Raw genomic sequence first — 288,358 nt, 5'->3', positions numbered from 1 at the left:
CTGATGCCCTTTCTCGGATGGGAGTGGAAGAACACTTGATCAACCCTAAACCTGTACCAATCATTCCCGAACAAAGAATTCTGGGTGTAATCGCCACCGAATCCATAGAGGAAGTTAAGGATAAAGCCAGGCAACTTGTAACTCCAGCAGACATACAGAATTGGCATCTGCAGGGAAAGGACTTTGCAGTAAAGGACAACTTATTGTATTTCCAAGAACGATTATACCTACCCAGCACAGATTTACAGAAAAAAGTAATCTCTTGTTATCACGACTCTTTAATGGAAGGTCATCCCGGTATGGCCAAGACCTCAGAAAAGATCAAGCGCTACTTCTGGTGGCCGTCTTGGAAGAAAGATATCAGAGACTTTATAATGTCCTGTGGAGTATGCGCCCAAAACAAGAGTCAAAAGAAAAGACCAGCAGGCCTCTTACGCCCTATTGACATCCCACCTCGCCCTTGGCATACGCTTTCTATGGACTTCATCACCGATCTACCTCCATGCTCCGGATACGATACGATTCTAGTAATCGTGGACTTATTCTCCAAGATGGCGCATTTCATTCCGCTCAAAGGCTTGCCAACAGCAGCAACTCTGGCCCGAGAATTTCTCGAAAACATCGTCCGACTGCACGGTTTTCCTTCGGTTCTAATTTCGGATCGAGGTAGTCAATTTATTTCTCATTTTTGGCGAAGTTGCTGTCGGTCGGCTCAAATTGATGTGAGACTATCGACCAGTCACCACCCTCAGACCGACGGACAAACCGAGAGGACCAATCAAACTCTGGAACAGTATTTACGCTGCATGCTGCAACAAACTGAAAAAACTTGGAAAGATATCCTTTGGATAGCCGAATATGCCTACAATAACTCTGTCCATTCGGGAACTGGGAAAACCCCGTTTTTTCTTTTGTACGGCAGTCACCCTCGAACCTCGGAGTTGGATCCCCTCCAAGATCTTGAAACACCAGCAGTAGACTACCTGCATTCTACAATCACCCAAGCCTTTAAGGAAGCTGTTTCTCACCTTCAAAGGGCTAAAGAACAATATAAGAAAGGAGCAGATCAACATCGGAAGGAAGCCCCTCACTATCAAGTAGGGGATCAAGTCTGGTTATCCACCAAATATCTATCTCTAAAAGGGCCACGCACATTCAACCCAAGATACCTTGGTCCCTATTCCATCACTACCATAGTAAACCCAGTAGCGGTCAAGTTGGACTTGCCCCCGCACATGAAGATACATCCGGTCTTTCACGTCTCTCTATTAAAACCCGTGCAACCTCAAACCCGACTAACCAAATCTCCAAAACCTATCCTAGTTGATGGAGAACTCGAGTTTGAAGTCAAAAGCATTCTGGACTCCAAGATCTCCAAATCTAAACTATTCTACCTAATTGACTGGAAAGGCTACGGCCCCCAAGAGAGATCCTGGGAACCTGCTGAATATGTCCACGCTCCTCGCCCAATCAAAAGATTTCACCGAACATTTCCTGACAAGCCAAAACCCCCGGAGAAGCCCGGTTTGGGAGGGGCCTTGAGGGGGGGTACTGTCATGATCTCTGCTTCCAAAAGGTCAGGGTTTTCCCAACTCCCTTGGAAGCAGATCCATAACCCAGGTTCCGAGTGCCAACCAGTCCCAATTGGGACCTTTTGGACCCAGTCCTGGCGCCAGTGGCACCAGGCTTATAAATATGCCCAGTCCCAGCGCTGGAAGCGCCGGGCTCATAATGCTTGGGTGGACTTACCTGCAGCAGACCATGCTGCTTACTTGCCTGCCAGTTGAGCCTCTGATCCCCTTCTGTTTGGAACTACTTTTCCTGTTGGGTGGGGCTGGAGCCACTCCCTAGATTCAGAACACTGGAACTCTTCTGGAAAGCAGGAACTCTTTTCTTACCTAGGCGTGGCTGTGGAAGGAGACACCGAAGCACTACAGGAGGCTATTTAAACCACACCCGGTGGATGAATCTTGCTTTGCGTTATTCTGCAACCTCTGCAGCAGAACGCTCATCGTGTCTTCTGCATCCGGTCCTGGGCCTAAGGAAAAAGGCTTACCATCCTGAATCCAGTCTTCAGCAACACCTATAAAGACAAGAAAGAACAGGTTAGCATTCCGGCATCTGAAAGGCAAAGGCTTACCATCCTGAATCCAGTCTTCAGCAACACCTATAAAGACAAGAAAGAACAGGTTAGCATTCCGGCATCTGAAAGGCAAAGGCTTACCATCCTGAATCCAGTCTTCAGCAACACCTATAAAGACAAGGAAGAACAGGTTAGCATTCCGGCATCTGAAAGGCAAAGGCTTACCTACTCTTTGTGCGCTCCGGAGGTCTTCACACTGCATTCCGGCATCTGAAAGACAAAAGCTTACCAACTCTTCGCACGCTCCGGAGGCCTTCGGCGCTGCATCCCGCATCTGAAAGACAAAACAAGGTGCGTTTAAGACATTGGGGAACTTTAATACTCACGTGCCATTACTCCTTTCCACATCTAATCCAGTGGGTATTCCGGCACCCTGCAGCCGCTCCGAACTCTTACCTGCAAAATAAAAAGACAGTTAGAGCGCATCGTGAAGCAGGCAACAAGCGCTTACTTACGTGCTTCCAGGCGCTTCTATTCATCACACGGGCTCCATCTTCAACTCACTTCAGCCCGTCATCCGCCATCGCCGGAACCCTGCAAAACAAGAGACATCATTACTAAAGACTTTACAGACATTTGAATGACTCGAAACTTACCGTTCGTGCAGTAAACGACGGACAGCAGACTTCTGAAGTCAAGAGGCCTGCGCTACCTATCCAGTGAAGAAACTGGTTACAGCACCCTGCCCCGAGGCAGATGGAGAGCTCGGCATTCACTTACCTAAGACATCTTACTCTACACGTCAGGCATACAGTGCACAGAGGTCCAGCCCAAAGAGCCAACCGGGTGCTACACATCACCTTTGAAGATACGGTAGTCGCCCAGTCAAGACCGGCGCCTCTGCGAGAATCAGGTGAGCGTTACAGGTTTGAAAAGTTGTAACAGAGACATGTAATATAGTTATTTCTGTTGAGGAGTTTTTAATGACGATTTCACATGATTAATTAAGCTTTGTTTGTTAAGTTTCACTAAGCTCCCTTCACAATCGGTCACTCTATATCTACGTTTGCTTCATTGGGTTTTACATTATTTTTGTATGCAAAGTTTTGAGCTACGTGGTATAGACACATGCTTTCCAGAGTGGTACTCCTGTTCAGATAGAATGTGTCCAGTACATTTGTAGAATGTCTTGGCTGTTGGGATAATTTCTGGCAATTGTTTCTATGTGCTCATATGATTTTAGCACTCTTATTCTAGATTTTGCAGGACCAAGACTGAGCCATACTATGTTGTCTGATTTTCCATACAAAGCAGTGCCGGTTAAACGGTCTGCTGCTTCATAGGCCCGACATTCTCTATGAGAGAGCATTTTTATGCCTAGGCTGTACAATTTCTGTGATAATGTTTTGTCTGATGCTAGGTCATCCCAGAGGTCTTGAAGCTCTGTTTTTTCTGCTTTTGTTAAGTAGGCTGTAACATATCATGCAACAGCAGTTGAATTGTCTGCAATGTACTGCACATCTAGTTTGCATTCCATAATAGGGCAATGATTGCATTGTAATCCTTGATATATTTTGATTCTTCCCTTCTTTTTATGTAATACGTGTTTTTAGGTGATTTACCTTTAACACTATGTCGAACTGAAGACATGAAGTTGTTTATTTCACCTGTTTCTGTAAATGGTCTAGGGAAACCAAAGCGGCATTTGGTGTAGTATTTATCTTTGTTTTTGTATTTATGGCAACAATATTTGCCACATTTGTGTCTTTGAAATTGTAAAATCTGCCCATGCAGCTCACTATGTGTCTGTTGTGAAGGGATTTCACATGTGACATATTTTTGGATAAACTGCAAAACAGTGCTATCACTGTCGTGCCCACATTTCGGTGCACCTTTGATCCATAGCAGCATGTGAATATGTGGTGCTCCTCTCGCTTGATATTCTTTTCTCCAAAAGAAGTGTTGCACTTCTCCAAGGGGAGAAACTGTTTTATTGCAAATAAAGTGTAGCATTGTAATGAAACAATGATGGAAATATCTTGAGACATTAACTGGATCTAGAGAGCAAAGTTCTCCAGGTGTTAATATATCTATGTTGTTTTTGTTGCTGTTTGCTATGCGTAGGAACTCATGTAAATCTTCCCATGCATATTCTGCACAACTTAGCATAACAAACCAAGTTGGTGGTCCAAGGTTTCTGATCATGCAACACACGTCTCTGTGCCGTCTAAACCAGTATTCCTTTGTACCACACATGTTTGCAAACAAATGTGTTATACTTGATTGTAAAACCTCATCTTTATCTTGTGCTTCTTGTATTAACTGCGTAGCTGACATATTTTGAAAGTGTGTTCCAGAGTTAAGAATGTGTGCAACTCCATAACATAGTGTTGCTAATTCACTTTCATAGAGTAGGTGGAATATGTATTCCACATTTTGTCGAAATCTGGGATCTACGAATACATTCGTAATGAGCGGTATTTTGATGCCCCAATCTGAGTGGATCTATCATTGTATCTCCCACCTTTGCCAGTAGGAAATAGCAGTGGAAAAGCATGTGCTTCTATACTTTTTTCTCAAATACTCATTGGTGACCCTTTGGTTTGTCACATTTGGTAAGTTTCTAGTGCATCATCTATGCTTTCATTAGAATGCAATGGATGATTTGTGTAATGGTCTAAAAGAGTGGATACTGGAGCTGGATCCAGAAGTTCAAATTGTCCAGTTTCTGATGGCTCTTGAATTATTTCAGTTGTTTGCCTTAAGTTTTCATAAATATTTATTTCCTTGTAGTACTCATTGTTGTCTTTTAGATATTGCAATGCTTGTGTAACTTTGTGTAAGTTTACTAATTGTTGCCACATTTTTTTGTCCTTTGTTGGTACTCCATTTACCAAGACTTTTAAAGAATGCTCTAGTGAATGTTCCACTCCTAGAGTGTGCACATTTTCCATTAGATCTAATGGCAAGTAAACTACTTTGCCACAAATGCCTTTCACCAATTCAGAAGAATGTAAATTTGCTGTTTTTGGATGAAGGCGTATAATTGCTTGAAATGGGTGAACTGTTTGAATTATTATGCTCTCATACAAATTGAGCTGTTGCAGGATTTTTGGTAATGGAAACAATTCCAAATTATTTGTAATTGCACGTGAAGGAGTGGGGTTGTTGTCTAATTTTGCAGTACAGTAACTGCAACATATTAGGCGTTCAGTTATTTCATATTTGCTTTCAGCTAAAAGGTACAAAGCTAATTCAAACCATTCAGAGTCTTCATTGTTTTCTATTTTGTATGCTATGTCCACATTTTTTGTGTTCCTTTTGTAAAACGTTCTGCGGCAACATACACACACACATGGTTTGGTACTTCAGCCGATGACCTTTTTAGCATTTCTTTTCTGTTGTGTGTAATAGAAGGTTGCTATGTGCAGAATTGTCGCTACTATGCTCTAAAACTGTTGCATTTTCTACGTGGCTTTCACTTCCAAAATACTTTTTCTGAATACGGGCCATTTCTTCTTGTAAGTATTTGGATGTACCAGGCAGAAGAGTGGTATTTAAATTGCCTAATTCTGAAGCTGGACTTTTTGCACAGTATATTTTATACACTAAATTTCTTACTTGGAATGATGTACTGATATTCTTTTGATATCATGGAAAGTACTTTTGCAATTAGGCCCAGAAATGCAGGCTAATGAATGTCCTTTTATCCCTGTGTCTTTCCGCACTACACAAATATCCATATTTTGCAGCACTTTCATTTTACTTTTGTCTTTACCTTTTACATATTGATTGAGGAATTGAAGTAAAGATTTGAAAGCTCTGTTTGAAATGGCACACATTGATGTGCACGGCCATTTGTATACTGGACAGTGTGCTTCTGCTGAATCGAGAGGTAATTCTGAGTTTTCAGAAGATAGTTTTGTAAGCAGTGTTTCTTGTTCCATGATGGTAGTATTGATTTTCTCATACCCTCGTCCACTGCTATGGATGGCAATTGTGTTTTTTTTTATTTTGTTTGTATGCTTCTTCATTAAAATATGGCTCTGTGGTTGTTGTGTGACTCCATTCACCACCACAAACATGCAAAAAATTATTTTTGTTCACATTTGTTTATTGCTGAGTTTCATTTGTAGTTTGGTACTTAGTTTTGTTAGTGCTTTCATCCTTTTCAACACTAATATGAACAACTTCCTTATGAGAAGGATTGCACTGTCCACGAGTGCTTGTAGAATTAACTTTCTACGGTACGTTTTAAGGGGTGAGGATGATTTTGGTCCTCTTCTTAGAAGATTCTGAAGGACTCTGTGACGAAACATTTTTTCTAAAATATTTTATTTTACTATGGGTTCTTCTTACACTATCAGGATTATTAGGACCATTGTTAGCTGTACTGGCAGCCGTTTTTTGACAACATTTCTGTGTTTTGTGACACTTTTTGATGGAGGAGGTACAGTTTCGGTAGTTGAGACTTCTTTTATTATGTTACCCAACTGCATTAGGTGGTTTGTACCAAGATTCTCCACTAACTCTACAACAGGTGGATGCTTACATTGGGCACTTTTATTTTTATTTGCTCTAATTCTGTGTTCCTTTCTAGGGAGCTGCTTTTTGGTAGGCATTCTTTGGTGTCTGTTGAGAAAATAAAGTATACTTTGGTCTGTTGTCCAATGTATGTGTGCTGTGTGCAAGTGTGCATAAATGTGATGGGGAAGCTCTTTGGCATGGTGTGTCAACGCACAGTGACCTCTAACTATCATTTGGTAAGGCTACTTTACTGTTTGTATACTAGTACAATGTGCTTTAGATGAGAGTACAAAGTGCCCTACTTGTGACGAGAACCATTATTAATAACCGAAATGGCAAAAACTTGCCACCGCAACTTATTTTCACAATGTAACCTTCTAAGGATTTTCTATGTTATTTCAGTACCAAACACCCAGCGATTTGTCAGCCATTCCACCTGTTATACTTTGTTCAATAAATGAATATTTGTAGGTATAATGGTTTACAAATGAATGCTTGCTTTGGTGCCCAAAATAAACAAATAACCCATGCAGCCTCTTTAAGGAGTACTTACAATATGAAGGTTGTACTGTACTTACTTTTTTGTGCAAGATGACCAGGTTTCTTCGGATATATCGTCTGCAGTGTAGATGCTGTTGATTCTCAGGAGAGCAGTCTTCACTGTGAATAAAAAAAACAATATCAATTACTTTGTGTGTTTGCAGCGGTCATGATACTGCAGACTTTACTTGTACTTCTTTCGTCAGAGGATTCAACTTTTGTATGTGAACCCAGTCCATGTGCACATTTCACTTCTCTCTGTGCAGTCTTTGCATACTACTTTCAATATGGTACTTGAAAGTCCTTCAAAATAACTACATTCTTTAAGGGTTTGCAAATGCCTTGTTCTTTACAAAGTGTAGTATGCATAGGAGAGAGGTTTGTAAGCGATAGGGCAATGTACTAGATGGGCAAACATTTTGTACTTATGAAAAGCATTATGTCCAAAAATGGGGAGACCCTCCGAAGGACATGTCAGCACCACAATCGGGAGCGCTTACTATTCTCATACAATCACATTGCAAGTAGCATTACTGTAGGCAGTACAGAGTACAGAACTCCGACATTTTCACATACAAAATTGAGGTCTGCCCTAAATTATACTTCTCAACTCACACGCTTTTGGCGGGTGTCACCCGCCTTGTAAAGGGCAGACTCACCCGCCAGGCCTCCTGCACGGCCATTCATTCCAATGGGCATCTCACCCACCAAAAACAAAATCGGCTGATTTCACCCACCTTTAAGACAAAAATGGTTGAGAGCTGTGCCTAAATAGGCATGCTTGCAACATATGTACAGGTTATGCAGAAGACAGTATGCAGTCGTTCGATTTGTTAATGACAAATCGGCAATCTTGCACTTTAAAAGGGGGAGCGTTGTTATGTGTTCTCTATGGAAATTTACCGGCATCATTTTGTCTATTTTAAATCATAAGGCTTCCACGTGTACTCTGAATAAAATGTACATACCTGTACTCTATAATGATGCATGTGGACATGCATGGAGCTGTGCGTAGAAATTCGCAATCCTTGCACAGTAGCTTGTGAAGTAGGTGCATTGCAATGTCATCTCTGATGTCCTGGGTTTTAGTTTTAGCAGTGCACGGTAGTGGCAGGAGTTATGGTTGCTGAGCTTACCATAACTAGCAAATTTCAGAGGTTTTTCGGTTTTCCTTGTAACCATAACGTCCCTTTAACAAAGTGTTTTCATTGAATTTTATAGGTTTTTATTATTGCAACTTGACCATAATGTCCCTTTAATATATATAGTGAACATATCTACCAAGCATAAGTCAAAAATGAAAAGAAAATGGAAAGTCAAGACAAATAGTCCAGATCACAAAAATAAAGAATGATAAAACACATTTGAATGAACAGCCCTAAAGTAATACAAAACATGTAAACATGCACAACATATGCATCTGCAAAATATGTGTGCAAAATGTGCTTAAACAATGGAACTAAATTTTTCCCAGATATGTAGAAGATAAGAAAGGTGCGATGGCACAATAAACCATGTATAGACCCTGGAGATGTCAGCATTTTAAGTTGAATGCGCTCCTAGTCCGTACGCTGTGAATACAACAATAAGACCTGAATTAATATTCGGATGCAGTGTGGTGAAGTTTAATAGTCTGACGCCTGGAGGGCTCTTGAAAAACGTACTTGATGCGGAACATTGTCAGCTGCAATGCAGGCTAGCAGAACCATGTGGTGAGCAGAACCAGAGAGTGATTCTCAGGTTAGGCACCCAAAGGCCTCTGTGATATAGGCATGGCTACACAGAGTGGCTATCTTGGAACGGTCATATATGGTGGGCTTGGGCATAGTGCACATGTACGTGAGACACCATAGGCTGTACATTTATCCGCCACTGGATCTTGCATAATAATGCTAGTAAAAAATCACCTAAAAAAATAAAAATAAAAATATCAGGATCCACTTGAATAATGTTACAAGAACAGGGTGCAGAATTATACTACCCACCACGGGGAATACAAATGTACTGTGATCGGAAAACAAACACAAATCAAACAAATACAAACTAGGAAGATGTAAATGCAGACTAGTGTCAAATCACACCAAATAACGTGACATTACCCAAAGTTAAATAAAGTTTATGGCAGTGTCCACTGGATGTTCTCATTCAGGCCAGACACATGACTCTGCACTATCATGATCCATTGTTGTTGCAGTTTTATCAGCCGGCCTTGTGCCTGCCAGCATCTGTCATTCACACTGCATGTTTGCAGAATCACCCATGATATGCCGTGATCAGAATGACCCAATTCCAACATGTGAGAGACCAGTGGTGCATTCAATGTTTTTAATTGAATAAGGTAGCAGCGCTCTCCTATCCTCCTAGTGATTTTGCAGCTGGTCGTCCCAACGTTGATCTTGTTACAGGGGCACTTAATCATGTAACATTCTCGATTTGCCAAGTGAGGTTGTCAAATGTGATCTCAGCTTCTTTCTTAATGTATGCACATGAGGAACATATGCCAAAGGGGTATGTCCAATTACTGGGGGCAAGCCCCATAATGCTGTTATGCTTGTCAATGCTCTTGGTTCAGTATGAAGTGCATGGACTAAAGAGTCCTTGATGATTGAACCCTGTTTGAAGGCCTGCAATGGTCTCTCCCATTCTGGGAATTTAATTTGAACAATTTAACGGATGTTCTACTGTGCCGGCAATATGTAGCGACGCACACCCTCCATGTATTGACTTCCTCATTTGTATTAGAGTATTCAAGTAACGTGGACCTGTCATAGTACCTGGCACGCTTTCTGGGTCGATTGATCAGTTTAGATGGATATCCCTGGCCTTTGAGGCATGTGGTTTGCCCCAATGCTGCCTGATCATAATCACCAATATTCAAGCAGTTCCTGCGCAATCTCAAAAACTGCTCGAACAGGAGGCTATCCCTAAATTTCTGTGGATGTTAGCTGTGGTACATCAAAAGTGTATTGCGAACTGTGGTTTTGTGGTACAGGGAGGTAGTAAGTGTACTCACCTCATTTTGGCTATATATAAGATGTAAAGGTCAGGTTTGGGTTGCAGGTATTGATCCACCTAACACATTCTGCGGGTTTAGTGGACGACCCTCTCCAAATGTAAAAAACATCACCTATATATATCCGCCAATGGCGGACAGATGATGAAAAAGGGTTATTGTTAAAGATGTGTAGTGGTACAAATTTACAAAAAAATCTGTAAAAGACATAAAAGACAGAAAGAAAACTTTTTGGCCACAGGCTTGTGATGCTTAAAGATAAAGAAGTGCATAGGTAAATAAGTGTTTGTCTTTAGCACTTGTTTTTATTTATTTATGGAGACTAAAGCAGTTAATATACTTGCCATTGCCATTTCCATTTAGACACACTATTCTGGAATACAAAAAATGTAAGAATCACACCTAACAGAAACTCTGTGGAACAACAAAGCTCTCCAGTTTGAATTGGGAAGCTATTGTTGATTAATAATAAGGTACATACGGCCTCGAAATAGGCGGGATGGGTTACATATGTAGATTGATGCTATGCTATATCGTTGTGCTCATGATTTGGGTAGATTACCTGTTTACTTGCCGTATTGAATTAGAATGTATCTAATATTTTTTTCTTGAACATGTGGTGGTGTTGGTTATACGCCTAGGTGCTCAAGGGTCCTGATTGATTAATGTCTTTCTATACACACAACTTTGAAAATAAAGTCAAAGATAATGTTATTCTTAGAGTTTTTACCCATAAGAATCCCGGTAGGCACAGTAAACTAAGATACTGTTCTTTGTAGGAATAAAGTAAGAGGTTTATTGGAGAAGAGATATGTAACTGCATTGTTTTTACTGTGTTTTAATTTTTATTTTTGTTTCAGTATGAAAATTATCTGAATGTAAATTAGCTTAATGTTCACTAATGGTATAGAAGATGCAGACTACATCTAATTAAGGGAAGTCCTATGAGACAGTATTAAAAAGTTAGGACACCTATAGTTGATGATTATTGTGTGTGAACCTAGACCAAGAGTAACACTCATATTAAGGAAATTGTAAATTAGGAAATTGGAAAGATTTTCTGTAAACTGATTTACATAGACCTTTATTCTTTATTTGCAGGAATATGGGTCTCATTGAGGAATTTTATTGGTGATTTGTACTTTGAAATATATTATGACGAATGAAATTATATTATATTGTATTTTATGGAATATTTTTCTAAAGAATGTTTTATGTGTAAAAATAATAAAATTGAATAATGATTAATTGAAGAATGTGGTTCCAGTCTCTCCTCCTATCCCTTACTTTTCTATAAGAAACACAAGATTAAGGTGGTTTCTTCTTCTCAAGACATCTCACCTGTTTAATATAGTGATACAAATTTAGACACATTGAGGTTTGCTAGATTATGAGCAAATGGTTCCCCCATGGCCACTCCCTTTACTTGTTCATAAATCAGTCCTTTGAAGATAAAGTAATTCTGTGTCAAAAAAATTGCTAAATGCTCTACAACAAAATCAATCGGGACTTCAGGAAAAAAAGCTAGCATTCGTAATGCTTCCCTTGCGACTAATTGCTTCAACACAGGATTAAAGTTGATGCCTTCCACCATATTGATCACATCTCGTGTGTCCACTATGTAAGCTGGAGTTTTGAGTGCAAGTGGTTGAAGGAACCTATCAAAATATTGTCCAGTGGGCTCTAATACTGAGTCATTTGCTGAAACAATTGGCCTACCAGTAAGATTATCAGGGTCTTTATGAATTTTAGGCAATGCGTATATTTCTGGTATTCTGTGGCAACTGGGATTGAGAAATGTACGTTCATTTGTGCTCAAAAAGTCTTGTCACAGTCCAATATCTGTCAATGATGTAAGCATTTTTTGGATATTCTTAGTGGGATCATGGTCTAGCACTGTTTAATGTTCTATATCAGATTGAAGCAGGTTAACCATGTAGTCATATCTCACAGTGCTCATTACCACGATTACATCACCTTTGTTGGCTGGCTTTATTACAATGGAGGAACCATTTTTAAGTGCATGAAATGCCTGCCTGTCTCCTTTTGTAAGGTTATCCGGCCAGTATCTGGATGACAAATACATTGTGTTAACCTGCTTAAGTACAGCATTTTCAAAAGCCACAGTTTTTTAGGTGGGGTGTCTTTATCTGTAGGACAAAAAGATGAGGCTGGTCTCAGTCTGGTGGTGGAATATATAGATTGGAAAAATAAGATCTGAAAAGCATTTTCCTAAAAAAACTGTCAAAGTTCTATTTCAGTTCGTGTATTAGAACTGCATTGTGTCCAGACAAAGGATAATCCCTTGTATAACAATTCAAGGGATTCTTTGTCTAGAATCTTATTAGACACGTTAAATACAGATATGCTCATCTCCTGTATGCACGCTGCCGGGTACTCAATAAACCTGGGGCGCCCTTGCTTGGGGATTGGCTGTCTGAGCCTCTGTTTTTCCTTCACCCTTTTGACTGTCCCCTGCCTTAAAAAAGGGATCCATACTCTGTCTGTCCTGGTTTGTTATCTGCGCTAGAGTCAGAAGATTCATTCTTGTTTGCTGTTTTTAATTATAATTTTTATATCAGATTTCTCTATATGAGCCTGAATTGCATCTGTATGAGCCCCTTAGCTATTGATATACCTTTTCTTTAGAGAACAGACATATGTCTTTCTTTAGTTTGTCTGATTTCCGTTCCAAAAGAATATTCTGGAAATCCACTATCTCCTTATTGCTGACAGTTAGTTTATCGTTAGCCTCACTGATGGCAATATTCGATAGAAAATCTTTTTCTGTGTCTTTGATCTCTTTTTTAATCCTGTCACTATGTTTAATCGCTGTTGTAATAATAACTAAAATTAAATCCCTACTACATTTTGTTGAGATAAAGTTAAAATGGATCCTATCTTGTTAGGCCATATGTTTCACCTTTACCCTCTCAACATCATGAGGCAGCTCTGTCATTTGTCATTTGTCATTCCAATCCTACGCCACACCGCAAATTACATTTAAAATCATGTATTTTCTAAGAGTGCAATGCATGAAGTGTGGCCTTTCTTGACCCAGCTACACCAGTACCTTTCTCTGCCACGCATGAAGGCAACTGTTCTCTCTGGCCCTGAAACTTCAAAGAAATTGTCTTTCATAAAGATAGCAGAGCATGTATTGGGGGAAGGTAGCTTTGCCTGGGCCTTCAAATTTCATGAGAAATGAGTTCTGGGCTAAACAGTTTTTTCGCCATGCACAAAATGTGCACTTTAAATATTCCATTTAAATCACACATGAGGTCTTTGACTATGCCACATCATGAGATCAATGTCCCCTTTATCTTATATTCAGGTCAAGGAGTTTCATTGGTAAAGAGTTCCTTTCCGTCTAAACTGTGGAATGCCCACTTTATCCCATACTGTGAAATGCACACATTTCTCCACGACATCTTTCTTGTGGGAAATGTGAATTTGTAGGCCGTTGTCACTAATATTCAAACAGTAGTCCTTTAGTTTGGACTTTATCAATCACAGGCAGGGCCCATTTGAATATGTGTATTTCTCTTTATTTGAACACAGCATCGTAATTTGCGGCAGAATGCAAGCAAAATACTGGCTGTCATTTTTCTTCACCTGGTAATGAAGGGTGGACCTTTGGTTTTAAGTTCTTTGGAAACAGATTTTTGATATGGCAGTTAAAAATGAAATGCTGCCTTTTTGTCTGTCAGCTCACAGTATATGTTCTAGATCATGCATTTGTTTTTCTAGTATCTATCAGCCAGCAGTTTATTTCCCAGGTTCAGGACTTTTCAGGAACAAAATAGCCAAATGCATTTTCTTTTGTCTTAGGCTACATTATCCCACAAGAGAAGGTGGGCAAAAGTAATGGCCGTGTTTTCAGCTCTATGAGTATCCACTGGCTTTTTCAACATTGAAGGAAAGATATTACAGGTAACTACCAGAGCTAATATAATTATTTCAAAGCTGTATTATCAATGAGTCTTCGGCATTGCATCAGTCAACCTACTTGAAAACGATATTCCCCAAATTGGGTCTCAACTTGCTGTGCCTAAAGTCCAATGCTACACATCAACGATGACATCCAATCGGGTGGAAACAAGTATGTAGCTACTTGTTGTCCCTTGCTTTTGGACTAGACTTCTACTTTTGTGGTAGCTCCAAGCCTGATGTGCGTATGGGTCATCCCCTATTGAAATGGGCAGCAGGGTGAAAAAAGAAAGTTTTAGAAGAGTGTTCTTTGCGATTGGCAGTAGTTATGACTAATTCTAAGCTCTTCCATCAATTCATCTTCTATGTTATGTCCTGTGCTGCTTTACTCTTGTGGTTTAGTGGTATGACTGTGGTCAATTAACAGTTCAAACCACAATAGTGAACAGATAGTTTATATCTTGTATTGGTAGTGTGTGTGCAAATCTTTAATTATTGCTGATCATTATTGTCACATTTGCTATACTTATAGCCCCATTTGTTACAATGAACAGATTTGGGGCCTCATCAGGAGTTCGGCAGTAAGCGGGCGCTATTTCTGCCGAGTATTACTGCTGTGACCAATGGCACAAATAGCACCAAATGACAACATAGCGAGTGCACGCATCAGAACCCGGCGGAAGCACCGAAAAACACAGGCTACTGCCGAAAAACACAGCGCAAATAGCGTTATCGCGATTGCCTATGCTATTAGCGCTGGTTGGAAATGCATCACCGCTGGGATGGGAAGCACTGTGGTCGCCATTTTGAAAATCCCAATCCATTAAATATCAGAGTCTCCTGTAGCTATCCAGACCAGCAAACCAGACAAAATGTTGCAAGAGAGGGTCAGGGGCAAGGCTGCCCAAGATCGGATCCGAAAACCTAAATTTACTGAGGGGGAGCTGGCGGCGCTTGCCAATGTGTTGGTAGCACACCACAATGAGCTACATTGGTCTCGGCAGCATAAAACATCTTCACAGCTACGGACTGCCATCCGGCACATGATCAGTGATAAGGTGTCATCTGTGTCTATTGTCCCCCAGGATGGCAAAGAATGCTGCAAATGCTGGAATGATCTTCAGGTCAGGGACCGGGGACAGCTGTCCCAGCACCGGCAGGAGTATGTGGCCACTGGAGAAGGGACTGTGGCGCCACTCACACTAACCACATGGGAGGAGAAGTGCAGTTCTGTGCTGGACATGGAGGCCATCGAGGGAGTCGGAAGTGTGGAGGTGGATGCTGGCAGACAGGAGGCAGAAGGTGAGTGAACCCCCCAACACATGGCCATGTAACAATGACAGCCTAGCACAGGATGCCGCAGTGGTGAGACCCATGATCCAGGCAGTGTGACAGGGTGCAGTGGGAGGGTGCCACATCAGCAACTACTAAAACAACCATGTACTAGTGCGCGAATGCCACCCATGTGAGTCAGAGCAGTGGGGAGGGCAGCCAAGGCACCCAATCAAGTGCCATGCACCACACGCCCATGACCAGAGCACACCAGTGCCCCATAAGTACCTGCCAGTGCCATGTACCTTGCCACCTCCAATGTAAACCGCACCCATGGAGGTGGCGTGGGTGCATGGGGATCAGAAGCATGCATACATGACAGCATCTGCCCCAGCACCTCCATCTTGCCATCCCCACACTGGCCAAATGCAAGCACCCTATGTGACTCCCTCAATTTTGCGCCCATCTCTATCATTCTCTCTCACTATGTCGGTGACAGCATGGCCAGACACCCTGCAGGCCCACCATGGTGGTGTGAACCATATACCACAGTGGTAAACAACTACAATAAGCATGCTGATGCAGAGGCTGGGGGACATGGAAGAATGCCAAAGGGATATGGAGGCCATCGGCCACACCCACACCGGTCATTTTCATGCTATTAGTGATGCAATGCAGGGGGCAACATGCTGGATGGCGCGTGACGATGCGAGGACCCAGAGGGTCACAACAGCCAGTATGATTGGTGAGGGAAATGAAAGAGGGCATCTCAGCCCTTGCAGAGGCCAACCGTAAGAGCAATGAGCTGCAACGACAACAGCTCCAGGAGGCTGGCTCTACCTTTCCCATTCCACTACACCAACCGAGGAATCCAAGGAGAGCACTCCTAGACGCCAGGCCTTGTGCCAGCTGTGCACAAGATCAACGGCTGATGGGATTCTGGGGAAGAGGCCACGGCCACAGTAATGGACATGCCAACAATTGGCCTGAGTGGCCATGGCATGGACTCATTGGAGGGTGAGGGAAGGGGGGACTGTATGCTGTAGTGTTGGTGGTGGGCAGGAGGAGGGGGACTTCTTTCTGGGGTGTTGGTGGTGGGCATGGGACGGGGGACTGCATTCTGGGGTGTTGGTGGTGGGTGGGGTTTAGGTGACTGTATGTTTAGGTGTTGGTGGGTTGGGGTCAGGGGGACTGTGTGCTGGGGTGTTGGTGGTGGGCGAGGTAAGGCGGGATAGTTGGTGCACAAAATTAGACAAACGTTTGTTGAACATCATTCATGCATGGATATTCCAGGGTGTATTTATGTGCAGTTTATTCACAGTGCTGGAAGTGGACAGAGGAAGGGTATTGTACTAGAAGAAATTGTCTATTAGTGCCTGCGGGCCAGTCTCCCTTCCCTCACATCATCCCTGGGAGTGGCTGCTCTGGCTCCTGCCTCATGCTGTTAATCTGCATCTTCCTCTGGCTACCAAGGCTTACAATATAGGAGCCAGGTTGGAAGATATCATGAGATTGATCGAATGAGTCAACATGTAAGACATTTTATTTCAAACCGATGAAGAATATGGCAGCGTTGGTGGTAAGTAAGCTTTGAACAAGTATAATCCGAGCCTCTGGTCTTGACATAGAATTCAGATTTTCAACACATTTGTTCCGGAAAGTCATAATTCTATTAAAGACACAGAGCCGAAGGATTATTCCACCCTTGCAATCGTGTTATGATATGTTATGATAGGCTATTTATAACACGCTTAATATCCAGAGGTTTCTAAGCGCGGACCCAGGAATCGAACCTGTGTTGCTTCGTGTCACCTTGCTCCCAAGGCAAGCACGTTGCTGCTGAGCTATCCTCCCGAGACGATCAATGAATGTACATGTTAAGTATATTGGAATGATTATCGTACTGATACTGTTATGATGTCATGACACGATTTCCCCACCCTTTGGTTCTGTTCACTGCAATATTATTTTTTTAATTTTAGGTACCGTTGTGGATAACAAGACAGCTGGGAACCAAGAGACGCAGTTATGTCTTCATCGGAGATTGCGTTTACCGGTTGGGCACATTTTCGGATCAGCAAAGTAAAGAGGGCGTTTCATGGGAGTTACAGTGTTTACGGGACTGTACAGTTGTGGATTGGTCAAGTTGATCACATGGATTTTCTTTATTGACCATTATACCTTGTTCTTGCAAAGACTTTACCTACAGTGGAACTTGTAGTTTTTGTCCTTGTCAGTTTTTAATATTGGTTTGGTTAAAGCTGCTCGAGAAGTAAAGTTAAAGAGAAAGCATAACCCATTGCCTCTGTGTCTTTAAAAGAATTATGACTTTCTGGAACGAATGTGTTGAAAATCTGAATTACACTGCATGATCCTAGGGTACAGCAGTCCTTTCAACGACTTCTTTCATATCAATGCGTCTTGTTAATAAATGCACTTCAATAAATCTGAATAAATCTGAATTAGACTGCATGATACCAGGGTACAGCAGTCCTTTGAGAGACTAATTTCATAGCAATGCGTCTTGTTAATAAATGCACTTCAAAAACGTTTTTGTTTCTTTTTTTCTCATAAATAAGAAGTGTTAGTGCTGCAAATAGCCACTACCCATTTCTGATGTGGCTCGTGTTTAATTGAACTACAATTCAATGACGAATGAAAAGGCCTCTTGCCTGTAGTGTAATTTCAAAAATTGTTTGCCACAGTTTTAGATCGAGGCAGAGCATATTATCTGGTGCTATGGCAGACAGACTTGGCAGAAAAATGCTCATGGATTTTTGCAAACACTTTCCAAAGAGGCAGTCATGAACTGCTACAGACAACCCTATAGAAACAAGGCACATCTGTCTAGGCAACGTTTTAAGAACAACCACCAATTAGGAACTCATATCCATTTCACAGTCAAGGATGTAAGGCTGCGAAATTGTATAAGTGGATAACTAGCAAAAGTGTATAATAAGCATGCAAATATAGCTTTCATGCCCTGGCTGAGGGGAGTACTTGGGCTTTTATGGCCTGATGGGAGAGCCTCAGCTCGGGCTGTGGGCCGTTCAAACCCATGTCCACCCCCTAGCTGGGGCGTGAAAGCTATTCGCACCCCAGGATTTATTTGAGTGCCAAAAGTTTTCTTTTATTTTCATCCGACAGGAGATCAGCTCTGCACGAGCCCATCCCTCATCAGAGAAACATTTTAAAATGTCTGCCACCATTGAAATGGAAAAGGGACTAGTTCCCTTTTCAGATGAGGGCAGCCATGGAAAACATGTTCTATAACGGCTGCCATCATCCGAAAAGGGACCTAGTCCCTTTTCTCTTTCAATGGCGGCCAGTCGGGAGGAGATCGACGACCGGAGCGCACGGCTCCGGTCCTGCTGGTAAGTTGGGGTGGGGGAAGGGGAATTGGGTGATTGGGGGGTGGTGGGGAGGCAACAGGGAGCGGTTCCCTGTTGCCTCCCCACGTTAGAAAAACTAAAAAACAAAGAAAGCCGCCACCGGGGAGGGACTTGGTTGGCTGTGAAGGTGGTCATTCCCCAAAAAAGATAATTATAAACTCATAGAAAAAGGACACACCCCAGTAGGGAATAAGACCATGAGAAAGTTTGTGAGTAAAACAAAGGTTTATAGAAATAAAGCATACAGAGGACTCTGCTGCCTTGAGAGCGCTCTGCCAAACAATACAAAAACAGTACATTACAAGCTTTAGAAACGTCACTAATGACGGCTCCATATAAGTACATCAAGTTACATTGAGATTGGTGAAAGACATGGACACATTATAGTAGTGTAGGGACCCGCTCCACAGGATTGGGTGGCAGCTTGGAGGCCCGGTAGGCATCATGTGGGTTAGTGGGCTCATCCTGGTGAGGTGAAGGTCAGGCCGGGCCCACGAGATAATGTTCTGTCTGAACTAAGCTACAAAATATCTCCTGACATGTAGTGAAAAATGCAAAACATAAACCATATACTAGAATGTGGGGATACCTATAAATTGTAGACACTTATTTACACATTCCCGCCTCAGGCATTTGTAGAAGTAAAGGGTACAAAGGTCTTGCCCTTCAGGTGGTTTATCAGAGGGCTTGATCTAGGATTGATTTGCCATGGCGCCCCAGAGCTTGAGGGAATGGATTGATGGGTGTTGGTTTTAGGCGGGATATATGATGACATGAAACCAGTTATATTGGGGGAACTCTGGGGTGGTCGGTGGAGAAGGGTCACACTTCGGTTACATCAAAGGAAGAATGGAGGGGCAAAAAGTTGTAGAGGCAATAATTTCCAAAGGTGGGGGTGAGGTGAGAGGCGCAGGAGCAGGTTTGTGGAGACGGATGGGCCACAAGTCAAGATTCACCCCAATCACACACAGGGCAGTGATCTCAGAGGAAGGAAAAGAATACACTTTTTACTTGTAACAATTCGCGCCAGGGCATCTGTGAGAAATGAGCTTGGGTGGCACAGACATGGAAGGAGGAGGTGGGGGCAGTCAGTGTTTGTTGTGTGCGGCGCTGCAAAGGGGGGAGAAGGCTTCTCAGTTATCAGGATGTGGCCTAGTCCCAAAAATGTAGTCTGCAGGTGCACAAAATGGAGTCCGGACGTCTCCCCACTACTGCATGAGCATTAGGTTTCTTTTGTACCGGATGTACCGGGGGTGTGCAAAGCAACCCTTCCTCCCTTACACCTGGAACAGCAACATACCTGCCTAACTTCTGGGTTTAGTCGGGAGACTCAGGAGTTTTACACTCTTTTCCGGGTCTCTGGGGAAGAGCGTGGAGTCTCCGAAGCATTTTACTTGGTTTATCTTTTAAATGAGCCTTAGGCCATAACTTTTATGTGTGGAATTATAGCGCACATTCCAAGCTAGATCCCCTCCAGGAGCTTCTGTGTTTGGGTAGCCCGGAACAGGGATGGGTTGTGTACAAATCAAGGATGGACATTTGTACACAGCTAAACCCTTCACCTGCCAGCCTGTCCCATCATTCACTGTGTGGAGCCTGGTTTTGGTAAGAGTGCTTTGGAGGGGGCAAGAAGGTGTTTTTTCTTTTATAATTTCCAGAGATTACCCTACTGCATAGTATTAGCAACAAATCAGTAAATAAATCCCAGCATGCATCAGTATGCCCTTACTAAACTAAAAAGGGCACTATTCTACTGTTACAGCCATAGTGGGCAACCAACCATAGCAGTTGTGGGCCCCAGAAAACTGATTTATTTTTCCAACCTTGCATATTCCTTTCTTGCCCCACTAACCTCACCCACCTGTCTCCTCTCTCTCTTTCAAATATGCTGAATGCCGGGAGACCAGGCAAACCGCGCAGTATATCATGGTATAAATCACAATAATAAGACCTAACAGAATCATCCAAAGGAGAGGGGGGCATAACAAAAGTCTAAGGTCCCTAAACTGTCTGTACTTTCGGTTTCTTCTGTTAGCAGCTGGCGCAGGCTGATTGTTACAATTTGATATCAAAGGCATTGAACACAAAGCAAGTGCAATTTGAATACAGTAAGAACTCTTTCATAGTATTACTGCCATGTGAGGAGTAGATAAACGCCTGAGCAGAGATGAGCGGAAACAAGTCCCATTTTCACTTTATGATTTTGGCGCACATGTTGGGGTTAGGGCCACTTATGTGGTGAAACATTGCAAACATAAGAAAGAAGCATGGGTGTTCAGAAGCAGGATCGGGTTGACATGGTAACTGTTAATGCTGTGGTATGAACATGCTGAATCAGAAAAGGCTATTGTGTGTGTGTCCCTGTGGCATTTAGACCAATGCATGGGTGTTTTACAATGCTTCTCCCAGTCAGGTGTCTTGTTTTGAAATCACATGCTTTCATGTACTGGCGTAGTGATCCTTCCTTTGCCTGCTCGCCCACTGGTGTAACTAGGGCCCTAGAGCCCCCATATGGTGGAGGAGCCCCGGGGCAACTGGAGGCCCCTGATTCTGGCCAGTAACACAGTAGGGACTGCAGGAGCCCATGCTTCTGATAACAGCCCTACAATTCACACAGTTCTCATCAACACTATTTTAACATGCACTTTTGTGCCTTTTTCTTAAAAGGAATGTTGACTTGCTTCCATAAAATTTAATTAAGTCTGAATTCCCTTAGAAAAGGCCACAAAACACATGTAAATCTACAATAAAGATGGGATGGGGCAGTATGAGCATCGGTTGTTTTTATCAGTGTTTTGGGGCCTTTTCCTTCAGGGAATACAGGCTTCCTTCCATAAAATTGTAAGTAAGCCAACATTCTTTTAAAAAGAGGCCGAAAAACAAATTCAAACGCACAACAAGGGTAAGAGAGAGTTACAATTCAACACCAGGACTGTGATCCTCAAAGCAACAGCCTGTGAAGGTAAGTAAAATAAGTGTTTGTATGAATGCATGTTGTAAGTAAAATAATAATGTCTATGCATTCATGTTAGAACGTATTTCAAGCTGTGTTTGTATCCGTGAGTGAATCTCTGATTGTGAGACTGACTGGCTGTTTGTGTTTGTGGGTGTGTAATTGTGAGTGAGTGTCTGTGTGTGAGACTGACCGGTTTTGTCTGCAGCATCAACATGTGAACGTAAGTAAAATTAAAGTCTATGCATGCATGCATGTTGTCTGTAAAATAACAAAGTGTTTGTATGTGTATGCATGCATGTTAGAATCTATTCCATGCTGTGTGTGTATGTGTGAGAGCCACTGTGTGAGAGATTGGGTGGCTCTGTGTGTTTGTATATGTGTGTATGTGTGGCGAGTCTCTGTGTGCGTTCCCTGTCTCTCTCTCTTCTTGCCTTGTGACATCCTCCCACACACTCTACTTGCAAAGTCACACTCTTCCACACTTTCTCCTTGTGCTATCACACACTATCCCTGTGCTGTCCCACTCTTCTTGCGCAATCTCATTCTCCTTCACCCTGCACTCACATTCTCCCTGCACTATTGCACTTTGTCATATTCTATCTTTGCACTGTAACTCTCTCCCACACTCCAACTCTCCCTCCTTGCACTGCCACACTCTCCTATTCTCTCTCCTTGCTCTATCAAACTCTCCCACTCTCCTTGTACTGTTTCTCCTTCTCTTCGTTCTCTCTTTGAACGGTCACTCTCTCCATTTGCACTGTAACTCTTTTTTCACTCCTTGCACTCTTTCTCTCTCACTCGCCCTCTTTGCAATTATTCTCTCTTCTTGTACTCGTTCTCTTGTTCCTGGCATTCTCAATCTCTCACTTCTGACTCACTCTCTGCTTCCACTTTCTAGGTCTCTGTTAGCACTGTATATCTTTCTCCTTGCACTCTCTCTCTAACCCTCTCTCTGTACATAGTCTCTCTCTCCCCTTGCACTGTCTCTCGTTCTCTCTCCTTAGACTGTAACTTACCCGCTCTTGCTCCTTGCACTGTCACACTCTACTAATCTCTCTCCTTGCACTGTCACCCTCTACTGCACTCTCTCCTTGCACTGTCTCATTCTTCTACTCTCTAGTTGCACTGTCACACTGTACTACACTTTCTCCTAGCACTGTCACACTCTCACCTTGAGTCTTCACATTCTTTCACACTCTCTCCTAGCACAGTCAAATTGTGCCACATGTTCTACTTATGATGAAACACACTCTCTGTGTGATGTTATACTCTTCCACACTCACTCTCTGTACACTGTCACACTCACTATCTCTCCATGAAAAGTCACACACTGAGTGCTGTCATACACTCTTTGTGTGCTGTCACACTTTCTCTCTGTGTGCTGTCACATTCTCTGTTAATGTGAATGTTAAATATCTGTTATAGGGCGCAACTCGCGCATAGGCCTCAGTGAGCAGCATGTAAGAGGAGAAACAGGAATTCTAGAAAACCAAAGGAAGATGGGAAGAAGTAAGGAGCTTAGTAATTGGAATAAAAGAGATAGGTTTTTAGAGATCTCTTAAATGAGGAACGTTCAGGGCAAAGACGAAGATCGGTGGAGAGCGTATCCCACATGCAATGTGTAATAGAATCAAAGGAGGTGCTGCCAAATCGAGCCAGTCTATAGCAAGGATGCTCGAGTCTATTAGAATTGTTAGATCAGAGAGGGCAGGAGATACAGGGTCACCTAATCCTTTTCTTCAGATAAGGAGGTGCTCTGGCACTGAGAGACTTGTAAAGGGAAGACTTTTATAGGTGACCCAGTGTTTTTATCTGGAAGTCAATTCAGGGATCTATGAGCCTCAGTGACATAATTCCTTCTCGCCAAACCATAAACAACTTGAACAGCATTATTCTGAGCCACCTGTAATGAGGCCAGGTTGGATGCAGAAGTGCCTGCCAATAGATTATTTCCATAGTCCAGTTCAGAGTTGACCAGAGCAACAGCAAGGTTAGCAGTATTAGTTGTAGAGAAGAAGAGCTTGATTTGCCTAATGAGGCAAGTAGTGTAGTCACCTGATCTCTTCATCTGGCTAAGGTGCTTATAAATGCGAAGAGAGGCATCAAAATAGACAGACACCAAGAGTCTCGACCCAGGGGCTGTTTTTAATAGAGGTGTCAGAATGGGATCTGGTTTACCAAGGCGTTGGGTAGGGCGAACCATCAAAAGTTCAGTTTTGTTCCCATTATGGGCCAGTGAGTTGTTAATAATCCACTCCTCAATCAAAGTATAGATAGAGGTCAATCTGGACCGATCCTTCTAATAGTTGGCAGTCAGCTCGATCAATATCTGGGTATAATCGGTGTAGTTAGTGTAACCCACGCTGAAGCTATCCAGAAGATCAAAGAAATGACTGATATAAAGATTAAAGAGGGTGGCAGAAAGGTAAACATGCTGCGGGACACCGCAAGTGACTTAAAAGTACAGGAGGCCACACAGGCAGAGCAGGGTCCCAAAAAGGTGGGAAGCCATCCCAAGGCGCTACTGGAACAGTTAGCGATGCTCCCCAACTTCTCCAAGAGCAGAAAATGGTCAACAAGGTCCACGCTGCGGGAGTTCGAGGAGCATCAACATAGCAACCTGACCAGAGTCAACTACACGGCACAGGTGGGTCTTAAGGTCCAATAGATCAGTCTCAGTGCTGTGAAGGGCTCTGAAACCAGATTGCAAATAGTCCAAAAGCCAATTTTCCTCAATATGTTTCTGAAGCTGCAAGTAAGCAACCCTGTCCAGAATCTTCAACAAGAAAGTAGCGTTGGTGATAGGACGGTAGTTCTCTATGGCAGCTGGATGAAGAGAAACCTTCTTGATAACAGAGGAAATCCAGACATTTTTGAGCGACGCTGGTACTGTAGAGGTGACAAAGGAGGAATTAACTAATTTAGTGACAAAAGGGGCTAGACAGTCAGAAGATGAATTAAATTTAGACGGTGGAGACGGACAGAGATCAACATTGTCATAAGATGGCTTCAAATTGCAGCCAATATTAGGGTGTTCAGCTCCCGTTATTTCTTTAAAGTTAAAAAAAGTGATAGCGCAATTAAATGTTTCACTGCACTCAAGTTCCTTGGAATGGACATTGGTCAAGATGGCATGACCAGCATGTAGCAGAGTGATCTTATTCTGATGGACATTACGTTTCTTACTTTCTCATTTACATGTTCGAAGGTGAAGAATCATATCAGAGAACCATGATTTACCAAGGGTTTTGGTCTTCATGGTGCTCTTATCAGACGGGAAATTTCACAAAAACTACATGCCTCAACCCTTGTAGAATATTACAAATCTCAGAGGATTCCCAGAGGACTCAGAGTATACCTAAGACCTACCATGTGCAGTGAGAATAAGGCATTTGTGGCCAAATGGGACCACATCCTCAATAAGTGTTCCCAAGACTTAATTTTGCTGACTATTGAGGAACTATATAAATCTTTAACATCAATAGATAGATACCGAGATATACTCCTTGAACACCCAACTATCTGAATTTAAATCATCACAAGAGCTAACTGAATTCCTAGAAGACATCAATCATAAACTGATTGGATACAAATCTGACATCGAACAAAGAAAGTTGAGAAAATTCAAACGTGATACGTTTGACTACTTGAATGATATTGTCTATAGTTGGCAAGAGTATTATCAACATCGGAACCAGAATAGGAATAGACCCTGCAATCCAAATACATCTGACTCTGGCAGTGACAGTAGTAGTGGAAGCACAGGTGAACCCATTAGACCGGAAAGAACACAGCCACATCCCTCTAACCAAGGTGAGGCATCTGAGAAGTCCGGTCCAGACCAGCTGAACCCCGCCCGTGGTGATCAACTGACACCAGAGGTGTTTTTTTAGGTCTGCGGGACAGACAAAAAGAAAAACCAGGAGAGGGAGAAAAGCCCAAAAAGGAAGTAACAAGTAATTGAGAACCTCGTGGTCAATATCTTGAGTAAAACATTCACAAGTAGGTAACTCAACATATTAAATCGTGGTCTCTCCTTCGTGCCAACAAGCAATACCTCACTCCTCGAAGAGAACATTTGCCTTCGTAGACTTTTGAGAAAATTAAGATTGAACATTTTCTTTGAAACTGATATGGACGAACAAGTCATGATGCAAATGGATGACAATCTGGAGATGCGTCCCAAATGCTCTTTTGATCCACGCATCCATCCAAAATTCAGTCCTAGACCTATTTGAAAAGAATGTCTTGAATGACTTCAAAGGACCAACTATCAAAGAAATACACCTACTAATATCACGAATAGTCAACTTGAGCATGTGGAACTACTGGCGAAAGACGAGGACTTGACAATTAAACCTGCTGATAAAGGAGCCGCCATTGTAGTAATGGATTCATCATATTACACTGAGAAATGTTTGGAACTCCTTAGAGATGAGACTACATACACCAAGTTGGTTCATGACCCTCTACAGAAAATAAAAACCATCATTGAAAGATCCATTGACAACGCGACAGAGAACAGATGGATTAGTGAAAAAACAAGTCAATTCCTAATAAACAAACGCCCAATCACACCTGTTTTCTATGGTTTGCCTAAACTCCACAAGAACCCTTTGACCCCGCAATTGAGACCCATTATTGCTGGGACGGACAGTGTGTTTGACACACTGGCCATATATTTGGATCGACTGTTGCAACCACTAGTACAGGCGATTCCTACATATTTGAAAGACACAACAGATTTTTTGAACTGCCTGCAAGAGATAAGAGCCCTCAGCGATGAGTGCATTATATTTAGCATGGATGTCTGCAGTCTTTATATGTCTATCCCGCATGGAGAAGGCATCCAAGCTGTCTTATGGCTACTTTCCAATTCATCTGAGATCAAAGGGTATCCTGTGTTTGCTGTAGAATTGCTTGACTTGATCCTGAATAACAGCTATTTCCGCTTCCAAGGTAAATATTCTGGTCAAATTTCAGGGACATCCATGGGGTCAGAAATGGCGCCAGTGTATGCCAACACCTAGATTTATTACTTTGAGCATACATTTGTATTTGACCACCATCACTGGTCTCCTCAGCTGCTTACCTGGAAATGTTACATCAAATACATTTTTGGCATCTGGTGTGGAACAAGAACCGAACTAGACTTATTCTTTGATTACCTAAACAAAGTACACCAAAAAATTAAATTTACAATGGAAGACGGATCACCATCTCTACACTTCCTTGATGTGGAACTAAGAATTCAGGAAAGACTGATTGCCACCACGGTTTACCACAAACCAACCGATGCAAAAAACGTGTTAAATTATACAAGTTTTCATCCAAAGTCTATCTTAAGAAGTTTGCCTTATAGCCAGCGGGTTTAGATTCAGAATGTTCTAAACTAATAGACCACTTTGAATCAAGGGGATATCTGCAAGACACATTGGAAGATGCAATTGAAAGATCCACCAACCTGAGTAGAGACCATCTCCTAACACCTAAGGTGAAAAATAAATCTACACCTCTGCTTTCTATCTCTAAATTCTCATGGCAAAGCTTTCAAATATGTAGAGTCATCAGAAAAAAGTGCGCCGTGCTGCACAACGATCCTGTGCTGTTGAAGCTATTCCCGAAAGTGCCCATGATGGCCTTCAAAAGAGGTTGTAACCTGAAAGATAGGCTGGTCATAACCGAGCGACCTGCAAAGACGGTCTGCAAAATAAGCTGCATATTATTCGATCAATAATGCTTGAAAAAAGGAGCAGAACTGTTTGTCTGTGGATATTGACCTCTTAAGGCCTTTAAAAGGAAATTAGATATTCCTATTTTTAACTTTCACCCAATAAGTGTATCAGAATTAGAAAAAAACATTCAACAGATGAAACCATCACAATGCAGAGAGATATCTGTGCTTCAATGATAATTAAATCATGTGCTCCGTCTTTTGTAAAAGCAGTTTGCACATTTGTTAATGCCTCACTTATTGAGGGGAAAGTGCCAATGGAACTAAAACAAACCATGGTTACTCCAATTATCAAGAAATTGGGGTTGCCAAGCGACAATCCATTGATTTTTTGCCTTATTTGAAATACCCATTTCTTCTTGAAAATACTGGACCGGGTGGCGAATTATCAAATTGCTGAACATCTGAATCAGTACCCTATCCTGTACTTACACCAATAAGGATTTAGAAAACTATTCGGAACTGAGACTTCTCTCCTGGAGCTTAACTCTAGGTTACTAACAAAGATGGATAAGAGTGAGCTCTCATTGATTATATCTTTGGATCAATCTGCAGCCTTTGATTTAATAGAGCAATCTATTCTGAATACGAGGCTCAAGGAAGTAGCCAATTTCTCCGATCAGGCCGCATCTTGGGACGCTTCCTTCTTAGAACATAGACACAGCAGTGTTTGCTCGGATAGTGCGGAAGCAGACCCAATCTTGGTACTTTACGGAATCCCACAGGGAGCTAGCACTTCACCCTGCATCTATAATCTCTTCATGGCTCCTTTTTTCTACATGTTGGAGCAGGAGGGCATCGTTTTCTCAAACTACGCAGATAATACTCAATGTGTAGTTCCCCTAACAGGCTCCCATGTACAGGATGAACTCGAAGTCAACAGAGTCTTTAGCCTGATTGAAAATTGGATGCTGGATAACTCTCTAGCTCTAAATAGGAGCAAGACAGAGCTTATGATTGTTGGTAGTCCACACGCTCTGAAGACTCAAAATCCCTCATATAGCTCCTTCAAGTTAGGGGACAACACTATAAGTCCATTACCAAAAACTAAAATATTGGGAGTTATTTTACACCAATCTCTTAATATGAAAGCGCAAGTGACCTTGGTGGTGTCCTCCTCAGTTTATTATGTTAAACTACTGTCACACCTGGGGCCACTCAGCTCACAGAAGAGTGCAGAAACCATTGCAAGAGTGATTATAAGGGGCCAAGCTGGATTACTGCTGCAGCCTTCTGCTAGGCAACGGCAAGCAGGTCCTACAGAGACTGCAAGTGGTACAGAACTGGGCAGTTAGAGTGGTAATGGGGCTTTCAAGGCACGAACATGTATCCAAAGCTAGACGAGCGCTTCACTGGTTACCAGTGGAGTCAAGAATTAAGTTCAGATCTCTGGTGATAACCTTTAAGTGTAGAACCCCAATGCTGCCGCCGTATCTTCAGTGCTACATTAAAGCCCATAGGGTTCTATATAAATAACATGTAATGTAATGTAATGTAATGTAAAAGACAAGCAACTGCAGCAAAAGACGAAAAGGAAGGGTACCTTACCTTGCCTTAATTGGAAATATTGTAATAACGTAACTAAGGATGACACCATCTCTCATCCCCACACAGGGAAGAAATTCAAAATATATAACTTTGCGACTTGTCTCTCAACAGGAGTGATATACTCGATCAAGTGCCCATGTGGCAAATTACACATTGGGCAAACAACAAGAACAGTAAAGGACAGGTGGACGTAGAATAAATCCACAATTAGATGCAAGAACATGAGGTCACCATTAGCACAAAACTTCCTTGAACAACATCACACGATTGCCCAAATGAAATTTCAGGTCATAGAGGTTGTGAAAAAACTACAAAGAGGAGGTGACTATCAAGCTCGCCTCTCGAGAAGAGAAACATTTTGGATTAATCAACTGGATACTCTGCAACCGAAGGGACTGAATGATGAGTTCTCATTGAGTTGCTTTATTTTATAATGTTCTATGTGGACCTATTTTTTAGCCCAAACAGGGGCTCCAGAGACATTGGGTCCCTGGGCTATTTGTGCAGTGCACAAACGATATATAATACTCACCCATATACAGATTTGTATGGAAACCAATGATGTAATGTGATGCGTTACCCTTAACGTTTCATGCTTTTGAATTTGTTAAAACATTGATGTTGAATATTAATGCCAAAAGTATTGAAAATACTTTAAAAAATTGGACCTCATTATTATATTTTTGTGTTTGAACCATTGTTAACAAAGGAATCTGTGGACATACAAACATTTGTTATATACTGTTTAGTAACTTTACAATACTAGGAGGATGAAATATATGTATATTCCAACTTGTCTCTATGTTCTAAAACCCTTCCTAGATGAAGTACTTCTTGTTCCGTTTCCAAGCCCTCATTTATCTGAGCCATTCCTGGCTAATCTTAACATTCATATCAAATAATTACTTTTTGCCTGGTTGGGCCACGCCAGCCTGATACATATAAGGCAACTTGACATTAAGATTATGTAAGTGAGCGGCCTGAGCGTCGGTGTAATCTTCTATCAATTTCTTTGAAATCTTTGACTGTTCTGGTGATCTCAGTCCAGACACCACAGGAGAAGTCATGGAACATACATACAATATTGGATACTGTGAAAACAAAGAAATTGATATGAGGCTGGGAAGCCCAAAGGAAACACACCAACACAGGTTACAAAGGACATACAAAGTGCTTTATTTAAAAGCTACAGCAGTTACCAAAAAATCAATTGACAAACGGATAGCTATTCGGCTCTCAGAGTAACGTAACGAACTTCAAGGAAGGTTTGATGCATTAGTAGAGAGACCGTACATTGGAATATTTGTGCTTTTATACTCTTTATCCAGCTCTGGCCAACCCCCTCGCGGGTTAACCATTCTTAAAACCAGGCCTAGGGTTCCTTGCCAGCTCAATCCCATAATGTATGCATTTTTGATCAGTTCCGCTGATACAGTTGTTCATTTACACATAGGTCAGGGATAGGACAAGGTCTCAGTTCGCGACCCTGACAAGTGGCCTGCAGGCATATTACTTATTCATGTGTGCAGAGGTCACAACGGCCAGAATCTCACTCAGAATGTCATTCGGCCTCCATTTTGATGTTCAGGGTGACTTCCACATTACAAGAGAACCTAAAATGGCGGCTAAATCCAAGATGGCGACTTACACAGTTTTCGTTAAGGTCAAGACCTTACCGCGGAATCTATTTACATGATATTTTAGACAACTTGGCGTAGGCCAACACACATTCAAATACTGCGATAGGAGGCATAATATTATTTCAATTCCAACAGACCCTCCTTTTGGTCTATGCCAAGTGCTAACATCATTTCTAATACTTTTGAAAATAACTCCATGTGTTGTCATCCATAGATCCCGAATCATTGTCTGTAATATCTATAGCCATTAGGTTCTTCATCAAAACCTCTTGTAACACGAATTCTTTAGATGCTGCATCTGAGGCATATATTTTATGCCCTATTGTGCTCACTGCTTGGGCACAACATCCCCCTAGCATTCCACATATACTCGGAAGACATTGAAAACAGCAACAAAGGAATAGCAGGATGCCCAAAATAACCAGAATAACAGAAAGCACCTTCCAACCCCAAGATCGTAAAGAATCTCAGAACCAAGTGCTAAGATTCCAATCTCCTACAGGGATATGCACTTGAGAACTAAGAGTATGCAAGTTCTGTATTGCTTTAAAAATTGTTGGCGAGGAATCTGGAACGAAAACACAGCAAGCGGACCCCACTAATTTGCATACTCCACCTCGTTCTGCCAAAATAACATCTAATACCATCCGATTTTGTAGTGCTATCAATCTTATTGCTTTTTGCTCTAAGGTCATATTGTAGAGTATGTCTGTGGTCCGGTTGATCATTCTCTCCAGTACCCTTGCTAATCCCCTAATGTTCTCAGAGTTTGTTATTTGTCCCCAAAAGGGTACAACTGATTTGGCTATATCTCCTAATACTTGCCCAGGGGTATCTCCGTTCTTGTCCCGCCTTGGGCGAGCTTTAGAAACCTCCAGTGTACTAGCTACAAATACCCCAGGTAATAATATTCCTAAATAACAGGTTCCCTGCCAATCCTTGGGCAACCAGGGAAATGCTAAACTACCACAAACAAAATAAACAGGCCCCCCTACATACAGAGGCCTGTTTTCTCCAGTCAAATTTACAATGTTCTTACAACCTTCAAAATCTCCCATTGGCCTAGTGCCATTTCTTTGTACACAAAAGGGGACCGAGTCAGGGCTATGATTTATAGAATAAGAAGGAGGTACGGCGTCCTTATTGCCTATCGGAGCCATTTTAAAGGAAATTAGAGTTTGAAAAGGAAGAGATAGTTTATCAGACGGCCTAATAGAAGCGACATTAGGTTTACTTCTATTTGCAAAAAGCGAGCATCCCAGGGGAGTCAATTCACGTTTCTCGAAATCATTCAGATTAGTTCCATCGAAATTCCCTGAGATGCTATCATTCCATCGGCCAAAGAATAGTGCTCTAAGGGAGGCATAGCAAGCAGTCCTTAAAGGTAAAGGATGTATATACCATCCCAGTCCCTTGTTCCCATGTTGCGGCAAATGAGTACAAATCCAACAATTACTCTTATTAAAAATGGCATGAGTTGCATTCATTACTATCATTAGAGTGTTATTATGATACTTTTGTCTATGTTGGGAGTCTCTAGGGGACAGAGTGTGAAGGTGTACAGAGGGAGTCAAAACAGTTGGTACAATCTCGGTCGGTAGTAAAGGTTTCAGAGGATACATTTCTTCAAAATACCAAAGTCCTACAGCAGCAGTTGCAAAAATAACAATTATCATTATCAAAACATAGCAGTACGTTTTCGGGGCCCAGGCACATTGTTCATTGTCCAAGTTGGTCACCCCCTTATTCACAAGTCCAATGCGGGGAGCAGCAGCAGAGGTGGCAGGCATTGTAGTTCCTCAATCGACGACCCCAATGTTCGTTGCTGGCAACGCTACGGGCGCGCGATTTCTTAGTCCTTCCCAACACTAGCCAGCAGAATCCCTTTTGTTCAACAGAACTTTCTTATAAAAAGGAAAACTTCCAATCACTTCCTTTTCCCAGATGCACGGAAAAACCCGTGCCGTAGTTCTATTTCCTTCGTCGAAGGTTGTACCTGGTGGTACCCAAAATTGTCTGATCCGGAAATAAGGTGTCGTCACTTCCTGAGGGAAGCGACGTATCGGAGGCGACGGAAGTCGCAGAGCTTGAAACAGTGTTTTCCGGAAGTGATTTTTCAGGAGAGTGCGGAGACGAAATGGACTGTTCCCCAAGCTCCTCGGGCTCAGAGAAATTCTCTGACGCACTCACAGCGCTGTTTGCTACTCCAAGATCAGAGACTGTAGCATCAGCGAGGGGTTCTGCTTTTTCTGTAACGTGTGGCGTCGGGTGAGGAAGTTTCTTGACATGCGTCGCGTGGATCCAGTTCTTCTTTCCAGCCACCCGCACTGCTGTCCTGGTGACCAGTAACACCTGGTAGGGTCCCCGCCAGCTGGGCGCGAGACAGGAAGACCTCTCGTAGGCCTTCACTAGGACCCAATTTCCAGGCTGTATATTGTGTCCTGGGCCCGTGAACCGTACAGGTAAAGCTGAGTGCACCTGGTGATAAATAAAATACAGGTTTTTAGTTAACTGGTTACAGTAGTCTACAAGCAATACATTTTCCCCCTCTCTCAGGACTTTAGGCTTTGGGAGACCCCAAATGTTAGAAGGTCTCCCCATCACTACCTCAAATGGAGAAAGCCCGGTTTTAGTCTGAGGTGTGGTACGCATAGCTAATAATACAATAGGTAAGGCATCTGGCCATTTCAGTTTGGTATCAGCACATGTTTTCGCAAGCTTATTCTTTAAGATACCATTGTGTCTTTCCACCAACCCAGCACTTTGAGGATGTCTAGCTGAGTGAAATTGTTTTTCAATACATAAAGCTCTGCATATCTGCAAAATTACTGCTGCAATAAAGTGGGGACCATTATCCGACCAAATTACCCTCGGGAGCCCAAATCGAGGAAAGAATTCTTTTACCATAATCTTTGCAGTGGTCATGGCGGTAGCATCTTTAACGGTGAAAGCCTCGACCCATTTACTGAAGGCACAAATAATTACAAGAACGTATTTCAGATTATTACATTGTTCCATCTCAATAAAATCAAAGTGAATGACCTTGAAGGGAACAGAAGGGGGCCCAAAGCTTCCCCTTGGAGTTACTGTCCCCTTACCCACATTGTGCTGTAAGCAGATCATACAGTTCTGGACATGCCTCTTCGCAGTCTCCAGAATCTTGTTATTCACCCAAACTCGTTCTAACATTTTCGTGATTTGCTGGGCACACACATGTGTAGGACCGTGTGCCATCGTAACCATTGCCAATACATATGAATCAGGGAGCAACCATTTTCCTTCGGATGTATCCACCCAACACCCTTCATCATCCAATTTCCCCATTCCTTCAGCCCACCTTTTAGATTCTTCTATTGTGGCATCAGTTTGAATATCTCGCACAGACCCAATATCTTCATCCATTATGTAAGCATCTCTCATTTCCCTCAAGGCATAGATGTCGGTGCTAAGGTCTGTGGCCTTTTGTCTGGCTATCAGGTCCGCAAAGGCGTTCCCTTTGCCCACATCATCTATGACCTTACGATGTGCTGCACATTTCATGATCGCTAACTGTTTAGGGAGTGAGAGTGCCGAGAGTAATTGCACTATCAAGGAGCCATGCTGGATCTTGGTCCCATGTGAGGTCAGGAACCCTCTTTCCGACCAGAGCCTTCCAAAGTTGTGAGCCACCCCAAATGCGTACTGACTATCAGTATATATATTTACTATACGCCCTTGGGAGAGTTCACAAGCTCGGGTCAACGCTATAATCTCTGCGGCCTGCGTGGAGTTATGTGAAATTCTCTTAGTTTCAACAACTTTGCTCAATGTAGTAACTGCATAAGCAGCTGTAGATGTACCATTCGAAAGTTTGAAGCAGGAGCCATTGCAAAACAGCTCCCCTTCTGCATTATCCAAAGGAGTATCTATGAGATCTATCCTGCCCTTCGTTTCTTGTTCAGTGGTATACAGGCAGTCATGTAATTCTTTGTCACCGCAAACAGTGTTTTGTGGGAAAGGTAAGAGCCGGATTAAGAACACAACACCTCTTAATTTGGATGTGAGGGGCAAACAAAATTAGTTCATAACCTGTTAACCGCGCAGAGGTGAGGTGTTGCGTTTGGGTTTTATTCAATATAATATCAACAGAGTGAGGTAACACAAAGGCCTTGTCATAATTTGGAGTACCCAGAACCGGTGCAGAGCATAATGCGGTTTTGAGAAGCTCAAATGATCGTTGATGTTCCGATTTCCATGGCAGTGGCAGAGAAATGCCCTTCTTCGTCAAAGCCAACATCGGTTTTATCACTAGCGAAAAGTTTGGGATCCACAACCTGCAGTAAGAAGCCATACCTATTAAGGCTCTGACTTCCTTCTGTGTATTTGGAACAGACATGCCAGAAATGTGTTTTATCCTTTCAGGTGTCAATCTTCTCCCCTCCTTTGACAGGAGGTCGCCTAAATAGGCGACCTCCTGACAACAATATTGAAATTTTTCAAGCAAAGCTTTATGACCATTTTTGGCTAAATGAACAAGCAACAGTACAGTGCCTTCTTTACAAGCACTCTCAGAGTCTGCAGCCAAAAGCAAATCATCAACATATTGAAGCAGCGTACAAGTAGGTGGCAATTCAAGGGTGTCGAGCTGCTCTTTCAAAGCTCTACTATAAATGCTAGGACTTTCAGTATACCCTTGAGGTGCCCGGGTAAATGTAAATGAGCGTCCCCCCAAGGTGAACGCAAACAGATATCAACTTTCCTCATGTATAGGAATGCTAAAGAAAGCGTTTTTTAAATCCACAACGCTGAAGTGATCATTGTCAATATCGTCGTCACATCGGGCACAATTGGAAATTGTGGGGCGACCACTCTGTTAATAGCACGAAGATCAATTATGATCCGGTATGGAATTGCATTGTCGCCTTTCTTATATACAGGCAAGATCGGACTGTTACACAAACTACCTGTAATCTCTTCGATCACCCCACGATGCACAAAATCGGAGACAATGCATTTCAAAGAACGTTCGCCCTCAACTGATATTTTATACTGCGGAATGCGTGGTAGTTTCACTCCATGTTTCAGAACTATTTTAACGGGCTCAATCTGTAATACCCCGACATCATTGTTTGTCTACCGCCCATAAACATTCCGGGACAATGCTAAACTCAGAGGTAAAGGTCGAATCAAGAATTGAGAATTAGGAAGTTGCTGTGGTGAAACCGTCAGCCGTACTCCATCAGAAGAACAATGAATTACTGCGTTCAATTTCTTTAACAAATTCAACCCCAGCAAATTCTCTCCACAGTTTGAAGTGAGAAGAAAAGGGAAATGGTCCGTAAAGGGACCCAAAGAAACAGACACCGGTGCAGAAACCGGACAGACAGTTGGTATACCAGAAAACCCTATGGAAACATTTGTTTGCCCTGACAGTGGAATGTTTGGAACCCGAAAATGATCAATGGAGCACTTCTGCGCTGCAGTGTCTATCAAAAACTGGTGTTTCCTATTCCCTACTAATAATTCAACGTACGGGCCTTTCTGATTAACGGGAATAGGTGAAGGTTCCAAACCCTGCTTCGGGCAATCCTAATGAAATAGAGTATCATTGGAAGGAAGCTCTTCAGAAAGGTAGGCAGCAGAAGGGTGATCAAATATGTTCCTCGAATCCCCACTCAAGGTCTTATTTTCCCGTGAAAAAGGTTGCTGAGGATCTTGTAAAAACTGACCTCTATCAGGGCCCCCTGCTCCAGGGCGGCCCCTAGGTCGTCTACCCATACCCCCAAACGCACTGTTTGACCTTTGGCGAAGGACAGGGCACTGTGCTCGCCAATGACCTTCCTGGTGGCAATAAGCACATTGATTAATATTCACAGGACCCAAAGGAGCATTTCCTTTTGGGACATACTGACCTCTAGTCTGTGTCGTGCCTCCTCTGGGGTTTCTAACAATTTGCTGTAATAATACTTTGGTTTTCAAATCTCCTTTCCGCTTTTCAATTTTGTCCTTCTCATTGTTAACACGGTTCTCATAATACTGAGCCATGTGCAAAACCTGAGATTGAGATTTTGCCTGCCAAGCGCTCTCAGAGGACATAATCTGTGACTGGATGTCAGGCAACAGTCCACGTACAAATTTGTCCACGAACAACCTTTTCCCAGAATCTGTACCTAAATCCTGTCCACTGAAGTCAGAAAATACCTGCTCGAATCTATTAAAAAATTCGGTGGCGCCTTCAGTTTTTCCTTGGACACAGGCCGTAAGCTTGTCCCAAATAATTCTTTTCTCTGGAATTATAGTTTTTAATTTTGCAACAATTCTATCAGGCAAAGTAAGTATTACCTGTGGGGGTTTCTCACCAGCTGGCCTTTCACCATCAATCCTAATCATATTAGCCCACGTATCTCCCAACCCTGGCACATCGTCTACTGTCCAAACCTGTTTCCATACATCTACGGGCAGGAGTACAGGAAATAGTAAGTCAATATCACTCAAGGTGAACACAGAGGACTGCAAGGCAGACTCTATTTCTTTGTAAAACCCCGTCGGGTTTTTCCTGATATCGGGAACTGATTGTCTAATAGTGTTCACTTTCTGTCGTGAAAACGGGACGTGAACAAATTGTGATACATAATGTGCAGGGACATCCACAGCGGGGGCACCAGTCCCATCGTTGGCGGGGATCTCAACTTTTGGGACAAAGGTCGGAGGAACCTCTCTCATAGGCAACTGAGATATAGTTACCTCTGGCCGCTTACTAAGCAATAGAGCCAGGTCGAGCGCTAAGGCAGCTGAAGAAGTATCGGGTGAAAAAACCCTTTTACAAATCCCCAATAATTCTATGGGGCAACTAACCTTCTCTCTTACACATTCTTCTTGCAGGTACTGTACCATTACCTGAATTACCTTTCTTTGCATTTCTACTGTATACTGACTATACGTGTCATATACTTCATCTGGCGGAATCGATGAATCCGAGATCCATCGAACTGCATCTTTAGTACAAATTCGTATTTCCTCAGGTGCCGATCTACGACACGGAAGGAATCGTTTCTGTACATATATTCTATCGTCTTCGTCGTCCTCATCTCGTGACTTTTCAAAGTCTTTCCTAAACTCAAACAATTTTTCAACATGCCCGTATACTTTCTGTTCTGTGTCCCTCAAAAGTGCCAAAGCATTCAGATCTCTCACCCCTTTTGGAAGATCCAAATTTTGTAATCTACCCCACATTACACATAAATGAGTCCCCAAACCTTCGATAAAAACATTTTTCTCGGGAAAACTATTCAAATTAGATAATGTGGAAAAAACATTAACTTGATCACCTTTCTCCATACAATGCTTAGCCCATGCAAACAATTCCTGTTTCTTATCTGCAGAAACAGTATTACGAGTGACGATCTTCGATCCTGCACCTGGATCAACTTCAGTCAATACGGGGCCATTCGGGAGCAGAGGTGTAGGTAAATTTAATAAAGGTGCATCTATCGGTGCAGAAGGAAGGGGCGGTGCGATAGGTGGAGGAACAACAACTAGAGGACTAGGAACAATAGGCTGTACAGGGGGAACAGAAATAACAGCAGGAACAACAGCAGGAATGGGCAGAGCGCCCAAAATAGGAAGATACGGAGGTGGCGCAGAGGCATCAGGCCTGCGTTCGTTTAACAATTTCTCAATAAATTCCTCGGAAACATGGAAATCTTTAGAGGGGTACATTTTCTGGATTCCAAGTGAAAAAGTCCTATCCATATTTTTAACTGATTCTGAACGTTTTTCTTTATCATATAACAACCCTTTTTCGGCGTTTGTTTTATGACGGCGTGCATGTTTGTCCCTACTTTTAAGCTGCTGTAACACTTCTTTTTTCCAATTCTGTAAAACATCAAAGGCTGCAGGTCTAGCCTTCTTTTTCAGCAAGACTGATTCTAGGTATTCAATACGGGGGATCTCAAAACTACCGTTGATTGGCCACTGAAATTCGGAGGCATGTCTGGTCTGTCTGTGCCAAATATCATTAAATACTATACTACCAATGCCATACTTACAGTACATAGTACATGCCGGCGACCCCTCCTGTGGTGCCGGGTGGCTAAATTCCAAGGATTGTCGATCGCTGCGGAACAGAGCCCTAAAGCAGCTAGACAATTTCCCAGGCATTTCACAAAGAATTGGTGTTACCTGGTCAATAATTGTGTCTGCAGATACAATACGCCAAATTCAAATTGTCAGGGTTAAATTAAGAGCCGGGTCACGACTGCACCTGACCAAACCTAAGGAGGACCGTACGTTTATCAAAGAACTTACCTAACAAATTTTACCTTGTGTTTGGTGGTTTCGACAAATCTGCCCGCCTCAAAAATGGACCCTCATCAAGATGCGTGTCATACCACACGACTATCGTCCAAGGATCGGATTGTGCAGTGCTGCCGAGGTATCGCGTCTCGATCGGTCGGGCTCCGCAGAATCACACCGTCCGATCCCGGTTCGATAGTCTGTGTCAACCTTCAATGATCCGGCATCAATCTTGAGGGTCCCTATTCGGGCGCCAACTGTGAAAACAAAGAAATTGATATGAGGCTGGGAAGCCCAAAGGAAACACACCAACACAGGTTACAAAGGACATACAAAGTGCTTTATTTAAAAGCTACAGCAGTTACCAAAAAGTCAATTGACAAACGGATAGCTATTCGGCTCTCAGAGTAACGTAACGAACTTCAACGAAGGTTCGATGCATTAGTAGAGAGACCGTACATTGGAATATTTGTGCTTTTATACTCTTTATCCAGCTCTGGCCAACCCCCTCGCGGGTTAACCATTCTTAAAACCAGGCCTAGGGTTTCTTGCCAGGTCAATCCCATAATGTATGCATTTTTAATCAGTTCCTCTGATACAGTTGTTCGTTTACACATAGGTCAGGGATAGGACAAGGTCTCAGTTTGCGACCCCGACAAGTGGCCTGCAAGCATATTACTTATTCATGTGTGCGGAGGTCACAACGGCCAGAATCTCACTCAGAATGTCATTCGGCCTCCATTTTGATGTTCAGGGTGACTTCCACATTACAAGAGAACCTAAAATGGCGGCTAAATCCAAGATGGCGACTTACACAGTTTTCGTTAAGGTCAAGACCTTACCGCGGAATCTATTTACACGATATTTTAGACAACTTGGCGTAGGCCAACACACATTCAAATACTGCGATAGGAGGCATAATATTATTTCAATTCCAACAGACCCTCCTTTTGGTCTATGCCAAGTGCTAACATCATTTCTAATACTTTTGAAAATAACTCCATGTGTTGTCATCCATAGATCCCGAATCATTGTCTGTAATATCTATAGCCATTAGGTCGTTCATCAAAACCTCTTGTAACACGAATTCTTTAGATGCTGCATCTGGGGCATATATTTTATGCCCTATTGTGCTCACTGCTTGGGCACAACATCCCCCTAGCATTCCTAAAATGGCGGCTAAATCCAAGATGGCGACTTACACAGTTTTCGTTAAGGTCAAGACCTTGCCACAGAATCTATTTACACGATATTTTAGACAATTTGGCGTAGGCCAACACACATTCAAATACTGCGATAGGAGGCATAATATTATTTTAATTCCAACAATACCATATCGTGGTATATGTTTTACTGCCATATCCTCTTTTTAACCTTTGTGACCGCCAATACATTTGAGTGGCGCTGCCGCTCATTTTTTTAATACAGTTCTTGCAAAGAGTTACTTGCTATTTAGCTTATTTCTACAGTACTGAGTGTAACCAATACATATGGGTTCATCTGTCCATTTCAATCAATGCTCCAAGATGGCTGACCCTGTTACCATTGTGACTTTTGTAGTCCTCTCTCTATTTCCTAACTGTCTTCAGACTCTCTTTGAATCTGTATACGTGGCACAATCCGTATCCATGGTAACTAAAGCAATGGACGCTTCTGATGCTGTGCGACTGCTGCTGACCGCATCAATCTTCCACAGGTATGCCAAGCAGGCCGTCTGACCACCCCTTCTTTTTTAAATTTAGGTTATATACAGAATGCCAGCAAAAACTTTGTCATTTATGCTTAAATTGCAGTCTTCCTGTGATTAAGAATTACGCGCTTTGGCGGCTCCTTCTTTGAATACTAACCGCCACATATGGTGTTTATTATAACACTTCCCACTGATCATGCTGGACAGTCCCCATGACAGTGCTGTCCACACCTTTTGATTTAGATCGTTCTACTCACCTGCAGAATTTCACCTGCAGGTAAGAGTGTCCTAACTAGTTTCCTACGTTACACAGAAACCGTTGTGCTTGATTTTCTATATACGCATTTCGTTTCACGTGAGTGACCCCGACCTTTCTTTTCTTTTTCCTCTGTTTTTCAACAGTATTTGTAAAGCACATACGTCACTTTAAACATGTTTCTGGCTTAGGCGACGGTCCTGGGTGTTCCAAGCTATTGCTTCGAGGCTTCTTTAGACAAATCCATACAAGTTTAAGAAATTGATCTATAGCCTCTTTAAGGTATAGTTATTGACATCATGTGTAAGCCCTGAGAAGGTCTCACAGACTATACGCTCCTTGCTATATTTTCCCTTCTTCTTTCCCAATAGCGATCTGTACTTGAGTCAGCTGCCCGTCCCGACATGCTGTGAGACCACATGTACCGACTTTGGTCATCCTTTATAGCCATATGAGTATTTTCTCATATATAGGTGAGTAACCTTGGATACCATTTCTACATGCACTATAAACTTTACTTTGGCTTGCTCCATGGCCCATTCACGGGAACCTTGTCTTTGTTCCTACATGTAAGACCTTGGCTTATCAGAATTACTAGACTCCATTGTACATCCAGTTCCCAAATCATTTGACTAGGTACATGTGTAACACAACAATACTATTTGGAGATCTCACACTGATATCGAACCTTTTTGGGCACTATTTGGTATACCACCTAACTACACTATTAAGGTGCATCTCCCAATCAAAGTGAACATTATGGGCATTTACTTGTTGGACTCACTTGAAAAGTTGAACCAATGTGTTCTACTCTCCCGTTGGATTTACTAGAAAAGGCTGATGTAATGTTTCTGTATCTATTTATTTGTACGTCTTTCTTGAACATTATGAAATTAATTCTACAAGTAGTTAGAAATATTCCACCAACATATGTGCACACCATTGAATCTTTGCTGGCTGTAATTCTTTAATAGAACGCAGACGTTTGTGCCTGTATATTGAATACATCAACATGGAATTAACTGTTTAGGAGTCACTCTGTTAGACACCCCTTGTTAATCTAAAATCTCTGGTTCTCTTGTTCTTTTTCCTTCTCAATGTTACCTACTATCAACTACCAACAGTTTAATATAGGCTTCTGATGAAGAGGAACTTTCCTTAAAACACGTAAAACCACAGTTTATTGAACCTGAGAAATGTGTTTTTGCTCCGCTATCACATTTGATTTATATGCGATTAAAAATATGTGTTGCTTTTACACAGTCTGTGCTCCGAGCATATCTTTTTGAATCTATATTCTTGTAACAGTTCTCAGTGAATTCAGATATATATCTTTATGAATCTATATTTATGACTAATTACCACCTATTTGGTGGATTATAGAGTGTGCAAGGCACGGGAGGGTTCCTACTTTGGATCCTCTTCTTCTTGTCATTCATGGTGCTCTGTCACACTCTCTGTTCACTTTGACACTATGTGAGCGCTTTCACACACCCTCTCTCTTTGTACTTTCACATTCCTTTGGTGCGCTTTCACACTCGATGCACTGCCACTCTCTCTCTCTCTCTCTCTGTCTCTCTCTCTCTCTCTCTCTCTCTCTCTCTCTCTCACACTGTGCTGCCACACTTGCTCTCTCTCTGTTTGCTGCCATACTCTGTCTTTCCATGCACTGCCACATTCTCTCCATGCACTGTCACTCACGCCCCATGTGTTGTCTCCCTCTGTATCTCCATTTGTTTTCACTTTCTTTCTCCTTGTACTTTCACTCTCTTCTTTTCTTTATACTTTCACTCTCAGTTTCCCCTTGCACTTTCACTCTCATTCACTTTGTGCTTACACTCTCTCTCTGTGTTGTCTCTCTCTCCCAACTTATGATGTCACTCACTCCTTTGGAATATCCTCCCTCTCCCCCTGTGCCTTGAGCAGGATCTTCTCAAATTCCAGAAGTTCCTTAAAACTTCTCCTCTGCTAATTTCACAGTTGATGAATCAGTGTCTTTGGCCATTATGCATTCTCTGGGCCTTGACCTCCCACATCACTTCGTCCAAGCCTCTGTCCTTCCACAGCACTTTACATCTGCACACCCTCTGCTCCGGAGACTTGCACTTAAACCTCCCGTGGCCCAGCCCGTGTAGTGCTCAACATTCTAGCACTTCATCCATGGCTCAACCACAGGCTCGGACTCAGCACTTACCCCCTCTTCCCTCTTCCTTTCAGCACTTGCATGTTCTGAATACTCACAAATAGTAGGTTTGTCCCCCCTCTTTTCCCCCTCTGCTCTTAAATATTGTGTTGTAATGTTGTAATGTTTTTCCCACTCTCCCTCCCTCCCTTGTGGGCGCTTTGAAACAGTATATTCTTATTGTATAAGCGCCTAACAAGCAAACAATGAATATAAACATAAATAAATAAATAAACTCTCTTTTCATACCCTTCCTCTCTACATCACTATTCTATATCTCATTGTGGCATCCTTGAAGTTATCCCCTATTGCACTGTTACTCCATCTTCTCCAACTCTCACCTTTGCTCACAGCCCCTGCCTTTTCTCTGATACTTCCTCTCACAACCTTGCTTTATTTACCCTCTCACTCACCCTTTTCTTCTCTTATCTCTCCTTGCTCAGCATAAATGGCATCCTCTCTCAATGGCTTCTTCACCTGCGCTTCTCTTTCTCTTGCATACCTTCATCCCTTCTCGTATACTCCCTTGAAACGTTGCACTCTTCTCCTTACACACTAGTGCCTAAAAAGGCAAAATACAAAGAAGGGCTGTAAACTACAAAACTATTGGCTTTGTCAATACTTGTTTTAGAGTGGAAAGAGAGTCACAACCCAGATATTTTAAAACAAAGGCAAACTCAGAGCTAGCAAGCAACACACAGTATAGGGGAAGATGGACAGGGAACAGGGCAAATCAGAGAAATGGTAAGGGATTGGGCCAAATTCGAATGACAAGCTGGACTTATCAATACCAGAGAATATTGTCTGGAAGTCTACCATTTTGAAAGGCTGGCAAACACTTGTACATTCCACTGTGGGGATAATAACATTGGAATGTTGTGGGCCATGGTAAACAATGAGTTATAAAATGGCCTTAATGTAGAATCATTGCAGTGCATTACTGATACTGAGGCGATATAACCCGTGGCTGTGGGTCGGCATTGCCTATAATGATACTCCACTCAAGTTAATTAGTGAGGGTCCCTTAAAGTGGGTAGCAGTGCCTGTGGCTGCTGGTTATACCACCATTAGCTCCCACTAATTACAAACACATGTGCTAAAGCCTTCCCTTAAACAAAATTTAAATAAAACTTACCATCCGCATAAGGAATACTGCTACTCTTGAGTGTAGTCCGTTTTCAAGGTTGATTATGCTGACAAAAACAGCATAGGAAATGGATTGCTTCCAAGTGGAGTGGTATTCTGCATGCCAAAGATATGCTTTTTTATTTTTCTATGGGATAATTAAAGCTTTAACACCTGCATATGGAATTCCCAGGTGAAGTTGAGGCATTGGTGTAAAGGAGGCAAAGGGTAGGGACATGCAACACTCAGGCTGCTTAGAATGAGGGCTTGTTCTATAAACACAGCCCAATCTTCAAGAATCCTAATTGGCTGCGCGCCCAGTGTTGTAATCCCTGCCCAGTGTGGTAAATGTCATTATTGCACTGTCACTATGGCTTATACAGGTGGGTACTACCTTTACAACCTTTCTCCCACTGAGGTTACCATGTTATGTTTAATACATGGAAAGACAAAGCAGAAATGTTGGAATGATGGGAGAGAAGACTGTTGGGGTGCACTAACTGCATCCCAGCCAGGCAAAAAGGCTCAGGCATAGACAAACCTATCAGCACATACGACAGTGTGAGCAGGGTACATTTCATGTTGAAGAAGGCACATGTATCACTTTTAGTTCGTTTTGGCTCATATTAGGTACCTACCTATAGCAATACGGAAGGAGCAACAGATATATTAATGTTGTGGTTGTAGAGGACGTTATCGATAGGCCACTGTTATAGGCCATGTTGTATACAAAGTTATGTTCTTCAGTGAGGTGCGAGGCAAGAGCTGAAGTCGGTGGAAGATGGAGTCATAAAGGTACTGTGGTAAGAGTGCGGTCAGCATGTTAACATGGCAGGGGTGCCGCCATATTGGATTTTAAGGCCTAGTACACAATGTGCAGAATGTAGGCCCTGATGTGGAGCTGCAGCTCTGTTTAGCTCAGTCCCAAGCCTAATACCTCTTCTGTCTCCCAAGAGAGAAGCCGAGGTCACAGGCACCCACGGTGCACAGATAACTGCTTATTGTATGCAGTTGCAGGGCCTGAAAATGATGGGAATGCAATGTTAGCTGTGGGAGGGCAGGTAGGGATTCACCCTTTGAAGGACAAGGACAAATTCATGAGAATAGTTAAAAAGGTGTTGCAATGCCAATAGGCCACGCAAAGATTTAGAGCACTATTGCCCCCACCCAAGGAGCGGTCATCCCATTTGAATTACAAGTACATGCATAACCAGAAGCAAATAAATCCCTGAAATTCAGATTCAAGAGTTGTGCCCTGATCGCGTCATTACTGGGCACCTGTGGGGGTGAAGGAGATAAGCGGGAGCCGTGTCTGGAACGTTCAGTGACTGGAGATAGGAGGAGCAGAGGTGATAGCAATACATTTAGTACAAGGTCAGGGGTGCAGCTTGTGTGAGCACAAATGTTGTATTTGGAAAGCTGAAATAGGGCAGCCAGCCTGCCACCAAAGTTAATCATCAATAAGGTTTTTGGGCATTTACCACTCAATATGGCCAACCTACTAAACTAGTATGGATACAAGCACCCCATCCAATCATCCGTTTGCTATTGACCACTATTTTTATGGGGAAATCTGTGTTTTCATTAAAACACTGCAACAATTATGCCCACCATAGAAACAAGCAGAGGATGAGATGCCGATGGCTCATATGGGAGTTGGCATACGTTTTTAGAAATTGTGCAGATGAATTGCCTGACAGCGATGAAGGGTCAACGGAGCAGAGGTGCTGAAAGCGAGGGCAGAGAAAGGCAGCTGAAGCAGCCCGTCAGTCACTCTGAATGCAACATGTACCAGTAGGTTATGACAGAGACCCGAGGATCCTGATTGGCCGAATGCCAGGCACTAATTACACAAAAATACCTGTGTGTGTGGGACATGCCAGATGGCATTGGCCTGAATGATGTGACCACAGTTAATAAGCACCTGTGCTCCATTTATAGCCAGGATGGCACTCTTAACTATATATTTTCAACTGTTGCATCCAGGGTTAACATTTGCAACCCGCAATTCGAAAACAAACACAAATCTATCGATTAAGAGCTTAAAATGACTAGTATGAGAAGAGGATGCAATGACCAAGAGATTGTACGGTCGATACAGCCTATATTCAGATAAACTTGATTGGCTGCTTAACCCTGCCATGGCCCTAATGTCTTTTATGATGTCTGTTGCTACTTCCCGTTATTTTTCATAAATGCTCAATGCCTCATTTCCACCGTGAGAATGCTCACTCCATGCTTCCATGCACCTTCCTCAACTGTGATACAAATTATTTTTAGCCTAATCATTCTGTAACTATGTACAGTGGTGGCTCCTTAGTCAAGATGGAAGGGCACTGCCTTGCTTTAGGTGGAGATATGTACATGCATATATTACATTTCTAATGTAATATTTGAATGTTACTCTAAAGGTACATCTCTCACCCAAAGAACAGTGCCAGGCAACACAGTCCAACTGAGTGTTTAGTGCTGATGGGGGATTGTGCTGTCTGCCTCTAAGCAGCAGGGGCGGGTGCCCCTCTACCTATTTTTAGTAAGACATACCGCTAAATAATGTGAGGCTAGTGAAGCATAGAATGTCTGGCCCCACGTCCTCTCATTATTGTCCCAACATCATATGCTCCACCCTAGCTGACAGAAGAGGAGGCATTTCCTGTCATTCAGTCTGCACAGAGGATACAGGGGAGCAGGACATGCTTCATGTGTGTGGCAGCGGCGGTTTCCCTAGGGTGTGAGTAGGTTAGAGAAGTAGTTATTAATGTGTGTGTAATTTGTTTGATTGTTTGCATGCAAGTGAAAAAGCAATTTTGGCTTGTCTGAGTGTGTTTATAATAATTTGTCTGTGTGAATGTGTGTATGTTTTTGTGTTTGGTTTTATGTATGCGTGAAGTCAATGGCTGTTGTATGAATGTGGTAAATGAGAGGGAGTATGTTGTATGTACGTGTGTGAATTAGAGTTTATATGCTGTATGAATGCATGAATGTATGAATGTGTATACTTGCATGTGTAAGTGGCCAGGTAGCAGGTCGCTCATATTTAGGGGAAGAGATTGTACTGGGTAAAGCAAACATGATATGTGTTAATAGGTGGCTAGACTGTTCTTAATTAATTCAACTAGTCTCTGTGTATTTTCTTAGAGGGGGATTGCATGTATGTTTTTACTGGTCATCTAGGTACAGTATAGGTGTTCTTACTGTCCTACATTGGTGCAGGCAGTCTGGATATATTTTGTTAATGTGGCATGATATTTAGTACTGAGCATCAAGGGGAACATACGCAAGATAAGTCTTCCAAAATGTCCTAGCATGGTGTAGTCATCTGTATATAATTTCTCATTGGGCAATGTCATTGATTTGTACTCAGCATCAACAGTAAAGCAAAGATGATACGTTTTCTTACCTAGCTAAACTGCCCTAAATTCGTGGAACCATTCTGCCTATAGTTCCTTACCGTTGGTGCCAATTATCCAGGCATTTAAGATAAATCCAAGATGATAGGAGTCATTGCATGGTTGTACTGGCCTACATTGGTTCAGCAAGTCTGGATATGTAGTCTTACTATGGCATACCATGTTGTCGTGCATTTAGGGTAAGGCAAACGTATACAACTGAGTTGCATATGAGTGTGAGCTGCCGAGGCTGATGTCATGCTCCTTGGATCATTGGCATAGTTAAATAATCTTGTGATCTTTATGTAATTGATCTAATAGTCTATATACCATATTACGAAGTCCTGGATGTCCAGGTGTAGCACACATGGGCTGCACCATGGACAGGCATTGATTTTGCCATCCAATGCCAAAGAAACATGTCTTTCTTTTATGCATTTGCATCACTCCAGACCATTGTGTAACTGCACTTTAAATGGTTGTCCATGTTCTTTCTTTCCTGCATCGAAAGGATGTTTTTTTCTGTTATATTCAGCATCTACACCACAACCGGCGTAATACAAAGTGTGCTAAAAACAATTATATCCCCTCGTTTGCATGGCACATTTCCCAACTGTCAGACAATCTAAAGAAATTAAATAGATTTGATTTAAACAAAATTAAAAAACGGCCTAAACTCTGGGATAAAACCTTGCCATGAATGTATGAGTAACCTCTTTGCATATAGGATGCAATATCTGCATTTTGCGTTGAGTATTCACACACTACTTGCCTGATTTTCCACAGTCACTATCAGTGGTGGTTCCTCTTCATTAATTAATCGCTGGTAGTACACCCACCAAATGACATGGCCAAGGGTTAGCCAATGAGGCTTTGAGGCATTTGGGTTCAATGTGCACATTACGTGCATTACTGTCATCGTCTTCTATCCCACAGAGCAGAGGCCCTAACAGCAGTGGTCGAAGTGAGCGGGAGCGGTCGGGAGCGGTGCTCCTATACTTTTTTAAATGACCTTTTACAGCTCCTATACTTTTATTTTAAAAAGAAACCGTTCCGGAATGATTTTGTTTTAAAATAAATGTGTAGACACAAGTGGAAACTTGCACTTTCAGTGCACTGCACTGAACGTTCCCTTAAAAAGCAGGTATAAGTGCTTGGGAGTGTGTATTATTTGTGAGAGGGGGCGTGGTGATGGGGTTTGTGGGGGGATACATAGTTCCACTACTTCTTTTCGTACACTTCGACCACTGCCTAACAGTAGCCTGTGCTGATGTATAACCGTTGCAAGGGCAGCCATTTTGCACTACCTGCTCCCTCCTAGGCTGAACCATTACCTAATAAAAAAAAACCGATATCAGAAATACCTGAAAAAATGAATTATGACAAAGTAATCCTAGAACAATATCAACAGCACTTAGTTTGGGAGTCTTTGGGAAGAAAAGTAATAAACATGAGTTATAGGAATCTCTCCCTTGTCCAGATGGAAACACAGTTTAATTCTGAATATTTTTCATTTATGTATTAGAGGTAATGAAAGCCATGTGACATTGTTAACAGATCCCATCTGTGCCAAAGGAGAGAGGGAAGTTCTTAACTCCTCCATAAAGATTCCTAGTATATTTTGATGTCAACCTTTAACAATGGAGTTTGAATGTATTATCTCCAAGCCTCTCTTACTTTTTTTCTGATCGGTTTAAACAATACCAGAAGCAACCTCTAAAAAATGGGTGTAATGCATTGTGGAAATACTGTCAAAATCAGGTCTCTATCTCGCAACACCATATCACAGCATTCGAATAAAGAAAACGGCGAAACAATCAATAGAATGCATTATCAGTTTACCGTGAAACCAACAAAAAGAGCACACAGCACATTTTAAACTGAAGTGATAAAAAATTATGAATTAGTCCAAATAACCTAGACACGTATCAAACACTGGCAAACGTTACATCCATGTGTTGGCATGGCGAATTTCATCTGTACTAGTCAAATAAATCAATGATCTAATGTCAATGTTTTGTGTCATCGCCCCTACTTGTGGATTGTAATTAGAAAAATCATGTCAGTGTGTGTACCATTCATGTTGTTATGAGTGAGCATGGCAGCAGAACAGACACCACCATTTTGTGGTCAGCCTAATCCACAGTCTTTTGGTGCAATGGCCACTGAAGAGGTCACTGAGCAACCTTCGGGTCCTTAATAAGGAAATCGTGAAAGAGGAGGTAAACATTTCTGGATTCCTCTTGCCCATAAACACACGCGCAAGTATTTCAGTGCAGGATCAATACAGTTTTCATCATAGCGCTGACATTGAAGAACTGCAAAAAGGGCTGGCAGAGTGTCATGTGGTAAATTAGAGCACTTGTGGCACCACAACGCCAGCATGTTGGGTAGAACATAGCTGGTACCCCACACTAGTCGAAACACACATTTGCTTTCTGGGCATGGGCAGAGTCCAGGCCTTCAGGGATGGTAAAGCTGTGACTTTGGCCGGGTTGGACCTAATCTGTATTCAGCATCTGGGGAATCAGATAGTCACGAGCACAGTATGGTCCCTACAACGCTCGAGAACATAACAGGTGGCAGTAAAGGTGGCGTGGCACGAAACACATCGGAATTTCATCCTACAAGGGTCGACCATGATGGCATCACTACCTATGGCCATGAGACAGAATGCGTGTGTGCATCTGGAAGACATTATAGGTGTGGACGGGCTGCTCCATAGACATATGCACAGAAGGCGCACCACCATTGGCTGAAAAAGCTATCAAAGAAGCAGATGTATTATAGTGGCTGCTGCCAAGAGACCTGCGCATGGACAAGTACCATTATGGCGCATTATCAGCTTGCCCACAGCAGATGGCTGACGCAAATGAGCAACAGCACCCCACCTCCATACACACAGTTTCTGGAGCACGGACTGGACTTTTCTTATGCGCATGGTAGTGTATCTTATCCTCCTGTCAGCAGTCCTGCACACAGCAGGCATGTATTCATCATGTTCTGTGGGCACCGTGGGCAGCAAAGGAAACTCACCCGGAGTTCTTTCAAAATGAGGACACGACAGGGAATACATTGGCACATGGTGCTCACCCTGAAGCTGTTTTGGTAGGGTGATGGGGGGGGGTCAATGCACAATGGTTTATTGGATATTGACCTGGTTGATTTAAAAATCCAACTTTAAAGTATGTTCTAACATCAGTGTTCCATTCCCTATATCAGCCTGTCCACGTGGTGGCACTAGTGCTCTGCCTTTATTGTCTCGTCCTTATCCGTCTTTGGTGACTTTGGTACTCTTCAGTGTAAAGCAATGTTGCACAACATGTAGCACAAGGAGACAATCTGTCTCATTTGTGCAGTTTATACTGATGGACATCACATGCATCATGCAGGGAGTAGAACTGGCCATTGAGTAGCCCAAACATATGCTCCACAAGGTTTCAAGGCCTAATGTGTCCTACATGGTATCCCTCCATCCTGCCATACAGGGGTAGAAAGAATCGACAGTGCGAGGAAAGTGGATTATGGCTGATGTCTGGCTTGCAGGAGAATGCTTTCAAACACACATGCTCAGTTGTGACTGGTACTGCATGTGAACACAGCACCTTATCTGAAGTCATGACACAGGTCTAATAATCTGATTCTATTTTCCACAGACGTGTGTAGTACATTGCTATTGTTTCCTCATTGATATTGCTTGCTCCTTATGTGTATTCCTATATTTTTGTGAAGGGGACATCTTGTTCTATGATGCATGACTAAACACTGACACATATTTGGTGATGTGGGCTTTCTGGTGTGTATGGGAAAGCCAGCATTTGAATCTATGTGCCCTTGTGGGGTACTGTGCAACAAGGAATCAAAACTTGGTGTACATGATTGCACTATTACCACCTTTAATATGCAATTTTGCGAAGTTAGGCATCAACATTGGGTGAAGAAGGTTCTAGAACCTTAGGATATTATTTATTTATTTATTTATAGCAAGCTTTCACCAAAACTATGTACACGATTAAATAAACTGTTACAAAAGAAATTGAGTATTTATAATGTGATCTTTCATGTGGGACAGGTTTATTTACGATGAAATGAGAAGATTGTTTGTAAAGGAAGAATGAACAAGAGAAAGCTTTGGAGAAGATAATACAGAAAAAAAAGGAGAACATTTCAAAGTTCAGGGGCCCGGCCTTGCGAACAATGAGATTGCACGTAAGGATGGCAAGGACCTGGAGGGAGAACTCAAGGAGAAGAGCAAAATGTCCTAGAAGAAACATTGACTGATACCAGAGAAGAGACAACTTGAAAAGGGAAAGTAATGAAGTGTTACTAGGGAAGGGACACCATGTGAGCGGGAGGAATTATAATGCGTATGCAGGTAGCATCATTGAAGATAAAGGGATATGTGAGAGCACATGCAGGCGACCTGACAAGAAGCGATTAACAGAAATTAAGGTGTGATAACCACATACTCAAAGTAAGGGTCCCAGCAGATGAAAAAGTAAGATATGATCTGGTGTTAATGAGATTGTAGAGCTGATAACAGCAGGACTGAAAAAGATGTGATGAAAAATATAAAGTGCAGGGACAACGATAATATCTGAATGCTGTGTAAAAGACAAAGACAGCGAATTAGGATACTCATATGTAGAAAATGTGGGAGAGCAGTCATGAAGGGAATGGGCAGGAGAGAAGAGACCCTTTATCTTGGAGGCATTAAAATGATGAGAGTGAGCGAGCAGCAGAAAGACAGCGTGAGATAGATGAATGCAGTAAATCAGAAAAGGAGGAAAGCTCAAAAGAGATCTCAGAATCGGCAGCAGAGAATGAAAGATGCATCCACACGACTGAGCTTTGTGTAACACTGTTGTGAAGATTTAAAAACAGTAATATAAGCAGTTAGAAAAGTCATAGGAAATCCAGGACACAACAATTCCTCAAATACTATAAGAAGAATGAGAGTAAAGGAATAAGGTGGCCCACCATATCAAAGTGATTGGTAGGTCAAGAAGAATTAGGGGAGAAGATTTCTTCTCTTGGCAAGAGGAAGTAAGACAATGAGTGAGATGTAGAAGTACTGTCTCTGTAGAGTGAGTAAGATGAACCCCAAATTGAAAAGTAGGAACATGGCTGTCAATTTGAGATCTCCAGAGTTGCTATCTGCTGGCCCTGACCCTGACAATCCCCTTTGTACCCATGGCACTACCTACTGAACCTCACAGTTACGTGACTTATAGTGATTAAAGGACAGTGTTGGCTTAAAATAACTTTGGTTTTACCTCTTTTAAGTGTTGTCGGTCCCACTCACCTTTTCAAAGTTATCACTGCTTCAATAGCAGGAGCCACCACCATAAGTAATCCCTGAAAAGGTGCATGCTTTGTCCATTTGCATAAGGAAACATGATTTTTGACAATTGCACTTGCCATGGCATTTTCCCAATTATAACTGTGTTGAGATCTCCATTCCATTCCACCTCATACATTTTTGTTAGCATTTGTGAGATTTGTTTGCAATTTGCTTAAGTGTGACATTGTATGTCTTCTGTTTGACAGTCCATTGTCTAACTGGCAAATCACATATCTCTATGTAATTTTGAATAATTAGGAAATCACCTTTTATGCAATTCTTTTAAATGGATGTTGATAATGAATGATGTGCTTGCCACAAGAAAGTGTGTTCATCCTGCATCCCATTACAATAAACCATATATGTTTTGCATGGTTTTGTTAAAGATATATATATTTTTTTAAGATTAATTTAGAATCTACGTTAGTGATTGGCGATTAGAATATACTTATTTTAAACATAATCAACTGTGCTTGATTATGCACAGGATGCAGATTTCTTATTATGCTGTTGTAAAACTACAGATATAATGGGATGGATGGTAAGAAATGTGGTCTAAAACCATGAATACTCACCATAGACAGGTTACAGATTAACAAGCCAAAGTAGCAAGATCATATACCAAGTGCAGCCTCAATCACACCTGTGCTGTCATGTGACAGCAGGTAGAGCCTGATATTCTAGATATATTACTGTTCGATTTTATATAGAACAAAGTGCACTGAATGACCGTAAAGTTATTTCAATTAAGAGTTATGGGAATGTAGGGTGTTTTCCAGGTGCACTGGTTTAATCAAAGAAAAATGGAATATGTCGATCAACAGTGTTTATTGTAATTGCTGTGCTGATAAGGCCTTGCCAGGCTTAACAATTAGAGGTTTCAGTGAGCAGTATAGATAGCCACTGCAGGAGGTGAGGAAATGCAGCAATTATTTACCCATTACTGAGGAATTCAACTCTGGTGGGCTACGTCTTCTAGACCGAAAAAGCTACCAGTTGTAGATTCTCAGTTTCAGGATTGCATTGTGATAAAAAAATAACTCGTATTGCAATGTGCAAAGCATTGGTTTCGACAACAAATGGTAATTCCACGTTTTGAGGCTGCAGGATTGTGGCTGGGGTGAAACAACATTTGAGTGCCTGGAAAGATAATTCAGCTTCTAGACTCCCAACAGAGTTGTTTCCTCATGCAGTAAACGAATGATTTGAAGTACAATGTGAGATCATTCTGATATAAAACACTGATAAAGGTTAGAGGAGTCAAGAAAGATGTGTACTTCCTTAAATGCTGTTTGGAGAAGGTCATTGAAACATTGCTCTCACCTTCCAGTTGCCTTTTACAATTCTTTTGGGGGGTTAGCATCAATCCCAGGAATTTGATGCACTGTGCCTAAAGGGGGCATTGTTTGAGTTTCGTGAAAAAAACAATATAACAGTTGTGTCAGTGCTCCCCTATACATTCGATATATTCAGTGACATAGTTTAAATATATTAAGAAATCAATGTAAACCATAGGACATGTGTTCTAGGAGCACTAGTTATATCACATTTGATGGCTACAAGTGCATTACAAAGCCCAAAGGGCATAACTTGATAGTCAAATAATCCATATTTGGTCCTGGCCACGATTCTTTACTCATCACTCTCTTTTACTCTGCCTAAGTGATATGCTCCTCTGAGATCTAGCTTAGTGTAGATGACACCTCTGTTACCTGACATAACAGTGCCAGTGTCAGGAGAAGAGCTTGTCAGTCCTTAACAGTTGCCCTGTAGAAGGTCCAGTATTCCATTCAGGTGTCAAGTCCATTTCCTTGCTATGGACAAAGATGAGTGGGGAGGTGGCTTGAGATTGAAATGGTCATATGAAACTGTTTTCTAGGCATCGGTTTAGATATTTATTTAAATGCTTATTTTCAGGATCTGTCAGAGCATATATACAGCTTGAAGATATTTGGCATTTGTAATTATGTCTATCAGCTGTACAACCGGTGAGGTGGGAGGGGGTTTGCTCTTAACTTTGAAATGTGTTTGAAAAGTCATGGTATTATTTTGATAATTTTTGTCAATTGCCTCAGTTTAGTGGGCCATCCTTAGTGAGTGGATTTTCTAAGAGGCAGCATGACTGGGATTTCTTCATGATAACAAGTCTTACGGTGTAAAGTTTATGATGGCGTAATGCTTTGCTGGCCAAGACCTGCCAGGGATTAACTGAAATTGTGGGCCATAGACCCGATTCGTCTGGATTCTTTCTCAGTGACTATCAGGTGTTTGAATAATTGTTCTCTCGTGCAGGAGATGGCTAGGCCAGAAGTGAGCTTGTATCCATTAACCACTCTGACATTCTTTGCACTCGCCTGTAACCTAGTAGGCAGCACCAATTGCTTTGCATAGGAGTTGGCAGTGTAACTTCCAATAGCCCCACAGTCAGTGTACTCTATGACACCTGGTATTCAATCCTTTCAGATCACCAGGGTTATGGGTAGTGGCAGTTTGTGAGGACTGTGGTTGCCTTACACTCAGCAAGCCACCCTCTAGGCATCATCAGTATCTGAGGGTTTTTCCATAGCTGACTGCTCCTTGATCCCACCTGCGTGTCACAGTTTGAGAATGGCAATGTCATATAAAGTAGCCTGCATTACCCCCTTAGTGATTGGTTCCTATATGCCCCCTATTTCCTTTGTCCCCACCCAGGGGTTATTGGATTGGGATAGAGGTGCCCCTTGTTGTTAGATATAAAGAAGTTGTTGATATTTGCATCTTCAATTGGATTTACATTCAGCAAGACAATGGTTTTATTAAACCACAAAGATACCAAACACTAAACAATTCTCTGTAGGGTTCACTGCTTATTCTCGGGAGGATAGCTCAGTGGAAATATGGTTGCCTTGGAAGCAAGACGACACAAAGCCACACAGGTTCGATCCCCGGGTCCGTGCTTAGAAACCTCTGGGTATGAAGCGTGTTATAAATAACATATCATATCATATCCAGTATGTCCTTTAGATTACTTATAAGTCAATGACAGAGCAGTGAGGTGAGGTTTTCCTCTGTAAAGTTTGTTTCTACTACCAGGCAGTTAAATGCTTAGATGCACGTTAGAAAACACTGCCAGTCCTCACTATGAACAGCCTCACATGAACGTCATTGAATACACAACGTCCCATTGGCTACACAAACTATAGGGCTCTTTACTATGTGGCCCTCTATAATTGGTTGGCACCCTTACATCTGTCAGTCCTTTTCCACATACGGCAGCCGCACGCAGGCTAGCCTCCATGTGCTGGTGGGTTGGTCTTGACCATAGCTTCCCACCAATTAGCATATCATCTATCATCACCTCTGTGGTCTGCACATCAATTAAGGCTTTGAATTCGGCCTTGGAAATGTTCCTTGCTCTGGACAATATGAGGGAGTATCGCATGCTCTGTCTCTTTCTGTAGGCGTGGTTCATCACGATTGCCCAGCCATTTAAGTGACTGAAGGTCATGATTTTGAGCTCTGGTGTATTTAAAATACTACTATTTAATGAACCTCTGACGTCTTCATTGTTTTTCGTGCCCATCTTCTGAACAGGGTTTGTTCTTTCACATGGTTGTAGCTACTGTCTGATCATTCCAGCCTAGAGCGGCCTTGGCTTCTTGGTGCTGATCCAGCCTCCCCCTTCTTGATTCACCTCTGTAATTCAGTTTCTTTTCAACTGCAACACACTGGAAAAAGCCTTCCTTTTTCTGGTCCAGCTCTGCTAAAATGCATAGTGGAATCATCCATAGTTCACTCAATCTTATATATATATATTTTTAAACTGCTACTTGTTTAATAAAGTTTTTTACTGTATGCAATTTTTGTGAAGCAGTTTTGTTGTTGGTTCCGAACAATTGAAGTTTTTTTGGCAATTTACGCCGTATTTGGGTGGATTGCAATGCAGATGGGGGTGCAGCTTTAAGGAACCAAGGTTTTGCGGTCTTTTCTTTTTTCAAATATATATATATATATATATATATATATATATATATATATATATATATATATATATATATATATACACACACACGTTGCGCATGCCACAATCTATTCACTACATAGCTAGCCTTAAGAATACTTTGACTGCTTGCGTTTCTTCTGTGCACTTGTAAAATGACTTAATGTCTTCCTCTTTTCTGTAGCATAAGTGTCTTCATCTCAATCCCGAAATGTTGCTTATCTTTGATACTTTCTTGACACCCATAGAATGTCTTTATTGTCTTGTCGCTGCATATCTTCTGGGTGCATCAGCCTTGCTTAGTATGACGTCACCAATCTGCTCTTTTGCTCATTTTTCACACTCCTTCTGGTAACTCATTCAAATATTGTCATGTATGCAGGTATGGTTTTCTCAATGGTAACCTTGCTTCCAGGATTCGCCTTGGTATTGGTATCTTCACTGGTACTGCACCTGTTTCACATTCAGGTTTTATTTATTTGTATTGCGCCAAAGCCAGCAGGCATCAGGGCACACAACATGAACACATAACGTGAAGCATACAGGCTACGAGTTAACAATTAACATATATGTTGTAGTTGAAATGTGGTCTAGGATTGGTCTGTGTGTCATTTATCCGAATAGTAGTGTTTTGACCTTATTTCGGAAGGAGCAATAGGATGTCTTGAGTCTGATGATCAATGGGAGGTCGCTCCGTATGGTGCCCACTATCGCGTGGAATGCTGAGCCGAGCCCATTTGTTTTCGTATACTTGGCAGTTTCTAGCTGACCCTGTGTTTGGAATCTGAGGGACCACCTTGGTACATACATGGTCAGTTTGGATTTGAGGTAGGTGGGGGCTGTGCTGTAAATACAGTGGTGGGACAGAGTCAGTGCTTTAAATTGAATTCTGTCTTCGATCGCTAACCAGTGGAGGTTTCTCCTATCCTCGCTGATGTGGTCTGATTTCCTTTTCCCCTTTATGATTCTCACTGCGTGATTTTGTATGTTCTGGCATTTTGCTTTATGGCCCTTGTTAGCTCCCAGGAGGAGAGCATTGTCATACTCTAGCCTGTACAAAATGGTTGCTCTCACAACTGTAGCACAGTTCACTTCGTTAAGGTAAGGTTGGATTTAATGTAGCAGTCTTAGGTAGTAAGAACAGTTTTTATTTAGCTGCATGACATATGCCTCTGTTCTTAGAGAAGCCTCCATGTAAATCCCTAGCCTCTTAACTTTATTTACAACTTTTATTTGAGCGTTGTTTATCTGCAAGAGCTCATATTGTTGGCTTAATTTGGCTCTGGTTTGGTTGGTCCCAATAATCATCAGTTCTGTTTTCTTTGCGTTAAGACACAACCAGTTGTTGGTCATCCATGTTTCAATGGTTTTGTATAGATCTTGGACCTTGGCGTTGTCTTGAGCATAATCACTGTTTAACTTGATGATCAGCTGTGTATCATCAGTGTAAATTGTCAAAAATACACAGATCTTTTCGAGAAACAAGCAGATAACAGCGATAAGCTTGCCCTCTGTGGTATGCCACAACTTAATATTTCTTCAAATGAAAAGGTGTCCCCCCCCAATGGACCTTAGATTTTCTATTAGAGAGGAAGGATGTTAACGAGTATGTTTTTCTGGGGAGCAATTTGCTCCCTTCCTGAGTGTTTGCGTTAGTTGTTCATGATACAGCAATTCGAAGGCTGTGCTGAGATCAAGTAAGATAAGTAGACCTGCTTTCCCATCTTCAACAATGCCCCGCATGTGAGACTGGAGGTTGATCATAGCCTGTGGCTGACTCGAGACATCTTGGCACAGCGGAAACAAATAAAAATGATAGATAACTTTTGTAGGTTCTGTCAAAAACTAGATCAAAAAGAAACCTTAGAGCACATTATAGTAGAATGCCCTGCTTTGTGTGCAACAAGGTTTAATGCTTACAGAAAACATATGTCTGTGGTGGCCAACATACAGCCGAGCTTGAGATGGGCCTATTTGTTAAATTCTGCTAATATGAGCATATTTATTGCATCTATAGAGTTTTTGAACTGTCTGAGCTTGCGCTCTACATGCGATGCTTGAATTTCGATTGCATTTTTAAAATAATGAAATATAAAATGGTCTCTATGAATTTTAAAATCATGTACTTTACAATCAATTCACATGTTTGTAAGCAAAAAAGTATTCTAAATCATATTTTTGTATTATTCTTGTAAAAATCATTTCTGATTAAAAACAAGAAATAAATAAAAAATAAAAAATTGATCATAGCCGTATCTGTGCTATGTGCTGCACGGAAGCCTGATTGTTCATTGTAGAGTATCTCATTGGCTTCTTGTGTATGCCTGGAGTTGTTTGGTGGCGATCTTGTCTAATTTCTACAATATAAAATTACAGTTTGTGATATACAGGCAACTGGGCGCGATGCTTGAGGTGGGGGTACCTGACTAGTTCTCTACAATAGGATTACTTGTATAGCCACAATTTCCCAACCTAACCCATTACGGATAGCTATAAGTAGGTCTGATTTTGGTCTTTCAATAGGGTCCTTAATAACTGGATTTAGGAGGACTGAATAGTCATCCATGCTAGGCATGAAACATAACCACGTTTCTTGGAAGCAAATCAAGTCATATGCCCTTAGGTTCGCCTCCACTCTTACAAATAGGTTGGAATGACCCTGTGTGTTTGAGGAGGCCAGAGAGAAGAGTTTCTACCCCCCCCCCCTTAGCCATCCATTAATATATAGGCTTACCCAACAAGGCCGATGGGAGCCAAGCCCAAGAAACCAGATCACCCAAGGCTCAGGAGGATAGCTCAGGAGCAATGTGCTCGCCTTGGAAGCAAGACGACACGGAGCAACACGGGTTCGATCCCCGGGTCCACGCTTAGAAAACTCTGGGTATTAAGCACCTTATAAATAAGCAATCATATCATATCATACTTCATTCCCCTCTGTAAAAGCCCCTTTCCTCACGATGACATGCATATCTTTAAGCCTTATGGTTATGCATAAAGAGGGCATAGTAGGGCTTGCCTTTTCTTCTGCTTTACTGTAATAGGCGCCTACCCACACTCCACCTTTGGGGTTGGTAGACGAGGGGCTCTACTAGACATCTTGGACGTGGTTTCAGTGGTGTAAACCTAATTTCTAATGGAGAAGGCCCTTGATTAGCCCACAATGGCATCCTTTCCTTTTCCTTGTACTGATGATCTTGTATTGGGCTTTGAATAGGTTAATTCAAAGCCCAAAAGCCTTGAGCTCATACTTTCATCCATAAGTACGTGTTTTACTATCGGGGAGTGAATGTGTAGCTACACTGTGTCCAACCAAACTTCATCGACAAATTCTATTATTGCTGGATCATCTGAGCATATTTGTCAAAGTTTGGGGACACAATGTAATAGGGCCAAAACATTACATCTTTTTAATGTTAATGGTTTTTCTGCATCAAACATTCTCTCCAGTTTCAGGGACCTGGTAGCTGTTTTCTTGAAAGGCTGCACTACAAACCCCCCCCCTCCCAACCCACAACACCCTTCGTTTTTGTTGACCCAGTGTGCCTTTAGGTAATTCCTGTACGGGAGATGTTTTTGACTGTGTATAGTTGTCTTCTTTCTGGGCAGTGTCGGTGGTACTTGGGCGTTCTAAAACCCTCTGTGTGCATAGCCAGGTCTGGTTCAGGATATATCTCTTATCACCGTCCACTCTTTTCTATACTAGATTCGGAAATATATCTGCCATAGCAGTCCTGCAGTCCTATTCTTATCCAGCTCAGCTGTTTGAGCAGAAGAGCCAGCCAAGTTTATGGTGTGGCATCTATGGCAGTGTTTAGGGCCTTTTTGGGTATTGGTCCTGATCTGATTAAAATTAAATCTCTTGTCTACTTCCTCTCTTTTCTCTGCCAGTGTCTGAAATATGTCTTCCACTGCAGCCAAGATTTTATTCAAATATACTGTTTGATCAGGCAGACCCATTAGGTGTGGGTTTTAAGCCACAGGCATGGAGTCTAAGACAAGGCAATTCTCCTCAATTGGGTATTCTGAAATATTGAGCAAGGAGGTTAGTGCCTCCAAGGTGTACTGGGGGTTCGCCTCAGTTCACCTGCTATTACTCTGTTTGTTTTCCTTGTGAACTTGCCATTCTTCACCCTTGCGAGCGGTAGATTCCTAAGATATTTTTGGGGATCATTGGATCTCACTAGAGAATACGATTTTTGATTCTTCATTTTGGGCCGTTGTATCGGTCTTCTCACTCGTTTCCTCCTTTCCTGAGTGAAAATTGGGTAAGTTCTTGGAGACTATGAGCTCAGGACGCCGGAGGTGATTTTAACCCCATTTTGTCCGCATGCTGATGATCATTTCGATCACAGTCTTTTCCCGATTGTTCTATTACAGCCAGAGACAGAGGGGATACTTCTTCGACGTAGGTGATTTTAGACGATTTTGCCTCTTCTGTGAGATCAGAGTGCCCGCTCATTATAGTACGATCTTCACCCTCTATGTCTGCCCTCTCTGGGTGATGTTCTTGGAGGGCCTGCTCAGTTTTTAAGGTACAGGTCAACTCATTCTGTAGGGTCGGATTAAAATGCCTTGAGCAGCCAGGAACTTCTGAGTTTTTTTATTGTGGTATGGCCTCTGCTGTTCCACTTTCTTTATGGTCATTATATAACTCTCGATGAACAGCACTTTTGAGTGCATCTTTGCTATCAGGGTGGCTTGATCCTTCATCGTATCATTTATAGATTCATACAGTGTAAAGAAGGGGGCTAACACAATGGTTAACATGGACATCATGTTTTGTGATTCTACCATCTAAAGTCCTTCTACAGGATGAATGCGTTTTCTGAGAACCTGGGCCTCCCTCCGTGCATAGGGCTCATAGAAGCAGTCGGAGATAACTTCTGATGAATCTGACTCCAGTGGAGAGAATCTGCCCTCTCCCTCCTCCCCTCCTACTTGAGCTTCAATGCTAGGGACTTTAGTGTTATAAACCAAGAGGGTTTTCCCAGAGCCCAAGGGCCACATGACTAGGCAGGTGGTCGTTCACTGGCCTGCCTTCCACCCCCCACTGTCTCAAGTATGAGTGCTCTTGGGCAAGCTGGTTCCATCACCCTGATCATTTTCCCAATTTTAGCAACATCCATTCTCAATGATGTCTCCAGAGATCAGATATTGTTTTTATTCTTCACCAAGCCTTCATCACTCGGGGTGCTGGTACAATGTAGACATTGTCTTTCTCTACCTTCCTGGAGTGCCATTGTGAGAATACTAGTTAGGACCCTTCTTCATTACAGTATTCTCACCTATGGATAAGGTTGGGGGGCATGAGTTTAGGGAGGGCTCTGGTAAAAGGTTTTCTGTTTGTGATGAGATGCAAAGTGCAGCAACAGTCGCCTCCTCCAAGCTCAACAACCCATCCCCTCTTCAATTAATTCTGTGTAGGTAACATCAGCTAGAGGTTTTTGCTGGTTACATGGTAGTTCAGCTCGGGTTGTTGTCTGGGTTTTTCGAGGACATAATTTTCCCATTGGTTGAGGGCAACCAACGCAGAGTGATGCTTGTGTGCAGCAAGTTATCCAAATTGCTTCCGTCGGGCTGAAAATTGGACTTGTTCATAGTTGGAGTCAAAAGAGCAGAGGGGGTCTGTGAAAACATGGCTAGGAAGTCCACCCTTCCAACAACAGACCACCCTGCATACAACTGCCCATTGTTGTCTTTAGTCACGACCCTGTCTGTGCTTCCAGGGATGGTCCGTCTTAGACAGCCATCCTCCGTCAAGCAGGGACCCAAAGTCGGACTACGTGAGCTCACCTCCGTCATTGTGGTGGTATCAAAGAGAACAGTTGAGGGGGAGGGTGAAGCCAACGTTTTTTCCACGCCTGGTACCTCCACCGTCCCCTTACCTCCATCAGTCTCAGCAGGAGTAATAAACTGAGGACATGGCTGAGGAAGGTGGGCCATGGCATACACCTACTCTGGGTCTAGCCCTTGAACAAAAACAATGCTCTTAGCAGTCCTTAACCACCCTTCATAACCAACAAATGTTCATTTTTGTTTTTTAGCACATTATCAAACATGCCTCCCTCACTTGGCATACAGGGGAGGGGAGGATAGTCCAGCTCTTGGGCTGTAACCTCTCTAGTCTGTTTTCAGGTAGCAGTTCAAAACAAGGATCAAGAGGGGGCATTGAAAAAGGCTTAGCTCTCTTTTCTTGCGTTCCAGTCACACTTGTGTTATCGGTAGTGCTTGGCGCTGCTGCTGAGTGTATATCTGAACATCTATTGTCGTTGGCCACATGCCTCACTCAACCACTTTGCAGGTTGCCCCCCTCAGTCATCACAGCTCCCTTGGGGGAATAAGGTGCACTAGAGCTGCAACCAGCAACCCAGCAACTTCTGGCTGATTGGCGAGTGACTGGAATCGCTTGCCTTACTCCTGTACTGGCGCTCCACACCCCGACAGGGCTTTTATCTTAAAGAGATACTTCCAGCCACACTCTCTCTTGTAGGTCTTGTAGTTCAAGGCAGTAAACATCTGTACATTGAAGAAAGGTGCTGTGAGGAATTTGACCATCTGCATGGTGGGTGTGCGTTCGCGGGTTTTTTTTTTAAATTTTGAAATAAACGGATGATGGAAGACTGACCTCAGGAAAATGTGTGGGGCTAATCCACATGTATTTGTCTATGCTCTCATAACAAGAAAAGCATAGACCTGTATACTTCGAGCTGGACACCGGCTACAGGTACCGTCCGCCCCTGTCATATTTAGTTGGAATATGACAGCAAAGAAGGGCACAATGTCATCCAAAGAAAGGGGGAGGACCAAATTCACCCATCTGTGGTCAACCTAATGAACTGACAAAGGATCCATGGGACCCCCCGCCCTTTTGTTACACCCTGCATCTTGTGGCAGTGATTAAAATACCAATATAGCGTACTTTAAATAGGCTGCCATGGGGCCTGGATGCAGATGATAGAAAAGGAGACAGGAAACCCTACAACCTTTCAAATGTAACTGTGTCAACCTGAAGCCAGTTCCAACCCTCAGTATCAATGACAGTGTACTGGCAGGTCCTGGCCTTTTTTTGCAGTATGCCACCCCCGCTAGGGGGCCCCATTCATAAGATACCAGAATGTGGTTTTTGGAAGCCACAGAGTCTGGTCTCTCAGCATCTTCAAGGGAGACATGTCACTTTAAACAGGGGCCACACAGGGAGATCCATTAACCAGAGAGACTCCTTGATCATAACAGACAGGAAGATGAGTGGGACCTAATATCACAAGGGAGTGAGCCCAGAGCTCTTTCAGTTGAGAGAAGGTTTCTGCCATATTGGTTTTGGGACACCCCTTGTTCCTGTTTCACCCATTTAACTGTTCCTGTTGCAAAGCACTCTGGTTATGACCCAAAATATTTGGAAGGGACCCAGGATTGGTTCACTAAGGGAGGCTTAGTCTACACCAATCACTGTGGCCCACTTGGCTTTAAAAGAGGGCCGGAGACCCTCTTTAGGGAAACCATCTGAAGAATCAGCAAGAGGCAGCAAGAATAACTCATCCTTGGATGCTGGCTGATGGTACATTCTGCCTTACAGCTTCCACCATTGAAGGAAGGCCAGGAACATCCAAAGAGGGAAGCATGTTTCCTCCCCTAACCTCTCCCAGGGAACAGAGGGAGAAAAGTACTCAGAGGACTTTCCAGCCACTTCAGTGCCATTTCACAACCAGCACACAATGTGCCCTGCTAGGCTCTGCAGCAAGCTCCCTGGACATGGAGTGTCAGAAGGTCTTTGAACCCAAAACCAAGGATAAGGCAGCTGCCTGCAACACACTCCCAAGCATTGAGGCGTCCGCCTTAAAGGACGATGCACGCTCACTGAAGAAGATGGGAGAAGTTCAATAACAAGCATCTACTGCCATCCACCTCAAAGGACATTTCGAGCCGGTTGAGATACTTGATCCGAAACAGAGTGCATCGCTGACCACTGTCAAGCATTGAGCTACCACCATAAAACCGCAGTCATTGAAAGAAACCTGAGACGTCACAACCAGTGCTTCTGAATTACTGACAATGAATCCTGACCCTGAGTCGCAGTAAAGGCCCTGTAGAGCACCAAGAACAACTACAGCAAAAGGTACATTATGGACTTGTCCCCCTGGTCCTCCCCCGAAAGCCCCTAGAGACACTTTATGACCCTTTCTCACTTTTTGCTGAAGCCAGGAAACCTTTCAAAAACTATTGTGGGGTAAGATTAAAAAAAACAATAATAAAAATAGTCCAAATGAGTGCAAAGGAGCAAGGAAAACAAAGGTTTATTACATTCAAACAGCGGCCTGGAAAAATTGAAAAATCATTCAACGAACAATACAAAATGTTGGTGTGTTATAGTAGAAAGTGGAGTGTCACGTAAAACATTGTTAAAGAATACTTTAAGAATGCTGTTCGCTGATTGGCCAATCATGGTTGCTCTATAGGGGAATTTATACAATGCCTAGTCCTATTCGCCTATCCTATCCCACGTGGTCCTTCTGTTAGTTACCTCATAATAATGACTTCATGGTCATATCATCTAGTTTCTCAGATTTGTGATTGGATAATCAACATTTTCTAAAGTTTCATTTTTTCCTTGGTGTTTCATTAGTGGAGCTCCTTTGGCTTCCTGTGTTGGGACACTTCGGTCATTGTTGACCAATAAAATTGTGAGTTGTGAACAGTGTGATCAGTGTGAACAGTGTGACAACAAATGTATTTTTCACATCCTATTCTCATGAGAATTAAACACTGGCCCCATTTTACCATTCCCACCCTTCAAGCTGGGTCAACTGGCATCAAATTATTGCGACTTCTGATTGGAAACATGTAACTTCTCTCCTTCCTTTCTCATGGTTTGTGTGCATGACCTCATGTGCTCCTGGACCTGTGGCTCTGGGACTGTGCACTTGTCAGGATTATATGTGCTTTACCTCTATATGGAAGTGTGGCATGGAAGTTAACATCATTCCTATAGTTCATTGATGTATCCTAATCATTGTAAAACCTTTATTGCATCTTCTATGTTGAGCTAAGGCATTTGAACCTTCCTTAGTTTTGTATACTGATTCTCCCGGGGTTGGGAGTGTATGTTTTCCATTGTAAGTGTCTCGACTCTTGAGCGGATGTGCTTGTTCAGTTTGAATGACTCTATTCTGTGCTTATCTCTGCACGTAGTCTTGTTCTTACCAGGGCGGTGAGCTTGTGCTTGTTAGTTTTAGGAACATGGGCCCAACTTCTATTAGTTATATGTTTCACTTGCTGAATGTGTAGGATTGTATTGAGCATTTTAGTTTGTGACCAATCCCTATGCTGTGTTTTTACCCGTTCCCCCCACGGAACCTGCTTCTGGTAGCAACAGTTTCACCTCCAATTTCTTCACCAATCGCTGCACGACTTTAGTCCATACTCAAGGCTACTGCCTTACCTACACATTCCTTAAATTCTGACTTGAGCTGACTGCCTTTTGCTGTGTAAAACTATCTCTAATGTTTTGAGGCCTTCTATTCAAATGGCCTATGCATTGCCCTTGAGGCCTACTATGGTTAGCTATGAAGCATTAATATATATATATATATTCAGTGAAAAAACTTTGTTTAAGGGACGTTATGGTTAAGTTGCGCTACTAAAACCTATGAAATTCAGTGAAAAAACTTAGTTAAAGGGACGTTATGGTTCAAAGTAAAACCGAAAAACCCCTGAAATTCGGCAGTTATGGTAAGATAAGCAACCATAACTCGCGCCACCGTGCACTGCTAACACTAACACCCAGGACATCAAAGATGACATCACAAATGTCATTGATGACATCACTGATGACATCACATGTGTATGTACTTTTCATGAAAACTCTGTACAAGGGATTCTTATAATGCTGACCAAAAACTTTCAAGGATCAATGGGATAAATATCATGAGCTAATTAGTGCATTAAGCAATGCATTGATATAAATAGCATTCTATTATGAAGTTCTATCCAGTATAGTAAGCTACTCATACAGAAACATAGGCAGTGTGTGCAGCATACATGATGAAGGTGCAATATTCATAATCTTGCCATGTTGAATAGTGAAAAGATAACTGCTTTCTTATTAGAGTTTTGCGTACTGTGAAGGTACCGTAATTAGCACCAAGGTCTCTTTGCGGGTCCAATCCTTTACGGCTGGTAAAACCAGCCGTTAAGGTGGGAACCCGCAAAAGGACCTTGTAATCAGGCGCTAAGGGATTACCGGTACCGGTACCCTTACCGGTACCGGTAATCCCTTAGCGCCAGGGTCGTAATGAGGCCCCTTGACTGTTACTGAGCAAAACCATGTGGCCTAGATATGTCAATAAAGGAAAAAAGGGGGAGCCAGACATGTGATGTCATCAGTGATGTCATCAATGACATTTGTGATGTCATCTTTGATGTCCTGGGTGTTAGTGTTAGCAGTGCACGGTGGTGCGAGTTATGGTTGCTTATCTTACCATAACTGCCGAATTTCAGGGGTTTTTCGGTTTTACTTTGAACCATAACGTCCCTTTAACTAGGTTTTTTCACTGAATTTCATAGGTTTTTAATAGCGCAACTTAACCATAATGTCCCTTTAACAAAGTTTTTTCACTGAATTTCATAGGTTTTTAGTAGCACAACTTAACCATAATATCCCTGACTTCATATACATGTAACATAGAACATACTAACCCCCTCTTAGTGATTTTCATGTCCGCGGACTACTGCCATGTCCGCGGACATATCGAAAATCTGAGCGTGGTGAATGTAAATTTAAATATTGTGCCCCATTTCCCCTTTGAAGTTGGCTCTGAAAAGAGCTGTTTTTTTGTTTTTTTTACAGATGCTTGACAGACACCTGTTATTTTGTATTTTTTTTCTTGTTTTTTTTCTTACTTTACTCCTAAAATCTTTACATAACCTTCTCCAAAGCAACCCTTATATTCCAAAATAGAAAGGCATTTCCCGTAAAAGATAAAGAAATGCCATCTTCTTTAAAATAAACAGCATTACTGGCATCAATATTCTCATTGTTACAGAAGAACATACCAGCTCTAAGCATGAAGGCACACATGCCTCGGTTGATGACACACCTAGCAATGTTTTGCTGAGGACAAAAAACTGAACTATTGTCCCATATTCCCCTAGGTAGTAATCCAGAAAAAATTACTTTCGCATTTGGAAGGATCGTCATTACGGCTTGAACCAAGCGTTCCAAATCAGCCAACAAAGTAGGGGCACTGACGTTGCCCAAATGGAAAGCACCATAGTGCAAAACTACCACATGCGGACTGTTCATCGTGGCCATATCCTCACAAACTTGTACAATTCCCTGTACATTGCAATCAGGCACAGTGCTCCACACCACCTCCACTCCTTTCACATCAAAGTTCTTTGCAACATGCCTGCATTCAGCGTACTGCTGTAAACCATGCACAAACATATCTCCGAGCACCAACACCCTGACTTTCTCCACTTCTGCCATCTTCACCACACACAGTCTCTTTCAACACAAATCCACAACCTCGACATCTGATTGGCTGATCTGTACAGTCTTCTTTCCATGCTGGATTTCCTGGAAAAACCCGGATGTAGCACGCCCTGTCCACGAACAGCCGCAGTGTCCGCGGACGGCGTCCACTTTACTCTCTGTGCCATTCCCTCATTGCATACAGCTAAGCAATCACACAATATGAATACCATCCTCAGAACACCCCCATTTTGTGAATTTTCGAACATTTCAGGACAATTATCATTTCATTATTCAACATATTAACATTACAAATATTATACTTTCATCTTGTACTCTGCACACAATGCTATGTTTCTCCATTAGTAGCTCAGTATACTAGATAGAATCCCATAATACAATGCTATTTATATCAATGCATCGTTCAAAGCACTAATAACGGTATGATATTTATTGCAATATCCTTGACACTTTTTTCGCAACATTATAATAAAAATCCCTAGTACACAAATTCCATGAAAAGTACATACACATGTGTTGTCATCAGTGATTTCATCAATGACATTTGCGATGTCATCTTTGATGTCCTCGGTGTTAGTCTTAGCAGTGCACGGTGGTGGCGCGAGTTATTTTTCATAGCTTACCATAACTTGAGATTTTCAGGGGTCTTTCGGCTGTACTTAAAACCATAATGTCCTTTAAACAAACTTTTTTTAATATCACGCAAAAAATATACAAACATGGCGTGCAAAAACCAACTTCTACACATGGCTTTACACAGAATGTTGCAAAGTAAGAATTTATACTCGTTCACAGTGAAGGTCAGCTGCTTCCATTTTTTTCTCGGGCGCGGGGAAGCGCACGAAGCGGACTATAAGGTTGTATTGTGTTTTGACCTTGACAGACAGAGATTGTGATGAAAGACTTCTCTTGAAGCAGTGTTGCTAAAACGTAAGAGAAGATAAGGATGAAATTTATGAAACGAAACCACTTTTATATATTATATCACTATGCGAAACATCGTTGGCACACGCAGAGTCGTATTTTGGGACTGCACCACTCGTAGACAATGGAAATTGCAATTGTACTGTAAGTAACCCTTTAGATTATTTTATACCAAATATAATTACAATAGCGTAGCATTAAAGACCACTCAAGTTGAACTTGTTCGTTGAAAGTGGCATAATGTTTTCTACCGCGCACTATCACCGCCGAATTGATCCCCTGTTGTTTAGAGGGCTCTGAAAAAGGCAGACCACACTGGGTGGGTTAATACAAATAATTTAACCAGTCTATAGGCGGTCAAGCGCTCTACTCGCTGTGTCACTTCACTGTAGCCTGTCAAATGGCACAGCGAGTACAACGCTCGCTTTGACATCCGTGCACAGCTTGCTAACGCAAGTTCGAATCCCGGCAAGGCCAAACTCAGCCTTTCATCCTTCCGTGGTCGATAAATGAGCACCACACACCGTGTTTAATAATAAGCACTGCTTAGATACCTCACGGTTCTTAGAGCTATATGAATGGGAAAATATTATTATTTTACTATTAACATACTCCGTTGCACTATCTTCGATAGCAAATAGTTTCACGCCCTAATAAATAAAATGATGATTTTTAATGAAGATCGGCTGGTGAGACTAATTTATGTTTTTTAAAACAGGTATTTGGCCCCATTTTGCCTATGTCACGATTTACAGACTCCAGCGGATGGGGTCTTCAACTGCCAGGTGCAGGTCCAAATATGCAACTTCATGACCCTCACCATTTTATGGGACAATCGCCAAGGACCAATATGCCCTTACGCAGTACTAGCGGCTACAAACAACATACCAACCAATAGGGTGGTCTAATGGCTCGTTTTTGGAGCAACCTTCCGATTATCAGAGCGACCATTTACTGCTTTTATCATAAACCAACAGCCTATCTACCGCAAAGGAACAACGCGTGGCTCCAAATAAACTTTTGCTGATCGACAGCAGAGACAATAGCAAATCGCTGAATATTCACTAAACATTTCATGTGAAATAAATGTACTTTAACAAATGTACAATCCTGCTGTTTACTTTTAAACCACAGTTTCATATTCCGAATTGTGGCGCACTGAGTTGTAAGCTGATCTAACACCCTCTGTACCGCAAAGGAACATCGCGTGCCTCAACATGAACTTTTGCGGACCGACAACAAAGACAAATGCAAATTGCTGAATATTCTCTAAACATTTGATGTCAAATAAATGTACTTTACAAAATTTACAATCTTGCTGTTTGCTTTTAAATCACTGTTTCATATTCCGAATTGTGGCACGCTGTGTTGTGACATAATAAGTGTTGTCTTCCGGGTTCTGTGTAAAGTCACTTAGGACTGGAGAGGACTGGGCGTGTTTGATGACGCACCCTGTAACGTCACGGAGAGAGGCGGGGAATATGAATGCTTTGATAATATCAGGCTTAGGGGCGGGAGATATGATTTAGTGTCGCAAAAGCAAGTCAGCCAGGTCAATAGCGCCAGTCATAGGATTATCACATAATGTCGGCGCATACCAGGTGGATTTATCGTTTCTTTAGTGGACAAAAAGTTGTTTGACGCCCATAGGAAATTGTACTATTAGCGGACAAAAGGAGTGGTCTTAAAACACTTTCACCCTGACAACGAACAATACAAACAATGTTCTCAGAACACCCCCATTTTGTGTATTTGCAACCATTTCGGGACACCGCAAGTGTTCTTAGCTCATTTTTACCTTCCTTGCGAACAAAAATGAAACATACTCCGTCCTCTAAACACCCCACCATTTAGTTTATTTACAAAATGTCAGAACAGCCGTGTTCTCCGCGGACAAATCGAACGCAACAAAAACGTCTAGCACATTAAAAAAAAACATTGAACCTATCTCATACTCCCCCACCCTCCCCAAACACTCTTACACACAAACACAGGGCACTAAATACAATTTTTTATCCACGTTTCACCGCGCTGTACGCGGTCGACGGCGAATACAAGATGCGGGCGCCACAGAAAATCTGACGCGCTCCACGCCCCTCACCGTCCAATCAGCGAACACGTCACATGTCCGCGGACATGACGCAAGGCCATGGGCCAATCGGGGTGCTGTCCGCGGACCGAACAGGGAAGTCCGTCCGCGAAGCGAACACAGATATCACTAATTTTTTTGCCTTACATTTTGGTCATTTTTTAAAAAACTACTGGACGGATTTACACCAAATTTGCAAAAGCAGGCTTTCGGGACCAGGCCGCCGCTCCTGCCGCACATTTGGTGTAAATCCGTCCAGCGGTTCAGGCTGTAGCCGTGCACAAAGTTTTTTCCCATTCAGTCTATGGGAAAAAAAAAAGTTTTGGGACCCCCCTATAACTTTCCCCCCCCTGGACGAATCCTCACCAAACTTTGCAAAATAATTCAGAGTGGGCCATATACTTTTTTTGCAAAGTTTGGTGAGGATTCGTCCAGGGGGAGCAAAGTTATAAGCCGCCCAAAAAGTGCTCTTCCTATGGAAACACCAATTTAACCATAACTACATGGCCACTACCGTGGCCATGTAATATATATATATATATATATATATATATATATATATATATATATATATATATATATATATATATATTCAAAACAAAAGGAAAAAGTAATTCCACTTTTCCAGCGAGGATGGCACTCAAAGCTGTCAGGACGTCAAAGATGGTCTTCAAAATAAGTCCAACATTCGCCAACAAGGTTTCTTATGCCATATCCAGTTTTATTAAAGGCATAACAGAACTGACGCGTTTCGCAACGATCCGTATAAAGGTGAGTGATTTGCACAGCGTTTAAATACAGTCAAAGAAGAAAGTTTCAATCTCTATGGTTTTGCCCAATACAATTAGTCCCTTTTCTCTTTCGACTTTTCCACAATCCATGTGGATTCTCTCCTGTGTAACTGCAGGCGACCATTTTGGAGTGTATTTGAAATCATTCTCGTTATGTTTGATGTTAATAACAAATAACAGATTTTTTGGTAAACCAGCAGTTTTTGTTAATAATATTACCAAAAATATTGTGACACTAGTGGTCAAAGCAAGAAATACTGCGTGCTCGGTATCAATATACCTTATTAACTCGCTTGCCAGTAAACCGACTAGATTTCCCCATCTGTAATGAACGATAAAATGAATAAGCTGCTGTAACAAATTCAATGAGAGATCTCCTTTTCTTTAAGCATTTGTCCCGTAGATATAAGAAAACAGAGAGGAAACATGATACTTAAAAGTGCATAGTGCTGTAAACATTGGTTTTGAGTAAAACCAGAAATTTCTAAAGTGCATAGTGCTCATCACTATTCCTCATTTCCGGGCAATAGCTTGGTTGTCAATAAACTCATTAATTGTACAAGCAGGAGATATTCTCAATAAAGTGCATAGTGCTGTAAACATCCATTGCCACTGTCAATCAGTGTACAATATGGGTTATGATAAAACCAGAATTTGGGGAAATACATGCCGGATTTTAAACGAAAGGGGAAGGAAAAAAAATATGCAAGGGGAAAAAGTATAGAGACACAAGGGCTAAGAAGAGCTGTGCAATTTTCACTAAAAAAGTCAATACACACACAAAAAAGTTTATACAATTTACAAAATATTAGAAAATATTAAAATGAGCTCAGGTATCAACAAATTAAGCAAGACATTGCCGTTAGTGGTGAGCTACAGAAAACTTGTCAGAGTTCAAATGGGAAAGGTGCATTATGTCCCAAGGAAAGTATACAATTCTTCATCCAGGTTGTGTCCTCCTGGTTCTTTGGTTTGAAAGTCTAAAATACAGCGTGTTTCCATCTGTCGCAGTGCAAGCTCCCGGTTACCACCACGTGGGTTGAGTTTAATATGATACACACCAAAAAAATCTGAAACTGTCCAACTTGCTCTGATGTTGATCTCTAAAATGTACTGCCATAGGGTATGAGGCATCTACGTTTTTTATGGCACGCATATGCTGCAAGATCCTTAATTTTAACTTGCCAATGGTGCTGCCTACATACCAAAGATTGCATGACCATACTAAAACATATACCACAAATTCGGTGTTGCATGTGATTTTAGTTTTAATTTGAACATCATACCCCAGTATCGGATGTGTATAGCTGGTTTTGTTTAGGGCAAATTGGCAGGCTTTGCATTTGGTGCATTTCAGAAAACCAGTATTTCTCTTATTCAGCCATGTGGGTTCCGCTTGCATTGCATTTTTCTGTGCCATGAAACTTGTTACTAATGTATCTTTGATGGAAATTGACTTTCTGTAGGTTATATTGGCACGTTGCCCCATGAAAGGAGATAGAGCTTCATCGGTTTTCAGGACATGCCAATGTTTTTGTAATATTTGCCTTATTGTTTTAGCATGTGAACCATAGGTGAGTATCAGTCTTACATCATCGGTTTCGGGGGGTTGTTCAGGTATTCGATTAATATATATATATATTCAATGAAAAAACTTTGTAAAGGGATGTTATGGTTAAGTTGCGCTAAGTTGCGCTATTAAAAACCTATCAAATTCAGTGAAAAAACTTTGTTACAGGGACGTTATGGTTACAAGTAAAACCGAAAAAGCCCTGAAATTCGCCAGTTAAGGTAAGCTAAGCAACCATAACTCGCGCCACCACCGTGCACTGCTAAGAATAACACCCACGACATCAAAGATGACATCACAAATATGATTGCCCCAGACCACCTCCCTCCCTACAGTTCCACCACTGCACTGGCTTTCTGCCAACCCTCGCACTTGGGGACTGTTTTCTAAAACCCTAACAGTCCAGTCACCACTTGATGTCTACACTTAGCCTGGAACTTGCCAGCACCGCGCATAGTTGAATTTCTTTCTATTTTTTTATTTTTCCCATGTACTGCACTTTGCACTCCCCTTTCCCATTCACTTGCACACTCTTAATGTCAGCTGGCCTAGAGGAATCAATGTCTCTGTGTGGCCTCCGTTCCGCCTCCCTTTCCTCTCGCCCCTTCACACACTTATATGGTGGCGCGATACAAATGGCACAACTACCATAGCACATTATATCATATGATGCACACAATGCCCTCATAGCAACATGATGCTTGCCACGTACTTTGTACATTTCACAAATATCGGAAAAGGGATCCCACAAAAGCGGCAGGGAATGTGTATTAGCAACGTTAAGCAAGTACGTGCAGTGCATGCATACAAACAGGATGCATGCCCCTTACCTTGCACACTTTCACCATAGCCTCCTACATTTATCTGTATAAACAGACCTTCTGTCACAGTGTTTGTGTACACACCACAACCAGCAACCGCATTGCCCAATGGCTTACCCTCCACAGTGCCAAAGCTATAGGTGCCATCCTAAAAACAGCCTGATCTGCCACATCTAATCCGCAAAGTCCAGCGGAATTTCCTGGCATTACCGTGCTAGAAACTGGAGGGGGAGGGGATTCAGGGTGTGTTGGGGGGGGAATGTAAGGCAGGGGTGGGAATTATGCAATTAGGATTGTCCCTAAAAACACATATTTATTTTTGCCGTGTGTGTTTTTGGTACATGCATTCAAACATGTTTTTCTTGTTCTTCTCTCTATTGCTCACTGTCTGTTTGCTTCACCTCCTAACATTTTTGTCAACTGAAAATGAACAGTTATCTGACATTGCCACAGGATTCTCTGCAAAGCTTCATGCAGAGTGGCAAACACAACAGCATTGCCATTTCCTTGGAACCACTGGAAATCTTGCTGGTTATTAATGCTTTCATAGTCGCTGCAGAACATCCCAGCACTGCACATAAAGACGCACATGCTCCAGTTTATCCAACGTCACCGAACCTCTGTCTGTGGACAAATTAAGCCAGCATGCTCCCAATGTCCTCTTGGTGTCAGCGATGAGAAAATCACCTTTGCAATAGGAAATATCTGCATCACACAGCTGTCATCAACTTTTTTAAGTAAGCAAACAAACGCGAGCATGACATGCGCCCCAACTATAGTCCTCCAAAATGCACGACCACCACATCTACAGTGCCAACAGAGACCTAACATTTGCAAAGGAGATCCATGCACCCAAAACCCCACTCATAAAGTGTTGCGCAAAAATCCTTCGCTCCTTCCAACTGAAAGTCAGTATCAAAGCCTCTTTCCACGGCATACTTGTGCAGAACAAAGGTATCACCGACCATAAGCACTCGCCGTCTGTCCATGCCAATTTCACTGCATCGAACTTTGGGTAAATATGTCACTGCCCCTTCCGGTGAACCACACCCTCAAATCCCCATTGGAGAATCCCCACAGTTCCATTTGCGAAGGCTCCATCCTCATAAGGCCATGATGTGGCACGTGCGCTTTCCCAGCTACAGCTAGGGCCACGCCCAGTAAAGCAGACACAATTCTTCTTCCCTTTGCACTCAAATTTTCCACCAATTCCTTACTGGTGGCTATTGGCGACTATGACATTGACAATGACATTTGCAAAAATGCCTTCACCAATTACTTACCGAACCTCGGCATTGCACACTATAATTTCTGTACACACCTCCATATTTCCTGTTAAGCACTCTAAGAACACGTTCCCTTTGCTTCCAAAGCCCCTCCACCAGAAACCTTTCCTACAGGATGCCCTATTTCAACATTCACATGAGCCTGCAGTTTACCCAGCACACCCTTCGCCATGCACACAATAGTCCACCCTTGCCCACACCCAGAACAACACTATGGGCCTCATTATGACCCAGGCGCTAAGTGGTTAACGGCGCCGTAAAAGGCTGCAGCGCCGTTAACCACTTAGCGCCTTACTACGAGGTCCCTTTGCGGGACCCGACCCGAACGGCTGGTCTGGACCAGCCGTTAAAGTAGGGACCCGCAAAGGGACCTCGCAGGCAATTACGGTACTGCAATTTGCGGTACCGTAATTGCTGCCTTCCCCATTCCCATTGAGCCCTATGGGGCAAAAATGGGAATGGGGAAGGGCCATGGGGAAATGGGGAAATACCGCCCGCCAACCTTGGAATGGGGCGGTATTTCCCCATTTCAACATGGCGGACTCGTTACAACACCGGCACCAACCATGGTGCTAATAGCGCCATGGTTTAGCGCCGGTGTTGTAATGAGGGCCAATTAATCCATGCATGCGACCATGTGGGCAGCTAACACTCCTGCACAAATGTAACATATGTAGCGGCACTTCAACCCAACTCCCGCACACCAGAAAGCACCCATTCATGAAAACGGGTCGCACTTAGCAGCATTCACAAACATACCACAGCCTTCATCACCCCTATCCACTGCCATTCACAAAGTATTGTGTCACTAGCAACCTACCCACAACCTTTTCACAACATTGGCCTTACTTCAACAAATCAGCACATTGAATAGTAACCAAGCACATTTAAGGTGCACTTCTACCATATCCTCTTCCATACTGACAGTATGCAAACCCAGCACCCAGTGCCCACACTGCATGACTTTTCACACCACCATCGCCAAGTACACATCAAAAACTTTACCATGTTGTGACAGTGTCCTCACTTGCAAAACCAAACATGCTGCACACATGGCACCTCACTTCTCCTGCTGTATTATGTCTCAAATGTGCTCCACACCCATTATTTAGAGCTCACCACCCTCCAACTGCTGCAGAATCCAAAATGCATTACTGCCGTGTGTGTCCTACCCACAACCTATTCACAACATTGGCCCTACTTCTAGTAATCAACACACAGCATAGTAACCAAGCACATGTAATGTGCACTTCTACCATATCCTCTTCCATACTCACAGAATGCAAACCCAGCACCCAGTACCCACAATGCATGCCTTTTGACACTATCATCACCAAGTACACATCAAACTCTTTACCATGTTGTAACAGTGTCCTCACCTGAAAAAGCAAACATGCACGCATGGCACCTCACTTCTCCTGCTCTAGTGTGTCAGGGCACCACCCTCTAACTGCTGTAAAATCCAAAATGCATTACTCCTGTGTGTTTCCTAAAGTCCTAGCCTCTTGAGTGCATGGCCTATATGGCCTACGGCCTTCGGCCATGCACCCAACAGTCTAGGCCTTCAACACTCTCACTGCTATATAATGGCACCATCCATTTCACCAAGTCACCAACTACGACAATGCACATACACAGCACTGCCAAAGGCACTCCTACCCAACCTGCTAACTGCCACACAGCTATACAGGAAAAAGTTGCTACGCTTACCACAATATAGAAACACAACACTGACTCCTGCACCCCTGTGCACTTTCATTCACATAGTACGTACGTACCCACTTCCATTCACAAAGTAATGTGTCACTGTAAACCTACCCACATACTGTTCACATCATTGCTCCTACTCCAACCAATCTGCACACACCACACTATGCAAGCAACCCCCTCTACCGGATGCAGACTCGCACATGCATTGCTGCGGTGTGTGAGCTGAAGCCCTAGGCTCTTGAAAAAATGGCCTCCGGCCTACGGCCTTTGGCCATGCACCCAATAGTGTAATCCTTCACCAAACCCACCCCAAGTATATGCATGCCACCATGTCCCCATCCACCGCTTCCATCCGCATAGCACAGGCACCCATGCTTCCACCCACCCTGTGCCATGACCAAATCACTCCCCTTCTGAAAGTCACCTGCCACCACTCACCACGGAAAGAATTTTCCGCAGACATGTTACCAATATAGAACCAAAACACTGTCTCCTGCACGCCTGTGCACTTTCATTCACATACTACGAATGTACCCACTTCCATTCACAAAGTATGGTATCACTGCCAACATACCCAAATAGTGTTCGCTACAGTAGCCCTACTCCAACCAATCTGCACACACCACACTATGCAAGCACCCCCCCTCTACCGGATACAGAGTAACACATGCATAGTAGCGGTGGGTGAGCTGAAGCCCTAGGCTCTTCAGAGCATGGACTATGGCCTATGGCCTTTGCCCATGCACCCAATAGTCTAATCTTTCAACAGACCCACCGCAACTACCTGCACCCATGCATGCCACCATGTCCCCAACTAATGCAATACATCCGCATAGTTGAGGCACCCGCGCTCTCACCAACCATATGCAATGTGCAAATCACTCCCCTTCTTAAAATCACCTGCCACCACTCACTGCGGAAGGAGGTTGCTGCAAACCGCTCTCGGCAGAAGCTAGCGTGCCTTTACGACAGCTGCCTGAAATCACCACACAAAGGTCATGCTACATGCTCCAATACTGCAGCCACTCCTCCGTCTTCTTCCATATACTTATATATGTCACATTACCCACTTGTCACTCCTCCACCCTTTCCCATCCTTGCTGCGGCCAACACATGGCAAACGGTACATTTTGCAGACACTTTCGCCAGCGCACTGTCCTCTGAGACACCATGGCAGCATTTTGCAAACATTGTTGACGCACAGCACGTTTCCCTCCACCCAGCCACCGGCCATGTCCAAAGTTCTCTGACAGCGTGCCTTACCGCAAGCCAATGACACTTTGGTCCACGGAGTTAACAGGGAAATGGGTCAGCACAAAAAACACAAAAGCACGCTTTCTGACCCAAACCCCCGCTCCTGCTGCAAATCTGGTGAAAATTGGTCCAGCCGTTCGGGCTGTAGCCGTGTGCAAAGATTTCCCCATTCAGTCTATGAAAAAAAGAAAATAATTATGAAATAACTATAAACCTCCTTTAACAAACATATTTTTGCAACGCATACTTATGTGAGTCGTTATCAGCAGCACATACCCCAAAAGGCAAATCAGAGTATACATCTGTCCTTGTCGAAGGCCAGGCCCCTGTAGTTACGTTTCAACAATTTCAAAAAAGTAAAAGACAGTACAGATTTCCAAATGCATCCTTTCAGGTCCTTGCTGATGCCCCTTGCCTAACTTTGCTGCAATCCCGTCCAGCACTCTGTGCTGCAGCCGTAAGCAGATTTTTCTTTCCCCATTTAAATGTAAATCTTCGGCCATGCTTCATTCCCCAATAAGTAGATCAGAATAGGCATTTGTACTTGCCGAGGGTCAGGCCTATTGTCCATGCACCAAACTTATATCACCTTGATGATGTTCCTCGCGCAGGCTTGTTGTAATTCAGTACAGCACTTCAGGCTGTAGCCGCATACAGAATATTTTTTCCCATTCAAACCTAGGGTTCGGCCTTGCTGCATGGCTCAATAATCAGTCAAAGTGCACGATTATCAAATAATTGCAGGACTGAGCTTCATCTAGTACTTTAAACAGATTACCCAGATCCTGGTAATGGGGATCTTTTGTGAAGATGCCCTTCCTTCTTCAAGTGTTAGGTTTCAAAAAGGAGAGTGACCCCTGTTTACTTCAGCACTGGGTTATTCAATAAGTAACTGTTGTCATAATGAAACAGTCTTCAAAACCATTCTTGATGCTATATTTATTGTTAGAAGTCAGCCAACACGTGATTCGACTCTCTAGGGTCTTTCACAGGGCATGCGAATTGTGGGCCAGTCATTGCTGCGAGGTTGTGGAAATGAGTCCGGATACCAATTCCAATATCTTGTTCCACTATGGTCACAAATCAGGGTGGTTAATTATTTCAAGGGGTAGCCTGGTGACCACGCGGGCACCTGGTTCAGTGTGCTTGGTAATTATCTGCTGATTAGCATTGTCTCTGATTGTTTGCAGCAATTGGCGATCTGTTGATGCAATCCTGTGAAGCACTTCTGGCTGTAGCCATAAACAGAATTTTAGCCACGGGCAGAATTTCTTTTCCTATTGAAACCTATTCCAATTTTGAAAAACGTCACCACATAGCCAGTCCCTGATGGCCATGCTCACTTTAACCCCCTTAGTACCTCATGGTCATGGCCAGCAGCCAGATCTTACGAGTCATGGCCTTTGGCTATACCTCAATCACCAATGGTATATCACTATTTTTTGTATCTACATTACAACACTTTTCAAAAAATAAAACACAGACACGTTTGCAAAACCAGGCTTTCAAGTCCCTGCCAGTGCTCCTTGTACAACTTTCCTGCAAATCCATACATGTTTTATTTTTTGAAAAGTGTCAAAATGTACGTACATTAAATAGTCATATAAGTTTGCTCCCAGCTGACAAAATTCATTCAGACTTTGCAGAAAAATTAAAGGTTCGGTCTATAATCTTTTGTGCATATTTGTCAAACGGCAACAAAGTTAAAACCCATCTAAAAACTTTGAAACCCCCCTCTAATTTTGCCCCCTCTTCACAAAATCTCACCAAACTTTGCAAAAACATTCATATATGGGTCTTAAATCGTTTTGCAAACTTTTCTGCAGATTAGTGAAGCGGCACCAAATTTATAAACCTTTCAAATATTTTGGGACACCCCCTCTGCTTTTGTACCCTCTTGGCAAAACAGCACCAAACTTCGTAGAACCATTCAAGGTCATGTCTAGAATAATATCACAAACATCCATACAGTTTCATTGAGTGGCGCCAAAGCTATACACCATCCAAAGACTGCTTTTCACCAACCCTGTAATGCAAAAATATGATGCCCCCGAAAAGCCAAGATGTCCGTGAACATTGCAGGGATGTACCAAACTGTCTGCAAAATTCAAAGGTGGAAAAGGCCCGTTTTGGAGCTTTTTATGGCCATATCCCATCCCATCCTAATCACTCCTCAAATCCCTACAGATTGTTCATTAGTTTGACAAGTGCAATGTTGTATTTTTCAAAATGTTTTTACTGCAATGTACACTGTCCGCAAATCCAACATAGCAGTCGTTTCCCAAAAATATGACGCCCTTCACACTTTTCACCATCTAATCAACAGGAGCGTCTGATGTTCACGGACATCACACTGCTCTCTGTGCCAATCGGAGGCCTGTCCGCGGACCGAACAGGCAAGTGAATCCACGTACCAAACCCAGATATCACACATTTTTTAACCTACTTTTTGGCCATTTTAAAAAGAAATACTGGACGGGTTTACACCAAATTTGGGCTGTAGGCATGAGCACATTTATTTTCACATTGCGTCTATTGGAAAACCCACACATTTTGGGTCCCCCCATACACCTTTGCCTCCCCTGCATAAAACCTCACCAAACTTCGCAGAATCAATCTGACTGGGCCATATACTTTTTTTAAAGTTTTGTGAGGATTCGTCCATGGCGGCTAAAGCTATTTAAAACCGCTGTGAAAGTGCTCTTCCTATGAGTTGAGCAACTTTACCATAACTACAGGGCTGCTAATGCAGGTCCTGCAATACACATACTACTATTGTGTTGGCTCTGGCCACTGGCCACAACAACTACACTGAAATTAAACCACATAACAAGCATGTACAATACACCGTCAAATCACAAAACTCGCACTGAACCCCCTGCAATTGAAATGATGTTCACAGACAATAATATTTACCGCAGACTGGGCAGCATCTGCAAATCCTTTTTTCGCCTATAAAAACAGCTCCATATCATCTTGATTGCACTTCCCTACCCTTTAAATGCCCTCTTTCAACCATCAAATAACCCACTTTGTGTTTCACTGCTGAAGCCCGCCTCTGGCTCCAGCGTGTTTGGCAGGGTAAGAAGTGAGGGAGGTGCCCGAAACTCCCTGTGCTTAATCCCCTTGGTTACAGAAATGTACCCAAAGGTGATTGGCTCTCTGGCTATCCTTGGAGGACAGCCACCTTGCTGTGTGATTAACAGCACGGCTGCAAATGAATGGGAGAAACCTGTATAAAAGGTGAGGTCTTCTGCTTGGAAGGCAGAGTCGACCACTGGACAAAGGAGTCCGAAGAGGAAATTGGAAGAGACGCCTGCAGCAACTCCTGGACCGTTGGTTTGTCCGGTGAAGCCCTGCTGCAATGTCGAAGCTCCGAATTTGCCTCGACTAGAGAAGCCCTGCAAATGACAACTTTTCCCCTTTGGACCAATCAACCCCAAGACGAACTCATATGGACATCCTCTCGGACCTGCTTGTACTTCCATTGCTGCTGCAGGAACCGATTGCCAGGGAGAGGAACACCAGAATCGAGTGTCTCGTCTTTAAGTCAGACCTGAGCTACAGGAAGATCCTCCAGACTCCCATGAAGCAGGACTGACAGAGCCTGAGCCCCCTCCACAGAGTGCTGGACCCCAGATGCGAGGACAGGTTTAATCAAGAAACCTTGACAGTAAGTGTTTATTTGAATACCTGTGACTGTGAACCTCTATGAGATAACCCTAATTGACTACCTCTTGTGAACAGCCTGGCTGTTGTAAGATAGTGTGTGCTGGGTCTAGAAATTTAAAAATATAAGTGAAGTAATTTTCACTTCACTGCTCTTGGAACCAGTAGTTTATCCAAGAGAAGGTATTTAAACCTTTGGGAAATCTGAAAGACATCCCTGTGACACTGCACTGAAGATGATGTGTGTCACAATGTAAAAATATGATTTCTATGCAGTGGTCGAAGTGGGTGGGAGTGGTCGGGAGTGGTGCTCCTCTACTTCTTTTAATTAAGTAGAACGGTTTAGTTTTAAAATAAAAGTCTAGGAAGAAGTTGACACTTTCACTTTCAGTGCACTGCACAAGACGTTTCCTTAAAGGGCAGGCACATGTGTTTTGGGGTTTTTATTGTGCATGAGAGGGGGTGCAGTGATGGTGTCTGTGGGGAGGATTGCAAGCCAGTAGGGAACATAGTTCCACTACTTCTTTTGTACACTTCGACCACTGTTCCTATGGAGTTTTTCAGAGTCCAAAACCAAAAGAAACACTGTTTTCAAATTAAAGAAAAATACATTAGAGAGTGGGAAGAGGTCTCACTCTCTCGAGGATAAAAATGTCCTTAAATCCAGCAAAAAGAGCTGGGGGTCTCCAAGGTAGAAGGGAATTAGCACATTCCTGAGAATTCTCCCTAACAAGGTGTATCAATCAATGCGCTGGCACCTCATAATTTAGACATTTGTAGGGTGTGATTAGGTGGTTTCAAAACTAGACGCACAGTGGTAAAAGACAGACTGACTGGCTGACTAATGGAGACAAGAAGGCAAGAAGGAAGGTGGAACAAAAATCTGGAAAGAACCAGGAGAAGGGCAGGGGCCATCCATAATATGAGCCAGAGGGTGGATTAAGGCTGGGGGCCATCCATAACCAGAGACAGGAGGGCTTTTGGAGTACCAGCCATGACCAGGTCCTATTGCTTCCCATTTGATGGCCCAGGAATACTGCAGACTTCTCCTGGCACACACCCAGGGAGATTCAACGTGAGTACATGTGTCCAACAAAATAAACCAATGTGAGGTTCTATTTAAATCAATGTCTTCTCTTATGTAGGCATGCAAAGGGTTAGGCGCCCAGGGTAGATCCCTAGTCTCTTCTTATTATTTCATAATTTAATTAATTCCCACAATGTCAACAGATAATGGGGCAATCTTGGGAAAATTTGAAATACTCAACATCTTTCCAAGTGTGAATAATGATATAGTCATTAAAGTAATTGCAGATCACCTATTACCCTTTTACCTACCCCAACAATCCCTTAACCTGAGCCCTACACTCAAGCAGAGGGGGTCCACATGGTATAGTGAATCTCTCAGTCTGTGCTTTGCAGAAAGGTTTCTCAAGGGTTAAGTAAAGGGAACATAACTGATCTACAGAGAGTGAGTAAGGAACTCCAAACTGAAGGGGGGACATTTTGGCATAGTGCATAGTGGCAAAGGAAAGTGTGACATCATCTTTTGAGAAGAGTCCCTTATTAAATGTTTGTTTTTCTAGAACAGTGCTAGAAATGAAAAGTGTGCATGGAGGTCAGAAAGAAAGAGCGCTGTGCATGTTTATTTCTTTTGCCCAACAGAAAAGCGCTACATGTATTTAAGTTAAGCCATCTACAAATTACACAGTCAAATACAATGGTCATGTCATGTTCTAGGGTGCTGCATTGATTATCCATACATTAGGGGTATTCTGATGAGTGACCCAAATCATCTATTCATTAGACCTGTGTTTCTCTTTACAAGTGACCAGGGGGGACTAGAGATCTGAATGAAATCTGTGCATGTTGTTGTGTTAGAGATTCAGTGATCTTTTGTTACCAAAGACGAACTGTGTTTTCAACTGTGGTTTACAATTTGTGTGTAATGTGAAGTTTTGACAGGAAGGAAAGGTGGTTTTGTACCACGGAGTAAGATGGCATGCCTCTTGATAATCAGCATGTATATTTGGCTTTTGTCTAGTCATTAAAGGAAAATAAATGATATTCTTTCTGCACACCGGCCTGGTTCTTGGCTGGCCTATTGCAAAAAGGGATGAGGGAGCACCGGGGTGTTATATGAGTCAAAAACAGAGTTTTCTGGTGCTCTTAATCAGGGGCGGGAGGCCCTTCCTGCATTAATTGTTGCGCCATAACTATACTCTACAGAAGGAAGCAATGCTTGGGTCAGCAGATTTGACCACAGTGGCTTGATGAATTCTTGAAAAAATCACACGTAAGCAGCTAAAATATAGCCTTCAGGCCTAAGTTCACTTCTGAAAGCATTAGAAAGGTACTGCATGTGATATAGTGGCTTGTGAGCTGGCAGATATTTCCAGTATGAATCATGTGACTCGCCCGCAGTTGGGATGCAGCGATTTAAGGCGATGGAGAGAATGTCATGTGCCTAGATGGTTAGATCGAATGGTATGAGTGAGAGTCACGATACTGCGGCAATCCTCCTAGAATATGATGTACTGATGTGCAATCCCAAAAATATAGCGAGTAACTATTGTGAAGGTGAAAACACCATAAAGGTGTGTTGAATCTTGGTTGGGGGAGCCACTTTCTTGTACAGGGTTACTATGTCCGTTTTGTTTCCTGGACATTGCAATGAAATAAATCTGACCCTGTTGCTATCACATTTGAGATCTATAGGACACAGTCCTCCTCAATCCTTGGGCAGCATCATATGAAATCTGGATCCACAAGCCCAGTAGTTATCTATTATCACTGGTGTTCCGATGCTCATTCCTGGCACGTCCAAGATTGGACCAGAATTCCTGTTTTCTCCAAGTTTTCTTGTGCCATTATTTCTGAAACACATCTTTGCACTTTCCAGATGCACTATCTACAAGGACCCTCCTTTGTCTTCGACCCAGGTTAATAGTTTAGCACATTTTGGCCATAAAGGTTTGCACCCATTCTGTACAATGTCAATGGTTGGTTTGAAGAAACTAATGACTATCAATGCTCTGCAGATGACCACACCTTCCTCCCATCCATCTGGTGAAAGTACTGATCTCCAAATCTGCATCTGGCCTCTATTCTTCCATCTTCAAATGTCTTCTGCAGATTTTCCTGGACTCTCAAGTCTTTTTTTTTTTACTTCCCATCTAATTCCAGCCCCTTTCACTCCAGGCTGTTCATATCTTATCACATGATTCTTCGTGTGGGCTCTTGCTCTTGTCTTTGGCCCTCATTACGACCCTGGCGGAGATCCATGGTGCAATTTGCACCATGGTCCATGGCGCAGAGCTGCCAACTCCGCCATGGGGGTTGGCGGACTCACCGCCCCATTCCGACCTTGGCGGGGCGGTTAGTCCCCAATCCCCATTTACCCTTCCCCATTCCCATTTTTGCCCCATAGGGTATAATGGGAGTGGGGAAGGCGTTAATTACGCCACCGTAAATTACGGTGGCGTAATTAACAAGAGGTCCCGTAGCGCCATGGATTTTTCCGCCCGGAAAATCCGGGCGTAAAAATCACCATGGCGCTACGGAAAGTCGTAATCTGGCGGAGAGGTACGCCATGCATTACGCTGGCGTATACCCCTCTCCGCCAGGGTCGTAATGAGGGCCTTTGTGTCTTGCACATAGTCGTTTTCATCTGGATCTGTCTATTCCGTTGTCCATGCCAAATAAGCTGTTCGGCCCATGAATTAACCTCTTGTTTGGCATAGAGCAATGTGAGATAGGCAGTGTGCTGTCTGAACATCTATTTCAATGGCTACGAATATCTTAGACTTCCCCATACAATAAGGCAGGAGAGCACATACATAGCATTCCTCCTTTTTGGTTCTTTTGCCTACCTTTTTCATGTGCTGATAACACATGTTGTTCCCAAATGTGCCCGGCTGTCTAGATAATCATTCAAGTCATGATCATCTTCCCTTGTACTTAGGTCTCCTTCTTGCCTCATGAGCTCTCATAATCATCTCATGAAGTATGTCTGCATAGTTCCTTCTTTCTGAGGGAATCATAGAAACATTTGTCAGTAGAACTGGTGTTTTTACATGTGATTCTGGTGTAGGAACAATCACATAAGGTCTCAGTGGTCTTGCACTTTTGTACCCGCCTGCTGCATATGAAGACACACAGGAAATACTGCCTTATTTGGATCTACATAATAGACAGTACGTACTGTGAGAGAAAGTAGAATAATAAACATACTGCATGTATATATGATATTCAGTGAAAAAACCTTCTTAAAAGGGACGTTATGGTTACGTTGCGCTACTAAAAACCTATCAAATTCAGTAAAAAAACTTTGTTAAAGGGACATTATGGTTCAAAGTAAAACCGAAAAACCCCTGAAATTCGGCAGTTATGGTAAGATAAGCAACCATAACTCGCGCCACCGTGCACTGCTAACACTAACACCCAGGACATCAAAGATTACATCACAAATGTCATTGATGACATCACTGATGACATCACATGTGCATTTACTTTTCATGAAAACTCTGTAGGAGGGATACTTATAATGTTGACCAAAAAGTGTCAAAGATCATTTGAATAAATATCATGAGCTAATTAGTGCATTAAGCAATGCATAGATATAAATAGCATTCTATTATGAAGTTCTATCCAGTATACTAAGCAATTCATGCAGAAACCTAGGCAGTGTGTGCAGTATCCATGATGAAGGTGCAATATTCATAATCTTGCCCTGTAGAATAATGAAATGATAACTGCTTTCTTATTAGAGATATGCGTACTGTGAAACATGTAATAAGTAGCTAATAAAACCCACTTAATACATAATTACACTTAATCCAGACAAAACACAAAGAGACAACAACACATACAAATATGAGTATATAAAGGGACAGAGAAGTAAGCAAAAAAGCAGAAGTAGTAGCAGAAAGAGTTCATAACCTAACCGATTATCTTTATGCAGAGAAATGATTGCTCTGTTTCAAAGCTGCTACTTACTGCATGTATGTGTATCAAATGATGTCAGTGAACCCTAAGGAAAGGAGTGTGAGTACAATGTATACAAATATGAGCATATACAGGGAAGGTGTAGTAATAAAAATAAAACTATGAGAAAGTGCTGATAACTCTAATGATTATCTTCATGCACAGAAAGGATTGCTCTCTTTCAAGCCTGTGTCTTCCGCTATATATATGTTTCATATGATATGACTTGACCCTAAGTCTACAAATAGAGTACCTTTTCAATTTTTACTTCCTGACTGTTACTGAAGAAAACTATGTGGCTTAGATATGTCAGTAAAGGAAAAAAAGGGAGAGCCAGCCATGTGATGTCATCAGTGATGTCATCAATGACATGTGTGATGTCATCTTTGATGTCCTGGGTGTTAGTGTTAGCAGTGCACGGTGGCGCGAATTATGGTTGCTTATCTTACCATAACTGCCGAATTTCAGGGGTTTTTCGGTTTTACTTTAACCATAACGTCCCTTTAACAAAGTTTTTTTACTGAATTTGATAGGTTTTAGTATCGCAACTTAACCATAACGTCCCTTTTAACAAAGTTTTTTCACTGAATTTCATAGGTTTTTAGTAGCGCAACTTAACCATAACGTCCCTTTAGCAAAGTTTTTTTACTGAATTTCATATGTTTTTAGTAGCACAACTTAACCATAATATCCCTGACTTTATATACATGTAACATAGAACATACTGAACCCCTAGCTAGTGATTTAGATGTCCGCGGACTACCGCCATTTCCGCGGACATATCGAAAATCTGAGAGTGGTGAATGTAAATTTAAATAGTGTGCCCCATTTCCCTTTGAGGTTGGCTCTGAAAAGAGCCGTTTTTTGGGGGGTTTTTTGCAGATGCTTGACAGACACCTGTTATTTTGTATTTTTTTTTAATTTTTCTTACTTTACTCCTAAGATCTTCACATAAGCTTCTCCAAAGCAACCCTTACATTCCAAAACAGAATGGCATTTCCCATAAAAGATAAGGAAATGACATCTTCTTTAAAATAAACAGCATTACTGGAATCAATATTCTCATTATTACAGAAGAACATAACAGCTCTCAGCATGAAGGCACACATGCCTCGGTTGATTGCACACCTAGCATTGTTTTGCTGTGAAAAAAAAAACGGAACTATTGTCCCATATTGCCCTAGGTACTAATCCAGAAGAAATTACTTTGGCATTTGGAAGGATGTTCATTACTGCTTGAACCAAGTGTTCCAAATCTGCCAACAAAGTAGGGGCACTGACATAGCCCAAATGGAAAGCACCATAGTGCAAAACTACCACATGGGGACTGTTGATCCTGCCCATATCTTCACAAACTTGTACAATTCCCTGTACATTGCAATCAGGCACAGTGCTCCACACCACCTCCACTCCTTTAACATCAACATTCTTTGCAACATGCCTGCATTGAGCATACTGTTGTAAACCATGTACAAACATATCTCCGAGCACCAACACCCTGACTTTCTCCACTTCTGCCATCTTCACTACACACAGGGGTCGATTCATGGAATTAATGTGCGCCGAAAATTCCCACGCACAGGTGCCAAAACGTGCGAATCGCAGTGCAAGTGCGAAAATCGCAGTGCAAGTGCGAAAATCGCAGGAAAACCAGCGCACAGCGATTCATGGAAGTCCGTGCGCGAGAAAAACATAGGATGTGCGCTAAAAATGTGCGCCGCGCACGCCGGCGCACAGGTCATCCAACAGCGTGCGCCACGGCCACTGCGAAATCGCACATAGCGCGGCGCACATCACAAAAGTAGGCGGAACACGGGGCATAACACTCGGAATGGGGAACAACGCTTGAAAATATGGGCGTCACGGGGGAATTACAGGAGGCAAGTGCGCGGAACGCCCACACGCTCGCCTACAACCCGTATTCATGGAATTGAATAGTGCAAACCAGCGCACGGTCAAAGACGCGCACAGGGCCAAACAAGTACGCCACAAGAAAGCAGGCGGTAGCGCCCCTGCGACTGAAAAAAATGTGCGCCAAAATGTGCGCTAACAAAAAGCAACCATATACAGCCATGAAGAATGGCCCATACAGTGGCCCTCTAGGACAAATGAGGTGCAAAGGGGCCCCGACAAACACGGACACCCGCTGTGTGAAAAATAGTGTGTGCGCGTGTTCCTGGGTGCGCGGGAAGTTCCGCACGCGATTAGCCTGGGTACGTGTACATCGGGGTGCGCGGGAAGTTCCACATGCGATTGTCCTGGGTAGGTGGGGGTGCGTGGGAAGTTCCACACGCGATTGGCCTGGGTACGTGTACTAAGGGGTGCGCGGGAAGTTCCACACGCGACTGGCCTGGCTAGGTGGGGGTGCGCGGGAAGTTCCACACGCGATTGGCCTGGGTACGTGTATTCCGATGTGCGCGGAAGATTCACATGCGATTTCTGCAGGGTAGGTGTATTTCGGTGGTGCCGGGGAATGCTACACGTGATTTGGCCATGTGGGTCCCCCCAGGTGTTCCCTCTACCACCTTCACGGCCCCTGCAGGCAGCCCACACCAAAGGGTACTACCCTGCACCCCTGCTCATGTCCCACAGGCAACCCATCCACCATGGCCATGCCCACCAGCCAACCCACATGTCACCTTGCACTACTGATCACCAACACATGTCTCCCACCACCCCCAACCCCCAGCCACCAGGGGCAGCCTCCACCAGGCCCCCACTCATGTCTACCACCGCTCCCACCCCCCAGCCACCAGGGGCAGCCTCCAGCAGGCCCCCACTCATGTCTCCCACCACCCCCACCCCCCAGCAGTGCAGGGGCAGCCTCCACCAGGCCCCCACTCATGTCTACCACCACCCCCACCCCCCAGCCACCAGGGGCAGCCTTCACCAGGCCCCCACTCATGTCTCCCACCACCCCCACCCCCCAGCAGTGCAGGGGCAGCCTCCACCAGGCCCCCACTCATGTCCCCTATTACCCCCACCCCCCCGCAGTGAAGGGGCAGCCTCCACCAGGCCCCCACTCATGTCCCCTATTACCCCCACCCCCCAGCAGTGCAGGGGCAGCTTCCACCAGGCCCCCACCCATGTCTACCACCACCCCCACCCCCCAGCCACCAGGGGCAGCCTCCACCAGGCCCCTACTCATGTCCAACTCATGTCTCTCACCACCCTCACCCCCCAGCCACCAGGGGCAGCCTCCACCAGGCCCCCACTCATGTCTCCCACCCCCCACCCCCCTGCACTGTGGGGCACCTGCCAGCAGGCCCCAACCCATGTCTCCCACCACCCCCACCCCCCAGCAGTGCAGGGGCAGCCTCCACCAGGCCCCCACTCATGTCTACTACCACCCCCACCCCCCAGCCACCAGGGGCAGCCTCCCCCAGGCCCCCACTCATGTCTCCCACCACCCCCACCCCCCAGCAGTGCAGGGTCACCCTCCACCAGGCCCCCACTCATGTCTCCCACCACCCCCACCCCCCAGCAGTGCAGGGGCAGCCTCCACCAGGCCCCCACCCATGTCTACCACCAACCCCACCCCCCAGCCACCAGGGGCAGCCTCCACCAGGCCCCCACTCATGTCTCCCACCACCCCCACCCCCCAGCCACCAGGGGCACCCTCCACCAGGCCCCCACTCATGTCCAACTCATGTCTCCCACCACCTTCACCCCCCAGCCACCAGGGGCAGCCTCCACCAGGCCCCCACTCATGTCCCCTATTACCCCCACCCCCAGCCACCAGGGGCAGCCTCCACCAGGCCCCCACTCATGTCTCCCACCACCCCCACCCCCCAGCCACCAGGGGCACCCTCCACCAGGCCCCCACTCATGTCCAACTCATGTCTCCCACCACCCTCACCCCCCCAGCCACCAGGGGCAGCCTCCACCAGGCCCCCACTCATGTCCCCTATTACCCCCACCCCCCAGCAGTGCAGGGGCAGCCTCCACCAGGCCCCCACTCATGTCCCCTATTACCCCCACCCCCTAGCAGTGCAGGGGCAGCCTCCACCAGGCCCCCACCCATGTCTACCACCACCCCCATCCCACAGCCACCAGGGGCAGCCTCCAACAGGCCCCTACTCATGTCCCCTATTATCCCCACCCCCCAGCAGTGCAGGGGCAGCCTCCACCAGGCCCCCACTCATGTCCCCTATTACCCCCACCCCCCGCAGTGCAGGGTCACCCTCCACCAGGCCCCCACCCATGTCTCCCACCCTCCCACCCCCCAGCACTGTGGGGCACCTGCCAGCAGGCTCCCACCCATGTCTCGCACCACCCCCACCCCCCGGCAGTGCAGGGTCACCCTCCACCAGGCCCCCACCCATGTCTACCACCCGCCCACCCCCCAGCACTGTGGGGCACCTGCCAGCAGGCCCTCACCCATGTCTCCCACCCCCCCCACCCCCCAGCAGTGCAGGGACAGCCTCCACCAGGCCCCCACTCATGTCTACCACCACCCCCACCCCCCAGCCACCAGGGGCAGCCTCCACCAGGCCCCCACTCATGTCTCCCACCACCCAAACCCCCCAGCAGTGCAGGGGCAGCCTCCACCAGGCCCCCGCTCATGTCTCCCACCACCCTCACCCCCCAGCAGTGCAGGGGCAGCCTCCACCAGGCCCCCACTCATGTCCAACTCATGTCTCCCACCACCCTCACCCCCCAGCAGTGCAGGGTCACCCTCCACCAGGCCTCCACCCATGTCTCCCACCACCCCCACCCCCCAGCAGTGCAGGGTCACCCTCCAGCAGGCCCCCACCCATGTCTCCCACACCCCCACCCCCAGCACTGTGGGGCACCTGCCAGCAGGCCCCCACCCATGTCCAACTCATGTTCCCCAGCCAACATGTCATCACAATCTAGATCCCTAGTCCCTATGGTCAGCCTCCAAATGCAAAACACCCACCGAGTATTGCATCCACCCACTCATAATTGGCAATTACATGACAGAACACCAATTGCAAGTTCCGAAACAAACACATTTCCCTCACATACACCCAATGGGTGTCAGTGAATCTCAAAACCCATATCATGATATGCATGAAACCAATGAGATGATACTACACATTGAAGTTTGATAAAAAAAATATGTATTAAAGGAAACATAAATAGAATCAAAAATAAAGAAACAGAAATGGTGGAACAACGTGGTGGGAGCCATGAAGGCTCGGGGCCTTCAACATCGGAGGGGCAGGCATCGGCAGGAGGGCAGGAGGACCCAGGACAGAGAGTGTCTTCCGTGTGGCAGCGGTTGGGCCACGCCATAGATGCGGAGCGGCAGCGGGCGGAAGAGGCACGGTTCACAATGGTCAGGGCGGAGAACTCCATGCGGAGGGCCCTGAGGCGGGCCGAGTGCCTCGAGGCAATCCGCAGGTGTTTGGAGGTGGACACGTCGACGGCCCTGCGGACCCTCGGGGGCCATGGAAGAGGACCGCCTCCGGGACATTAAGCAGGAGTTCGATGATGCCCTGGCCCGGGACATCCACAAGTGAGCCGTCAAACTAGCCCGCTGCCCTTGTACATAGTTATGTAGGTAGTGTTAGGTTTCATTTTTTTTTGGATTTATTTTGGACCTTTCGGACATTGGCCACATTTTTCTATATAGTTTATTTTACTAGTTAGTGTAATTAGATAGGTTTCCTTTCTTTTGTTGGGATAATGGACCCTGGCTTGTTCGTATGTACATAGTTCACTGTTGGATTGTATTTTTCTTTCACATTTTAACCATGGAGCAATGGCTTTCAATTTTATTTCCCATTGGATTTTGTTTGCTGGACAGTCACTTTGGAAACCATTACTTTGGATTTTGATTTTTGGTTTTGCTTTTTTTCACGGACATGCTTCTTTTCATTTATTTACATTCCCATTTCTGTGCAACCTGCACACTACTGAAAAATCACCACACGCACAGCTCACAATCAGGATGCATGTACACTTACCGCTCGACTCCAGACGGGTCTGCCTCTCAAGGACCTGGACGTGGAGCGCTGGGGATATGCGTTCCAGGACCCTCATCTGTTCTTCCGACAAGTGGCCCCGGCGCCCCTTGGCATCCGCTGCCTTCAAGAGGCGCCGGGCCTTGTTCAGGGTCCTGGACCTGAAGTCCTCCCAGCGCTTCTTGACATGTTGGAAGTCGCGGACTGCCACCCCCTCCGCGTTGATGGCAGTCACAATGTCAGTCCAGATCCGAGTCCGTCCTTCCTTGTCGGCGCGGGAAATTCCGAAGAGGGCATCATACTGCCCCAGGACTTGCTCCACCAGGACACCAACTTCGGTGGCACTGAAGCTGGTGCCCCTCTGCCTCTCTGGCCGGGGTTTTTCAGTGGTCTCAGATGGTGTTTGCCCCGACATGACAACCCCAGAGGCAGGAGTGGGTGGGCAACTGGGTCCTGGGGCTGGGCTGTGGAGCGATGGAATCCCAGTCTGGAGTCTTCGGTTCCAGCAGGGGTGGTCACAGCAACAGCACCCCTGGCTGATGTGCAGGCAGCAAATGGCAGGGCACGTGGGCAGCAGGCAGTCAGGCAGCAGCAGATGGCAGCGGATGCCAAGGGGCGCCGGGGCCACTTGTCGGAAGAACAGATGAGGGTCCTGGAACGCATATCCCCAGCGCTCCACGTCCAGGTCCTTGAGAGGCAGACCCGTCGGAGTCGAGCGGTAAGTGTACATGCATCCTGATTGTGAGCTGTGCGTGTGGTGATTTTTCAGTAGTGTGCAGGTTGCACATCTGTTTGTATGGGGTCGAGTATGGGTGGGGGTGTACAGGGCCGTGGGGCTAACACATGCGAGGGCTGGAATGTGTGAGACATGGATGGTGCTTGTGTGTGTAGGCTTGCATGCCAAATGCAGTTGTGTGGGCACACATGTTTGGATGAATGTGTATGTAAGTAGACATGTCCATGATGTCACGCATGTATGTTGTTTTCAGCTGCATGTATCAGCACTGTGTACATGTGCATCTGTGTTTATTTGACAAGGGTGCAACAGTGATGCAACATGGATTCATGTGACAGCGGTATGTGAAAGCCTGATGGGCAGATGTGACATGGATGCCCATCTGAACACTGCGACACTTGGCAGAGGTGTACACATGCATGCAAGTGTGGTTGTGTGTGTACATGTGTGGTGCACTTCCTGTGTTGCATGTGATGTCTGGCTCACCTTTGCCTGCTCATGCTTTTGTATGTGTATGGATGGTGCTGGCAGTTGTGGTATGGCTGTGGTATGGCTCATGTGTGCGAGTTGAAATGACATGTGTGTTGGGGATTGTGATGACATGTCTGAGGTTTGCCAATGCCACTCATGTTCAACTGTCATGTGTGTATGTGTCCATTGTACAGTGCCCTGATGCCTGTGTTTTATTTCTCCCTGTCTGCAGCGTCAACTGATGAAGAGGGTGGCAAAGGTGCTGTGGAGCACAGCGGCGGGGATCCCACCGCCAGCTGGAGACGCAAGGCCCGGCTCCCCTCCCATGTTGTCATCTCGTCGGGGAGTGAGGAGTCCGGTGCCGCGTCCCAGGCCGCAGCTGCCGGGGGGAGGTCCAAGAGGCGGAGGTTGGAGCTGGACTCCTCGGCAGCAGAAGGGGCAGCTGGGACCCCACAGGGCCCAACGGGGGAAGATGGCACGGAGTCATCCAGGTTGGTGGGGGGTTTGGTGGAGGAGGAGGCTGTGCAAGCAACAGAGACGGGGTCTGGAGGTGGGGATCCCACTGGTGCTAGTGGTGCAGTGCAGGAGCAGGGACAGGAGGTAGCACAGGCCGCCGCGGAGGTGCCTGTGTGCAATCCTGTCCCTGATCCTGTCCCTCCATCATCTTGCACCAGCAGGGATGCCTACGTCCAGACCCGTTTTCAGGCAGGGGATGAGCTCACGACAACTGGCCTTCCTCTGCCTGCGGACGTGGCTATCCGGGTCCGGGTTGAGCCTGTTCTGAGTGGTGTGGCGTTGCGTCAACGGGCCATGCGAGGTGACCTGCAGTCTTTTCATGAGGAGACTGCACATCATCTCGAATGGCTCGTTGACCAGGTCAGCCTGCTGGGACAGGTCACCCAGGACGGATTCCTCCGTATGATGGGGCTTGCTACGACCCCCTCCTCAACTGAACCCCCTACGCGCCAGTCGTCCTCCGTGCCATCTTCCCACCCATCAGTCACCTGGGTGCCCTGTGGAGCTGCCTCTGACGGTGCGGCCAGGCTGAAGGAGGAGGCATCCCTGCCACAGTCGGGAGTCGGACGTCCAGCAGGGGTGGCCACATCAACGACTGCACCCCAGCAGGCGGAGGATGTGCAGGCAGCAGGAGGCAGTGCACGGGCAGAGGCACAGCAGCAGCAGCAACGTGGTGGGAGCCATGAAGGCTCGGGGCCTTCAACATCGGAGGGGCAGGCATCGGCAGGAGGGCAGGAGGACCCAGGACAGAGAGTGTCTTCCGTGTGGCAGCGGTTGGGCCACGCCATAGATGCGGAGCGGCAGCGGGCGGAAGAGGCACGGCTCACAATGGTCAGGGCGGAGAACTCCATGCGGAGGGCCCTGAGGCGGGCCGAGTGCCTCGAGGCAATCCGCAGGTGTTTGGAGGTGGACACGTCGACGGCCCTGCGGACCCTCGGGGGCCATGGAAGAGGACCGCCTCCGGGACATTAAGCAGGAGTTCGATGATGCCTTGGCCCGGGACATCCACAAGTGAGCCGTCAAACTAGCCCGCTGCCCTTGTACATAGTTATGTAGGTAGTGTTAGGTTTCATTTTTTTTTGGATTTATTTTGGACCTTTCGGACATTGGCCACATTTTTCTATATAGTTTATTTTATTAGTTAGTGTAATTAGATAGGTTTCCTTTCTTTTGTTGGGATAATGGACCCTGGCTTGTTCGTATGTACATAGTTCACTGTTGGATTGTATTTTTCTTTCACATTTTAACCATGGAGCAATGGCTTTCAATTTTATTTCCCATTGGATTTTGTTTTCTGGACAGTCACTTTGGAAAACATTACTTTGGATTTTGATTTTTGGTTTTGCTTTTTTTCACGGACATGCTTCTTTTCATTTATTTACATTCCCATTTCTGTTTCTTTATTTTTGATTCTATTTATGTTTCCTTTAATACATATTTTTTTTATCAAACTTCAATGTGTAGTATCATCTCCTTGGTTTCATGCATATCATGATATGGGTTTTGAGATTCACTGACACCCATTGGGTGTATGTGAGGGAAATGTGTTTGTTACGGAACTTGCAATTGGTGTTCTGTCATGTAATTGCCAATTATGAGTGGGTGGATGCAATACTCGGGTGGGTGTTTTGCATTTGGAGGCTGACCATAGGGACCAGGGATCTAGATTGTGATGACATGTTGGCTGGGGAACATGAGTTGGACATGGGTGGGGGCCTGCTGGCAGGTGCCCCACAGTGCTGGGGGGTGGAGGGGCGGGAGACATGGGTGGGGGCCTGGTGGAGGGTGACCCTGCACTGTGGGGGGTGGGGGTAATAGGGGACATGAGTGGGGGCCTGGTGGAGGCTGCCCCTGCACTGCTGGGGGGTGGGGGTAATAGGGGACATGAGTGGGGGCCTGGTGGAGGCTGCCCCTGGTGGCTGTGGGGTGGTGGTAGACATGGGTGGGGGCCTGTTGGAGGCTGCCCCTGCACTGCTGGGGGGTGGGGGTAATAGGGGACATGAGTGGGGGCCTGGTGGAGGCTGCCCCTGCACTGCTGGGGGGTGGGGGTAATAGGGGACATGAGTGGGGGCCTGGTGGAGGCTGCCCCTGCACTACTGGGGGGTGGGGGTAATAGGGGACATGAGTGGGGGCCTGGTGGAGGGTGACCCTGCACTGCTGGGGGGTGAGGGGGTGGGAGACATGAGTTGGACATGAGTGGGGGCCTGGTGGAGGCTGCCCCTGCACTGCTGGGGGGTGGGGGTGGTGGGAGACTTGAGTGGGGGCCTGGTGGAGGCTGCCCCTGCACTGCTGGGGGGTGGGGGTAATAGGGGACATGTGTGGGGGCCTGGTGGAGGCTGCCCCTGCACTGCTGGGGGGTGGGGGTAATAGGGGACATGAGTGGGGGCCTGGTGGAGGGTGACCATGCACTGCTGGGGGGTGAGGGTGGTGGGAGACATGAGTTGGACATGAGTGGGGGCCTGGTGGAGGCTGCCCCTGCACTGCTGGGGGGTGGGGGTGGTGGGAGACATGAGTGGGGGTCTGGTGGAGGCTGCCCCTGCACTGCTGGGGGGTGGGGGTGGTGGGAGACATGAGTGGGGGCCTGTTGGAGGCTGCCCCTGGTGGCTGGGGGGTGGGGGTGGTGGTAGACATGAGTGGGGGCCTGGTGGAGGCTGCCCCTGCACTGCGGGGGGTGGGGGTGGTGGGAGACATGGGTGGGGGCCTGCTGGCAGGTGCCCCAGAGTGCTGGGGGGTGGGGGGGTGGGAGACATGGGTGGGGCCTGGTGGAGGGTGACCCTGCACTGCGGGGGGTGGGGGTAATAGAGGACATGAGTGGGGGCCTGGTGGAGGCTGCCCCTGCACTGCTGGGGGGTGGGGGTAATAGGGGACATGAGTGGGGGCCTGGTGGAGGCTGCCCCTGGTGGCTGGGGGGTGGGGGTGGTAGTAGACATGAGTGGGGGCCTGGTGGAGGCTGCCCCTGGTGGCTGTGGGATGGGGGTGGTGGTAGACATGGGTGGGGGCCTGGTGGAGGCTGCCCCTGCACTGCTGGGGGGTGGGGGTAATAGGGGACATGAGTGGGGGCCTGGTGGAGGCTGCCCCTGCACTGCTGGGGGATGGGGGTGGTGGTAGACATGGGTGGGGGCCTGGTGGAGGCTGCCCCTGCACTGCTGGGGGGTGGGGGTGGTGGGAGACATGCATTGTTGATCAGTAGTGCAAGGTGACATGTGAGTTGGCTGGGGGGCATGCCCATGGTGGATGGGCTGCCTGCGGGACATGAGCAGGGGTGCAGGGTAGTCCCCCGTGGTGTGGGCTGCCTGCAGGGGCCGTGGAGGTTGTAGAGCGAACACCTGGGAGGACCCACACGGCCAATTCACGTGTAGTACTCCCCAGAACCCCTGAAATACATGTGCCCTGCTGAAATTGCGTGTGGAACTTCCCGCGCACCCCTGCAATACACGTACCCTGCTGAAATCGCGTGTGATACTTCCCGCACACCCCTGAAATACACGTACCCCGCTGAAATCGCGTGTGGAACTTCACGCGCACCCCTGAAATACACGTACCCTGCTCGCACGGGGCCAATCGCGTGTGGAACTTCCCGCGCACCCCTGAAATACATGTACCCTGATGGAATCGCGTGTGGAACTTCCCGCGCACCCCTGAAATACACGTACCCTGCTGAAATCGCGTGTGGAACTTCCCGCGCACCCCTGAAATACACGTACCCTGCTCGCACGGGGCCAATCGCATGTGGAACTTCCCGCGCACCTCTGAAATACACATACCCTGCTGAAATCGCGTGTGGAACTTCCCGCGCACCCCTGAAATACACGTACCCTGCTCGCACTGGGCCAATCGCGTGTGGAACTTCCTGCGCACCCCTGAAATACACATACCCTGCTCGCACAGGGCCAATCGCGTCTGGAAATTCCCGCGCACCACTGAAATACACGTACCCTGCTCGCACGGGGCCAATCGCGTGTGGAACTTCCTGCGCACCCCTGAAATACACATACCCTGCTGAAATTGCGTGTGGAACTTCCCGCGCACCCCTGAAATACACGTACCCTGCTGATTTTGCATGTGATACTTCCCGCGCACCCCTGATGCACACGTACACAGGACAATCGCGTGTGGAACTTCCCGCGAACCACTGAAATACACGTTCCCCGCTTGGCGTTTGCTGTTTGCCAGCCCTGTGAACTGGTCCAGGGTTAGCGCAGCCCTTTGAGATTATTTGGGGATTTTGAAGGCTTTTCCTTGCGCGAGGGCATTCTTGGGGGCGTAACTGGCGTTGCTGCAGGGTCGCTGCGCCACGCTGCGCCACGGCTGGTTTTGGATGCGAAAATCCATGAATACGCTGTGCGCGGAAATCGATTTTAGCGCACGCGGCTGGCGCAGACATTCGCACGGGCATGCTGTGCGCCAGTCGCGTGCGCCACTTTTGTGCGAATTTCTTTGAATTACCCTGACAGTCTCTTTGAACACAAATCCACAACCTCAACATCTGATTGGCTGATCCGTAGAGTTTTCTTTCCATGCTGGATTTGCTGGAAAACCCCGGATGTAGCACGCCCTGTCCGCAGACCGCATAACTCTTAGACAGCCCTTCTACCATTTCCACTTCATTCTCTGTGCCATTCCCTCATTGGATATAGCTAAGCAGGCACACAATACGGAGAACGTCCTCAGAACACCCCCATTTTGTTTATTTTCGAACATTTCAGGACACCGCGAGTGTTCTTAGAGCACTTTCAGCTTGACAATGAACAATACAGACAACTTCTTCAGGACACCCCCTGCGAACATTCCAGGACCCCACGAGTCTTCTTAGAACACTTTCAACTTGACACTGAATTCATTCTGTTTATTTGCGAACATTTCAGAACAGCCGTGTTGTCCGCAGAAAAATCGAACACAACAAAAGTGTCTAGCACATAAAAAAAACAGAACATTGAACCTATCTCTTACTCCCCCACCCTCCCCAAACACTCTTACACATCAACACACTCCACTAAATACAATTTTTAATCCAAGTTTCACAGCGCTGTCCGCGGTCGTCCGCGAATCCAAGATGGCGGGCGCCACAGAAAATCTGACGCGCTTCACGCACCACGCCGTCCAATCAGCGAACACGTCGCATGTCCGCGGACATCACGCAAGCCGCTTGGCCAATCAGGGCACTGTCTGCGGAGCGAACCGGGAAGTCCGTCCGCAGAGCGAACGGAGATATCACTAATTTTTCTGCCTTACATTTTGGTCATTTTAAAAAAAAAAACTACTGGACGGTTTTACACCAATTTTGCAAAAGCACGCTTTTGGGACCAAGGCCCGCTCTTGCCGCGAAATTTGGTGTAAATCCGTCCAGCGGTTTGGGCTGTAGGCGTGCCCAAAGTTTTTTCCCATTATGTCTATGGGAAAAAACAAATGTTTTGGACCCCCCCTATAACTTTGCCCCCCCTGGACCTTGCAGCAAAATTCAGAGTGGGCCACATACTTTTTTTGCAAAGTTTGGTGAGGATTCATCAAGAGGGAGCGAAGTTAAAAGCCACCCAAAAAATGCTCTTCCTATGGAAACACCAACTTAACCATAACTACACTTAACCATAACTACATGGACGCTACCGTGTCCATGTAATACCAATAGGTCATCCAGATCCAATAATAACCACTTGCACGTCGTGGCGATCTTTCATTGTTTGCTACATTGTTATTACTATCAATGTTACCCATTTTCTACTTTTACTTTTAAGGAAAGAAAAAACTAACTTTTTCGGGTAATCTCATAAAATATGCTGGCAATATATGTATCTACTCCACAAGCTCCACAAGCAATTGGCTGATGGCAGGACGGTTGATAGGGTTCCTGGTGAACACAAAGGAGTTGTCCTTTTGCCAGACGAAATGAGGATGTTTTTCTAGTAAATAATAGAAGACCAAGGACAGTAAGGTTTGAATGTCTTCACTCGAAAGCCTCATTCAAGATGCTCTCTGTGTTGCCTCAGAAAAATAGATTTACTTGTTCAATTATGTCACGTAGCAATTGATTGATTGCCAATTGATTCCTAAGATCTCTCAGAAATGTACAAACATCAGTTTGCCTTCCAACAAGATGTGGGTGTTCTTCAATCAAGAAATAAAAGACCATTCCAACTAGTTTATTTGCGTTGTCATCAGAGAGAGGCATTCGTGTTTTCCATACAGTACTCAGGTAGTTGGAGGATTTGCTCTATTATAGCTGTGAGCAATCTCCTCATAACTGGACCATTTTAGGATCTTGCAAGAATACATGAACATCAGTAGTTCTCCCAGCCAGTTATTGATAATAACAAAGCATGAAGAGAAAAACAGCGAGAATGATCCACTGAACGTTGCCATTAGGCACCACCATGGACACTTCCATAGAGAAATTGAGTGAGAAAGGAATCGGGAAGTCTGGTATTTCTTTTCAAGACTTGAATATGTCTTAGTCCAATGTCAGCAATGTCAGCAAATTTCTGTGGTTCAAGAACAGTAGCCTTTTTCTTTCACTCCTTGTTTGGCAGCTAAAAACAGTGTCTCGAATGAACCACAGTCCAATGAACTGTTTATCTGTCTACTGGACAGTCTCTGCGTCCTTCGTCCTGGTCATCAATCTTGTTTGTACGTGCTGAACTACTTCTCCTTGTCTTGCTTCTGAATGGGGTGGAGGGCTGATGGTCTTGCTGCTATAGATCTTCATGTCTCCCAGGAATATCCAAGCGCATCTTCCTTGCACTATCACTGCCGATGTAGTAACATCCACCACGATGAATGGGCCATTAAACCTCGGTTGGTGCCATTTGCGAACAAAATTAATGGATTAGCACTTGAAAAGACTTGGCAGTAGAAGTTCTTTTGATCCAGCTGCTGTATGGTCTTCTCTGTGTTCTGACACCTACACCCGTTCGCTTGACTTGTTCTGAAATGACAGAGATACTTGTAGTCATACATGTTAAGTAGGCACGTAGCTCATCTCCTTACAATTCTGCTGTTGTCTGGGCATCACTTCTAACCCTCGATGGAGGTGTAAGAGGTATTCTCGTTCACCTCCCTGTTACTAGTTCATGGCGATACCTCAACGCTTATAATGCAAGAAGCAGGCAATGCAGCCATCCTTTTTTCAATGTTAATTTGAGCTTAGCTATCCTTTCTTTAAGCAGGCCGTTGAGTCTCTCACAGATCCCATTTCCTAGTGGGTGATAAGATGAAGACAATAAATGCTTTATACCAAGCAACAAGCTAATCTGCTCAAATACTTCATTCACAAAATGGGGGCTATTATCTGATCTTTATACCTCACATTCTCCCCATCTAGAAAATACTTCTCAAACTAGGTACTTTGCCACACATGTGGCGTCTGGATGTGTGCACGGGCCAGCTTTGACCCAGCTTTAGAAAGTGCACACTACCAATATCATATATCTGTAACCATGACAGACCTGTAGCATATCAACATAGTCAATATGTAAATGCTGAAATTGACCATTTGGTCGGGAATAACACCCCTTTCTGTTTGCAGTGTGTGCCCAGCAGTAAACAGTTGACATACGATGCAATTTACTATATACAATCCAACGTGTTCTAACAAATTTGGTACAAACCAATCCTCCGCAATGGTTGCTGCAAGGCTTTCTCTAGTGACATGCACAGGGTAGTGTAGCTGTTCCAATGCCACCCTTAATAAGGCTACAGACATCATGGGTTCACCAGTGCCTTCTGTCACCACAATTCTTCAGAAGAGGATAAAGAAGACCCCCTCCGTGTTCACAGATCTTTCTCATCCTGTGGTGCTTCACCTTGAACTTCCATCAACTGTGTTTTCGACAAGTTATTGAAACTTTAATTAATAATCATCATCACCACCATTCTCTCATTCCCATCAGGCGTATCAAAGCTCATAATATTCTCTGAATATGCAACTCATTTCACCTCTTCATCTGTGGCTTGGTTTCCGCGCGAAATAAAATCTGCTCTCTTAGTGTGAGCTGCGCATTTAACGATTGTGATGGCTACTGGGAGCTGTAGTGCTTTAATAAGCCTGACCAATAAGGTGGCATTTGCACTGGAGCGCTGTCCGCTCTGAGGTAGTCCCTCCTTTTCCAAGGTGCTAACCCTGCGTGCACTGTTGACGTAACATAGGCGGAGTCATTATACACGGATATTTCCTGATCTACACTATTCGCAAGCATGACAATCAGCGGCACTAATTCTGCAACCTGTGCTGAAAAGTGAGAGAGTAGTCGTGCACTTATCAATACTTCAAATACCCCATTAGCCATGTCCTTACTACGGTGGAACCTGTATATCTTCGTCCATCAGTTTGATCAGTTTTTCCAAGAACCATCAATAAAGAGAATCTCCCCAGCTGCTAGAGCATGTTCTTTCACCCTCGGACCTCATCATACAACTCCTCATAGTTGGAGCATTCATGTGCCTGCTCGTCATCTGTCAGTGGTTCGGCTATAAACGTGGCAGGATTCACCATAATACATCTGCCTATTTTAATCTCCAGATTTGATATAACCACCTCATAAGCAGAAGCTCTTTGAGATGTCAGCGTACCCTTAGGTTTTTCCAAAACCGCAAATAATGTATGTTCAACAAACATTGTCAAAGAACACCCCATTACTATGCTGGCAGCCTTATTTTTTATTTTATTTATTTATATTTATAGAGCGCACTGCAGCCCTCGGGCATTAAAGCGCTGCAGCCTTCATAATAGTGAAGGCGGGGGCTGCCAAAGATTGTAAGCACAGGAAGTGACCTCTCATTACTGGGTCCAAAATCCCACTGTAATATGCTAAAGGCTTATACCCCAATGTGGTTCTCTGTATGAGTACTCCTGTCATAACTGTTGCATTCATGTGCGAAAATACAAAGAATTCCTCCAAATAATTAGGAATCCCTAGAACTGGAGCCGTGCAAATTGCCTTTTTCAACTTGTCTAACCTTTCCTCTATTTTCCTCGGTCCATACAATGTTTTCTTGACGTTGTTGTGCCTTCTTCAGGGCTTGCAACAATGGTTTTGTGTATGAATTATAATCAAATACCCATGCCCTCACATAATTTCACAGTCCCAAAAACTGATGCATGTGCTTTATCGTGTGTGGTTTTGCTGTTTTCAAAATAGGCTCAGACCTTTCAGGTGTAAATTTCCTTCCTTCATGCAAAATTAACCGTACTATATATAACACCTCTTCTTGGCTATATTGCAACTTCTCCTTGTCCACTTTATATCCTTTTTCAGCTAAAATAATCATTAGCTGAACTGAGTCTCATCTGCACTCTTCTTCTGATGTGCTGCAGACCAAAATTTTATCTACGTATTGCAACACAACACTTGGAAAAGAAATACTGCAGGACTCTATTGAAAATCGATGGAGACTCACAGTACCCCTAGGGTAATCTCGTGCTTTTTAACTTAGTCTGTTTGAACGTGAATGATGTCCGATCTTGAGAATCTTTATGTAATGGGATTGTGAAAAACCCATTTTTCAAGTCAATCACAGTAAAATATCGCGTCTCAACAGGGATACTACATAAGATCGTCACTGGATTAGGAACTAGAGGAAACCTTCTCCGATAGCAATTACTGTGCTGCATGTTCTGCCAATATCGTCAAATCTATGAGCATAGTCAAAACCCCTCATAGTACAGCTGCTTGCAGCTCTAAGGGAAAAATATTTCCCCCTCTTCATTCATGGGAATCTCTGGTCTAAAGAGAAACACATCAGGTATCCTCATAATCTTACCTACTAAACCAGGCAGCCATGTTAACAGAATGCGTACCCCATAATGAAGCACCTCTGGTTCTAACGGTACTCCTCGTATGGCTATCTGTCCTGTAAATGCAATAATGAACTCACTAACATTTAAATAATGTATTCCTGGTGTTGAACACACTATGCCTTCATCATTAAATAAATTGTCATATTCAACTTCGTCATTAAATCTCAACCCAGTATATTAACTGGTGTTTGTCTAGAATACAACAATGGCACAGACATATCACATCCTCCTATAGAGACTAGTAATTCTTCAGTAAAATGAACTCTACTTGTAGCTCCTGTGAAACCTTGAGCAGTCAATACATTACCCGAGAGTAAAAATATTCAGTCCATATGCATGAGCCTGTCGCACCCGTGTCTAGTAAAAAAGAAAAGGATTTGCCTCCTATCGTGACGTCAACCCTTGTTTCCTTTTGGATTTGGCGTTACGGATAGTACTGAACACATCAAGTCTCCCAGTGAGCAGTCCTATTGCGGGTACATGCTTATTCCTGTGCCTGTGAATGGATTTCCTCCCTCGATGATGACACCCCCTATCCTAGGATTCAGTAACTGTCCCATGTTTGTATTCTGCTGTATCTGCATGTGGGCATGCTATGACTTCCCTTGTGGTGGAACCAATGGTGCTTGCTGTGGTTGCAAAGCCTGTTGTGTTCTCTGTGCTTGTGCTTGATACACTATTTGATCTCGGGCAAACCGATCCCTACTTTTTGTGTCATATTCAGGCAGGAAAGTGGTCCCCTCTCTTGAGAACTGGCCATTCTGTACATACCATTGATTCCCAAATGTTTGTGCTATATGTCTAACATACAGGAGGTAGTCTTGGAATCTGCCCTCTCTGCATGCCCTGATTATCATTCTGTATGGAGTGAAACACACCTTGGTTACTCTTAAAGTTTGCTTGATTGTTCTGAAAGCCTCCTCTCCCATGGAAGTTTCCTCTACCTCATGGTACAAATCCCATCCCTCATTGATCAAACTGACATTGGTTATTCCATTCTCCACTAGTTAACATTGCCCCTTCTATAGTATACTTCGATAGCTTTTTCTATACCAACTTAACCTCCTCAAGCTTCCTTACTTCTCCTTTCTTTTGGCTTTTCTCTTGTAATAGACGGCAATGATGTGCTGGAAAATTACCAGGAGGAACAGGAAGACCCGCCTCCATATGTTCACGTTTAGTATTTACACCACATTGTGCTTAATATATGTTCGCGGATTAGTATCGTTGGCACAGGTAATCCTTTATCCACAGGTCAACGAAGGACAAGGTCTCAGTACTTGACCCTAACATTTGGCCTATGGGCAGTTTAAGCATTAACTCGTTTGTGGAGGTCAAGACGGCCATGTTACAAGCAGAAGAACACTGTCCACCATTTTAGAACACCGGGTGACTTTGGAGCGAGAATCAAAATGGCAGATGAACCTAAAATGGCGGCTTAATTGATCTAAGGTCAGAACCTTGAATCGCGGATTTCTTCGCAGAGCGACTGGGCTTAGGCCAATACATACAAAAAAAGAGGCACAATATGCATTTCCATCTAACATGGCTACGGTATATACTGTAGTCTGACCCCTCCTTTCTCTAACAATGGGAATTGCGAGACCCCACAATCGCATTCATCCCCCATCATCTGCCTGTCCATAACAGGGAAAATGGTTCCACACTGTCTTCTTCCCGGTAATGACCTTAGTCTACTCACATAAGGCAACTGCATACTTTCAAATCGATAATTTTTTCCCTTGCCTTGTGATTCTTTCTTGGTCCTCATGTCATGATAAACCTTATCAATGTTATCCCCAATGCTTGTACTAACAAAATCATCTTCTAGATTTGCTCTAGATGGATCTGGTATTGGCTCATGTGCCCGGATGAATTATTCTATGTCTTCCAATGCTACTGCACCTTCTCTTCAGTTCCATTCTTCATCGACTTCCCTTTGGTTTTTAGCTTTTAGCTTCTTCTCTCACCCATTCTTCTTCCAGTCTCTTCATCTCTCTTCTCTTGTTTGCTCTATGTATTTCTTCATCTTTTCGTCTTTGTATCCTTCTATCTCTCAATTTCTGTTCTTCCTCTTCCTCTCTTTTCTTTTCTAGCTTATCTTGTTCTTCGATTGCTCTTTGCCTGTTATCATACTTTCTTTGTTCTTCTGCTCTTTCTTGTTTTTTCTACTGTTCATCTTGATACAGCTGTTCCCTTCTTTATCTGTTCTTTCTTTTAGCCTTGTCCTCTTTCAATCGTTTCTCTCATTCTCTATTCTTTTTATCATGTTCATCCTGATACTCTTCCTGTCTTACTTCCTCAATGCTCTTTCCAACAAGTTTGAGCAATATCTGACTGCCCATCCATTTGTTCTGCATGAGCGCTATCTCATCAGCTTTGTCTTTCTCTCCTTTCCATCTTTTTTTCTCTCTCTATATCTAGAGACATGTCTGATCAATAATTGCTTTCCTTGTCCCGTGGGACTTTAGGCATCACATCTCTTTCTGGGTTACTATACCCTGTCGCTGTCTTACGCTCTCTTAAAGGATATAATCCTTCATCTTTCATACCATCGCCATTTACTTCAGGCGCAGAAGGGGGCTCTTCACTCCCCTCTTTACACTGATTAAGCATCCAGTCCTCAGGAGGCGGGTCTTCCTGTTCCTCCTGGTAATTTTCCAGAGCTCTAAAAGACTTTCTATGATGTATGCAAACTGGGACAGCCGACTCAGCCCTTTAAGACGAGATAGCAATACTTAGAGACAGATGGGGATGCAGAATATTACTCAAACATCAATAATCAAACTAACTCAGGAAGTTGGCAAAATGCAACTGTTTTAATGTCAATTATCTTAAACAGGGAGTTACAACGAACAGCGGCATGTTCGCTTGATCCTCATACTCAATGCAACATATAAAAGAAATCAGGTTATGTACTACAAACTCATCACTATTGACATCAATCTACGTTGCAGACTACAAATCCTATTCAGAATGGTGATAGGCTTACAAGGAACATCTAGGTATACGTTCCATACTGGTCAGGGAAGGTGATTGGGTGTCTAACATCAGGTGGGGCAACTGAGCCCTCCTCTAGTGTAGGAGTATAGAATACTCTGTATTCTCGATTTTTATACAGTTTATCATAGTGTCTATTTTCATCTGACCACGTGACTGTAGACCATGATTTTGAGTCTTGCTGCATTTAAAATACTACTATTTGATGAACCTCTGATGTCTTTAATGTTCTTGCCTCTCAATAGAGACAGGAGTTTTGTTCTTTCACATGTTCTGTAATTGTTTGTACGCACATCCAGGCCCAAGACGACCTTGACTTCTTGCTGTTGATCCAATCAAACCTTTCTTTGATCAACCTCCATGCTTAAGTTTTCAATTTCTAACTGTGACACACTAAAACATCTTCCTGCTTTCAGAATCCAGCTCTGCTCAAGCGCATTGTGGAATCGTCCATAGTCCTTGTACTTCTTATGTATATACATTGGCGCATCGCCACAATCTATTTACTACATTTCCAGCCTTAAAGTATAGTTTATCTACTTGTGTTACTGCTTCTGTACACTTATAAAATGACTCAATAATTTCTCCATTATTCTTATAGCATGAACATCTTCATCTCGAGCCCAAAATGTTGCTCATCTTCAATACCTTGAACTTAGTGCTTATAGAATCTTTATGTTCTCTCGTCTTCTGTAAATTTTCTGAGTGCATCATCTCTGCTTTTCATGAAGTCACCAATCTGCTTTCGTGCTTGCTTTTGCCTCTTTGTATGGGATTTCCTTCAATGGACTAGCATAGTGTTGTGTATGCATGTACGGCTTCCTTAATGGACATCGTACTTCCAGGATTCTCTTTGGTATAGGTATGCTTACTGGCAATGCACTTCTTTCACACTCTGGCGGCATCCTGGGAGAGGAGCTTTGAGTGGGGGTACTCGACTCCCCCTCTACATATGTAAGGACTGGGACAAGGAATACAAGTTGAGAGTAATGGCCTGAATATTTACCTGTAATCTTCATTACATCAGTTCCTAGACTCACGCTTCACAGTTCGAGTTTCCATCATGAAGTTCTCTTTTATCAGCCAGCTGGGTACTCACTAGGCACAACAGAACCTGTGTATTTCAAAGCACACATTCACCCCCAAAGATGCATCTTGGTACTAATAATAAATGTTTATATGTTAACCAACTTAATGGTACTTATTTTATTGACCTCAGAAAGATGAAGGGTTGAATGAACCTGTGACCATGAGGTTAAACAAAGGACCCTGTAGTGAATGCATTAGTCCACTGAGCCACAGACCAGCCATAATGAGGTGTGGGAGGGACCTTTATAAATCATGTGATAAAATAAATAATACACCACAAATAACAGAGAGAATGGACTTCTGTGAACATTTCCTATTCCTCAGGTTGCTTTGGGACTGGTTGTTTGTTTCATCTGTCTCAGGCGGCGAAACCTTGTGTATGCACGGACTGCAACAAGAAAGACAGGGCTCTGTGTAATGAGGAATGCCTCTAAGTAACCAGGGCATGGTCTGACCGCAAAATATATCCAGTGGCATAATTCAAAATGTATGAACCCCTGCTCCCTAATGCACCCAATGCCCATAGACGTGTGCAGGTCATGTGCTTATGTGGAGGTTCTTAAACAGAGAGGGTTCCTTGTCAAAATATGCATAGCTCTCAACTCACCCGCTTTTGGCGGGTGTCACCCGCCAAAGCATCTACACACCCGCCCACCCGCCAGCTCATCTGTTTCACCCGCCTTGGCAAAGGTGGGAGCTACGATTCATATTTTTGCCGGGACCCGATTTCGAGATCCCGAAATCGGGTCCCGGCGCGACTCTTCCTGCGCGAATGGAGGCGTGAAAAACAAGTGTCATGCTTTTCACGCCCCCATTTCCTCCCCCTTCCCCTCCCTGGCGCTCTCCTCCAATGAGAGGATTGTGCCTGGGAGCATTCCTCCCCACCCCCCTCCCGTAAAAGGTCAGCGACATAGAAGTAGGACTGCCGTTTCATGTTTTTACGGCAGTCCTACTTTTATGTTTATGGCCTTTCTGGGTTTTCACCCGCCTTGGTATCAAAAAAGGTTGAGAGGTATGAATATGTCTCTCTCCTATTGCACGCATTACGTTTTCCAAGCATCACCATATCACAGAAAACCGAAAAAGTGCATTATTATAAACACAAAAGCTGCATCATTGAGTGCTCACTCAGTCACAGCGCTATTGTCCCATTTATTGAACATTTCTATAAATCACTCACCAGAACCAAAAATAACCCATAGGAACAAAATCAGGTGAAATATAGTATTTTCACCGCAATAGCAGGGAGATGTTTAGGTGGGCCAATGTTCTGCACACGTCTAGACTCTCTATATAGGACTCAGTGCTCACTGTACATTTGGTGCCACACAGATCACTTAAGATAAAAATATATAAACAAGTTCTACAGGTGTTTTAGAGCAAGTACCAGCACGTTTTTGGATACAATCCAAGACTGCCCTCCTTAGATGTAAACTTAAAGCATACTTAACTCGTTATTCCTGTAGTATTCCCTCCACTCAGACAACCTGGAACACACTCTTGGGCTTCCATGGACACCACTTCTCTGCTTGTCATTCATCACGTAGCACGGGCCCAGGCGGCAGGGCCGTCACGAGGGGGGTGCAGGGGGGGCAAACTGCCCCGGGCCTCGCGCTTGCTGGGGGCCTCGCGGCCCCCTCTCCTAAGTGGAAGGCAGCACAGTCTCCCGTGTCCTTTATTCACACGGGGGACTGTGCTGCCCCTGCAATGATTTTGCTGTTTCTTGTGAAGCCGTTTGGCTCCGCAACAAACAGCAAAATAATGGGAGACAGCAGGGCTCAGAAGTGAGCTCTGCTGCCTCCCGTCATTCAGCTGAAAACGTGGACACGCAGACTGACAAGAGAGGACTCCTCTCCTGTCAGTCAGTGTGTTCACTTTGCTCAGCGTGACCACGCTGACTGATGGGAGAGGAGTTCTCTCTCGTCAGTCAGTGTGTTCAGGTTGCTCAGCGTGACCACACTGACTGACAGGAGAGGAATTCTCTCTTGTCAGTCAGTGTGTTCATGTTGTCAGTGTGACCACGCTGACTGATGGGAGAGGACTCCTCTCCTGTCAGTCAGTATGTTCATGTCAGCGTGATCATGCTGACTGACAGGAGAGGAGTTCTCTCTTGTCAGTCAGTATGTTCATGTTGTCAGTGTGACCACGCTGACTGATGGGAGAGGAGTTCTCTTGTCAGTCAGTGTGTTCATGTTGTCAGTGTGACCACACTGACTGATGGGAGAGGACTCCTCTCCTGTCAGTCAGTATGTTCATGTCAGCGTGATCATGCTGACTGACAAGAGAGGAGTTCTCTCTTGTCAGTCAGTGTGTTCAAGTTGCTCAGCATGACCACACTGACTGACAGGAGAGGAGTTTTCTCTTGTCAGTCAGTGTGTTCATGTAGTCAGTGTGACCACGCTAACTGATGGGAGAGGAGTTCTCTCTCGTCAGTCAGTGTTCACGTTGCTCAGCATGACCATGCTGACTGACAGGAGAGGAGTTCTCTCTTGTCAGTCAGTGTGTTATGTTGTCAGTGTGACCACACTGACTGATGGGAGAGGAGTTCTCTCTTGTCAGTCAGTGGGTTCACGTTGCTCAGCATGACCACGCTGACTGACAGGAGAGTTCTCCTGTCAGTCAGTGTGTTCATCTTGATTAGAGAGGACTCCTCGCTTGTCAATCAGTGTGTTCACGTTGCTCAGCGTGACCACGCTGACTGATGGGAGAGGAGTTCTCTCTTGTCAGTCAGTGTGTTCACGTTGCTCAGCGTGACCACGCTGCCTGATGGGAGAGGAGTTCTCTATTGTCAGTCAGTGTGTTCACATTGCTCAGCGTGACCCCGCTGACTGATGGGAGAGGAGTTCTCTCTTGTCAGGCAGCATGTCTACGTGTCGGCTGCGTGGATGCTTTTTAAGGGTGCATGGAGGTAAGGTAAGTGTTTTTTATTTTAATTTAAAAGTGTGTATGTGTATTTACATTAAATTAGTATGTATATGTGTATGTATGTATGAATGCATGCGTGCATGTTGATGTTTGTGTCAATGCTGTGTTTGGTTTTATGTATACATGCATGTATGGAGTTGTGTAACTGGTGGTTGAATGCATGGGTGAAAGTGTTTTTTGTGAGTGTGTGTTCAGCACCACCCCTAAATGTAGCCACCCTGGGGGCCACTTCATTAAGGGGTGGGCTCATGGCATCAGAGGTGCACCTAGGCTAAAATGTCAGGGGGGAAAGGGGACTAATACTTCAAATGTTTGGAGAGGTGCTAACGTCAGTAGCTGTGAGGAAGGGGCAAACTTCCTTGTGTGGGGGCACCTAAAATCTTTCCACTTTTCGAATGAGACTATTCTGGTGAAGCTTCAATGTTACAAGCAGCTACCTCTTGCCTTCATTTCTGAAACATCACACTTAAGGACTGCTGTGAGAATGAGATGTCTCATATCACCACTTCCCTTCTAATCACTCCCCTACATGCAAGTGCTAACCCCACATCACAATTTCAATTACCTAAAAGTGTATGGATATGAATGCAGGTGCTAACAGTGAAATGACTTCTCATGGCCATGCTTATCCCTATGGCATTCTCACCCAGTCCCTGTCCTCCCCACCCAAAACAACTCCTCACTGGAACTCTTTGGGCTAGCTTTAAACATGGCTAGCCATCAAACTTTGCCCTCAATGTGCCTGCAAGTGTTTCCTCAAAGGAGTCTTCTAAGAGTTCATGACTTCATTGGAGTTGTAAACACGTAACTGGTGTAATAAAAATGTCTTAATCAGGTCTGCCTTTGGCCACTCAATTTAAAAACACCCTGCATGTCTTTCGCTGAAATTCTTTTAAAAATAAGCATTGGCAAAGCCAACAGTTTTGGCTTATGTATAAGTATTAGGCATTTACGAGGCACTGCTATTAGCTGCTCAGGTACTCAAACCATTTTGCACTGGCACTATCAATGGCCAGCTAATACCAATACAGAAGTGCCTTTGCCATGCCTACACAAATGCCCAAACTGTTAGCATTGCCAGTGCTCTTTTTGCTTTACCCTTGATGCACAGGACTATGCATCAAGGTTAAAGCAAACATACTACTTGGCTAAATTGGCCCACTTTGAATGTAGGCCAATCTAGCCAGTAATAACACTTATGGTACACAGTCAGCCTGGATATACTTTCTGTGGCATGGCATTTTTACTGGTTGGGAATCCGTACATGGTAATAATGGCAAATATTGATGCAGCCTGCTTCAACATAATTAGAACAACCAGCATGAATATATGTTTATACTAGCATATCCCTTGTGGAAAGGCAGCATGAAATGTATTGGAAAATGTTCCTATGCACAATTTGTGATTTGCAACTATTGGGAATTTCTATGTGCTTCCATACAAAACCAATTGCAAACTGTGTGGATTTCTACCCAATTTTGCAAAGAAAGTGCTATAAAATGCATACTTTTAACCCAATGTTTCAAACATTTTCTTGGGAGTGAGAACCCCCCCCAAGCCACCCTTTGGTTTGGGCTCCCTCACTGTGCTCTGTTGATCCTGACTAATTGGAACAAACATTTAAGCCTCTTAAGTTCAGAAATGTACCAGCCTCCACTGTACATCATTTGTCACTGTGTATGATGTGTGTTTTAATTCGCAAACAGGGGCAGGGTGCTCCTTAATTATATGATATGGCATTTATAACGTGCCTGTACGCAAGTGTTTCTAGGCGCGACAAGGCAAGGAGGGAGAAACAAAAGAGTAGGACAAAACACAGATCTTACTAGGCCTTGTGTCATTCAGATCGTACAAGAGCAGGGAATGGGGAGGGGAGAAGTGCCGAGGGTGGGGTAGGATGCAGAAGTGCAGGAACAAAGTAGAAACAAGAGTGCAGCCAACTGGTGGCAAGTGTGAGTACTCATAAGTGTAGCCAACGGGTGGACAATACGAGCAAGAGCGGGGACTGTAGGGTTACAGATACAACAGATACAGACCACAAGTGCAGGGGAGCCAAGAGGCAGTGCGGGATTGCAATAGGACGTACAGGCAGGTACCTGGGCCCGAATTCAGAGCTTGACCAGGTGACCATTGCATGGATCAGGCAGGTGATCAGCAAGGGAGACGAAGAAAGAAGGCAGAAGCAAATAAACAGGTCTTGGGGTGCTTCCGGAACCGGAGATGGTGCTCCTCGTTTTTAGCGAGGCAGGGAGGCTGTTTCCAGAGGGAGGCCCCAGCCGAAGAAAGAGATCTGCCTTCAACTCTTTGCTTGGAAAAGTGATTGACCCTCAGAGAATTGGAGGTGGCGCAGTGGAGAGCTCATGCCATCTTATATATATTTATTCATATGATAAAAAAGTTAGTCTGGCATGAACCTTTCTTCAGTAGAGAAAGTAGTAATAAACCATATTTGGGATCCTGCACACAAACTCAAGGGTAGATTTCTCAAGTCTCCTGTGTGCGGATATGCCGCCGCTGGCCGAGTGCAAAAAACTGTAAGGGGGCCTCACCAAATGTTTTGCCCCGGGCCTCACCACATCTTCTGACAGCCCTGCCAGGCGGCAGCCATCTTTGTTCACAAGGTGGGCCCTGTATTTCCATCCGGGTCACTGCACTCTGAATGTTGACTTTCTCCTTGGACTCTTAATGGTTCAGTTTTGTCTGGGTCCACTTCAAATGCCAAGAATGATTGATAGCTGTGCTGCTTCCCCAGCTTAACGTCGTCGTTGTTTATCTTTAATAGATTTTCAAACGAGGAGGGAGTGGAAACAAAAGTTAAATGTACCATATTTCATAAGAGAATCCACAGACAAAATGGAAGCCGCAAGTAAAAAAAAAAACTGCTGCGAGTGGATAATATAGACAAAGACGATGGTTAATATATGCGTTCCATTTCTAGTTGTATATGATATTTATAAAGCACACGTATGCTACAGGTATGGCTTATATGCGTTGTATTTTACCGTGCTTATAAATCGGCATGTTATATTTGCCAAGGGTGATGCTGTTTGGGTTCCAATTCAGCACCTGCATCTCCTTCAATAAACTAAGAATTAAACTCTACAGAGGTGCACAGAGAAGAAACCGCATCGCGTCGTTAAAAGTAAAATGTGCCATTTATTGCAGGAATGGCGCAGTGTTCGCCAAGGACCGCGGATGTGTCCTTTGTTTTTTTTTGTTTTTCGTTCGTTCAACCCATGAAATATTTACTTGATAGGCAGCGCCGAGGATCCCCGTTTGCCGCCGAGCTGTACCAGCCGAGCCCATCAACGGTCTGCTTAATTAACTGTGACCTAAACCAACTTGACTTGAGCTCCGCATTAAATGCACAAAACCCATTTGCGCTGACCACCAGCAGAAGTGGTACTCAGAGAAATTGAAAAGGATTTCTCCCAAATGCTTTCTACTTACTAACAGCACTCCAGTAATGGCTAAAGATTAGCATATGACATGACAGATTACATTAAGTCATGTCTTCCCAGTGCTTTATGACAGCGCCGGCGCATTAGCTTCTTAGCACTGGCACATGCAGGCATGCAAATGTTTTCAGACGCTCTTATTCAAATCTACAAGCTGACATGGCAGCCCTGGTCAGATCATTAGTCGTTTGAGAGGCTTTAATTCACGTCATCAGATAACAGCTTCGGCTAAAAGGTTAGGGGAACTGCCTGCTTTCGCCGGAGCCCTCCCAGAGACCCTTAAAAACCTCTCTTCACAGTAGCCAGCGCCTAATTCACTTTATTGACAAGATTCCCCGAAGAATGAACTTGAACTGAATCCATCAGCAGGTATCAAGATACTGGCAAGGCGCCGATTGCATCATGTCGAATTAAATAGAAATGTCCCAAATCGCTTTCTGTCTTTTCCCCAGCACTTTATTCAAGCCCCTAACTCGCCCGCTCCCAGTGTGCAGCCTGGCAAGTACCCAGCGCTCTGTATCTTAATTGGCCCTTATGCTTTGATTAACCTTTGAACTGGGCACTCTGATCTATCTACTCAGAGGCTGAATTATGCTGCCTAGTCAGGCGTGGATGCTTTCTATTTGGGCAGAGGACCACCACGCTTTTGAGTTCAGTATAGTTGTGTCATGACCGCGCTTCAGTTATTTTTTCCATCCTGATCCTATGAAATCACTATAAACAATTTTGTTTTCCCTTTCAAAGTACTGACACGAGGATCAATGCAGTTTGATAGATCGCACTGCCTATTTCAATTGAGGGGAAAAAAAGCGGAAAGAGTGCGAATGATAAATGAGTTGCTACTCCTCGCAGAAAGAGATGAGTAAAGAGGGCGACGGAAAGAAAGAGTGACAGAGAGAGACCCCTGGAGGAGGCAAAGCTCCCGCTCAGCCCTGGGCTGGTGTTTTCATTCGCACTCTACGCCCGCCTGCCTGCAGATTTGACGGCTCGTGTTATCAGTTCTTCACCTTTAAAGAAATCAATGCGCATGACGGAAGGAGTGCATGATGCCGGTCAAAGGTGCTGAGGCCACGCTATGCATGGCTCGCGCGCGGGGACATCAGATCAAAGACTGCCAGATCTCGCTCCTAAAGTAAATGGATACATTGCAAATTAACGCCAGAAATGATTCGAATGCTCTTCATGTTAACTCTGCTATGAACCATTGCATGCTCAGATTAGAAACTGCCAGAAGCACGGAATTGTCGACAATAGAAAGGAAGTAAAATGTGCTTTGCAAATTTCATTAAATAATTGCATTGTTAAGGATAGAGATGAAATATAAGGCGACCACGTGCTATAGAGGGGGTTGTTGGGTGGTAGAACAGCAGACGGGGAGCAGCGTAGGCTAATTCCTGTAGGTAGGCAGCCTGCCCTGGGATGGAGCTAAATCCTGGGAGAGAGAATCCGAGTTTCCGTGATGCCTTGTCTGGCATTGTAGACGCAGTTTTAAGGGGACACCAGTTTGTCAATTGCTGTGACAGGAAATCGTGTGTGAAAATGATATAGACTGGGTGCGGCTGAGAGAACACAATGATGTAACAATCGATTTCGGGACTCCTAACCCATCAATTGTTCGTCAACCATGCTATCTGTTGGGGGAAATATTCACAAACATGAGTCAAATGACTCTGATTTCTGAAGTTCAATCTGATTGGAGGAGTTGTAATATGAGACGTCAAGATGGCCGAGAGGATAGACCAAAGTAGCTAGGAAGAGCTTAAGAGCTTAGGCAATACACGCAGTGGCTCCAGGCCCTTGCTCTCAGGTTCCTTTTGACGTTGACCACTACTTCTCGGACCTTGGGTGTCCCCAAAAGCTGATCCGTATCAGAGGTGAGGCATTTATCTGTTAAGCCGTGCTGCTATCTGTGGTGAAAGGAGGAGCCAGGACCCACTAGCATTAAAGACTTGGGCATATGTGAAGAATGGACTTATGCCCTGCAGAAGTATAAGGATGTGTAGAGGCTAAAAAGGCCACTCAGCCCTCACACCTCAACAAACCAAGAGCGGACACAATCATAAAGGGAACACAGGCACCCTTAAGAGATATACCTCCTTTGCCTTAAGTGACAACATGGGCCTAGGGAAGGCTACACTATTAGGGATGTGAATGTGATCCAGTACTGGCCCAAACAACACAGAACACAAGACAGTAGCACAGTCCAAAATAGAGGCAATGTCAAATGAATACAAATTCTATACAGATGCAGATATTAATCAAATAACTGCAAACAAACAAAAAAGAGAGATCTGTACAAAACCCACCCCAGTGGAAAGAAGAGAGCAGATGCAAGAAGTGGAAGAATGTTGGACTCTGAGAATAAATACAGGGGTGATTGGCAAGTAAAAAACACAATGTTCTTTAAAAAGTATAGGTTTCTTGGATGCAAAATGAGAATTTGTGATCTTACCTGTCTTTAGGGCCCAGAACTGGACCACGGCAGAAGTTAATAGTAATAGTACTAGTTACTAGTACAAACCAAATTCACCCTGTCATAATTGATCAAATGTTAGAACAGGCTAAGAGCCATGTCAAAAACGGGAGCTCAGAAGTTCGAAGGCGGAACTCGAGCAATTCAGATTGCAACGTTTACCAAGATTGGTTTGGTGTCGAACCGGTTCAAGAAGAATCATTTGGTAACAGCCTGGAGGAATCTGGTGAGTGATGTCTCATCGGTTCGAATCTAGCGTTTTGGCAAGGAGCAGTTGCTTAGAGCTGGGCATGTGGGGGGCTCAGCAAGGTATGAGGCAGCGTTAGAGTGGTTCGATTGGTGCAAGCATGATGAGTCAAAAAGCTCAAGGGCAGCGGCTGCATGGTTCCATTCAGCGAGCGAATGTTGAGCCGGATCGAGTCAGATGTATTTTGTGTGTCAAACAGGGCTTGAAGAGGTGTAGATCGTAATGGCCACTAGTGTCAGTTTGACCATCAAGTAGACGGGGAGGATGCTGGTGATTGGATGCACAAATAGTTCTGAGCAGTTCGAGGTGGTATTGGAAGATCGGTGTTCGAAGGAATCAACCAGGGCCGGGTCGACTGTCAATGAAGATCGACAGCAAAGGTGCTGATGGTTCGATGGCAGTTCGAAGGCTGTGGCTGCAATGAAGATCTTTGAGCATAGGCAACAACCTGCTCAGCTGGTGCAGCACAGCAACAAACATGTTCGAACATGCAGAAAAGTGGTAAGAGTTGGTAGAGAGCCAAAGGGAGCTCAGGGGGGGTCGTGCATGTTTTAAGGCAACAAATCGGTTTTGAAACATGGTTTGAAGAAGTTCGACTGGCGAACATAGCATTCCTGGTGGGTGTGGTCCTTTGGTTGCTGTGAGCCCCAATACAGGGGTTCAAGGACACATTTTGGTCCTTTTCTTTACTCTCCCAAGCATTTTGGAGGCTGGTCCATGAATGCTAGTATTCTACAACACAGTGAGCTCCTGGGTCCTGTTGTGGCTGGCAGAGTGGCAGGTATTGTCCCAGCAGCAAGTCACCCCCAATGGCCCATGGGGATGGTTAGGGGAAAAGGCTAATCTCTACCTTGGTCACTCAGTCCTCACCTCACTGGCAGAGGACTTTGAAGAGATCAACTCTCCCAATAGAGGTTCAAGGAAATCTTCTTAAAGGGTTAGAATCCAAAAGATGATTCAAAGAAGTGGTGTGAGACACCATCGTTTCACAGCAAAAGCTCACAGGTGATTGGACTAAAGTTAACCTGCGTTAGGGGCCTGTTCTTGAAAGTAGTGGACTTTGCTAGCTGATGGTGAGCTTTAGATCCACCATTCAAGCAGTGGTCTCACGTCATCCTCTCTTGTGCCATAGAGAAGTGTCCTACACGCTGCTGCAAGCCTCATAAAAGGTCTACGCAGATATGACCACATCATCCCAGCCCTCATCAACCTTCACCGGTTCCTAATGAATGCACAAATCACCTTCAAGTCTTGCTGCATCATCTATAAGGCAGTCCCCCTCAAAGTCACCCAGCTATCTTGCAAAGAAAATATGCATCTCCGATGGACAGAGCACCACCAGTAACCAGGACATGTTTAGACTAGAAATCTGCCGCTGCAAAAAAGGAAAGGACCAGAAAACAAGCCTTCTCTGCCTACATCCCAAGACTATGGAACCTCCTCCCCATCAGCATAAGACTCGCCCTCACTCGCCTACAATTCAGAAAAGAACTCAAGACCCACCTCTTCAAGGAGTCTCTCCGCCTGAACACGCAGGCCATCCCGTCGCCCCTCGTGCCACCTGACTTGCTAGTTGCCACCTATCCCCCTCCTCCCCACTACCCAGTACAGCTGTACCCCTCCACTGTGCCCATCTATATCCTACCCCATCTGTATATCTGTTCTGTTGTTACCACTGAAAAGCACTCCGTTATGCATCTGTAAAGTTGTACACCTCTGTAAAGCGCTCCATTATGTATCTGTATTGGTGTATACATCTGCAAAGCACTCATTTGCTTCTCGAAACAAGGTCCACACTCAATAAATACAACCATAATAATAGTAATAATAATAATAATAATAATAATAATAATAATAATAATAATAATAATAATAATAATAAAAATAATTATAATAATAATTATTATTATAATTGACATAACATCAAAAGTGCTTTGTGCTAAATGACATGGATGGGACAGGAAGGGGAGAGAGAGAGGCAGAGAGAAACAAGATGGCAGATCCTTCCACCAACTGTAGAGGGCTCTTCCTGTCTACACTAACCATGTCCCCCTCCCATCTCAATAGGATCAAAGGTGCCATTGGTATGCAGCACCCTGGTGTGAATCAACTCCTTTAGAAAGGGTGTGCTCCCTTGTTTCCTGGGCCCAAGACAGCTTCCTGTTGAGTGGCTGTTACTGGAGGAGGGAGTTAACTACCTAAAGAGGTCAAAGAAGAGGCATGGCCATTCAGGTTCCTGCCCTGTCACTTGGCAGGTCCAGATTGTCTGGCCAGAATACACATCACCTTCCGCAGCTGAGCTGGCTCACAGAGCTGACATGTGTTTGATATCAAATTGGATGTGGCTGAAATGATTATGAACAGTGCCATGCACCATTCCTTATGTCAGGTGTGGCTTATATTTAGAGTTTACCCTGTCACCAGCATGGTCTACTCATAATCATGATATTTTGCAACAGGGGTTCACATCCTAAATGCCACCCCTGTGCTGCAGTGACTTTGGTTGGCATTTAAGCTGTCAAGGGGCACCTGCTCTGTGCCACTGTAGAGCAGGTCCTTCAATCAGGCTACAGATGCAGCAGTACAAAAGTGTGCACTGTGCTTTTGGCATGGAGCTTATGAAATGAGACGTCGATCAGCAGATTACCCTTTCAGAGAAGGAATTACCTGAATCATGTCATTTATTAGGTACAAGTAAATACAAATGGCAATCCATCACACATATTCTTTCTGACTCAGGAGCAGATTGCTTAGAGGGGTCTCTGCAGAGCTGTGGAGGCTGGATGTCTCTCTTCCTCAGTGAATCTCAGCCTACAGTGGTAACCAAGAGTAGTATGAACAGAGTGACAATGGGATCACTGTATACCGCAACAGTGAGAACACAGAATGGCAACCACATGTGTTGAGAGCACCACAGGGCTATTACAGGTGTTGGTGAGGCTCTACGAAAAAAATCTGGTGATTTCCCTTTGCAATTTCTTCCACATCATCAGTGGCACTACAAATAAGAGATGCAAATGTGCTCCTTTTGAGTTATGAGAGGTCATTAATATGTTGATCTGGTCCCCTGAATGCCGCTGGGCTCAGAAGAAATTGTGTTGTTGGTCCATTGCACTTACCCTGAAAAAGATTTCTATGGTAAATCTGGAGACTGAACATACTGGAAATCTCACAGAGACCATGCCATGTTCACCCAGCATATGAAATCTTCAAACCAGCATCTAGGGCCATGAACCATGAGCCGTCTAGTCAAATGAAAGTTTGCATCACATTACCCCCTGCCAGAAGTCTTCCTTGTTTCAGAAGTGCTTTGGCTATATGAGATGTGCTATATTTGCAAAGGTGTGGTTGGAGAGTAGTGTTTGTCTATGAAGGTCAGGATGACCGGATGACCCAGACCAAGAGCCTCTTATTTAGAGTCAAATTGAATGTTTTATGTTTCTGATCAATTATTTTATGACAAAAATGACTGCACTTGTTGATGTCATTGTGGCAAACATTGTACTGTATGCAGTTGAATAGTTGCTATTATATCATATTTGTATGTACAGTGCTTCATCCTTGACTCCTCCTGTTTGCTTCTAAGCACTGTAACAATAGGTGTTATTACTAGGAAATGTAATAGTTCTTAGTTTATCAATCTCATAAGGATGATGGGCTGATTCAGTCCTGCTGAAACATGAAATGTGCAGGCTGGGACATGTCAGAGGTGAGCACTTAAATCGCTGAACTCTCCAAATTGTGACACAGTATGATGTTCAATCAACTGTGCAGTTAAAAATAAACATTTATTATGATATCAACCAACAACCCTCTCCTGTCACCTCGAGTCCCTTTTAAATCAAAATATAACACTACTATTATCACTTTACTAGTGACCCAGGACATAGTCACCTGCTTCTAAGCACTGTAATAAGTGTTATATTGATAAGAAATGAAACCCCGCAAGCCAATGCATTACAAAATGTTGTGGTAGTCACCTTTAAAAAGAAATAGCTGGTAGCTAGCACAGTGGGTTAGGTGCTAATTGCTGGGATCTATGGGTGATATACATGTCACATGCTTGAATCCTAGCAAGATCTACTCAATCTTTCATTATTCTGAGTTCCTCAGAAGAGTAGTGATTTTGTTTGCTGGGTAATAATAATTTTATATGAGTGTTTTATGTAAAGTACTATGGTGAAAGCTCTGTATTAGCGATGCATTACTCTAAACGCCTGAATGTTAGCATCAATAATTCCAAGCAGAATATTGTCCCAGTCTTAAATAGGCGTTGCTTTAAACGTGACTTCTGTGACTCATATTTAACTTTAGGCATTTCTGTATGAAAATCATATCAACACAGTCCTAGTAGCACCAATTATTGTAAAAGCCAGATGCCCACTGGCCAAGGCCTACAGCTGTGGCCCACATACCCCACGTAGTAAATAACTGCATCTTAGTGGCTATGGCCTTACGTAATGGCAGTAGCTACATCCTTCGGCTGTGTCCACTACCTGTGCGGCAACAATAAAGCAAACAAACAGCAGCTGGTGGCCTATAACCACAACCCATACCAGAGCCTATTGGACATGGTTGTTGGCCATGGCCACAGCCCATGACCTTTGGCTGTAGCCAGTGTCTTTGTAGCACCAATGATTATAAAAGACAAAGGCCCACTGACCATGGCATTCAGCTGTTTCCACTCTCCATGTGTAAAGCAAGTGCGACTGGAGGGGGGTGTCTGTTCTTCTGCTCTCCATACAGCAGAAGAGAGGCACAGTGGACCCCAGCCAAGATTCTCTATTATTGGTAACGTAGTCGAGCAATCAAGGCCTAGCTTCTCAGGAGGTGATGCAGGCTGGTTATTAAGTACAGTGTAGTCCCCAAGAACCCACAAATGAATGTCCACACACTGTATCAGTTAAAACACAGTCTTTATATAAATAAGGTTCAACGTTATATACACTATCATGATAATACACTTTGCGCTCCGACAATTCTAAAATGGTAATATATACAGTTCTAGGTGGTAGCACTCTAACTCTGATTCCATTAAAATGCATCAACTGTACTCAGTTCAAATAGCATACAAATCAACATAGTAAAACAATATCAACCACAGACTTGGGAGGAAAAAAAGTTGGTTAGACAATTGGTAGAATACTGAGCCCCTACCGTCCAGCACAGTTCTGTATGAAGACACCCCCACTTGGGCAACCTGTAAATGAAGATGCACTACAAGTCCCGTCCAGACATTGTCTAAGAGAGTTCTTATCTTCTTCTATAGTTCTGCAACCCAAATGTACCTTGAGTTGTAGAGTTCTTCATCGGTGAATCAACGGGCCCTTCTTGAGTGCACCCCCTTTCAAGCGGCAGCCACGGGTCGTCGAACTTCCGAGATGAAGAAAGGGTGAATGTTGTCATTGTGGCAGCACCTTCGGTACTTGCAGTGCTCATTGAGGAGTCATCGAAAATGTCCTGCAACAGCGGAGGTGTGCGGTGCACCTCGCGACGATGGTTCATTGCCGCAAAGAGTTAGTGAATAACTTTGGCCCAGCAAGGGCGTTGAGTCGTCGGCGTCTGGCGTCAGCAAATGGGACGTGACCACGGCTGGCTTCTGTAGCTTCGTTGGCATCTCTGAGGTTTTCGGGTTGCGGGAAACACACTGGCGGATTCTTCTCGGTCGTCATCGACCTTGAGTTTCTCCAGCAGGACGAAAGCAGTCGACGATGATGAAAAAGGGAGTCGACGGTGGACGGCTGTCCGGTGCTTTTCTGCGTTCTCCTCGGCGGTCCCTTTCTCTGGTCTGCAGCCTTTCGTAGGTCTGTCTACCAGGGAGCTTTGGCAAAGATCAGCTAGTGCACGATGCTCCCTCATAACTCGGGAAGAGGTCTTCTTACCAGGTCCTCTCTTGGATCAGCTCTTGAAGACACAGCAGCTTTCAGATTACACGGAAGGGAACAGCGGTTCACCTTCTTCTTCTGGCACGGCTTCGAAAGTAAGCATGAAGTATCAACTTCAACTTCTGAACGATTTGTAGCAGTGGGAGCCCCCCAGATATACTAGTTGATCTCCCATTCATTCTTCTGGGTCACATTCAGGCAACCAGTCACTCAGAGGGGCATTCAGGCAGTCAGTAAGCCAATCAGGTGCACAGTGCATTCAGGCCATTCTTCTCCATCGAGACACTTACAACACAGAATGTGGATTTGGACAAGTATTCTGCCATTCAGCACGAAACACTGCATTCAGGCCAGTTTCGGGCAGGGCTGTCTCAGTCTTTGTCTCTCATGCCAGAAACCAGACAACCGCAACAAGGAGTGTATATTGGTCACACACTCCATTCACCCAGGTCCCACCCACAGGAGGTACCCACAACATACAGTCACTGGGAAGGCTCCAGTCAGTCTAGCTGGGCCTTCACAACAGCACCATATATGGAACTTCCACCCAACAGCCAGTCAGGGGGAAGGGACAGAGTCAGGGCTTCCCAGGACTTTGGGAAAACAAGATAACAGGCAATAGAAAGCAAGAGGCCACAGGGGCCATCTTGTTTTCTATCAGGAATCAACTGATCCCAATGGCAGGGCCTGGGTATCCCAAAATGGAGGACACCCAGAGCACCTGTCAGATTCAGCATGGAGCTGCCACCAGCCCATACCGTGCTCTGTGGGCCACCCACAGGTCCCAAAAACATACACTAGGGGCACAGGGTTGTACCCCTACCCATGGGTGCCATAAGGGTATCCCATGGGTCTGTTCACCAAACCAAAAGAGAGAGCTGCACTGCCAGGAGTCCCACATGGACTCCTGGGCAGAAAACATGACAGAACACACGATAAAAAGCAGTAAAGGACAAGGATTCAGAGGCCCTGTCCCTCTGATGCATTTCCAGCATCACAGTCGCCCCCCCCAGACTGAGGTGGAGGGTGTCTAATCTCCCACGGGATAGACACCCTCATCCAGACGGTCAACATACCTTTTGGAAAGGCCATCTGTATTATCGTGACTCTTCCCTGGCCTGTGCTCTATGGTGAAGTCTAGCCCTTGCAGGCTAATGGACCACCTGAGCAATTTCGGATTCTCACCCTTCATCTGCATAAGCCACTTCAGGGGCTTATGATCTGTTTGGACCTTGAAGGTAGACCCCGTAAGGTAGGGCCTAAAACGCCTAAGGCTCCAAACTATGCTAAAACACTCCTTTTTAACAGTAGCCCACCTAAGTTCTCTACCCTTGAGTTGTCTACTGATGAATATGATAGGATGTTCTCTCCCTTTGTCATCTAACAGGGACAAGACAGCTCCAATTCCGGTGTCGCAGGCATCCGTCTGGACGATAAAGGGTCGGCTGTAGTCAGGCGCACACAACACAGGTGCCCTACACAGACTTTCTTTCAAGCCATCAAAGGCCCTCTGACAGTCTTCGGTCCAATTAACCTTCCTAGGCTGCTTGGGTGAGGTTAGAGCTGTCAGGGGTGCAGCTATGGTCCCATAGTCTGCCATGAAATTGCGATAGTACCCAGTCAGGCCCAAAAAGGCCCTCACCTGGGTTTGAGTAGTGGGAGTCTCCCAGTTCTGTACATCCTGTACTTTACTGGAGAGAGGTTGGATTTGACCCCCTCCTACCTCATGACCAAGATAGGTAACTTTCCCCTGAGCTATCTGGCACTTGGTGGCCTTGATAGTGAGGTTATCCCTTTTCAAGGCCTGCAACACCTTATCCAGATGTGTCAAATGCTCTTCCCAGGTGGAACTGTAGACGGCAATGTCGTCTAAGTAAGCCACACAAAAGGCTTCCAGCCCACTGAGCGCATGGTTGACCAATCTCTGGAAGGTGGCAGGGGCATTCTTCAACCCAAAAGGCATGACCCTAAACTGGTAGAGTCCCTCAGGTGTTGAGAAGGCCGTCTTTTCCTTGGCATGGTCCGTCAGAGCTATTTGCCAATAGCCTGAGGTAAGGTCAAAGGTGCTCACAAATTTGGCAGCACCTATGGTGTCCACGAGCTCATCAGCCCTGGGCAATGGGTGCACGTCAGTTTTGGTGACGGCATTGACTCCTCGGTAGTCCACACAGAACCTCCAATCCTTGGTACCCGCCTGGGAACTTGCCTTGGGGACAAGGACCACTGGACTGGACCAGGGGCTGGTTGAGGGCTCAATAACACCCAAATCCAACATCTTGGCGACCTCCGCCTGGATGTGGTTCTTGACGGTATCTGACATACGGTAGCACCTGCTTTTGACAGGCACACTGTCACCAGTGTCAATTTCATGCCTACACCACGGTGTAAGGCCTGGCGTCAGTGAAAACAGAGAGGCATACTGTTGGAGCAAGGCCCTGCAGGCCCTCTGTTGCTCTGTTGTCAAATCTGGAGAGAGATGTACTCCCTCCACTGAGCCATCCTGAGGGTTGCTATGCAGCAAATCAGGAAGGGGCTCACTCTCATCCTCTTCTTGCCCGGAAGCTAGCAAGAGACATGAGACTTCTGCTCGCCGGTGGAAAGGCTTGAGCCTGTTGACATGGAATATCTGAGGGGCTACCCCAGAGGCTCCCATGTCAACCAGATAATTGACTTCGCCCATCTTGGAGATGATCCTGAAGGGTCCAGTCCACTTGTCTGCCAAAGCTCTAGGCTTGGTAGGCTCCATCACAAGGATTTCCTGTCCCGGAGTCCAATCCACTTGCGAGGCTTTAAGGTCATGCCAGTACTTATTCAATTCCTGGCTGGCCTTTAGATTTGCTGTTGCCCGACCCATCATCTGTGTCATCCTCCATCTGAGGCCTAACACATAGTCCCCCACTTGCTTGGCGGGACCTGGAGGGGTGGCTTCCAAGCCTTCTCTGGTCAAGGCGAGGGGCCCCCTCACGGGATGTCCAAAGAGTAACTCAAAGGGGCTGAAACCAACACCCTCTTGAGGTACCACCCTGTAAGCAAACAGCAGGCATGGCAGGAGGAGATCCCATTTCCTCCTTAGGGGTTCTTCCAAAGCCCCTAGCATGCCCTTGAGAGTTTTATTAAATCTCTCAACCCGACCATTGGTCTGGGGGTGGTAAGAGGTGGAGAACTTGTAGGTTACCCCGCACTCTTTCCACATGGTTTTCATGTAACTAGACATAAAGTTGGATCCTCTGTCAGAGACAACCTCCTTGGGGAATCCAACACGGGTGAAAATGCCCAGGAAAGCCCTGGCAACCACCTTGGCAGTAACAGTCCGAAGGGGTATCGCCTCAGGGTACCTGGTGGCATGATCTACCAAGACCAGGATGAACCGATGTCCGCCTGAAGTGGGAGGGTCAAGGGGACCGACGATGTCGATGCCCACCCTCTCAAATGGTGTCCCAACCACTGGCAATGGCTGCAGTGGGGCAATGACACTGCCTCCAGTCTTGCCAGACAACTGACAAGTTGGGCAGGTCCTGCAGTGGGACTCCACCTCTACTCCCATCCGTGGCCAGTAGAAATGGGCAGGGAGCCTCTGCTTAGTCTTCTTGGTCCCAAGATGACCAGCCAAGGGCACCTCATGCGCCAACTGCAGTAGGAAGGGCCTGTAAACCTGGGGTACCACCAATCTCTTGAGGGCACCAGGTTCAGGCTTAGTGGGCTCACTAACAAGGAGCTCACCCTCCCAATAAATCCGGAATGTCCTAGGCACTTCTCCTTGTGCCTGGGACAGGGCCTGTTTCCTCAGTCCCTCGAGAGAGTGGCACTCTCTCTGTCCCTTACAGAAGTCTGCCCGGGAGGGTCCCCCTTCAGCTAACAAGCATTGAAGGTCTGGATGATCCTCCGGGTTGAGAACCTCTCCCACAGGAGAGTCTTCTGTCTCTTCTCCCACAGGAGTTGAGTTTGGGTTTTCCCCTGGACCCAGCCCGTCCGGAGCATGAATCCCAATGGGTGCTGTCGGAACAGCAGGAAGAGAAGGTGTTCCCTCCACAGAGGTGGCCTTCTTGGTCTTCCTTCTTCTTGCCTTAGGCCTCGCCTTTGGCTCGGTACCTGACCCACAGCCAGACCCGGTGTCACCTGTGACCTAGTGACTGCAGCAGCAGTCATGGGAAGACCATCCGAGATCAACCCCAACTCTACTAGATCATTTCCTAACAAAATGTTAGCAGGGACATTGTCCTGAACCAGGACAGGAAGCTTTGCTGTCTTGTCTCCAATCATGAGTGTGACTAAGGCTACAGGTGATAATTTGGGAGGCCCACCAGCTAACCTGGTGGTTTGCAGAGGAGCACCTGCATAGTCCTCTGGCTTGAGCAGGGTCCTGTCCACCACTGTCATGCTTGCCCCAGTGTCTCTCAAACCAATAGAAGGCTGGCCATTCAAGAGGACACTTCTCAAAAACCTACGGGTGTTCTGTGGGATAGTCGCCAGTACTTCTGCATACTGGTCCCAGGCCCCAAGGGACACTAAGGAAATCTCTACCGGAGCACCAAATGTGATCCCGGCAGAGGAGGGGAGGACAGTGGCCTCCACCTCAGACACGGGGTAAGGGTAGGTCAGGCTGACAGCCTGTACTCCAAGTGCCTTACCTTTACACTTGGGGTCACCCCTTTTGTGATCCAGAGCCCCACAGTCCCAACAAGCGCCAGGAGTGCGGGGTACGGTACTGGAACCACTGGGAGCCTGCTTTGCAGCAGGTGGACCACTACTCTTATTCCCACCCCCAGATGACTTATCCCCACTAGATTTATGGGTCTTAGGAGAGGAAGGTTTTGGTTTACCCGACTGTGACCGCTTGGGGGACTCCTCAGCTTTCTGAGAGGCCCCCTTTTCTTTGTCCTTGTCCTTCCCACTGGAGTCCTTAGGGGACACCCGGTGGGAGACCCACTTGTCAGCCAACCTAGCCAGCTTAAAAGGGTCCAAAATGTTCTGGTCAGCCACATACTGACGCAGCTCTGGTGAACAGGCTTCAGAAAAATGCTCAAAAAACAAGAGGTGGGACAATTCAACAAAACTCTTAACCTTGTATCCATCGATCCACCCCATCATGTTCATGTGCGCAGCACTCACCCAGTCAACCCAAGACACATTCTCTCTTTTCTTAAAATCCCTGAACCTTCTAAGGTATTGGGTAGGTGTCTTCAGGTGTCTGATGGGAAGTTTTGTCAAGATATATTGTATTGAGCCTCTGGGGAGTTACAAGTGTAGGTGAGCTTGGCGGCTAGGCAGGCTGACGCGTGTATTATTATTTGTATTATTATTATTATTATTATTGTTAAGTGGGAAGGAATGACATGCTGTCTGTTTCTTGCAAGAAGTGGAAGTAAAAGCCCTATTTGTTCATCTCGTGAGACAAATGTGTGTTTTTTTTCTGATTGGTAGCAACCTTTACAAACCATACCCTCTACCCGGGCTATTTATACCCAGTAATCATTTCCCTGATAACACATTACCTATTACCATGTTAATCGGAAACAAACTTGACAATTCAAAACTTCACTTTCCATGTACACCCCCCTCCTTTCTAGGTCTCATCTCCTCGACCCCTTTGTGTGAATATTAGCTGACTCTCTCCTAAAACTCCCTTTCACTCATTGGTTCTCGTGATGTATTTTCTTTATGGTTAATTTTGCGACTTTACCGCAGTATTCCTACGGGAATCCTGCGTGATTTCAGAGCTACATGAAAACATTCTGTCAAAAACAGACTCCCTAACCCACCCCAAGCACAAGCTCTGCAACTACACATGAGGTCCTGTATCCCCCTCGGAACCTCTTTCCTAAGGTGAAATCAGCCTCCCCCACTCCTCCAAGGGGGTAATTCATGGATTATTTGCGCCGAAAAAAAAGAGATTTGTGCGCCATTCTGCCAGCAAATCCCTGTTTAACAAATGGGGATTTGCGGGCACAATGGCACACAAATCCCGTTTTTTTTGGTGCAAATAATCCATGAATTACGACCCAAATCTCGTTGAAGCATTTTTCTTTTATGGCTTACCTTGGATTTCCATAGGATTTGCATGTAACGAGAGGAAGAAAATGATGGCTTTTCATTTCTTAAATATCATGCTACTACGATGAACCATGGGAGATAAATAATTTTTTTTTTTAAACTACTGCATGGTTGCTCCCCTAACCATGAAAAGGTACACCCACTGTGCTTTGATCCCAAATTCGTTCTTATTTGGTGCAAATCCACCCAGCAGTTTTCCTTCTATGTGTGTTCAAGGGAAGCATTTCTTCTCCATAGGACATTTAAAGCATTTAGTGAATTTTCCCTAAAAAATCAAATTCAGACGTGCCCATGGCAAGCATTTGTTCTGCAATGTCATCCAAATCCATCCAGAGGGTCAAAAGTACTTAGCAATAGAATGTTGGGAAAGTCTGGGCATGCTTCATCCTGAAACTGAATAAGGCAGGCACCAAGGTCACAGAATGGAATAAGGCCAGAGGTCTTGGAGCAACCATGCTACCCAGCACGCTGTGCAGAATCCAGGTGGCAGGGACGTGAGTTCTGTGTGCAGGAGCACAGACGAGAAGGTGGCACAATGGATGCTGCAGTCACAATCCTCTGGTAGCCATCCCGCACTCTGCTATGCCACTGCTGGAGGGTGATAAGATGTGTTAATGGCTAAGGATGCACACATCAAGAGGTAGGAGTTAATTAATGTACTCTGTGGGTGTTTTAATGATATCCTGCTTCCCGGTGATAAATTGCACGATCTGATCTAGGAAAGCATAATATGCAGGAAAAAGGGGTCACTACAGGTGTCCCCGCAAGGCCTCTGCAACTGTGAGCTTTGGGATGGTTTTATCGCCTTTGCCCAGTACCTTTTGATGATGGTTCTGGCGCACCTCTCACTACCCTGCTGTTTTAAGTGAGCCTTAGAACTCACATGGGCAATACCAATTGCGTGAAGGCTCGCCCACTTTCTCATACACTGAATACTATGAGGAGGTAGTCGCTCTGAGGTGATACATCACAGTCCTCTCAAATTAGAGCTGAACAAATCCCACATGGGTAATTGGAGTGCTAGTGTGTACAGAGTGGAAAACTTCTATACTTTGAAACTGATTTATTATGAGGTGGTTACTGTGCTGATACTTTCCTACGCAGTCCGCAATGATACCCAGGTTCTACAAGTGGAGCACTGCTGACTGAATTGACTGGGTTATGTATGTAAGAGACAGTGTCACCCTCATCCGGAATACAGCGGCCCTTTGGCATCTGCATTATGAAATCTGCTAAGGCGATACCGAATTAAAATACAAAATATATGATCCACTCACAAAGCAGACCTAAAAAGTAGACACGTTCTGAAGAGGGCTGACAGAGGGTCAGAAGAAGACAGTCTGAAATGCAAGTTGATCTGGAATCCGTCACCAAAGCAATACTTAAATAGCTTCTTCTTGAGACCACAGCAAGATCAAATATAACATCACCACCTCCATCATGATGTGACTGTTCTCAAATGAGAAGTGGATGAGAGGGAAAATAAGGTTGGATGACCGCTACAATGATCTGGAAGAATTCTGGGTGAGCATGTTGGATTTAAAGAACCAATGCCACACCCAGTGATGAAGAGGAGGACGTTGAGAACAGCCAAAGAAGTTATGAGGTGCACATACAAGGGAGTTCCGCGCCCTTTATTCTGAAAGACAATCTCAAAAACATGTAGTCACTCTACTGCAATGTCATGCAGGTGAAGTACATGGTGTACATTGGATTGAACAATTCCCAAAAGACCTTTAGCCAATTTCATAGCAAGAAAGGTTTTCAACTGAATGTTGCCACAAGGTTGCACTGGTATGCTGAAACAAGACATACAACACATCTCCTCCAACATCTATTTGCTTGAACCTTGTTAAATAGTAGAGGAAATCCACGGGCATTAGAAATTGCTACAATAATTGATGACTCCTGATGTGGCAAACATCTTTTGTAAGGTTAATATAAAGGTAGAATAATTATCCTTTGACTATGAGCATTACCCAATTCATGGCGTGTCCCTCAATATTAACATCTAGCGCCCAAACACTGGAATGCTTTGCCCACAGCTCTTAGAAACGAAGCTTAATACACTATTTTCCGCAGAACTCTTAAAACTAAGCTGTTTAACTAAGATTCAAACGTCTTATGCCCTAAACCTCAACCCTTTTCCAAAGTAACCAAGGGACATACTGCCAACCATGATGATCAACAACACGTTCCTATAATGTGTAATGTATCACCTTTGTATTCAAATGTCTGTACTGTCACCTCTCTGTATTACCTTTGCAACTAAGCAAGATTACTGCAACAGCGCCACGATGCCTAAAGGCCGATTGTGCGCTTTACAAATGTAAACAAATAAAATAAATAAATATTCTGATCCGAAATCCCACCTTCATATGGTCGGTGCTAAAAGCCTGAGGCTTAACAGCATGTTCAGCAACACCAGAATTAAGAATGTCCTTGACCATCTCAGGATCACCACAATATTTAAACCCAGAAAAATTGATTCGAAATTCTCATAGCACAACATGGGGCATGTTGCAAAGGCATCAATAAGATCAGAATTCTCCCTTACTATACTTATATGATTATTATGGCCTACAATCATCAAACTCTGTGACTGATATACAATACCACTTCTAATGTTTGTTCATAACTAGGTGTGAGAGTCCTATTACCAAAAAAGTGATGGGTGAAAGACTTTGAATAAATCTGAACCACTGGTGCTGCTCTGGGCCACCTTTCATGCCATTGATTTTTAGACGATCTGCCCCTTTGCAAAAGGGTTCCAGCAATATGCAAATCAGACAGGTATTGCCATCAATAGGAGCAGCTGTGCCCAAACTGCTAGGCCAGGTCCCCTCTGCATGGGAACACAAGCAACCCCAGACATGTTTCAGCCTTGTTGGGCCTCATCAGTGTGGTGCATCTTGGTTTCCTATTGCTTCGTGAGCCAGAGACCCACGTCTGTGCGTACCCTCTCTTATACAGGGTGACAAACTATAACCAAAAAAGTAATGGAAGAAAAGTTTTGAATCCATCTGAAGCACTGGCAATTCTCTAGGACGTCTTCCACAGCACCATTTTTAGCCCATCTGTGCAATGCAAAATGGGTCCAGCCATATTGTGAAAGAAGACCGGTGGGGGGTGTCTGTACTTCTGCTCTCTATATGGTAGAGGAGAGGCACAGAAGACCCCAGCCAAGATTCTCTATTACGGTAGCAATGGTCGAGCAATGAAGGCCTAGCTTCTCAGGAGGTGATGCAGGCTGGTTCTTAAGTACAGTGTAGTCCCCAAGCCCCCACAAAGGAATGTCCACACACTGTATTGGTTAGAACACAGTCTTTATATAATCAATATTCAAGGTTATGTACACTTATCATAATAACTCACTTTGTACTCAGGAAAATCAACAATGGCAAATATCTACAATTCTAAAGTGGTACCACCCTTTCTATTAGATCTCATTAAAGTGCATGAACAATACTGTAACAATGTCACACAGATCAATAGAGTGAAACCAGCAATAGAGAGAGGAGAGAAAATAAGATGGTTGAGCAATAGGCAGAATACTGGCCCCTACCACTAGACACAGTTCTGTGTGGAGATCCCCCCACCTGGGCAACCTGTAAAATAAAGATATAGCACAAGCCCAGTCCATATATTGTTCTGCAAGTCTTATTCCCTCCTATAATGTTTTTACCCCCCCAATGTACCTGGTGGAGTCGAGTTCTTCGAAGAGGCGTCGACAGATCCTTCTTGAGCAACCCCCTTTCAAGCGGGAGTCACGGATCGTCGAGAAACGTCGAGGAACTCGGCGTTCGGCGACGGGGAATCGACGGCCCTTCTTGAATGCCTTCCCTTTCAAGCGGGAGGCACGGGGCGTCGAACGTCCGTCGACAAACAGGGTAAAACGGCGTCGATGAGGCGGCAGCTTCGTCCGAGCAGTGCTCGTCGGCGTCGGAGCGTCGGCGTCCTGCAAGGCAGAGGCGTGCGGGGCACCTCGGTGGCAATAGTTCTGGACCGCAAAGATTGTGGAAACGGAGGCCCAGCAAGGGCGTCGAGTCGTTCGAGTCTTTGTGATCTTCGGGTGGCGGGAAACCCACCGGCAGGTTTCTCCTCGGCGCGTTGGTCGTCCTCTACTTTCTCCGGCAGGATAAAGCGGTCGACGGTGCGGACGAGGGAGTCCTTCGATTCTAATGTTCTTAGGCAAAGGAGCGGACGGCTCCGGTCGTCGGCGGCACGGCGTCAAGTGGTTCCCACGGCTGGGCAACACAACTTCGACGGCCTCCAGTGGTTACACAAACCTGCGAACCCTGGTCGACGGCAATGGACTTCGACGGCGGCGATGTCCGGGTGCTTCACTTCGATCTCCTCGGCGGTCCCGTCTCGGGTCGACAGCCTTTCGAGGGTCTGTCTTCCAGGGCGCTTCGGCGAAGATGGAGCGGTGCTCGATAGTCCCTCGGAGCACGGGAAGAGGGCGCCTTACCAGGTCCTCTCTCGGGTCAGCCTTCGACGATTTCGGCAGCCTTCGGATCGGTCGAAGCAAATGCCACAGCAAGTCTTCTTCTTCCAGCTGGATGTCGAGGATCAGCAGTTCCAGTTACTCTTAGAGTGGAGACTCAGCTCCAGGATGCTTCTGAACGTTCCTGAACGTTCCTGAACCATTACCACTGGTGAGAGGTCCCCAGATATACTATCCTGCCTCTCATCCACACTGCTGGCACACACTCAGCAGCCAATCATACAGAAGGGCATTCATGCAGTCAGTCAGCCAATCAGGCACACAGTGCATTCAGGCCACACTCCTCCCTTTCAGACACTCACAACAAGGAATGTGGATTGGGACAAGTACCCAGCCATTCAACACTACACACTGCATTCAGGCCAGTTTCGGGCAGGGCTGTCTCAGTCTTTGTCTCTCATGCCAGAAACCAGACAACCACAACAAGGAGTGTATATTGGTCACACACTCCATTCACCCAGGTCCCACCCACAGGAGGTACCCACAACATACAGTCACTGGGAAGGCTCCAGTCAGTCTAGCTGGGCCTTCACAACAACACCATATATGGAACTTCCACCCAACAGCCAGTCAGGGGGAAGGGACAGAGTCAGGGCTTCCCAGGACTTTGGGAAAACAAGATAACAGGCAATAGAAAGCAAGCGGCCACAGGGGCCATCTTGTTTTCTATCAGGAATCAACTGATCCCAATGGCAGGGCATGGGTATCCCAAAATGGAGGACACCCAGAGCACCTGTCAGATTCAGCATGGAGCTGCCACCAGCCCATACCCTGCTCTGTGGGCCACCCACAGGTGCCCAAAACATACACTAGGGGCACAGGGTTGTACCCCTACCCATGGGTGCCATAAGGGTATCCCATGGGTCTGTTAACCAAACCAAAAGAGAGAGCTGCACTGCCAGGAGTCCCACATGGACTCCTGGGCAGAAAACATGACAGAACACACAATAAAAATCAGTTACGGACAAGGATTCAGAGGCCCTGCCCCTCTGATGCATTTCCAGCCTCACAGTCGCCCCCCCCAGACTGAGGTGGAGGGTGTCTAATCTCCCACGGGATAGACACCCTCATCCAGAAGGTCAACATACCTTCTGGAAAGGCCATCTGTATTATCGTGACTCTTCCCTGGCCTGTGCTCTATGGTGAAGTCTAGCCCTTGCAGGCTAATGGACCACCTGAGCAATTTCGGATTCTCACCCTTCATCTGCATAAGCCACTTCAGGGGCTTATGATCTGTTTGGACCTTGAAGGTAGACCCCGTAAGGTAGGGCCTAAAACGCCTAAGGCTCCAAACTATGCTAAAACACTCCTTTTCAACAGTAGCCCACCTAAGTTCTCTACCCTTGAGTTGTCTACTGATGAATATGATAGGATGTTCTCTCCCTTTGTCATCTAACTGGGACAAGACAGCTCCAATTCCGGTGTCGCAGGCATCCGTCTGGACGATAAAGGGTCGGCTGTAGTCAGGCGCACACAACACAGGTGCCCTACACAGACTTTCTTTCAAGCCATCAAAGGCCCTCTGACAGTCTTCGGTCCAATTAACCTTCCTAGGCTGCTTGGGTGAGGTTAGAGCTGTCAGGAGTGCAGCTATGGTCCCATAGTCTGCCATGAAATTGCGATAGTACCCAGTCAGGCCCAAAAAGGCCCTCACCTGGGTTTGAGTAGTGGGAGTCTCCCAGTTCTGTACATCCTGTACTTTACTGGAGAGAGGTTGGATTTGACCCCCTCCTACCTCATGACCAAGATAGGTAACTTTCCCCTGAGCTATCTGGCACTTGGTGGCCTTGATAGTGAGGTTAGCCCTTTTCAAGGCCTGCAACACCTTATCCAGATGTGTCAAATGCTCTTCCCAGGTGGAACTGTAGACGGCAATGTCGTCTAAGTAAGCCACACAAAAGGCTTCCAGCTCACTGAGCGCATGGTTGACCAATCTCTGGAAGGTGGCAGGGGCATTCTTCAACCCAAAAGGCATGACCCTAAACTGGTAGAGTCCCTCAGGTGTTGAGAAGGCCGTCTTTTCCTTGGCATCATCCGTCAGAGCTATTTGCCTATAGCCTGAGGTAAGGTCAAAGGTGCTCACAAATTTGGCAGCACCTATGGTGTCCACGAGCTCATCAGCCCTGGGCAATGGGTGCGCATCAGTTTTGGTGACGGCATTGACTCCTCGGTAGTCCACACAGAACCTCCAATCCTTGGTACCCGCCTGGGAACTTGCCTTGGGGACAAGGACCACTGGACTGGACCAGGGGCTGGTTGAGGGCTCAATAACACCCAAATCCAACATCTTGGCGACCTCCGCCTGGATGTGGTTCTTGACGGTATCTGACATACGGTAGCACCTGCTTTTGATAGGCACACTGTCACCAGTGTCAATTTCATGCCTACACCACGGTGTAAGGCCTGGCGTCAGTGAAAACAGAGAGGCATACTGTTGGAGCAAGGCCCTGCAGGCCCTCTGTTGCTCTGTTGTCAAATCTGGAGAGAGATGTACTCCCTCCACTGAGCCATCCTGAGGGTTGCTATGCAGCAAATCAGGAAGGGGCTCACTCTCATCCTCTTCTTGCCCGGAAGCTAGCAAGAGACATGAGACTTCTGCTCGCCGGTGGAAAGGCTTGAGCCTGTTGACATGGAATATCTGAGGGGCTACCCCAGAGGCTCCCATGTCAACCAGATAATTGACTTCGCCCATCTTGGAGATGATCCTGAAGGGTCCAGTCCACTTGTCTGCCAAATCTCTAGGCTTGGTAGGCTCCATCACAAGGATTTCCTGTCCCAGAGTCCAATCCACTTGCGAGGCTTTAAGGTCATGCCAGTACTTATTCAATTCCTGGCTGGCCTTGAGATTTGCTGTTGCCTGACCCATCATCTGTGTCATCCTCCGTCTGAGGCCTAACACATAGTCCCCCACTTGCTTGGCGGGACCTGGAGGGGTGGCTTCCAAGCCTTCTCTAATCAAGGCGAGGGGCCCCCTCACGGGATGTCCAAAGAGTAACTCAAAGGGGCTGAAACCAACACCCTCTTGAGGTACCTCCCTGTAAGCAAACAGCAGGCATGGCAGGAGGAGATCCCATTTCCTCCTTAGGGGTTCTTCCAAAGCCCCTAGCATGCCCTTGAGAGTTTTATTAAATCTCTCAACCGTACCATTGGTCTGGGGGTGGTAAGAGGTGGAGAACTTGTAGGTTACCCCGCACTCTTTCCACATGGTTTTCATGTAACTAGACATAAAGTTGGATCCTCTGTCAGAGACAACCTCCTTGGGGAATCCAACACGGGTAAAAATGCCCAGGAGAGCCCTGGCAACCACCTTGGCAGTAACAGTCCGAAGGGGTATCGCCTCAGGGTACCTGGTGGCATGATCTACCAAGACCAGGATGAACCGATGTCCACCTGAAGTGGGAGGGTCAAGGGGACCGACGATGTCGATGCCCACCCTCTCAAATGGTGTCCCAACCACTGGAAATGGCTGCAGTGGGGCAATGACACTGCCTCCAGTCTTGCCAGACAACTGACAAGTTGGGCAGGTCCTGCAGTGGGACTCCACCTCTACTCCCATCCGTGGCCAGTAGAAATGGGCAGAGAGCCTCTGCTTAGTCTTCTTGGTCCCAAGATGACCAGCCAAGGGCACCTCATGCACCAACTGCAGTAGGAAGGGCCTGTAAACCTGGGGTACCACCAATTTCTTGAGGGCACCAGGTTCAGGCTTAGTGGGCTCACAAACAAGGAGCTCACCCTCCCAATAAATCCGGAATGTCCTAGGCACTTCTCCTTGTGCCTGGGACAGGGCCTGTTTCCTCAGTCCCTCGAGAGAGTGGCACTCTCTCTGTCCCTTACAGAAGTCTGCCCGGGAGGGTCCCCCTTCAGCTAACAAGCATTGAAGGTCTGGATGATCCTCCGGGTTGAGAACCTCTCCCACAGGAGAGTCTTCTGTCTCTTCTCCCACAGGAGTTGAGTTTGGGTTTTCCCCTGGACCCAGCCCGTCCGGAGCATGGATCCCAATGGGTGCTGTCGGAACAGCAGGAAGAGAAGGTGTTCCCTCCACAGAGGTGGCCTTCTTGGTCTTCCTTCTTCTTGCCTTAGGCCTCGCCTTTGGCTCGGGTACCTGACCCACAGCCAGACCCGGTGTCACCTGTGACCTAGTGACTGCAGCAGCAGTCATGGGAAGACCATCCGAGATCAACCCCAACTCTACTAGATCATTTCCTAACAAAATGTTAGCAGGGACATTGTCCTGAACCTGGACAGGAAGCTTTGCTGTCTTGTCTCCAATCATGAGTGTGACTAAGGCTACAGGTGATAATTTGGGAGGCCCACCAGCTAACCTGGTGGTTTGCAGAGGAGCACCTGCATAGTCCTCTGGCTTGAGCAGGGTCCTGTCCACCACTGTCATGCTTGCCCCAGTGTCTCTCAAACCAGTAGAAGGCTGGCCATTCAAGAGGACACTTCTCAAAAACCTACGGGTGTTCTGTGGGATAGTCGCCAGTACTTCTGCATACTGGTCCCAGGCCCCAATGGACACTAAGGAAATCTCTACCGGAGCACCAAATGTGATCCCGGCAGAGGAGGGGAGGACAGTGGCCTCCACCTCAGACACGGGGTAAGGGTAGGTCAGGCTGACAGCCTGTACTTCAAGTGCCTTACCTTTACACTTGGGGTCACCCCTTTTGTGATCCAGAGCCCCACAGTCCCAACAAGCGCCAGGAGTGCGGGGTACGGTACTGGAACCACTGGGAGCCTGCTTTGCAGCAGGTGGACCACTACTCTTATTCCCACCCCCAGATGACTTATCCCCACTAGATTTTTGGGTCTTAGGAGAGGAAGGTTTTGGTTTACCCGACTGTGACCGCTTGGGGGACTCCTCAGCTTTCTGAGAGGCCCCCTTTTCTTTGTCCTTGTCCTTCCCACTGGAGTCCTTAGGGGACACCCGGTGGGAGACCCACTTGTCAGCCAACCTAGCCAGCTTAAAGGGGTCCAAAATGTTCTGGTCAGCCACATACTGACGCAGCTCTGGTGAACAGGCGTCTGAAAAATGCTCAAAAAACAAGAGGTGGGACAATTCAACACAAGTCTTAACCTTGTATCCATCGATCCACCCCATCATGTTCATGTGCGCAGCACTCACCCAGTCAACCCAAGACACATTCTCTCTTTTCTTAAAATCCCTGAACCTTCTAAGGTATTGGGTAGGTGTCTTGCCAAACTTGGCAATCAAAGCAGACTTCATACAGACCCCTTTCATCCACACTCAGCTTCAGAATACAGTCATATCCGGTTTGAGGCACTCTGCTTAACAAACACTTAGCCCAATCTCTTTTATCAACATCATGAATCGCACAAGCCATTTCAAACGCTTCGATCCATTGGAGGATATCTGAACCCTCCACGAATACACCAACCAAATCTTTCATAAACTTGGTGGCTGGGGACCTGACACTCTCACTGGTTTTAGCTGAAGTCTCCACTCTAGCTTTCTCTAGCTGGATTCTCTGATATTCAGTGTCCTGGCTCTTGAGTTCAAGGTCCTTATTTCTGAGTTCAAGATCCCTATTCTTGAGCTCCACTTGTTGAGCCAACTCCTCTTTCTTAAGTTCAGCATCTATTTCCAACTTGCGGTATTCAAAGGCCAATTTCATCCTTAATAACTCAAGCTCCAAGGAATTTCTGGGGTTTGGAACAGAGGAAGCAGGAATGGCGGCATTCCCAGAAACAGATTCAGCAGAAACCCCAGGGGCAGAGTCCTCATTGGTTGCATTCCCCCACTCATCATGAGTTTCACTATCAGTCTGGTAGTCCACCAGGGCAGCTATCAGCTCAGCCCTAGACTTATCCACAAAGTCTAACTCCCTGGCTTCACAAGCACTCTGGAGAGCCTCCAAGCTCATCCGAGTCAATTTGCCATTTGCAATAGACTCCATTGTTTGTAATGCAGTTATCTTGTACACAACTAAACCTTAATTTAATAAAGGGCAGATATCCTTTGTAAGTGGCACGGTTATACACTGATTCTTAAAACCATAAGCATCCCACCGCTGCCACCAGTGTGAAAGAAGACCGGTGGGGGGTGTCTGTACTTCTGCTCTCTATATGGTAGAGGAGAGGCACAGAAGACCCCAGCCAAGATTCTCTATCACGGTAGCAATGGTCGAGCAATCAAGGCCTAGCTTCTCAGGAGGTGATGCAGGCTGGTTCTTAAGTACAGTGTAGTCCCCAAGCCCCCACAAAGGAATGTCCACACACTGTATTGGTTAGAACACAGTCTTTATATAATCAATATTCAAGGTAATGTACACTTATCATAATAACTCACTTTGTACTCAGGAAAATCAACAATGGCAAATATCTACAATTCTAAAGTGGTACCACCCTTTCTATTAGATCTCATTAAAGTGCATGAACAATACTGTAACAATGTCACACAGATCAATAGAGTGAAACCAGCAATAGAGAGAGGAGAGAAAATAAGATGGTTGAGCAATAGGCAGAATACTGGCCCCTACCACTAGACACAGTTCTGTGTGGAGATCCCCCCACCTGGGCAACCTGGAAAATAAAGATATAGCACAACCCAGTCCATATATTGTTCTGCAAGTCTTATTCCCTCCTGTAATGTTTTTACCCCCCCAATGTACCTGGTGGAGTCGAGCTTCGAAGAGGCGTCGACAGATCCTTCTTGAGCGACCCCCTTTCAAGCGGGAGTCACGGATCGTCGAGAAACGTCGAGGAACTCGGCGTTCGGCGACGGGGAATCGACGGCCCTTCTTGAATGCCTTCCCTTTCAAGCGGCAGGCACGGGGCGTCGAACATCCGTCGACAAACAGGGTAAAACGGCGTCGATGAGGCGGCAGCTTCGTCCGAGCGGTGCTCGTCGGCGTCGGAGTGTCGGCGTCCTGCAAGGCAGAGGCGTGCGGGGCACCTCGGTGACAATAGTTCTGGACCGCAAAGATTGTGGAGACGGAGGCCCAGCAAGGGTGTCGAGTCGTTCGAGTCTTTGTGATCTTCGGGTGGCGGGAAACCCACCGGCAGGTTTCTCCTCGGCGCGTTGGTCGTCCTCGACTTTCTCCGGCAGGATAAAGCGGTCGACGGTGCGGACGAGGGAGTCCTTCGATTCGAATGTTCTTAGGCAAAGGAGCGGACGGCTCCGGTCGTCGGCGGCACGGCATCAAGTGGTTCCCACGGCTGGGCAACACAACTTCGACGGGCCTCCAGTGGTTACACAAACCTGCGAACCCTGGTCGACGGCAATGGACTTCGATGTCCGGGTGCTTCACTTCGATCTCCTCGGCGGTCCCGTCTCGGGTCGACAGCCTTTCGAGGGTCTGTCTTCCAGGGCGCTTCGGCGAAGATGGAGAGGTGCTCGATAGTCCCTCGGAGCACGGGAAGAGGGCGCCTTACCAGGTCCTCTCTCGGGTCAGCCTTCGACGATTTCGGCAGCCTTCGGATCGGTCGAAGCAAATGCCACAGCATGTCTTCTTCTTCCAGCTGGATGTCGAGGATCAGCAGTTCCAGTTACTCTTAGAGTGGAGACTCAGCTCCAGGATGCTTCTGAACGTTCCTGAACGTTCCTGAACCATTACCAGTGGTGAGAGGTCCCCAGATATACTATCCTGCCTCTCATCCACACTGCTGGCACACACTCAGCAGCCAATCATACAGAAGGGCATTCATGTAGTCAGTCAGCCAATCAGGCACACAGTGCATTCAGGCCACACTCCTCCCTTTCAGACACTCACAACAAGGAATGTGGATTGGGACAAGTACCCAGCCATTCAACACTACACACTGCATTCAGGCCAGTTTCGGGCAGGGCTGTCTCAGTCTTTGTCTCTCATGCCAGAAACCAGACAACCACAACAAGGAGTGTATATTGGTCACACACTCCATTCACCCAGGTCCCACCCACAGGAGGTACCCACAACATACAGTCACTGGGAAGGCTCCAGTCAGTCTAACTGGGCCTTCACAACAACACCATATATGGAACTTCCACCCAACAGCCAGTCAGGGGGAAGGGACAGAGTCAGGGCTTCCCAGGACTTTGGGAAAACAAGATAACAGGCAATAGAAAGCAAGAGGCCACAGGGGCCATCTTGTTTTCTATCAGGAATCAACTGATCCCAATGGCAGGGCCTGGGTATCCCAAAATGGAGGACACCCAGAGCACCTGTCAGATTCAGCATGGAGCTGCCACCAGCCCATACCCTGCTCTGTGGGCCACCCACAGGTGCCCAAAACATACACTAGGGGCACAGGGTTGTACCCCTACCCATGGGTGCCATAAGGGTATCCCATGGGTCTGTTCACCAAACCAAAAGAGAGAGCTGCACTGCCAGGAGTCCCACATGGACTCCTGGGCAGAAAACATGACAGAACACACGATAAAAAGCAGTAAAGGACAAGGATTCAGAGGCCCTGTCCCTCTGATGCATTTCCAGCATCACACATATGCAAATCAGTCTGGTACTGCCTCCAATGGGAGCAGCCCTACCCGAACTGCTAGGCCAGGTCGCCTCTGCATGGAAACATAAGCAACCTCAGACATTTTTTCGGTCTTGTTGGGCTGCATTAGTGAGGTGCAGCTTGGTTCCCTAAGGCACATGGAACAACGAATACTCATCAAAATTCATCAGTGTCAAAGGGAACAAGGAACCCATGTAGGGGCATATCCTCTCTCAGGTGGGAGAGTCCTACCAGCACCACTGGACCTCTTAACAAGAGAAGCAAGTCACCCTTTGTGAAGGATTTCTATCTGGTAATGGTGTAAAAGCCTTGGCCTTTTTTATTTGTGATAATAATTAAATTTGATAGGTAATCCATCTCAGAAAGTGTGGTTTGCTATCCAGACCTCCTTCATAAAATTCCATGTTGAAAGCAAAGTATACACATGAGCAGCGCCGAACAAGTCTCCTGACAGAGTTGCAGCAACTGCTCTCCCGTGGCACAGAGCAGGTTCAAAGGTCACATATGCCCTTTTGACAGCTCCTGGAGCACAAGGCACATGCAGGCAGATACTGCATTTATCATCAGAACATGTGATTCAAAATACCATAAACATTATGATAAACTATCAATGTAATCCTAAAATATAAGCATGCCTGAGTCTTGTTATGGTGGCTGGTAGTTTGCATAATTATTAAGGCCACATCAAATTAGGATCATATCAGTGTTAACCCTGTGAGCTCAGACTGGCTATGAGAGGTTATATGGCTTTCAGACAGCCTGGCCATCTGCATTCCATTGAATGAGACAATAAGCAGGATGCCTGCCTCTGTTGACTCTCTGAGAGGATGAATACCTCCTCCATGCTAAGAACGGTAGCTCCCAGTAGGAGATTTCACAAGTTCCTGGCTTCAAATAAGCAATCCCATATCAAAGGCATGCCACACAATAGGGGTGTTACACCAGAGATCCGTTCAAGCTGTAAAATTGAGAGAGGGGTAGAATTAGGGCAGTCATAGAGCACAAGGGGGCTTAAAGAAGGGTTGCTCCATATTGCTTTTCTATGTGCTTTTCTTTCCTTCCTGTACACTCCACTCACTGCAGAACATGGCACTCTGGGTATGACATCAGGAGGCAAGAGTCACTTGTCTTGGGGATAGTGATTGGACCCCTTTAAGATGGCTTGCTTTCACGCTGATCAATCAACAGGCATCACACAATGCCACCTTCAAACTGCATGGACCACTGTTTTGAACCCAACTCAATGCTCGCCACCCTGGATCAATGTGGTCTAAGTCTTCGAACCCTGTTTGACCCTCAATCATTGTATCTGAAAGCCTTTGTTGATCCTGTCAAACCACCTAACAAATGAAATCAGGTACTATTAATAGCCCCTGTCCTCTTGGTTCCTTTTTGGGGTCTTAGTGAATGGGTGACCCTTTTTCTTACTTTTTGAGTGGGCTTAACATGCTTACACATTCTCGTTCTGCATTTTCTGTTTTCCTTTACAGGGGATGGCTTTTATACTGTTATTAATAGTTAGTTGCATGATTGGTTTGGTTATTTAAAGTATATCTATTTTTATAGAATCAGGTGGACATTCTTTTATTTTGGAACATCTGTATTATTGCTGCTCGAATTGGTACTCTTTCACATTCCCACCCTTTCTAAGAGTGTATCCTCCCTTGGACCACATTATCACCAAAGGTAGATGCGGTATATCTCTTGGCTGTGCATGTTTTACCTTTATGATTTGGATCATGGTTGCCAACCTCTTTCAAAATGTAAAAAAAAAAACGAACATAGGTAGTTCAATCAAAGGTGCCAAAACACACAGCAGATGACACAAACGACAATGACGTATCCAGTGGTCTTCAAACTAAACATACAGGGCCACACTCATGGCTGCAAACCCACTGAGTATATCGAACGCCATCTGTGAATGTGTAAAAGCCTGAGTTTGCTTATTTTTAGCAATACAATCATGCAGTTAATTCATTTCCTGAAAGTGTGATCTGTTAATCAAACCCCACTTTCAAAAAGACCCATGCCAAAAACATAGTGCAAACATGTACATTTGCTAGTCCAGTGCCTGACATCCCCAAGTGACTTCTTTGTAGAGGCAGCAGGGCTGGGTCAAAGGTCACATACACAGTTCAGGGCACAGTTCTTAGTGAAATTCTTATAATGTGTATTGCAGCAGCCTGGCGGCACATTAACATCTAAGTGCATGGTATGTCAGGTTATGACATGGTGGCCGCTGAGATTACACAAACATGTAACTGCATTATTGTCAGCATGGTGTTCACTCATCCATGATATGGCTAGGTGTGTATTAGGTGTCTGGGCTGGGTGTAATAACAACATCCATGTGGTATCCTGCCCAGGAAGAGTCTCCTTGATTCCCCATATGCAGATTTCTCCTGGTAACAGAAACCCTCGCCAGGAGGTCCCCTGGAAACTGGTGCTTCATTGAAAGTTCTGGCAATACAATGAGCCTCTCATACCAAGGTGCTGATTACTGGAGTCCTTTTGAAGTAGGCAGAGAGAAGAAGAGGACAGAGCTAGTGACGACCAGAGGAGATTGATTTTGAATTTTGCTCAGGCTCCCCAAACGTCCTAACCCTCGCCACCTTCTGCAGACAAGACAATATGGGTAGGACATCATCAAGCAAATGACGCTTGTTAGACAGCCAGGATTTAACTCTTAACAACAGATTGGTTGTGGACCAATTCACTAAGCATTTTGCCAATATTAGGGAGCAAAACAATCTCCTTTGTTGATTAATCTTTGCTCTTCAAGGCAAGGAGGATACACCTGGAAATCAGTTGGGGGAGATAGTCTATTTTAAGGTCCTCTGCAAAAGAAGTGAAAGCAGAATGCTCAAAGGAAGAAGAAACCCTGCACGTACTCTCTAAAAACCTTACATTTTAGGAAGGGAAGAAGGTTGAACTCACCTTGACCTTGAGACCCTGGACTGGTTCTCTCAGGAATCACAAAACCAAGAAAGTGACCTCCAACTCTTCCTGCATCTCCAATCCTCCTTAATGCCAGTTTGGGCATCTTTGACACCATCTAAGCTGCTGCAAGCAAAGTACACAAGTCATCTCTGACCTTGTCACAGGACTGATTCTGCATCTCCAAGTTTTGCTCAATGCCAAAGTTCAGGAGTCTCCACAACTGAGTCCTGCTGGGTCTTTTAGCATTCCCAACACCCAACTGAACATTACAACCAGGTCACCAGCTTTTTTGAGCTCCAAGTGGATGATACTGCGGTACCCCAACACTTTGCCTGCTCACCCTTAAGGCAAGTCTCCACTTCTCTGCACCCAACACCACTACGTATTCCAGCACTGCAGACCCGACACTGCCTGCCATTCTCAGCGCCTTCAGCCCACAAGCCATCACCTGTGCTGAAAAGAATAGCATTGTTTGAACCCTTTACCACTTCTCCCCAACTCAACCCCAGCTAGTTGCAATGTCAAGACAACACAAGAACATAAGGTACATTAAGGGCTCTATTCCATGGGACCACCTTAAAATAGCCTAATGACTTTTAATCCCCATCCAATACCTTTTATAAAGACATCATTATCAACCTGACATTTTTCTGCTGAACTCTTTGACTGAAAACCCTTGTCTACAAACCTTGAGTGCTCATTAATTCCAAAGTCTGCTTTCTCTTCATTTTCCCCTACAATGGTGGGACAGTAGTATTTTTATTAGTTGTGTGCATTATATCAGTTTAATTAAATATCCTATTTTCATAGAATCTTGTTTGGAAATTCTTTTGATAACACCATACTAGTTTTGTTTGTCTTACATTTGTGCCAGTCCACAACTTTGCTGAAGACTATTGCCTGCCCTCAACCCACGTTACCAAAATTGGAAAAGAAGGTATCCCTGTTGAGCTGTGTCAGTTTCAACTTTATTATTTGTATTACTGCTGGTGTGGTAGTAGTGTGGGGCTGAGTATGTGCTTTAACTACTGCTCATCCCGGTGCCCCCACAGAACAGTAGTCATTTTATGACAGTACTAATTAGAACATTACACTGAAGAAGAGATTTCTGATGACCTCTTCATATGACATTATATTGTCGCAAACTATGCTGTTTTCTAGACCAATTTGAAAGGTTTCTTACAATAACAATCTGATAGAATTATGCCATGGCGAATTGTCTTGTTTATCATCTTTTTATTTAGCACAATTAAGTATGTACCTGGAAAGCCATACAGCTGTAAGTGATTTCAATCTGGCACACACCCAAGTCACGCCAAGCATGTAGTGCGCAAATGAAACCCTTATATATTTTTATCTATAAGTTCAATATTCTGAACGATATACCACATATCACACCCCTCTCCTTAGACCCCCCCGGTCACACTGAACCTGGAATCAGGCTTGTTTGCAAAGGTAAATATTTATTTATGTCTTCAGAATCTAAATCACAATATATTTTAATAGGTAACTACCATCAGCAATGGGGTGACAGAACACTGGATAATATCTTTAATACAATAGGAATCAAGTAATGAGCACAAAAACAAATGCAGCACAGAAGAGAATACTTTTGGGTTGGCTTGGAACAGATTGCACTGTGGTTAGGGGTTTCCCTGCAACACCCTCAACCCACATATAGGCAAATAAATAGATGTGAGGAGAGAGAAGGTACTCAGGAATAACACAAATCAAACAGAATATCACCCCCACCTTCCCCCTTCAAAACACAAGAGAAAAACGGAATTGACTTTTCAACTGTTAGCATGGCTTTGAATTTGTCTTTGAAATTGGCTGAGCAAAAACACCAAATGCTGTCAAAAATACTTAAATTATTATAAATTTCTATGGGAGCTGCTTTTAACAGATGCAAACAATCACAAGCAATGATTTAGTCAAAAGAAAACATTTGAAATCTCAAAGTCAAAGTAGGAAATAAATTAAAGCTAATTCACACATGTAAAAAGTTTTCAGAATGTCAAATCGCGGCAAACTTTTCCTTGTGCGGTTTCTGATATAACGGGTCAATCACATTGTTTACACATAGCTAAGGATGTTAGGTACAAGTAGGAGTTGAAATTTTGTTTCTATCATATAAACTGAGGTAGTTATAGAGGTTTTAGTAAGAGACATTTTTGAAAATAGGCGCGGAAAACAGAAATTCGTGTTTAAAACTACAGATAGGTTTTCTTATACTATGTTAAAGACTATGAAAAAGAGAATGCCACACAGGAATCAGTCATTCACGGCCGCTCATAACTATTCGTGTGTGATACTCTAGTTTCAGTTTGGTTTGGGAATTACTTTTCTTAATCAAATCAATAAAAAGTTAGGGTTTAGTAACACAGATGAGAGAGAGGTCAACGCAAGGATAGTTCTAGCAATACTATGGTTTTGAATTAAAGATGGGATGGTCTAAGATTAGGATCATACAATGCAGATATATTATGGGTCACTGTTTTTCCTACTAATACTTACAGAATAAGTTATTATATTGGACTGCCAGTTCTGGTCATGAATTGGGTCTGTCAAGGAAGGACAGCACATCAGGCGCGGGACTGGATTAGCTAGGGCGGTCACCAGATTTGCACAGGATCTGCCCTTCTGGTTTCTGGGTATTTCAAATCAGCTGGATAGCGAGTTCCTCAGGCAAGCCTTTGGCAAGCCAGATAGTTTCAGGGTACTAGCTCAGAAGGCTTTCCCACAACACAGCGCTACACTGGGTTGTGAGAATAAGTTTGAGGATTTAGGCCTTGCTGAAAGTCAATAGTTCTCTACTGCTTGACAAGAGTCTTGGCATCTGTATCTGGAAGGATGTTAAAGCTGGATGTAGAATGCTGGAACAAAATGCTTCACCAGAATCAGGAAAGTGAGTGAATCAGTGAGTCCCTATGTGTTGTCAGCTGTCTCTATGTATCCTTTCAAATGACATCACAAAAGGGGTGTATGGGCCGGTGGTACGCTCACCTGGCTCCCACAGGTGCGTCGATTTGAACTGGACAGCTGCGGTCTCCACCAATGTGATGCGTAGTGCCGAGATGACGGACTGGACTGGCCCACCTAGCTTCGTTTGCTTGGCCCGTAGGAATATTCTTCTGCAAATGGAGAAAGGGAATTAACCACCCGCGGAGTTGAGCGTTAACCCCCACCCACTCCCGCTGTTCTCCCCACTGATCACCTTTGATGTCCCCTCTTACAGTCTCACCTGATGGTTTGAAAATATGAGCTCTCCATCCTGCATTGAGCGCAGGGGCGCGTAGATAACCAGTTGCTTCACTGGCTCGAAGGAATTGGTGAGTTCCAGAACAATATTGACTCTGAGATTTCCGGCAAGATGCCGTAAGTATGTAGTTCGTAAGAGTTCAAATGTCTGACTTTCACTCTTGTCCGATTCCTTGCAGGTTGCGGCTTGACCCTAGCGAAGAGTTCCTCGTGGTAACCAGTAATATTCAGGTAAGGATTTGTATTATCCAACACAGTTCGATAAAATAATGTCAGTATGTAACCTGTTGCCTTGTCCCTTATTCAGGCGCTGAGAGAAAGTATGAAGTCTTGGGGAATAATGCCTCCGGCGGTAAAATCAGGTAAATCTATTGTGGTGAGGAGGTTTCCCTTGTTTGACCCTTTGTTTCACCTTGCTGTCCTTTTGTTTCCCCTTAGGGGCCGGGGTTCGGCGAGGATGCGATGCTGTGGAAGCTGCGCCTACCCGTGAAGAGGAATAGTACCCCCGATGGTAAAATCAGGTAAGTCTATGGGGGTTAACTAATATTGCCTCTGTTTATTCCCTTGGCTCACCTTGCTGTTCTTGTGTTCCCCTTAGGTGCCGGAGTGCGGCGGGAACATGCAGAAGGATGCGGTGGAATGTGAAGATGCTGCGAAGGCCGGTGAGTTCAGCGCGGCACTGCAGCAGGCGAGGCGACGCGCATTAAATAACTTCTTTCTTCCAGCTCGAAGGCGCAGTGGATCGGGAATTCAGGTAAGGATCAAAGGTATTGCTCTTGTTCTAACCTTTTCTCCTTCTTTCTCCATTTTTCTAGGAGCTCCAGACTCGAGGCGGGCGTGGCAGAAGACTGGATGCAGACTTGCAGGCACGGTGAGCGTTACGCTGCTGGATGCAGAATAACGCGAAGCATGTGCTGCTCTTCGGGCGTGGTTTAAATAGCCTCCAAAGTAGTCCCAGGTAAGTATTCCTCCCCAGCGCCACCCGAGTAAAAAAAATAGTCCCTAGGTAAAGTAGTCCCTTCCAAGCCTCTTTTGGCTTGGAGCTCTTGCAGCATGGTCTGCATCAGGTACGTTTGCAGCATGGTCTGCATCAGGTAAGTTTTAATCTATGAGCCTGGTGCCTGTGGCACCAGGACTGACTCTCCATATGAGCCTGGCACCATAGACCCCAGGACTGTACCCAAATAGCCCCTAGCAGGGGTTGTTGGGCTTGCTTGGAATAACTTGATGCCTGCTTCCGGGGTTGCTGGACTTGGTCTGGGTCCCCGGGGGTAGACATCATGACAGCACTCCCCCTCAAGGCCCCTCCTAAAGTCGTTCTTCCCTGTGGTTTCGGTTTGTCTCAGAAATTACGGTGGAATTGTTTCACCAATCGGGGTGCATGAACATGGTCACTAGGTTCCCATGCCCTTTCCTGTGGTCCGTAACCTTTCCAGTCGATTAAATAAAAAGGTTTTGACTTTATCAGCTTGGAGTCCAGGATGTTTTTAACCTCAAATTCGGGTTCCCCGTCTACAAGGATGGGGTTTGGTGGCTTGGTTAGTCTTGTACCTGGTTGCACTGGCTTCAAAAATGACACATGAGAGACGGGGTGATTTCGCATATTAGCAGGTAAGTCCAGCTTGACAGCCACCGGGTTGATAATGGCCTTAATAGAGTAAGGTCCCAAATATCTGGGGTTAAAAGTCTGTGTTCCCTTTAGAGGTATGTGTTTTATGGCTAACCATACTTGGTCCCCTATCTGGTATTGTGGAGTATCACTTCTATGTCGATCAGCATGTTTCTTGTATTTTTCTTTCGCCTGTTTTAAATGTGCAAAATGTTGCTTCCTTAAAGGCTTGTGTAATCGTAGCGTGCAGATGGTCCACTGCAGTCATTTCTAAGTGTTGGGGTGAGTCAAGGTCTGAGGTTTGAGGATGGTGCCCATATAAGGTATAAAAGGGGCTTTGTCCAGTTCCAGAATGTACTGAATTATTGTATGCATATTCGGCGATCCAAAGAATGTCTTTCCAATTACTCTCAGTCTGATGTAACATACAACGCAGTTATTGTTCGAGAGTCTGGTTGGCCCTCTCCGTTTGACCATCGGTTTGGGGGTGGTGACTGGTCGATAACCTCACATCGATTTGCGGCAATTGACAAATGTTTTCCAAAAATGTGAAATGAATTGACTGCCCCGGTCAGAGACCAATACGGACGGAAATCTGTGTATGCGAACAATGTTTTCGAGGAACTCCTTGGCCAGGATTGAAGCCGAAGGTAATCCCTTTAAAGGAATAAAGTGGGCCATCTTGGAAAAAAGTCCCACAATAACTAGAATGGTGTTAAATCCATTGCATGGGGGTAGATCAGTAATAAAGTCTAACGATAAGGTGTGCCATGGTGTAGGCGGAATGTCTAAAGGTTGTAAGAGTCCAGCTGGTTTTTTCTTTTGACTTTTGTTTTGGGCGCAAATGCCACAAGAAATCACAAATGATTTAATATCCTTTCGCCAGGTGGGCCACCAGAAGTGTCTCTTAATTTTCGCTTCAGTTTTTGCAATACCTGGGTGCCCCTCCATTAGGGTATCATGATAACGGGAAATGACTAGCTCTTGTAGTTCCTTATGTGGCAGAAATAGCCGCCCTTGGTAATAAGGCAGGTCATTGGTGACAGAGTAGTTCGGCCCTTTCTTTACCCAGTCCTGCAGGGCTGTAGGATCAAAGAGTTGCTGGATCTTTACCTGAATGTCCTCTAGTGTCTGTAAAGTAGTCATGCCAAGAATCCTTTGTTCGGAAATTATAGGTACTGGTTCTGGGTTCGCTTCTGCCTCTCCAATCCCTATTCGGGATAAGGCGTCTCATTTACCATTCTTACAACCTGGTCGATAGGTTATCACGAAATCGAACTCGGCAAGGAACAATGCCCATCGGAGTTGGCGTGACGATTGGGCCTTGGCTGTCTTTAAATACTGTAAATTCCGGTGATCGGTGATCACAGTAATGGTATGCCTGGCACCGAGAAGATAGTGCCGCCAAGCCTTGAAGGCAGATTTAATGGCTAATAACTCCTTGTCGGTAACCGCATAGTTTAACTCGGGTACCGAGAACTTTCTGGACCAAAATGCTACTGGGTGAAGCTGGCCAGTTTCAGGGTCCTTTTGGGACAGGACATCTCCCATGGCTAGACTGGATGCATCAGTTTCCACTATGTATGGAAATTCAGGGCGCGGGTGCTTTAATACAGGTGCAGATGTGAATTTCGCTTTCAGCTCTTTGAAGGCATTTTCAGCTTCTTCAGTCCACATAAAGCGTTTATTTTTTCGCAAGATTGCTGTGATGGGATGTACAACATGTGAAAAATCCGGGATGAATCTGCGGTAGAAATTGGCAAAGCCGAGCATGCTTTGTACTCCTTTAACTGAACTTGGTGATGGCCACTTAAGGATTGCGTCTACCTTTCGTGAGTCCATTCGGACTCCTCTTGGGGTCAGGATAAACCCAAGGAATTCAACTTCTGTGGCACGAAAAACACTTTTTTCCAGTTTTGCATATAGTTTGTGCTGGCGCAATTTCTCAAGGACTGCTCGGACGTGCTTCACATGGTCAGATTCTGAAGAGGAGTATACTAGAATATCATCGATATATACGACAACACAAACGTCAATGAGTTCACGAAGGACATCGTTCATAAAGTATTGGAAGGCTGCTGGTGCATTGTACAACCCGAAGGGCATCACCTGGTATTCGAATAACCCATACTTAGTGCGAAAAGCAGTCTTCCATTCGTCGCCCTCTTTTACACGGACCAGATGGTATGCCCCCCGGAGATCTAACTTAGTGTATATGCAAGCGTCCTTCACTTGGTCTAGTAGTTCAGGGATCATCACGAAATCGGTTCTTAACAGTTATCTGGTTCAATGCGCGGTACTCTATGCACGTTCTGAGGTCACCTTCCTTTTTGTGCACGAAGAACAAATCTGAAGATGTAGGGGACTTGGATGGGCGAATGAAGCCATTAGCAAGGTACTGGTCTAAGTATTGTCGTAGTTGAAGGTCCTCAGGTTCCGTAAGGGTGTAGATCCTGCTACAAGGGGGTTGTGCACCGGGTATGAGATCGATTTGACAATCGTACGATCTGTGAGGTGGTAAGGTGTTTGCCTGTTCTTTCTGGAAGACATCCTGGAATTCTTGATATTCTGGAGGTAGTTGCACGACTGCTGTGGTTACTGTGGCCAGGCCTGCGTTCAGATTTTTCTTTGGGTAACAGGTTTGTGCACAATCCGGGAAGGTTATTCTCTTCTCTCGCCAATCAATACAAGGATTATGTGTTTCTAACCAAGGTATCCCCAGTATTTTTTGGAACTGTGGGGCTTTGATTAGATCAAACACAATAGTCTCTTGATGCCCATCCTGACCCAATAGTGTCATCTCTGCGGGTGAATGAGTTACAGGCCCAGAGGCAATTTCAGTTCCATCGACTGTGGTGATGACTTCTGAGGTGGTTTTTCGGCAGAGAGGTAGATTCATCCTGGAAGCCAATCCGTAGTCCACATAGTTTCCTATGGCCCCGCTATCAACGTATGCCCTTACTGCGTGCATACGCGATGGCTGCCTTGGATCTATGAGGACCATTGGTATGATGAAATGCGAGGTCTGAGTATCCTTCTTCAAGCTCGGCAAGCGGACCTCTACGCTTGTCGGGCGTGGTTGTTTCCCGAGTCTGACTCCATATGGCTTTTATCAGCAGCTCCTACCACCTTCTTGGGTGGTTTTACAGGGCAATCCCGTAGATAATGCGCAGAAGTTCCACAATAAAGACACAATTTCATTTGCCGTCTCCTTTCTCTTTCCTTCAGGGTTAAGGGTCCTTTAACCCCTCCGATTTGCATGGGTTCTGAAGCATCTGCTCCTTTGGGGTTAGCGTGGGTTTTGACCAACACCCGATTCTCAAACTTGGCTCAGTCAGCATTTCTGTTCTGAAGTCTGTGATGTAACTGGACCACTAAGTCTATATATTCAGCGCAGTCTTGAGGTGGGTTCACAACTTGAGCCAAGACATCCTGGAGTTCTCCTCGAAGCCCTCGATGAAATAACGTGATTCGTTTTACCTCAGGCCATCCAGTTTCCACTATCAACCTATTAAAGGTTGCGATGTAGGATAGAAGGTCCTGGTTACCCTGTCATAGGGACAAACGTTCGTTTTCCAGGGCCTGTCCTTGGGAGTGCCGGGCAAATAGTCTTTCCATGCTCATTTGAAAGCCCTGAAAATCCCGAAGAATTGGGTCATCCTGAGTAACTAGTGGAATTGACCAATCAGCGGCACTACCGCTGGGATATGACAATACAAAGGCTACCTTGGCTTGATCGTTTGGGAAGGCTCCAGGTCTGCATAAAAAGTGCAAGCGGCATTGGTTCATAAACACGGCAAACCTTTTGGGAACCCCGGCAAAGCGTTCGGGCGGAGCTAATGGAATAGTTCCTGGTAGGTTTATTTGCACAGGGTTACTCAATGACACAGGAGCTGGATTTCCCCCGGGTCCTGGTAGGGGTGCTTGTCCAGCCTGGCTTTACAGTAGTTGCCTAGCAAGGTCATCAGTTCACTCCTTTGACAAAATCAGTTCTCTCCTAAGAGCATTGGTTTCTTGATGGGCGGAATGCACTTCAGCCCTCAGTTCCCCTAGTAATTGGGCAAATTGGTCAGTTTCTGAGGTATCCATAACGCCCGGGTGGTAATTTGTGGGTAGGGTTCGCATTCTGTTACGCTCACCTGGCTCCCACAGGGGCGTCGATTTGAAATGGACAGGTGCGGTCTCCACCAATGTGTCATGTAGTGCCGAGATGACGGACTGGACTGGCCCACCTAGCTTCGTTTGCTTGGCCCGTAGGAATATTCTTCTGCAAATGGAGAAAGGGAATTAACCACCCGCGGAGATGAGCGTTAACCCCACCCACTCCCGCTGTTCTCCCCACTGAAGAGGAATAGTACCCCAGGTGGTAAAATCAGGTAGGTCTATGGGGGGTAACTAATATTGCCTCTGTTTATTCCCTTGGCTCACCTTGCTGTTCTTGTGTTCTCCTTAGGTGCCGGAGTGCGGCGGGAACATGCAGAAGGATGCAGTGGAATGTGAAGATGCTGCAAAGGCCGGTGAGTTCAGCGCGGTGCTGCAGCAGGTGAGGCGACGCGCATAAAATAACTTCTTTCTTCCAGCTCGAAGGCGCGATGAATTGGGAATTCAGGTAAGGATCAAAGGTATTGGTCTTGTTCTAACTCCTTCTTTCTCCCTTTTTCTATGAGCTCCAGACTCGAGGCTGGCGTGGCAGAAGACTGGATGCAGACTTGCAGGCACGGTGAGCGTTACGCTGCTGGATGCAGAATAACGTGAAGCGTGTGCTGCTCTTCGGGCGTGGTTTAAATAGCCTCCAAAGTAGTCCCAGGTAAGTATTCCTCCCCAGCCCCACCCAAGTAAAAAAATAGTCCCTAGGTAAAATAGTCCCTTCCAAGCCTCATTTGGCTTGGAGCTCTTGCAGCATGGTCTGCATCAGGTACGTTTGCAGCATGATCTGCATCAGGTAAGTTTTAATCTATGAGCCTGGTGCCTATGGCGCCAGGACTGACTCTCCATATGAGCCTGGCACCATAGACGCCAGGGCTGCACCAAATAGCCCCTAGCAGTTGTTGTTGGGCTTGCTTGGAATAACTTGATGCCTGCTTCCGGGGTTGCTGGACTTGGTCTGGGTCCTGGGGGTAGGCATCATGACAGCCGGCTTAGCTAAGCTTGCCCCTGTGAACTGGGATTGGATGAGGACCTCATCTCTGCCTTGCATCTGAGTGATTAGATCAAGGTCGGATGATGTCACGTTTATGGTTTAGCTTTACAGTTCTTAGAAACTTCCCCTCAGCCACTATTGTCACAATCGGATTTTATCCTAAACACATATTTCTGCATTGGTCACCTCTACACAAATCACACACAAAGATTCCATATTTATGTAGCATCTGCTTATCAAAATCCCGCAGCTGTGGGATCTTGTTTCACCTTTCTACAGAATTTTGACATTTTTGCCATGCACATAGTTTCCAAATGTTCTACATCTTTCCACAAATGTGTGTGTTTACCATAGGGATGTGTGTGTAAATTCTAGTATTAATACTGTTCACATAAAACCACATATATTGCCATTCCTGTCCAGAATATGTTACACAGTTCTGCTGCTCTTAAAACGTGCAGCTAAAAATTTGACTAACAACTCTGTCCTTTTCATATTTTTCACCACTTTGAATCACAAGTTATGTGTCTCTAAAAATTGTTCATTGTTCATTCTTAACAGCAAATGGTCCGCCCCTTTGTCTCTCCCTGGAGTCCAGGAGTAGCCCCCTCCTTTGGGGAATTCCTTCCAGGAGCACTTTACGACCCTTTAACACATCCATTTCCTGGGCTGGAGGATCTGCCATTGTTCATTCTCTTTCTGTAGACAAGTCTGGCCTAACCCAGAATTATCATCTATCAGTGCGTTTCTGCTGAGAGGATTTCCCTCCCCTTGGGAGAAACCTGTTTTTCCACTTCTTGCAGCTCAGCCAGTCTAATTTATTCTTAATTCCTTAAACACAGCAGAAACTAAACTTGTTTCATCAAACAAAAATACATTACTTTCTTAGCTTTAAATCTGTGGGATCAAAAACACACTGAGATCTGCATTCCTTTTAGCAACAATCCTTTTATGTTTGCTAATCCGGCAGACTTTTAGTTTAGATACTTTGAAGTTCCATCAGGAGCTCATCTGAAAGCTGTCATTCACAGGTAGCCCAGTGTACTGCACACAGAATTTGACATGAGCTGTCAGTTTACAGCCAATCCAGTTTGTCTGAGGAAATGTTTTGCTCTTTCCACTTTAGGACTTTGTATACTCACCATGCTTCATTAGATTATATGAATTTTAGCACCAAGCAAGATTTTGAATGTTGAGAAGTGTATAGGCATTTTGGAGTTTTTAGCAACAAAGCAAATGTCATTTATGGGCACATTTTGGAGTTTCATTTGCAAAGCATTGCTTCTCTTTCTGCACTCTGTTTACTGGTCATGGAGCCCACTGGCACATTTTCTGCAGTGTGTGCTCTATCCCACCATGCATGCACCATGGGTGGCAGGTTGTGCATCCATCTTTTTGTGTGTTTAAACACACGGTTTTGGGGGTTTTTGGTGCACACAAGAGTTTTGCCGCCATTGTTGCTGTTTCTTGCACCATAACTATCAGAGTGATGCCGCACAAGATAGCAGAGTGGGTCAATGCATCCCACACATCAGCCCAGAAAAGAGTATGCATTTGACCAACCAACATATTCTATTTAATTTTGTGATCTTCAGTATTCCATTTAGTTGGTATAGGGAAATATCAGAATTTGTGACCAGACTTTTCGTGACTTGCACCTCAAATTACCGCACATATGACATTACAGATGACATCAAAAACAACATTGTCTGTGACATCAATGATAGCAAAATGTATAATATACTACTGCACCAGGGGTATGGTTGTGGATTAATTAATGCAACCATTGCAAGTTGAAATTCTGAAACCTGTCATAGCTCCATGACATATCTCATATATAGTCCTTCAGAACATGGAAATAGTTCATGTGTTTGTGGACTGCACCCAGGGGAAGGATACTTGGAGTCTGGCCACATACTATGTATTAATCATAATGCATATAGGACATGTAGGCAGGTGACAACCTGCAAGCATTGCAGTTAGGAGCACTTGTCCAGTTATGTATGCAACCTGTGCCTGTGGTTCCAGGTTTAATCTTTTGAGGGAATTACCAAAGGGCTTCCAAAATCACAGAAGTCACAGTATAAAACCACAATTTACACTACATAACCACATGATCACCACTGTACACGTGGTTTGGTCACTGTATATTAAAGCACTGTTGCCATGCATGATAGCAGGCAATGTGTGAGGTGAAGTAGGCATATACTGTGGGCAGAGTGGTTAGTATGTGTTGTCAAGTGTACGACTGCAGGCTATGCCCATCATTAGCAAAGTGTAAGGGCAACTGTGCCCTGCATATTGCCATCTTATGTGCTCCGTTCCAACAAATTCCCAGAAAGAGTCCTAGGTCAGGCAACACCCATGACACTCCAGCCTTATGCTAAACTGTGGGGCACATGAATGTAATCAATAGAAAATGTCCATTACATGGAGTTAAGGAGAGGGGGTGTTTACACACAAAGAGGTTGAGGGGGACGGGGGGTGATGGGACGAGGGCCAGGAAAAATATGGAAGGATTGAGCAATTCTATAACACCCATTACTGTCACAATCATCCTACTACTGAAAGTACTAAAGGCAACGATTTCCACACATTTTGTAGTGGAGAGGATGGTGTCTCTGAGAGCTGGGGTTACTGAGAGATTGGAGAGCTAGAGAAAGGTTGGAGGGGAGAGGGGAGAGGGCAAAGAGGCGAGAAAAGGAAGTGTTGGGAAAGAAGAAGGGGAGAACAGCATAGCAAATAGTTGTGAGAACTGGAACATTAGGAGGTTGAGAACCGAAATTAGGAGGAGGTAGACAAAATGAAAAAGAGGAGAAAGATGTGGGCAAGGGATGGAGCTTAAAGATCTGGGGAGTTATTCCTGGAGCTTAAAGATCTGGGGAGTTATTCCTGGCCAAGCCAGAAACAACTATCAGTCTGAACCTTTTTAAGGGAATGCCATTAGGTTGAATATGTTGCAGAAAAAACACACACAGACAAATGTGCAGCACTATTGAAAAACTCCATTTAGTCAAACATTTGCTGATCAGGACCCTATTTTGAATGTCACCCTTAGATATTCCTCGTACAAACTATAATGTGAGCTATGCCAGTAAAATGTGCATTCGGTGGTGGCTTTATCTGCTTTTTATCGACATTTGTTTTTAAAATGAATTGTTCACAGAATCAAAACATAAGCTGGACAAATATGCAGGTTTTAACAAAGAAGACAATGCATATTTAAATGTCTTCCTAAAATGTGTATTCATTTGAATAAGTGTTGCATTTCAATTAGAACATTTGCACACAGACAATCCATTTTGAAAATGGATTTTAATTGTTACCTGCCTTGTTCACAAAGCTAATGAGATTGTTTTCAATATAACACAAAGAAAGTATGGATAGAATACACCTGCATTGTTATGTCCTTCAGTTTATACATTGTTTATATTTTATGAAGGACCCATTTCATGCCCTTGAATGATGAACAGAACATGTTCCAATGTTACCTGGATCTCCCCATTATACAGATGCATCGTAAGTTTCAATTTTATTTTTGGCTATTTTAAAAAAAAGTCAACTACATGGAGAAAAAATGTACTGTGTCACAAATGTTACTCCAATCATCCAGGCAGCTGATTATTGTTTTTACAGGAGTTGCCATTGGAGGAAATCTATTTTAGAATTCATTAATTGACATTTCCACAGTTAATTGTTAAAATCTATGGAAAGTCTCAGAAAAATGTACCTAGCAGCAAATGTCAAATGTTATGGCGGGCAGTCTGAACTTTGCTGTGGACAGAGTTAGTTTTGGGAGGAGACCAGATGACAGGTTTTGGTCGGAGACCCACATGATCACTGTTTTTTAGATCAATGTAAACATGAAAAACCAATGTAAAATCATGAAACCAATGAAAATGAAATTGGAGATCTGTTTTAAAAGATCATTACTAAAGTTTGAGACACTCATACACCCAGTTCAGGATTGGTTGTGGGAAATTAATGTTGCTCACTTTTGTCTGACCAGTGAAATGGGTGGTTCAGGGGCAATCCACGCTGCTATACTCTGGGACACTGTGCCAGTGGAAGTTCCAAACATCACAGATCACTTTATCTTTAGGAAATGGATTAACAGATTCCTATTCCCTTGACTCATAATGGGGGTCATCACAAGTTGGGCAGTATCCTGGCGGTAAATCCACTGGGATACTGCCCAACACAAATAGCGTTACTAATAGCGCCGGATCCAGAGTTGCAGCAAGGCTGTAAATCCCCATTTCATTCAGAGTCCATAGGACTCTATGGGGCATTTTCTGCGTATTTACCATGGTGCAAATTACGCCACAGTAAATGCACCAAAAATGGGAAGAAACTCAGCAGATTTATCTCCAGCACAAAGCTGGCGACAAATCTCCCAATTTTCCATCCAAACTCGGGATTGGACAGAGTGGTAATGTGGCGGTAATCGTGTTACCACAACATTCTTACTGCTCTGCCCAACCCGTGATGAGGCCCGTAGTATTTCTTGCCTTTGCTGTAGTTGCGCTGAGATACTTTCAAGTTGTAGCACCACCCCAGGGCTTATACCCCTTAAAGATGTAGGCAAACATGCTGTGATTAAAAATAGATGGGATTTAGATATGCCTGACTTTCAACCTATAAAGCAAAGCACCAGTGCGGACCAAACACAGTGTTCCTGAATCAACTGGTTAGTTGATTCCATGTGGATTGCAAAGCTGAGAGACAGGGCTGAACTAAAGTGCTGGATTCGATTCCTGACTGGCTCTGGTAAGAATAATCCACTATTCCAAAGCTGCTGCCTGGGCCTAAATTTGGCAGTTGACAATGTTTTCAAATTGTAATCGTTTGCCTGCTGCTATATTTTGGAGTGTAATTAAGTTGGTTCACCCAATTGTCTCACATATTCTTTTCCTGGGGTTTGGATAGCGACTAACATTCATGATATGGTTTTGTTAAATTAAATTCAAAGTATTTCTCTGGTGCATGGGCAAATAATGAAGTGTAAATGAAAACCTCTGACCTTTCTTGCAAACCCTGGCCATGATAGGTTGACCCACAAATACACTAGTGGATTGAATGGTGAAGTCCAGCAGGTGGATTTCAACATTTTGACCTATAGTTTTTAATACATGACTTTATATTTCTTTTAGGAAACTTCCCATAGAAGCCGTGGGTGTTTGGTAGAGTGTTCAGCCCTTTCCGTGTAAAGGGTTCATAGTGGTTGTTATAACCTCACCTTTACACTGGCTCAACACTCCTGACAGCACTGCTTTGCTTATAAACATAGGTTTTGCAGTTCCATATTTTAGATGACTATACACATTGTTGATTGGTATCTTATTTTATTTTATGTAGGATTTACAATTCCAGTAGTGCATAAAAGAAGAGTAGGATGTTAGGACTATAGTCAACTATATTAATGCTAATAGTAGGGGCTGCATATTGCTTGACTATACTATTTTAATATTCATAGTACATCTTTACAGGAGAATGGACATAGAAAACTATCAAATAAAAGAGTCAGAGTATTCTTTGTAATGGACATTATGCTGCAAGTGCAAATGTTTCTTGCTTTAGTGATAAAACTGTGCAGGGAAATTATTAATGGCATCTAATAATAATCATTAATAAAGGGGTAACAATAATTGGCTTCTAGCTGTTCTGGGGATAGTTTAATGACAATATTGCTGTCCAACAGTGAGCCTGTCAGGTGCTCATGGGAAATTGTTTCACTTGCACTGAAACGAGTTACAATTCTCTCTACAGCCCTTCATGCGATATAGCACCAATCCCTGCTGCAAAACATGCACCATCAGTGATAGCACAACCACTGGTAGGTACACTGGGCATTTGCTGTGATACTTAGGTTATTAACCACAAAAAGTGGGATAAAATCCTCTACAAACCAATTCAGGTAGTGTGTAATGAACTGCATTGAATGTAAAAGAGAATCTATCAGGAGAGTATAGCAGGTATCCTGCGAGTCTGCCAACTACACTTACATTGAAATATCATAAGAAGAGAATCCCAAGGAAGACCTATTACCTTAGGCTTTAGAGTTGTATTGAATGTGAAAGAGAACCTGACAGGAGATTATAACATGTAGCCTGCAGGTCTGGCACCTGCACCCACACTGTGATACAGTAAGAAGAGAATCTCGAGGAAGATGCATACCCTTAGGATTTTGATTCCTCTTGAATGTGAAGAGAAACCTGGGCAAGGGAGACATTTGCCTGGGAATGGATTGCAACACCAAGAAGAGGGAGTTTTCCTCTTGGGATACAGGAAACTTGGTCATTCTTTGTTTTGAACTTTTCATTTGTGGAGGAAAGAGACCTATGGAAGAGAGTCATTTCCTGGAACTGTGAACATTGTACACTAGGAACTTTTGTTGGATGTACACTTCTGTGTTGGATTTGAACATTTGTGCACTTTGAGAATGAGAGACAATGCCCTTTTACACCTTAAAGTTTGTTTTAGAATGTGAGGGCTAAGATAGGATTTCGGACACACAGCATATTTTTGCTTTGGACATCTTGACGAAGGATAGGCCCTTAGTTTTGGTTGAAGTAGGGAAATATCTCCTAGACTAGAGATAGTGAAGCATTTTTCAACCCCTTTTTTATTTAGAGAGTGTTTATAACCAGAACCATGAGTCCTTGGCGGCCATGCCTCATTCGTTGCTCCTCACAATACGTTTGAATGCAAATAGTGGATTTTCTTCCTTTATAGTGTCTTTAAAGCATGTCAATTCTTTAATATCAGTTTACCTATTGAAGTGGAATGTTTGCGGTATATAGCTGAATAAACATTTCCTTCTTGTTGCACATTTAGTAATTCTTTGGGGTAAACTCTTTCTCTTAGTCTTTGAAACAGAATTGCTGATCCCCATATTGTCAGGAACCAAGGGAGGAGAGTGTGTTGACACTCTCCCCCAAACCACAGAAGCCGAATAGATCGACCCTCCCACAGTGGTTGACACGGGCACCTGGATGTTAGTTAAACAGGTAACAGTTCATGTGTCAGCCAACGGGGGGAAGAGGGATTAGGGAGAGGTTGTGGATAGGTGGGGGTGATGAGGGACACCGGAAAGAGGGTAAGGGTAATATATTTTGGATAGGTTTGGGGGGGTTTTAGGGAAAGGACTCAAACATATGCATATTCTAACACTCCTGACCTACTCTAACCAGTAACCCTGCATGTCATGAGTTCCTAAACCATAAACTAGTAGAGTCCTAACTGAACGTCACACACTGATACTGCAATGTCGAATTTCCACTAAATAAAAAATGAATGTGGAATAGAAGTAGTTAGCCTGAAAGCACAACCCATGGAGCGTAGTGAAACATGAAGCACAAAACATGAACTCAATGCCACATGAAAGCACATAACAACAGACTCAATGCAGTATTGCAACATAGAACCTAGAATTGTTTGCAGCATGTGCAGCACATATTGGCACAAGAACAAGCATGATGGTGCACACAAGGGTTTTCCCCTCCATGAACAAACAAATACATGGCCCATAGGGCAAGCAAAAAGCAAACCTGACCGCACGTAACATTCAAGGGTTGGCCCCTCCTCCTCATGCAATGAGGTTAAACTCAACTTGGCACCTCATTGCCTAATCTTAAAACGTGCTTTCCACGTGGATGGTGCAGTAATGTCTCCTAAATATAAACAAAACTTGTCACCTCAACGTTCAAAACCCCCCTCCTAACTGCAGTGATAGGTCTTGCGGGCTTACCCCTTTGTCCGTGATGAATCATCAGTGTGAGGAGCGCACATTCATTAAATGCACCTGACAAACGTACAATGATTTGTGAGCACTTAACTGAGTATTCGGGACCTTGCAGGTGAACCGGACCTGAAGTTGTAGAGCGTAACACTCACCGGACCATTTCCTCGCTCACCGCTGCGGCCTGGGCTGAAAGGACTACAGCATTCCTCCGGTGTCCCTCCCAGCTCCAGAATTCCCTGAACAAACTGCGGTGACTGCCCGTGATGGAAATCTTCAATAATCCGCACCTGAGCATGGGCAGCCGGCATGTTAAATAGTCCGGTCCTAATTATTCTCAGCTGATCATGATCATGAAGCACCAAGACTACAACCACTCCCCCAGGGCTGCTGGGAATTGTAGTTCTCTTTACCAATCTGGACCTATACATGCAGTGCACGCTTTTTCTGCCGCAGCCCCATTTCCTGACACATATGTAATATTTCCTCCTCTGCCAATTTCTTCAGATATGAAAAAATCATCCATAGGGTAAATGATCCCTTATTGATTGGGGATGATGGCTGTCGTATATAAGTAATGTATTGTGGACTCTGGGTTTTTGGTATAAGGTAGTTGGTAATGAACTGTATTAGTCATACATGAGTCCTACACAATTTTGGTGTTTCTGGTTGGGGATGACTTGTTTAGATTCTAATATGTGATTGGGGGGGTACCGGGTGTTGGTCTGGGGTTTGTTAGTTCTTGTTGACATTGGATTCATACTTCTGTTGTAGGGGCGGTGGTGGGTTTTCGGTTATTTTGGAAGCAGAATTTTTGAGCTAGTTGTTTTTTGTCTTCTCATTGTCTTAGCAATGCCGTCTGGGAGGGGGGATCTTTTGTCCGTCTCCTCTTGGAATGTGAATGGTCTTAACAATCCTATCAAACGGCAAACGATTTTTAATTGTTTGAATGATATGCCCAGTGATGTTTATTTCCTTCAAGAGACTCATTTATTGTTAGATGAAGTTAATATGTTGCGCAAACGGTGAATTGGGGAGTTTTTTGTCTCGTGTTTTTCTTCTAGGAGAAGAGGGGTGGCTGTCTTGGTACGGAAAAATGCCCCGATTAAAGTTTTACGTTCACGCTCAGATGATGAGGGTAGGGTCATTGCACTTTTGGTGGATGTTCAGGGGGTTCAAACTACTCTTTGTAATGTTTATGCCCCCTCAGTGGACGATGGCTCCTTTTTTGGAATAGTTGCTCAGATGTTGCAGGATTTTGGTTCACAGAATGTAATTTTGGTGGGGGGGATTTTAATTTGGTTATGGATGATGCCAAAGATCGTAGCGGCCCCTGTGCTAATCGGAGGAGAGACCCGACATATTGTTCTTTCCACTCACTTGTATCTGAATTTGCCTTGGAAGATTGTTGGAGATTGCATAACTCTGATTTGAGCGAATATAACTTTTATTCTGGCTCACATGGTTCACAATCTCGTATTCATATGTTTCTCACGGCTGGCTCTGCAACCTCGAATCTGGCAAGTTGTGAGATTGGTTGTATTGCTGTTACTGATCATGCACCGGTGTTTCTGAATGTGGGTCTGAAGTTTGATACATGCAGATCATTTTATTGGAGAATGAACACCTCAATTCTTCAAGATGAGAAGATTGTGGAAAAAATCAGATCCGAGGCTGAGCATTTTGTGGTGGAAAATAGGACAGATGGGCTTAGTGTTGGGACAGTCTGGGAGGCATTTAAATGTACAATGCGGGGTCTGATCCTGGGTTTGTCCAGTAGTAGTAGAAAAAATTTGGAGAATAAAAGTTTAGATTTGGAACAATGTATTAAACAATTCTCAACTGCTTTGATGAATGATCCTGCAAACCTGGAAAAAAAGAGAACACTAAGGAAAATGCAGAGAGAGTTGAATGAGATTTTGAGAGTACGATCTGAAAAGGATCCGTTCAGGCTAAAATTTTCCTATTTTGAATATGGTGAGAATTGCGACCGCTGGCTTGCGTACAGATTAAGGCAACGGCAGTCGGAAGGTACAATCAGCTCTATTGTAAAGGAAGATGGTATGGTGACTTTTGATCCAAAAAAAATTAATGAGACGTTTAAGGAATATTATATGAAATTGTATCGAAATGAGTTGGTTGTAAATGGTGTGGATGAGTCCTTTTTGGATGGTTTGGACATACCTAGATTGAATGATTTGGAGAAAGCCATGTTGGGTGAAAGTGTGACTGTGGATGAAATGAGGTCTGCTATTGGAAAACTGAACTCAGGCAAGTCTCCTGGTCCTGACGGTCTGCCTGCTGAATTTTATAAAATCTTGCCAGATTCGGCAGTGGAACTTTTGCGGGATGTGTATATGGAGTCTAGGGTGGGGGGTCTTCTTCCTGCTTCTACCAATCATGCCACTATTTCGGTTTTTCTTAAGAAGGATAAAGATGGCAGCTTGACTTCAAACTATCGTCCAATCAGTTTAATGAATACAGATAACAAGATATTGGCGAAATTGTTGGCCGTGCGTTTACAGACTTTGCTTGTGAAACTGGTGCACAATGCAGGTTTCGTTCACGGTCGAAGAACATCTAGTAATATTAGAAAGTTGTTGCTGCTGATGACGCATGCACAGGATTCGGAAGATGATGTGGCCATTTTTTCTTTAGACGCGGAGAAGGCGTTTGATCGTGTGGATTGGAAGTATCTTTTTTCAGTATTACGTGCTATGAACCTGGGAGAGGAATTTATTTCATGGGTTGCCCTGCTTTATGCTTGTCCAACAGCCACTGTCAGAACTAATGGGCAATCATCAGACTCTTTTGGGATGCAGAGGGGTACAAGACAGGATGTCCTTTATCCCCTCTGCTATTTGTTTTGGCCATGGAACCATTGGCGATTGCCTTGAGGTGCGATGTGCGAATACAGGGACTGAACTTTCATGGTGCCGATCAAAAGTTGTGGTTATATACGGATGATCTGCTACTATTATTGTGGAATTTGACAGTGTCCCTTCCGGCCTTATTGGATGTTTTAGATTTAAGGTTAATTGGTCTAAATCTGAGGTGTTGCCGATTTCAGGATACTGTGATAAGAATTTGGTTACTGGACTTGGGTTTCAGTGGTGTGAAAGGAAACTAAAATATCTGGGTATATGGCTGACCCAGCTGGTGGATGAGATGGTTGTGGTGAACATGAGTGAAGTGTGTAGTGATTTGAAAACAAGCCTTTTGAGGTGGTCTTTGCTTCTTTTGTCTCTTTGGGGCAAGGTGAACACTCTAAAAATGAATGCCGCTCCGAAAATTAATTACATTCTGGGTATGCTTCCGGTGAAAATTGGTCAACTCTATTGGAAGAAAATTGATGGTTTGTTGCAGTCCTTTTCATGGGATAATAAGCCGCCATGGCTAAAATTGTGGCAACTTCAGTTACCTGTGGAAAAGGGGGGACTAGGAGTACCGAACTTCAAAGCATATCATTTAGCTTTTTCCAGTCATTTCATTGTACCCTTTTTGGTAGATCCACCTGATAAATGGGTAATTGCTGAGGCGAGTTTGTTGGGCCCGCTCCCTCCTAGGGCGATTCTCACGGCTACGAACAAATTGTGTAATAAATCGCCTTTGACAGTTTTTCTGAGAGAAACGTGGAGACATATACATGAATTGCTAGGATCGGTTGCTTTGAAAACCACTCATGCATCCATTTGGTTGAATCTGTTGATTTCTGTTGGAGGTAAGTCTTTATTCTGGCCAGACTGGTTTCTAGGTGGAATTTTCAGGATGGATGATGTCTTTGTGGATGGTGAGTGGATTGGAGAGCGAGAGTTGCGAACAAAATTTAACATTGACAATTTCTGAACTGATGATTTCAGAAAATTGAAAAGATGCATAGGTGATGTAGCGGAGCAAGGGAGTGCAATGGTGAATCTCTTTCTTAAGGAAAGGGAGCCAGGTGGTTGTTGGATTGCTAGCAGGATATACAATTGTATTGTGTCTGCTTATAAGGAGAATTCTGACTTGAGAGATGAATGGGGAAGGAGATTGGGGTGTGAGATTTTGTCCGAGATATGCTTGGAAATGTGTGCGAATGTTAAACTTTGTGCTATTAATTTGGAGGAACGGTCGAGACAAATAAAGATTCTCAATACAGTGTTTTGGAGTCCAGAACGAATGTTCAAGAGGGGGATGGTGGATTCAGATGAATGCTGGTGTTGTGGAAATGGATTGGGAAGTTTGGAACATCTGCTATGGGAATGTGTGCGTGTACAGGGATTTTGGCATGATGTTTGTTGTGTCTGTTTGCGTGTTTTGAATCTGGATGTTGAATTGGATTTCATGACGATGATCTTGGGAGGTGGTGAGTTGCTAGAGGATCTCTCTATTTCGCGGAAAATGTTTCTCCTCCGTGGTGCAGGTTTGGGCAAGAAGTTGCTTTTGAGGGGCTGGAAGACATGGATTGCACCGGCTGTGGAGGATTGGATTGAGGGGATGTCTGGTCTTGCAACTATGGAGAGGGTGATTTATAAGAGACAAGGGAAGTTAAGATTGCATGGCAAGATTTGGGATTTAGTTCTTTGATGGTTATATGTATATTGTATTCTCCATGTAATTTACTATTTGTTTTGATTGTATTGATTGACTTGCTTGTTTATCTTTGTGTAAATATTACAAATAAATACATTTAAAAAAAAAATATCCAAAAATGGTAGCATGGATTTGCTGTGTTTCATGCTAAACTTCAAATTTGATGTGGGGTTATTAAGCCAAGTATTAAAGCAGCACAATTATTCTGTGTTGCTAGTCCATATCATTAATATGGCATCTATGTATCTCTTTTTGTATATGATATTTGAATGGATTTGTGTCATTACAGATGAATATTTCTTCAAATGTTGCTACACATGTGTTCACCAAATTGGGTGCAAAATCAGATCCCATAGCCGTGCTGCTAGTGTGAAAATAACATGGATTTTGAAAACAAAAGAAGTTATTTTGAAAAGCACTGTCATGGGCCCTTACCCCACCAGGGAGGGTTATGAGGGACGTCTGTACTGGAACATGGAAGAGTAGGACTAATGAAGATTACCAGATTCCTCAAAAGACTCACATTCTCATGTATGAAGCTGTTTTTCTCCCTCTCCTTCATGTGCACTAAAAGAAGTCATGCTGTTTGGCTGTTGTTTCTTGGGAGGGGCTTGAAGGTCATGCCCCCTTACCAACGCCCCCATTGCAGCTTCATGAACCACTCTGAGGTGCGCTAAGGACTCACTCTAAGTCCTGCGCAAAGTCATGCTGTTTGGCTTTTCGCCGTGTAGAGAGGGTCGTGGGCACCAGTTTTGATTGCCCGGCCTCTATAGAGGAACTCTTGTTGATGGCCCAAGGAGGAAAGAGGGAAGGCACTGTATAAACCCTGCAATACCCCACTCCATGTCCGTGTACTTAGATCTCCATAACTATCTTGCTTTTCTTCCTTGCTGAGTCAGCAAGCAACCTGCTTGGGGTACAGATTGGAATACTCAAACAGAACAGTTTCTACCTAGTTGCTAAGTGTAAGATCATGAGGTAAGAGGCTCCTTCACCAGCAACTCTGCCCATAATATCTTAGACTATCACGCTAGATATCTGTTGGTGGTGCTTTGCCCTAGTGGTGCTGAGGACATAGTAGTGCCTGGCCTGGACTTGTGAGGTTGTCAATAAGGGGGGTCATAGACTATGGGTGCCCTTTGAGCCAGTCTTACATCCCTTTTGAAACTTCATGAGATTAGTGGCAGTTTCCAACTGTCGTAGATGAATATTTTTGCACAATATCATTAGGGATGGTTTGCATTCTGGTAAATCAATTTTAAAACCTTCTCGGTCATCCAGGCCATGAAGCGTGTGTCAGTGGAGGCTTTTGCCGCTACTTTCTCCCCTCCTCCTAGTCCTGCGGCTGACACACACTCTGACATAGCCCTCTCTATCCTGCATCTTTCTATCACTAACACTCTTGATGTCCTTGTCATGGGAATCCCCCTGAAGCCTACCTCCATGTGCAACTCTTGGTACAACTTCGATCTCTGACCTCGCCACTCTAAAATGCAAGTGTACGGTGGCTGAGAGGAAGTGGAGGGCATCTTGCACATCCACTGATTAACTGGTCTGACGTCTGCCCCAAAGGGAACACAGAATCTCTGTCCTGTCCAAGAAGAGAGCTCACATTACATTCTAGCCTGTGTCTCTGCAGCCTCTAACAACACAGCGAAACCCTTCAAAATGTGAAAGAAGTTGGTCAATCCTATTGCAATCTCCACTTCTCCTGTTCCCTCCCACTCCCTCTGCATGGCTATGGCCTCTCACCTCTCCACTAAAACTCAGGAAATCCTGTCTTCTTTCTCCTCCTCTCCTTCCACTTCCTCTCCCTCTCCCTTGCCCTCGTCCCTTCTGGCTGCCTCTCCCTCTCTACCTCCTTTCTCCTCTTTTTCACTGATCACTCCTGATGACGTTTCTAGACAAGTCTGATTTATGAACGTGGCATCTGGGATGATGCTACCCTGCTCCTCCAGAACCATCAAGGGCCACATTGACACCCTCGCTCCAGCCCTGGCCGATTTCTGCATTCACTCTTTTGCCACTGGAACTTTCCCCTCCCGCTTAAGTACTCCCTTGTGCATCCCCTGCTGAAGTAACCTTCAACCGATGCTTCCTGTCTGGCAAACTACCACATGCTCTATATCACTCCTTTCTTGGCCAAATTCCTGGAAAAGCTGGCCATCTCCCAGCTCTTTCTCCACAATGAATCTGTTGATTGTCTACATAGCCATCAGTCTGGCTTCAGAGCAGCCAAAGGCACAGAAACTGCTCTCCTGAACACCCTTGGAGAACTGCTCACTAATCTTGACTCTAGCCTTCCTTCTGTCCTTTTCCTCCTCGATCTTTCCTCTGCTTTTGACACGGCCAACCATGCCATCCTTATCAATCATCTCCATGAGAGCCTGGGTATCAAATATCTCACGTGGTTGACCTCCTTCCTTATGGACCGTTCCTCTCAGGTCCAACAGGGCTCCTTTCTCTCCACCATTCTCCACATTTCTGGAGTGAAACAGTAGAAAAATCCATAGCATCTGGACAAAACTACACTTGAAAAAGAATCAGGGATGTCTATCTTATTTGAATATAAAGGTGTGTTGTGAAGGTATTTTGCGGATTTTCAGGCATCTTCTGCTATGATATCACTAATGGAAGATTTTAAGCTACAAAATTAATCATTAAGGGAAATGGAGGAGGTCATGGAAGATGAAGATCTGATCTGGGATATTCCTGCTCTTGTTTCTTAGTGCCAAAGACGTCAATACAAATATATAGCACAATCCTTTATAAATTGGGCCTACGTTCACTGAATGGCAGGGTTCTAGGTGATACACCTGCAGTAAATACATTGCAGAGAAACTCCATAAAGAGCCACATTGATTACATCTTGCTTGACTTACTCCAATGGAACAAATCTACTTCCATGGAGGTAAAGAAGAGACATTAAAGGGATAATTCATTTTCTCGTCACAGCTAGGATACATAGCTACCTTGGCAAGAACATCAAAGAGGAGGGTGTGAGAAGTCAGGCACTGAAAGTTGCACATGATGGGAAAAGAATTAGATTTAAATGGGAACACATAGATTTGGCATTGATGGAACAGCACTTATATTTAATCTTTGACACAATCTTTGAACGGTTTAATGGGCCACTGGTTCCCTGTAACAACATTATTTAGAATTCCTATGAGGAAATTATTATAGTTCTAGCCCCTTCTATAACAAAGTGATATATGATGATGAAGATAGCCCAAAGTAGAGAGTAGGTTTGACAATCAATCTAGGGCCAAAAAAGGTGAGTTGATCAGGGCCCGTAAAGCAAAGACGAATGCGGGGGTAGGGCGAAGTCACCAGATTGAGGTCAGAATATAAGAAATGGACCAATCAAAACAAATGGCTAAGTAAGAGGAAGAAGAAAACTGGACTGCCCTATATCACAAGGGATAGTAAGGGCTTTAGAATATCATAAACAAGGGGCTTACCCAGAAAGAACTAAATCGTCAAATGGCCATTACTGAAGAAGTATGTCATACACATTTTGCAAATATCTGTGCTTGGTTCTGAAAATGGGTTATATAGTTTGTGGGCAATCAACGAGGACCATGTCCCTTAAATTGTACGATAAAAGAAATAATTGAGGCCTTGAAATCTCAACATGCTGGTAAGGCCCCCGGCCCTGACAATATTTCCAGTAGTCCTCTTTAAATCACTACCAATGATGTGGGCTCCGTATCGCACGTTTTGGATGAATATTATCATATAAATAGGCAGATTCCCAGAATCTTGGAAAAGGGCAGAGATTGTCCCTATCTATAAGAAAGGTGAACAGGATATGCCAAATAACTATCAGACTATCTTTTTCTTGAATTCCATGGGCAAAAACTTTGGGAAACTGCTAATGAGCATGGTAGATGACTGGATTACCCTATGAGAGTGTTTGAGAAATCTTGAAACTGGCTTTGCGAGGAGAGTCTCTGCAGTCAACCAAATATTTAGGTTTTTCTTGATATTAGATAAATATTTTACGTTGAAGAGCAGGACCATACATATGCTGTTCATTCACTTAAAAGTTGCTGTTGGCAGCAGCCCTAGGGTAACACTATGGAATGATCTGTCAAAGAAAAAGCTGCAACTTGCCCTGCTGAAAGCAATAATGGAGCTACACTCAGAGTCAATGGCCAAGGTTAGGTGAGCAGGTGGGGTGAGTTTACAAAACCTTTCCCAGTGGAAAATGGGGTACAGCAGGGATGTATATTGGCCCCCCACTCTCTTTTATCTGTTTTTTGATGGGGAGGTAAACATGTTGCAATTTATAGCAGTGATGGCCAACCTTGGTGGGCAAACGAATAGGAATTCTGATGTTTGTGGATGGTGTGGCCTTAATTTCTATAACCCCTACAGGCCTCAGAAAAATGGCGTTTGTAAAATTCAGTGCGAAAACAAAGGACTAGTAATAAACACAGATAAAATAAAAATACTGCAATGTGGGAAAAGGATAACACACAGGGGCCCTCATTACGACCCTGGCAGTAAGTACCGGTCATTAGTGGCATGGCACAATTACCGTGTCCGTGCTGGCAATAGACCGCTAAAAGCAGCCCATTACAAGTTCGCGGGCACGAGCTTTGCGCCATGCCGGTAATTAACTCACTGCCATGCCGCAAAAGCCTGAAAAATCCCCCTTTCTGGCATCGTCTGCAGTGGAAATAGCACCTCCGGCATCCTAGCCATCGGCATTAGCGGTCACTGCTAATAGCAGTCACCTCATATAGCGGAAACCGCTATTAGCAGTGACCGTAAATAAGCGGAACCGGAAGTAGTGTCATCGCACAGGAACGGGAAAGAGCATGGCGGCCATCTTTAAAAACACAATCCATTGCCATCCTCCACAACCAGGAGCCATCTGACCCCCAGAAATCCCACACACCTCAACCACCACCTGTTTGAATTAAGGATGCCAAAAGCTGTCAATAAAACTGGAGATCGGCTGCACCAGGAGCGTTTCTCCAGAGAGGAGCTCACTATGTTGGCAGAGACACTGCAGGAGCATGCAGACGTGGTGTTTGCAACTGACATGTCCCGACCAGCGCTGCTGCACAAAAAGCAGATTTGGGCATTGGTCGCCCACAGAGTGAGTGCTGTCGCCACCACACCCCGCAAACCAAAACAATGCCGCAAGCGATGGGACGACCTACGTCTACGTTTGAGAAGTATACTGTCGGCCAACCGAAACCTCGGGATGGTTAACAGGTGAAGGTGCAGAGTCGCCCATAAAGCTCCAACCATGGGAGGAAATATGTGCCTCCACCATAGGCACCGAGTCAATAGAGGGAGTCAGGGACATGGAGAGAGGAGCCCCGTCATCAGCAGATGCAGGTAGGTGTCTCTAATCAAACAATGCCAATACCACCACGATGATGTCCACATGAATTGACAGTGCAATGATGTATATCAGGGTCCACCAGACACATAAGCACATACTGCCTACAAGCAGTGCAGAGCATCACCTCGTCCACATGCATGATGCACCCCATTTTTGTTGCAATCCAAATGCTTCCATGCATCACCCTCCCAAGAGTGAGGCAACCTGTATGTCAATCCCCCCAATGTGACTCATCTACCAATCCATATCAAGGCAGCCACCCCAATGCATGCTCAATGCCCGTAGACCCATCACTAACCCTCTCCCTCCTTTGGTCTGCCACAGGCACACAATCTGGCAGCGCTGATGAGGACACCGGTGCCACACCAGGGAAGAAGGCCGGGGCAGAGGAGGGAAAACACTTCCCCTCCACTTCAAGGGGCATAGGCCAACCGCCACAACATCAGAAGGCCAAGAGCACACCACAGGCCACAGCACCAATGTGCTCTGCGTCCACTACTATGGCGCCCACAACAGCCAGCATCACCCAAGTGTCGGCGGCAGAAGGGACTGCATCGGCTGCAAGCAGCACAGTTGGCGAAACTGCTGCCACAGCAGCAATTTCTGATGACGAGGAAGGGGATGTGCTGCATGTTGCAACTCCCCCCACTGGCCCCCTGCATTCCCCACACCTGTCCCCATGCAGCCTGCCTGACACCAGCATGCAGGGGCTGTCTCTAGCTAACTCATGGCCAGCAACTCCTAGCCCCACCCCAACTGTGCCCGAGGAACACAGTATTTCGGGAACCCCTCAAACATCCACCCCAGCCCCAAACACCCAAGAGGGGATCCAGGACATTGTAAGGCGACATCCGGGAATGTGCTGCATCCCTGAAGTCAGCAATAGAGTCAACCTCAAAGGACATATGTGCAGAACTGGCCGCAGTGCGGCATGTACTGTCTGAGATGGTGGCAGCAATGCAGGACATGCATCCAACACAGTTATCAGAGCAGCCAAGCACATCTTCAGCTGCCAGTTCCACCAGGACCAGCCCTGTGCGCAGGTCTGGCAGGAACCTGCACCGATCAGACAGGGGGGCACCTGATGCTGGAAGAGGGGGATGCCAGTAGGCACAGCCTTGCATACTGGTGCCATGAGGTCCACTTGTGCACAGTACTGCACACCATGTGTTGGGGAGTTGAGGGGGGAGGAGGGAGAGGGTGTGTGGGGGAGTTGAGGGGGGAGAGTGTGTGTGGGGGAGTTGAGGGGGGAGAGGGTGTGTGGGGTGGAGGGCTTGTTCACTTAGTTTTGCTTCTTCAATACACATTTTGGTTACTCATAATTCACATGTGTGGACATTGCTTATTCCGTACGTGTGCTTTATCGGTTAACAGTCTACAGTGTCCATGTCCCTGACACACCCAGTGCCCCGAGTGTCATCTCCATGTAACACCCCCCGTCCATGTGTGCTAGAAACATTGGTTGATCAGAGTCTGACGCATGTAACGTCCCTCCTGTGCATCGCTCCCCCCCTGAGGTGCTGCCCCATCCCCACCCTCCTCATCCTCTTCGTCAGGTGGTTGCAGTTCAGCATCAGGGGGCAGGGGCACATTCCGTCTGATGCACATATTGTGTAGCATGACACATGCGACGACAATCTTTGCCACCTTCTCATGGTGGTACAGGAGTGCCCCACCAGACCTGCTAAGGCAGCGAAACCGTGCCTTCAAGAGGCCAAATGGCTCAATCACCACACGGGTTCATGTATGGGCACTATTATAGTCCTCCTCGTGCCTGTTTTGTGGGTTCCGGACTGGGGTAAGGAGCCACCTCTTCAAGGGATAGCCTGCATCACCTACATGTGAACAACAATATATAGGGAAGTCATCACATCATATTTGACCTCATTAAGTGACACCATGGCATGCATTTATTTCTTAGATGCAACCCCATCTCCATGCATGAATAGAGACACACCATGTGACTGCTATGTGTGTATTCCTCTTATGGACTGGTTTGCATGCCATCAACTAGTGGGCGCAGGGGGGTCCAATTCCTTGTGAGTGCTCATGCACTGTGTCAGTCCACGGCGGTTGTTTCGGTGATCTGGCAGATGTTCAGTAATTTGTATGCTTTCATCCTGGCACCGTTGATGTCAGCCTCATGATGATCTCACTACGCACAACAAATGGTGTCATGCAATTGAGTTGGGGCTCTGTGTCAGTGTAGTGGTGTATTGATGTATTTGACCCTCATGGTACTCCTTTGTACGCAGTAATGGGGGACAGTCCTTTCAGTTGATGGTGTTTGGTGCCGTGCATTGACTATAGTCGTTGCTTGTAGCTGCATTTTATTGAGGGGGATGCGGTCTGATTGGTGCAGTGCACATGCAGATGGCTGTGGAATGGTTGTGACACTGCTTCATTTACATGGTAGGGCTGCTTACATCTTGCATTATGTGGTCAGGTGTCAGCTCCAGTCTGGGCTGCTTTGGGGTATGAGCATGCTCCATTCCCTCTGGCACTCGCAGCCAGGTGAAGTATGCATCTATACCTCAATCACCTACCCACATCACATTTCCATGGGCGTAACATGCGACTCACAGAGAAGCCAGGATCTCTGCCCTGCATGTCGCTCCATGTAGTGTGGTATCGTGGAGTTCCGCAGGACCATTGAATCATGGGTTGATCCGGGGAATCGGGCACACCAATGTGTGATGATCCTGTTGGAGTCACATACCATTTGCACGTTGATTGACTGGTATAGCTCACGGTTGCGGTACGCTACCTCCATGGCATGTGGGACCACCAATTCCACATGGGTGCAGTCGATGGCGCCAATGCAACCAGGTATGCCGGCCAGTGAATGGAAACCTACTTTGGTGTTTGAGATCTCCTGGGCAGACCGTGTTAAGGAAATGTAGTCGTCTGTGTGCTTGAGGAGGGCATCAAGCACTTGGTTCAGGGTACGTGAGAATTATGGTTGTGAAATGCCATGCAAGTGCTCCACTGTGTGCTGGTAGGTGCCTGTGGCCAGGAAGTGGAGCACAGACACTACCTTCAGTAGGGGTGGGATGGCGGTGCGTGTTTCAATCAGGCTGACAATGTTGTCATGTATCATGTCCAAAATGGTGGTGATGGTGTGCCGGTCCAGATGGTACAGGGTGTGGATCTGCTCAGCGGTTATGTTGAATGGAGTGGCTCTGATACGTGGGATTGAGGGCTGACTGCGTGGTGCCACTGTCTGTGCTGGTGGGGCATGCTGGCCCTGCCTTGCCCTCCTTCTCCTCCTGTGTCTCCTCTGTGCTGCCTGTTGTTGTTGTTGTTGTTGTTGTAGCACTTTCACTGCAATCAGGTCCTCCAGCCTCAGCATTGCTAGTAGTATTGGAATCATTGTGGAGTGTGACTGGGTGTGGGAAGGGGTGGGGTATGCTCCTTTTGTGCTTGCCCAGTCTGTATTGCCTCCACCTGTGCTGATTGTGTGCAGCTGTGGCAGTTGGGAGCACTGCACATGGCCGTTTACAGGTGGTCCGCGATGGCGGTATTTGCACCATGGCGGTAAGGTACTTTACGGCCTTCACTAGGGCGTTAATTGCATGCCCGCGCGACTCGTAATGTTCCCCACTTTGCGCCATGCCGGTATTTGGGGCATGGGGGGTCGCGTGCCCGCGCCCTTGGCGCTTTTAGTGGCACCGTTAATTACGCTTTATCAGGTCATGATTGGCCGGAGCGGTAAGCGATGCCGGTAATTCTTTACCAGCATCGTTTTTCACTTACCGCCAGGGTAGTAATGAGGGCCAGGGTGTTAAGAAAAATCATGATTGGTGATTCTGAAATTGAAGAGGTCAATACATTTGGCTACTTAGGGGTTAGACTCACAAGAACAGATGGGAGCAGCATTTAGACAAAGCCAATCTGATGCTAGAGAAACGAGGTCTATCCATAACTGAGTTTTCAGCCAAGAACCGGAACAGAAACTTAGACCCAGCTTTTGAGATATACCATGCACAAACTGAGAATAAAATACTCAAGAAGCTATTTCTATTGCCCCATCGCACACAATACATTTGGAATTGGGGTGGTATCCAGTTGGGGACAGAATTACCAGAAAGCCTCTGCACTACTGGATCCATAATTGACCAAACCCTGATCTTTCAAAATATAGAGATGCAACCTTAGATGTTTTCACCTTTGAACGTGGCGGAAACCTCCCTTGGTTTAAACATGTCAAGCTTTGGTAGCAGCGTATGTTTATGGCCTAATCTCTCTGTAATATCTAAGACTAGCAAAGAGCAAGTGATTATTGCATATAAGGAACATGATTATGTAGACATGGAAAATTATAATAATGCTTATTGAGAGCCCATTGGCCCGACTTCTTTTTTTAAAGTTAAAATTAGGCATTTTACCATTCACATGTACAACAGCAAGATGGAATGATGCAAATGCAGACACATTTCCCTTATGTGTCGATTGTGTAGATAATGTTCAACCCTTTCTATTTGTATTCCCCGCTTATTTGATAACTAGGCGTAGGAGTTTAAAATCCTGCCTCCTCAACTACAGCATTAGAAATCTGGATAGGGCTGACATTTTGTGCACAAGTGTTTTTTCTGATTTCACCTCTGCAGTTCTCATTCTGAATTATCTATACTATGTCTGTAGGAGAAAAAGATTCTTACAATTGGTGGGTAATGCATTCTAGAAGCTAAAATATATGATATTCACGACTATGGTATTCAAAAGGTGCATGCATGTATCCTGCTTAGGAGTATTAGAATTAAATAACATATGGCGGTTTCAGTCTTGCAGAAATAACTGCACATATATCTAATATTTTAAGAACACTGCTGGTTTTCAATTGATTGTCTTAATTTAAGGAAATATTCTTTCAGATTTTGACTAGATACCATGTAACTTTTTATTTGTTACTGGAACATTATATAAATGAAATCTTAACTATGTTTACATGAAATTAATTGTATTGTACATGTTAGTAGACTTAGAGCCTGATTCACAGAAAAGTCTGCATTGATCCTGCAAAGTCCCTGCACCGAAAACAACTCTGCACGGCCATATGCGCAAAGTTTCCAATGTGCGGTCTGCGTATTTATGGAATCCGAATTGCAAAGCAACCTGACCTGCAAAAAAAGAAATGAGCTGCACAAGAAACGCCCATAACACGCCCCCACGCAAACAAAAACCATAGCCATAGACCAACTGTTGCACAAACCTACGTGTCCACCTCTGACCCACCATCCAGCACTCCACTGGCACTGCGCAATGTGGGATGTATGGACCTACTCTGCTATACTATGCAGCATCACTCTGCTATCTGTGGTGCAAGTAACATTAAAATGGCTGCAAAACCTTTGTGCGCACCAAAACTTCCAAAACCGCGTTTCAACACACAAAGAGATGGCGGCACAACCTGCCATTCATGGTGCATGTGTGATGGAATGCTGCAGAAAAAGTGCCAGTGAGCTCTATGACAAGCAAACATAGAGTGCAGAGGGAAAAGCAGCGCTTTGCAAGTGAAACTCCAAAACTTGCCTGTAAATGACATTTAATTTGCAATTTAAAATCCCAAATTCCTGTACATAACACTTCTCAACACCCAAGATCTTGCTTGCCGCTAAAATGTATTTAACCTAAGGAAGCATTGTGAATATACAAAGTCCTGAAAGGTTAAAAGGAAAACATTTTCCAGCAAAACTGGATTGCCTGTGAATGACAGTTCCTGTCAATAATCTGAGTGCAGCACACTGGGCTCTCCTGATTAGACTTTAAAGTTATCTAAACTAAAATCCTGCCGGATTACCAAATATAAAAGGATTGTTCATTAAAGAAACACACATCTCAGTTATTTTTGATTCCGCAGGTTTAAATATAAGAATGTAATTTACCTATGTCATCTGATGCAACAAGTTTGTTTTCTGCTGGATTTTAAGTCAAGAAACTAAGAATAAATTGGCCTGGCTGGGCCTGCCAGAAGTTGAAAAACAGGTTTTTCCACCCAAGAGGAGGGCCTTCCTCTCAGCAGATACTCACTGCCATATATAATTGTGGGGTAGGACAGACTTTTGTCTGCAGCCAGAGACTGAACAATGGCAGATTCTCCAGGCCAGGAAATGGACGGTGAAGAGGTCGTAAACTTGGCTTGCAGAAGGTTCCCAAAGGTGGGGGCTACTCCTTGGGCTCCAGGGAGAGACAAAAGGTGGACTATTTGCTGCTAAGAACATATAATGAACAATTTTTAGAGACTGATAACTTGTTATCAGAAATGGTGAAAAATATAAAAAGGGCAGATTTGTTAGTCTAATTTTTGGCGCTACATTTCAAGATGTGATGGAGCTGTGTAGCATATTCGGAATAGGAATCGCAATATATGTGGTTTTATGGGAACTGTATATATGCTAGAATTGTTAAACTTTGCACACACATTCCTATGGTAATCACACATATTTGTGGAAATTTGGAGAAGGTTTGAAAAATGTTTTCATGCTGAAATGGACAAAATGCTGCATAAAGGAGAAACAAGATCTCACAGCTGTGGAATTTTGATGAACAGATACTCCATAAAATATGGAATGCTTGTGTGTAATTTTCATATAGGTTACAAATGTATAAATATGTATTTAGGACAAAATTTGATTTTTTATACTAGTGGCTTGGGGAGGTTTCTAAGGATGGTAAAAGCCAAACCATAAATGTGACATCATCTGTCTTGGATCCAATCACTCAAATGCAAGGCGGAGATGAGGCTCTGATCCAATCCCGGTCCACAGGGGCGAGTTTAGTTAAGCTGGCCCATACACCCATTTTTGTGATGTCATTTGAAAGGATACATAGAGATAGCTGTCAACACATAGAGACTCACTCTTCTGATTCCAGCGAAGTACTCTGATCCAGCATTCAACATTCAGCATTCAACATCCTTCCAGATCCAGATGCCAAGGACCAGGCAAAGCAGTAGCTGAACCATATTCAGCAAGGCCTCAATCCTCAAACGTATCCTCACAACCCAGTGTAGCGCTGTGGTGTGGGAAAGTATCCTGAAACTAGCATCCTGAAACTATCTGGCTTGCTACCATAAATGCTTGCCTGATGAACTCACAATCCCACTGAATTGGAATATCCAGAAACAAGAAGCGCAGATCCTGTGCGGTTCCAGTGACTGGCCTAGCTGATCCAGTCCCACGCCTGACGTGCTGTCTTTCCTTGATAGAACCAATCCCTTGACCACAACCGTGACTGTCCAAAAATCTTAAATCCCAGCAGATTGTGAGTATTGATACGACGCTAGAGAACTATTGTATACCTTGCATTATCTTGTTCCTCTCTAATCTCTGAACTATCCTACTTTCATAACCAGCAACAGTGTCAAAATCTTTAGTGCTATCTTTTCTGTCTAGTTGCTAAAGTCATTTTCATAGTCATCTTTATTTGTATAACTCTGATCGATAAGTCCCACTATGAGTCTTTGGACTGGTGCCACCGGGGAAGGTGATGGAGATCTGTTACTGAAGTCATGAATCAGTCTCAGAGCTTACTTTGTCCCAACTTGGTTGCCTAGCCTGAACGCTCTATCCTTGAGTAAAAGCATAAGCCATATTTTCCGATTCTAAACTGAAGTACTTGTCCAAATTTGTGTCTTTATTTTCGAAAAACCCCTCTCACTAAAACCTCCATAACTCCCTCAGTTGTTAAGACAGAAACGAAATTTCAACTCCCATTTCTACCTAACATCCTCAGCTACCTCAACAACTGCGATTGACCCATTATATCAAAAATTTCATATGTAAAAGTTTGCCGCGAATTGACATTTGGAAAAGTTTTACACGTGTGAATTACATTTAAATTATTTCCCACTTGGCCTTTGACATCCCAACTGTTTCCTTTTGATTAAATCATTGCTTGTGTTTGCTTGCATCTGCTCCCGTAGGAATTTATAATAATTTAAGCATTTTTGAACATACTTTGTGTTTTTGCTCAGCCAATTTCAAAGCCATGCTGACCATTGAAAAGTCAAATCCATATTTCTCTTGTGTTTAAAGGGGGAAAATGGGAGTGATATTTGGTTTGGTCTGTGTTATTCCTGAATACCTGCTCTCTCCTCACATCTATTTAAATGTCCTATTGGTGGGTTGAGGGGTGTTGCAGGGGGAACCCCTAATCATAGTGCTATCTGTTCCAAACCAACCCAAAAGTATTCCTTTCTTTGATACATTCTTTTTGTGTTCATTACTTGATTCCCAGTGCATAAAAGATCGTATTCATTGTACCTGTCACCCCATTGGTGATTGATGTTACCTATTACAAATATATTGTGATTTTAAATTCTAAGTAAATAAACAAATAATTACCTTTACAACTAGCCTGATTCCTGGTTCAGTGTAATCTTGGGGTATTTTGAGAAGAGTGTGAAATGAGTGGTATATCATTCAGAATATTGAATTTATAGATACAAATGAATAAGGGTTTCATTTGCACACTACATGCTCAGCGAGACTAGGGTGTGTGCCTGTTTGAAATCACTTACAGCAAAGTTCCCCGTAAGTAAAGGTTGTACCCCAGCTAAACTGTGCAAGGTCACCGTAAGTAAAGGCTGCATCCCAGCTAAACTGAGCGAGGTCCCCCATAGGTAAGGGCTGCGCCCCTGTGATTCGGCACAAGGTCCCCATAAGTAACGGCTGCACCCTTGCGATTCTGCATGAGGTCCCATGTAAGTAACGACTGCACTCCTGCGAATATGCGCAAGGTCCCCCATATGTAAAGCCTGCACCCTTGCAAAACTGCACAAGCTCCCCCATAAGTAATGGTTGCACCGCTGCAAAACTGCAAACTGTCCCTCCTATTCCCAATGCACCCAGACCACTGGCATATACCCCTACTGTGCAGAAGCCCCCTCATGCCCAGACACCACCAACCAGGCTCTCTCACCTCAAACACTACCCCCAGGAACCCCTCCAGGTCCTGACACCGTCCACCAGCCCCCCTCACCCACGACACCACCCCCAGGCAGTGCCTCACGTCCTCACACCACCTGACCAGCCCCTCTCACCTCCGACATTACCCCCAGACAGCCCCTCAGGTCCTGACCCCACTGACCAGCCCCCCTCACCTCCAACACTACCCCCAGGGAGCCCTGTCACCACCCACCAGCTCCCCCATCTCCAACACTACCCTCAGGCAGCCCCTCAGGTCCTGACACCACCTACCAGCCCCCCTCAACTCTGACATGACCCCAAGGCAGCTCCTCAGGTCCTGACACCATCCACCAGCCCCTTACCTCCTACACCACCCCAGGAAGCCCCTTAGGTCCTGACACCACCCACCAGCTCCCCTCATCTCCGAAACCACCCCCAGGCATCCCCTCAGGTCCTGACTCCACCCAACAGCGCCCCTCACCTCTGACATTACCCCCAGGCCACACTGGCACCACCCACCAGCCCCCCTCATCTCCAACACTACCTCCAGGCAGCCCCTCAGGTCCTTACACCACCCACCAGACCCATCACCTCCAACACCACCCCCAGACAGCCCCTCAGATGCTGACACTACCCACCAGACCCCCTCATCCCTGTCATCACCCCCAGGCAGCCCCTCAGGTCCTGACACCACCCACCAGCCCCCCTCTCCACCAACACTACCCCCAGGCAGTGCCTCAGGTCTTGACACCACCCACCAGCCCCCCTCACTTTGCACACCACCCCCAAGCAGCCCTGACACCACCCACCAGCCCCCCCCATTTCCAACACTACCCCAGCCTGCCCCAGCCACATTACTCCCCTGCCAGTAAAATGTTGACCAACAACTTACCTCAACTCCACTGGCCTGCCTCCAACATGAAGCATGCCATCCAAATTGCCTCCCCTAACCTGAACATCTGGGGGCACTGCTGCAAAATACATGTCCGTAGCTCATCACAGGACTCCCTGGTACATCACACTCAGTTGTACAACAACAGAACATTAGAATTTAGCACCAACTACACTGTGAACACACTATGTAATACACTGTGACATATCATTGTTCACATGTGCCATTGCAATGACCTCAAAGCGCTGTAGGTGAATCACCTTGGAGGACTCAAGTCCAAGACCTCACTGATAGGACAGAGTCACATGTAATTTGTGTGTGCATAGTAGTATGTAAAAATAAATGAATGAAGGAAGTCAGGTAGGAAGGCACTTCTGTCAAAACCCTTGCAAGTAACACAAGTAGAACAAGCATGTGTTTGGGTGATGTGAAGGCTGTCTGAGAGTTGTGAGCCAATGAGACGGATGATGTGTACTGCCACAAGAAGTGCCTCAGGAGTGCCTGTTTGGCCAGAGACACTGTTCCCAGACCTGCCTTCCTCGTTGGATTATTTGCTGCAATTTGGATTTATACTCAGGCGATTGTGATCCCTTGCAAAGCCTACCCGCTCCTACCAACAACTCTTATACTCCCAGCAGCACGCCACTGCGCGCACCACAAGGAGTGACTTGGGAGTGCCTGTTTGGCCAGAGACGCTGTTCCCAGATCTGCCTTCCTCGTTGGATTATTTGATGCAATTTGGATTTGTACTCAGGAGATTGTGATCCCTTGCCACGCCCACCAGCTCCTCCCAACACCTCTTATAATTACGGCCACGTGCCACTGCGTGCACACCACAAGGAGGGCCTCAGGAGTGCCTGTTTGGCAGAAGATGATGTTCCCAGATCAGCTTTCTTCATTGGATTATTTGCTCCAATTTTTATTTATATTTAGGAAAGCACGTTACCATGGACATGCTACTCATTTAATAGAATGCTTGTGTTCATATATCATATATACTCTACATTTACATATTCCTTTTATCTTTTTTTAGTTGTGATCCCTTGTCATGCCCACCAGCTCCTCTCAACACCTCTTATACTCCCAGCCACGCGCCACTGCGCCCACACCACACGGAGTGCCTCGGGAGGGCCTGTTTGGCCGGAGACGCTGTTCCCAGACCTGCCTTCCTCGTTGGATTATTTGCAGCAATTTGGATTTATACTCAGGATAGTACATTACCATGGACATTCTTCGCATTTAATAGAGTGATGGTGTTCATATATCAAATAGGCTCTATATTTACCTATTCCTTTTATCTTTTTTTAGTTGTGATCCCTTGCCACGCCCACCAGCTCCTCCCAACACCTCTTATACTCCCGTCTGCGTGCCACTGCGTGCATGCCACTAGGAGTGCCTCAGGAGTGCCTGTTTGGCCTGTTTGCTGCCTTGCAGGTGGCCGAGGCAAGTTACTTTATATCTGAATGTTAGCATTTTACTTATTTGTCGTTTGGTCTAACCGTCAAACGTAGTAGATGAGATACCAGAGATACCCCTTTATCTGTTATAAAGGTTTCTTTTCACTACACGTAGGCAGCACTCCCCTCCGCCCAATGCAATCAGGTCCATGTACCCATAGTTTGAAGCAGTTGGGGGAATGGATGTATGATGACAAACTATCCGCACCCTTAGTCTTCACCCCGGTTAAGAACACGTTGTAGATGGCTCTCGCTTTGCCGCTGCCCCCTCACCCCCTGGCCCTAGTGACATTGTGATGCTTGAGCAGGGGAAGGGGGAGATATCACCTATTCTGATAGAGTCTGGTGTCCTGCTGAGTGGACATGAGCAGGATCGCCTGCCTGCCCCTATTTTAGGAGAGATGGTAAATCCTTGCGTCCGATCCTGGACCAGTCCTTCCTCGACACTATGCTGGCCTTTTTGTTGTGGGAGGTGTTACTCCTCACCCTTTCCCAGTATCCGGTGGGGCAGGACGGGGTAGTGGTGGACCTCATCCCATCTGTTCAGGTGCTGGCTGCTTTGATGGGGGGTGGATTTGCATTTGGACCCTGACAATGCAGATCTCATACTGGCCGAACTGAAATCACATACTACAAGTTTCACAGAGATTAGAACCATTTTGGAAAGAATATTAGTGGTAGCAAACAGCCCTCAGACTGAGTGCTTACCATCAAGCAATTTGACATCGGTCGATCCCACTGTGGTGGGGTCGGACCTGGAAGGCTGCCATATAGAGGTGGTACCTACTAGCTCACCACTGAAATCCCCAACTGTGGAGGGGCGCATACAGATGATAAGGTGATGGTCTGGCCGAAGAGTTTCTCTCCCGCACCTACAAAAAAAGAAGTAAAAAACATTCGCGTAATCAAAAATCTTTCTCGGGTAAAGGTGCAAATAAACCTTCTCGTAATTCTTGGCAAACCCTAATAAGGGAGGAAGTGGCAGACAGTGATGCCCTCGGCCACGGCCTAGATATTGAGCTCGAGGAGGTACCTGTGATCGATATGGGAGAGGGTTGCCCTGCTAAAAACACCCTTTCAGAGGAAATGTCACATAAAGGGACCAATAACAACAAAAACAAAATACAAATTCTATTAAGTTACCCAATTTCACAAATGATAATAATCAGAGGATGGAGCGGAAGCAGGTTTCGGACAAATGCAGTGAAGCCAGAAGTGTGTATCATCTTTTTGGACCAAGTCAAATTCCCATTCCCCCCTCCGCCAAAAAGCAGGAAGGTAAACACGCAGATGGAAATGGTACCAGCAATTCCTGAAGAAGATTCCTCTTTTTCATCTGGTTCAGCTAGGGAACGCGCACCCCTTCCTCCAAACTAGAGTCAGAATGCTGTAATGTTACCGTCTGCATCCAATGATGATGCTATGGTTCGAGTAAATAGGCCTCATGTCACACTGGGAATACCAGCGTCAGTTCTCTCCGAGGTATCACAATCTTTGGTGAATCCCTGTATATCAACTGGAGTGGAAGCGGAAGAACCCAATAAAAAAATTCCATCCTGGAGGCCTTTATTAGAACTATGGTAGCGCACATGTTAAACCACGGTCCTAAAACATTGGTTATGCCTCCTTCCACGGTGCCGCTTGAGGAGCATGCCGAGCACGAAGAGGGCCTGCCGAGAGAGGGGTGGGGGGTCCGAGTGCTGGGGTGGTATCATTGCCGCTAAACTCTTCTGTGGGTACTGGACTTCTGAAACCTCGGCTACATACTATTGACAACAAATGCCCTGACACTAATTACAATGAGGGTATGACAGGAGTACCAATATCGACAGAGATGCATGGGAAGGTTCCTTACTCCCTATTCCACAGCGATCTGAAAATAATTCAGTGGAGGAAACCTTATCACCCGGACAATCCTAGTGTCATCCTACACTATCTGTTTGACTATGGCAGCCCCTCTTCATTGAGCAGAGGGAGAGTATTGGCTTTAATAAATGAGATCCCGTCCCTGAGATTGTTATCCTCGGCTGATATAAAGTTGGTGGACTTTATTCACCCGGAGCATTTTGACCATGTGCGCTTGGTATTTCATTCTCGCTCCGTTTATGATGCTTTTTTACTTGAAAGCCACCAATTTAATCGCCTTGGGTACGATATCTTGATCTTTAGCCCGGGCTTGAAGTTGCCCAATCAGGGCTTGGAGGCGCGAGCAACCTTTAATGATATACAAGGCCAGAGGGGCCTCACGCCGAGCTTGCACCAAGAATCAAAGTTAAAGGAAGGTTCCAGTTGGAGATGGCTGGCTCTGTCTTTGCGTGAATCAATCTCACAGCTGAAATCTCTAAAGCAAAATCTTTAACTATAGCACCGACCTTTAATAATTATCATGGAATTCCCGGGGACATGCCCATCTGACCTCCTCTCCTGAACTCTGAGCTAGTCTAATGAAATCTAACATCATTTGCATCCAGGAAACCTGGAAAGCCTCACTGTTTTACCTCGATGGGTTTGATGTGCATTACAAGTTAGTAAAGAAGGGGGTCTGTGGCCGCCCATCAAGGGGCCTCCTAATTGCCATCAAGATTGATGCTGGTCTACACATATTGGACAGTTTTTTTCTTTTACCCCTTGTGTTTTGGCAGTTATTGTGGAAGTTTCATCCCTTTTCATCCTTATTTTAAATATCTACTGGAACTCTGCATTAAATCTACAGGTTACCATTGAAAAGATTGATGGCCTCATCACAGATTCAATATTAAAGTATAGAGGGCTCCAAATTGTGGTAATGGGAGATTTAAATGCTGGTATTCCATATGTACCATCACTGGAGCTACAGCAATCACTCCTGGGCCTTTTGACCTTGATAAAAGAGTAAAAGAGGGGGGAAACACCTGATAATAGGGGGCCCGCCGGGAAGCACTAGGAAGAGTCTACAAGGTCAGATATGGCCCACTCACTTTTCAAATTGGGGCTTATCATCTGTTAGTTCCATTGTGAGGCCTGATATGGATCCCCATACATGGACAGATGGTAGCCGGGCCTCTATAATCGATCACATATTTATGTCTAAATGCCTTTTTGATGCGTGCCACTCATTTATTATTAAGGCTATGCCATTGAGCGACTATCGCATCTTGGAACCTGCGATACAGGTCGAACTGGACAATGCATTTTGCAGTTTTTTGCCTCTAAATTTGGAGCTAAATTGTCCTAAAAATAGAATATCCTGGCCTAATGAAAATGTCAGTAAACTTAACATGGTATTTGTTTCTGATTTCCATTGCAACTCACATGACTTAAGGCGTTCCATCTTTACGCACTCCAACTTCTCTCTATATTTAGACATCTTGATCTCTAAATCTAGGAGGCGGTAAGCAAACATCTAGAGTCTCACTTCTCCACGTATTTGACGATTTGGTTTAGTTACATAAAAACACCCGTAACAGGGAGGTAAGAATACTTCTAAACAGCAGCTTCTCATGGGAACGTAAGAAGGCATGTATATGAAAACTGAAACAAAAACAGAAAAATGTGCTCAAGGGCCACAGGGCGCCAATGCTTCAGGCAGATAATGAATATATGTTAGCAGCATTGAAAGATGGTTTGTCTCACCAATTTTGGCGGTTGATAAATGGCAGGGAGTCCTCCCAAGTTTCAGCCTAAACTAACAGCATTTCTGAGGTAGCTTGGGTAGGTCACTTTGGCAATTTATACGCTGCATTGAGTCAGTCATCAGATATTAATGATTATGTCAGGAATCACAAATGGAATTGCACTTTTTTAGTTTAAAAAATCACTCATCAAATTCCAAAGCGGCCGGTCCAAACCGTCTGGTAAACATCATATTGAAGTAAAATCCTGAAATATGGGCTAAAGCCCTAGCACTACAATTCTTTGACATTGTAAAATCTAGACTTATTCCATCTACCTTGCACTTGTTGTTTTTGGTGCCAATATATAAAAAAGGGGATAGGAGTCTACCTCTAAACTATCAATCCATCGCCTTGCTCGATGTCCATTCCGAAATGTTTGCTGGGCTTGTCCTGAAGCAATTAGAGGAATGATCTGGATGTAATTCTATTCTATCAAATAATCAGTTTGGCTTTAGAAAGGGATTGGGGACTGAGGTGGGTGGACTCATAATTTCCCTACTACAAGAGAAGGCCTGGAAAACATCTGCTACCCCAATATATATAGCAGGAATGGATTTGTCCTTAGCTTTTGACCTTGTAGATCGTTCTGTCCTATTGTCGATATTATAATCGTTAGGGATACTTGCTGGAATTCTTGCTCCTTTAATCCATATGCACGAAGGCTCCCTAGTTCAGGTTCGCCTAAACAGTGAAGGCCTATTATCTTCCCCGATTAACACCATGAACGGATAACAGCAGTGATGCATTTTCACTCCCACACTTTTTAATTTGTATGTGTCCGAAGTAGTAGTAAACTTGGATAAGGCTTCCTTTATCTATCCTAAAATTGAGGGGTTCAAATTCTGTTGGTGTGCTTATGCTGATGATTTTATACTTATGGATTGTACACCCTAGGCCTACAGCATCTAATAACAGCTTTCTCCAATTATATCAGCTCCAAAGGTCTGGTTATTAACACCAAAAAAACAGGGATCATGCGTTTAAGCAACTGGAAAAAGCCAACCATTTATAGTTGGTTTTTGAATAATGAAAAGCTGGCTTTAAGGGCTTCAATGCAATATTTGGGTTTCCCGTTGTTTGACAATCCGAAGAAAAGCTATTATTTGAATCATCTATTGGAGGAGATTGCTTATTTGATAGCTTAAAGGAGGGTAATTGAAAATACATTTTGTCAATTCGCTTTTATAAGCTTAAAGTAATTCCTAAATTGCCCCATGGTCTGGAGTTGCCCCCTGCTAGGCTGAAGCTAGATCTGTCTAAAATTGAGTCTAGAACCTGGCGAGCCATAATCTTTTGTTTACTAAAGTGTATTCCACTAGCTGCCCTGAGGTATGCATTGAGCCTCAAATCCTTTGTCAGTCTAATTGAATGGAGACATCTCTCTTTCTACAGGAAACATGTTATGGAGACGGGCAACAGTTTATACTTTGATTTGGGAGCTAGGCTAAGATCTTGGATGCAGGAATCCCATTTTATGTCCCATTTGTGTACTGAGTGCCAAATTCCATTAGAAAAGGTTGCCCTGACCAGGGATACACTTTTGCATAATCCATTATGAGTGAAACATGTATTGCAATATGCAGATTGGTCTGATACCATAGACATTGTGTCTAACTCCAAACTTTATCACCAATTAGTATCAAATTATAAATGTTTGGGAACCCCAGAGTCTTACATGATTCGCTTCCCACATAGGTTGTGGTGCAATGCCTACATGAGATTTAGATTTAATGCGCTACTAATGGGGGAAATCATTGAGATCCGCGATCAAGTGTCCATAGGACCACTTCTCTGTAGATTCTGTAATTATGAAAATGTAATAGAAACCCTTAAGCAACTTCTTTTAGAATGTCCTCAAATTGGTTTGAAGCGCATCTCCAGTTTTGGAAAATTATTAACTGATACTGAGAGAGTGAACCTGGAGTCATTATGGTGGGATATGTTACATGGAACCTCTGTGTCCCTTAAGATCGTTTGTGGGTTAATCCAATGGATATCTCCAACTTCCTTGAAGTAACTGCTTGTTTAGAAATGTATCTTAGTTATTTTAATATAGTGACACTCAGCTGTTAAGAGTGGGCCGCCTGCCTCTGGAGTTGCACTGTTTCCATGAGGATTATCATTTTTAATTAATTAGAATTGTATATATTAAGTTTAATTCTTTCCGTTTCTTATATGGATGTATTTGTTATTTGAGTTTTTCTTTTTCCTTTGCTTTTTCTTCTACCTTTCTTTTTTTTCTTTTTCTTCATTGTGAATTGTATTGGAAATTGTGTTTTAAAATTTGTAATGTTTTTAACAATTTTGTGTAGGTTTTCTTGAAAAACCCCAAACATATTAATAAAATGAAATTTACTGCCAGTCTTAAAACACATTCTTGTGAATATGCAGCATTTGAGTGTCAGGTTTGCAGCATGAGAGGGGAACATCTTTGTGGTGATAGCTGATGTGTGTAGGTGGGTGGCTATGCATTGGTAGGGATACACCTACTGAATAATGACTGAACAAATGATGAGTGTATCCCACACATCCACAGTGATGGCCCACACCAACATGGCAGTCAGAGAACAAATACATTCCAAAACCATAGTAAACCAAATTCAACAGCAACAACTGTGTTATCAAGAAACTTAAATCTGTATTCAAAATATGTACACTTCAACAAACATGTGGAAGGGGGAAATGTCAAAGGATCAAAAATGAACAAAAGTCATAAAAGAAAATCTACACAAAGAACTACTTACACAGGTAGTGGGCTCAGTTGTCTTTCCAGTGTAGAGTCACATTCCTCATCCTTGACATGGAGGCGGGCCTCCATTTCTGCCTGCAGGGCTTGCATGCCCCCTAACATCCTCTTCTGCTGCTCCTCTGCATCGCTGCAAGTCTCCTGCAGGATGGTAGCCCACGTCAAAGAACGTCTCCCCACCACCTCCGTCCTGGCCCTAGCAATCCTCGCCTCTCTAGCCTGCTGCCTCTCTGCCATCAGCTGTCTTCTGTCTCCATCCGGATGCACACCATATCGCAGTCTCCTCCGTTCCTCCTGCGAGGTGTCAGAACTGTCCCGCCTGACTTGCCTCCCCAATGGAGAATGGTACTGCGAGAATTACCTCTGGGCACTCCTTATCTGCTGCTGGCTGACGGAGCGTAGGCTGCACAAGTACACCCACTCTCTGGATGTCACACTTTTGAGAGGGTACAGTGCCAGCACTGTCCTGAGGAAATAGCTGTCCCACTGCTGCCTCTCCCTGTGTTGACACCTGGGCAGGCACAGTGACCACCTCTTTTGTATTATGTGGGACTTCCAACAGACTGAATGGTGTGGGTGGGATTGGCATAGAGGGCCTTGAAGGGAACTGGCAAGGAAGACTCCCCAGAGGATGATTGGGGCACAGAGGAGGCAGTGGAGGAGAGGGCGAGTGAATGTGCCAGTGGACAGAGGCAAAGCAGGGCCCAAGACCACCCGAGAGTAGTGCATGTTCCAGCTGGCCCAGCTAGAGGCACATCAAATCGCAGTGCTGTGCCAGCTCACCACGAGTAGCTGTCACAGCATCACAAATCATGCCCGTCCATCTCACCAGACTAGACAGCAGGGTGCACACAAACTGAAGACTGGTCTCCTTGGGCAAAAGGGGGGCTCATCTGGGTGGCGTTATCTGCAAAGGTGAGCACTGCAGCAGCAGATTGACCTGCAACAGAAGGATGTGCAGCTACATCCAAGGTACAATGCACATCCTCATGTCCCTGGCCCAGGGGTGCACCCTGAACACCTTCCTGGATGCCTCCAACATACCCTGTGTGCTGACCTTCACTTGCCTCCTCCTCCACTACCATCTCCATCTTCCTGGATGACTCCTGAGACACTTCGTCCCTGGATGGCACCTCTGTCACCCGCACTCTGGCCCAAAGCCACTAAGGAGTCCCCCACCAAAACCACCTCCTGGGACGTTCCACCAGCAGTTACACTTGATGTTACTTGCACTCCACCAGCCAACTCTCTCTCAGAGAAGGGGGTGTCAATGGTGGCTGGCCGGGGTGTGAGCTTGGGTCTGGTGGCCCGGTGCCTGCCCTTCTGCTCCACACCAATGCCTCCGCCCTCTTCACGAGCTGCAGCAACAATGGAAAATGGGACAAAAGACAGTGACATTAGTAATCATTGTCAATGCATGTGTGGCATACACAACATTAACATCACCAATCATGCAGCATGGTGCAACCAGGAACTGGCACACATACAATGCACACACACACAGAGGCGCCCATGCAAACATCATGTCTACTGCTGCATGAATGGTGTGTGAAGGTTGATTCACAGTCATGACACATGCACATGTCAAAACAGCACATTTTTTATATGTTTTTGTGTTGTGAATTACAATTGTAGTCATATGTTGTTGATATTTGTCTTGCATTACATTGTTTTAAATGTTGATACTTTCTTTAGAATAAACTATGTTTTAACAGTACCCAGATTCACTATTTTTGATCACAAAAGGCTGAAGGAAAAATACCAAATCTCCCTGTAGGTTGCTAGCATTACTTGTGCCTTGATTCACCTTTTTTCTTTGCTGCAAAAATACACCACCAAAAACATGCAACACCACCATACCAATGACCAACTAACACAAGTATGACATGCAAGCAGGGACATGGAAACTGCAATAGGGGACCTGCCCACACAAACACCGTCACCAACATGCATTTGGGACAGCCTGATCTGCAAGCAAGCAACATGTACTGCCACACATATCTGGGAATCAATTGCTCATGTTGTGTGGCCCAGCATGCACATTTAGCATGCACACACATACACTTGTGCTCCAAATGCAGTGGGATGAGATGTTACATCCCTGTCCCAGAGATGTCAATGCAACAATTTGCCATTCACAGCCATCCATGGACATGTGTCACTTTCAGCAGATGTATCTGCATGGATGCACTTGCAGGTGCGCCAAACATAGAGGTTTCCATCATGCACGTCTCTCATATGCCCACAAGATAGCATGCCTGCATCCATACTGTCCCTGATCTCACACAGCACGTACCCGGGTCCAACAAGTCACTGAGGAAAATTCAGCAAATGCATATGCCAGTATACAATGTCTGATGCAACACACACCCAGAATTGGGATGAGGCAGAAAGCTGCTCCGTCTCACACCTACACACAAGCTGCATACACAATTTGGAATCTGCACACATTCATGCCACACATACACTGTAGAGCATTGCTCCACATGGGTACTCTCCAGCAGCAGCAGCTTCCAGACGACTTCTCCATGCACAAATCTGGGTGTGAAGGTCCAGATAGAACCTCTCAAAGACCCGTAGATCTACCGGGGAGAACCGGTGGAAGCCCAAAAGGTACACCTTCACAGTGGCTCCTTGGCGAGGGCTGTAATCACCTTAGAATGGCTACGTGCCTTGAGGTTATCTGAACATTTCCGGACCATCTTCATTGGATGGTCTGCCACCCCATCTAAATTGATGGCAGCTGTGATGTCATCCGAGATTTATTGTCTTGCATTGTTGCCCAGCTGAGTTGCTGGGTTGAAGAGGGCATCAAAGGCTCCAAGGACCTGATCCACCAGAATGCCAACTTCATTGGCGTTGAAGTTGGCAGCCCTCTCCCTCACTGATCTGGGGGTTCTGCACTCCAACAAGGATGTCAATGGTCCAGCCATGGCACCCCCGATGCTGTTATGGCTTTGCTAAGTCCTGGATAGGTGCTGTTGAGCTTTGGTTGTATTGGCAGGGAGAGGAGGAAGCCCCAAACACAGTAGAGGTAGTCACATGCCCAACACAGCAGTTCAGGCAATAGTAGGACAGGTGGACCCCCCGTGACAGTGCTGGTTGGAAGGATGCCCTTACGCTCAAGGATGCAGCAGCAGATAAGGAGTGAGTGAGGCAAAGCAAAACAAAGCAGGGCCGGAGGAAAAATCAGCAGTTTGCACACAGGAGGAACTCTGGTGCGCATCTCTCATCAGTAGCAGCCGAAAACAGGCCCTTAACACATAAGTTATGTCCTATGCGCTGGATGCAGCACACCTACGCAACACTCCTATGCAGCTCACAACAATGACCGTGTAATATAAAGCATGCAATGCGCATCACTGGTTGTGCATGTGAAGGTACAAGGCAGAAGAGAATTGCATACACGTATTCAGGGGTGCTATGCAAACAGTTTCCTTCAGGTATTGCATAACGCATTTGAGTGAGCTGCTGAGTGACTGCAGACTGTGGCAGACCAGGAAGTCTTTCTACAGTACCTTCCATTTTCGCAGCTCACCTGAGACTTCAAAAACCCACTCCAGCCGCGGAGAGGCCGCGTAGTGAGCTGCTGAGTGACTACAGACTTTGGCAGACCAGGAAGTCTTTGTACAGTGCCTTCCATTTTCCCAGCTTTAGCTGAGACTTCAAAAACCCACTCCAGCCGCAGAGCGGCCGCGGAGTGAGCTGCTGAGTGACTGCAGACTTTGGCAGACCAGGAAGTCTTTCTACAGTGCCTTCCATTTTCCCAGCTCACCTGAGACTTCAAAAACCCACTCCAGCCACGGAGCAGCCGCGGAGTGAGCTGCTGAGTGACTGCAGACTTTGGCAGACCGTGGCTGACTGTGCTGCGCTGTAGCTGGGCCATAACGTCTGTCCCGCTGTCTGTGCCATCTGTGCTGCTGAGATGGACTTTTCACCGCCAAAAGTAACAACAAGGGATAAGCGGGAGCCAATACCCCCATTAAGCAGCATTGGAGCGGGTGCAGGTATGGCGTTTTTCCCTTCTTCCCTTCCTGTCGCTGCGGATGTAGAAACTCAACCCTTGCCTTCCCTGCTTCCTCCCCCTGCCCATTCCTGTCCTCCTTGTTCTTCCCCCTCCCCTACCCGCCACCTTAACCCCTCGCCTTACCTGCCCGCCTGTCTGCTCCGAGGCGGAATCTACTCGCCGGGTCCTCTGGCCGCTAAAGGAAGTCCAAATGGGAAAACCAAACACGAAGAGGCAGGGCGAAATGTCTTCGGTACCCAAGCGGGTCCCGAAACGAACCATCTCTTCTGACCCGCCCGAATTCTCTTTGGATTTTCCAGCGAAAAACGCGAGGCTGTCGACAAACCTGACAAATCTGCCGAGCCGCGGCAAGCCTCTTTCAGGCGTTGTTTCTGTCTCCGACTTCGGATCGCTGCTGGAGACGCAGAGAAAATGGCTCCAATCTGAGACTCCGCAGCCGGCAATCTCTGTGGCTCAGTCTGTGTTCACGCCTCTCCTGGAGGAGGGGCACCAGACTTGTCGTGACTCGACTAGCCCAGAGAGTTCAGCCTTGCCTGAAGTACTCAGCAATGTGAAGCAGACCAAACTAAACACATCAGACGAAACTCTTACTGTTTCGAGCCCCCTAGTGGCTTTTGACACCCAAGGTGAAAAACATCAAACCACAATTTTTGACAAAAATGTCCAAAATCAAATGACTATCACAACGCAGGGCCCAACGGTAACATCATGTACTGCTGAAGTGTACAACACGCCCGAGTGAGAAGACTTGGAGAGCCCAACAGAGGGAGGCTCCCAAAAATGTTACATTTCTAACGGAAACACTGAAGATCAACCAAAACTGACAACTGTTCAGCTTTGCTCAGACAAATATGGCTCTGTTTCTCGCAAGCATAAAGATGGAATGGAGCCCTCTACTGAACCAGGGCCCTCGAATACGGGTTCAGGAAAGTTTGAACACGCCAGGCCACAAATGGCAACTTTGCTAAATAAAAAAAAAGGTAAAACGAGGATCCGAATCCGAGGGCCAACATAAACTGTCCGTCTTGATGCCTACTAAAACTCACTGATATAACCATAACAAGACGAGAAAAAGACAGACCTTAAGATCCAAGGTCCCACTTAACAAGAAAATGGGCCCGAAGAACGGATTGACTAAGCCCCTCACAGTGGTAGCCTTGAACGACTTCTTCCGGAAGAAACTGGAGACGCGATGTAACTCACAGCAGGAGCTGTCGGATAGTGAAATTTTAGCGAATCTCTCCTACACAGAGACAGTTCAGAAAGACTTCACAGAAGACTCCACCTTAGCCCCCGCATACTCAGAGACTCCCACCTCTAAGTCTCAGGCTGATGTCACACCGCCACTTAAATGGCACTATACCAAAAAACTCATAACCACAGATGAAAACGAAGAACATCAAACCGGGAGGCCGTGCGACCTGGCGAAATCTCCCGTAAAAAGGGGAGACGTAACCATAAGTGCAGAAGTAGGATGGTCGAACCAAGGGCCACCTCACAGCTCAACTAGGAAATCGCCAATCCACTGCTGTCCAGCACTAGAGCTACAAAATGAGAGAATCAGAAGTCCAGAGGGATGAGGGCCTCAGGAGACCCTGGCTCTATCATCAACGACAAGAAATTCTTCAATACTAAACGAGCCTAAACAAAAAAGCCCTTTGCAGAACAACGATAAAGAATTAATAAATCCACCTGTACTGACCTACACTCCAATCCCAAATCGCCGACTGAGTGGAACTCAACACCCCTCATCGTTACATTTTTTCCAACAGAAGGTGGACTTAGTGACCATCAAGTCCACAGTAACGATAGCACTGGCACCTTTCAGCAAGTTGTACGAGAGCATCAATGATACTCTACGCGACCAGGTGTCAATGCTGGCATTGATGCACTCTAAACTGAACTACCTGGAAGGTTACATTACTGGATCTCAGGGTACATGGCCAGCCAGAACAGACTGTTCGCCAAGACCGGCTGAGCCCGGATTTTCACACCATACTTCCGAGCCACATGCACTTGATGAAGAAGACTGCAACCAACGGACAATCCAATCCAACGTACCTTCGGTAGTACTGTCTGATACCAAACATGAGGCAGTCAGTACGATACTTCAACAAGACGGAGCCCATGGTGATTCAACATCTGAGCCATCGGATGAGTCTCTTGATGCCATAATCGCAATAATAGAGGAGGAAGAAGAGCCCACACTGCCTGACAGTCTGAATGAGGTTACTGAAGAAGTTGGGAAACAAGTGCCTAATCCCTTTTCCTACATAAAGACAGCAGTTTGTACGAGGAGGTCGAATAAAGGTCTCGACACAAATTCCAAGGTCTTCACATATGGCATATTCAATCAACAAAAGTCGATTGCTTAGCGAAATCCTAAAAAAGATCATCTTACGTCAGCAGTGTCAGCAGGCTCACAAGTTCAGAAGAGACAGACAAAGGCCGTAGCCAGGAGGGATGGCCCCCTGTCTAAACCCAAGGAGGCGACCACCACGCAGCAGAACTGCATCAATGAAAAACACAAAAAATGTGAGAAGGAAACAAACCCGGTTCTCGTTGTGGAGGAGCAATCGGACTGGAGCATTCTTACAATCGACGAGACCGGGTTTTATAATAACCCAAGGAAAACACAGAAGAGAAAAGTGAAGGAAGTGACTGCGGGAACACTGAATAGCGAACCACCAAATCTATGATCTTTCCGGCTCACCGTCAAAGACTCCTGAGAAAACCCCAAAAATTCAAAATTTAGGTTGGCCGCTCCTGATAAAAAGAGACCTGATCCGGTGCATAGAGTAAGCTCAAATATCTGGACTAGACGCAGAATCTCACCTGTGCCTGACCACCCCCAGAAACAGGCGGTTAAAGTCGACCAAATAAAACCAAAGTCAACCAAGGAAACAGGCCAAAAGAATGCAGTAATATATCTTCAACAGACTCAGAGAAGAAGAACATTAAAACCGACAGAGGACCTGCACCGGAAATAGACCGGAAAATGGAATCCAAGCAAATTGTGAGTGACTGCATCTTAAGGCTGAAAAACATCAACTCAAAGTGGGGTGGTCTGGCCATGAACAGAACAAATATCATCAAAATTCTAACTCAAATACCAAGTTTGAGACATATTCAGAACAAGGATCTGTGGTTGGTGGAACCGAGTACGTCAGGAAGAACTGACTACTCTTACATCCATCTCAAGTCCAAAACCATTGAACTTGTCTTATTGAAGGAAACCGAAAGCTTGCTGGCACTAGGATTTGAATTACTGGAAATCACACGCTCAAACAAACAAGTAGTAGTTCTAAACATGCGGAAAAAGGAACATCGGGAAATAATTCCCACAAAGAAAGTAACCAGGAACAGCTATCAGATCGAAGCAAAAGGCCTCAGCGCCAGTCACAAAGTGACCAAGTATCAAGTAATCCCAGAGCGTCAGGAACAAACCAAATAGAGCTCTGGTCCTGGCCTTAAACTGACAAGAACTTGCGTCAAAAACATTAGCAACGACTACCGGAAGAGAAGAGCCAACACTTGCCAAACAGGAAAAAGGTGAATGACAAAAAAAATCCTCATTGAAGTTATTAAAACTAGGATGTTGGAATATGCGGGGTTTTGTGCACCTCACCAAAGCAACTGATGTCAACTTGGGCCACTTCGATATTCTCTGCTTACAGGAGACATGGCTGACCACAAAACATCAACTGGACGGATATGAAATAATCTTCACGACTGCTAAGAAAGGAGCGGCTAGGCGTCCCTCAGCCGGACTCATTACCGCGATCAGAGCCGGATCTGGTATTGATGTCTCCGAAATCCTGCCGTCGCCGTACTGGATCCGGCAATTAATACTCATGAGGAAGCACTCGTCTAGTGAACTGAAAGAGGGCACAATCCACTTAATAAACGTTTATTGGAATCCTGAGATGACAATGAAGGAGGATTTCACTATCGCCCTCCAAAAACTTCTGGAAGGAGCACAAGGAAAAATCTCGGACTACAGTACAATCATAAACGGCGACTTCAATGCTATATGCAAAGGGATCGGTCATTATCCGAAGTTGCCTGACCAAAAGTCCGGAGTGAGGAAAAGAGGGAAGCTCCTCGACGAGCTAATGGCAGCCAGGGACATGCACAACCTCTATTGGCATTGTTCTAAAATAAATCTCCAGATTCCGACGTGGCAAAGAGGAGTGTCATGATGCCTACCTCCAAGGAGCCAGGTCCGACCCAGCAACCCCAGAGGCAGGCATCATTCGCCCCCCAGGGAAGTGCCAGCGGGCCCAAGCTGGGGCACTTTGGACACAGTCCTGGCGCCTTAGGCGCCAAGCTCATGTTGGACCCCTGTCCTGGCGCCTTAGGCGCCAGGCTCATAAAGCTAGACATGTGTTCAAGTGATTTAATGTGCACTTACCTGATGCAGACCATGCTGCTACATCCAGGCCCTCCTGAGGCCTGAATAGAACTACTTTACCTGTGGGACTACTTTCCACCTGGGTGTGGTCGGGGAAGGATACATACCTGATCGGTAGAAGGATACATACCTGGAACTTCTTCCAAAGCTATTTAAACCACGCCCGATCAGCAACTCACGCTTCGCGTTGTTCTGCTCCTCGCAGCTGGATGCTCACCATGTAAGCTCCTGCATCTGGACTTCAGCCACGCCTGTCAGCATCCTGGGTCACCTGCAAAGGGAGATAAGAGAGAATTGGAGAGAAAGAAGACCTTACCTGCTAAAGCTGCATCACGGAGACATCACACCGACGATCCTGAAAGGGAAGACATCATTTTTAAAAGCATTTCGCTTCGATCGCTGCAGCGCTGCATTTCACTCACCTTTCCTGGGCACCTCCATCTTCAGCAGCGATCATCCGGATCCGCAGCCACTTCCCAGAGCCTAGAGAGAAAAAGACAAGAACACAAGGTGAGAGAAGGAAGGGAATAGGAAAAGCTCAGTTTTCCTTCTAAGACTTACCTGTTGGGTCATTCCCATTTCATTTCGGGTCCTGCCGCTTCCTGGCATTCCGGACCCCGGCCCCTATGGGGAAAAAAGCCAAAGACATTGAATGAGCGAATGCAAAGACATTACCCGAACGCTCATCCAGAATTTACCTGTCATTTACTGGAACTGCACGTTTCACTTCGGGTCGGCGCCATATCTCCGGCATTCCGAACCCCGGCCCCTAAGGGGAAAAAGACATAAGCGTTAGCGCTTGCTGCAATAAGAGAATGAACATTATTATTAAGCTTGAACTTTTGAACTTGCAACAGAACTCTTACAGCGCCTCACCTGAATAGTCAAGCTTATTTTGAACTCCCATCAAACCTCAATCCAGTGAAGTAACTGGGTTTCAACGCGCCCCTGCATCAGATGCAGGATGGAGAACTCATCCTTCCAGACCCTAAGGTGAGACTTCACGGGGAATCGTGGAAGGGTATCGTGGAGGGTTGGAAGGGCAAGGAGGCTTGAGCATTATTCCGTCAGTAGGTAATACTCCCTTTTCACGCACAGGGGAATATTCCTGCGAGCCAGAAAAGCCAGAGTAGAGGGGCCCTTCCTGTCCATCTTCAGAGTCCTGCGCTTCACCATTGAAGAAGCATCAGCACTCGAAGCCAGACCTGCGCCTCCGTGGGAATCAGGTGAGCGTGACAGAACGCGAAGCCTACCCACAATTTCCCACCCGGGCGCTATGGAGACTTCCGAGACAGATCAGCTGGCCCAGCTTTTAGGGGAATTACGGGCAGAAGTGCACTCAGCCCGCCAGGAGACTAACGCTCTCAAAAGAGAACTGATCCTATCCATGGAAAGAACAGATGACCTGGCCAAAAGGTTATTGCAGGCCCAGGCAGGGCACACTCCTTTACCTAATTCCGGAGGTACTTCCACATCAATGGGTTTGAATAACCCGGTACAAATCAATCTACCTGGACACATGCTTTTGGCCCTGCCTGAACGTTTTGCGGGGGATCCCAAGAAATATGCCGTCTTTATGAACCAATGTCGTTTACATTTTCTATGCAGACCCAGGGCCTTCCCTAACGACCAGACCAAGGTAGCCTTTATACTATCTTACCTCAGTGGCAGTGCTGCCGATTGGTCTATTCCATTGGTAAATCAGGATGATCCCATTCTCCAGGATTTTCAGGGCTTCCAGGCCAGCATGGAAAGATTGTTTGCTCGACACTCTCAAGACAGGCCCTTGATAACGAACTGCTATCTTTACAACAAGGTAATCAGGATCTCCTGTCCTACGTTGCCACCTTTAATAGACTGGTTGTGGAAACTGGATGGCCAGAAAACAAAAGGATCACATTGTTTCATCGAGGCCTGCGCGGAGAGCTTAAGGATGTTCTAGCTCAGATAGTAGATCCACCCCAGGTCTGCGCAGACTACATAGACTTGGTGGTTCAACTTGATTACAGACTTCAAAATAGAAAAGCAGATCGGTTCAAGTACGAAACCCGAGTACCGATCAAAACCCACGCTAACTCCAAGAGTACCGACGTATCCAAACCTATGTAAATCGGCGGTGTTAAAGTACCATTAACGCAGAAGGAACGAGGGAGAAGGCGGCAAATGCAACTTTGTCTGTATTGCGGGACTTCCGGTCACTTTCTTCGAAATTGTCCAGTTAAACCACCTAAGAAGGTGGTTGGAGCCACTAATAACGATTTATTGACACCTGATTCGGGAAACGACCTAGCCCGACAAGGTTAGGGGTCCGCTTGCCGAGCTTGAAAACAAACTCTTTGACCTCGCATTTTGTCATGCCAATGGTGCTCGTGGATACAAAACAGCCTCAGCAGTTGCATGCTATAAAAGCGTACATCGACAGTGGAGCTATTGGAAATTACATAGACCGTGAATTGGCTTCCAGGATTAAGCTCCCTCTCCGCCCGAAAGTAACCCAAGATGTCATTACTACAGTAGATGGAACCGAAATAGCCTCAGGGCCTGTAACGCATTCCACTGTTGAAATGACCCTGGTGGGTCAGGATGGACATCGGGAAGCAATCGTGTTTGATGTGATCAAGCCCCCACAATTTCAAGTAATTCTTGGAATTCCTTGGTTAGAAACACATAATCCCAGAATTGAATGGCGAGCAAAGAAGATAAGTTTTCCTGATTGTGAACCAACTTGTTATCCAAGAAATCTAGTTATGGGTCTAGCCTCAGCAACTTCCACCCCTGTACAGCTACCGTCAGAATACCAAGAATTCCAAGACGTTTTTCAGAAGGAACAGGCGAACACGTTACCTCCCCATCGGTCTTATGATTGCCAAATCGATCTGGTACCCAATGCTCAACTACCTTGTAGTAGGATTTATGCTCTTACGGAACCTGAGAACCAGCATTTGCGTCAGTATTTAGATCAGTACCTAGCCAATGGTTTTATTCGCCCTTCCAAGTCTCCTGTCTCCTCAGCTCTGTTCTTCGTGCCGAAAAAAGAGGGCGACCTTAGAACATGTATAGACTATCGCGCCCTAAATCAAATAACGATTAAGAATCGTTATCCTCTGCCCCTGATCCCTGAGCTTATCGACCAGGTGAAAGACGCTTGTGTGTACACCAAGTTAGATCTCCGAGGAGCTTATCACCTGGTGCGTATAAAAGAAGGCGACAAATGGAAGACTGCATTCCGCACCAAATTTGGGCTCTTCGAATATCAGGTGATGCCCTTCGGTTTGTGCAATGCACCTGCCGCCTTTCAGTACTTTATGAATGATGTTCTTCGGGAACATATCGATGTCTGTGTCATTGTTTACATTGACGACATCCTGGTGTACTCTTCTTCAGAATCCAATCACAGAAAACATGTTAGGGCAGTTCTTGAGAAATTGCGCCAGCACAGACTATTTGCAAAGCTCGAAAAATGCGCTTTTCATACCACAGAAGATGAGTTTCTCGGATTCATCCTGACACCTCAAGGAGTCCAAATGGACTCGCGAAAGGTGGATGCCATCCGCAAATGGCCATCTCCTAGCTCGGTGAAGGGAGTTCAGAGCATGCTCGGCTTCGCCAATTTCTATCGAAGATTCATCCTGGAATTTTCCCAAACAGTCCAAACCATCACAGCTCTCCTAAAAAAAAACAAACGCTTTGAATGGACTCTTGAAGCCGAACAAGCCTTTCAGGACCTGAAAACCAAATTCACCTCTGCACCTGTATTGAAGCACCCGCACCCAGATCTCCCTTACATTGTGGAAACCGACGCATCCAGTTCGGCCATGGGAGCTGTCCTGTCGCAAAGAGACCCAGAAACTAACCAACTACACCCTGTGGCCTTTTGGTCCAGGAAATGTTCTCCTCCTGAAATCAACTACGCAATTACCGACAAAGAGTTACTGGCTATCAAATCTGCTTTCAAGGCTTGGCGTCACTACCTTCTCGGGGCAAGACACACCATCACCGTAATTACGGACCACAGAAATTTACAGTATTTAAAGACGGCCAAAGCTCAATCTTCACGACAACTCCGATGGGCTCTATTCTTTGCAGAATTTGATTTTGTAATTACCTATCGCCCTGGCTGCAAGAATGGTAAAGCGGACGCCTTATCCCGGATTGGCATGGAAGAACCCAATTCGAGTTTAGAACCTGTGCCAATCATACCTGAACAAAGAATCTTAGGCCTAACTTCATTGCAAACTATTGAGGACATCCAAACGCAAGTAAAACAACTTCTAAACTCTTCAGCCTTACTGGAATGGAGTCAAAAGGGTCCTCATTACACCGTTAAGGATGATTTACCCTACTTCCAGGAGCGGTTGTTTCTGCCAAGTAAAGAATTGCAAGAACTTGTTATTGCCCATCATCATGAATCATTAATGGAAGGACACCCTGGTATCGCTAAAACGGAGGAAAAAATCAAACGCCACTTCTGGTGGCCTTCTTGGAGAAAAGACATAAAGTCTTTTGTATTGCTTGCGGAATTTGCGCCCAAAACAAGGGTCAAAAGAAAAGGCCAGCCGACCTACTTCAACCCTTGTATATTCCACCGGCACCATGGCACACCTTGTCAATGGACTTTATAACTGACCTGCCTCCTTGTGCTGGTTACAACACTATCCTTGTAATTGTGAATCTATTCTCCAAAATGGCCCACTTTATCCCTTTAAAAGGTTTGCCTTCAGCTTCCACCTTGGCCAAGGAATTTCTGGAGAATATAGTTTGCATACAAGGTTTCCCTTCCATATTAGTCTCGGATCGTGGAAGTCAATTTATGTCCCATTTTTGGAAGAAGTGTTGCCAACTAGCACAAATAGATGTGCGATTATCCACCAGCCACCACCCTCAGACCGACGGACAAACCGAGAGAACCAATCAGACTCTCGAGCAATATCTTCGGTGCATGTTACACCAATCCGAGTTAAATTGGAAAGACATCCTTTGGATCGCAGAATATGCATACAACAATTCAATGCATTCTGGAACCGGACAAACTCCTTTTTATACTTTGTATGGTCACCATCCTCGGACCTCTGACCTAGATCCACCTCTGACCCTGGAAATGCCCGCAGTAAATCATCTGCATTCCACAATAACCCGAGCCTTCAAAGAAGCTGCAACTCATTTACAGCAAGCCAAGAAAAAGTATAAAGAAAACGCTGATTTGCACCGAAGTTAAACTCCTCCTTACCAAGTAGGAGACCAGGTATGGCTAGCAACGAAACATTTACCCCTCAAGGGCCCGCGAACCTTCAATCCCAGATTCATAGGACCTTATCCCATCAAGGCTATAATCAATCCCGTGCCTTTAAACTGGATTTACCGTCTAACATGCGTATTCATCCAGTTTTTCATGCATCACCTTTGAAGCCAGTACAACCAGGGACCCGACTGTCCAAGCCTCCAGACCCAGTTCAAATTAAAGGGGAAATAGAATTCGAAGTTAAAGACATTTTAGACTCCAAGGTGTTAAAGTCAAAACTCTTCTATCTTGTTGACTGGAAGGGATATGGACCTCAGGAGAGATCGTGGGAGCCTAGTAACCATGTTCACGCACCTCGATTAATACAAAGTTTCCACCGAAGATTTCCGAACAAGCCAAAACCCCGGAGGGAACAACCTTTGGAGGGGCCTTGAGGGGGGGTACTGTCATGATGCCTACCTCCAAGGAGCCAGGTCCGACCCAGCAACCCCAGAGGCAGGCATCATTCCCCCCAGGGAAGTGCCAGCGGGCCCAAGCTTGGGCCCTTTGGATTAGGCGCCAGGCTCATGTTGGACCCCTGTCCTGGCGCCTTAGGCGCCAGGCTCATAAAGCTAGACATGTGTTCACTTGTTTCAATGTGCACTTACCTGATGCAGACCATGCTGCTACATCCAGGCCCTCTTGAGACCTGAATGGAACTGCTTTACCTGTGGGACTACTTTCCACCTGGGTGTGGTCGGGGAAGGATACATACCTGATCGGTGGAAGGATACATACCTGGAACTTCTTCCAAAGCTATTTAAACCACGCCCGATCAGCAACTCACGCTTCGCATTGTTCTGCTCCTCGCAGCTGTACGCTCACCGTGTCAGCTCCTGCATCTGGACTTCAGCCACGCCTGTCAGCATCCTGGGTCACCTGCAAAGGGAGATAAGAGAGAATTGGAGAGAAAGAAGACCTTACCTGCTAAAGCTGCATCACGGAGACATCACATCGACGATCCTGAAAGGGAAGACATCATTTTTAAAAGCATTTCGCTTCGATCGCTGCAGCGCTGCATTTCACTCACCTTTCCTGGGCACCTCCATCTTCAGCAGCGATCATCCGGATCCGCAGCCACTTCCCAGCGCCTCACCTGAATAGTCAAGCTTATTTTGAACTCCCATCAAACCTCAATCCAGTGAAGTAACTGGGTTTCAACGCTCCCCTGCATCAGAAGCAGGATGGAGAACTCATCCTTCCAGACCCTAAGGTGAGACTTCACGGGGAATCGTGGAAGGGTATCGTGGAGGGTTGGAAGGGAGTGGGAGGCTTGAGCATTATTCCGTCAGTAGGTAATACTCCCTTTTCACACACTGGGGAATATTCCTGCGAGCCAGAAAAGCCAGAGTAGAGGGGCCCTTCCTGTCCATCTTCAGAGTCCTCCGCTTCACCATTGAAGAAGCATCAGCACTCGAAGCCAGACCTGCGCCTCCGTGGGAATCAGGTGAGCGTGACAAGGAGATCAACAAGGGACGATTGACCATATATTTGTTTCAAGGGACATCCTGCCAGAGATCCACTCTTTTGAGATCACACCTACAGCCTTCAGCGATCATAACCTTCTTATTTTAGAAGGCTTGTCGTCAAGGATGTAACCGTCCATGTGCTCCTTGCCCCTCGAGACATCGGAGAGAGGCAAACGAGTTAAGATATCTGAAAAAGGCCTGCTGGAGATTGATGCTCAATACATCCGACTTCAAAACAAAACATGATTGATCTAAAAAGGAACGGGGAAAATCTGGGCTACACCCCCTTATTGACCAGGTTCCTGATGTCTACAGCAAAAAAAAACGCAGAAAAGTCACTCGCATTCATACAATAAAGATCTGGTAGAGAAAAGACAGTTGCACAGAAGGCTCAAGAAACTGTACCAAAAGTCACCATCCTCCGAAAATCGGGTAAATTGGTTAAAAGGCAGTGCAAAATTATAAGAGCTGGCTTTTGCATTACCGTCACAGATTATATCAGAACAATTCTGAACAAATGCTGTCTGCTATCTGCGGAAATAAGCCAAAAGAATTTTGGAACCTGATGAAAGGGACATTAAACAACACCAATGATAACATTCAGAACAACGTGGGGGAGGCCCGCTGGATGGACCACTTTTCTGAACTATTTGCACCAATACCGTCTGGGAACAGCATCCAATCATCCACCAGTATAAGGCATAAAGACAAAATCTCATGGAATATCCCAGACGATAAAGAGTCAATCCTCGTCAAACTCAAGAAACTGAACAACTCAAGGGCACCCGGGCCTGATGGCATCAGCAACCTGGAACTTAAAAAACACCCGGAGCTGTGGGCCAGTATCATGAGCAAGCTTTTTTCAAATTGTAACCTCACTAAAGAAATTCCGTCACCTTGGAAAAAAGCAATTATTGTTCCAATATTTAAGAGGGGTGCAACTGATGATCCGAATCAGTACAGGCCGATTGCCCTCTTAGACGTGATGGGGAAGGTATTTGCGTCCCTAGCCTTGGATGCTTTCCAGAACTGGACTCGTTCTACTCACCTTGCGGACCCCTTCCAGAATGGTTTCATTAGAAACTCTGGAACTACTACCAACATCCTCCTCCTGAGCTCCCTGAAGGCCAAAGTTCTACAAGGAGGCCTTCCCATCTATGTGGCCTTTATTGACCTGGTCCAAGCCTTTGACCAGGTCAATAGACAGTGCCTCTGGGCAAACTTGGAAGCAAACGGTTGTCCGAATTCAATTTTGGAACCCATAAAGGCTTTACATCAAGGGACCTCCATACGAGCACGGCTCAGTGCAGACGGTCGTCTGTCTGATGAAATTGAAACATCATGAGGTGTAAAGCAGGGTTGCCCCTTGGCTCCCTCTTTATATAACTCTTACATTGCAGACTACGGGGAGTGAAGTAAAACGGTTAGACATTTTCCACCATCATTGGGAGGATCCAAGATTGAGCGTTTATTGTACGCCGATGATATCATTTTGATGGACCCGACTCCCATTGGCTTGCAACGCCAATTGGATAACTTGGTATCATATATGACAGAGAACAATTTACGGCTAAACAATGATAAAACCAAAGTTCTCATCTTGGGACGTCCCTCAAAGAGGAAATTTAAGCTTTACTGGCACTGTGAAGGAAAAACATTGGAAACAGTCCTAGCGTTCAAATACCTTGGAATCACGATCAGTAACGACAGGGATGAAAAGACCATGCAAGAAACACTCTGGTCGAAACTGAAGAACCTTACAGCGCAAGCAAAGGCTGTGGATAGGAAGCATGGTAGATTCTCGACCATCCCCATTCTGAGATTCTTCAAGGCTAAGGTGGTCCCTGCCCTGATATATGGCATGGACGTAATGCCTTTGGCTCCGAATTCCATCTAGGAGAAATACAAAAGTTACTTCTGGCGCAGCGTACTAGGCCTTGCGACATCCACACCAATAGCATTGATAAGAAGAGAACTCTGTACATCATCTCTCTTGGCAATAAAAATGAGAGCTACTCTCATGCTATACTGCAAAATTATCAACACGCCAGAAGCTAGAGTCCTGGACCTCATACGAAAGGAAGTCATAGGTGGTGACAACTGGATGCTTTCAAGATGGGAACAACTCAATCTATTGATCCTGAAAGAACTGGACGTGTCAGTGTAAAAACTGATTCAAAATCCTAACAGAGTATCGAAAAAATTGTTCGAAGCTGACTGGATCCACACGCAGGAAGTGGCCAATAACTATTCTCTGACGGCAAGTTTGCCAAGTGCCCAGATGAAGCTTAACGCGGTGCGAGGATACCTCCATAAATTCCCAGACAAGAGGCTTAGTCGAATGTTCTTACGGTTTAAACTAAACCAATTGAAAACTTACGAAATCCTGGAAATCCGTAATCAAGTGTAAATGAACACATGTCGTTTCTGTAAATCACAGAACAATATAGAAACTACAAAACACTTGATAATTGAATGTCCAGGGCTTGTGACTGAAAGACACCGCTTTCTTATGGACCCATTGAAGAATCATTCCACCCTAGATCTGGAAAATCTTTGGGCACTATTGACTAACGGGAATAACAAGCGATGTGTCATAGGAGTGACTCTGTTTCTCAAGGCACTGAATTTGTAACAGAAGGACCCTGAACCGGCTGAAGCTTTGCTCGTTCTTTCACGATGAGTCTCAGGGCTAAAGATAAAGATAAAGCAAGGAACTGAATCATATTAGGCTGTAAACATGAGTTTACAAGCATTTCTTTTTTTGTAAAAATTGTAATACAATTAAATCAAAAATAAAAAAAAATAATAAAAAAAAAATAACGCATTTTTATTATTGGGTGTTGCCTCCGCACATACGTGCATCTACAATTTTGCATTTTGAGGCCTATGGAGTGTTGCATATGCAATATTTCTCTTTTGTGGTGCCCCTGCATATAGCGTACAGTTTTATTCACCTTTCGGAAGCTTTCTGGGTATCGTGTATGTCATTTTTCTCTTTTGTGGTGCCTCTGAGTATTGGATGCTGCTTTCTTCACCTTTTGGAATCTTTCTGGGTAACACATACACAGCTTTATTCTTTTGGGGTGCCTCTGCATATCACATACCGCTTTTTATAACTTTTGGAAGCGTTCTGGATATTGCGCATGCAATTTTGCTCTTTTGGGGTGCCTCTGCGTATCGCGTATGCATATTTTTGCTTTTGGGGTACACACATCACATAGACTGTTCCCTTCCTTATTTTGCCCAGAACAATACCTTGGTGTTCCTTCCATTTCTCCTTTACATCTGAAACATTAGTGGAAAGGCCCCAAAAGAGAATGGGAGTAGACAGGGTCGGGACATGGTGAGGACACATCTGCCCCAGCCACAGGAGGACGCAGTGGGTCTCAGCCCACAGGTGACCTGGCACTAGGACATCAATGTGTTTGCAGCCAGACCGGTGCCACAGTACCACCTAGGGCCACTAGGGCCAAGAAGGGACGCTCTGTACAAAAGGACGAGGCTCCAACCCAAGACACGGCACAGGAGACAGGTCCACAGAGGAAGAGGTGCTTCACTGATGAGGAGCTCCAGGTCCTTGTTGACTATGTGACCAATCACCCACGTGAGATCTTCCTGTATGTAGGGAGCACGTTTACAACTGGACAATGATTGGTGTATTGGAAGCGTGTCACTGACCTCACAAATGTCCTAGGTTTGGAGAGGTGCAATGCTGAACAGGTCCAGAAGTGGTGGAATGATCTCACATGGAGGACCAAGTATAAGCTCAGTGCCAACTTGGCCTCTACACTGGCCACTGGAGGGGGGCCAGCAGAGGAGCTGACTCCAATCAAAGAGGCCATGAGTCAACTCATCAGCATTGACCAGGTGTAAGGCGTGGGAGGCGTGGAGACCCTTCAGGACACATCTGGTGAGTGGCATTTGTGTGCATCGCATGTGTGTACAATCATGACTGACCTACCCATATTTGTGTAGCAATACAGCTTGCTGCAGTTGTAAGCCATGCTTGGGAAATGTATGTTTGCTACCATGTACACCTCTATCATATGGCCTCTCATTCAGTGATTTTCCTGTGTGGTCACAGGTGTGGTATATGTTAGCGTGACTTTTCGCATTGCTGTCTGCTGGCTCAAATAGCTCATATAGCCGTGCCAGTACTTACATGCAGGGTTTGAACGTTTGACAGATGTGCAAATTGCAATACCCCATGATGTGCACCCCTGACAGACTCACGTCCCCCACAGGGCACAACTCTGAGTCACGCCAAATAATGTCACATCCACATATATCATTCATTGACACAGTTCTGGTGCCTGTCTGCATTGCATGTCATGTAGGTGCATGGTTGATTTAGAAATGAGTTCATATAGTTCAAAATAGTACCACCTACCTGACATCATAGACCTGTATGAATCCATCAGTCGATGTTTGACAGACACATGCCCCTACCCTTGCTTTATTGTGTATGCCACGTCAGTATGTCTATGTGTCAAGTAACAGCATGAACTGGACCAGGGGTCGGGTGGTGCTGCATGTCAGCAAATACCATATATCTGTGACTTACAGCTCACAGTGTGCCAAGCCACAATTTCAGATGCATGGGTGTCCTGCCCTTTTGTGTCTGCCTGCCCTTTGATGCACATGTGCATGTTTTTAAGGGCACACATGACAACAAATGTCAATCTCTGTCCATGTGAAGGTGATGATGCAGCAGATACAGGAGCAGGAGGAAGAAGAGGTGGTGGTACATCGGTCCAACCGTTGAGTCTGTGGTGTACTGCACAATGGAAATCCACAGGTGCTACATGCCATTATCAGTCGTACTCCAGCCTCTTCGGGCTCTTCTGACTCTGCTGATTCAGATGCAGAACCAGAAGTGGATGACTCACTGAGGGAGAAGGTGAGTTGGCCAAATGGCAAGTGAGATTGTGCCATTGGATCTGCGGCAGTGTAGATGCCTTCATAAGGCCAGTTAGTGGTGGGCTCCACGTCTGCAGTGCTAATGGATGCAATGCCACCCTACCCTGAGTTGGTGTCAGGTTCTGGGGCTGATGTCCAATGGAGGGATGCAGACCTGCAGCCAACAACAGGGGAACTGCAGCAACGGGCCTCGTCCCTTGCATCACACCACCATGGACATGTGTATGCTCCAGTGTGAGAGCAGCAAATGTTGCGTCCCACCATCCAGCATGGCAATGTCTTGGATAGAATTGCAGAGTGCATGGATCAACTGGCCGCGAACATGACCCCACCAGCGGCCCGGGATGAGCAACGGCTGCAGATCATGCGGTCGTCAAGCCACTCCCACAGACTGGTCATAGAGGCCAACATCAAGGGCTGACGGGCTGATCTGAGGTGTCTGCAGCAGTCCCTGCATGCGGATTCTAGGATACATAGAGAGGCCCTGAGGCGTGAGATGTTGGCATCTTGTACATTAAATTGCTGTGAGATGGAGAGCTTGAGGACTATACTGCATGATGAACTCTCAGCCACAAGTACATAGGTCCATGAGGAGATGGATGCCTTGAGGAAAACACTGTCCCAGCAACTCCATGCATCACAAGAGAGCGTGCATCCAGACTCTGTAGCCATTCCTGATGAAGTGGATCATGACCTCACTGCCATTGGTATGCTGGTGCATTCATCTGTGTCCCGGCTGGTCCTGGCCAATGAAAATCAGGCCTTGGTACTGCATGAATTGGAACCACCACCACACCCACCTGCAGATCAGCCACAGGATGGGGGTCCAGCACACCAATGCCTCCCCAACTACTATTGCTGTGATATCCCTGAGCCCATGGACTTTTAGTTTTTTGTTTCAATTTTTATTTGTGATCCACTCAAGTGGATATTGACATGCACCCTCCCCGTCACCCCTCCAGGGGGGCATTTTGTTTACCCCCAGTCCAGGATGGACCTTTTCTTTTTTTACCTGACGGGTGTGGTCTGTTTTTTTGTTTTTTTGACCCCTTGATTGGGATGGACCAATTTTTCTTATTTTTTAATACCCCTGTACAGGATAGAGGCATGTGTTGTTTTTTCCCCAATCCAAGATGGCTTTTCTTTTCTTGAGAGGCATGCTGTTGCCATTGCAAACGAACAATGAGTGCAGAACTGGAGATGAAGCCATGCACAGTGGTATCAACTGCCATGGTGGCCTTGAGAACAACAGGATGACATGGGCAGGTAACAATGTGTTGATTGACTTTTTCCACATATATTATGGATGCATGATTTGCTACTGACTGGTGAGATAGAATATCTCATGTTGTTGCAGTGATCCTGATTAATTCAGTGACTGGACTCCCTGAGAGGTCCACCCGGCACCCGTCCCTAGTCCCCATGCCCTCTGCCAGCCACTGGCCCTCCTTTCACAAATGTGGAGGTACAGTTTCTAATGAAGGAGATGAGGGAATTCCATCAGGGCAGCTCTGTCAGCAAGGAAGTATGAGCACAGTTTCTTGTGTTATCTGTATTAGTCATCACCACAATATGTGCATGCATTATCACCTATTTTCTTTCTGGGGTGTAATGCTTGAGTCGCAGTAAATGACAGTGCAGATGTGTATTTGTACACATGCATGTGGTCCATCGTCCACTCCACCCATCTGCTGTGCATCTGTTGTTTCTGTAGGTGTTGCCAATGCACCCTGCAATCCACGCTCACTTACTGGGACAGTCATGTCCAGGGTGTGTGATCTGCTGGAGGGTGATTGAACAGCTGCATATTGTCCTCATGCCTATTTACAGTGGTGTCCAATGGGGGAGGTTGGTTGGTGCAGGGTATGGGGATGTGGGTGGAGACACTTATTTGTGGGGATGTTGCATACATTGGTCTCTTTTTGGTTTACATGTCATGGTGGGTTCTGCATGTTGTTTCTGTGATGGGAAGCTGCTGATTGACCTTTCATAGGTGGACTTAGTTTTCAAGTCTGCCCTTATCCATCACCCACTTTTGTCCTCCCCAACCCCGACATGTGCTAGTTTTCCATCTTTGTGATTTCCAGGCTCTCTGACCATGATCCTTTTTCTTCATGAGTTCCTGTGTCTGCCTTCCTCACTTGCCCTTCTCTCTGCTCTCACCCACTATAATGTTCTGCATATCTCTCCTCACCTTCCTGCCAGCCAGTCTTCGCCTTGCACCACAATTCCTCTATCCCTCTCTCTCACTCCACTCCACTGCTATACATTCATCACTCAGTGTTCTGTCTCACTCTTGCCCTCTGTCATCCTTCTCATCCGCTACCACACTTGTACATCCACTCCCTATGCTTCACCTACTCAGTTGGAGTCCTTTTCCTCCCCTGCATGAATGGGTAACCCAAAGGCACACATGACACCTGACAGTCGGTGTGCAGGGCTTGTATGCTTGCAATCAATGTCCCCACTCTGGCAGAAGCCCGTGAGTGACTGACACCTGTTTCCATGGTGCATGTTGTGTTGTGCCTGGGATCTGTTTGCTTCCCTGCCAGTAATTTCTCTGTTGGTGAGTTTTTCTGTTGGTATGTTGATAGTTGAGGACGCTTGGTTTTTTGTACTTTCGGACATTGACACTGGATGATCAATGGCTATTTCCTTGTCCCATATGGGAGTTGACATGTCTGTCCAGTATCTTTACATTGATTCAATGCATGTCTTTGCAATTTCAAAATGTTGTTTCAAGTAGGATGCTGTGGATGCCAGACAGGTGGGTACCTTGTGCAGGTAAGTAAAATGCACTCACAGTGGCACTTGTGGTGTTGTTGGTGGCAGGGAGTCTGGCACTGTGTGGGGTGTATTTTGTGTTACGTTGTACTGAGGTGAGCAGGTCTGGCATCATGGGTGCGGGAACACATGGTGACGGTAGGCTGGTGGTTGTATGCATGCAGATTTTGCATGACAATCAGGGGGGGCACCAGTTGTGGGGGGGTGTTGTGAGGGAGGATGTCAATGTAGGGTATTTATGGGTGAGATGTCATGTGGGTGGCCCATCTGGCTGCATGGGTGTTGGGAGTCTAGTAAGTGATTGCAGTTTTTGCATGTGTGTTGCCTGCCACGTGGCTTCCCATTCACTCAGCTGTTCATGTCATGTCTACCCACAGTGCCAGACCACTCTTGCTACCTCTGCCCCTTTTGGGTGTGGTGTCCCAAGACAAATCCACACACAGCATAGCATTCTAGGCCATTTGGAGGATGCCATATTCACTGCAGATACAAGGCACACGCCATTTGCCGGTTGTTGTTGTTTGCCATGAGGACATGTTCCATGCACGGCACACCAGCAGATATTTTGCTGCCTGTTGATTGCTGCTCAGTGCATCTCAATGATCCATTCAGGTCAAGCACATAGGTCCCGGTTCAGTGCAGTACCTGTTAACTCTGCCTTTCCTAACTCTTGCCTGTTCCCTACTCTCTTTTGAGTGGCAGTCTCCTTGGCCTCCTTTTCTTATTCCTTTATCTTGCATGCTTGTCTCTTTTATGCCAGTTGCCTGTGTGACTTGCCTTCCTGTTGCCTCTTTAACCAGCTGCCTTGTGCCGGATCCTGTCTTGTGAGGTGAGATGTGCATTGTTCTTACAGTGCACTTGCATTTCTCAAAGGCTGCATGACTACTTTTATGTGGATTTGTATTGTGAGCATCATTGTTGTCACAGAATAGGGTGGCCACTACATATGTATATTGTTGTGTGACATGCATAGGGTGGCCAGAGCAGTACTGACATATGTTACTTGCTGTTTTCCATTTTGTGATGTGCCTTCCTACTTGTGTTCTCCTGTGTGTTGGCGGGGGTCTACATGCACAATAGTTGGTGGTGTGCATGTGCCAGTGGTCAGGGACTTTGTTGCCTGTGTTGTGTGCTTTGCTGTGGACAATGTAGGGTAACCTCACAACTGACAGACATTGAATTAACAGCCCACTAGTGAGAAAAGGCTAGGTGCACCCTTTCTGTGGAAGAGCAAGAGCTTTGTCTTGTATGCAAATTAGGGAAATTGTGACAGGGTATTATTAGTCCACTGCCACTAAGCTCTCTGTCTTTATCAAAGTAAGCAGCACGCTATAACCATGTAAGTCGTCATGTGTAAAGCATTTCATGTACAGTGTTCTGCCACCACCCTAATTGACTACACCTATTTACATGCTTATTTTCACATATTTTCCATTCTCACATTGGCCGTCTCCCAATGGCTGTCTCGTCTTATCCTATTATCTTTTCCTACAACTTCTTCACACATGGGTGACAGTCTCTTCACTTTGGATCACTGTGAAATGATTGGTTAGGCTTTTAATTACTCCACCATATCTTGGGGTCTAACCACATGATGTGCACCTGGCCCTCAACTTGAATAGGGCAACACACATTAGTGCCATTGAGTTTCATACTGAAAGTTTATTGAAAACTGTAAACAAAGGAAACATTGCTCAATAAAAGTATCACCATGCACATTGGTGTCCAGAACTGCTTTATGGGAAGGCAACACTCTGTGAGCCATCAGAAAATGGTCCTTTTGCACACAACTTGAAGCATTTCTATCAGTGATGAATGATGACACGTCAACATGTTCAATGTGCAAGCCAGGTACGTCATAAGTACTTTTCCACATGAAAAACCCCTTCGCTACCTCAGAACTATGGTCAACATGACACAACCGAACATCACAAAACTGTTCAATTAAATTAAGTAACCAAACGTTGAAAAAACCTTTGGCAATATGTTTTGAGTTACTGCTCTTTCTTAACATGCTTACGCCTACTCTCTCTGTGTTGTACTTGGCAGTACAACCTCATGTGCATCATTGCTGTTAGAAATGCTAGACGCACTGACCGATAACATTGCTGGATTGGCTTTAGGCGAAACTGGCACAGCCATGCTGGCAGTCAATAGAGAGTACTCCTTTTCCTGCACTTTTAATAGATTGGTCAGAGTTTGCAGGCACAATGCATTCTTTAACAGTGGCACTGCATATTTGTACTGCCTCCAATAAAGCATTCATGATTTCTGTGTTTTGTTTTTGCATTTATATGTGCATTTCGGTGTGCTCATGTTTCGTTGTATGTCATTCAAGGCATCAGCGACACAACACATACCATATCCGCATTTGCAACTGAATTCCCCTTCTTAAGGGTACACACCTGAATCTTCAAGTAACCACGCATTTGCAGGTGTGCTGCAGTTTGTTTTTCTGTGGTGGCAAGAAGACAGCAATAGCTGTCTGTGGCCAGACCTGCTGTTCTTCCACTGGGCTCCTCCAGCGTCAGTGATGGCTGGTTGAGCAGGCTGTCTTCCACAAATGAGTGCTCCATAGCTACAGCCTCCACTTCATCGGTCATGTTGCCTGAATTGTTCTCATTCTCATTATTTAACGAAAGTGCTGGCGAAATTTTCCATTGCACCCGTTGTCTACACAAAAAGGCGCAGTGCAGGGGGTGCACTGTCATGCACTCCGTGGATGCCCAGGACCACTTAAGAATAGTTGTGGACCCTGGTCGTCGAGATTTGGGGCAGTGAAGCATGCTCTTTAGCAAACTCATTGTGCCAACATACGAATTGTGCTCTCAGTCACATGTTAGGTTTGGCTGGGTCAACTCTTCTTCATTCAGAGGTTGATGCATAAAGTATTAGGTATTACTGAGTTTTTTTGTATGACAGTTTAGGGACTTCATAACAGTTTAGGGACTTCATAACAGTTTAGGGACTTCATAACAGGCCTGGGCCTCTGAAAAGCCTGCATGACTGGGGAAGATTCAGTCATGCATTAGGTGTGAAGGGTGTCTCATTCTGCTGAGTTTGGTTCCATGATTATAAGTATCTTGTAACAAGGATAATCCAATGTGGCATGAAAATAACCTGGAAAAGACCAGTCGGGCTGAGGCAGAGTCAGTCACATGCCGAGCACTTGTGACGCAGAATTTTATTCCTCTGACACTGCAAAAATGAATACTATTTAATAGGATAGTATTGCAATGTTAGGAGCTCTGTACCTGGGGGGGAAAGAACAACCGTTACTAGCTAGCATAGCTCATCAATTGAGCCAAAGAAAGACGCACCCTATTCACAAAGGGGTTTGCAATGTGTGCATCAAAGATGCACACATTCAGAGGGCCTTTTCGAATAGGGCACATAGATGAGTACATTTAGATGCCCCCTTTCACAATCTTTGTGCATTTGTGCAATAAAGGTGTGTTTCTGTACTTTTTAATGCACATCCTAAATTCACAATTGGGAGGGACTTTACAATGTACAGAAAACAAGCAAATTCATAGCCATTTATTTGGAACAGGTACATTGGATGTGCAATGCTAAATGAGTTCTGATCTTTCGTGTGCTTTTTACATGATGCAACAGCACTGTGTACTACCCCACAAACAGAGATAGAACTTTTGTTTTTATTTTTTTATAAATTCCACTGAGAAAGGCCCGTTCAGGAGCATGTGGGCGATGGAAGCCTGTCATGCGTTAGTTTTTAGAAAGCACCATTAATACTAATGTATGCAAGGTGCTGGCCAACCCATGTTGTATACTGTAACACAGCAAGCTGGTAACTCACATGTCACTTTTGTGAATAAGGTGACCTGTGCATTTCTCAAAGTATTACAACAACAAAAAAAGCACAGTGCATATTTTATGGTATTTTAAACATGCTCTTTTGATTAAGTTCACCAAGTTAAAAGACTGCATAACACAACGGCAGGTTTTCACAAATGAAAAATTTCTACTCCAGTAAAGCATAATGCACAGAAAAAAATGACCTTCTTCAAGATTAAATTTGCAATCCTCATTCTGTAATTAGGTCCCATTTTATATTTACAGTGGATTCAGTTTACCATTGTAGATGTCGATTATGGATTAAGTGGTGTATACCGAAGAGCCCTTGATTGTGTGCCCTTGATTCTTCACATCTGCTGCGCTGTACACCCCTTCACACACATGAGGTACACTCAACTCCCGGTTATCACCCCCTTGTCAGGTAGGAACAAGTTGTTTTGCCCCTGAGATTGGGAATTATTATGCATTGTCTTCATCCGCATAAAAATTAACCATGGTCACATGTAATACAATGGGCCTCATTACGAGTTTGGCAGTAGCCGTGCCCAAAACTCGCTACTGGCCCCAGCACCCGTGAATGAATGAGATGAATGGGCCGGTAATTGCCCATTCACGGGTGCCAGTATGGCCGGCCTATGGGGCAGAATGGGAGTCGGGAGCATGGATTCTGCTCACGGGTGCTGGTCTGCACGCCAGGTCAGCGTGCAGTCCAGGATCGGCAAGCAGAACTCGTAATGTGGCGGAGAGGTAACAACGGCACTATTAGCACTTCCGGCAGAGTTGTTGCCTTTCCGCCACATTCGCAATGAGGCCCAATATGTCATTGATAACGACTGCATGGTTGCTAGTGTGAGTTGTGTAGCAGATCAATTATTGCACACAATATTTTACAGTTTTCTCGCCCAGACCAGTGCACAGGAATGCTGCTCCGTTAGTCATTGGGTGGTGTGGCAGCCTGTGGAAGCACTCATTTGAAAATAGGGTGTTATGCATTAAAGCATCATAGGTATACATTATCTGATAGTCATAGTGCATATGTACCATCGAATGGGAAATGACGCAGTGGAAGGATGAATTTGGCATGGAGCACTTTATTATTATTAGTAGTATTAATAATAATAACATTATGTAGGCAGACATTAACTAATTGGGCGGGCGTTGGCAGTTTGGAACTCAGGCTACCCTTTCTTTTTCTGCCATCCCCAATCACTGGAAACAATATCTGACTTTAGCCTATTATATATCCTTTAAATACATCAATATGCTGCGGGTCACTGGATAATTTGCCGTTCGTTACAAGTATCCTTTACACCCAGGCACGATACAAATACAATCATAATGCGTGTTCGTCCTTGCACACATTCCAAAAAGTTAGGCTTCAATACCCAGCAGTCCATTTCCTTGAAACGCTCTTGCGAAATGTTCCACACAAGTTACTTTCCTAATGTTCGCCCTTTCACAACTCTGCCATAAGAGCCTGCCTTTCATGCTGTGTGTTTCGGGGAATTGTGAAATGTATGCAATGACTAAAATAACTCGCATTGTAAAGGCACACGTAATTACCCTGGAGAGATCTCAATTCCATTAAAGTGACAATTGTCGCTCTTGGCCTCCCTTAGTTTCCATAAATACAATGTTTATGTAAGAAAATGTAACAACTGTCATCTGATGGTTACACAAAAGCTTAACATGCAATTATACGAAATGTCATTATCTAAAGAACTCTACATTAAATCATACTTACACGCATATAATTGCAATGACGTACATATCGCGAGCGTATTTTGGGAATCATTGGCACTAATCTCTGTAGGATGATTAAAAAATAATACCATCTGTCAAGAACTGTCCGATCAAATGATTCAACCCTAAGGCTAATACTGATCCTTCCTTACCGTCTAATGTCATCGAATGACTCTTGGACAGTATTATCCAAACTGTGTGGAGTGGGTACTGTGCAGATTGCCTTGGTGCATGCCGCACCAGGACATGCAAAGCAGTGGTGCCAGGGAACAGCACATGAACACTTTGCTGGCAGGCCCATGTTTACTTCTGACACAAACCTTTGAGTAGTAACATTTTAGAGGATTTTGGGGCATGGGGCACAGACATAGTTCCGACCACCCCCAAAACTAAAACACGTATTGTCAACAGTTTGGGCTTTTGTGTAGGCATGGGAAAGACACTTACCAGGCACTGCCCTACTGGTATTAACTGGCCATTAATGTTAGCAGGTTTAAAATGGTGTGAGTACCTGGGCATCTAATTGCTGTGCATGACAAATGTCTAATGCTTATACACACGACAAAACTGTTGGCTTTGCCAATGATTGTTTTTAACAGGACTTCAGTGAAGGACATACATATGCTTATACATCAAGTGGATGGAGGCAGTCTTGGTTTACACATTGTACTACACCAGTAGTTGTTTACAGCTGCAATTAAGTCATTAACTCTCAGAAGACTGCTTTGAAAAAAACTGGAAAGCACTTTGAGTGCAAAGTTTGATAGTAAGGCTTGATTAAAGTGACCTCAAAGAGTTCCTATGAGGAGGTACTTTGAGCAGAGAGGGGCTGGAACTGGGTGGAATGGCCATAGGGATTAGCAGGACCATGGACAGTCAATGGGAGGAAAAATAACCAAACAACACCTTTAAGCTTTGTGTGCATTCTCCTATGATGCCATTTCTCCTGATCTCTACCCTCATGCAATAGTTTTGGCTTATAGATGGATCTGCCACCTAATAACCCCAACTAAAAATGAATGGATCCAAGAATCTCTGGTTGATCCCACAACATGTGCTAGCAGGGATCAAAAAGCATGGTAACTAACCTAAAGTCCCTTTACCCGTTAACCCACAATGGAATCAGAATAAGAGGCATTTCATAAACAACATCAGCAGAACACAATGAGGGCACTTGTATTTTTTTTTGTAGGCAGGCTTGGCCGGCCCTCCTCACAAGGCCCACTCCTAAGGCCCTGTCTACCGCTGTCCACCGCGGTATGCCGAATTGCCGGCCCCGCCGTGAGTGTCTGTGTGCCCCCCGCCCCTCCTTGAGTGTCTGTGCACCCTGCCGCCCCTCCGTGAGTGTCTGTGTGCTCCCCCGCCCCTCCTTGAGGGTCTGTTTGCCCCCACCGCCCGCCGCAGTGTCTGTGTGCCCCCCCGCCCCTCCTTGAGTGTCTGTGCGTCCCCCCCACCCCACCGTAGTGTCTGTATGCCCCCCCGCCCCGCCGTGTGTGTCTGTGTGCCCCCCTGCCCCTCCGTGAGTGTCTGTGTGCCCCCCGCCCCTCCGTGAGTGTCTGTGTGCCCCCCCGCCCCTCCTTGAGCAGAGAGGGGCTGGAACTGGGTGGAATGGCCCCTGCCCCTCCTTGAGCAGAGAGGGGCTGGAACTGGGTGGGATGGCCATAGGGATTAGCAGGACCATGGACAGTCAATGGGAGGAAAAATAACCAAACAACACCTTTAAGCTTTGTGTCCATCCTCCTATGATGCCATTTCTCCCGATCTCTACCCTCATGCAATAGTTTTGGCTTATAGATGGATCTGCCACCTAATAACCCCAACTAAAAATGAATGGATCCAAGAATCTCTGGTTGATCCCACAACATGTGCTAGCAGGGATCAAAAAGCATGGTAACTAACCTAAAGTCCCTTTACCCGTTAACCCACAATGGAATCAGAATAAGAGGCATTTCATAAACAACATCAGCAGAACACAATGAGGGCACTTGTATTTTTTTTTGTAGGCAGGCTTGGCCGGCCCTCCTCACAAGGCCCACTCCTAAGGCCCTGTCTACCGCTGTCAACCGCGGTACGCCGGATTGCCGGCCCCGCCGTGAGTGTCTGTGTGCCCCCCCGCCCCTCCTTGAGTGTCTGTGCACCCTCCCGCCCCTCCGTGAGTGTCTGTGTGCCCCCCCGCCCCTCCTTGAGGGTCTGTGTGCCCCCACCGCCCCGCCGCAGTGTCTGTGCGCCCCCCCGCCCCTCCTTGAGTGTCTGTGCGTCCCCCCCGCCCCACCGTAGTGTCTGTATGCCCCCCCCGCCCCGCCGTGTGTGTCTGTGTGCCCTCCTGCCCCTCCGTGAGTGTCTGTGTGCCCCCCGCCTCTCCGTGAGTGTCTGTGTGCCCCCCTGCCCCTCCTTGAGCAGAGAGGGGCTGGAACTGGGTGGAATGGCCATAGGGATTAGCAGGACCATGGACAGTCAATGGGAGGAAAAATAACCAAACAACACCTTTAAGCTTTGTGTCCATCCTCCTATGATGCCATTTCTCCCGATCTCTACCCTCATGCAATAGTTTTGGCTTATAGATGGATCTGCCACCTAATAACCCCAACTAAAAATGAATGGATCCAAGAATCTCTGGTTGATCCCACAACATGTGCTAGCAGGGATCAAACAGCATGGTAACTAACCTAAAGTCCCTTTACCCGTTAACCCACAATGGAATCAGAATAAGAGGCATTTCATAAACAACATCAGCAGAACACAATGAGGGCACTTGTATTTTTTTTTGTAGGCAGGCTTGGCCGGCCCTCCTCACAAGGCCCACTCCTAAGGCCCTGTCTACCGCTGTCCACCGCGATACGCCGGATTGCCGGCCCCGCCGTGAGTGTCTGTGTGCCCCCCCGCCCCTCCTTGAGTGTCTCTGCGCCCTCCCGCCCCTCCGTGAGTGTCTGTGTGCCCCCCCGCCCCTCCTTGAGGGTCTGTGTGCCCCCACCGCCCCGCTGTAGTGTCTGTGCGCCCCCCGCCCCTCCTTGAATGTCTGTGCATCCCCCCCACCCCACCGTAGTGTCTGTGTGCCCCCCCGCCCCGCTGTGAGTGTCTGTGTGCCCCCCTGACCCTCTGTGAGTGTCTGTGTGCCCCCCACCCCTCTGTGAGTGTCTGTGTGCCCCCCACCCCTCCTTGAGGGTCTGTGTGCCCCCCCACCCCGCCGTAGTGTCTGTGCGCCCCCCCGCCCCCTTCTTGAGTGTCTCCACCCTGCTTGCTCCCCCCCTCTTTTGCTCTGCATTTCACCCCCCTTCCTGCCCCCTTCCCTTCCCCCCTCCTCACTTCCATCCTCTTCCACTTCCTTCTTACTCCCCCCTTCTATATTTTCCCTCCTCTCAGTCTTCCCCCTCTTAGCACTTACTCCTATCATCTGTTCCGTGACTCTTGATAGCAGCTTGTATGTCCCCCTCCTCCCCCCTTGTTCTCTCCCTCCCCCCTCCCCTGCTTTTCAAATTTGTCACCGACATTTTTGCTCAGTAGCGTGCCTTGTTCTCCCTCCCCCCTCCGTCCCCTTGTCCCCCCTCCCACCCCGCCTCTTGTTACCACCTGCACTGCGTAAATTGTCATCAGACATAGTAATGTTACTGCTTGCTTTGTTCTCCTTCCTATCCATTACCTCTTGCCTTACTTGTTTCTATGCACTTGCACTATCAGAAATGTCGACAGGCCTATTATGATAGTTATTTTCACATTCTGTATTGTTTCAAGGACTTTTGCTGAATGTAACTGAATTTTCCTTTGTCCCCTCCCTCCTTGAAGCGCTTTGAAACACATTGTGTATAGGCGCTATATAAACAAACTATCATATCATATCAAGTGTATTTATTTTAAAAACAGGGATGACAATTTCGATTTTAATTGATTAACAATAGCACTTTTACAGATGCTGAAGGAATTCCTGCTAGGATGTCTTTACAATAGCACAAAGATTAGAACAAGTGGTGACCCGATTTATGAGGTTATAACGAAGATTGGCATTTACTGGGGACAAAACAAACAGAAAGGAATATATGTATAAGAAAATAGATGAGTTAAAAAATGTAACATTAAGCAAAGGGGGTAAGTGCTTCAAACTAAAGTGGAGCATTAGCTAATTCTACAAAATCACATTATGAATCAGGGAGTATTGGGGTTATGTAGGGCTTGGGAGCTCCTTCTTTAGAAAGTAAGCGTGGTTTAAGCTGATTTGAAGAGATCCACTCAGTTGTTGGGCTTGCTTTGATAGTTATGGGCAGTGGTCTCCAGTGGAGTAGGGCAAGAAGGCAGGTAGAGCGGCAGCGAGAGGAGGCACAGTGTGCAGAGGAGGATCAGAGGGGATGAGATGGTGTGTAAACTGAGATGCAATCACAAAAGTACTGAGGAGAAAGACCATTGATAGCTTTGTAGACTAGGAGAATGAACATACGATCTAGCTTTGGAATGTGCATCCTTGTTTGTTTGTTTAGTATTTATTATGCACACCGGACCCTAGGGTATATGGGGCAGAAGGTAAAAAATGTACAGTTTAGAGCAAGGTTACAGGTTGCAAGTTACAAGGTCATAGGTTACAAGCGTGTTATACATGTGACAAGGTAACATTTGTAGCAGGCAGGTGGGTAAAGGCAGGCGGGAGCAAGTTCATACATTCATTTAACATTTGTTGTTAAAGTGGAAGGTATGTGGGCTGTGGTATAATGGAGATCACAAGTGAGTGGCTATATGAAAAAGGCACACAGAGAACATGTACAGAACTCATATTACCAACCTCACCAAATGTACATGTGCCCAAACATGGATACAGAGAAAAGACTTAAAGCAATGAGAATGGTGCACTTACCACAGCAAAGATAGGAGATATGGATTTGATGTTGCCAGGGTAAGGTTCTCATGTCTCAAGACTAATATTAGAAAACGGTCCTGTTGTCAAGTGATTTTGACATGAGTAATTCAAGAAACAAATGACTATAGTTACATATGTGATATTTTAAGCAACATTAAACCACGATTGACACTATTTTTTTTAAATGTATAATTTGAAAACGGAATCACTCCGATGGGCTAACAATTTTGAAATATTCAGGGGATGGTCATTGTGACAGTTCATTACCTATGATATTAAATAAGTTACCCAAGATCACAGTCTTTGGTTAAGTGGTGTAACTGGGATTTTAGCCCTGTCTGCCATTTCAGCACATGGATATATATTTCCAATGCTTAAAAGGTGCAAATCGGTGTTAATTCTTGCCATTCATGAACTAAAATAGTACCCTTTTATGTAGACGTGACATGGAAAAGACACAAATCACAAAATAAACCAACATGACATTATTCGGTTTCAAATGTCCTTATAGAAACATGTTTCTCCATCGTAAGGGGTTGTCTACATGCTAGAAACTATAGAAACATGTTTTTCGTTCATTATGGGATGTCCACAAGTAAGTGGATACTAATCATTATGAGCTTAACTCATTTGATCAGGGCTTAACTACTTCATTTTAAATATGTCATTACATCCAACAATTCAACTATTTGATAAAGTTACTGGCTAATCTCCATTGTTTCACAAACACCTAAAGATTGTTAATCATGATGTGAAGAGAGATTTGAAATTGTAGAAAAATGCAAACAATTGCTTGTGTCAAATGAACAGACCTGAAAATAAACTGCCATAGGAATGTTACATTTGGTCTGTTCTCTCCTTCCTATGACTACTTTCGCTCACGTTGCCTACATGAAAGTAAAGAGCAGGCAATGGGCTGAGCAGAGCCACCAGAATGTGAGAAGGCAAACCTTACCACCTGAGACAGCAGTGCTGTGATATAAAGCTCAACGTCTAAAATCTGGCAACCCATTCACCTCTTCTGACTAACCTATCATGCACTTCAGTGGGGGTGCCACGTTTGTGCAACCCTCATTTGGAGGGACAAACTCTACATCTTCACCATACTGATGCTATGTTCATTTTTGATAATAACCTTTTCTGGTGCAGTGACACTGTTTTAAAGAACCGTAATGTTACTACACATTTCTTGTGCTCAAGTTTATCAAATGGAAATGTGGAGTCTCTCTTATCAGGAGTTGGTACTGTAGTATGATCTCCCATCTCTGCATCAAGTGCTTTACACAGTAAACTATCTTCAGCCACATTGAGGTGCTCAAATGTATCAATACGCATTTCAACTTCTTTTATTGAAACCGATCCTCGTGACCGGGAAAGAAAGGCGAACATGCTACACACGTTTTTCAATAGTGAACACCCAAACTGTATGTAGAATGACTAACATAGATTGTATTTCATAATTACCCTTGTTGTCAACAACTTCTAGGCAGAAAGCTCAGGTTCCAATCAGTTCAGTATGCAATCAAAATGTTGTGTTATTTATCTTTTTGAAAAAAAAGGAATAACACAAGAAAGGTGTACTGACTCCTTTGCATCAAGGAGCCAAGGCGGTTCCCTCTCAGAGTGGCGGTCTGGGGCTCGTGCTTTTACATCCACAAGTAGCTACTTAGCAGAAGCTGTGTGTTGATGACCCCCACCTTTTATAATGTGGCCATTGATAGTTTTTGGAAATTTGTGAGACCTGTTTTGCTCTAGGGTGACTAGTTAATTTCATTCAACACCATTGTTCCAGTCATGCGTTTTCCCTTTAGGTCCAGTTAATTCAGTTGAAGTAACAGAACCCCTAACACCCACAATGCAATTGATTGACAAGTAATATCCCAGTGATGCGAAATTAGTCAATCTTTCACATCGAATCATCTGATTACATTGTTTGTGCTACTGATTCCACTGGCCTACCACCACCATTGTCCAGTGGGGCTGCTACCTGCAAAGGCCTTCTTTTCACAACATGGCCGCGCCTTGCAGGCTGCCTTAGCACCAGAGTGCCTCTTTCTTTTCTCAATGCAATGGCTGTCGTGATTAGCCGCTCTCCTGCCTTTGAGCCAATCGGTTGCCGGCAGGCAAGAAAGCTGGCCCACCTCCAAGGCCCACAAGCTAAGGCTCCTCTCGGAGCCTGTTTCAACCCATTTCTCCTTTTCCATCTTGACCTACCTGCACCTGCAGGTGCACTCCTCTGCAAGATGACCATGAGGCGGAATATCTGAAATACTGCATCAGCATCTCCAGGTAAGCCCCATCAGGCATTGACTGAATTTCCTGCAAATTTTAACGAGCACCCATTGCGAGTGCACTCCTGAGCCTAATTTACCATTCAGGGCTTTACACATTAAAATGTGTGTTTTTCAACATTGTCTATGCTGCTGGCACCTCTGGCCTACCACCACCATTGTCCAGTGGGGCTTCTACTTGTAAAGGCCTCCTCTTCTCAACATGGCCGCTGCCTTGCAGTGTTCCCTAGCAACGGAGTGCCGCTTTCTTTTCTCACTGCAGAGGCTGTTGTGATTGGCCGCTCTCCCACCTTTGAGCCAATCGATCGCTGGCAGGTGAGTAAGCCGGCCCACTCCCACGGCCCACCATCTAAGGCTCCTGTCTGAGCCTGTCCAACCCTAGGGGGGCCTCGAGGGACCCCACATCTCACCTAAAGAGCAACTCACACTCTACCACCTCCTGGCCACATGGAACAGCCACCCAGCATGCAGTCAGCCACCCCATGAACTGTTGCCTTTGAAGATGTGTTCCCCAAACAAGATTAACTGTGAGTCATGTCCTGGTTATTGCTTTGCCTTCTACTAACACACACATCGATTGAGCCTATGTGTGCCTATGGCATTCTGCCTTTCCATGCCTTTACTATATCCTTTCTCCTCAATGCATTTTTGAGCCTTTTGAAAAAATTAAAATCCTGGTGTGTTTGCAAAGTTTCACCCCATTTTGCATTACATTTGTGTGTCTTTTGGTAAAATCTGAATCCTGGTGTGTGTGCAACAACTTTTCACCCCAATTCGCATTGCATTTCTGTGCCTTTTGGTAAAATTCAAATCCTGGTGTGTTTTCAACAACGTTTCACTCAGGTTCTCTTTTGCATCTCTTCTCTCGCTTTTTGACTCCTAGACCGCCTGGTGAGTTTGTGTTAGTTCTGTGCAGTATCTCTATCTTCCATCCTATCTCTCCGCCACCCTATCTATTCTAACTGCTATACTATCACCAATCCTCCTTCTCTCACAAAGTCTGGAAGGAAAAAGTTTAAAAAAGACATCTTGACCACTAACCCTGGTCTACCCATTGCAGACCCCTACCTCAGTGCAACTTCCGGACAGATTGTCACTGATATCCTCTTTTCTGTCCCCTCTCCAGAACTTTGGACTTGTCGTCTTTTCTTACCTCTCTCCTCTTACATCCTCACCCATTAATGGTGGCACTAGATGGGAAGGATTCTTGGCAGGCTTCTCATCATCCAGGTGTATCATTAATGTCTATCGCAATGGCACTATCATGGCTTGTGGTCCTCAAACCAACCGTGTCCTCTTTGACCGGCGCTTGCCATCCCTCATCAACTTCCTTCCTACACCTACTACTCCTTCCTCCTCTCTTCCTGTCCCCCTTCCTCTGACTGGTGTACCATATCCCTGTACCCTTCATCAGAAAACCTTCAAAGTCAGTGACCTTCTTCATCTACCCACTCTTAATGCTCACTCTGCTATCAAACACTCTGCCGACATCTGCCTCCTCCTTGAAGACATTCACCTCGATATCCTCAATCTTACCAAGACGTGGTTCAGTGGCATCTCCGTCACTGTTTTTGACTTCCTTCGACCTGATGGCTAGAAGATCATCTCCAAGCCCCACCCTAACTGTGCTGGCAGTGGGGTTGCCCTGATCTTCCCTGAGTGGGTCGCCTCTTCCCTCATACCCACCAAGCCATACCCCTCCTTCGAGAGCCTTGTCTGCAAGCTGGTCATCTCTCCAACTTCCTCCCTGACCATTTCCACTATCTACAGGTCACCTGGCTCTATCACCCTGTTCCTCCCAGAGTGGGCTGATTTATCCTCCTCTCTCCTCACATCAACCTCTAAACTCCTTCTCCTGGTTGACTTCAACATCCACCTTGACTCCTCAATCACAGCATCAAGTCTCTTCCCTGACCTCTGCACCTCGCTCTCCCTCTCTATTCTCCCCTCTGGTCCTACCCACTCAGCTAGTCAGACTCTTGAAGCCTTGATCTACACTGATGTGTTGCTCTCCTCCCCACTCACCACCGCACTCTGCATGTCAGACCACTCCCTCCTCTCCTCTCCCCTGGGTCCTCTCTGCCCTCTGACAGCTCCTTCTCCAGCTCTGCAAGCCTTGTTCATGGACATTCACCCGATGAAGTGAGTGTCAGCTGCTGCCTTTGTATCCACCTTCATCTCCCCCTATCCTCCTACTGCAGACTCTACCTCTGACTCTGCTAACAGCAACATTGATCTTGCCATCTCTAACACCCTCAACATTCTTGCCCCTGACATGAGGATCCACCTGAAACATGCCACCAAGTGTAACACCTGGTACGATTCTGAACTTGCAGATCTGATACGCAAGTGCAGAGCAGTGGAACGGAAGTGGCAGACCTCAGGCTCACCCTGTGACAAACTGGCAATACCGATTCTCCATTTGCTCCAGGAAAAGGGTCCACATCCAGGCTCGCATCTCTGGTGCATCCAACAACATGGCTGAACTCTTTAAAAGCACCAAGGAACTAGCCATCCCTTCTACAGTCTTCCCCTCACCTCTTCCTTCTCAAGACCTTTGTAATGCACTGACCACACCCTTCACTGCAAAAACTCAGGACATCATGAGCACTCTCTCTTCCTTTCCTTCCTCCCCCCTAGAGTCCCCCTGCCACCTATGGCCTCCAGTTCCCTCTGCCTCTCTCTTCCTTCTCCCCTATCACATCTAGAGATATCCGCTCTATGAAAGTCTCATCCAAACAGGTCTCCCCAGTTCTTCAAGGACTATTAAGGACAATATTGTTTCTCTTGATCCCGCACTTGGTAATTTCTGCAATAACTGCAATAACTCTCTAGCTACTGGGTCTTTCACCTCTTCCCTCAAGCACACTCTTGTGTACCACTCCTGAAAAAACATTCGCCCAAACCCGCGTGTCCAGCTAACTACCATCCCATCTCTATCACCCCCTTCCTTGGAATAATATCTTGGAGAAGCTGGTCTTCCCCCAACTGACCCAGCATACTGAGCTTTTTGGTTTCCTACACAACCTTCAATATGGATTCCGAGCATCCAGAGGCATGGAAACTGCTCTCCTGAACACCTGTGAAGAACTGCTTGCATCTCTGCACTCTAACTCTGCAGTTGTTCTCATTCTACTTGATCTCTCCTCTGCATTTGATACAGTCAATCACTCCATCCTCATAAAATGGCTCCATGATACCCTTGGTATCTCAGAGTGGGCACCGGACTGGCTGACCTCCTTCCTCACTGACCATCCCTCCTCTCCCACATCTATCTACAGCTGTGGCATTCCCCAGGGCTCCAACCTTTCCCCCTGGCTCTTTAACATCTATCTAGCTCTGCATGCATAACTAATTTCCACTTTTTCCCCTTACTTCCAGTGTTATGCAGATGACACACAACTCTTATTCAAACTTTCTTCTGATCCTCTCCTTGCTTCCGTCATCATTCCTGACTGCCTATCTAGGACCTTTCCTCACTTTCCCCCAGACGCTTACTGTCTCTAGAGCTCTGGTACTCTCGAGTCTGGACTAATGCAACAACCTCTTCCTTAATCTACCCTCCTCCTCACTACATCCCCGCCAACATATACAGAATAGGGTTGCACGTCTTATCCTTGGCCTCAAGCACAGTGACTTCATCTCTCCAGCCCTATAATCTCTACACTTGATCCCATTTGCTGCAAGGTACAAATTCAAATCCCTCTGCCTCATCCATAAGGCTGTCTGGGGCCCCCTCTATCTACAACTGGCACCTCACCAAATATTCTCCCTTCAGATCCTTATGTTCTTCTGGCTCCAACTCTCTGCGAGTAAAGCGCTTCTACAAACACCAAGCTGGTGGCCGATCTGTTTCCTCGGCTGGCTCCCTCCTCTGGACCAGCCTCCCCTTTCCTCTCAGTCTTGAGCCGGATCTCCTCACTTTTCAGAAGTTCCTGAAGACTTTCCTTTTCACCTCCTCATGTCCCCTCTCCCTCTCTTGCTAAACCCCACAGTTGCTGAGATTTGTAACCAGGGCCCTTATGCGTCCTTTTGGGTCCTGGCCTTCCACGCCCAATCGCCTGCAGCCTCTGCCCACTCCCAGCACTTGCCTTTGCACCCACTGACCTCTGCTGTCTCATAGGCCTGCACTTATTGTACTGGCAGCTGACCACTTGTATCAAGTGATCTCTGCCAGGCATTTAACAATTGCCTGCAACTTACCCCCTAACACTTCCCTCAGTGGATCTCCTATGACTTACCCCCCCTCCCTTATCCCTTCTCTCTCTCTGCACTTATACGTTCTGAATCTTCACAAGGCCTAGTAAGACTGCCTCTTTCTTTGTCTTCATTGCTATTACATTTGCCTTTCGTACCATGTTCCTTCATCGTTGCCCAGTGGGCGCTTTGAAACACAATTTACTTGATGTATAACTAACTAAATCCTTTTTTATATAGCACAACACTAACCCAGAGGCCTCAGAGCGCCTTACAAATGCACAATAAATAAAATAAACGAAATAAATACCATACAATAAAGTCTTATGAGTGATCTGCTGCTAATCACAGAACATACTGTATTTAGGTGAGTAAGTGATGAACATATCTGTCCCATTATTGAAAATTATTTTACAAACAGGGTTCCTTGGTAAAATATAATTGTTGCATTCAGTCTGTAGTGGTTAATGTGTGTGAACGAGTCTGGTGTTACATCCTATGAAGATGTGATGATATGAGCATGGAACATGACTGCTTGGTGCTGAGTAGAAGGTGGAAAGAGCGACCAGAGTGCATTTTTCATGATAATCAATTTGTGCCTCTGACAAAACTTAGAGTGCCTGGTGGTTCTGTTGTTCTCATGTTTTATGCAGGACCAAATAAGGCAAATAAAGAATACCGGAACACGTCCCGGAGACGCCTGTTAGGCAGAATCCTGTGCAGTTACCTTAGGGAGCACTACGGAAGATTAGGACTACAGATGAGAGCAATAAATCCCCTTTGGTATCAGTCTGTACCACAAAGATTTAGTTGGTAGCTGTGGCTGAGCAGACAGACTTATCTCAAAAGGGAGATGAGCAGTATTCAGGGTTCACACAATGGGCCTTCAGTACTATGGCACAAGGAAACACTGACCAAAGCTTTGTATTAAAAAGAATATATATTTATTTACATACTTCTAGTTAAATACATTTATCACAGTTATTAAGCAAGTTAAATTCAGTCAAAGAGAGTATACATAACTCCCTAGTTAAATTGTAGACAAGTTTGAGCAAGAGTGAAAAATGAGCAAAACGGCACAGTGAAAACCAAACACAAATGGCACTCTAGCAATTTCTCACAATGGAGGGAAAACACAAGTTATACATAAATATCTTCTTACACACCCTAGCAACACTTCCCATAAATTTGTGAACAAGGTTAGGCAAGGCAGCACTTTAGCATAAAGAATACTTAAATGAAAACCGAGCAAAATGGCAATTCACAAGTTATAAAAGTGGGAAGGAAAAGGTGGTATGTAAGAAGTAGGTGCACCAACACAGTTTTAATTGAGAAGCAATCTAGAGAAGGCAGTTCTAACAAATTTAGCCAGAGTCAATAGGCCTGTGCCAGAGTCAGTGGTACAGGGCAAGGGCCCAGGAGCAAAATGTTCTTGTAGCTGCAGTCAAGTCTTTGGTTAACGATTGAAAAGGTGGATGCAGAAGGTGAAAGACAATGTTAAGAGAGAGGAGAGGCCAACCCAACAGGTAGGTAAAGGATTTAAAACACCTTTAGCACTACCACGCAGAAAGGGTGGCCTGGCGGAACAATGTACCTTATAAATGAAGAGTGGCTCCTGCGGTGGCGGTTATTCCTGGTAGTTCCTGCAGTCTGGGGGATCCAGCAGAGGAAGAGAGGCTCTCGTCGTGGAGGAAGGTTCGAGTGACTGCACTACCCAGGGATAAAACCAGCCGTGGTGCTGCCTGATGAATAAAAGGTACGCTCTTTTAAATCGCGGTCCGGGTGCACTGATGCCTGGCTATCCGTTCTCCGAGTACAGGGTACTGGCAATTCGACCAAGGCAGGTCCGGGAAGGTGACTGGAAAACTGGTTGGCCTCACCAGCTCAAGGGAAGAAGGCTCTTGCAGATGAAGATCTTCTCTCGTTGTGTGGAGAAAAGTGGTGAGACGCTGCAGCAGGGCTTCACCGGTGGTTCAGTCATTGCAGATGTCTTTGGTTTCTCTCCTCTTCGGCTTCTTAGTTCCAGTGGCGACGTCTTGCTCTTCCAGTCCTCAGGACCCTGCTTTTATGCAAAAAGATCCCCATTCATACAGCCTAGCTGCCACTCACACAGTGGAGTGGTCATCTTGGCGGCAGACCCTCCAGCCTATCAGGATAGAGTGCAACATGGGTTGCTGAGGCAACCCTGTCCAGGGGTCCTACTCTCCCTCCCACACAATGGACCCACCCCAGACTCAGTGGCGCCGAAAGGAGGGCTTCTCGGCAGAAGCCCACCAAAAGGACGAACAAAGGATCCCCGACATGGGTTAGGAGTTTAGAGAAACACACAAGAAAGAAGTTATATTAAAGTTCTGGCAAATAAAACCTACCGGAGTAAAGTTAATATTAAAATACACCGGCGGTGTGTTAGAGGCTGTCAGAAAATGTGGTAGCCTCGAACAATGGGAAAATCCCATAGGAAAATATTTGCGGTCGAATATTTACGGTAGTAACGACTGCCACTAGCCAGAAACTTTTGAGAGAGGGACTGTACGGTACCATCTTGAAAATGAACATAAGGGAAAAACTATTAACCCTTCCCAGTACCTCCATAGTAAGATGGGTTGTACTGGTTTAGTTCACAAAAATTGACTAGTAAAGTCAATGGGGACTTTACATGCCCTGGGAGACAGTAGTCAGTCCAGGGATATGGAGTCTATGTTTGGGGGTCGCTACGACACCCCTGTGTCACTGCACGGAGGGTGCTGTGTAACACATGTGAATAAAGATGGTTACTATGGAGGTGAGAAAAACCCCATAGACATTAAACACAAAAATAGCCTAGAACACACATAGCAAAAATGTATAAGAGTGGGAAAAAGAGTCTCACTCTTAGCAGGAGAAAAAAACAAACCCTTCAAATCCAGCAAAGCTGCTGGGGGACTCTATAGGTAAGGGAAATTAGCCATAAAATGAGAATTCTCCCTAATACTCGCCCCCCCAGACTAAGGGACAGGAGGATCTAATCCACTCCTGGATGAGTCTCTTACCTCTAGTTGGTTATAAACATCCCAGAGAGACCATCAGCATGTTGGTAGTGACATCCTGACCTGTGCTCAATGGTAAAATCGAACCCTTGGAGGCAGATTGACCATCTTGGCAGTTTTGGGTTTTCCCCTTTCATTTGCATCAACCATCTCAAGAGTTGGTGGTCTGTTTGAATGATGAAAGTAGATCCATATAAGTATGGTCTAAACTTCTTCAAAGCCCACACAATGGCAAAACATTTTCTCTCAATAGTTGCCCACCTTGTCTCAGGTTCCTTCAGTTTCCTACTGATGAGGCAAATGGGTTGCTCCCTACCTTTCTCATCCAGTTGACTGAGTACTGCACCTATACCTATATTGGAAGCATCTGTTTGTACAATGAAGGGTTGGTGGTAGTCAGGAGCTCTGAGAACTGGAGCTTGACAAAGGGCTTTCTTCAGGCTTTCAAAGGCCTGATTGCACTCCTCATTCCATTTGATTTTTTTTTTTGAATTTAGGAGAGGAGATTACATTCAGTGGAGAAGCTATGGACCCATAGTTCTCAATGAAATTCCTGTAATACCCAGTGAGGCCTAGGAAGGCTCTCACCTGGGTTTGAGTAGAAGGGGTTGTCCAATTTTGCACAGCTTCAATCTTGCTGAGCAAAGGCCTTATTTCACCACCTCCTACCTCATGCCCAAGGTAGACCACATTACTCTGACATATTTGGCATTTAGTTGCTTTTATGGTCAGATGGGCCTGTTCAAGAGCCTGCAAAACATATCCCAGGTGGTTAACATGGTCTTTACAAGTAGGGCTGAACACTGCAATGTCATCCAAGTATGCCATGCAGAAGTCCTCCATCCCATTCAGAACCTGGTTAACCATCCTTTTGAATGTAGCAGGTGCATTCTTTAATCCAAAAGGCATCACCTTAAATTGGTATAAGCCAACTGGGGTGGAGAATGCAGTTTTTTCATTGGCATGGTCAGTCAGGGCTATTTGCCAATAGCCTGACGTGAGATCAAATGTGCTGAGGAACTTGGCTGAACCAAGTCTATCAACCAGCTCATCTGTCCTTGGCAAAGGATGGGCATCATTCTTTGTGACTGCATTTAGGGCTCTATAGTCCACACAGAATCTCATCTCCTTGGATCCTGCCTTTGGTACTAACACAACTGGGCTAGACCATGGACTAGTAGAGGGCTATATTACCCCGAGATCAAGCATCTTGTTGACCTCTCCTTTGATGTGGGTTCTTACATGTTCTGACATTCTGTAACCCCTGCTTTTGACAGGTAAACAGTCACCAGTATTGATATCATGCTGGCCCCAAGGGGTTAAGCCTGGTGCTAGAGAAAACAGAGAGGCAAATTGATTTAACAAAACTTTGCACTCCTCCTGTTGTTCTGAAGTCAGATTAGAAGAGAGATTAACTCCTTCTACCTTCTCATCTAAAGGTTTGCCTCTAAGGAGATCAGGCAGAGGTTCACTCTCCTCCTCCTCTTGAGCTGAAGCTAGAAGCAAATCTCCCAGTTCTTGTCTCGAGACATACGCTTTTAGATGGTTGGTGTGAAGGACTCTAGGAGCCTCCTTAGGATTGCCTAAGTCCACCAGATAGTTTACCTCTCCAGGTTTTCCCACAATCTTGAAGGGTCCCATACATTTGTCCTGCAAGGCCCTCTGCCTTGTTGGTACCATAACAAGAACTAGCTGGTCTTGAGCAAACTCAACCATGTTGGCCTTCTGGTCATGCCAATGCTTAACCAGAGCCTGACCTGCTTTCAAGTTATCACTTGCCTCAGCCATCATGTGTGACATCCTCCTCCGGAGTCCTATCACATAGTCCGTGACTCTGACTGACGTGGGGAAAGGAGCACTCTCCAACCACTCCTTGATCAGGGCCAATGGACCTCTGACCGGATGGCCATAGAGAAGTTCAACGGCACTGTAACCCACTCCCTCCTGAGGGACTTCTCTATAAGCAAAGAGAAGACATGGCAGTAGTAGATCCCACTTTTTCTTAAGGGGATCCTCTAAAACTCCTATCATGCTCTTCATGGTTCTGTTAAACCTTTCTACCAACCTATTTGTCTGAGGGTGGTAGGCTGTTGAGAACTTGTAGGTAACTCCACAGTTTTTCCACATGGCCTTCATGTAGTGGGACATAAAATTTGACCCCCTGTCGGATATTACCTCCTTAGGAAACCCAACCCTGGTAAAAATACCAAGGAGGGCCTTAGCTACAGCCTGAGCTGTAACAGTCCTCATAGGAATTGCTTCAGGATACCTAGTAGCATGGTCTACTACAACAAGTATAAACCTGTTGCCTAAAGATGTTGGAGGATCAAGGGGACCAAAAATGTTGATTCCTACCCTCTCAAATGGTACTCCCACCACAGGTAGAGGCACTAAAGGTGCCACGTTCTTGGAGCCACTTTTACTAGAAGTTTGGCAAGTGTGGCAACTCTTGCAATACTTATCTACTTCAGCCCCCATTTTAGGCCAATAAAAGTAGAGAGAGAGCCTTTCCTTGGTCTTCTTGAAATTCAAGTGACCAGCTAAAGGTATCTCATGGGCTAGTTGCAAGAATTGGAGTCTTTTTTCTTGGGGCACTACAAGTCTCTCATAGTCTCCAGGGATTGACTCTGTCGGTTCACTATAGAAGAGGCCATCTTCCCAGTGTAATTTATACTTCCCTGGCTCTTGCCCTTCAAGCTGAGAAGCTGCCTGGTGGTGAAGACCTTCAAGAGTTGGACATTCTCTTTGTCCCCTACTGAAGTCTGCCATGTTGGGGCCACCTTCTGCCAGTAAAGACTGCAGCTCAGGATGGTCCACAGGGTCAATATCTCCAATGAGTTCCTGGCCTCCTACTAGATCTGAATCTTCAGGCTCTAGTTCAACCACATAGGGTTGTACCTCACTCTCAGCCTCAGCTGGAGGAGGAATCACAGGTGTGATTTTTGACAACCTATGAGATTTCCTGGTTGGCAGCACTGGAGTGCTTTCTGCTGGTTTCCTCTCTGAAGTCTTAGGTTTCCCCTTTGCTTCTGGTTGCTTTGAAATAGCATTTAGTAAATCCAGTGGAGTAGGAGTGATTTCTTTTTCTATCATCTCCTCAAGACAGCCCCTTAAGGTCCTCTCCCTTGCAGGTCTGGTAAGCTCCTGTAATCTCTTACTAGGAGGTCTGGGAGTACTTGACACTACTCCCAGGTCTTTCAGATCATTGCCCAACAGTACCCTTTCTGGTACTTCAGATTGTACACTCACAGGTATCCTGACAGTCATTTCATTGCACTGGATGAGAGCTGGTAATTGGGCAAGCATCTGCACAGGCCCTCCAGCTAACTCGGTGAGGCGTTTGGGTGCCTTAGCAACATCATCCACCTTGAAAAATAATTTGTCCACCACAGTTATGCTGGCCCCAGTGTCTCTAATGGCAGGAGTCTCCTGACCATTGACTAGGACACTGTCTTTATAATACTCTTTAGTATTAGGAGGGATATAATTATACAACTCTAAATTCTGTTGTTCCCACAATCCTAGGGATACTAAAGATACACTAGCTGAGACTCCAATGGGGTCTTCAGCTAGTAGTTGAAAGTTTCCATTGGCCATATGTACTTCCTCCTCTGGAGCGAAGGCTGAGGAGACAGTGTGGACCCCTGAAGGTTTACCCTTACATCTGGGATCCCCTTTCACATGGTTAGTAGAGCCACAAATATAACATTTCCCAAATGTCTTTATGAATGGTGGCTTGTTCTGACCTCCTTCTGGTCAGGGTCCAGAAGGTGCACTAGCCTGATTAGGTTTGCCTTGGGGCTTACCCTTAGAATTTTGTTTGGGGGCCTCTTTGGAATTGGAATTATTTGAATTGTCTTTGTTGTCTTTCTTATGCTGCTTTCCCTCATCCTTTTTCTGAGTGACCCCTGAATCCTTGTGAGCAGCCCTGTTGGCAACCCACAAGTCAGCAGCCTTAGCCAGTTTCTTAGAATCTAGCTCTTTAGAATCAGTCAAGTGCTGTCTGAGCTCAGGTGAGCAGGCATCATGGATAGACTCCAACATTACAAGATTTCTCATTCCTTCATAAGTGTTAACCCTGTAACCCTTAATCCATCCCTCTAAGTTCTTCAAGCACACATTCGCGCAAGTAGCCCAAGGGGTACTATCATGCTTTTTAAGGGTCCTAAACCTCTTAAGGTACTGGGAAGGAGTCTTCCCAAATCTAGCTATCAAAGCTAGTTTCACACATTCATAATCCATCCTATCCACCTCCCCCAACTCCATTACCACATCAGATGCAACATGGGGGAGCTTAGAGAATAACCAAGGGATCAGCTGATTTCCTGTGATATCCTGGAGCCCATGATTATATTCAAACATAGCTAATCAATCTAATACATCCAACTTAGGTTCATACATACCCACAATCTCTTTAGGCATCTGGGGACTTTTTGGACTGGAAGATCTAGAGGATTCGGGGAGAGAAGCATTTTCCAAAGACAATTTCTTCATCTCAAGCACATGATTGAGCTCCATTTCTTTGAGCCTTAGTTCTTGATGTCTCTTTCAGTTTGGGCACTAATTATTTTGAATTCTAGTTCAAGTCCCATTTTTCTTCTAGGGAGATAAATGCAGGACTTAATGTTGGACCTGATAAAGCTCCAGTAACCACAGGTTGAGGCCTTTGAGCAGTAGAGGGCTAGGCCAGATTGGGTGACATGGTTATCCTCCTCTTCCTCATCTGTTTCAACAATACCATTTTCAACATTATCATCCTCAGTGTTTGCTACATTTGCTGGAGTAGTGGCCACTACAGCACCACTATCCAGACTTTGTTTCTCTAACAGTCTATCAATCATTTCTAATTTCTTGCCTTTGACAGGAAGACCTTTATGCCTACACAGATCCCTTAAATAATCAGCAGTATTAGCAAGGAGGGTCTCCTGGCTGTAACTTTCCATATTTTTGACTTTGTTTAAAATAAACTTGTTGTGATAGTTAGCGTTGTGGTTATTTGAACCAAGGTACTAGCAGAACTCTAAAATGTAAATCCAATACTTTTATTCCACCGCTGTACACCAGTGTTAGGCAGAATCCTGTGCAGTTCCCTTAGGGAGCACTACAGAAGATTAGGACTACAGGTGAGAACAATAAATCCCCTTTGATATCAGTCTGTACTACAAAGATTTAGTTGGTAGCTGTGGCTGAGCAGTCAGACTTATCTCAAGAGGGAGATGAGCAGTATTCAGGGTTAACACAATAGGCCTTCAGTACTATGGCACAAGGTAACACTGACCAAAGCTTTGTATTAAAAAGAATATATATGTATTCTACACACTTCTAGTTAAATACATTTATCACAGTTATTAAGCAAGTTAAATTCAGTCAAAGAAATTATGCATAACTCCCTAGTTAAATTGTAGACAAGTTTGAGCAAGAGTGAAAACTGAGCAAAACGGCACAGCGAAAACCAAACACAAATGGCACTCTAGCAATTTCTCGCAAGGCATGGAAAACACAAGTTATACAGAAATGCTTCTTACACACCCTAGCAACACTTCCCATAAATTTGTGAACAAGGTTAGGCAAGGCAGCACTTTAGCATAAAGAATACTTAAATGAAAAACGAGCAAAATGGCACTTCACAGGTTATAAAAGTGGGAAGAAAAAGGTGGTTATAAGAAGTAGGTGCACCAACACAGTTCTAGTTGAGAAGCAACCTAGAGAAGGCAGTTCTAGCAACTTTAGCCAGAGTCAATAGGACTGTGCCAGAGTCAGTGGTACAGGGCAAGGACCCAGGAGCAAAATGTTCTTGTAGCTGCAATCAAGTCTTTGGTTAACGATTGAAAAGGTGGATGCAGAAGGTGAAAGACAATGTTAAGAGAGAGGAGCGGCCAACCCAACAGGTAGGCAAAGGATTTAAAAGACCTTTATCACTACCACGCAGAAAGGGCGGCCTGGCGGAACAATGTACCTTATAAATGAAGAAGTGGCTCCTGCGGTGGCGGATGTTCCTGGTAGTTTCTGCAGCTCGGGGGATCCAGCAGAGGAAGAGAGGCTCTCATCGTGGAGGAAGGTTCGAGTGACTGCACTACCCAGGGATGAAACCAGCCGCGGTGCTGCCCGACCAATAAAAGGTACGCTCCTTTAAATCGCGGTCTGGGTGAACTGATGCCTGGCTATCTGGTCTCCGAGTACAGGGTACTAGCGATTCGACCAAGGCAGGTCCGGTAAGGTGATTGGCAAACTGGTTGGCCCCACCAGCTCATGGGAAGAAGGCTCTTGCAGATGAAGATCTTCTCTCGCCGTGTGGAGAAAAGTGGTGAGACGCTGCAGCAGGGCTTCACCGGTGGTTCAGTCATTGCAGATGTCTTTGGCTTCTCTCCTGTTCGGCTTCTTAGTTCCAGTGGCAATGTCTTGCTCTTCCAGTCCTCAGGACCCTGCTTTTATGCAAAAAGATCCCCATTCATAGAGCCTAGCTGTCACTCACACAGTGGAGTGGTCATCTTGGCGGGAGACCCTCCAGCCTATCAGGATAGAGTGTGGCATGGGTTGCTGAGGCAGCCCTGTCCAGGGGTCCTTCACCCCCTCCCACACAATGGAACCACCCCAGACTCAGTGATGCTGAAAGGAGGGTTTCTAGGCAGAAGCCCGCCAAAAGGACGAAACAAGGATCCCCGACATGGGTTAGGAGTTTAGAGAAAGACACGAGAAAGAAGCTATATTAAAGTTCTGGCAAATAAAACCTACCGGAGTAAAGTTAATATTAAAATACACTGGGGGTATGTTAGAGGCTGTCAGAAAATGTGGTAGCCTCGAACAATGGGAAAATCCCATAGGGACATTTTTGCGGTCGAATATTTACGGTAGTAACCACTGTCACCAGCCAGAAACTTTTGAGAGAGGGACTGTGCGGTACCCTCTCGAAAATTAACATAAGGGAAAATCTATTAACCCTTCCCAGTACCTCCATAGTAAGATGGGTTGTACTGGTTTAGTTCACAAAAATTGACTAGTAAAGTCAATGGGGACTTTACATGCCCTGTCAGTCCCAGGGTATGGAGTCTATGTTTGGGGGTCGCTACGACACCCCTGTGTCACTGCACGGAGGGAGCTGTGTAACACATGTGAATAAAGATGGTTCCTATGGAGGTGAGAAAAACCCCATAGACATTAAACACAAAAATAGCCTAGAACACACATAGCAAAAAGTCTAAGAGTGGGAAAAAGAGTCTCACTCTTAGCAGGAGAAAAAAACAAACCCTTCAAATCCAGCAAAGCTACTGGGGGTACTTACCTACCTTATAGGTAAGGGAAATGAGCCATAAGATGAGAATTCTCCCTAGCAACGCCTGACTGATTTGTACATCCATACCTCAACATTTTGGTGGAAAAGCAGGTCCTTCATTATGGGTTCAGGGGACTGTAACTGTGTTGGGGCGAACAGGCAACACAAGGACCATCGATCCTCCAAGAGAAGCCCATTAACAGGATAACCAGGTAGGACTGTTTGAGCTGCTGGGAGATGCCAAATGTTCTTTTATTGTTCCCAAGTACTTTGGTAGTTTTCCTGACCACCCAGTGCACAGATGTAGGGACCGTAACTCAAGTGGCATAGGCGAGGCTGTCCCTACAAAATGTGATTGCATATGGATCCCTGGCAATTGTGGGGTAATTGGAATGCTTTTATGTCAAGCTGGTTCTGATGTTGATAAACACTAGCAGCTAGCTGCAACTGAGCCTTGTAGAACAGCTCACCACTGTTGACATTGAATTAATGATAACATTGGAGATGGTGAATATCACAAACACTGTCAGTGTTGGGAGTGACATTGACCTCGTAGCAGGTGTTTTACACAGTTATTATTATTATTAGTATTATGGCATTTAGTGAGCGCAGACCTGTCTTCGAGAAGCAACGGAGCGCTTCACAGAGGTATACAACAATACAGATACACAACAGAGCGCTTTACAGAGGTATACAACAGTTCAGATGCATAAGAGAGTTGCTTGTCCTAACCATCATGGGGGTTAACACAAGCAACTGAAGAGGTGATCCAATGTGCAAAACACAGCAGGCTGGAGGACAACCATAGGGAGTTTCAGGGCAGCACAGAACATCAGCGTTTACTCTGCAACTTTCAAGACACCTGAAAGTAACAAAGGCTTATTTAAGCCCTGCAAGGCCTCTAGATGAGGATGTGTGGTTTGTGGTTTATAATTGCATTCAGGTCCGTGTGCCGTAACGATTATATAAAAGGGTTTGATACAATTCATCTGTTTTTGATGTTGGAAATTAGACTTCTGGTTGCAATGAGGTTCCACGGACACCAGAAACATTTGAAATGCCATTAGCAAGATTAACAGATGAAGCACAGAGGAAGGGTCCCAGAGAAAGAGAACCCACAGTGCATAAATTATACAAAGAAGAGGGTTTACTGCGGAGCAAGATCTCTGCACTTTCCCTTGTGGAACTCAAAGAGAAGAAAGTATGATCCCAACAAACCAGAAGGGTGCATGACAAAAGGACCTATATCTAAAGGTGATACATTCCCATATTGGCAAACACAATGCAGTCCGCTAGGTTTTTGTACCCTATACAATGTCCATATGATGAATGCTCATTACATATTGACAAAAACATATTGCTAAAATTGAAAACACATAAGCTACAAGTATGGGCAAACTGCTCCTCACAATCTTAGTAAAACTAGTATGGTATGTATAGCACTTCCTATGTTGATTGCACCAATTGCTAGCTTAGACACAATGTCCTTAGCTGGGTCAGTAAGATTAGACTGTTATGTATGTCATATATTCTGGATACACGAGGGAAAGCCTTTTAGTTGGGGACAATGGGTTAACTATAACTTTGTTCACATTGGTAATTCGGCTTCAATAATTATTTCAATTAATTCCAAAACGCATTCAATACAATACAATTGAAATCCCCATCGCTCGCTTTAAAATTTCTTAAAATCTATAAATTGTAGGACTGTGAGAGCGGCATATCAAGGCATATCGTAAAAACATCATTGATCAGTGCCTAATTTCACCCATTCCAAGTCTCATGAGCACATCTGATTTAATTTAGGTAATGAGTGTGGCGCCGCCCGATGACGGGAACACGCGGCGGCGTGACGTATCACGCCGCCGCAGTTTGTATAAATAAAGGGGGCGTTCCCGGCCGCGGTAGAGCGACCGGGAAGCCCGAACTGGAAGGACTGGGGCCCGTGTGAGTCCTTGGGTAAAGGGGCTTACGGGACCGCGTGGGGGCTCTGACCCGCCCCCAACAGTGGCGACGAGTGATGAGGGAGACCCGGGCCCGGCGGTGAAATTGTTTATTCCGAATTTTTGAATGGAAGCGGAACGAAGCATCGCTTCGCTTCATGCCGGGTCGCGGGACGCACACGCGGCCGGCGGCCATTTTGTCTTGTAGGCCGTGAAACTTCGCAAGGCTCCGGTTTGGAGCGTGAGTACATCACGGGCCTAATTTTTGGAAAAATTGGAAGTGGGAGTTATGACCTGCATGCCCATGCTGGTTTTGTGCATTTTTACACAATTTTGGGACTCTTACGTCGTGTGAAAGCCAGGAGAAGGACCAACATCACAGGGCCTGCATAGGCCCATCCAGTGCCTAGGCTCAATTTTTGGAACCCCCAGGCCTATATGGACTTTGATAAGGGGAATTCACTGCTTTCTCTTTGTCTCCTTCATCATCAAAGCGCTGTGGTTTCTTCGCTGGCTCCTTCATCATCAGGTTTGGCTGCATGTTGTGCCTCCATTGGTGCCCTGCCTAGAGACCTCCCTCAAGTTGGGTGCCTGGAGAGGAAGAAGTTTGAGTTGCGGCCCTCAGGACAGTAGGTAGGGGGTGCCTGTGCGCTCAAACCCATGGGTGACTCTGATGATTCGGACAGTGGTGGTGCAGCTGCGTCAAGTCCCCGCGATCGTGGCCAGGCTGCTACTCAACAACAGGCTGTCCTTCCACCGGTGATCCAGGCCTCTGCAGGACTGCCGCCTGGACAACCGGGGCTTCCCATTATGGCCCAAGCACGTGCACCTGCGGCCCATGCCGCCCTGCAGCCCATTCCTGAGTTCGATGCATCGGGCCCACCCTCGAGCATGGGGCCCCGATGGAGAAGATGGGTGAGTCGCCTCGACATGTATTTCAGGGCTGCTCAGGTGACGGATGACGACAGCCGGATTGCCACCATGCTATACTCGGCCGGACCGGCAGTCCAGGAAATATTTGAATCACTTACTCCCATCAATAACTCCTACGATGCGGCCAAGGCGGCGCTCCTCGCGCATTTCCTCCCCCTTGCGAACGTGGACTATGAGAGGTTCGTTATGCTTTCGGCTAAGCAGAAGGAAGAGGAAACACTGGACACTTTCTACGGTCGCTTACGCCGCCTCTCCCTCGGATGTGCATGGGGAGACGCAGACGACATGATGCGCACGATGCTGATCCAGGCATGCTCCTCTGGCAAGCTCAGGAGGCAGGTCCTGAGAGAGCCAGGCATCACGCTGCCCCGCATACTGGAGCTGGGCAGATGCCATGAGGTAGCGGAGGCCCGAGCCAGCAAGATGGAAGCAGGGTCTCGGTCGGGCAGGCCTGAGGAAGTGTGTGTGGTGCGGCGAGGTGGCCGAGGTGTGAGACGCCCAGGTGGAGGACCCCGAGACAGGGCAGGAAGGAGTGGGGAGTCGTGCCAGAAGTGCGGGTATGACCTCCCCCACATGACAGAGTGCCCTGCGGTCGGAAAAACCTGCGGGAGGTGTGGGCTGGCCGATCACTTCTCGCGGGTATGTCGTGCGGCCATGCCAGTGATGGTGCCGAGGGGTCAGGCACGGTTGTGGACTCCGCGCCAGAACCAACCGCCCAGTGTAGCCCAGGTGGAGCAGGGTGAGGTCGAGCCCCAGGCGGAAGGAGCTGAGGAGGAAGACGAAGAGAAAGTTTTTTTTGTCTCCAGCGTAGAAACGCTCAAAAGGAAAAGCAGGAGACAGCCAAGATGTGTAGTGGAGATTAACCACTCCCCAGTCCCGGTGCTCGTGGACACTGGTGCTTCCGTCAATGTGATGGCCAGAGGACATTTTGACTCTCTCAAACCCCTCCCGGGTCTGGCCACACCGAGAGCCCGCATATTTGCATTTGGGGGCCAGGAACCGATACCGCTGGACGGTGCCTTCGTGGCTGACGTGGAACATGATGGCTCACACATTAAGGCTCGATTCTACGTGACCCCGGTGAGCAGTAATACCTTGCTCAGCTGTGCAGCTGCAGAGGCATTAGGGATCGTGAGCTTCGCCTACTCCGTCCACCTTGAGGATATACATGACCTCCTGGACAAGTACGCTGCCCTCTTTAGCGGCATCGGAAAGATGACGGGGGAACCCATTCGGCTACACATCGATGAGTCGGTGCAACCCATCGCACTGAAACACCGGCGAGTACCCTTTCACTTAAGGGGGCTGGTGGATAAGGAGCTGGACAATCTGGTGAGCCTGGATATCATCGAGAAAGTGGAAGGCCCAACCCCTTGGGTGTCCCCGATCATGGTGGCCAGAAAGCCCAAGCAACCTGACTCAGTGCGCATATGCGTGGACATGAGGCTCCCGAACAAAGCGATCAGAAGGGAGCGGCATCTTACACCGACGATTGATGACATCATTGCGGATGTTCAAGGGGCTCGATTTTTCTCCAAGCTGGACCTCCGAGCTGGCTATCACCAGGTCGTCCTTCATCCTGACTCCCGGTACATAACGACTTTCACCACCCACCGGGGTCTGTATCGATACAAGCGGTTGAGCTTCGGGGTGTCGTCTGCCGCTGAAGTGTTCCAAAATATCATCAGGGGCGCCCTAGCAGATCTGGAGGGCGTCCTTAACATTAGCGACGACATCCTGGTGTTCGCCAAAACTGAAGTGGATCACATGAGGAGGCTGGGAAAGACCTTAGAACGACTCCAATCTCTGGGCCTCACCCTTCACCGGGAAAAATGTGAATTCATGCGCTCCTCCATCGAGTTTTTCAGATTCATCTTCAAGGAGGGGGGGGTGTCGCCAGACCCGAAAAAGGTCCAGGACATCAAGGCGGCGAAAGCCCCCGAGTCGGTGACCGACGTGAGGAGTTTCCTGGGGATGGTAACTTACTGTGGGCGGTTCATCCAGAACTTGGCGTCGAGATCTGAGCCACTCCGGGCGCTGACCAAGAAAGAATCACCATGGCAGTGGGGCCCCCTTGAACAAGCCGCTTTCGAGGACATTAAGGGTGCCCTCACAGCGGAGGACACAATGGCATTCTTCGACCCTGCACTAGAATCTGAAGTTGTGGTCGATGCAAGTCCCTTCGGGTTGGGAGCAGTGCTGACGCAGGTGGACCGCAACGGGAGTGTTCGACCTATAGCATATGCTAGCAAGGCCCTCACTGAGACTGAACAGAGGTACTCCCAGATCGAGCGGGAGGCCTTGGCGGTGCTGTGGGGCTGCAGGCACTTCTGGCTCTACGTCCTGGGACGCCCGGTGACGGTGGTTACTGACCACAAACCACTGCTTCCGATCCTGGTGGGCTCCTCTTCGAAACCACCGGCGAGAATCGAGAGGTGGATGCTCGCCCTCTTGGAATATTCTGTTACCCTGGTGTACAGGCCCGGGGCCAATAATGCCGCGGACTATCTATCTCGTCACCCGGGAGTGTGCGGGGGAGAGGGATATGACACCTGCGGAGAGGAAGCGGGCAGTCATGTTCGCATGGTGGTGGAAGCGGCAACACCAAACGCGATGTCCCTAGAGGAGTTGGAGGCTGCGGCAGCTGAGGACGAGTGCTTTCGAATTCTAAAAGACTCAATGCACAGTGGGTCGTGGAAGTCCATCCTCGAAGCAGGGGCCGGACGCACGCAAGAAGCCAAAACAGTATTGGAGCAGCTGTGGAAGGTAAAGGAGGAGCTGTCGTTCTCGGACTCTGGGCTGCTGCTCCGGGGTGACAGGATTGTTGTCCCACAGGCAAAGGTGGCGGAGGTGATCCATCTCGCCCACCATGGACATCAGGGCACCGCCAAGACCAAGGCGCGGCTCCGCTCAAAGGTCTGGTTTCCAGAGTTAGAGAAAAGGGTGGATGACTTTGTGGCGGCCTGCATATGGTGTCAGGCGGCCTCCCCTCTGCAACGTGAACCCGCCATTGAGGCCATGCCCCGAGGCACGAGGCCGTGGGAGATCGTCCACGCCGACTTTGGCTCAACATCAGTGGGTACCCATTTCCTGGTGCTAGTCGATGAATACTCGAGATACCCCGAAGTGGAGTTCGTTGACTCAGTGGCCTTTGAGCATGTGGTGGTAGCGATGGAGAAAATGTTTGCGGCCCATGGTTTTCCCCACACCCTATGCTCCGACAATGGATCGCCCTTCCAAAGTGAGCGATTCTCCGAGCTGCTGGAGAGCTGCGGAATACAACACCGGAAGATATCCCCCCTGTGGCCTCGAGCGAACGGGGATGCAGAGAGACTGATGCGGACCCTAAACAAAACCTTCCGGATTGCTCAAGGGCAGGGCCAATCTTTACAACGGGCCCTCTATCAGTTCCTTCGGGTGTACCGCACCACCCCACATGCAGCCAAGGGAGTGGCTCCGGCAGAGGTGTTATTCAAGAGATGCCCCCGGGGGCTGCTGCCGGAAGTTGGGGAGAAAGAACCGGGGGTCATCGATAATGAGCGGGTAGAGGCTCAAAGGCGAGTCCGAATTGAACAAGAAAACCTGCGCCGGGGTCTCCGCCCTCAGAGACTTGAACTAGGGGATGAGGTCCTCATCCGTAATCGACACCCCCACGGGAAGCTATCACTCCCCTATGAACCGGAGCCCCTGGATGTAGTGGCGGTGAAGGGGTCCATGGTGACGGCCTCGGATGGACGATCAGCTGTCACCCGAAACGTGAGCTTCTTCAAGAAGCTGGGTGATCCACGAACTGACACCCCACCTGAACCGGATCCACCAGACACGCCGGCGGACGGAGGCCTCTGTGAAGCGGCGCCCGAATCCCCCGTCCGGGGAGAGGCGGTGGCAGGACGTCACGTGCCGGAGGTAGGCAGGAGGTACCCCCAGAGGGCTGGGCGAGGGAAACCTGCCTACCTCAGCGAATATGTCGTGGGACAAATGGCTAGTGAACTGGAGTGAGCAGATCGGGGTGGATGACATTAAAGGGGTTTTTCTTTGGGTGTGCAGTAGCGTTTAAAGTAGATGTGTGATTTTCTGGTTAGTAAAGTTAATGTTATTGCGTTCTGTTGTTCCTCCCGGAAAAGGAGGAGTGTGGCGCCGCCCGATGACGGGCACACGCGGCGGCGTGACGTATCACGCCGCCGCAGTTTGTATAAATAAAGGGGGCGTTCCCGGCCGCGGTAGAGCGACCGGGAAGCCCGAACTGGAAGGACTGGTGCCCGTGTGAGTCCTTGGGTAAAGGGGCTTACGGGACCGCGTGGGGGCTCTGACCCGCCCCCAACAATGAGGACGTCCATTCCGTCCTGCTATTTCTTAAAATAGGTTGCCATCACTCTTTCCTCATGCAGCATTTCAACCGTATTTATATCACCCTCCACGTTTGATACAATGCCATATGGTCCCTTTACAGGCCAGTATTTAAACAGAAATACCAAAATATGTCTGTTTTGATAACGTCATACCTCCCTACAAACTGTCCTAGCAAAGTCATATACACAGCCCCCATCTTTGGGCATAGTGTCAGTACATGTCTTGGTGTTGCTATGTTTGCCTGAGACTTACAAATGTGACATGTTCTGTGTTCTCTTGGGATTTTTGCCCAGGTCCCCTGGAGTGCAAGCACTGAGAGTTGATTGATCTGGAGCTGCAAAGTAATGCATGGCTGGGCTTGGGAATTTCATGAGGTATGGCTGTGGTTTGAGATAGGCATGTCTGATCCTATTTCCGTGTTGTAGTTGCATAATGTTTCAAGATGGAAAAAATCGTTGGTCCAGTCCCATTGCTCAACCTTGTTTTTATATATGGGTTTCAGCAGCTCGTATTTAGTACCACGTTTAAAGTCCAGAGTCCACCCAATGTTTGCAAAGCACTCTTCGTTAAGCACCGCATAGTTATGGGAATCCAACTTGTCATAAGTCGTGCCCAGGAAATGCAACAGAGGACCCTTCGGTTGAGATCGAGATTTGATACAGAGCATTCCTCTATTTATCAGGATCTGGCTCCTCAAAGACACTAGTCGCAAATCCAGACGGATGTAAGCCATGGTAGTAGCCGGGGGTAGATTTTATAACTTCCTCCAAAAGTATCTCTCGATTACATTTAGCCATCCCATTTGCCTCATGGTTAAGGCTTCTATACTCTATATAATTTCTGGTGTAAAGCTCTGTTTGTGAAGCTTGAGGACCCCTTCCACTGAGTAGCCAGCCGTTTCTTTGGCAAACATATTTATTACGGCTGTTAAATGCCTGGCCTTCCTTTTCTTCCCCTCCATAATAGTACTTTAACCCTATCTGCCTCAGCTCAAGCCCAAGGTAGGGATAGCTCTGCACATAGTCTATGTTGATATCTGAGTCTGCCTGTACTTTTACCCTGTTAATCGTTCCTCCAGACACCACGATCATCTTAGTCTTGCATTATTAATTATTAAATTGCTAAGCGTATTCACAGAGATCTTTATATTTATTTTTCACTACCCTTATCGTGCGATTCAGCAGGATCAGATCTTCTGCGTGCAATAGACTTGCTATGAGTCAGGGGCCTAACTTAATTGGACAGTCTTCGACAGACAAAAGTTGAGGGTGGAGGTAGAGGTTGAGTAACATTGGTGCCAATGAACACCCCTGCCTACCCCCCTTGTTTATCTCCACAGGGGTCGTCACCAAGCCTGAATTGTTCCGTTGCACTTGCACTCTGTTATTGGAGTAGAGTTGGGTCACCATGGACAATAACCATTCCGGGCATCCCCCTGCGCGTAGCTTCTGCCAGAAGCGTGTGCAGTTAACAGTATCGAATGCTTCACTAAAGTCCACCCATATCCCATATAACACTGGGTTCTCTTTTTTGACCGCCTCCATAATCGGAGTGTCTAAGAACCTGATGTTATGTACAGTAGCTGAACCTGGGCCAAAACCAATTTGCGTAGAATGCAGTATATTACTTTTGTCGGCCCACTGTTCCAGCGCCTTTAATAGGAACATTGAAAACAATTTCCCAGTTACGTCTAATAAAGACAGCAGTCTGTAATTCAAGGGACTCTCCCTGTCACCCTTTTGATAGACTGGCACTATGAAGGCCTGCTGCCATGTAAGTGGCACCTTATCTTTGCAAACCTTACCAAATAAGATTTTTAGCATGGCAGCCCATTATACTGGGTCAGCCTTCAATACTGCATTCGACAAACCGTTAGGTCCAGGCAGAGATGTTTTTATGGGAGGGCAAAAGGGGCACTTGCCCAGGGCCCCCACCTTGGAGGGGACCCCACAAGGCTAGCTGATCTGAAGAAGTAAGATTACATTGTTCACCTGTCTTAAATAGCACACGTCAGGATATTTTATGGGGTGCTGCTGAGGCTCTAAACCCATTCCTTTCTGTTTTAGCAAGTGCATTCTGCCATGATCAATTCATCATGTATTGCTCTCTGTGTTCACTGTGATATACATGCGTGCTCCTTATGGCACAACTGTGTAGCATTCGTTCCTTCCTGTGGGAATTATGTTGATCATGTTAAATAGTCAATAGTGAAATGCATATTTGAGACAGCATATCAACCTATAGGTTGTGAGTGTGACGGGTGGAGGGTGCGACCAGTATTCTTGATCCCTTAATTCCTTTGGTTTGGTGGAGGGGGGCCACAAAGATGTCCGTGCCCAGGTCCCCAAAATTGCTTAAAATGGCCCTGGGTCCTTGTGCTCGAGAACCCTTTACCCTACAATAGCAGTATGAATCTCCCCCATGTTAGGTGATCACATCCAATTCCCCTCATATCTTTCACACTCGGTTTTCTCGCCATCCACTACGTATGTGTTCCATCCACTTGCACTCAGGTATCGGGTTTACCATGGCACACCTAGTATCCCCCTTTGCCTTACCCAAGATTTGCCATACGTTCCCTACATTGCCACTGCATACTAAAGAGAACATTCCCTACATTGCCACTGCCCGTTCAGTGCTGAAAGCCTCTGTCGCCTCAACCAGCACTTCTATTCTTTTTTTGTTATTGCATTGGCAAGAATATGCAGGGCCCCATTCTTATTTTTCGTATCTGTCGAAGCAGCTCACGCTTGGCGTCTCTTATTTCTATGCCGAAACAATTTGAGTGTTTTCTTTTCCCTCTGAGATTGTCCATAGTAATGCTCGGCCATCCCTGTCTCATATGACAACTTTTCCAACCAGACGTCTATAGCATGCACACTGTATTTATCCAGCAAGTTCCCATCATGCATCACTCATTGCTGTAGTGCCCATGACGCATTAATTATATTTCGGAGCATCCAGGTTATCCTGTTACCCCCCTGGTTCAGCTCCATGCCCCTCATCCCCACCTGTTTCTTGGGGGCGAGGGTGGGAGCACCTGAAGACTTCAAGTGGTGTAGAAAAGAGAACGTTGTCTATTTTATAACAAAGATAGTGTGAAAGTGAGGATTACGAAATGAAGGGTGCTTGAATCATCTGAGAAAAAACAAAAGAAAACAAATGAGTTTGTGATCATTCATTTATGCAGCAACAAAAGTACAAAAGGCAAATACATAAATATTGTGATGCAACTTTTTGTTATTTAAAAAATATACCAATAAAATAAAATAAAAAATGGTGGTAAAGGAGATAGTTCTGAGGGTCATTGCATTGAATGCATTTTGGAATGAATTGAAATAATTATTGAACAACATTGTTGGGTACACCAATGAGAAAAATGTATGCCATATATGGCATTTACTGTGCTATTACACAAATTACTAGTTCAGCAAACTGTTCCACACTGGCTCAGCAAGTCACTGTATTTCTGCTGGAGGATTTTCTATTCTGGTCACACACATTGCTAGTTTGGCATAGGAAAACGGTTAAACACTGGGGCAGTCTCTTATTGTATGGCAGCTACAGTATTCCACACACTAGACAGGTGCATTGGTAGTTTGACATAGACACACTCTTCCGCACTGGGTCAGTAAGCCTCTGAAATTAAAATGTGAATTATCAACAATGAGCACACTCATTGCTGTTTTAATTTAGACAAGCTATTCCGTACTGTGTCAGTCAGTCACTGTATGGTACCTGTAGCATTTCCTCACTGGGCACACATATCAGTAAATCAAAATAAACACAGTGTTCAAAACGTGGTCTGTAGAAGCTCATTGGTTGCACACTATCATTATGTACAGGACACTGATGCTTGTGGATGGAGGGCTGGGGCGTTCCAGCAGGTTACTAAGCCCCATGGAGAACAAATAGTTGGGACACACTACACCATATCACAGCGTCCTTTTCCCGAGCGTTTAGGTCGTGGTGGCTTTCCTAAATTGGTAGCACAATTAATCTAAAACGTACTTGACTAAGTTCACAGCCGAAACATGGAATTCCCTGGTGAAAACAGGGCAAGATTTCCAGGGTCTGTCCGTCAATCCCTCGTTTGTAAGTTAACCTGATGTGTAAGTCCTGATGTGTAGCACAGACCACTTCAACATAATTCTATATATGACCCCCTGCGCCACCTCCAGGTTCCCTATAAAAAGACCAGCCAATTTCAGGTATCAGCCTACCCTCGAGAGCAGGCTTCTTATGCATATACAGAGAATGACACAGTCTTCTCTAAATAGGGTTGTCTGTACTGGCTCTTTAATGGTCACATCTTCTTAGAGCCCAAATACACATTATTTCAATAGAGACCAGACCGCAGTCCCATGCCCTATGCATTCTCCTCTTTGTGGTGGCACATCAGTGCTGATATGGGCATTGCCCATGCAGGTTGCCATGACACTGAAAGATCACGCACAATGTTTTGTGGCAGGCATGGTTCAGATTCCTCATCCGAATTTGGTCAATCTCACTTTTCATACCTGACTTTTGAGAGGCACCATTATTAGCAATATTCATGATCTAAATCTGTGACCACACACAACCTTTACTAAGGCAATTCATGACCACAGGTGGCCGAAAACATATTTCAGTTGAACTAGTACTTAACAAATCATACTTTGCTGTCCCAGCAGCATGAGTGTTATGTTATCCATGGACCAAAATGGTTTTGTTAAAGGCTTTGTTTAAGGATATTTTTCTGCTATATCTCTATTCAAGAGCCCCTCTAAACAGAAATATCTAATTCAAATTCAAAGTGCATGCCACTTATGAAAGAGTTGGGAACCAGAACCTCATTCCCTGGGGCTCAAACATGATATTAACTTGCTTAATGGCAACATTGCGCATTCCAAGCAGAGTACCAACCGTGTACTGTCAGCTGTACTGCTCGGATCCCCTGCTCTTCAGCTCTGCATCAGCTCATCGCACTTCTATCTGCAAATATGGATTGATTGGACTTTACTGGCTCTATTGGACACGGCCCCCACCACATGACCACTTCAAAAGCAGCCTCCATGCGCACCAGCGTGCGCGCACCAAGCAGAGTACCAACCGAGTAATGCCTGCTGTACTGCTCGGATCCCCTGCTCCTCAGCTCTGCATCAGCTCATCGCGCTTCTATCTGAACTGATTCGACTTTACTGGCTCTATTGGGTACAATAAGCACTGTGTACACCTTTTAACCTATTTTGGACTGTTTATGTTAGTATATTTACTAAAAAGCTGCTATTTCTCTTTAGTTTTCAATTAGACCTGCCCCCACCATGTGACCGCTTCAAAAGCAGCCTCCACGTGCACTAGCCCACATGCACTGTGCCGTGTGCAGCTGTGCAGTGCTCGGCTGGGCTCTTGCGTTTATTTTCTTTAGCACTGCAGATCTGTGTCTGTTTTCTGTTCAAAAACGGAGAAATAGCTGCACGCATCCATCTGCCATAAGCAAGCGGTTTCACAACTCCCCCCACCCCACTTCTTCTGTTTTCAAGAATTTAACATGGCAGCTTTTAGGCTCACATCCAACATGCTGCTGCCCTCACTGTGGCTTCCCCAGCGCACGCTGCCTTCGAAAGCACAACTGCAACATGCCCTATTTAGACCTCCTCCAGCGATGAACTTTGTGGCAACTTATGCTGACATCAGGAAGTTCCTCACTGAAAGCAAAAAATAGCTGATTGCACCCTTAGCTGCCCTCCCTAAATCAACCACAAAACATCAGTGGCCAACAGTATTGTCTGTAACATTGCCCCAACAACTTGCTACGGATGAGGAGGACTGCCCTCTGCTCTCCAATGATACATTGCAAGCTTGTGCTATGCCCTCACCCGCTGGCGGAAACAGTGAAGCGTTTTTCACTCCGACTCACACAGGGGAATCTATCCCCAGTATGCAAGTCCCTATCATATTCCATGCATCAGACCTCCCAACACAGCCCTCACTATATTCCCAGGTGGTACAACACCCGCTTAAATTGTCTTCTATTGCTACACCACTAAAAGCGGATATCTTGGTAGAAGCATTTACAGCACCGGGCACACTTCTATACAAACTAACTCCAGTGAGATACAAAGTGCACTGATCGAAGTTCAATGCTCATCATGTCAACCACCATCTCTTAGCCACAATACTCCCACCAGACTCTTAACCTCTCCAACGCTTTTTCCGAATAACTATCCAGAGTGCAATAACGCCACCTCCTCTGTGGATTCATAGTAATCCCTGATAGCTACTTTCACAAATCACACAGTGCGCCCTTCATTTATGGCAACTCTTCCTTCAGACTTGAACGTGGCACCACAAGGTAAGCCCAGTGATGCAGTGTATTTGTGTCCACCCTCATGTACGAATAAAAATGAAACTGAGAAAAATCTTAAATCAAATAACATATCTAATGAGGAACTTATGAACCTTTCAGTCTATTCCAACAATGATATATCAGTTATGGAGTCGGTGCATCAATGTCTCCATGTGAATAACTCTGAGTGTAAACCTCTCCAAACCTATTTCGTTAATCTGAGCAGTGCGCCGTCAATGTTTAAAACTCTGGATCAAAGGCATGAAGTAGTGTTATCACGCTCTTTCCCGCCGTTTTACAACCATAGATTCATCCAGTCCCGATTATCATTGATGCAACATCAGACAAAACTGCAGACGCACCTGATCCTCCCTCCACAGGCAATCATAATTTTACACCATTTGACCATGCTACAGGCTCTCCATTTACTCTACACGAAGAAACTATAAACATTACCATGCTAGAAGGAACATATTATGATCCCTACCCCAATAGGATGACCCTAATAACCATCTTTAATTCGGTTCTATCCCTACAACACATAAGACCCTCTGATATTGGCTGGCTTTGCTACCCCAACCCAGCACCCCGAGACACAGTAGAAATACATATAACCTACAGAATTATCAAGAACTTACTCTGGTAAGAAAGAAGAGTGTTACAGCATAAAGGCCTCCTATTAGAGGCTATAAATCTTCCAGAGCAAATTGAAGTAAAATGGCACAGTGGACCGCAAAATCAAACAAATCAAGAACCCAAGCCAAAAGCAAATTCAAACACAAACCCCTCTTGTAATTGTAAGGCAAATAAGCAAACGAGTCAAACTCACCCAAAATCTAAGTGGTCATGGGTTAATGAAGCGCTAGAGAACACTAACAACTTACGAAATAAATAGCATGATAAAAAGACCACTCTGCATCCTTGTACAATGGCCTCTTGGAATACAAGAGGGTTTTCACATCTATTAAAAAAGATCCCCCTGAACCTAGCCGATTTTGATCTAGTTCTTTTACAAGAAACATGGATGATGACTACTCCCACATGGAGCGACCATGAAATTGTTGCAATAACAGCGAATAAGCCTATAAAATGCCTTCCTACCGCAGGGCTAGTTATAGCTGCCCGCCTTGACTCTTAACTCTATCATAAAACCATGGTTATCCCCTGATGCGGGCATACAAGCAGTAAAAGTAATGACTAGTAATCCTAACCACCCTTTGTTCCCCTCATCTGTAATAATAAACATCTATTGGAATCTGATCAGCCAACCGAACCAAATTTCTGGAAAAAATAGAAACCATTCTAGATCTGATACTTGGTGACAATTCCATTCAAACTACTACTTAACGGCAGGAGATTGCATTACAGCGATAAATCTCCAGTCTAACTCGTGGGCAGCAAGCTGGCTTACTTTAATGGAAACAAGAAATTTTAAGATGCTAAATGGATCGACGTCAAAGGACTCTCCACCAGCTGCCACATGGTCCAGAGGCAAGAGCACCTCTGCAATACAATATGTGTTTATCTCGAACAATGCCCACAAATATATTGCCTCATTTGAAGTAATACCCACTTCCACCAGTGATCATGACATATTAGTAACCCATTTGGTTCTGCACACCATTCAGGGGGGAGAATTTTTTATATGCCCCCTAGAACTCAACAATGCCAGAAATAGGATCCATTTGAATTACAGACTTGTCCGATCTCTCACGATTAACTTAGCAGAGGCAAATGAGCCGGAGTTGATAAACATTTCTAGAAATTACACTGAATCCATCCAACTTATTATGCAATCGATAAATCCAAAGTCTCAACCCAAATTTAGCCATAAGTATAGCAATGATTGGCATCTAACTATCGTAGAGCCGTAAGGCTCCTATCGCCCGTAACACAAAGGGCAGCTCAAATCACTCTCATGGACAATAGAGTTGAATCAACTTTACTATTCTCCGTAACACCTGACTTGTCAACATTTATTTTGGAGTCCTTAGATATCCTGATAATAATAAAAAAAACTAAGTATGTCGAGAGCTCCTGGACCTGACAACCTATTGAATTACATATTAAAAACCAACCCAGAAGAATGGGCATCAGCCTTGGAACTCATTTTCAAAAAAGTGATTATCACTAGCAATATTCCAACATCATGACAAGAAGCTATCATTATTCCCATTTTTAAGAAGGGTGATGGAAATCAAACACAAAATTATAGACCCATTGCACTATTAGATGCTTGCAGCAAAAATGTTGCCAGACTCCTGCTCCGGGATCTATTAAAATGGCTAACACAGGAAAAGTTAGTGGACTTTAATCAGTCAGGATTCATAACAGGTGTCGGAACAGCATTGAATCTAATAATTTTAGCGCATTAAAAAATCAAGCGATTCAACGAAAACAACCGCTTTTTATGGCAATTATTTATTTTAAGCAAGCCTTTGATTCGGACCCTTGCAAAATCTTATAGACTAAACTTAGGAACAATAACTGTCCCCCCTACATCTCTTTTTTAATCCAACAATTTTATTCCAATACCTCTATTAAAGTAAAACTTACTACAAATGGTCTTTATCAAAATCAATTTTAACAAACACTGGCCTAAAACAAGGTTGTCCATTTACGTCCATTCTTTTAAATGTTTTTATTAATGATAAACATCTTGCTTTTAATTCAGTCAGATCATTTCCACCTAAGGTAGGAAATGCTGAAATACCTTACTTTACTCCCATCGGCTTGCAAAGAAAACTAACAGCTTTGAGCACATATGCCTTAGAGAACAATCTTACCATTAATACTCAAAAGTCGAATATACTTATCTTTCAACACTGTGCTAAAAAATCTGATCCAGCAATATAAATATCTTGGTGTTAATACCAACACTCACCTCACTAACCTACCATAAAAAATGAAATTAATTAAGAATCAGAGTCCAAGGAAAAGCCTTACAAAATACATTTGGGAAATTTTCAATTTTACCGGCAAGAATCTTCTATCTCCAGAAAGTTGTCCCAATAATTACCTATGGTAGCCAGACAAAAGACAGTCCAGATGCACATAAGTGCGTCTTGGCGGAAGGGATATATTGGAAGCATGTACTCCCAATACCCCAAAGCATGCAGATAGCAATTATCAGATTTGAATTAGGATTAACTTTGCTATTCACAATAATATTATGGTCCATGCTGTCTTCATACAGAAAGTGTCTTCTTGCAACATCTAAATCCCAAAATCTTTTCCCAATATTGAAAGAGCTTCTAGAAACACCTTTATCAGGCCCTCTACACCATTGGAAAAAACTCTGCAGAAAGTTCTTAATGCTGACATTACTCAAGACATCTTGTTAGAAAACCCAGAAAAAGCTAAAATCAAATTATGGCGATGGGATTGGATCACCACAAGGGAAAAATGTAACACCTATGGCTCTTTCAAGGTGGGTGCATTTCTAGGCAAAACCATGAATGTTTTACCTCAATATTTAATTAAATTTCCTGATCGTACATATGCAGACTACTTTTTAAGATTTAAGATTTCGTATGAACTTAATTCGTACAAAAGTAGTTACAGCCAAATATAACAAGACACTCAAGCTAGACCAAACTTGCAGATTCTTTGGAAATGCTACCTACAAAGAGACAATACAACATCTGATTACAGAATGCCCAATGACGATCAAGATGAGAACTAGATACCGTCAAAAACATTTTTCAAATAGATGTTTACTTACTAAGGAACATCTGTGGAATAAGGTCATCAATGCCAGCAAAACAGCGTTAATTATAGACACAGTGCAATTTATTAGAGACCTAAATCTGGACATAGGGAACAAGTCAATTAGCAAGGTCGACTGATCCTATATTTTATATAGACCACAAAGGGTTAAATTCGTATAGTTTTAGTCTTTTTAATGTATAAAGGATTGTGTTTAAATTATATTTAACTGAAATGGAAAATTTTATGAGGTTTTTAAATTGTAAATTGTAATGTATTGCATCTATTTTAAAACAAAGTTTTAGAAAAATGATACTTCTGTGTTAAGATTTGAATGACTTTTATGATGATTGCACCTTTTAGAAATTAGTTTGGAGTATATTCTGAAAAATGTCATTGATGTCAAATTCTTGATGATAGTATTGAATGTAATTGACATCTTTTAAACAGAGTATTTTAGCATATATTGTGTATTTGATTAATCTTTGAAGTATGACAGAATTATCGCTTTGATGTTAATCCTTGTGACAGACTGTCGCGTTAGTGATAATGTAAATTACTATATTGAACAGGTTGATGTATCAACCAAAACAATATTCTAATAAAAAAATGGCAACATTTTAGACTATGCATGTGTGTCCCATATGGGGCCCTAACTATTAAAGCAATATTCATAATGGTTACAATTCCTCTTGGGGTGCGAACAAGCTGAAAGGGCCCTCTGTGCACCATGACTTTTCAATTGTTGAAAATCATGAATGTAACACTGAGAGTGAGTGATGCATTTCGTCTGAATGTTGCTGAATGTTGTCTCCAAGTTTCATCTCATTAAGAAGATTCATTGTCCAGTGTTCATCCTTTTTCCACATCCTCCAAAGTCAGATTACAGTAGTATGGTTTTCATCAAGAGGGATCTTATTAAATGTAATTTATGAAGGTCTAAAGAGTTATAGATTAGACATTAGATGTGTTATGGCTAAACCTGCCCCCAAAAGGACACATCCATCACCAAATAGGTTTTTTTTCACTGGATTATCATATACATTAAAACTTGCTATGAAATGGTGTACAAAGAGGTTTCTGAAGACATCAAGGAATAATTTACAAGGGGATCAGGCTTCTGCCTTGCATCTGGGTAATTGTTGCTGGAAATCTGTCAGGATGGATCTTCGTCATCTCTGCATACCTGTGGCCAAACATTGCTGCCTGGACTCACTGGTAGTGGAGGGCGTCTACGTTAGGCTATCACTTTTACAATAGCTTCTAACATAGGGAATCTGCTCCTCGTGAATTACTGCATGCCACCATCCATTATGGAAATTCTTTGGAATTCTTTAAAATTATGCAATACCAATGAGATTAGCCTAGTTTATTTTTATGTGTATTTGTTTATATTGTGCCAGAGCCCGTAGGCATCAGGCACAGACACAAACAGGAAATCAGAAAGGCAAACATATAAAAATCTAAACAAACAGCAATGTCTTGAGGCTTTTCCTAAAGGCCCTGTTGTTTTCTTCCCGGCGCAGCTCCACAGGGAGTTTATTCCACATCGCCCCTGCCGGTGAGGTGAAGGCATGTTCATTACCATGATATCTTTTGCATCTCGGCTCTGACAGATGCATCGAGTCCTTTGAGCGAGTAACTATAGCAATGATTTCCAGAACCAACCTTTCCTTTAAGTATTGCGGTGCTTTTCCATATAAGCACTTATGTACAATGGTATTTACTTTAAAGCAAGTCCTAGCCTCTACTGGAAGCCAGTGTAACTCTCTTATGTGTATAGAGACTGGGTCAGGTCTCCTAGTACCCTTAATGATCTGCACTACATCATTTTGGAGTATCTGGAGAATCTGTACACATCCTTTACTAGCACCCGCAAGGAGAGCACTACGATAGCCCAACCTCGGCATAATAACAGCTCTCACCCACATATACAGTTAGCTGTTGATACGCAGGGCTTCACTTAACGAAGCAGCCTAAGATGGTATTGGGCTTTCTGGACTACACTACTTACGTGGGTCTCAGAACCCAAGGAGGACTCAAGACTCATTCCCAGGTTCTTCACTTTAGAGACCGCTTTCATATAGTGGCCTTCTATGGTAAATCCCTCGTACAAATTTGAGTTTGGCATGTGTCTGTGTTGAACCAAAAATCAAGAATTCTGTCTTGTTCGCATTTAGACAGAGACCCTTCGTTATCATCCAATCTTGAATGGCCTCGTACACTTTTTCTATATTCTCCACATCCTTTTCATAGACACCGCTCAATTCAATGATGAGCTGTGTGTCATTGGCATAGTTAGAAAAATGCACACCTAGTGCATCCAAGACGACACGTAGGGTGCAACAGAATATGTTGAATAGAATAGAGAAGAGACACGCTCCCTGTGGAACACCACACCTAATAAGCTCCGACTGAGAGCATGCCTCGCCCCACACTATTCTTGACTTCCTATTGGAAAGAAAAGACCTAATCCAGTCAATGGCACCACTAGAGCAGCCTCCATAGTCCGCCAGTTTGTCTAATAGTTTTTTTTCTGATCTACAAGGTTGAAGGCTGCTGATAAGTCTAAAACCAGCAGCAGCCCCGCCTTGCTCCTATCAATGAGACCAAGCATTTCCGACTTAAGATCCAGGAGGATCTAGTCATTAGATTAACACATTAATTACCTTTGTCAGTGTTCTTTCTGATAGGTGGTATTTCCTTTTGACTGAATTCTCTTCATAATTTTACCTAGCCATGTTACGATTAGAGAACTATGATTACTCACAAATTGTGTTGGCGCTCATTTTCTGGCATTCGCCTCATTTTATGTAGCGTAAGTGCAGCATAGAAATAATGTTTGAACTCAGTTATGGGACTTGTGTTGTACCCCATATGTAGCACATATATCACATGCAGCAATATTACTGGCCAGAGAGAATTTTGGAATCTGACCTGGAGTTGTACCTATGCTCTCTGGTGTCTTTTTAAAGGATTCTGAATCCAGTCTCCTCCTCTAGGTGTTTCAAAAGATGAGGTATTTCCGGGCAGAAAATAATTTTCACCGGAAGTGATATTACAGAAGGTAAGTCATTCATATTGTTCAAAGCAATGTTTATGATTTTCTGTAATGTGACATTCAGAATGTACTCCATGTGTAGACGTAATAATACCATTTATTTTCTGAAATGGTTCCCATACAGAAGAAAACATATCCCTTTGAGGATGGTGTCCCATGTTCCTTTTCAGCTGTCTGTAAGAGCACTTGCCCAGCCTCCCGCTGGATACCACTCAGAAAAGTATTAATGGAGCAGACGATTACCATCTCCTCAAGCATTCATAAGGTACAAGCCACAGTATTTACCTAACATTTGCTTTCTCTGTTAAGAAAGTTAAATTATACTCATTGGTATCCGTATACTAGTCTAACCTTGTTTACATTACCCCCACTAAGCGAAGGTGACTTCACAAATGTACTAATAGTCCTCGAATGTTTGTGGGTAGGAAAACGTCATGCTGAGCCTCTTCCTTAGCAGTGCTAACAATTCCTTGTAAGGGGAGAGCAACATTGCAATATAATTTGTTTGGCATGCAAAGGAATATGAACATTGAAATACACCAAGAACCGATCATGTATAACATTAAGGCAACAGATATTCAGAAACTGCAGACAATCTTCACACTTTACAACTTTTCTGAATTGCATTATGAATGCTACGCTAACTCTCTCCTATAAACCAATGATTTCACTGAGTACTTGTATAATCCTACAAAATACTATTGAGGGGAGTTGGGGATGGGGTGGTTACAAACAACCTGGTTTGCACTTCAAAATAATTGGGTACATACAGATTCATGGCTTCATTAAAACTGCTGATAATATAAATTTTAGACTTTAAAAATGTTTGCATGCTAGGCATTGTGGACATGCACATATCCCAGTGAGCGTTTTACTGCTGCAACCCCCAGAGGACCCTACATCAATTTTTACAGAGCCCTGTCTGCTAGTATTTGTGGCCGGTGCAGGGACCAGGTGGGCCCAGAAGCATGCTCTTTGGGTTTGAAGGACAAATGAGCCACTTTAAAAAACAAGCGAAATGTTTTGTCAGTACAGCGCATTGAAGAACACGTGTTGTTTGTTTGCCTTGAAGTGCAGCAACTTCCAGCTATACCCTGAGAAACTGCACCTTTCCTTTCTTATCTGTGCTCAGCTGCTGAAGGCTTTTCAAAGAAATTATATCTTCTGTGTAAACAGCCTCGAGCAGCCCCTCCATTTTCTTTACCTGTTGAAGCAGGGCTGCTAGTTATAAGAGAAGGCACTCCATCTGTTACACCACTGACCAGTGTTGCTTTTGAAGTGTAAGATAAAAGTATATAAGTAAAAAAAGCTTCCTACGAAGCCTGAGTGAGGCTCTTATTTATTACATTTTGTTAGGTTAGGGCAGGGAAGCCTGGAAAAAAACAACTATAAGGTCAATTCTGCACCGAACCATTTTCACTTCCCATGACAGTAACAAGGGTTATGAGTAGGCACACAATACGAATTTACTTTAGGTCTTTGGCAGTTTGGAGTCAAATTATGTAACAGGGAGTAAACATGAATTGATATTGGCAATTGGGGTACATTTTAGGTGAGTGAACTATATTTGAACTATGGAACATATATCGCTTTGCATTCCAAACTTCTTTCCACCTAGTAATTCTTGCCTATTAAAGGAGGACTTTGCCCTGAAAGTTTAGCTTCTGATGAAGCAGTATTATTATTATTATTATTATTATTATTATTATTATTATTATTATTATCATCATTTTTATTTTTAATATTCATCCTTCCTGTGAGTGGAAGAAGTGGGTAGGCTCCTGTGTGCCGCTTTTTCCCTATTGTTTGTAATGTGTCTTTTACCCCCTATTTGGTTGTTGGGAGTATTTCCCTGTGTTAAGATAGCAATCAGGGGTTATATGCATTTTATCTGTAGGGCTGATTTTCCTGGTTGTCAATACACTGTTCTCATAACAGCGTGATGTTGATGGTTAGGCAGTGGTTTAGGATTACAGATTATCAAAACAGGTGTGGCAGCAAATCTGATGCAATATTTCGACTAACAATTAATTACATTATGGAAGGCATGTTTCTTCTGGTCCCTGAATTAGTTACTTCTATTGCACATGAACTCTTATTGGCATGTTTTCTGGCACGCTTGATATGCTTGTCATTATTCCTTCAGGAAAATAACATATAATGATTTAATTTTTTACCAGTGGCATGAGTCATGATTAGCTATATCTGTTTTCCGTAAGTAACACACGTGTTTTTCTTCTACCAGCGGCATATAAACTGGTGTGCATTGCCTCTGAGCAGTGATTGCCACTGGAGTCTTGGATTGATTTATGAGCTCTCTTCATACTCCATATATTAAATTTTTAGCAATACTTTTGGAAAAGTGCTGTAAGGTGTGCATTTTATACTGATTTATCATTAATTGCAGTAGTTGGGAGGGGATTCTCTAAAACATTCTCAGAGATGATATCTTAGTAACTATGCATGCTCACAAAGTGCCTTACCTCATTAGACAATTGCACACATGGAGAATAATGTGCACATTAAATCATAAAAGGTTTGCACTTAGAGAAATCTAATTAGAGGGAACATTGGGTCAATTTTCTTTTTTTTCCCTAATAGGCTTTTGCAGTTGTCCTTGCATGACAACACACCTCCATCCCTTCATCTTGTTTCTGAAATTCTCGATTGCTGCGGGACGCTGCCAGATGTGAGTAGTCAATAATGCAGATGACATTTTCAAATTGTTCACTTCAATATCTAAACTATTATAATGGATGTACAATCAGTGTATCTTGTACAGTATTATAGTTGTGGCAATATTGAATAGAAGATATTACATTTGCACCCTGGAATGGGGCTCAGGCAATCATTTACCGGGTTATTGGGCTTGTATTAGCTCTATACACCCCCTGCCACAGAGGTAGGAGCTTAATATATAGCCTGTAAAATTGCATCATGGTTTGAAGACATCTTCACAATATGTGAATATCTGTATAGCGAGCGCTCTATGGGGATACTCTTTGGAATACAAAAATGTTAAGCAGTTGCACGAACTTTAAGTCTTCTACTAAATATCATTGTAAGGCTTCGAATTGTGGCATTGAGAACAGGGATCTCCACACCATTGCAATCTTCTCTAAACTGCCTTCCGCTGTGGTGCTTAACCAGATAGTTCAGGGACTATATAAAAAGAGTACTTTTGCCTGACTTCCTTTCTTTTGCAATGCTGAGACCACACATCCTTTTCACATGGGTTTCTAAACAAGCTAACACACGCTTATTCTTTTTTACTACCACCATTGATTGCCAATGCATCATGTGAGTAATGATTTGAGCGTGTTACTTGGATCTTTGAAACTGAGTGAGTGACCTGAATGAATGTTGTGCTGGAGTCAGTGGTGCCTTGGAGCTGGATGTGATGGTATACACGGTGGACCTGTCCTTCCTAATATCTTATCCTGCTCCTGTATCTTTACCTATAACAGATGAAGGTGAATAAAGTATCTTGTAGCAAGTACCTGATGATCCTAACTGATTTTTAAAACAAAGCCTCAACATTTTGGTAATGAGCTTGAGAATAACCTACTACTGCTGCTGACGGGGCAGCTTGCATGACACACCATCTCTCAAGTAACTAAGACCATCACTAACTACAAGCAAGACTTTACCATCCAGCTCCCATCGATCAGCCATGGACTATATCACAAGAGGATTGGCACCTTCTGAGTTTGTGGTGTGGATCTGGTGCCAGGAAGCCATTGAGAATGCATCCATTCATCATTGCCCAACCATTCACATCCATGAGGGAAAGGACAGTATCCGCCCAATGACTCTCATCATTAACACTCACTGCATCTGCTTCCTGGGAACCCAAAAGGCAAAGTGTCATCCATCTCACATTTGTAGTCTACCTTTTGGGTGATGGGAGGGGCTTCCAGAGAAGCAAGAGGGTGACACTGGGGATATTAATCTCCACAAAGCAATGACCTGTGCAACTTGTTGGTCTTTCAGAAGTTGTACCCTCACAGGGCTGAATGACAGGGGAGCACTGTGTCCTTCTCCTTCTGCTACTGCTGTTACTGCTGCCACTTCAGGATGCAAGTTCCAGAAATATATATGTGGACGGTCACTCACTGTGTCTTGTGTGTCATTGATCATGTGGATGGTGGAATACCCAGGGAGGGTCACCTTGTTTGATGTAGATAGTAAAACATAATGTATTTGGATCTACTTCATCTGTTCTCCTTATTAGGGAGTAGCACTCACCCCAAGGCCATGATCTTCACACTTGTTTCCATACCCATTAAAAAAGGCTGTGAAATTTGAGATGTGTCACCTGTCAGTGGCCCCTGGTGTCTTCCTCCATTGTCATGGCTAGTGCCCCTCTCTACTGGGCCTGTGCTGGCAGAAGTGCAGGATGACATGATGGGTGATCTTTCAGTGCCAGGGCTCTTACATCTGCACAGGTCCAGCAAACAGATGAACTCCCTTATGAAACGATCCCACAAGAGATTGTCGATTTGCCTCTGACTGAGCATGGTAAGAGATGTGCAGTCAATATAGTGAATGTAGGCAATTATTCGGTCCAAATAAATTCCTTTCTTTGGAACAAATAGAGAAAAGTGTATTTTCTTTCAATTCAGGCAAATTAATAGAGCTGTCAGAGCATTTCAGAAACAAATCTTGAACGAAGAAAATATCCTAATTTTCAGATTGTCACACATCTCAATAGTATTTTGAACTTAATCAAACCAAAATAAAGAGTAAAGCTTGTTTAAGGCAGACAGAACAAGGGGGGGGGTGGAATTCATACAAACAACTGGAGAAACCCATTGCAACACCTCCATATTTCAGTTGGAGCAAGTATCAGGGAAGTCAATTGAGACTTAACTCAATATTGGCTCTATTATACTAAAAAAGGGATGCCAATACATGTAATCAAGAACATTTTTTCCACTCAATAATATGGTGTAAGCACTTGAAAAATGCGAGATACATGATTTTCCAAGATATACGATTATTGTTACTGCTTTTTTCAAAATATGTTTATATTCCTTCTTCACGTATTCATTTTGGGATTGTAGAAGATGATCAGCTCTGGACACTTTGAAACAAATTTTCAATCTCATAATTCTTTCTCGACAAGAAATAATGAAAAGCTGAGTTGGGGAAAATCCCTTAATGTATCCATTTTGGAATACATTCATACAAATTCTTAAGCATCACTCAATTATTATACTAACGTTTATTTCTGCACCTCTTAGGACCACATATTTGATAATGTATGTAATTACATAAAATGCAAATTGTCGAAACATTGAAGGGAAATATGCAATATGTACCATAGGATAGAATGTGCTCCTACATATGTAATTATGAACATATTAGAGGAGTTTTATTTGGCATGAATACATCTTGATTGTCAAACAAATCCATTTAAAATAGGTGGAACAAAATCAATCATAAGGAAAACAAAGATTAATCCAATAGATATTTGTAAATTGTCCTTATCTTCGAGTCTGTAGCTGCAATGATCATGGTCTGCTTTTACCATTATACCTGTTGAAGGATGAGAGGCATCTGATACACAGGCGGCAGGGCATACACTATATAGCAGTGCCAATCCATAACTGGAGCATCTCAGATGAACCTCCCCGGAGCACAACAGGTGACACTTGAAGATCTGGATAGAGACACGAATATCAAGGATGACATCACATAATAAATATGGCGTAACACCTCCTGATTCAACAAACGCTCATTGGAAGTAAAATCATCCTGCCTACTGCAGACATGTTCAGGAATGTGAAGGAAACCACCCCCTCAGGAATGGAATTCATATCCATCGCTTCTGTGCCACATTTCCATTGAAACCAACATGGTAAAAAGAAATTCTGCTCATGCTTGCATAAAAGTGCTACTGCTGCTAGGAAAGATATTGCTGTCTAGCATGAGGGGAAGAGATACCTCAGAATTGAGAGGGTTCTGAAAAGGTGAAATATATGTGTAGCCAAATTAGACAACCTCAGTGATCTGCCCATGAGATCTAGCATTTTTAGGGACCTGGTTCCAATTAAATACACACCATCAAACATAATTTCGATCATCCTAGTCAGAATATCACCAGAAAAACATTGTGATGTGCCCATGCAGGACCACACCTTTGCCCATCTGTGCGCCCAAACACTTGCACTTGTCAAAAGCAGAGTAGTTTAAAATGTGTTTTGTAGTATGCTTGCATTTGTACACCACCTGCAGCAGGTTTTTGAACTCTTCTGGACTATTTGGGTACTGTCACCGGCACACTCAATAGGATGTAGAAGTACTGTGCAGAGGCACACAAAGCATTTGAAGGCTGGTGTCCTATGTTTTATTAGGCAAGCGTATTCCAATCTAAGCCCAATGTTCTAGATTCTCTGCATTGGGGGATGTTTGGAAAAGCATTAGACTTGGACCTCATGCTCAATCTCTGGAACACCAGACTCTCATACATGGTGTGAGTTGTCAAGAACATCAGACCATCAGACCATCAAAGACAGGCATGGTCTTTTTCACTACCTTCTTGAATACTATGGGCAAAGAGTAAGTGTGGCACAGAGAAGACTATGGACACCATTCGTGAATGTTGCCGGTGCATCCGACATGGTCTGCTTGCAGGTGCCTGTCCCTCCGCCAGGTCAGACCTGGCGGGCTGAAAGGCACCCGCAAGCAGAACTCATAGTTTGCCGGTCCGGTACCAGAGGTACCGGCAAGCTTACCAGCTGTTGTTACTGGACCATCAAACTTGTAATGAGGCCCAATGATTATGTATGCCAATTTCAGTGCCAATCACTACATTAAATCACACAAAATGAAGATAGTTACTCAATCCACTTGGTCACATATACAAATGTCGACACTTTGTGTTTTGGCCCTTGTGACAGAAACAGGCATCCCAACCGGTTCTTCAGGTACTTAAATTGGCATTCATCAGGGCGTGTATTTTTTCAAATGGGTGTTAATCCACAACCCCTCTCTTGTTATACAGATTCATGTAGGTTTGCAAACAGAAAACATGAAGGAGGCTAGGACTTCAAAGCACAATGAATAGTGCCTTATTATCGCTCTCCATGTTGCACTTACTTTGAAATGTGCATGGGCTGAAAATTAATGACCATCGATTTTATTCAATGTTGAGCTTCACCTAAGCAATTTTATATAGCTTGAGTACCTGCAACAATATATGGCAGAATATATTTAAAATTGTGGCACTCTAATTATGGCTACTCATTTTTCTTTATCAAAAATAGGTGTTCTCATACCTCTCTAGTGAAAAAAGACTTGTTCATCTTTTTGGATGGGCCAGAAGGACTGGTTAATCGTTTCACCTCTGTAAAACAAATAACAAAGAGATGTGCATTATTGTCAAGTTTCTCAATGTCCGTATTGTTCTCATAAAATTGCGGCTGAATTACTGTTCACCTCATTCATACCTATTCTTCTTAAAATGTGCTTTCTGATCTTAGAATACCAGTGTGACCGCTCTCATATCTCTTTCGCCAATAAACCACTCGTGAGAGGTTGGGGAAAATATGTATATTTACCAACCTGTGCGCACATATGTATATGTTTTATGGTGTGAAAAACCAGAGCGTGTTTCAAGGCCTAGTCCTGAGGGATCCTGTATTCAAGTGGGCAGAGGAAAGCCATTGCTTTTGAATCCCAACCCTGGGGGTGGACACCTGATGGTGACACAGGGTATCCTCCTTTTTCCCTAACCCATCTAACCTCTATCCCCACTTATTTTATGGGAAAGCACAACTCCCATCATTCCTCTCACTTTTCCCTGACAACACTAATGAGCCAAGGAAGATGAGGAAGGAGGCCAGGAGGATTGCTTCTACTAACTTGCAATGGCTCTGTCCCTCTAATGAGATCATGCAGAGTCAGGGACATAATCCAAATTACATACACCTGCCACTTGTTAACACTCCCTGTCAGGATAAAAGGTGGCACACACAGGCACACTCTGTGCGAGGCTGGCTGATGTGAACCAGGTGAAGTTTGGAAAGCCAAGGGGCTTATCGGCTGCTGCGTAGAACGAGAGAGGTGAGAATTCCACCCTTTTGGGATGCCATAAGTGTTTTGGAAACGAAAACGTGGGAGCGGAAAAGAGGAACCTTCACAAGTGCCTCCAAGCGGCACGCTACACTCCTGGGTGAACAACAAAGTTGGGGAGGAGCAGAGGAGGCATTGGTAACGGCCTTGCCTGCTATGAGAAAAGCATTGAAGATAGAAGACCAAATAACACAATCGGTGAGTTATTGAAGGCAACAAAAGTCTGGTTTGTGTTAAGAGCAGAATAAGCATGTAACAAAAGTTGAAGGTTGCACGTGTGCCAATAAAATGTGTAATGAAGAGAACAATTATTGAATGCTGGGAAGTGTGTACAATGTTACAGAGGGGTCCTGCAAAGCAGAATTATACGTTCAAAAGTCACTGTGAAATGTTCTGAGTTATGGAAAACGGTACAAGAAAGTAACCACAATCCTGAACGAGAATTGTTTGGGTGAAAAGCAATATATATGAACTTTGAAAACTGCCAAGAGGAAACAAGTAAAGAGAATATGAATTTGAAAGAGGCTAAGAGGGCAAAAGTAAAACTACAACTACCAAGAGGCATTGGTGTTCTGTGGAAGTTTGAAAGAGTCCAGGATGGCAAAAGTAAAAACTACAAGTACCAAGAAGTATTGATGTTGCGCATGACCTTGGAAAGATGCCAAGAGGGGACACGGAAAGAGAATAAGGAAACTACAGATACCAAGGAGCATTGGTGTTGTGAAGATTGTTGATTATCAAATTGTTTAAAAGGAGGCCAAAGTGGTCATGCAGAGGTCTACATAAAATCCTTGCATTTTCGAAAGTCTTTGAGAGTAATAGAGATAAGGACAGAATGTGGGGAAGGGAACCACCACAAATTGAAAGACAGGCTCGAGCCTGGTGGAGGGAGGTCTGTTCGGAAATGTGATAAAAAGAAAAGTTGAATGTGAAAAGTGAGACAGGCTCAAGGCCGGCAGAGGGAAGCCTTTGTTGAAGAGTGGCATAGTGAAAGCCCAGAGCAGAACAGAATAGTGGTAGGCGAACAATGCCTAAGAAATTGATAAGGCTGTCAAAAGCTTGAAGCCCAAGCCTGAACTGTGGAATTATATCAGCAAGCCAGAGTGTACAAGACAGATAGCACTGTGCCATCCACCTATCCTTTTAAAGAAAATCCTGCAACCCCATGCCTCTGATGGTGGGGAAGACAGTTATTACCTAATTCATTCTGACATTTCTTTTAAGACACTATCTTTCCTTTTGTATTCCCTTCACACATTTGTCATTTAAGGCAAAGTTAGGTTTTCTTAGTAAAGGCCTTTATATTTTGACTAGACTGACGTGGACTGATTTGTAGTTTATTTAATGGTAGACACTACTCCCATTTTAGAGTTAGGGCCATTTAGGAATTTCACCAACCCCAGTAAACTACAAAATAAAGGTTTTCTTACAATACAGAGAGCCATACAATCTCTCATCTGAAAAAGGGAAAAAATAGAAATCATTTACCGGAGCATGTAACAACATCGCTCATGCTGCTGTGGAAACTAACCGCAGCATGATCACGGGAACATGAAAAGGTTACTAGCCAGCTTGTAAGACCAGAAAAGCAACCCTATTGTCGAATGATATGTATAATATGTTGGCTAGAAGCCAATCACATCATGTGACAAACATTGCAATCCAAGAATCGCCAATGTAACCAAATGGCATCCATTTTGTGAAATGTCGGTCCTTTGCTTTTTCTTTTTCTGTCAAAACGCTTTGCAAATGTATTCTATGCTTTAGACTGGCACACCGTGCGAGGCCACGGCTTGAACACTGAAATACTAACACAGACAGAAATGTCAAACTGTGCAGAAATACATTGTTTTTCTCTCTAACTAAGTCCTTGAATTCGAGCAGAAGCTACATCTAATCAGTAGCCCAGGTGCCGGATTGTCTTGCAAGCGCTGTTTTAAAAGGCAGTTAAACATGAATTATATTCTCCTAGCCATGCTCCTTCGTGGAGAGTGGTACTTTCTGCTTCAGAACTATCTGACCCTTAGCTCATGAGCCGAAACACACAGATAACGTAGTAAAGAATATTTCCCTGCTAAGAACACAATATCCTTGCAGAGCCAGAGCTCCATGTTCCCCATAACAGAAAGCTGTCTCTGCTGCCTTTGCTAAAATAACTATGTTTAGGCTGAATGAAGACTTGTCATAATGTGTCATAATTGTCAGAATTGTCAATCACTGAACCCTAGCCTGTATGACATGTATGTGGGCAGGTCGAATTGCTTTAACAAAGGATATTTCTAATGTATATATATTGCTGCTTGAGCGCTGCTCGCTCTCTCACATCTCACGGTGTTTGGGAACACACGTCGTGAGGTGTTGAGAACCAGTCGGCCGACTGAGAAACCTTTGAAATAAACCAGAATTGTTTGGAAAACGAACCTCGCGTCTGACATGTCATTATGGTGAATGGTTATTGTGCCTTAGTTTTCATATGCAGTCTTGATGGCCTAGCAAGCTGTTGGTTACCATGGAGCTACTCACACGTGTCCAAGGAACTGGGAATGCTGGTAGCTCTGAATACCTCCATCTTGGAATGGGGATCTATTAAAGGGAAGTAATGAATGTTTGTTATTGCCACAGTACTTGGGTACCATTGAGGAGCCCGACATGTGCATTTATGTTAAGGGTGGAGACCTTTCTACTAGCCTCAGAAAAGTTAAACATTGGGAAGTGCCAACAGACCAAGGCTCACAGGAAAAAGAGCCTACTCAATTCTCGAGTTAGGGCCATTACGGACAGTGTCCAATTTTTAAATCCATTATTGCTCCATCTGACTTAATCGCTTGTCCCTGTCTCCACCTCTGGGGTTTGCTTTTACATTCCGAATAATGAACAAAATACAATCTGTGTATTTATGCTGTTTTTGTGTAAAATGATCCACTGTAGTTGTGTCAAGTATTTTATTTTTGAGGCATGAGTGATGTTCACATATTCTTTGTCTTGTCTCTCTCTTAGTCTTCCCTATATAGATAGGGTTACAAGGGCATTTGATGCCATTAATGGCCCACATGGTTTTGCAGTTTGTAAATTCCTTTAGTTCCCACAGGATAGGATTTAGTTGAATGCTGGTCAAATTATTTGTAAGGGCACATACTGAACAACTGTCCTTTTGTCATATATTCCTCCTTTTCCAGCAGGAAAGAGGAAAAGAACGTGCTTCTACACTTTTTCCCCATAAGCTCATTGGGGATCCTTTGGCTTGACGCATTTGACATGTTTCTAATGCATCTTCAATGGTGTCTTTGTGGTGTAGTGGGTGGATTGTATACTGGTCCAAAATGTTGGCTGTAGTAACAGGATCTACACATTCAAATTGACCAGATGATAGTGAATCTTGAAATTTTTGGGTGGCTTATGTTAGGTTTTCGTCTATGTTTATATCTTTGTACTATTCATTGTTTTCTTTCAGATATTGTAGGGCTTATCTAACTTTGTTTAAGTCGACTAGTTGTTGCCAAATGTTTTTGTCTTTTGTTGGTACACCATTAACCAGTACAATCAAAGATTGATCTATTGGCCGTTGTATTCACAGAGTTTCTTCATTTTCTCTAAGATCCAATGGCAAATATACTACTTTGCCACAGATGCCTTTTAGTAACTCAGATGTCAGCAATGTGGCTGTTTTCGGTTGAAGTTGTATTATAGCTTGAAATGGGTGTACTGTTTGTATTATAATGCTTTTATACAGGTTACTTTGTTGGAGAGCCTTTGGAAGTGGGAATTCTTAGTTATTAGTGACAGCACGTAATGGCATTTGGTTATTGTTGAGCTTTGTATTGCATTACATGCAGACTATTCAGGGGTCAGTTCTTTTGTAATTATTTTCTGCTGTTAGATATAAAGCTATTTTGTAGCCCATATCTACTATCCTTGTGCCTTTTGTAAGGAACTCATAGTGGCAACATTAAAGCCAGACACAAGTGATCACAGTTCAAGGATGTGTATTAAACTGTATACATGGGTGAGAAAAACACCTAATCTAAACATAAATCTAAGATGGGAGCAAGCTACAACCATCAAATAATAATAAGGCAGTCCTAGTGGCATCTTGTCAAATGAAAAGGGCCTATAATAAAAAACCTATTGCCAATCCTTATGACTAAGTTACACAATAGTGTGTGATAATGTTCATCAGAAAAGAACGAAGTGTTCTCAAAATGATAAGTCAGGTTGGTAGGCTGGAGTCTCCCATCCCCATGTTTTTAGCACGGGATAAGGTGAGCACAGCACACTCCTGGGCCTCACCAGCACAAGGTTACAGTTAGTTTCCAAAATATCAGGGGCTTCTGTAGCCAAGTCTCTTCCACACAAATGCTCTTGCCTCAGAGGACCTGATGCGTTACAATTAACAAAAACTAAAATTCCTTCATTAAATCTTCATGGGGTGGTTACTCTTCTCCTTAGGATCCCCCTCTGCCGGGCTACTATCCCTTGTATAACGTGGGCCTCCCTCCGTCACAACATTAAAGAGCCTCAATGTCTTTTTGAACAACCATTCACTGTGGACAATCCTCTGCCGGGTTCACTCTTGTTGACATAATGTTCACAGGTGAATTACTGTTCACCCCAATTTGCAGGTATCGCTCAGCCAGGTTCACGTTTGCTAAATACACAGTTCACTTTGCTTTCTCACAATGTTGGATTCACTTCCCATTGCTGTTCTTCTTGTCAATGTGTCAGAGATTTTCGATTGTACAAGGAGTTTGGCTCGACCCACGTATGACCCCTCTGACTCCTCATGCTGACCTCTCCTTGGGCCTCCTGGTACTTGTAGTTTCAACAAAGGGTACCAGCCAGAGTCCTTTGAATGAGCGCCCACATGGCGCTTGACCACTCTGCATCTGGTCCTTCACTCTGCTTTTTTTCAAGTTTTCACACACATGTTCTTTGTTCAAAAGTTCATACAATGTTGCTGTTCACAACCTTCGGCTCAACACAGTCCGGTTTTCTATCAGATCTCTTTCTGACTCACTGGATGTGCTGAACCCATTGCCTCTGGAGTCAAAGACGGTACCACGGTAACAAGCGCATCTCTCCGCCTTGGTTATCAATGCGGGAGGGCTCCAGGCAGCATTGACATCTGATACACCACACACCAGCTGGACTCCCCGGTCTTCCGATTTCTCTTTCTGAGACTTTGTGGGTCTGAGTTGAAAAAGACAAGGGCAATTCCCTCCTTTTCATCCTTTCAGGTCTCGCCTCCTTTCTCCTCCGTTTGAACTGCCAGTCTGGAATAGCTGCTTCCTCCTGCATTCGGCCTTGCTCATGCTCATAGTGTTCTCTCGTGCTCTGCCTTTTATCCCTGTGGGGAAGAGAAAGGGTCATCAGGTGCGTGTAATTATTGTCTATTGCCCGACTTTGCCTGACCCTTGTGTTGGGTCATGTCAGGTAAACTGCTCTGGTGTTAGTCCGTTATCTTTCATGTTGTAAGAAAGTGTTTGGGTTAAAAAGTGGGGTACAGCTTCTACATATCCTACTGGGTAGAATGTGGAACAGGTATTAATGGGAAGTGGGTACCGTGTCTCAAACTTCGGTGTCCCACTTCCACTCCCTGAAGACCCCCCATTCAGGTGATCCTCCCCACTGGTCCATCCCCAGGAACTGGATCCAATAGTGATGGGCGTGTCCTGGCCACCTGGACGACAGATCTCCGGGGACTAGAAGGTGAGACACCTTCAGGTTTCTCACATACCCTTTCGCCATGCAAGGAAGCTACATCTGCCTCACAGGGAATCTGGGAAAGGAAATCTACATTCCCCTTGTCTTTACCCTTCTGGCGTTCAACTGTGAAGCAGTAGGGCTGCAGGTCTAGAAACCATCGCATGACACGAGGGTTGGGGTCTTTGCATTGGCTAATCCAAACTAGGGCAGGATGGTCTGTAACTAATGTGAACATTCTTCCTAAAAGGTAGTATCTAATGTGGATAAGGGCCCACTTGATGACCAGGGCATCTATTTCCAGCACAGAGTATGTTTTTCATGTGGGAAAAGATTGTGACTAGTGAATAAGATGGGGTGTTTTAATCTGTCGCAAACTTGAGATAGGACTGCTCCTAGCCCTGAAAGGGAAGCATCCGGTTTCAATATGAAATCCTTAGAGAAATCTACTACATTTAGAATCGGCTTCTGGAACAGAGTTTGCTTTAAGGAGTCATAACATATATGATCCTCGTCAGACCAATGAAGTTTCTGGGGTTCAGCGTTCTTGAGTTTATCTGTTAGTATAGCTGTTTTGTCCAAAGGGTTTGGGATAAATCTACGGTAATATCCTATTAACCCTAGAAAGGTGGTCAGATACCTTTTAGTTTTGGGTGTAGGTGTATCTAGGATGGCATTCACTTTCTCATGTTGTGGTTGTACATTCACATTCCCCACAAACAAGCCGAGATATTTCACGATTGACTGGGCCAGACTGCATTTGGATGGATTAGCAGTTAGGCCAGCCTCTCTGAATACTCTCAACTTAGTATGAAGATGGAACAGGTGGTCTTTCCAGGTTTTACTATAAATGACGATATTGTCGATATAAGCTCTGCAGAAATCAGACTAGGGGTGTAAGATCTTATCCATTAGGCATTAGAAAGTGGCGTGTGCACTGTGTAAGCTGAAAGGGAGGACTTTGGATTGAAACAGTCCTTGAGGCGTTGAAAAGGCTATCTTTTCCTAATCGGGTCCATATACTGGGACCTGACAGTACCCTGTTTTTAAGACTAGCGTAGATAGAAAGGTGGCTGCTCCAAGTTTATCAATTAGGTTATCGATGCATTGCATGGGATAGGCATTCAAGTCAGAAATTGCATTAAATTGATGGAAATCTATGCAAAACATCTAGGAATGGTCAGGTTGAATGACTAATACCATAGGGGAGGACCATGGACTTGAAGAAGGCTAAATAATATTTGCTTGCAACATTTTGTTTACTTCCTCAACCACTATCTGGTTACTGGCCTCCGGGAGTCTATACGGTTTTAAATGAATCCCTTTTCCCTTGGGTGTTCTAATATAGTGGTAGGTGCCTTTTATTCTTCATGGTTTTTCTGGAAATACATTGGAGAATGATGTAACTATGGGCCTCATCACGAGTTGGGCGGTAACGCCTGTGGTATGACCGCCAGCGCTATTAGCCCTACCGCCAAACTCCCGGTGCTATTAGCACCGGATCACAGATTTGGCGGAACGGTTAGTGCCCATTCCCCATTGGACCCATTCGGGAATTCCTCATTCCCCAATGGGGCAAATTTGCACTATTACCGCCGGCGGATTTCCTGCCTGCGATAATAACACTGAAAATTGGCAATTTTGCCACAGATTTCGCCCCAGCTCAGAGCTGGGGGTAAATCCGCTAAGGCCATGATCTGGCAGACCCTTAAATGTGGTGGTAATAGCGCTACCGCCGCATTTAAGGGTTAACACGAGACACGTGATGGGGCCCTATGTCTTTTTGATATTCTTGTTGTTGCATAAATAGCTCTGGAAGAATTAGGTCAAAGTTGTCTATAGCTTCTGGAACCAGCATACAAAAAAAGGTAGCAGATGCCCCTCTCTAGATATAACATGGTACGATAACCTGTTATTTTACCCACTTTGAGAGTCTGCAGCCATCGCTTTTTGCTCACTGTACTTTTCACAAAGGAGGAATATCCATTTGCATATCAGTCTTTTGTCCCACCCACAAGGCCAGCCCAGCACTGAAATGCCTGGCAAACCTCATTTGAACAAGATTGCCAACAGCAACCCCAGACACGTGTTTCGGCCTAGTAGGGCCTCATCAGTGAGTTGGAACCGTGCCTCTCTGAGCAAAGTGAGTAAGGGGTCCACGTCTGGGTTCCCCCAGGTAACTTATGGCAACCAACCCCACGTTACTTGCAGAAAATACAAAAAAGGCAGAAGGCGCCTCTCTCTAGAAAGGACAAGGGGTTTCCTCACTGCAAATATTTCCCACGGATCATTCGGTCCCAGTCTTTCCCATCCTTGTCTACTCAATTTCTCAGAATTAATTTCAGGGTTTTGTTGAATCTTTTTACCAAGCCATCGGTTTGTGGATGGTACACAGATGTTCGCAAGGTGGTAATATGGATTAGCTCTTTGGATTCTGCCATAAGCTTGCTCATGAAATTTGAACCTTGATCAGATTGTATTTCCTTGGGAGAAATATGGTAGTAGGTGTTTAAGGATTTGCTGTGTGGTATTACTTCACATTGGGAAGTCTTCGGGGTATCTAATTGCATAATCACCTATAACAAGTACATATTTATTGGCTAGCCTGGATGTTTCTAGAGGTCCAATAATGTCCATCCCGATTCTGGAAAATGCAACTTCTATGATGGTGAAAGGGTTCAGAGTGGGATGTGTGTGCTGTTTTTTTGACATATTTCACACGTCTGGATAAAGGTCTTTATATTGGCCTGGATACCTGTCCAATAAAACGTTGCATTAATATGTGCCTGGGTTTTTGGATTGTCCTAAGTGGCCCCATGAATGATTGAAATGCACAATCTCTCGTACCACCTGTCGGTGGATCTTGGGGATTACCAATAGTGTCTTTACTAATCCTGCTGTGGGTGTCTCCCTTCTGAACAATAATCCCTGCTTTAGGAAGAAAAAGGGGCTCTCTTTCTCTATACCTTTTTCTTCCGGAATAGCTTGTAAAAACGCTTCAGCGAGAGCTGGATCATTTTGCTGGCGAAGGCTAGGTCGGGATATATGGTAGGCTCTTCTCCCTGGTTTTCTTCAATTTTAGAGGGTTTATCAGCTTCCTTAAAGCCCAATGTACTTCATTTTGTTTCATCTACTTCACTTTATTTAAAATGAGGGAACAGCGCCCTTTCCAAAATTCCTTGGGCAATTTAATCCCCACGATGTACTTCAAATGGGATTTCACCATGATACTGTAAGAGAATCTTAACGTCTCCCCGGAAGTCGTGAACAATGACGCCTGTGAAGACGTCTATAGCAAACTTGCATGCTAGGCCAGATTTTGGGACTAACCGTATGTAACACCCGGAGGGGGTATCGAAACCAGAATGGTAGTAATCATTCCTCTTTTCCTGGGGGAGTGGGGTGACAGCTTCCCTACTACTATAGATATCAAAACCTATTGCTTCTTTTGTGGCAACAGAGCAGTTAGAAAAACGATGACTACGTTTTTGAAATTGTACGGTTCCCCAATTTGTTCTAATTGAGTCAGCTCCCACCCTGACACCATATGTAAGGAACTCATGGTGGCAACAGGAAGACAGACACAAGTGATCACAGTTCAGGGAAGTTTATTAAACTGTATAAATGGGTGAGAAAAAACCCCTAATATAAACCTAAATCTAAGATGGAGCAAGCTACGACCATCAAATAATAATAAGGCACTCCTAGTGGCATTAAATAAAAATGCCTATACTAAAAAACCTATTGCCAACCCTTACCGCTAAGTTACAAAATAGTGTGGGATAATGTTCATCAGAAAAAAAAAAAGTGTCCTCAAAATGATAAGTCAGGATAGTATGGGTGGGTTCTCCCTTCCCCACGTTTTTAGCACAGGACAAGGCAGGACTCCTGAGCACAGCACACTCCTGGGCCTTGAGGTTACAGTTTGTTTCCAAAATATGAGGGCCTTCTGTGGCCAATTCTCTTTCACACAAAGGCCCTCATTACAACACCGGCGCTAAACCATGGCGCTATTAGCAACATGGTTGGTGCCGGTGTTGTAACGGGTCCGCCATGGTTCAATGGGGAATTACCACCCCATTCCAAGGTTGGCGGGGCTGTATTTCCGCCCCATAGGGCTCTATGCGGTACCGTACTTAGCACCAAGGTCCCTTTGCGGGTCCCTACTTTAACGGCTGGTGTAGACCTCATAGTAAAGGGACCTCATAGTAAGGCGCTAAGTGTTTAACGGTGCCACAGCCTTTTACGGCGCCGTTAAACACTTAGCGCCAGGGTCGTAATGAGCCAAACGTCTCTTGCCTCAGAGGACCTGATGTGTTACAATCAACAAAAATAAAAGTTCCTTCAATAAATCTTCATGGGGCGATTACTCTTCTCCTTAGGATACCCCTCAGCCGGGCTACTATCCCTTGTATAACGTGGGCCTCCCTCCATCCCAACATTGAAGAGTCTCAATGTCTTTTTAAACAACCATTCACTGTGGACAACCCTCAGCCGGGTTCACTCTTGTCGACACGATGTTCACTGGTGTATTACTCACCCCAATCCACAGGCATTCTTCAGCAGGGTTCACGTTTGCCAAAAACACAGTTCACTTTGCTTTCTCACAATGTGGGATTCACTTCCCTTTGCTCTCCTTCTTGTCAATGTGTCAGAGACTTTTGATTGTACAAGAGGTTTGACTCAACCCATGTATGAACCCTGTGACTCCTCACGCCCACATCTCCTATGGCCTCCTTGTACTTGTATTTTCAATAAAGGTGACCAGCCCAAGTCCTTCGAATGAGCGCCAAAGTGGCGCTTGACAAGTCTGCAGCTGGTCCTTCATTGGACTTTCTTTCAAGCTTTCACACACAGGTTCTTTGTTCAAAAGTTCATACAATGTTGCTCTTCACAACCTTGGGCTGAACAGAGTCTGGTTTACTATCAGCTCTCTCTCTGACTCACTGGCTGTACTGAACCCATTGGCGTGTCTTGCCTTTGTAGTCAAGGATGATACCACGGTAGCAAGCGCATCTCCCCGCCTTGGTTATCAGTTCCGGCGGAGTCCAGGCACAGTTGACATCTGATTCACCACACGCCAGCCAGAGTCTTTGTGGGTCTGACTTGAAAAGGGCAAGGCCAATTCCTTCCTCATCGTCCTTTCAGGTCTCGCACCTTTCTCCTCCGTTTGAACTGACGATCCGGATTAGCTGCTTCCTCGTGCGTTCAGCCTTGCTCGTAGTGTGCTCTCATGCTCTGCCTTTTATCCATGTGGGGTAGCGAAAGGGCTGTCAGGTGTGTGTAATTATTGTCAATTGCTTGACCCTTGTGTTGGGTCATGTCAGGGAAATGCCTCTGGTGTTTGTCCATTGTCTTTCATTGTGTATTAAAGTGTTTGTGTCGGAAAAGGGGGGTAGAGCTTCTATTTATCCTACTGGGTAGGATGGGTTTATTTTACCTTTGGTGTCCCACTTCCACTCCCCGAAGTCCCCCCATCCAGGTGATCCTCCCCACTGGTCCATCCCCAGGAATAGGATCCGTTAGCGATGGCCGTGGCCTGGCCACCTGGACAACAGATCTATGGCGACTAGCGGGTGAGAGGTTGTATACTAATTGACCTTTTCACAATTGATCTCAGGAGAAGTGACCTCAGGAGAATTTACCTAATTTAGAAGGTGAATTACGACATATATGGGGGGGAACCCCCCACACCCCCACACCCAATCCAAAAACCCCTGCAACCCCCCACCCAATCCCCTTATATTATATATAATCCAAAACCAACTAAACACATATATAAAATAACTAAAATAGTATAAAGGTTGATTGTGCAGAAGGTCAAATAGGACCCCTATAATTAGGTCAATTGTGCAAAAGGTCAATTGTAAAAGGTCAATTTGGGTAATACCGGGTGAGACACCGTCAGGTTTCTCACATTTTCAAGTTCCGCTACAAAAGACACAAACTTGGTCTGTATTTCAGCAGATGCATTCTTTTTTGTATGTGCTTGTTAGGAGGTTGGTGTTGGTGAGGCTTTTGCTAATGTCAACTTGAGTTCCAAATTATTTACATTGGATGTGCTCTGTTCTTCAAAGGAGTTATTTTGCTGTTCCATGTAGGAGAATGTTATTTAAATCTTGCAGTACTAGAGCAGGACTTCTTACATGGTATAGTCTATGCACAAGAATTTGTATAGTGGAATGGTGTGTTGCTAAAATGTTGATGTGGTGGAAGGAGCTTTTGAAAGCAGTTAACGAAATGCAGGCTAATTAATGTCCTTGCAGTCCAGTGTGGCTGTGCACTGGACAGGAGTTCATGGTTTGTAAATTTGTTATTCTACTTTTGTCTTTTAGTTTCAGATATTTATTGAGGAATTGTCATAAATACTTGAAGTATTGTTGGCGTATGTTACACATTGAGTTGCATGTCCATTTGTACACTGGAAGGTTTGTTTGGGCCAATGGAACATTTGGTTGAAACTTTGTTGCAAAGGTCTTTTCTATAAGGGTTTCTTTTGCCATAATGGTGTCTCCTACCATTTCATACCCTTGACCATTAGTGTCTATGGCAATTAGGATTTTGTGTCCTTGTTTATAAGCTGTGTCATTGAAATATGGTTCTGTGTTGCTTGTGTGAATCCATTCACCTGCACAGAGGTTTTAAAAGGTACCTATATTGAAATTCCAAAAGTTTAGGAATACTTTTTGTAATGTATTGATTAATTTAGTTAGTGGTTTCATTCTGTTTAAAATCAATATAAACAACTTCTTCTTTAGTAGGAAAATGCTGTCAATTAGAGCTTCAAGAATTAGTCTTCTGTGGTAGTTTTTAAGAATTGATGGTAATTTTTTTGCTGTCTTCATAAGATTGTGAAGAACTCTATGGTGGAATGTTTTTAGTAAAATAAATGGTTTGGAATGCTTTAATCTCGCTACGTTAGCATTGGTAGATACAGTGTTAGGTTCATTAGTAGGTTTGCGTTGTTTGTAATTCTTTTAAAATTTTAGTTTTTGGAAAAGGGGCTTTACTTCTTTAGTGGTCACTGGTTAGTTTTGTTGAGTGAGGTTACTAGCTGTTTTGTTTTAATGTTTTCTATAAATGGTTTGAGAGGTGTGTGACTATATGGATTGCTTTTATTGTTACCTGCTCTATTTTCTTCTTTGTTTTCTACAGAGTTGCTTTTTAATAGCACTCTGTTCTGTCTATTGGGAACAATGAAAGTTTGAGTTAGGAAGTTGTGGAATGCACATGTATGTATTGTAGATGAGCATGTGGGTGTGATTGTAGAGATGAAGAGAGTGCTCTGTGATTGTGTATTGAGATGATAGGTGTAGTTGGGAAGTTTGTAAGGGTAAGAGTATTGCAGGTGAGATGTGCCTGGGCTAGTGAGTGAGTGAGTGGTGGTGTGATTGAATAAGTAGGTACATTATGATGTTTTGAGGAAAATAGATGGTGGTTTAATGGTGGTGTTTAGATGGGAATAGAAAGTGTCTGAATGTTGCAATATAATGAGTAAGAGTGAAATAAATGTTGTTGATTTGAAAAAAGACTCCAGGCTAATATATAGTGCAAGCACATTGTAACATTTTCAAATGTGTACCTTGTATATTAATGTACTTACTTTGTAGGATGTGAAGAGTGTTCTTTTTTCGGTAGCTGTCTTTGAGAATCTTCTTCTTTCCTGTAATTGTGAAACAATGCTAGTCGAAATATGTGGTAAGGGTGAAGTACTTTTAGTGAGATGTTATTTATTAACATAGGAGGAGTTGTTGGGGAAAAAAAGTTAATGAAGTTGTGTTATGGGTGGTGTAGTAAAGTGTGTCAACTTTGTGTTTAGAACAATTTCATTATGATTACTTCTGTTTGACACATGGGTGTGAGAAAATGGTGTATATCGGGGTTATTTGTGTGCTGCTCATTTTAATAAAAGTAGTGCTGTGTTTGTGGTGTAATGTTTTTCTAATGTGTTATAGTGTTTTTAAAGAATAGGAAAACTGTGGCATAGAGATAATGCAATGTTGGATTGTTGTTGTAGTAGTGTTTGGTGTCTTATAGTAGAGGTTGGGAAAGAAGAGTACTTTATATGTAAGGTGAAGTGTCTATAGATACATTGGTGGTATAAACATACGAGTGAGCACAGGTGGAGAATGGTGGAAGTGTAAGGGATGTAATGAGTGAGGCTGGAAAGTGTGACATTTACATGGAATGTAAAATGGCAAAGGCTGACTGTTAAAAAATGTTTCTTTTTTGGATCATTTTGATGTGATATGATTTGGCATTTATAACACTCCTATGCACAAGTGTTTCAAGGTGTGACAAGTCAAGGGAGGGGGAACAGAGTGCAGACAGAGACAACAATCTTACTAGGCCAGGTGACATTGAAATTGCGCAAGTGCAGGGAAGGGGGGAAGGGGAAAAGTGCATGGGCAAGGGTGTGGGGGCAGTGCAGTGCATAGGATAAACAGTAAAATAAATAAAGACAATAACTGAAGAGTGCAGACAGCTGGTGGCAAGTGCAAGGGTAAGTGCAGACATCAGGTGTCAAGTGCAGGTAGGGGGCTGTAGGGATACAGAACAGTCCCTGAGTGCAAGGGTTGCCAGGGGGGCAGTGCAGGTGTGCAACTGGTGGGGATGGGACCTGGTCCCAAGATCAGAGGGTAGTCAGGTAACCAGTGCAGTAGTTTCAGACAGGAGATCAGCAGGGGAGAGGAGGATAGACAGCCGAAGCAAAGAGGAAGGTCTTGAGGTGCTTCTGGAACTGCTGATGGTTCTCCTCAAGTTTCAGAGAGGCAGGGAGGCTGTTCCAGAGGGAGCCCCAGCATAAGAAGGAGATCTATCACCAACGTGTTGCTTGGAGAAGCGACTGACCCCGAGGGAGTTGGAGGCGGATGAGCGATGAGCTCGAGAAGAAAGATTTTTAGGAAGAGAGAGTTGAATGTAATGAGGCCCCAGAAGTCCTCGTGGACAATACAGAGGGTTTTGAACTTAATCCTCGCCGCTACTGGGAGCAAGTGCAGAGATTTCAGTCCTGGAGAGATAGAATCCCTGGGCTTGAGGCCAAGGACAAGTCTTGCAGTCCTGTTTTGGATGTGTTGCAGAGGGTGGTGAGTAGATGCAGGCAGATTTAGAAAGAGGCTGTTGCAGTAGTCCAGCCTAGAGAGAACCGGAGCTCTGGAGACAGTGCGCTTCTGGGGGAAGGAGGAGAAAGGTAGAATACCTCTGAGGAGGTGCAGCTGGTAGTGTGAATTCTTAGAGATGTCAGAAATGTGAGAAGAGAATGAGAGTGTGGAGTCGAAGATGACCGCAAGGTTTTTAGCCTCACAGGTAGGAGCAGGAAGAGGGCCATGAGAGGCCAGCCAGAGAGTGACAGGAAAGGAGGGAGCAGGTATGCCAATGAGGAGAATCTCTGCCTTACTGGCGTTAAGGCAGAGATAATTGGCGGCACACCACTCCTGGATAGCAGACAGACAGTCAGAGATGAGAGAAGGAGAAGAGATGGCAGAAGGGAGCCTGCAAATGATTTGAGTGTCATCTGCATAACACTGAACGTTGGGGCAGAGAGGGCCAATGTGGTGGGCAAGAAGTGCCAGGTTTTGGTTGAACAGCCAGGGAGAGAGGTTGGACCCCTGGGGAACACCACAGGTAGAGATAGAGATAGAGGAGAGGAGAGGAAGGACGCAAGTTGGACCTGGGAGGGTCAATCAGAGAGGAAAGAAGTCAGCCAAGCCAAGGCCTGTTCGGTGATAGCCAGGTTATCGTGGGGATTTTTGAGCAGGATGGCATGGTTGAAAGTGTCAAAGCCAGAAGAGAGATCAAGTAAGATGAGGACACAGGGGATGTTGGAATCAAAGTTGGATAGCAGGTCTTCACGGATGTTCAGGAGAGCAGTTTGCATGCTTCTGGCAGCTCTGAAGCCAGACTGATGCTCTTAGAGACAACCAACAGATTCAGTGTGAGGATTAAGCTGGGAGATGGCCAGCTTTTGCAGGAGTTAAAGTAGATATGAATTTATAGAAAGTTAAAACATGTAGATATGCATTTATAGCAGCACTGTGTGTAACTTGTTTGTTAAAGAAAAGAAAATCAGATGGATAAGATCTATAGCAATGTTTTAAGTGGCAGTTGGTGTGTGGACGTTTAATATGTTGGCAGTACATAAATACTTGCCAACCTGCGCCATTGCAATATGTAGGTGCATATAAAGTCTTGATGTTTTTCTTTGCATGTTGGGACTTGTACTTGCACTTTTTCCATTGGCAAACTTGGAGTGCAAGCCCCAGAATGCATAGAACAAACTAGGACTGGATAAGCACCTACAGATTGGAATGGGTGATGGAAGTAAGTATGCATGTACTGTGAAGACATTGAACTTCCACACAGTAAGTGGCACTTACAAATGTTAGAGAAATGTTTTGCATTTGCGTTTTGTTTGTTTTAGAAAGAAATTACACACAGTGTTGCTGTAAATATATATATGTGCATTTCATAACTGTAGTGATGCTCAGTAATTTCAATTTTTCTTTTAATTTAAATGTGACACTTTTTAATTTTGCAGCGTAGGCCTGGTTTGTTTTTGTTTGCATTTTGGGACTTGTAGTGTGAGTTGTGTAATGGGAGAAGTGGTATTAGAAGTCACAGAATGCAAAGAAAAAAACCAAGACATGATCAGCAGCTACAGTTTGGAATGGGTCATGTTGGCAAGTATGCATTTATTGTGGTTGAAAAGATATATACGTTCTAATAAAGGGTGGGTTTTTCAATTTTCCATTCCTTTTCCCATAGGGAAGATGTAAGTTTTTTGCTCAAACACACAGCCCATACCTCTGGCCAGAGTTGCACCAAATAAGAAACATGTTGGGCACAAAACACTCAAAGGAAATTCTTTTTTGGTTTGGCGTAAATCCATCCAGTAGTTATTATTTATTTTTATTTTGCGTAGAGCTTGGTGCTCCCGACCCAAAAAGTTAGTTATATCTCCCATTATGCATTTCTGTTAAAAAGGTTTTTTCTTCCTTTAAGTCCACTGTTATGGAAATCTCTATCTGAATCCCGATTCCTTTTTGTAAACTGCCCTAAAATGATACAGGGGGTGTAAGAAGGGTAGTTTTGAGGCTAGGGAGCATGTAGGCATGGTAAAAGATAAAGATGATTTGTGAAGGTTTGTGGCTTAGGAAAAGTGAGTTTTTTTTTTCTTTTTTGTCTGAGCCTTGTTCCGAGATCTTGATTCATTTTGAGTGGAAAAGAAAGAGTATTCTTCAAAACTATGATCTATTGAGCAAAAAGGTCTGGGAGCCCCTCTACCGAGACTGAAGATGGACAAATAACCTTTTCTGTGGGAAGGTGTCCACACATGAGGGTCTAAAACCGTGTTTTAGCTCACTGTACCTTTCACAGGTGGTCCCACTCACTGTTGCTCAGAGGAGAATTGCCTAGCATTTCGCTGGTGGGCAGTCCACCACCGAAATGCTAGGCAACTATCCTGTGAACAACATTACCAACAGAAACCCCAGACACGTGTTTCAGCCTTTGTTGGGCCTCATCGGTGAGGTGAAGCTGTGCCTCTCCAAGCACACTGAGCAAAGGGTCCATGGCTGGATTAGCCTGGGTAATTTAGGGTGGAACCCCAAGTTCCTAAAAATACACAAAAAGGACTGGGAGCCCACACCCTTGGGAATTATGATTTATTGACATTAGGTAATCATTGTGATTACTAGTTGGTTAATTTAGGACGCAATCTGTGTTTTCAATATACAAATAATTACTTGGATTGCTTCCTAAATTAACTGAAAATGTGTGGGAGGAGGATATAAGGGGGCTATTAGAGTTTGTGGGTAGTACATTTGCTGAATGATAATTTATTTTTTTAATTAATTTGAAGAAAAAGTGCTTAACGAAAGGCAGAGGGAAACTAATGCTTATTTACTATATCCTATATTTTACTTGGACAAGTGAATATTTCAATTCCTTACCTCAACAGGGAAGATATCTACATTATCACACCTCCCTCTACATCCCTTCATACCTCTTTCTCGTCATAGTACTGAACTGTTATCTTAGGTATACAAACCCTCATCAGTCTTCCTTGTTCCAGTACCCAATAGCAATCTTACTTTTAACCCCACATCCCTCTTCTGTGTCCCAGTACACAATGGTAATCTTACATTTATCCCCAAATCTCTCTTCTTCTTCACAGTCCACACTAGCCCAACTCACTTTTCAAATCATAGTCCTCCACTAACCCCATCTCACTCTTCCTTGTCACAGTCTCCCACTACCACTATGTCACTCTTCCTCATCACAGTATACCACCACATCCAACTCACTCTTCCTCATCAAAGTCTACACTACCACCATCTCACTCTTCCACGTCATAGTCTCCCACTACTATCATGTAACTCTTCCTCATCACAGTAACCCACTCCCACCAGCACACTCTTCCTCATAACAGTCCCCACTATCAATAACTCACTCTTCCTCTTCACAGTCCCCCACTAGACCCATGCCAATCTTCATCATCATAGTCATTCACTACCACCACATCACTCTTCCTTGTCTCAATCCCCAACTACCCTCACATCACTCTTCCTCATCACAATCCAGCACTACCACCACCTCACTCTTCCTCAACACAGTACCCTACTACCACCAACTCACTCTTCCTTGTCACAGTACCAAGTACCCCACTACGACCACATCACTCATCCTCATCATGGTAGCCCACTACCACCAACTCACTCTTCCTCGTTTTGGCATTTCATTATCACCAACTCACTCTTCCTCATCACAGTCCCCAACTACCCCACACCAGTTTTCCTCATCACAGTCACACACTGTCCCCACCTTATTCTTCTTAGTCACAGTCCACCACAACCCTATAATCCTCTTCCTCGTCACAGTTCCCAAAC

Source organism: Ambystoma mexicanum, chromosome 1q (genome assembly GCF_040938575.1).
Source record: "Ambystoma mexicanum isolate Mex_15411 chromosome 1q, UKY_AmexF1_1, whole genome shotgun sequence".
Taxonomy (NCBI): domain Eukaryota; kingdom Metazoa; phylum Chordata; class Amphibia; order Caudata; family Ambystomatidae; genus Ambystoma; species Ambystoma mexicanum.
The sequence above is the reverse complement of the archived record's forward strand: the minus strand, read 5'-3'. Positions refer to the sequence as shown.